Genomic DNA, 234,021 nt, shown 5'->3' on the forward strand with positions numbered 1-234,021 from the left:
ACAGTGAGGCCCTGGTCTAATAAGATTACTGTCCTTAGAAGAGGAGACACCAGGCAGCTGAAGTGCTCTCTCTGTCTCTCTCTCTCTGTCTCTCTCCGTGTGTGTGTGTGTGTGTGTGTGCATGCATGTGTGTGTGTGTGTGTATGTCCCTGCTCAGAAGAAAAGCCATGAGGACAAAGCAGCCATCTTCAAGCCAGGAGGAGAGCTCTCACCAGAAATCAAACCTTGTGATGCCTTGATCTTGTACTTCTGGCCTCCAGAACTGTCAGAAAATGCATTTCTGTTGTTTAAACCCTACAGTCTGTGGTATTTTGTTATGGCTGACTGGGCTAAATGTTACAACTTCTATGGTGTTTGAAGTTTTCCATCAAAAATTTGTTTTTGTATTACTTTTGTCAAAAAAGGAGCCAAGAAATGTAACTCCCATCCACTGATAATTTAGCCCCCCTCACCTCCAAAATGAAGCTTTTCATTCTGGAGCAGGTATGTCCTTCATCATCCTCAAATCATGCTGGCTCTATTTATAAACAAACACAGAATAGTGTAATGGCATAAACTTTGAGAACTGGTGATGCTTTAATCTTTTGTCTTAGACAAACAGAGGTCTGGGATGCTGGGCTGGGACTGAGGTACTCTAGCTGGGAAGCTGAGGCAGGGATCTTCGAGACAAAACTATGCTTGGGTGAACTCTGCAATGCACGGGTGAGATCAAAGAAGGAGAATTTGTAGGGGGTGGGTGAAGAAAACTACCATGAGCATTCATTCACACTATACTACTTTTAAAGAATCAGTTTACAAGGAGTTGGGATGATAGGCTGATGCTTAACTGGGTGAATCGTTGATTTTGTGTTACTGTGCAATTTAGTTTACTGTAGAAATTACTGAAAGCAGCAGAAATTACTGAATGCTCAATGGCCACAGACTTTATGGTAGATTAAAGATTGAGGCAAATTCTTTGTTATTTCTTCATTGAGAGGTGAAGTGTAATAACTCACTCGAATCTGCATTGCCATAAGTGACTAGTTTGATAAAGATGACACTGCAACAGTGTCATGTGGGACTTCTGAGTCTCAGTTGTAAGAAGCTTTGCAGCTTCTACCTGGGTCTCTTGGTCTCTGGGAGTCTTGAGCTGCCATGAGAAAATTTCAGCTATTCTAAGACTACCTGTTTAGAGAGGCTTCTGATATACAGTACCTGTTTATTCAAGCCTTCTAGCCATTCCTGCCAAGGTGCCAGACACAAAAGTGATGCTGTTTTAGATTCTCCAAAGCAGCTGATCCACCAGCAGAATACCATCAAATGATCTTTGTTGTGCCATGTGGGACAGAAGAATCACCCTGCTGAGCCCTGCCCAGATACCATACCTATAAAATAAGGAGGTATAATAAAATACTTGTAGTATTAAGCCATTAAGTTTTGGCATAGTTTGTTATACAGCAACCAATAACGAGAACAGTTATTACCATTAACAAAACAAACCAGTCTACTAGTTTGCAAGTTGATTCTGTTGCAGGCTCCTTAGCTCCTTTTAACCCTGAGGAGCAAGATTTAATATCAAGTAAAGGGGAAAAACATACAGGTTGTAAAGTATGTAGGAGGAGACTTTCTCTTGATACAAGAATAATTGCTCAACAGCTGGAGAAATTCTGTAGGTGACACCCTACCCCTTATAATATTAGACAGTTTTGGGTGGGGAGGATCAGGGAGAAGTTAGCCAGGAACCCCTCAGCATGGCTGGGACTCTGTTGTAATCTCTCCTGGCTCCTGGCTCATATTTTTTAATCCTGAAAAAAGTTAGCCTTTTGTTCGTCACTGCCTAGACAGAAATAAGCTCTCTTTTCCAGATTTTCTGGGAGTAGCCAGTCAGGCACAAACTTTTACTTTCCTCAAAGAGAGACAAATTTTCTCTGATCACATATATCATTTTTCACCTGTATGATTTATTATAGCTTAAGGGAAATTCTTTAAAAAAAGAAATGGTCCAAATCTGAACTATTAGAATATTATAATTAAAAACACAAACAAACAGAAATATAATATTTTATATTCCTTGGTAATATTTGTCTATTGTGGAGAGGATTCCGGAGTCACTCAACATAGTCTTAGTTTTAGAGGTTATGTTCAAGACTACATTTCTTTTTCTTTTCAAACTCATAATTTCTAATTTTTAAAGTTTTGAAATGTAAATTATCTTCATTAGACTGAGAAAATAGAATGTTTTTACATGAGGGCCAATTACACATCTAGTAATGATAGTGTTTAAAAGAAGAGTAGAAGCAGAAGACAAAGCTAGAGGACACAAAGTTTTACTGAAAAATTAACATATAATAACATACTTTAATGATGTTTATTTGGTGGGGTTCCATCCACTTTGCTTTAGCCATGGGCTTTTTGCTTTCATCTGTTTTAGGGAATATGTTGCTTAAGGAAAATATTAGTAATGTCTGCAGAGCTGGGCTAATAAATTCCATTGCTGACTGGACTCCTTACTCAATCTGATAAATCAGTGGTTTTGTGGTTTCTGAAATCAGCAGAGCCCATCAATTAAAATACATACTGCAATTAATGTTTTTAATTATTAACACTCCAAATAAAACATTATCAGGGAGAATAAGCAATATATGCTGAGAAGGTGGTACACTATACAGAACAGCACAATATAAGGAACACTAAACTGGAAATCAAACATTCTGTGTCTGAGTTCCACCTTTGCTTGATGCTAGTTGCCAGCTTAATTTCTGGAGTCCCAGTCTTCCCATATGTAAAATGGTAATAATAACACCTCTTCAGGCTAATGCACAAGAATATGATGATTAGAATAAAATAAGGCAATGCAAGTAAATGATAAAATGCTATTTCTTTTTTTTTTTTTTTTTGAGATGGAGTCTCGCTCTGTCGCCCAGGCTGGAGGGCAGTGGCGCCATCTCAGCTTACTGCAAGCTCCGCCTCCCGGGTTTATGCCATTCTCCTGCCTCAGCCTCCCAAGTAGCTGGGACTACAGCTGCCTGCCACCATGCCCAGCTAATTGTTTTGTATTTTTAGTAGAGACGGGGTTTCACCATGTTAGCGAGGATGGTCTTGATCTCCTGACCTTGTGATCTGCCCACCTTGGCCTTCCAAAGTGCTGGGATTACAGGCATGAGCCACTGCGCCTGGCCAAAATGCTATTTCTTAAACTGGCCAAAACAAAACTAGAGATGGAGATGTCTCCAGTTTACCTGGGACAGTGGGGTCAGATGGCTGGACATTAGGATTAGTAAGGAGAAACCTCTTTCAGTTGAGTTGGCTAGAACTGTTAATGTTATTTTATCCCCATAAGATGTTTGTTTTTAAGGTGTGTTATGAGACTTGTTTTCTTTGCCTCCTCCACATTCATTTTGATTCTCAACACCCTTCTCTTTTACTTGTTCAGTCGACTATATGCCTAGGAATGGAATTGCTACATCATACACTAACTCTGTGTTTAATCTTTTGATGAACTTCTCATCTGTAAAATGAAAATAATACCTGTCTTAGGGGTGCCCTCTCTCACCACCCTTATTCAACATAGTGTTGGAAGTTCTAGCCAGGGCAATCAGGCAAGAGAAATAAATAAAGTGTATTCGATTAGGAAAACAGGAAGTCAAATTGTCCCTGTTTGCAGATGACATGACTGTATATTTAGAAAACCCCATCATCTCAGCCCAAAATCTCCTTAAGCTGATAAGCAACTTCAGCAAAGTCTCAGGATACAAAATCAATGTGCAAAAATCACAAGCATTCCTATACACCAAAAACAGACAAATAGAGAGCCAAATTGTGAGTGAATTCCCATTCACAATTGCTACAAAGAGAATAAAATACCTAGGAATCCAACTTACAAGGGATGTGAAGGATCTCTTCAAGGAGAACTACAAACCACTGCTCAACAAAATAAAAGAGAACACAAACAAATGGAAGAACATTCCATGCTCATGGTCAGGAAGAATCAATATTGTGAAAATGGCCATACTTCCTAAGGCAATTTATAGATTCAATGCCATCCCCATCAAGCTACCAATGACTTTCTTAACAGAATTGGAAAAACTACTTTAAAGTTCATATGGAACCAAAAAAGAGCCCACATTGCCAAGACAATCCTAAGCCAAAAGAACAAAGCTAGAGGCATCACACTACTTGACTTCAAACTATACTACAAGGCTACAGTAACCAAAACAGCACGGTACTGGTACCAAAACAGAGAGATAGACCAATGGAACAGAACAGAGCCCTCAGAAATAACACCACACATCTACAACCTGCAACATTTGACAAACCTGACAAAAACAAGAAATGGGGAAAGGATTCCCTATTTAATAAATGGTGCTGGGAAAACTGGCTAGCCATATGTAGAAAGCTAAAACTGGATCCCTTCCTTACACCTTATACAAAAATTAATTCAAGATGGATTAAAGACTTAAATGTTAGACCTAAAACCATACAAACCCTAAAAGAAAACCTAGGCAATACCATTTAGGGCATAGGCATGGGCAAGGACTTCATGTCTAAAACACCAAAAGCAATGGCAACAAAAGCCAAAATAGACAAATGAGATCTAATTAAACTAAAGAGCTTCTCCACAGCAAAAGAAGCTACCATCAGAGTGAACAGGCAACCTACAGAATGGGAGAAAATTTTTGCAATCTACCCACCTGACAAAGGGCTAATATCCAGAATCTACAAAGAACTTAAACAAATTTACAAGAAAAAAACAAACAACCCCATCAACAAGTGGGCAAAGGATATGAACAGACACTTCTCAAAACAAGACATTTATGCAGCCAACAGACACATGAAAAAATGCTCATCATTACTGGCCATCAGAGAAATGCAAATCAAAACCACAATGAGATACCATCTCACACCAGTTAGAATGGTGATCATTAAAAAGTCAGGAAACAACAGGTGCTGCAGAGGATGTGGAGAAACAGGAACACTTTTACACTGTTGGTGGGAGTGTAAACTAGTTCAACCATTGTGGAAGACAGTGTGGCGATTCCTCAAGGATCTAGAACTAGAAATACCATTTGACCCAGCCATCCCATTACTGGGTATATACCCAAAGGATTATATATCATGCTGCTATAAAGGCACATGCACATGTATGTTTATTGTGGCACTATTCACAATAGCAAAAACTTGGAACCAACCCAAATGTCCATCAGTGATAGACTGGATTAAGAAAATGTGGCACATATTCACCATGGAATACTACGCAGCCATAAAAAAGAATGAGTTGATGTCCTTTGCAGGGACATGGATGAGGCTGGAAGCCATCATTCTCAGCAAACTATCACAAGGACAGAAAACCAAACACCACATGTTCTCATTCATAGGTGGGAATTGAACAATGAAAACACTTGGACACAGGGCAGGGAACATCACACATGGGGGCCTGTGGGGTGGGAGGCAGGGGGAGGGATAGTATTAGGAAAAATACCTAATGTAAATGAAGAGTAGGGTGCAGCAAACCAACATGGCACATGTACACCTATGTAACAAACCTGCACGTTGTGTACATGTACCCTATAACTTAAAGTATAAAAATTAATAATAATACCTGTCTTAGCTAACTGCTTAGTTGTTTTTCTGTAGGGACTGTGTCAATGTAAATTTCTATCAGTAGTGTATGAAGATTCCAATTTTTCCACACATTCACTGTATTAGAGTACTCCTGAGAAACAGAACCAATAGGATACACATGCACACACGCCACACACCACACATACACACAGACACACACACACACAAACACATATTTATTATGGGAATTGGTTTACATGATTATGAAGGCTGAGAAGCCTCACAACCTGTCATCAGCAAGCTGGAGAACCAGGAAAGCCACTGGTATAATTCAGCCTGAGTCTCAAGGCCTGAGAACCAGGGCAGCCAATGATGATGTAAGTCTTGATCTGAGTCCAAAGGCCTGAGAAGGGGGTTGGGAGGTGATAATATAAGCCCCACTCCAAGTTCAAAGGCCTGAGAACCAGGAGCGCGCATGTTCATAGGCAGGAGAAGATGGATGTCCCAGCTCAAACAGAGAATTAATTTGCCCCCTTTTCACTGCCATTTTGTTCTATTATAATGTAGTATAATAATAGAATGTTCTATTGTAATAGAATATTATTATAAAAATATAGTAGTATTATAATATAGTATTATAATAGAACGTTCTATTATAATATGATATTTGGGCCCTCAACAGATTGGATGATGCCTGTCCTCACTGGTGGGGGTCATCTTCCTTACTCAGTCTACTGATTCAAATGCTAATCTCTTCCACAGATACCCTCACAGACACACCCAGAAATGATGCGTTACCAGCTATCTGGCCATCCCTTAGCCCTGTCAAGTTGATGCATAAAGTTAATCATCGCACTCACTAATATTTGTTATTATGTATCTTCGTTATTATGATCATCCTAGTTGGTGTAAAATGGTATCTCATTGTGACTTTTTATTTGCGTTTACATGATAGCTAATGATTTTTTTTTATTATTATACTTTAAGTTCTAGGGTACATGTGCACAACGTGCAGGTTTGTTACATATGTATACATGTGCCATGTTGGTGTGCTGCACCCATTAACTCGTCATTTACATTAGGTATATCTCCTAATGCTTTCCCTCCCCACTTCCCCCACCCCACAACAGGCCCCAGTGTGTGATGTTCCCCTTCCTGTGTCCAAGTGTTCTCATTGTTCAATTCCCACCTATGAATGAGAACATGCGGTGTTTGGTTTTTTGTTCTTGCGATAGTTTGCTGAGAATGATGGTTTCCAGCTTCATCCATGTCCCTGCAAAGGACATGAACTCATCCTTTTTTATGGCTGCATAGTATTCCATGGTGTATATGTGCCACATTTTCTTAATCCAGTATATAATTGATGGACATTTGGGTTGGTTCCAAGTTTTTGCTATTGTGAATAGTGCCGCAATAAACATACATGTGCATGTGACTTTATAGCAGCATGATATATAATCCTTTGGGTATATACCCAGTAATGGGATGACTGGGTCAAATGGTATTTCTAGTTCTACATCCTTGAGGAGTCGCCACACTGTCTTCCACAATGGTTGAACTAGTTTACACTCCCACCAACAGTGTAAAAGTGTTCCTACTTCTCCACATCCTCTGCAGCACCTGTTGTTTCCTGACTTTGTAATGATCGCCATTCTAACTGGTGTGAGATGGTATCTCACTGTGGTTTTGATTTGCATTAAAGGGGATATCACCACTGATCCCGCAGAAATACAAACTACCATCAGAGAATACTATGAACACCTCTACGCAAATAAACTAGAAAATCTAGAAGAAATGGATAAATTCCTGGACACATACACCCTCCCATGACTAAACCAGAAAGAACTTGAATCCCTGAATAGACCAATAACAGGCTCTGAAATTGAGGCAATAATTAATAGCCTACCAATCAAAAAAAGTCCAGGACCAGACGGATTCACAGCTGAATTCTACCAGAGGTACAAGGAGGAGCTGGTACCATTCCTTCTGAAACTATTCCAATCAATAGAAAAAGAGGGAATCCTCCCTAACTCATTTTATGAGGCCAGTATCATCCTGATACCAAAGCCTGGCAGAGACACAACAAAAAAGAGAATTTTAGGCCAATATCCTGGATGAACATTGATGCAAAAATCCTCAATAAAATACTGGCAAACTGAATCCAGCAGCACATCAAAAAGCTTATCCACCATGATCAAGTGGGCTTCATCCCTGGGATGCAAGGCTGGTTCAACATACACAAATCAATAAACGTAATCCAGCATATAAACAGAACCAAAGACAAAAACCACATGATTATCTCAATAGTTGCAGAAAAGGCCTTTGAAAACTGGCACAAGACAGGGATAACTAATGATGTTAAGCTTTATCATGTGTTTTTGATCATTTGTATACCTTTGGGGAAATGCCTATTCAGATTTTTTGTTCATTTTTAATTGGGCTATTTGTCTTTTTATTAAGTTGTAAGAGTTATTTGAAATAGGTAAGTGTGAATTTCCCAAATTTGTTCTTATTTGAGATTGTTTTGGCTATTTGGGATCACTTGTACTTCCATATCGCTTTATGATCAGCTTGTTCATATCTATAAACAGTCAGCTGAGATTTTGATATGTATTGTGTAGACTCTGTAGCTCAATTTGGACAGTAGATCAGTTATTAATTGTGTAGATTGATTATTCTGTTGGTTAATTTTCTGTGTCAGCTTGGATAGTGCTTTGAATGGGATTAATATTGAAATTGTTGAACTCTGGGGAAAGCAGATTGCCCTTCGTCATGTGGGTGGGCCTCATTCAATCAGTTGAAAGCCGGGATAGAACAAAAAGATTAGCCTTTCTGTGCAAGAGGAAAATTCTTCAGCAGACTGTCCTTGGACTTCATCTTCTCCATTGGCTTTTCTGGGTCTCCAATCTGACAGGCCACACTGCAGATTTTGAGTGAAATATGGCCACACTTGCCAGCTTTCATAATCGTGTGAACCAATTCCTTTTAGTAAATCTCTGTCTATCTCTCTATCTATCTATCTATCTATCTATCTATCTATCTATCATCAATCATCTATCTACATATCTATCTGGCTGTGTGTACACTCACATCTTTATATATATATATATGTATACACACACATCCTGTTAGTTCTGTTTCTCTGGAGAACCCTAACACACAAATTCACTGTCTTCATTTGTTACAGGTTTACTCCAATTTTTTTTTCTTAAACTTGTTTCAGTAGTTTGCACTTTATAGGACTTTTTCCATTTCCTGTAAGTTATCAATTTTGTTAGCATACACTTGTTTATAGTATTTCCTTATAATTGTTTTAAGGAAATACTATAAATAATGGTATGCCAATAAAATGGATTATAAAATCCTTTAATAATCCATTACTCTCATTAGGTTGGTAGTTATGCCTCCCTTCTATTCCTGATTTTAGTAATTTTAGTCTTCTCTCCTTTTTTTCCTAACTTAGGAGATATAAATTCAAGTAGCTCTGAATACATGCTCCCTTGTCTTCTTTTTGTCCCCTTGGTCAGTTTTGATAAAAATTTGAGCTATGTTGATCTTTGTAAAGAGCCAACTTCTGGTTTTATTGGTATTCTCTATTGCGTTCTAGTCTCTATTTCACTAATTTCTACTCAAATATTCATTTTTTTCTTATTATTGCTTTAGTATCAGGTTGCTTTCCTTTTTCTGGAGTCTTAAGGTGGAAAGTTACATTATTTGTTTGAGATCTTCGTTTTTTTCTCAATATAGGCAATTATAGCTATAAATTTCCCTCTAAGCACTGTTTTAACTGCAAGCAATATTTTGGAGTGTCCTGTTTTAATTTTTATGCATCATAGAGTATACTCTAATTTCCTTTTCAAATTTATATTTAGAAGTGTGTTTAAGTTCCACATATTTGTGAATTTCCCAAATTTCCTTCTATTATTATTTCAAATTTCACTTATTATGGTCTGAGAACAGACTTTGGATGAAACACAGTTTGTATGATTGTAACTTTTAAAATTTATTGTGGCTTGTTTTATGACCTAATATATGATTTACCCTGAAGGATGTTCCATATGCACTTGAGATGAATGTGTATTCTGTTGTTATGAGTGGAATGTTCTATACATACCTGTTAGGTCTGGTTAGTTTATAGTGTTGTTCATATTTTCTACTTATTTATCGATCTTCTAGTTGTTCTACCCATTACTGAAAGTGGTATATTGAAGTATCCAAATACGATTGTTGAATTGTCTATCTTGCCTTTCAATACTGTCAGTTTTTGCTTATATTTTGGGGGATCTGTTATTAGGAACATGTATATTTATAATAGTTATATCTTCCTGATGGATTGACTCTTTCATCATTATAAAATGTCTGTCTTTAATGCTAGTGACTTTTTTTTTTTTGCTTTGAAGTCTATTTTGTCTGATATTGATATAGTCACTCTAGCTTTCTTATTGTTGTTCTTTGCATGATGTATCTTTTTCAATCCCTTTACTTTCTACGTATGTGAATCTTTAGGTGTAAAGTATGTCTCCTTATATACAGCATATAGTTGGATCATTAAAAAATTCAATCTAATAATCTGCATTTTTATTGGATCATTTAACTCATTCACATTAATACTATGTTTTGTTTTGCTTTGTTGTACCATGAGAAAAGGAATTTTTTTTAATAAATGGGAAGACAGAGAATTTTAGCCTTTATTCTTTTTATTATTTATTTGTTTACTTATTTAGAGACAGCATCTGGCTCTGTCACACTGGCTAGAGTGCAGTGGTTTAATCATAGTTCACTGCAGCTTTGAACTCCTGGGCTCAAACAAATACTATTAATACTATTAATATACTTGTATTTATGCCAGCCAATTTACTTTTTATTTTCTATATGTCTCATATCTTTTCTCTTTCTGTATTCCTCCTTAGCTACTTTCTTTGGCATTAAATTAGTATTTTCTAATGTAGCATTTTAATTTCTTAATACATTTTTCATTATATTTAAAATTTTTTTAGTGATAGTGCTAGAGCATACCATATACATCTTAATGTATCAGAATCGACTTCAGGTTATATCAATTTAATTTCAGTGAGATATAAAAGCATTACTTCTCTATAACTCTATTTTCTCTTTCCCTTTGTCATGCTATTGTTGTTGTACATATTATACCTATATGTGTGACAAACCAAAGAATACATTGTTATAATTATAACAATGTATCATTATTACTATAACAATGTATTGTTGCATTTGTATAACTGTAAAGAAGCTAAAAGAAAAAAGGGGAACAAGTATATATTTTTTGAATTTATTGTTTTAACCTTCTTATTTATCATTTCTTGTTCCTTTGTCCATGTGGATTTGAGTTACCATCTGATGTAATCGCCTTAGTGCAATCCAGCTTTGCTCCACTTGCCTCCTTTGTGCCACTATTGTCAAATATATTACATTTCTCTATGTCATAGGCCTAAAAATAAAATTATGTACATATTGTTTTATACAATAACTTTTTAATTAAATTAGGAGGAGAAAGGAAAAGAAATATACATTGATACCATCTTTATATTTGCATTATTACCGTCACTGGTGCTCTTTGTTTCTTTATGTGGATTCGAACTCCTCCCTGGGCTCAATTGCTCTTATCCCAAATAAATCCCTTTATAGCTTTTGTAAGATTGATCTGCTTGCAGCAAATTCTCTCAGTTTTTATTTACCTGAGAATGCCTTATTTAATCCTCATTTTTGAAAGATATTTTTGCTCAAGGTAAGATTCTTGGTTGACAAGTTTTTTTCCTTTCAGCACTTTCAATATGTCATTCCACTGCCATCAGCCTCCATTGTTTCCAATGAGAAGTTGACTATTAATCTTATTGGGTTTCTTTATATATCAGAAGTGATTTTCCTCTTGCACTTTCAAAATTTTCTTTGTTTTTCAACATTTTTATTATGATGTGTCTGGGTGTGGATATCTTTATTGTTACCTTGAGTAAGTTCATCAAGCTTCTTGTGTGTGTAAACTGGTGCTTTAAATCAAATTTAGAAGGTTTACAGCAATTATTTCTTATAATCTTTTAATTAATTATAGCACAACTATTTTTGTGTTCTTTTCTCTCTCTTCTCTGCTGTTACATTCATTACTCATATATTGGTGAGCTTAATAGTGTCCCACATTTCTCTAAGGCTCTGTTTATTTTTCCTTATTCACTTTGCCCTGTTCTTCAGATTGCATAATCTCTATCAAGCTGTTAAAGTTCTCTGATTCTCTCAGAGTGACCAAATCTATTGTTGAGACCCTCTAATAAGTTTTTAGTTATTGTACTTCCGAACTCCAGAATTTTTATTTTTAAAAAATAATTTCTGGGCCAGGCGCAGTGGCTCACGCCTGTAATCCCAGCACTTTGGTAGGCTGAGGTGGGCGGATCACGAGTCAGGAGACTGAGACCATCCTGGCTAACACGGTGAAATGCTGTCTCTACTAAAAATACAAAAAATTAGCCGGGCGTGGTGGCGGGCGCCTGTAGTCCCAGCTACTTGAGAGGCTGAGGCAGGTGAATGGCATGAACCAGGGAGGCGGGCTTGCAGTGAGCCAAGATCACGCCACTGCACTCTAGCCTGGGTGACAGTGCGAGACTCCATCTCAAAATAATAATAATAATAATAATAATTTCTATTTATTATTAATTTTCCTCTCAATAATGAGTAATTGTCATCATAGTCTGTTTTGCTCCTTTCAGCAGATTCTTTGAACGTATTTATAAAAGCTGCTTTAAAGTTTGCCAAGTCTGACATCTGGGCCCTCTCACAGGCAGTTTCTGTTGTCTGCTTTCCCCTGTGTATGGGTTATAGTTTCCTGTTTCTATGTCTTATAATTTTGAAAATAGCATATTTTAGATAACTTATGGTAGCAACTTGAGATACTGTTTCTTCATGCCCTCTTTGGTTTTCTCATCTTGTGTTTCTCAGAGTGGAGCTTGGAGTGGGGGCAAGGGCTGTCATGATTCCAGTATTCTCACTCTGCTGCATCTAGGGTAGAGCCTCCATCCTATGAGTGGTGGCTGGTGGAAAAATAGAATCTCCAGTCTCTTTGCTACACTTATTTAGAATGTAGCTTCTGCAACATGAAGGTGGGATAGAAAGAGATGAGAAGTGTGGGGGCCTGCCCCTCCTGAAGAGACACCGTAGCCCTTGACTGGGGGCTGGGATATAGAGAATTCTGTAATCTTGGCCATATCACATGGAATGGAGCTTATGCCAAAGTGTGCTGACAGAGGGGAAAGAGGGAGCAGGTTGTGGTTCAAGTACCGCCATCTTGTGCTGCTCTTACCAAGATGTAGTAAATCTCTTTCTTTCTTTCCCTTTCTTTCTTTCTTTCTCTTTCTTTCTTTCTTTCTTTCTTTCTTTCTTTCTTTCTTTCTTTCTTTCTTTTTCTTTTTCCTTCCTTCCTTCCTTCCTTCCTTCCTTCCTTCCTTCCTTCCTTCCTTCCTTCCTTCCTTCCTTCCTTCCTTCCTTCTTTCATCTTGCTCTGTTGCTCAGGCTGGAGTGCAATGGTGTGACCACAGCTCACTGCAGCTTCGAACTCCTGGGCTCAAGTGATCCTCTCACCTTAGCCTCCTGAGTAGCTGGGATTACACAGATGTGCCCCTATGCATTGCTAATTTAAAAAAAAAGTATTGTGTGTATGGAAATGAGGTTTCACTACATTGCCTAGGCTGGTCTCAAACTTCTGAGCTCAAGCAATCCTCCTACCTTGGCCTCCCAAACTGCTGGGATTACAAGTGTGTACATCTCATGCCTAGCCCTGTAGTAGATTTTCTTGAGTAAATGTTTTTCCATTTGCTGTATGCTCTTAGGACAACTTATGGAGACTTTAAATTATTGTTTGTTTTAAATAATTTTTAACTAGTTGTTTTACTGGGAAGAAAAAACTTTCCAGAGTGGTCTTGTTAGTTCTATTGATCCAAATACAATGCAAATAAAATCAAGGCTCTGGGTGTGATCTCACAGTTGTCATTCAGCTTTTATTTATCTTGAGGTTGTGTGCCAGTTGGGATGGGACTAAGAAAAGGAGGTGTGTATGTGTAAATCTACCACCACTGCTGAGTAAATTAACTCAAACATTTTCCATTAATGAGGAGGGAGATTAGATAAATAGTAAATAAAGGAGCAAACAATTCCCATGGCATGGAAAAATACATGGAGGAAATACAGATCTTATTATACAAGACAGGAAATTCTGCTTAAAGATTAAAAATAATATGATTGAATGTACTGAGAATTAACTTAAGAAGGAATATATGTCTGTGAAAAGTTGACATATAATTTATAAATGCTACAAGAGCCCAAATTATTATTTGATGTAATTATTTTCTTGGAGCTGGTGTAATTTATCAATGCCCTTGGAATTATATGGAATCCTCACAGATAATATTTCAAAATCAGGGTAAGATTTTAGATCTACCTCTGCTATCATTCTTTTACTCATTTATTCATTATGTGTAAAGCATATTGTAACTGCAACGAACTATATGACTTTTTCTGGACAAACTAACTTTTAATTCACAAAACAAAAAGACTGGAACGCTAGGATATTTTTTCCAGCTCTAAAATCCTAAGTGGCAGAGTAGAAGTAATTATTATTTCATTAATTCAACAAATATTTCTAGGCATGAAACACTGTGTTAGGGACAGTGGATATTTTAGACATAATTCCTGCCTTATTGAAAGTAACGGACATTTAAATAAGTAAGAAGAAGAGTGATGGCTTCAAGAAAGGGAAGCGTACTGAGTGCTATGCAGATATGTCAGGATTTTCTAACCAACTCTGGTGGGATACAGGGCATTTCAGGGAAGGCTTTTCTGAGGAAGTGAAATTGATGCTCATCTTATCTGTTCCTGCTACTACAACAAAATACCGCAGACTGGGTAATTTATGAATAATATAAATTTATTTCTTAAAGTTTGGGAGGCTGGGAAGTCTAAAACCAAGGTGCCAGCAAATTTAGTATCTGGTAAGGGCTGGACTGGTTTTCTGCTCCAAGGTGGTACCCTGTTGCTGTGTCCTCTGGAAGGGATGAACACTGCGTCCTCACATGATGGAAGGGACAAAAGGGAATAAGGGTGAACTCAACCTCAGGCCCTTTCATAAGGGCACTAATCCCATTCATGGTGATGGGACCCTCACCTGTGGGGTGATGGCCTAATCACCTGTGATAGCTCTCACCTCTTAATACAATCACCTTGGTGTTTAAGTTCCAACATATACATTTTGGAGGAAAACATACATTCAAAGCATAACGTTGCTGGAACCTGAGAGAGAATTAAATAGGGGATAGTGTGGGAAGAAAGCTCTAGAGAGTAATACAAACATATTCAAAGCCCTGAGGAAAACAAATAGTCTCAGAGGTTTGAGGATCTCATACAAGTCCAGGGTGGCCAGGATTCAAGGCAGAAATTTGATAGAAATGAGAATGGAGTGGAATGGGGGGACAGAAATCCCAGAGAGCCTTATGTCAGCCATTTGAAGAAGTTGGTACTTCCCATACGCACAGTAGTAGTTTATTTAAGCTTAAATTTAAGCAGATTTGTTTTTACAAAGATGACTCTGGCTGTGGAGTGGAGGGAGGAATTAGAGGTCTCCGAAATATCCACATAGACTGCCCCTAGGATGTATATGAGGATGGTGTAAGTGGGTGCTTGAAAGATTTATAGAAAATTAAGTGGAAAATATTTGCTAATAGATTGGATGGGGGAAGCTAATTAAATAGTTCATTAAAACTATACCTTATGCCTAAAATGATCTAATATAATGGTGCTTATAACTTAGCTGGACAAAATATATTTACATGATTGCTAAAATGAAAACAAAGGAAAATAATTTTTTTTTTGAAACGGAGTCTTGCTCTGTCGCCCAGGCTAGTGCAATGGCATGATCTCGGCTCACTGCAACCTCTGTCTCCCGGGTTCAAGTGATTCTCCTGCCTCAGCCCCCTGAGTAGCTAGGATTACAGGCACCCGCCACCACACCTGGCTAATGTTTTTTGTATTTTTAGTAGAGACGGGGTTTCACCATCTTGGCCAGGCTGGTCTCGAACTCCTGACCTCATGATCCACCCACCTCAGCCTCCCAAAGTGCTGGGATGAGGCACTGCGCCTGGCCAGGAAAATAAAAATTTTACAAGCAGTCAGGAGTAAGACTAGTTCTTGAAATGAAAACCTTACATTCCTATTCTTTTGGAAATAGGTAACAAATTTGGGGAATTTAGGCATATTTAAGTTTCTCTTAAAACTGAGAAGCAAGGAAATACGTTTTTCTGCAGGTGATTTTTAATAATAGTATAGTTGGTTTTAATTTCAATTTCAATTGTTGGGAATGAAATAAATACTGCTTCTCTTTATTTCTATGAACAAACTTGATCTAGGCTTTGAGGCCAGCCAGGTTGGCAGAATGTTTATCATCAATTATTCTGGGAGGTATTTTCAAATTTCCTGGGTTTTATGCAGTACCAATCAACCCTTCAAGTCCAAGGGCCCTCTCTGGCTTCCATGCTGTGTCCTGGACTCAGGACAATCTGAATGCAACCTGAATATCAGTCAGATCCCATTGGGAAAACAGAAACCACTAGGTTTCTGTAGAAGGGACTTGATATGGAATTTGTTACACAGGTGGTTAAGGATTGAAAGAGCAAAGAAGGATTGCTAGGTAACCAGAGGTACTAAGTAGGAAGCTACTACCACCTTTAGTATTAGAAAAGGAAAAGGAAAAATGGCCTTTACCAGACTCTAGGAGCCCATGAGAGGTCAGGCAGGGTTGGTTCTTACACCTCTGAGTAGGTGGTACCACTTGGCTGCTACTAGTATCTCTAGAATGATGAGGCTGGTTCTGATTGAATAAAAAGATGAAAGCTGAAGCCAACTGCATTTTCTGGGGGCATGCTGACAAGGAAGAAGAACAAAAGGAAAAGGAGAAGGAGAAGGAGAAGGGGAAGGAAGGAAAACTTTTCTTCCTACATTTATTTATTTATTTATTTTATTTTATTTTTGAGATGAGGTCTTGCTCTGTTGCCCAGGCTGGAGTGCTATGGCACAATCACAGCTCACTGCAGCCTCAACCTCCTGGGCTCAAGCAATCTTCCCTCCACAGCCTCCCGAGTAGCTGGAACTACAGGCAAATGCCACTACGCTCAGCTAATTTTTAAAAAATTTTTATAGAGATGGAGTTTCACTATGTTGTCTACCTTCCATCTTTTAATTTTTTTTTTTTTTTTTTTTTTTTTTTTTTTGAGACAGGCTCTCACTCTGTTGCCCAGACTGGAGCGCAGTGGTGCGATCTCAGCTTACCACAACCTCCGCCTCCCAGGTTCAAGCAATTCTCCTGCCTCGGCCTCCCAAGTAGCTGGGATTACAGGCGTGTGCCACTACTGCCTGGCTAATTTTTGTATTTTTTAGTAGAATGGGGTTCCACCATGTGGGCTAGGCTAGTCTCAAACTCCTGACCTCAAATGATCCACATGCCTCGGCCTCCCAAAGTGCTGGGATTACAGGCATAAGCCACTGCAACTGGCCTCCCATCTTTTAATTTACCTGTAAAACTTTGTCTTAGTCAGCTTGGACTGCTATAACAAATTACCAGTTCTAGAGGCTGGGAAGTCAAGATCAAGAGATCAAAGCAACAGCAAATGTGCTATCTGGTGAGTGCTCATTCTTCTGGTTTATAAATGGCATCTTCTAGCTGTGTTCCCACATGGTAGAAAAGGCAAACAAGCTTCCATCAGGCCTCTTTTATAAGGATGCTAATCTCATTCATGAAGGCTTCACTCTAATTAATCGGTCACCTTCCAAAAGGCCCCACCTCTTAATACTATCACACTGGGGATTAGGTTTCAATATGAATCTGGGGGGGTGACCCAAACATTCAGACCATAGCTGCCCTCCTCCGGGTTCAGACTGCCATTTTCTTATTGTATCCTCACATGGTGGAAAGAGTGCTAGAGAGCTCTTTAGGGTCCCTTTTATATGGGCATTAGTCCCGTTGATGAGGGTTCTACCCTCATAACCTAAATTATCTCCCAAAGGCCGCACCTCCTAATACAACTACATTGGAATTAGGATTTTAATATATGAATTATTTTGATTGATATATGCATTTTGGAAGAACACATTCGCTCAGTCCATATGAAGCCTCTTATTGCTGGAACATAACAAGAATACCCATTGTCAAAGGAATCTGGGAAATGAAATTTGCGAAGTCTCAGTTCCAGCATTATAGGCAGAATATGGAAGGGTGGTTTAGAGATGAGATGCACTAGGTAAAGGACAGGCTTATTAGGGGACCATATTGCTGGCAGCCTTGCTACTCCAGGACTCATAGCCCTCTCTTCTTCCTGCAGCCCTCCCTTTCCTCTAACCTGAGGTAGCTCCGTTCTGCCCTTGGCCTTTCTTTTCCTTTTTAAAACTTTACTGTAAATTGACAAATCATAATTATATGTATTTACAGAGTACAAAGCAATATTATGATATATGTATACAGTGTGGAATGATTAAATCAGGCTAATGAACATATCCATCATCTCAAATACTTATCTTTTTTTGTGGTGAGAATATTTGAAATGTACTCTCAGCAATTTTGAAATGTACAATACATTATTATTTACTGTAGTCACTATTGCCCTTGGCTTTTCAAATTCTCTCAAATCCTCCAACTCTGTCTCTCATCTGGATCATCTACAATAAATGCTGGTGTCCATTAGAACCAGAGCCTGAATCATTAACAACCAAAAGATTAGTTTTGATCTCCTTGAGGACAGATCTCCAATCAGGTGAGGATAAATGTTTGCATTCTGTCCTTATAAGGAAGAGAAAAAGAAAGAAAACAAAGAGATTACCTTCTGTAATAAAGCAAAACAGCCAACTGTGACCACAATCATAATACTGACTGTGCTAGGCTCAATAAGGACCCCTGCTGATATCCACAGCTGAATCCCTGGACTCTGCAGGGGTGTTACCTTACCTGGCCAAAGGGTCTTTGCAGGGTTGATTAAGTTAAGGACTCTGAGATGGGGGGATTATCCTGGATTATCTCAGTAAACCCAACATCATCTCAAGGGTTCTTTATGAAAAAATTAGGAGAGTCAGAGTTAGGGATGATGTGACCGCAGAAGAAGTCTGGGTTCTGTGAGACCGAGTCAGGGAATGCGGGTGGTCTCTAGAAGCTGAAGAGGTCGGGAGACAGACTCTTCCCTAGAACCTTCAGAAGGAATGCTGCCCTGCCAACACTTTGACTTCAGCTTAGAGAGTCAAACTTTGGACTTCCAGCCTCCAGAATGGTAAACTAATACACTTGTGCAGTTCTAATCCATCATGTTTGTGGCAGTTTGTTACAGCAGCAATAAGAAACTTATATGCTGACCACAGCTGAGCCTCAGGTTCTGGGCTGGAAGTTGAGCAAGCACCGGCTGCCCTTGATTCACTCAACAACTCAATGAGGTTAAAGGTGTGATTCTCATTTCACAGATGAAAATGACGAGACTCAGAGAAGAATTAAATAGACTTTCTAGTCTGCCTGAGCAGGGTGGTCAGTATGGACGCAGCTGGCACATGGAGACCACCAAGAAGCCTGTGCTTCTAACCATCATGAGAACTGCCTCCACCTGGATCCTGGCAACCAGCCCCAGGAATAAGTCCTCCACACATCCTTTAAGGATAACAAAAGGCAAGCAGTTCTGATTATGTATACATATTTACATATCAGCAATTAAAGCAACGAAGTGCTGAAAATATGGCTGAAATGGCACCTTGAAATTTTGTTTATGATGTTAATTTTTTGAGGACTTTTTTGAAAAACAATTGTTGCAGAAGTAAACTTCAAACTGTGGATTAACCTATAAATTCAGAATCAATGGAATCAAATAAAGTTTAATTCCATTTTTATATACAGACATGATACTTAAGAATACAAGTCTAAGCAGAATATTATTACTTTAAAATTTATAGGAAATGAAATCTTGGTATCAGCCAGGAGACTGGTAGAGTTTTTGAGGACTACAGTCTTAAAAACAAAACAAAACCCTACTTTAAAAAATTAATATACCCATTTATTTAATAAATATGTACTGAATCTGTTATATTCAGAGCACTGTTCTAAATTTTTAGAACCTTACATCTCCTGAGAAACAATTCACATTCACAAATGGCTACAATATAAGGCCTTATGTAAGAAGTTTTTTAAAGAGGTATATAAAATAGTTGTGTTACTATTTTAGAGAAGTGGCTAGGTTTACGACCAGACTATTCAAGAAAAGCAGAATGTCTATTGTCTGTTCACAAGTTAGATCACTTTCTGTTCTCTTCTGTCATTCTTCTGCATCTCAGGCCTTAGAAAACAAGCAGCTTCGTTTTCCTGAATCCTTTGCTAGCAAGATTTTAGGTTAGACTCTGTCAATGACAGGAACTTACACAAAATTCACAGGCAAAAGACACACAAAGCCATGTTATTGTTCCTTCAACAGTAGCAAACTATGGGGCGAGCTATAGTATAGTTGAGGCAAAACCATACTTCTTAATCCAAAAGTTTCTAGGTGTGTTTAGCAAACTAATAAATACTAATAAGAAAAGAAATATTAATTGATCATAAGCTTATGTTCCAAAATTAGTACAAGATGCAAGAGTTTGAGATCTGTGACAGGGATACAAACTTAACCTACTCTACAACAAAGATGTGCATAAAAAATGTAGTTTCTCTGAGGCAGAAGGAGTGCTTAAGCCCAAGAGTTCAGGGTTACAGTGAGCTGTTGTCATGCCACTGCACTGTAGCCTGGGCAACAGAGCAAGACCCTATATATATAGGGTATATATATACATGTGTATTAAGTCAGGCTAATGGACATATCCATCATCTCAAATACTTATCATTTTTTTGTGGTGAGAATGTTTGAAATGTACTCTCAGCAATTTTGAAATATACAATACATTATTATTTACTGTAGTCATTATTGCCCTTGGCTTTTCAAATTCTCTCAAATCCTTCTCCAACTCTGTCTCTCATCTCGATCATCTACAATAAATGCTGTATATATAAACACAGTGTATATACATACAGAATATATATAGACTATATACATAGTGTATATATATACAGAATATATATAGACTATATACAGTGTATATATATACAGAATATATATACACACTATATATATACAAAATATATATACTATATATATTCTCTCTCCCTCTCTGTGTGTGTTTGTATGTATACACACACACATACACACACACACCCACATATATACACATATATACGGTTCCTGTATTTTGGGTTTTGTTTTTGTTTTTGTTTTTTTTGAGATGGAGTCTTTCTCTGTTGCCCAGGCTGAACTGCAGCAGCACAATCTCAGCTCACTGCAACCTCCACTTCCTCGGCTCAAGCGACTCTCATGCCTCAGCCTCCCGAGTAGCTGGGATTACAGGCATGCACCACCATGCCCAGCTAATTTTTGTATTTTTAGTAGAGACAGGGTTTCACCATGTTGCCCAGGCTAGTCTCAAACTCCTGACCTCAGGTGATCCACCCGCCTCGGCCTCTCAAAGTGCTGGGATTACTGGCGTGAGCCACCACACCCAGCCCAAGTTTTCTGTATTTTCTTGAAAATCTATCTAGTTTTCCTAATGAGCTCTCACCTCCTAGGATGTCTAATCCAATTTAGACATCTGTCAGAACTAATAATTTAAACAACTCCTTTAGATAATGCTCAATCTTCTGAGATAATTGCATAATGTTTCTTCCACCCCTCTTCCTGCTTTCTCTGCTTCCCTGTAGAGGCATCTGGGCTCAGAGGTTAAATTCTTATGAGGTGGGGTCTGGAAGCCTAGAGCAATGATTAGCAGGCATGGGGCCAACTCATCTCACCTTCTATCCACAAGGACTTAGGATGGCCTACCAGAGTCCCTAGGTGTGGAACTCCCACTAAACTGATGGTATATTTGAATTTGATATGGAGAAATTAAAAGATTGTCAGGAGCCACTCATCTACTAAACATAGAACATGACCATGATCTGCAGAGCCCCAAATTCCTCTCCACTACCTTCTTTCCCACCATCATAGACATATGACTATTTTATTCCAATGTGTACTATATATGTCCACCTCTGCTTTTATAGCCAGGATCTATTTCTGATGCAGTTAGTATTCATTATTTTATTTTGAGAAGTTTTCCTTCTTTTTCATGAACTTTTCCTTCGATTACAGGTGGTGACATTATCCAGCAAAGTAATGAATCAACATAACAGCCGGGATGTTTGACTTTCACACACTGGCTTTCATTAGGCAAAACATTATTGATCAAGTGACTCTGATATATATAATATATATGTGCTGTCTGGAATATACATATAAAACATACCTGAGCTTCCTTATTTACAGGGAGTCAAAAAGGGGATCGAGGAAGTGCAATTAAGAAGAGTTATTTCTTTTCATAACTCTCTTCTTTACTGACTCTTCATATGTTTCTGATATGTTTGGGCAAAGGGTTTTAATCTGCATCCAAGGAAGGGCAGTGTTGTTGAAAGCTGATGAAATTATGTTTGTTTCAACTTCATTCCGTTATGGTGGGGAGGACGATTAAAGAAAGAAAGAGGCTGGGTGCAGTGGCTCATGCCTTTAATCCCAGCAATTTGGGAGGCTGAGGCAGGCGGATCACCTGAGGTCAGGAGTTCGAAACCAGCCTGGCTAACATGGTGAAACCCTGTTTCTACTAAAAATACAAAAAATTAGCCAGGCATGGTGACGCCCACCTGTAATTCCAACTACTCGGGAGGCTGAGACAGGAGAATCGCTTGAACCCGGGAGGCGGAGGTTGCAATGAGCCAAGATCGCACCATGGCACTCCAGCTTAGGTAACAAGGGCGAAACTCCGTCAAAAAAAAGAAAGAAAGAGAGAGAGAGAAAGGAAGGAAGGAAGGGGGGAAATAAGGGAGGGTTAGAAAGAAAAAAAGAGGAGGGTCGAAAGAGACTATGGATAAATAATTGAGAAAACCAATGGAGATGACTATGTGCAACGAAATCTTAGGAAGAGGAACTCAAAGCTCACTAACAAAAGCTTATACATTGTGAATGTTGGGCTTGAGTAAAAGGCAATTCTTGCTAAAATCACGACAGGCTTCTCTTTATTTTATTCTCCTATTTTTAAGTCCCAGTGTATTCATCAGCTCAGCTTTTCATAATTCTGTTTTTAAAAAGTCAAATAATATCTTTATTGGTTACAAGGTCATTTTGTTTCATAGATATTATTTTATAAATGTAACCTTGATTCTTTGATTATTGTTATCCACATCCAGTAATAAAACAAAATTTTAAAAGGTGACTTTTTGCTGTTTCACATGACACTCAGGCATCTTAACCCTTTGTTAGACAAACATACATATACACACAGACCCGACTGCATGTGCAAATCATTTTCACCCTTGCTGATATTAAGAACTTGGTCTTGCACTGTTTTTAAATACTTATGTTATTATTCATAAATCTTCTCCTCCTTAGATATAATTCATGATTCAATTTTATGTAAAAATTAAATAATACTTTATATAAATTATAAGTTAGAATTGAATACTTTAAACTGAACCAAGACTATAAAGTTCAGTTATGCTATTTTTGAGCCATTTATAAAGCCAGTTTTCAATAGGCTTGTGTTATAGAAGGATTAAATTATAGCTTTGCAGTAGATTAGGTTTCTTTGTATTGCTGTATTTACGCATCTGGTTGGTCTATTATGCATTTTTTCCTATACTATCTTATAAACTGATTAGGACATAACTCTTTCTCTATTGTGTTCATAAGAACCCACCATAGTATGGATTTAAGAAGCAAAATTAAATACCCAATATGCCTGGCTTAGAAAATCATTGGTTCTCAATTGCTGCATTGTAATTCTGTGTATAGATCTACCTACCTACACTGGGCTTTAAAAAGAAAGTGCAATTAAAGACGTAGATTGCTGTGAACAAGGAATTCTATTCTACCAATAGCAATGAGTAAACTTTCCCCATTCCTGACCCAAAGACCATCTTTGAGCTTCACTATAGAAACACTTGGATGATACTCTTATGTTTTAATATAATACGTAATATATAAGAACGTTCACAGATCAGTTGGCATTTCTTTAGACTTTAAGAAGCTGAGCCTTTGTGTCCTAAAATTATAGGTATATAATCCTCAAATCTGCTGTGTGGCCAAAACAAAACAACAAAACAAAATAAAAAAACAATAAAAAAGTTGAGCATGCTCTTTTTGTTGGTTGAAGACTCAATATGCATTATGAAAGCAAAATGTTTAGTATTTTACTAAATGATAAAGTGTCATTCAAGTGATAATAGCCTTCAGCACTTAGCAGTTTCTGGCTTTCATGTTTAAGGAAAACAGACTAGATGAACTGGTTAAAGTCAGCTCAAGGTGATGAGGCTTTGAAACTTTCTTGCAGTTTTGAGGATCTGGTTATAGTCTGCTGAAAATAGTGTGTATGTCAATTGAGAACTGCAAACTGGGAAGAAATGGGCACTGGTGAAGGTTTTGGTATGTAGGAAATATGTCTGGAAATTGTCCCGATTTGTAAAGTCTGGTGACTTTTTTACTTGAAAACAATGAGAAGTGAGAGTTTAAATGCTGGTTTCTGGTGTCCCTCCTCTGCACTGCTATTCTCTTGTGATTACTGCTCCACTTACCCCTCTCTTCTGTTAATCTGTGAACTCTCCAGGGGCAAGGACTCGGTTTATATAGCACAGTGACAGTGACAGGCACTTACTAGATGCTTATGAAATGTTTGTTGTATGAAATGGGTAAATGCATGAGTATGAAAGGCTTGGCTCAGAATATTCTCTTTCTTTTCTTTCTTTCTTTCCCTTCTTTCTTTCTTTCTTTCCTTTCTTTCTTTCTTCTTTCTTTCTCTCCTTCCTTCCTTCCTTCCTTCCTTCCTTCCTTCCTTCCTTCCTTCCCTCCCTCCCTCCCTCCCTCCCTCTCTCTCTCTTTCTCTCTCTCTCTCTCTTTCTCTTTCTTTCTTCTTTCCTTCCTTCCTTCCTTTGCAGGGTCTCACTCTGTCACCCAGGCTGGAGTACAATGGCATGATCGATCTTGGCTCACTGCAATCTCTGCCTCCCGGATTCAAGCTCTCCTCCCAACTCAGCCTCCTAAGTAGCTGGAACTACAGGCACTCATCACCATGCCTGGATAATTTTTATATTTTTTGGTAGAGATGGGTTTCACCATGTTGCCCAGGCTGGTCTCAAACTCCTGGGCTCAAGAAATCTGCCTGCCTTGGCCTCCCAAAGTCCTGGGATTACAGGCGTGGGCCACCATGCCTGGCCAGGCTTGATATATTGCTTTACTCCCATCTATGAGTTCCATGGATCAAGCCTTTCACTGTGCCCCACACATCATGAATACATATAACTTTGTTGCCTACTTAGCTGAGAGGAGTATCCTGGAAGCATTCAGATTTGGGATTTGTAGACCGGAAAATTAAAGTGACCCACCACTTACATTTAACACACTTTTGTTTTCCATCACCTCAAATATTTAAATATAATTATTCCAAAGGCCTTCTTTTTGACCATATCTCATGCATACTTATATTCTTAAAAAGGAAATGTCAGGGCTGAAATGTTGCCTATGTTACCTCTTATTGCTTTTTTTTTGGCTGCATGGAAAATCTGGAAAATTATCATTCTTGTTGAGAAGTGTAAAAGAGGGATTGCAGATTTAGTAATAAGTGACACATATTATTTTCTTACTTCGCAGCCTTCCCAGTTTCTCCACTCTCCCTCATTTTTTTCCCATAACCTTCCTTCCCACCCTATCTCTTGTCAGCCTTTGACTGCAAGAGCTACTCTACCTATGAAAACGTGCATTGGACCGTGACCTGTACAGTTACCGGAATTGTTCTCAGGGTGAAAAACCTTCATGGGTATTAGAAACAATTAACATTTCCATTTACCACTAGACTCAAAGCTTTATGAGCAGCAAAGATGTAAATTTATTTTAACCTTAAATCTAAAGTATAATTTCTGTGTATGGGAAACCAGCAGTAGGAGACTAGTGTGATTGGGAGATACATTTCAATTAATTCTTCTACCAACACCATATCTCTTCTGCATCAGAACCTTTTATAGTGTTAAAATTAACAATTATGCAGCTGATGGCTGGCTAAATCCACCAGGGGACCCAGAGAGAGCCTCAGATAACACGACATGTATAAATCATTCAGGAGAACAATTCATGAAAGAAAAGTTATCTGTGTTTGGGATGACATTGGAAGAGCTAAATAGGAGTCAATTTGAAGAAGGGACATTTAGTCCCATTGTCCAGCTTGCCTTTTCCTTTTTTAAAAAATTGTGTCATAATATACATTTTTAAAATTAATTATCCATTAGCAGCAAGATAAATGTCTCTTCTTTTGCTAAGGAAATAGTGGCCTCAGTGGTGAAAGATTATTTCACATGAGTAGCACTCATAAAGAGAGCTGTTCCCAGATAAGGTGGCAACTGTTCTTTGAAGAAGCACAATGAAGGTGACAGGCAAGCCCATGTTGATGAAATGGAATAGAAGAACCTGCAGATTTCAGTCCACTGATCAGTTACATAAGCGGAGAGATTCATATCAGGAATGACATTTCACCGAACCACATAGACAGCAAAGTAGTAAGTACTTCAGAATATAACAACCCGTGAAACTGTATCCTAGAGAGTATCAAAAACTATTTTCAGGGCTCTCTGACACCAGAATGTTTTGGAAACACCTCTAGAAGTAGTTTTTCATGCTTAAATCTTCAGTTACCATAAAAATTTATATCCCAGGGTTTTTAATAAATGTATTGTTTTTGATGCGTGCAGAATATGTATGCATTCATTCTCTAATAAACTGGAATTTAATAGGATCAGTGGCCAAATACTAGTCTTGCAAGTGATCTGTTTTATTAAACTTTTTATTTAATTCCATCTATAATACATTTTATTTAATTGATCCTTTTAAGAATCATATCTGGGCTGGGCACGATGGCTCATGCCTGTAATTCCAGCTACTCCAGAGACTGAGATGGGATTGCATGAACCCAGGGGTTCGAGGCTGCAGTGAGCTATGATTATGCCACTGCACTACAGCCTGGGTGACAGAGCGAGACCCTATCCAAAAGAAAAAATAAATTGTGGCTGTGTGGTCTTGATTTATCTTTTTGACTACAGATTTTGAATTTTAAACTTCACTCATAGTTAACAGAAATATTAAACTTGCAGTTTTCATGCATGGAATAATAACCAGGCTAAATGCTTTATTAAACACTGGAGGTGACTCAATTGTTATATAACTTTCATTTATTTTAAATAATTTATTTTCTTCCCCACACTTGCTCATTCTCCTAGTAACGTGCAGAAGAAATAAAAAAAATATGAGTTTTTGACATGGTTCAATAATTATGTCACAGTTTGGTGACGTTTTTGCAATTATTCTTTAATGAGGTATGAATTACAGTTGCCTTCATATCTATTTGCATCCAAAATACTTGGATAAAACGTATTGCCTTCTTTTTGTAGTTCATTTCATTGGGCCTAAACACGTTTATGACACGCAGTTTTTAAATTGTGAGCACACACACTTGGCTTAGCACATATTAATTATTTCATTCTGGCATTTTGTTCTTTAGGAAGACATAAATGTTTGTGGTCAAATGTTGACAATCAATAATGGTGCAAAGATGTCAGCAATTAGTGCAACATTTTCATTAAAATGTAGAAAATAACAGATTCCAGAGCAGATGCCGTGAAACCACTAACAGTGTGTCCCATAGGAAAGAATCAACAGAAAAGGAGAGGGTCTGAATCCAGACTGTTCTGTAACAGAAACTATGCCCTAATCAGGCCTTATAATTCTCCCCATCAACTTTTTAGTGAAGAGAAACTGGAGGTAAACATTGGAATGTTTAGATACTAACGTATCTTTTATATATTAAATTTACAGATAGACATAAAAATATTTTTTATGTAACAACATGTCTTTTGTCCTTGCATATAGTGTAGTTTGAGTCGTTTGTTATCAAGGAATCTTTTTGCTGTTTTTAGAATTGCAGGGTTAAGAACCCCTCTAGTATTTGCCACAGAAGGATGATTAGGCTGGGTAGACCCAGCTGGAGTAGTTCCTCCCTCTGCCAGACCCAGCCTCCGCCACATGAGTCTTTCCAGTCTTTTATATTCTATTCAATATGTTTTTCTTTTAAATCTAGATATAATTTACTTGCCATAAAGTTTACCATTTTCACGTCTACCATTCAGTGGGTTTTGTGTATTCCCAGAATTGTGCAGCCATCATTACTGTCTAATTCCAGAATACTTTCTTCACCCCAGAAAGAAATCTGTACCTGTTAACAGTCACTCCCTGTTCCCCCTCCCTCCAGCCCAGACAAATGCTAATTGATTTTCTGTCTCCATGGATTTGGCTGTTGTGAACATTTTACACAAATGGAATCATACAATATGTGGCTTTTTGTGTTTGGCTTCTTTCACTATGTGCTATTCCCTCTGCTCCAAAGTAGATGCACATAGGATGGAAGAAAACTTTTCTGTTCTCATGGGGGTTAGAATATTGTAGGACAAGCAGGCTAAGTAAATATGTGCTGTACACAGTACGGGCAACACATTTTCCTCTTGATCTGTCTCCAGTTCCTCTGGTGTACAATTTATAAATACAAAGTAATGGCCCCATTATGTGGTTGCCAGGGTGACATCACCTGCATAAACCAGAACTAGGCTAAGAAGATAAAAGGCTCTCATCTTTACACTTTATGTTCAAGTTTTGCATTCAACTATTTTTTTTCTTTTCCTTTTTTTTTTTTTTTTTTTTTTTTTTGAGACAGTCTCACTCTGTTGCCCAGGCTGGAGTGCAGTGGCGCGATCTCGGTTCACTGTGAACTCTGCCTCCTGGGCTCAAGCGATTCTCCTGCCTCAGCTTCCCGAGTAGCTGGGATTACAGGTGCTCGCCACCACGCCTGGCTAATTTTGTATTTTTAGTAGAGATGGGTTTTCACCATGTTGGCCAGGCTGGTCTTGAACTTCTGACCTCAAGTGATCCGCCCACCTTGGCCTCCCAAAGTGCTGGGATTATAGGCATAAGCCACCATGCCCAGCCTATTTCTTAATTAAGGATCAAGAGAACATAAACACCCATGATGGATTCATGGGTCACTTTTAAGTTGCCTTTAATACAATGGGCAGGCTTGCCTCACTTCCCTCTTCAGAGTTTAGTTTTCATCCATTCATGGAGTAAGATGCTGTGATGTTAGCTGCCAACACTAGCACACATTACAGCACATTGCTCCAGAGTGCAGCCTATTGTAGGATATGAAAGGCAATATTTTGGTAGACTAGAGTTAAAAATTGTCTCTTAAAAATTCACATAACAACAAAAAATTCCTTTTCTCTTAGCTCCTCTAGTATATTCTGGGATCATGTTTTATAACCCAAATCAATAAGATTTCTTTACTCATAAAAGTTGTAAACATTCTCTGTGGAAACTTGAAAACTAAATCATACAGAAGAAATGAGAATCGCCTATAAGCCTGCCACTTAGAGTAAACTAATAGTTTGTTTTTGTGTACAGAAAATTTCATTTCTTTTAAATTCAAAAAAAAATTATTGAATGTCTCTTATGACCTAGGGGGAAATCAGTGGAGGATAAGAACAAATCTTTGGCAATTTATACAAATTATGGTCACACAAGTTATAAGGTTTGTATTGCCCACATAAGCATTGCAGTGAGTATACTTTCCCATATTTTGAAATATTCTTTAAAAAACATGACTTTTAATACCTACATATGATTGGGCTATAATTTCCAAATTGTGACTCATTTATGTTGTTTTCCATTTTTTATTATTAAAAATAATGCTGTCAAAAATAAGTTGAATAAACTTGTATATAATATTTTCAGTTTTGTATATAAAATTTTCAAAATCATAAATTTTCAAAAAATAATTTATAATTAAACAACAATAAATTAATAATTAATCCTGAGAACAGATTGATTAGAGAATTACTAAGTCAAGTATATCTTTAGCTTAAGCATATTTATACATATTGCTAAATTACCCTCAGAATTATACCAATTTATACTCATAACCAGCTTTGATTGAGAGTGTTCATTTTTCTATTTATTCAAAAACACTGCTATTATCATTGTAAACATTTTTAGCTAATTTGTAGGCAAATATCCTATCTTTAATTATTGGCAAAGTTGAAGATTTTTTACGTTTATTTGCCATTTGCATGTATTATGTATGATTTGACTATTCTTGTCTTTGCCCATTTTTTATGTTGAGTGTCTTTTATTGATTCATAAGTGCTCTTTATATATCAAATCATCTGTCAGATATGACTCAACTATTTGTCTACTTTGTTTTTTGCTTTTAAATGAATTATGGCTTTAAAAAAATATATTTGAATTTTAAATGTTTTCATAAGTTTCATTTGTTAATATTTTTCTTCATGGCTTTTGCCTTTGATTTCATGCTTGAATGTCTTTCTCCAGTGTAAAGTAAAAGAAATTCAACTATTTTTTTTCTAGTTGCTATGCTTATTTTTATATTTAAATCTTTAATCTATTTGAAATTTGTTTTGGCATATAGCAATGTAGACATTCAACTTTACTTTTTCTCCAATAGCTATGTAATTGTCTTATTTATTGAGTAAATCTTCCTTTTGTAAGTGATTTATGACATCTTTATAAAACACTGCATTTCTACTTGAATTAGAATAAGCCAGTTACTTTCTTTCATGGATATGCTGAAATCCTGTGTGTTTTGCTATTCTTGTTAATTATTCCAGGAAGAGCCATCCACAAGTCTTACTATGAAAAATAGAGTAAAATCGGTGTCTCCAGATTTGAAAGTTTTCCATTTCTATCTTAAAAATGAAAACTGTGAACTTTTTTTATGTGCTCAAAATAAACTCTTATTAAGTCACTGGTGTTTTTTCAGCTTTGTTTGTTACAGCAGAAAGATTATCTCTTTTTTTTCCTTTTTCAACTTTTATTTTAGGTCCAGGGGGTACATGTGCATATTTGTTACTTGAGTAAATTGCATGTTGCTGGAGACTGGCGTACAAATAATGTCATCACCCAGGTAATGAGCATGATACCTGACAGGTAGTTTTTCAACCCTCAACCTCCTCCCTCTCTCCATCCTCAAGTAGGTCCTGGTGTCTATTCTCCCCTTTGTGTCCATGTGTACTCAACGTTTAGCTCCCATTTATAAATGAGAACATGCAATATTTGGTTTTCTGTTCCTGTGCTAATTCACTCAAGATAATGGCCTCCAGCTGCATCCATGTTGCTGCAAGGGCACAATTTTGTTCTTTTTTATAGCTACATAGTATACCATGGTGTACTGCATTTTCTTTATCCAGTCCATTGTTGATGGGCATCTACGTTGATTCCATGTCTTTGCTATTATAAATAGTGCCAAAATGAACATATGAATTCATGTATCTCTTTGGTAGAATGATTTATATTCCTTTGGGTGTATACTCAGTAATGGGATTGCTAGGTTGAATGGTAGTTCTAAGTCCTTTGAGAAATCTCGAAAATGCTTTCCACAGTGGCTGAACTAATTTACATTCCCACCAGCAATGTGTAAGAGTTCTCTTTTCTCTGCAGCCTCCCAAATATCTGTTAATAGCCATTCTGACTAGTGTGAGATGGTGTCTCATTGTGATTTGGATTTGCATTTCTCTAATTATTAGTAATGTTGAGCATTTTTCCTATGCTTGTTGGATATATGTGTCTTCTTTTGAAAAGAGTCTGTTCATATCCTTTGCCCATTTTTTAATGGGGTTGTTTTTCACTTGTTGATTTGTTTAGGTTCCTTACATATTCTGGATATTAGGCCTTTATCAGATGCATAGTTTACAAGTATTTTCTCCTATAGATTGTCTGTTTACTTTGTTGTTGCAGCTGCTTTTGGAGACTGTCACGAAATCTTTGCAAAGGTTTATGTCTAGAATGGTATTTCCTAGGTTTTATTCTAGGGTTTGTATAGTTTGAGGTCTTACATTTAAGTATTAATCTATCTTGAGTTGATTTGTATATACAGTGAAAGGAAGGGGTCCAGTTTCAGTCTTCTGTGTATGACTAGCCAGTTATCCCAGGATCACTTATTGAATAGGAAGTCCTTTTCTCATTGCTTGTTATTGTCAACTCTGTTGAAGATCAGATAGTTGTAAATGTGAAGCTTTATTTCTGGGTTCTCTGTTTTATTGGTCTATGTGTCTGTTTTTGTACCATGCTGTTTTTTTTTGGTTACCGTAGCCTTGTAGTATAGTTTGAAGTCGGATAATATGATACTCCCAGATTTGTTCTTTTTGCTTAGGATTGCTTTAGCTATTCGGGCTCTTTTTTGGTTCCATGCGAATTTTATTTATTTTTGTTTATTTTTTTCCCCTCTGGAACATTCAAATTCACTGTTCCAAAGTTTAACTAAAAACACAATTTGCAAATATTTAATATCTACTGAAAAGCATTTCTAAGTTAAGAATGAAAAAGTATATACATAATATATAATCAAATACCATGTGCTTCAACTCCCACCAGGTCCACACTCAGCAACATCCATCTTTTTAGGTTCTTCAAGATCTTCTGTTAAATCTACAAAATTGTTTTCCATGCTGGGGGAAGGAATGGAAATCCCCATTGCTTTTTGAAATTCATACAGGCTTACAATATCACCTGGAGTTACTTGCTGTGCAAGTTTTTAAGATTATTGGTCACTTGTTCAGTGAGATGCATTTCTCTGCAGGAGGCACCCAAGAGACAGATCATACTGGGAGGGGGTCTGGTGCTCAAATGCTCGTTCCGGGCTTCCTGGAGCTCCCTGAACAATTTGGTGGCCTCATCAAGTTTCTTCTGAATACTTCAGGTTCTTCAGAGTCAAAAACTTCAACTGGAGCGCCAAAGTTTACTACTTTCAGTGTGTGAGCCTGTCTTGAGTATTGGGGTCCAGATGCCCTGCTGGGTCTAGTTCTATAATCTCCATTTCTTTTGCTGGGCCAAGTGTCTTAGTATGGCCTTCATCTTCAGGCAATGACATCTCCAACTCTTGTAGGGTCCTGGAATTCCCTCCTTTTGTGAAAACATCCAGTAAACTATCTGCCATAACATATGGATAATCTTGGCATGTGGCCCAAAACTCATGGATGCTGAAATCTCTTGGAAGATCAGAGTCTTCCCCATAGGTTGGATAGATTAAATCAGAATGATCCTTGCTGATATTTGTAAACGTGGAGTCATACGTGGTGCATAAGAACTGTAGGTCCAGAATTCAAGTCTCACACTTCTGCAATGGGATCCACAGGGTGGAGAAGTCCCAACGTTGTTGTTCCATCTGGTTTTCTTCTTTCAAATTCACACTGACGGTTCACAGGCTGTCTGGTCAGCTTTCCTCCAGATTCCTTCATAACTTGGTCAAGCTGCTCCTGCTCTCTCTCTCTGAATTATTGCTTTTAAACTTATCTTCAAGCATATCTTTGTCTATATTTTAATTTTCTTTGCCGGGACTCTGGAAGGCTTGTGCTTCGGCATCTCCAGAGTCCTCTCTCCCTGGGCCAGCAGCCTTCGTCCTCCCCACTCTGCCTCCATCCTCCCCAGTCTGTTCTATCTTTCTGCTTTCGAGTTTTCTGCAAGTCAGCCATGAAGTCTATGCTCTGCTTCAGGCTCTGAATTCTTTCCTGGCTAAGAATAGTCATCCCCCAGTGCAACAGCTTCTTTGCAGCTGTATAATAAATGGTCTCTGGTTTGTTGTAAATCATGGCATTAGTGCACATTAGTTTGAAGTTATCCTTTAGTTCTATCGACTGGTAGTCATTGTTCTTGACCTTTTCTTTCATAGTGCTAAAATCCCTTGGGTGTTTAATGATCATGGAGTAGCCAGGAGCAATAAAATCAGTCACAGGAAATGAAAAGAAAGCACTTGGGTCTTTTCTCTGCAATTGTCTCATCAGTTGATTCAAAGCTTCTTGAAGGGGTGTCTGTTCTACTTCTTCTTGTTTGGCTAAAGAGCTTGTGAGAGGATCTCACACGGGCATGACACTGGAGGTCTTTTTCTGCCTCATTCTCCACAAGGTCTCGATCTCGCTTCTTTTTATCCTCCCTAACTCTCCTCCGTTTTCTCTCTTTTTCTTCCCCTGGATCCTGCTTCTCTCCTTTCTTTCTCTTTTTCTGCTTTCTGTCCTTGTATTTGTCATGATCTTATTCGCCTTCGAAGAGGCTGGAGTCGTGCCCTGAGCTGCCCGTGGAGAATTCGGTGACTTCGTTCCCTCCTACTTTGAGGACCAGCCTCAAGGGCTTCTCTACATACCCCTCATAGAAGTGTTTGTCTGACTTGCGCTCCTTGTGCTTCTTGCCCCTGTCCAGCTGGCCCCGGTGCCCGCCCCCAGAGCCAGGAGCAGGCACGCAGCGCAGCTTCCGGTCCAGGCCAGGCCCGCGCAGGGCGGGAGCGGCCCCTTAGAGGCCCTGCGCGCCGGAGGCAAGGGGGCGGCGCGAGGTCCCTCTCAACCCATGTGAATTTAAGAAGAGTTTTTTCTAATTCTGTGAAAAACGATGTTGGTAATTTGATAGGAATAGCACTGAATCTGTAAATTGCTTTGGGCAGTATGGCCATTTTAGCAACATTGATTCTTCTTACTCATGAGCATGGAATGTTTTTCCATTTGTTTTTGTTGTCTCTGATTTCTTTCAGCAGTGTTTTGTAACTCTTGTTGGAGAGATTGTTCACCTCTGTGATTGGCTGTATTCCTAGGTATTTTATTCTTTTTGTGGCTGTTGTGAATAGAATTGTATTCTTTTATTATTATTATACACTATCCTTCTGCAGCATAGAATTGCATTTTTGATTTGGCCCTCAGCTTGGATGTTTTTGATGTATAGAAATACTACTGATTATTGTGCGTTGATTTTGTATCCTGAAATTTTACTGAAGTTGTTTATCAATTCTAGGAGGCTTTGGGCAGAAGCTGTGGGGATTTCTAGGTATAGAATCATATTGTCTATGAAGAGAGATCATTCAACTCACTCTTTTCCTATTTGGATTCCTTTTATTTCTTCCTCTTGCCTGATTGCTTTGGCTACGACTTCCAGTATTATATTGAATAGGAGTCATGAGAGTGGGGATCCTTCTCTTGTTTCAGTTCTCAGGGAGAATGCTTCCAGCTTTTGCCTGTTCAGTATGATATTGGCTGTGGGTTTGTCATAGATGGAGACCTGAATTATCAGGTCCTAGTGGATACCTGAATTATCCTAGTTAATATAATGCTTAATTTGAAATCTGATTCTTTTTTCTTCCCCAATTCTTATTAATGATTTAATATCTTCTCTACCTTATCTTACATATTTTGAACTACATTTGAATAACTACATTGCATTCATTTTTTTGTACTAATGTTTACATTGTTTCTCTTTGAGTTCTACAGACTTATCTCTAGCTTTTATACATAATTTTTACATAATATTAATATTAAGATGTGATTTACAGTGTACTCTCTTCTTAAAATTATTCATTTTACCATATTTTGTGGTTTCAAAGAGCTTTCAAATTTATTTTTGCCTGCTCTTTCCCTTCCTCCTTCTCTTCCTCTTTCTTCCTTTACAATCCAGAAGTCTTCTTCTTCTTCTTTTTTTTCACCTGTTATACCATGAATTCAGTTAATAGACTCCAGCAGCTCAGGCTCCTTTTCATTGGTTCTTACAAAGTGTGCTTCTCTGGGTGGAACAGGCTGCAGCTTCAGGTTTCTCTTTAGCTTCCCTCTTTATGCTGGTTATTTTCCTTCACACACTTTCAGGAAATCATCTTGGCTCTTAGAGTGCTTAATATGCCCAATATGCATATTAATTCTCTTGGCAAGAATCTTGCCCTTAACTTGTTTGTTTACAATGATGCCAACAGCATGCTAGGTAACTTTGTAGACTCTTTTAGTTTTGCCATGGTGACATTTGTGAGGCATTTCTTTTTGGACAGTACCCATTCCCTTGGTGTCTACATTATCGCCTTTCTTGTAGATATGCACTTATGTTGCCAAAGGTACAACTCCGTTTTCTCAAAGGCCTAGGGGACCTCAGCAGTTGCCTCTCTTCTTTCCTCTGTGTTCGTCATTTTATCAAATTACTGGAAGCTGGGAGTTGAGGCCAAAAGGTACTTTCCTCTTCTTAAAAGTAACCTGAGTGTTGTATCTCTTCTCCTTGCCTGGAATTGTGCTATTTCTTGCATTCTTCTTCTTCTGGGACTCGAATTCTAACTGTTAGACTTGCTTCTTGTTTTCTCTGGCTTTTGCCTTTATTGATGTCTCCCTTCCTTCCCCTTTCTCCCCATCTCCTTTGCTTCTCTTTCTTTCCCTTCATTTTTTCTTCCTTTTTTGGGGAAACTTCAAGGTTCTCTCTTCTAAGGAAACATTTATTTACCTTCTATCTGTTGTTTTTGGATCATGCCAAACCATCATTTGAGTTTTGTTTTCTCTCATGTTCCCTCCTGAAATCCATCCTGTTAATCCTCCCTGGCATTCCACCCCTCACAGTTCCATCCCATTCTCTTCTCCCTGTTCCCTTCTCTTACACTCAGAAAAGTTCTGTGCACTTTTGGGGCATGTTACCTGTTTTGATTTTTTCTTCTGTGTTTTCATTCTGAGCTCTTAGAGCTGGCCCAGCAAACCTGCCTGGGCTTAGCAGTAAACCTGTGTCCTTTTCTATTACAAAGAGCAGACACATCTCCATAACCAAGACATTCCAACAGAGGAATGTGTGTGTGTCCGGGGGGATGTGTGTGTGTTTCTGTATCAACTTTAATCTTTTGCTGACTCGAAAAGTCAAACCAAGTTAAAGAAAATCATAAAACAGCCCAAAACAGACAGGTTTGATATTCCCTCTTTCTTCAGGTCTATATTATATATTTCCTTATTCCAATCAAATATTTACTGTTATTTTTACTGAAAATGTTACTGCAACAAAAATATCTTTTTATTACTATACTGTACACTTTAAAATGGCTAAGATGGTCAATTGAATATTTTTAATTTTTTTTTGTTTGTTTGTTTTTTGAGACAGGGTCTCACTCTGTCACCTAGACTGGAGTGCAATGGTGTGAACACAGCTCACTGCAGCCTTGACCTCCCAGGCTGAAGTGTTCCTCCTGCCTCAGCTTCCTGAGTAGCTGGGACTACAGGCATGCACCATCATGCCCAGCTATTTTTTTTTTTTTTAATTTCAGTAGAGATGAGGTCGCACTATGTTGTCCATGCTGGTCTCAAAACTCCTGAGTTCAAGTGATCCTCCTGCCTCAGCCTCCCAATGTGCTAGGATTACAGGCATGAGCCAGCACTCCTGACCTTCAATTGAGTTATATGTGCTTTTCACCACAAAAAAAATTTTAATTGAGACCACAGTGTTTTCCATCTCCATAGGTATGTTCTTAAGGAGAATGAATTGCATTCTGAATCATTAGGAATGTTTTCCAAAAGCACTTATCTTTTCCTCTTAATACTGCATCCAAAATAAATGTTTTTTCCCCTAATAATATGAATCACCCACTAAACTCTTTGCTTCCTAAGATTTGAATTGTAAAGGTTCTTGTATGAAGAAAAAGCTCAATAAGTGTTTGTTGGATGAATAGGGAAACCTTAATTTATCTCATGCCAGTTGTAATAATAATTAATATCTTCAGCACCACTACTATTACATCATATTTACCACAACAGCTAACATGTATTGGCACTTGCTATGTGCCAGGGAATAACCCTTCAGAGATATTATCTAATCATAGCAGCTGTATGTAACTTTGTTTTTCTTTAAAATAACTTAATTCGGATTTCAAGATCTCATTCTATCAAGGTTATAGCTGCTTTTATCTCAGACACTTCTGGGTTGTTTTTGAGTTTGTTTCTGGGTTGTTTTTCTAAGTTTTAGGGTAGAGACAGACACTTTTTTTTAACCAATATAACTGCCCCCACCCCAACTCCTTTATTTACAGACTCTTGATACCATATTGAGCAGCGAAGTGCCAGCTGACTATTCCTTTTCTTTGCCTTCTTTGCAGCTGGGGTAACCAATTCTGGCCAGTGAGACATAAGAAGAAGTCAGCTGGAAATTTCTAGCAAAGCTTTTGATTTCAGATGGCTTGATGCTAGCTCCTCCCTCCCTCTTCTTTCTTCCTGCTTTGATCTCAGATATGATCCCTGGAGCTGGGGCAGCAATCTTATGACCATGCAGGAAAAGCCAAAAATTACAAACACATTGTTGAACTATAGAACCAATTTGTAACCATCTGTTTTTTGGACATCTTATTATGTGAGAGAAATAAAGGTCTCTTTCTAAAGTCATTAGAATTGTCTTTTATGCTACTTGCAGCTGAATGTATTCTTAAGTAATACATGAGAGTTATAGAGTGCCATGGGTGTGATGGTTCTATTTTGTATTAGGGTCACTATTATCCCATCTGGTCCTTCATTACCATTCCACACAGGTCATCACTGAGGTGCCTTGTATGGAATGATTGTTGTAAGCCCTGCAACCTTCTATTCTAGATCTTTGCTATGATGGTGTTGATGGCAAGGGTCCCATCTGTTTCTGTGCCACTCAGGGATACGAGGATATTTTCAAGGCTGGCTATGGCTCTGTGGTGGACTATTACAATGATGGCTCTGATTTAACCACACCTTTAGGTATTCATGCCTTATATAGTCCTCCCCACACTGACTCTAGACTTGGTCTCATGACTTACTTTGGCTGATGGGTCATTGGCAAACAGTGCAAGCAGAGGCTCAGTAAGCTGCTTGTACATTGGGACTGGTCTGCTTGGAATGTTCCCAGCCACCATAGTATGAGAAACCCAAGCCCTACAGTGAAGCCAGTAGAAGAAAACTGAGACACTCCAGTTGACTCCCAACTGAGCAACCAGCCAACCACTATGAGCAACTGCCACCTATGCAAGTAAGCCATCTTGGGTAGTCCAACCAATTGAGCCTCCAAATGACTCCAGCCTCAGGTGAACCATATGGAGCAGGCATCTGAGCCTGGGTAATTCACAGAATCATAAGAGGTAATAAAATGCTTGATGACTTAAGCCACTAAGGTTTGGGGTATTTTGTTTCACAGTAATAGCTAACAGGAAAAGACCTCTTCTTCTTAGGTACAAAATGATTTAGAGAGTCACAGTGTTATAATGAATAGTACAGCTATACAATTATTAAAATAGATAAGTATTTGCTTTTGCATTTTTGCTGCAAGTCCTATATATATAGTGCATATGAAACACAAGAAACCTGATACATTTATAAGCCATTTCGAAACACTACATTTTCTATTCTTTTCCACTTAGCATTTATATAGTGCTCATTATCACAGAATATAGGGGCTTTACAATATTATTATTTAGCATTTATATAACACTTTTTGCCTTCAGTGTATACTACAAATTATTTTACTTTAAAATCATTTAAATTTTAAAAGTACTTTAAAATCATTTAAATTTTAAAATTATTTCATAACTCTTTTTGCAGAGGAGAAAATATATAATAGAGCCTGAAGATGTAGTTGTATTGCTTCAGTCTCATGATAAAACTTGAGTGGATGAGGAGTTGCTTCTTATGAACGAGCAAAGAAAGTGGTTACGTGAGAGGGAATCTACTCCTAATGAAGATCCTGTAAGTATTGTCAAAATGACAACAAAGGATTTAAATATTACATAAATGTTGTTGATAAAGCAGCTGCAGGGCTTGAGAACATTGACTCCAATATTTAAAGAAGTTCAACTGTGGGTAAAATGCTATCAAACAGCACTGCATGCTACAGAGAAATCTTTCATGAAAGGAAGACTCATTTGATGTGGCAAACCTCATTTTTTTTTCATTTTAAGAAATTGCCACAGTCATCCCAACCTTCAGCAACCACCCGCTGATGAGTCAGCGTCCATCAACATGGAGGCAAAACCCTCCACTAGCAAAAAGATTACCACTCACTGAAGACTCAGATGGTGATGACCATTAGCATTTTTTAGCAATAAATTATTATAAAACTAAAATATGTTCATTGTTGTTTCAGACATAATGCTATTGTACACTTAATAGATTATAGTATAGTGTAAATGTAACTTTTATATGCACTGGGATATCAAAATATTTGGGTGACTCACTTTACTGAGAGATTAACTTTATTGTGGTGGTCTGGAATGGAACCCACAATATCTTTGAGGTATGCCTGTAGTGAAATATCCCAGCACTGTGTCAGTCAACAATGACAACAGTCCTGGGCATTGATGAAGTTCAAGAATTGTGTATTCCATGAATATGCCTTCTGAGCTCCTCTCCTCTTAACAAACCCTCTAGAGTGGTTCCCATGGTGCTCCCTGTTAATGTGGCAAAACAGCATTTCAGCATGGCTGAGGGAGCTCTGACAAAGATGTCCTGAAAGCATTGTCCTGCATGTGCCCTGTTTGGGAAACCTGAGGGAAGCCTTAAGGCTACAGTTAATTAGGAATGAATTTTTTAATCAATGGTTAGGAATAATGGACTTTACTATTAACGTTTTTTGAAGAATGAATATTAAGATTATGATTATTATCAAGAGTTTTAAATGACATAATAAAATGCTTGTAAAATTATCTCAAGTGTTAACTGCAAAGTACAAAAGTGTATTGAAGTGTGATCTCAACTTTGTAAGTATAGACACAAATATTTATGGAGATCTGCATGGGAGATTGAAAGGAAATATGCCAGAATCTTTACAGTGATTATTTCTAGAAATGGGATTATGAAGGATTGCTTTTATATCCCTGTTCTTTTAAAATATTCCGTAAGTAGGTGTTACTCCTAGAATTATAAAAAGTTATATATTTTTCTTTAGAGACTTTATTTGTTGGATTTGGTTTGAAGAGTTATACATTTGTACAATTCAAATATCAAAATGCTTTAACAGGGTAAACATTGAGAGGTCTTACTGAGGATGGAGGCAGGACGTGACTCAGGAGGCAGGACGCAATCAACTTCAGAGGCAGGGCCCAGACACCGGACCAAATTGAGGACTAACTAAAACAGGGAGGAGGTGGAAGCACCTTTCCATAAGACACACCTACCAGTGTGCCATGTCAGTTTACCATTGCCATGGCAACAACCGGAAGTTACCACCCCTTTCCATGGCAACAACCCAACAACCCAGACGTTACCATCCTTTTTCTAGAAATGTCTGCATAATCTGCCCCTTAGTTTGCACATAATTAAAAACGGGTATAAATATGACTGCAGCACTGCGTCTGAGCAGCTATTCTGGGCACACTTTCTATGGGGTAGGCCTACTCTGCAGGGAGCAGTACTTCTGCTGCTGCTGTACACTGTTGGTCCAATAAAAGTTGCTAATACCACTGGTTTGCCCTTGAATTCTTTCCTGGGGGAAACCACGGACCTTCCCAGGCTAAGCCCCAATTTGGGGGCTGCGTCATCACCTCTACTCTGGTTTTCATCTCCTCCACTTCTCTATGAACAACTACTCATTTAGTTTCCTCTGCATTCTTCCTGAGTTCTTTTTGCAGATATAAGCAAATTTGAAAGCATGTTGTTATCCTCTCCCCTTTCTTACACAAAAACAACATTACATACACTGCTTTGATCCATGGACTGTAGAATGGATGTACTATTAGCAGATGTACTAGTCAGTTCTCACATTGCTTTAAGAAATACTTGAGACTAGGTATTTTATACATAAAAGAGGTTTAATTGGCTTGGGGTTCTGCAGGCTGTACAGGAAATACGATGCTGGCATCTGCATGACTTGGAAAGGCCTCAGGAAACTTACAATAATGGCAGAAGGTGAAGGGGGAGAGAGGTGTCTTACATGGCAGGAGCAGCAAGAGCAAAGGGAGAGGTGTCACACACTTTTAGACAACGAGATCTCATGAGAACCCACTCACTGTCACCAGAACAGCACGAAGGGGATAGTGCTAAACCATTCATGAGAAACATCTCCATGATCCAGTCACCTTGCATCAGGCTCCACTTCAAACACTGGGAATTACAATTCCACATGAGATATGGGTGGGGACACAGACCCAAACCACCTCAACAGGCATGAAAACAACATTAATTTCTTTGTACATCTCCATCAGAGCTCATAAGTGACCAGGTATATTGTCAATGAGCAGTAATGTTTGGAAAAAAGCAATGTTTTTCTGAGCAGTAGTTCTCAATAGTGGGCTTAAAATATTCAGTAAACCATGTTTTAAACAAATGTGCTGTCATCTGGACTTTATTTTCCCCTTTTCAGAGCACAAGTAGAGTAGATTTAGTGTCATTCCTAAGGACCCTAGGATTTTCAGAATGGTTAATGAGCATTGGCTTTAACTTAAAGTCTCCAGTCACATTAGCCCCTAACAAGAGAGTCAGCCTCTTCTTTTAAGTTTTAAAGCCAAGCATTGTCTTCTCTCTAGCTATGAAAGTCCTAGATGGCATCTTATTCCAATCCAAGGCTGTTTTGTCTCCACTGAAAATTTGTTAGCAAAGCTACCTTTATCAATGATCTTAGCTAGATCTTCTGGATAGCTTGTTGCAGCTTCCCCATCAGCACTCGCTGCTTCACTTTGCACTTTTATGTTATGGAGAAAACTTTATTCCTTAAACCTCGCAAACCAACTCTGCCAGCTGTCAGTTTTTCTTCTGCAGCTTCCTTACCCTTCTCAGCCTTCATTCATTGAAGCTTAATTATTTCTAGCTTTTGACTTAAAGTGGGAGACTTGTACCTCTTTCTTTCACCTGAATACTTAGAGGTCATTGTAGGGGCTATTAATTGGCCTAATTTTAATATCACTGTGTCTCAGGGAATAGGGAGACCCAAGGAGGGGGAGAGATGGGGAAACAATGGTCAGTAGAGCAGTCAGAACAAAAACAACATTTATCAATTAAGTTCATTGTCTTATATAGGTATAGCTCATGGCACCCCAAAACAATCACAATAGTAACATCAAAGATCACTGCTCTCAGATCAACAAAACAGATATAGTAATAATTAAAATGTTTGAAATATTTCAAACTTTGAAATTTGAATATTGTGAGAATTACCAAAATGTGACACAGAGACACAAAGTGAGCGATATACTCGCTCAGCGCAGGATCGACACGAACCTTCAATTTGTAAAAATGCTGTAGTATCAAATATTTGTGTTGCTGGTAAAACTTGGAATGGAGAGGAAAGACAAGAGGATGTCAAGAGGTGGTCTTTGTTTAATGAGTTATTCATAAGCACACTTATTATGTAGCTCTTCCAGTACTACAGTGGGGGGTGTGTGTGTGTGTGTGTGTGTGTGTGTGTGTGTGTGTTTTGCATGTTGGTCCTTTTTTTTTACAAATGAAATATATAAACATATTGAAATGAAGTTTAGCAAGAAGTCACACAGTCTTGTAGTTAGGTTATAGAAGATTTAAAGTTGAAAGACTTGCATCTGAATTCTGGTTCTGACTCTTAAAAACTGTCTTTTTTTCAAAACTCTCTGTGGGGGTGAGGGGAGGCCCTGTAGCCCACCCAACTCCAAACTAAAGAGTCCGAACTAGATTTGGTAGATGTGTCTTTATTTATATTTGTATATATTTTGTTAACAGGGCTATAGCATGATTGAAATAATATTCAGCAGAGGCTAATTTGGCAATGATCTGGCAGATGGAATGGAGAAAAGAGAGACAGAGACAGCAGACTTGGGAGTAGTCCAAGGGAATAAAGGAGGGAATGGAAAAAGGAGACTGTGAAGGAAGAACTGATGGGGTTTGAAAATTGCTTTAATGCTAGGGGCAAGAAAAATGGAAACAAATTAGCAAAAAGACCTATATTTAAAAGAGCAGGTGGTGAGGGATTAATTTGGAAGTGGGAAAGGGCAAATAATGAGTTTAGTTTCAAACAAGCTGAGCTTCAAATGCAATATATACACAAAGAAAGAAAGGGGAGTAGCAAGATGAGATGGGCAAGAAAAGTTAAATATGTGGGTAAAAGAATTCAGATGCTAAACCAGAACTGGGGGCAGCATGAGAGACACATGGTAAGGATGTTCCCAAGATGGTCTGGCAAAGGTTCTCTTTGGATCCATAAGGCAACAGAAAACACAGATTATTTAATGAAATTGAAACAATAAGCAGAATATTGAGGAGTGACACCAAATTTGACTGAAAGCTCCATTCTAAAGAGATGAATAATTCTTAACGTGAGACGGGGGGTTTATGATATATCAACTTAAGAAGTACTAGAATCTAAAGCCATTGTCTTCAAGTGGGGACTCCAGGGAACACCCAGCAGTTGATGAAATCAGAAAATTTTTATGTCATCCCAAAGGAAACTGAGATACAAAAGATTGAGATACACTGCCCCTGCTGACTGTGAACAACCTTTAAAATCTGCCCTTGGCTTTGGGAATGCTTTGAATGAATTTGCTGTGAGTTGCTTAAGAAGAGGCAGAGGGCGGAGTTTGCAACTAGAATTGTTAGGAAGAAATGAATTGGATTACAGAGATAGAGAAGATGCATTCTCATTCTAACGCCCAAATATATTAGGTCTTTAGGTAACTGAATAGACAGGAAAAAAAACAAATAGCAAAAGCATAGACTACAGTTTCCCCTTGAGGTGGTAGCCTACATGAAGCAGTTGAGAGAAGCATGAAAAGTAGTTTCTTACAAGAACTTTAATCAGTCTTTGATTATCGACATTGGTCTATGTACCTTGCAGATTAACCTTGGAAGTTACCTTGTTTTCTTCTAGTTGGCTACCTCAAATTGACAATTCCAAAGAGCATACACCCATTTTCATTTAAGAATATATAAAAACGCATTAAAAATTTTTCCATGAAAATAATTCATAATTGTTTGCTTTCCAAAATCCAGTGTGAAGAGATTTTTAAATCATCTGATAATTTAGGAAGATCTATATTAATACAGTGTTTCAATAATATCTTGAAAATCAGATTGAATGACTTCCTGGAGTGAAACATTCCCAGTCCTAAATCATTCTCTGGGAAGGGAGACATATTTGAACAGCTGTATATCAGTTTTTTTTTGTCTCATTATATACAAGTCTTTGTATTTTCCATGTCCCCAGGTCAAAGACCACCAGAGACACAAAGTTGGTTTATTGATGGAATTGGGTCAGTTGGCTCATTGTGATGAGGGAGACCTCACATCACGAGGCACCATGGGGCATCTCAGTAAGAGGATGTTGAAAAGATCTTATTATAGGCCTGGGACATGTTTAGGAGATTTTAGGGAGTGTTCAAGGCTGCTGTCAGGAAGGAGGGACTATTCCACGACTGACATTTTTACATTGCAGGTGAGAAGAACAATGCAAGGCTAACATTGTAATTGTCAAAGCAGCAGCAGTCACTAGGCCCGAATATGGGATGTTTGGATGGTTTTGTGGCTTGGACAATATTCTTGTTTTGTCTTGATAGATCAGACAAAACAATGGCCTTGAATGACATTGGTATCCTGTGCTGTGAAACAGCTTATGTTAAATGGATGAACACCATGGCCTAGCTGTGGGTGGCGAGCCAGCTCGTAGCAACACTGGGGCCTCGCTGATAGTACCAGCCCTGCTCTCCACTAACTGAGGCTGCTTTTCTCTTAGTATGAGCTCTCCCCAAATGCTGCTACTTTCCAGTTTCTCAGCAATTAGCACCATGTGTGTTTATTCATCCAACAAGTTTCTATTAAGGACCTCCTGTGTGCTAAAGCTATAATAGTAGGCAAAACAGGTATAGATCTCTTAAAATTAGAGACAGTGAGTAGAAGAAAGAGGGAAATTCATTAATTTTTAAAAATCCAGATATTTCATTACAAGCTGAGATAGTTATTTTGAAGGAAATATGGAAAGAGTTCTCAGAAGCTGTAACTATTCTAAAGAGTCAAAAAATGCTATTTGAGCAGAAATCCAAAGGATAGGTGAGAGTTGGTCAGGTGAAGAAGGTGGGGAGGGAGGGTGGGAAAGGCATTCTGGGTAGACTGAATGGTCTACCATTCAGAATGCAAAGACCCTGAGGCAGAGAGGCTTTGGAGAAACCCAAAGAAGGCTAGTATGGCTGGCTCCCTACTCATCTCTAAGCTATTTCCAAGTCTTCTCTTCGACCAAACAGTATTTATTATAATATTCAGCATTTTAAACAATGAATTTAAAAACCCAATGGGTTGTTTGAAAGCCAATTAGCTTTAGCTGAAGAAAAGCCACCCTGATGGCATATAAGAGTTAATACAGTTTCCAAAAGCAATAGTCTTAGCCTCTGAGAACTCATCAAAACCTTTAATGTTCCAATTTGAACCTAGAACCTTAGTGTTTTCACACTGAATGCTTGGACCATTCCTGCTCTTCTCCCCTAATTTTAAAATTACTTTCTTGTATTCTATGTCTTTCCTTAATTCCCTAGCCCCCCTGAGGGTGGAGTTCTATCCTATTCCTCTTCACATGCCCCCCAGCACCTTGGCATTTAGTTGGTTTTGTTGGTTTAACTAACATTGATTGAGTAATGTACCTATTTACACTCCACACTAGGAAACAAACTCTAAAAGGATGGATCTGTCCTCAGAAAGTTTAGAGTTGTGCAAGAATCTAACCCACCATCTAATAAAAGTGAAATCCAACTTTTTAGCCACCTTATCAAATTATTCGACATAAATTTCTGTATGGCTCCTCCCATGATAAAATAATCTTTATTTTACACTTCAAGGAAACTACTTTTAATACTATTTTCTATTTTTTTCAAAATGAAGTTTGACAATTACAAGATGTTGTTACTGTTGTTAAAACCAAGTGGCTTAATTGTGATCCCATTTGCAATTGATGTTTTCACCTTAGGGTATTTGAAAATGAGGTGTGTTTCCTTTTATGTTTTCAATGGCAGCCCCTTGTAATGGTTGTATGAGCACAAGACTGAGAATTAGGAGCCCTTCATTCTGTCCCTGACTCACCAAGTTACCCAACTTAACCTCATCTCATCTGTGAAATGGGGATAATAATACTTACCTCTCTCACTGGGGTATCATGAGTATTAATTAGTGTTTGTCAAGTGCTTTGAGATCTTCAGATGAAAGGCCCCGTGGAAGCTCAGTATAAAGTACTATTCTATAAATCTCCCCCACCCCCCACTTTCACCTGAACGGTGATTACCAATTATAGCCAGCTCTAAAAGGCGCTAATGCCGCATTCAGACACGACAAGGCAAGTTTTATTGGTCCATTAGGACATGTCTACTTGAAGGAATTAGTTTTGTGAAAATGGTTATTATGCCAAGGGCTTTTATTTTAGGCAGTCGTTGCTCTTAGTAGTTAATAGTTAAATATTAAGCCATTTGGAAAGACTGGTTTCACGTTTTGATTGGAAGGACAAGCCTTCATGCCATGCCATTTACATCTAAAGAAGCTTAGGCATGTGGTGTGGGAGAACCTACTTCCCATAAAATGAAATTATATTTATATGGAAGCCAACTTTGGTTTCTGAGAAACCAGCTGGATGGTGAAGACAATACTATCCACTTAATTAGAAAAGGAAGAAGTGACTCCCACATATAATTATCTGGATTCTAATTTCAAAGAATTCGTAACTCACGAAAGATTAATTCTGTCATTAGAACCACATTTCATATGTGGCAGCAAGCTAAATCAGTTCATGGTACCTTTTTTTAAAAAAAAACTCTTAGCAAGCTAATGTTCAACTGCAGAAAGGGGGCATGAACTCTTAGCTGATTGTTGGATTGAAATAATGTATGTTCTTTGAATAATCAAAACACTATTAATTTATCCTGTTCCAGGTTTGTTTGTATGTTTTTTCTGATCTACTATCAGAGATTTTCCTGGTTCAAAAGTAATTGATTATTTCCTCAGAAAGCAGGTTATTAGCTAGATGAGACCATTTCAGAAGCTAATTGAGTTGTTACAATGAAGATCTTATTGAGAAGTCAGGTGACATATTCATATTTTCATGACTACAAATTTCTTTTTAAAAATAAAAAGTAGAAATTCTTTAAAAAGTCAGTTTCGTCAATCATTGTAGAATTGTGTTTTTAAAAAATTTGAAAGGCAAGACAGAAGATAGAGTGACAAAATTTTACCATTATTTTTTCATATAGAAAGTAATAAACTAGTTTCTGATCATATAGATCACAAGGTGACTTATCTTCATGAAATTAATTCATGTCATGTTCATAAACACTGTATGACCTCATTTAGATTCATTCCCACTTTGTGATAATTTAGGTGTAAAGAGCAGTAAAGCCACCAGTGTTTTACCCATGAAGACAGTGCTCCTTGAGTAAATTCACTGTGTAAACAAGGGAAACGGACTTTCTTTACTTAAGAGTGAGGTCTAACATTGTCCAGGGCCTGAGAAACCAGTTAGTGGCATTGTGGGCATACAAAAATCATGTCAATTACAGATGATTCTTATCTATCTATTAACATACCTAGCAGTCCGCAGCTAAGACTTATAACCCCGTTATCCTGATCATAATTTTGCTGTTTGTTTACTAACACAAACACATATCTTTTTTTAAAAATCACAGATTTAAGTGATCTAATGAGCTTTCTTCTATGTTTATTTTATTATTCTAAAAATATTTTCATCAACACTGAAAATCATTTATTCATTCATTCAACAAACACTACCCCAACTGAGAATGCTATTGTCCCTGACTGGGAGGTGGGAGAGTAGAAAGACATTTTTTAGAAATGTTGGCCAGGCATGGTGGATCACACCTGTAATCCCAGCCCTTTTGAAGGGCAAGGAGAGTGGATTGCTTGAGCCCAAGAGTTCAAGCAGCCTGGGCAACATAGTGAAACCTCATCTCTACTAAAAATAAAAATTAAAAAATTAGCCAGGTGTGGTGGTGCACGCCTGTGGTCCCAACTCCTAGGGAGGCTGAAGCGGGAGGATTGTTTGAGTCCAGGGGATCAAGGCTGCAGTGAGCTATGATCATGCCACTGCAGCCTGGGTGACAAAGCAAGACCCTGTCTCCAAATAATAAATATTTTAAAATTGTTGTGTAGTGTGACATAGAAAGGAGAATCTTATTTATTCTGGCAGATTATGGGGAGGGCAGATGGTGGAAAGGATGATGCCAGGCTGCATCTTCTGAGAAAACAGTGAGGAGTTGTGAGAGGTGGGGAGGGGGCAGGCAGGAATGGAGGGGTAGCTGGCATGCACCGGGGTGGGCAGACTGAGAAGCAGGGCAGGCTCTGGTCAGCAGTGGCCTTACTATTCATGCTAAACAAGTTTGATTTTATCCCAAACATGATTTGACATTGTTGGAGGGTGTTAGTAGTGGGATGTGACCAGATTTAGGTTTAAAAGGTCTCTTGGGGGCTGGGCGCGGTGGCTCATGCCTGTAATCCCAGCACTTTGGGAGGCCGAGGCAGGTGGATCACAAGGTCAGGAGATAGAGACCATCCTAGCCAACATGGTGAAACCACATCTCTAATAAAAATACAAAAATTAGCTGGGCGTGGTGGCCCATGCCTGTAATCCCAGCTACTTGGGAGGCTGAAGCAGGAGAATGGCTTGAACCCTGGAGGCAGAGGTTGCTGTGAGCCGAGATCGTGCCACTGCATTCCAGCCTGGTGACAGAGAGAGACTCCATCTCAGAAAAAAAAAAAAAAAGATCTCTTGGGAAACCCTGCTACTTTCCAGACCTGGCTTATCATCAAAACCACTAAAATACACAAACAAAAGCAAAAACCCTTTTAAAATTTCTTTACAAAGAGTGAAAACACAAAAAACCAGAATCATATAAAAAAGGAAAGGCAAACGATTCCTTGTTTCCTTCACACTTTCACTAACATAAAAAGGTTGTCTATCACTTTTTTAAAAGTTTTCTCCCAGTCTTTATGCAGATCCAAGCAAATAAGACTATGAAATCTTTTCACCAGGCATGGTAATCCTGTTATCCCAGCACTTTGGGAACCAAGGTGAGAGGATTGCTTGAGGTCAGAATTTTGAGACCAGCCTGGGAAACATAGTGAGATCCCATCTCTACAAATAATAATAATAATCAAAATTTTAAAAAATTATCTGGGTGTTCTGGACTCCCCAAGGCTGGCGGCCTCCACTCAGGTTCTCCCGTCCTGGGATGAGGCTTCCCGTGGCCTGGACTTCTCCATTCACCTGTGGATTTGTGTGAAATGCGACCTCAGGAGGGTCAAGACCCCCACAGGGAGGCCACAGCGGGGCAGCTGGTGCCCCAGGTCCTCACCCAGACTGTGCTGGGTCCCCTCTGTTGTGGGTTTGGGGTTCGTGTCTCCTACCAGCCACTGCTTCCTCCTGAGCTCTCAGCCTCCCACCCCTCGTCTTCCTTCCTGCGGTGGCCCTGATGCATGGTGACCACTGCCCGGCTTGGCTCCTTACTCCAGTCATACCCTTGAGCATTCTCAAGCCACCCACAGTGGGAGATTCCAACTCATGTGGAGTTTTCAGTTGTTGCGGGAGGTTGGGTGTTTTCAAACATTAAAGACATTTTGAGTAAATAAATTTGCTTGATATAAACCACCCCCTCAAAAAAAAAATTAGCTGGGTGTGATGGCACATGCCTGTAGGCCCAGCTACTTGGGAGGCGAGGCAGGAAAATAGCTTGAGCTCAGGAGTTCAAGGCTACAGTGAGCTATGATTGTGCCACTCCAGCCTGGGCAACAGAGTGAGGCCTTGTCAGGAAGGAAGGAAGGAAACAAAGAGAGAGAGAGAGGGAGAAAGGAAAAAGAAAAAGTCTTATTTTCCTTTTCTTAACCTGAAGACAGCATGTTATAGTCATCATTCTGCACCTTGCTTTTTTTTTTTTTTTTTTTTGAAACAGGGGTCTTGCTATACTGCCCAGGCGGGTCTCAAATTCCTGGGCTCCAGCAGTCCACCCGCCTCAGCCTCCTGAGTAGCTGGAATTACAGGTCCGGGCCATGGCAGCCATCTGCTTTTTGGAATTGTTATGGAAGGGCTCAACTGGGGAGTCTTTATCTGCACAAGCCTCCTTGCTGACAATGATAATCAGATGGAAATACAGGCCTACGTGAAGGATTGAAAGAATATAAGTTTGGAAGAAAGAGCCCAGTTCAAAAGCAGTAGGAGTGGAAAGAAAGCCACATTTCCAGGGATATTAGGATCCTGGGTAAGAGAAATTCCTATTGTAATTAGGCTAAAATCTTCAACATAGTCAAACGAGGTATTTTCTATTCCTGGTAAGTCAAGTTTCACCCCTGTAGCCCCCTAAACAAGGAAAGGGTAGATGCTGCTGAGGGAAGAAGGAGGTGTGGGGTAAGGGGATACTGGCTCGGTGGAGAAAGTGTAGGCAGGCAGAGGCTTCTGCTCTACTCCCCTCAGGGTGACACGGAGGGACTGGGTTTGATTCCTAGGGGATCCCTCGGTAATCTTGTGGGGAAACAGGAAGGCACCTCATATTCTCTGGGGGACTGCAGAGAGATACTTAGGTTAGCTGAGCTGCCTGGCAAGCCTCCTAGAAGGTTACAGCACTGGGTGTGGCAGGTCCTTGACCTGGAAGTCTTCTGGGCGGACCTTCTACAACAGAGCCCAGTGGGGATCAGCGCCATGCCTCAGGACTGCCATGGCATCAGAGGACTGATGTGGCTCCTCCACAGGATGGGCTTCTGGGCCCAGGCTGAGCCGCCGAGCCCCCAGTGCCAACACTAGGCATGGGGTCAGGATAAAGACCTGGACTGTTAGACCCGAGCCCCCTGCTCTTCCCCGAACCCTTGATACACACGCCGAGGGGCCATCTTGGACAGGAGCCGAGGGAGGGACAACAAATCTGAAAAAGCCAGGATTTATCCGACGAGACAAATGACCTTAAACATATGTTTAAGTTAGTGGGTTAGGCCGAGTTTACATGTATTGCCAACAATGATGAGCAGGTGATTATAACAAGGAAAAAAAGCAATTTTTTGTTTACATATCTAACTGTAAGAAATACACATGCAACTCCACTGCACTACTATTTAAGTTTTTTTTAAAATAATATATGAGATTTTAGACTTCTCCCAAGACCAGAACATTCAAAGATGGCTAAAATAATTTTGCTCAAGGTCCAGAAAAGCTCTATTAAAATATGCAGGTCAGAGAAGAATTGAGCCAATAACAGATATGTTTATTGGCCTCATATTTTAAAGGTGAAAATTAGGAAGGCTCTTAAAGAGTTATGAGGCCAGTGGTAGGACTTGTTTTAGAATTGCCACTCACGAGTTCTGGCTTTCTCTACTTAAGACTATTCTCTTTTTACATATCACTTTTGTGGTTTCTTTGGCATACTTTTGTATTTTAGTATGAAAGCATGGAAAAAGTTGTGTCATTAATAGAGCTTTGCAAGTAGCAATCACTATGGATCTCTCAACCCCCAGGGCCACTGGAGAATTGAGCAGCCTAAATCTCTGCAGTCTGGCTGGAGACTTTGCTGCATTGCTGATGATACATGTTGATCAATAATTGTTTTCCAAAAAATAAAGTTTTGATTTGTGTACTATAAAAATCATTGTTCTTTTAAGGCTGAAAGAATCCCTGCTCCCAAAAAGGACATGATTCCTTGGTAGAAAAAAACTGATCCCTGAGAAAATTCACCTTCAGCATAGCTGGTTTCCTAGATACACGTTTTCCCTTTGAATGTGATAGCCACAGTGGCAAAGCTTCCAGACGAGGGTCCAGTTACCATTTCCATACCGCTGAAAAAAGTAATTGGATGTGCAGCATTCATATGCACACACAGCTTATTCTGTTAATTGAGGCATAAAACACGGTATGAAGAACTGACAAAAATTTTTTTCTTAGGCTCCTAAAATGTTTGTGAGGTCCAAAATTTATCAGCAATTGAGGTGTACCATGTAAAGAGTTGCCATACATTATTTGATCACAAAATCATGTGGTTCTTAGGTAAATGGCTTAATTGTATAGCATTTTTAAACTATGTGTAATTGTAAGACTTGGTGTTATATAATTTGGTTGCTGTTGCTCTTCATTAAAGACTTTTGATAGTAATATAAGCCTTGCGTACTTGGTGATGCCAAAGGCTTATCCATTAGATGTAAGTGTTATTACAGCAATAAAACATGTCTGTATTCCTCCTGGTATAGATGTTATGCTCTTTTTAAAAAAAGAAAAAATGTTTAGAAGCTTTTTTTGTAAATAAAAGAAAATAAAAACCATTTAAAATAACATTTTTACTATAGGACAGATAATTCAGAGAAAAACAATTATGAATTAAAACATTTCAAGTGAAGAAGTCAAGAATTTACTATTGAGAAAAAAAGAAAGCTTAACCAGATTGATTCAATGTATTACTATAATTGTTTGATTCTGATATCATTCTTTCCATACAGGTAGTTTTATGTTTGGAGTTCTTTTGGGGAAGAGTTTATGCCTTATTTCTCAAATCTTCTAGCCCTGGGATCTTCTTTCACCTTAGATTCAATCTTTCCTGCCTTTTCTAAAAAGAAAAGCTTTCACACATGCTAAGACTGCATTTTCAATTTTTATCCTGGTAAAGCAAAGCAAAAATAAACAAACAAAATTTCAGCTATTTAAAATAAGTGAAATCTGCTCGGATGTTTTGAAAGTTAAGAAAATGTTAGGGGAAATTTCACATGGGTAGCATTTCAGGGACTTCTCTTAGCTTTTCAGTTTTCACAATGGATGTCTCTTTTTCAGTCTACCTTTGGAGGCATTTGGGTGGAAATAGGGAGAAACTGAGTTACTTGTCAAAATTATTCCATGCAAGAAAATGTGGTGTTTTGGGGTCTCAGTATTAACCATTTGGGCAGAGACCCACTAATTGTACAAGGAAATGGATGAAGTACTTGCCAATAGTCTTTGTGTGAGGCTGATTCATATTATGATAAATATTTACTGAGTGCCCATTATTTGCCAGGCACTGGGAATTCTGATGGGATTTTACTCAGAATCATTCATGTTTAGTTCACATTTGATGAATCAGAAAGCAGGCTTTAAACCATATGATGGTTAATATTGAGTGTCAACTTGATTGTATTGAAGGATGCAAAGTACTGTTCCTGGGTGTGTCTGTGAGGGTGTTGCCAAAGGAGATCAACATCTGAATCAGTGGACTGGGGAAGGCAGACCCACCCTCAATCTGGGTGGGCACAATCTAATCAGCTCCCAGCACAGCCAGACTAAAAGCAATCAGAAGAACGTGGAAAGACTAGACTGGCTAAGTCTCCTGGCCTACATCTTTCTCCCATGCTGGATGCTTCCTGCCCTCATACATCGGACTCCAAATTCTTCAGGTTTTGGACTCTTGAACTTTCACCAGTGATTTGCCAGGGGCTCTCGGGACTTCAGCCACAGACTAAAGTCTGTACTATTCACTTGCCTAATTTTGAGGTTTTGGGACTTGGATTGGCTTTCTGGCTCCTCAGCTTGCAGACGGCCTATTTAGGGACCTCCCCTTGTGATGGTGTGAGTCAATTCTCCTAATAAATGCCCCTTCGTATATACATCTATCCTATTAGTCCTGTCCTCCTAGAGAACCTAATACAAACCAGAATCATCAATTCTCTTCTAATCTTTGGGGAAAAGAAATCTGTCTTATTTTTAAAAGTATAGCTAGTAAAACAAATTTTCATCTCTTTTTTTAGTTCACACAGTCAGCAGGATGATAGTGGGAAAGGCATTTACTTACTGTGGACCCTGAGTTTCTCATCTAAAATTAGGGAATTAATTAGAACAAAAGATTTCGAAGTGGTTCTCAAACTGTCATGTGCATTGGAGTCACCTGGAGGGTTTGTTGAAATGCTAATTTCTGGACCCCACCCCCAGATTTTCTGATTCAGTAGGTCTAGGGTGGGGCTGAGAATTTGTTTTTCTAACAGGTTCCCAGGTGATGCCCATCTGGGATCACACTTTGAAAACCACTGGCTTAGGGTACTTTGATCTACCCATAACTCCTGACCTTCAGTGTTTAACGATATATGATCTTTTCCATTAAACTTTCTCAAAAGATTTTTCTTATGATAATTTCATCTAAGACTGTGCAGACTAGCACCTAGAACATTTATTCAGTAATCCCTCATCCCAGTGTAGATTTCCAAAATTTGGACACTGTGAGAGTTAAGAGCAATTCCTTTATATCCAAGAATGCATGAAAGTGATCTTCATTTCTGGATTCATGCCTTATTTATTTACACGTAAGTGATAACCAGCTCTGCTCTGCTGAAACTTTCAGCTGCTTTCACTCCCCCCTTTTCTTCCTGGCAGATCTTGAGTCTTTGCAGGGAGGAAAAGGAGAATACCTTCTTGGCATGTAAAGTCAGGCACAAACATTGATGAGTGGAAGTGTAAATAAAGTTGTGGTCAAGTTGTTGAGCTTTTCTATAATCAAGCAGGTTCTGAAAAATCTGTGGGATCTATATAAAGATGTTTTAATGTCTGTGTAGGGGGTGGTAACTCTAAAATAAACTCTTTTTTTTTTTTTGAGACAGAGCCTTGCTCTGTTGCCCAGGCTGGAGTAAAGTGGGGCGGTCTCAGCTCACTGAAACCTCTGCCTCAGGGGTTCAAGCAATTCTCGTGCCTCAGCCTCCCAAGTAGCTGGGACTATGGGACTACAGGCACAGGCCACCATGCCTAGCTAGTTTTTTTGTATTTTTAGTAAAGACAGGGTGTTACCATGTTGCCCAGGCTGGTCTCCTGAGCTCAGGCCATCTGCCCACCTTGGCCTCCTCCCAAAGTGCTAGGATTGCAGGCACGAGCCACCGCGCCCAACCTAAAATGAACTCTGACACATGCCACAGATAAGAAGAAATTGGAGGAATCAATGTGACCAGGTCAATGTCCTTTGGCTTCTTGTTTTTTTTTTCCCATCTAATTTTCATCCTTATGTAAATTTTTCCCATATCAAGCCACAATCTCCTTGATCCAAATCTTGCATGAAAGTCTTTGGCTCTCCCCATTGGTGGCCCAAAAGGATCTTGAACCCTGGGCAAATGGCAATGACCTGCTCTTGGCCACCTGGATCAGGTCAAGTTGGGCTTAGACTTTGGATGAGGTACAAGCAGTGGGGCCTGCTCATACCTCCAACACATCCAAAGTTGCTGTGGGTCTTCTGGTCAGCCCATATCTGGCTACATCTGTCATGTTCAATTTTGTACTATTCTAAGTTTTCATTAAGGTACATATTTATCAACAACAACAACATACATGATACTGATATTTGCTTCTCATTTTACTCTTTTGCATTTAAATGGTGGTAGGAAAATGGTCTTCCCTTAGGGTGATAGGCTCATAAGATTAGAAATAATCTATTCTGGGATTTTCAACCTTATTCAAGAGCATCACAGTTCAGAGGGTGCCTTTGGGGCCACCCGGGATGGAAGTACGGAGCTGGTTAAACAGATCCCCTCAATTAGCTTGGCTTTCATCTTTTTTATATATTAGGGTTCTACATAGGATTTTGCTTAAAAGACATTTAGCAGCTTTAAAAAGTGCAGTTTGAGGCCAGGCTCACACCTGTAATCCCACCATTTTAGGAGACCAAGCTGGGAGGATCATTTGAGGCCAAGAGTTTGAAACCAGCCTGGGCAGCATAGCAAGACCCCATCTCTACAAAAAATTTTCAAAAAAATGAGGCGTGGTGGCACACACCTTTAGTCCTAGCTACTCGGGAGGCTGAGGTGGGAAGATCACTTGAGCCCAGGAGTTCAAGGCCGCAGTAAGCTATAATGGTGCCACTGTGCTCCAGCCTGGGCAACAGAGTGAGATCTTGTCTCTAAAAAAAAAAAAAATACTCCTGTTTGAAAACCAATTTAATCTAACCCCCCATTGTGCAATTGAGAAAACTGAGACTTGGATATTAGTCTAAAGTCATGCAGTTAGAATTAGCTGGGTGGAAGGTGTGGTCTCTACAAGTTCAGGTAATTTGTTTTTCACATGTCTGTCTGCAGGCCCCAGGTGGTGACTAACATTCATTTTTAATGCTCACATTATTTATTTATTTATTTTATTAACTTTTTGTGAATTGTATTCTCTGATGACTGGCATCTTTATAAGAGAAAAGAGAGGGAGATTCAGACAGACACAGAGAGATGCAGAGAGAATTTTGTTCACCTAAAATTAACCATTTTAAAGTGCCTAATTGTGTGGCATTTAGTAAATTCACAACGTTATGCAAACAGCACTTCTTTCTCTCTCTCTTTTATTTTTATTTTTATTTTTTGGGAAACGGAGTTTCACTCTTGTCGCCCAGGCTGGAGTGCAGTGGTGTGATCTTGGCTTATTGCAACCTCCACCACCCAGGTTCAGGCAAATCTCCTGTCTCAGCCTCCCTAGTAGCTGAGATTACAGGCGCGTGTCACCATGCCGGCTAATTTTTGTATTTTTAGTAGAGATTGGATTTCACCATGTTGGTCAGGCTGGTCTCAAACTCCTGACCTCAGATGATCCGCCCACCTCAGCCTCCCAAAGTTCTGGGATCACAGGCATGAGCCACCACGCCCCGCTAAGCATCACCTCTTTGTTGTTCCAGAACACTTTAGTCACCCCAAAAGGAAAGAGTTCCCATGAATCAATGACACTCCATTCTTTAAGCCACTCTAGCCCCTGGCAACCACAAATCTGCTTTCTGTCTCTGTGGATTTACATGTTCTAGATGTTTCTTATAAATGAAATCATATGATATATGGTCTTTTGTGTCTGGCTTCTCTCATTCAGCATAATGTTTTCTAGGTTCATTCACATCATAACACGTTAGTACTTCTTTCCTTTTTATGATTGAATAATATTCCATTGTATGGATATACCACATTTGTTTATTGTAGTTTCTTTATTTTCATTTTCTCTTCTAAGGCACCCTATTCTTGTTCCTGGAAGCAGGTTGCCTATAGGATTGAATCCATGGGGGTGGGAACACATAAGGATGACAGCTAAATAACTACACTCAAGGCCTTCTTTTCAATTCTCCAGGGCCCACTGTTGGTCCCTTTAGCAATCAGCTTGGTACTGACCTTGAATCAGTCACTTGATCTCCCTGTCCCTCAATTTCCTCAGCTATAAAGTAGGCTTGATGACTGCCTGCTACCTATCCCACAGGGAATAACGAGTTAATGCTCATTAAAAGCTTTCAGCTTCTCAGATGTTAGGCACCATATATTGTAGATAAGTACAACGTAGCAATCTAATAAGCATCCTCTGGGAGTTCAGTTTGTTTTTCCTAATTATCTTTTTTAAAAATGACAAACCTCAGCAAATTTTCCCAGGCATGTGGGGTGCACCCTTTCTCATTCCAGAACATGCCTTACTCTTGGGCATAGTGGGGGTATGCTCTCAGGGCTACCTGAAAGGGGTCTTTTCTCTGCTTGCCCCAGCACATTACCTGCTCATCAATTCTAGAATCAATGTAGGGTGTTAAAGATGACTGAGCAGCCACCATTTGCCAAATGTAAGACAATTGGGTCTACGATCTCATTAGATTCTTAAGGCAGCCATGTGATACAGATGTTACTCCAATCTGAATATGAAGCCATGGAAGCCCAGTGGGATAATGTGACTCGTGCAAAGTTCCAAAGCCAGGAACAAGAGGAGGTAGGACTCAGTCCTGCTTGTGTAACATCTTTGCAGTCTGTGCTGCTTCACTTTCAGAATGGACTGGTGGCATTCCTGAGAAGGTTTTGAGTGGTCATATTGGACTCTGTGCATCTGAAAGGTCTTGGGAGAACAGTAAGATGGAATGGAAGAAGCAAACATACTGATTTGAATGGGACAACCCCTAAATTCATGTCCACTCAGAACCTCAGAATGTGATCTTATTTGGAATGAGGATCTTTGCAGATGTAGTTGGTTAAGATGACGTCACTTAATCTCCATGTGCCTCAGTTTCCTCAGCTATAAAGTAGGCTTGATGACTGTCTGCTACCCATAAGGGTAGGCCCTAAGTCCAATGACTGGTGTCTTTTTTTTTTTTTTCTTCAAGACAGAGTTTCACTCTGTAGCCCAGGCTAGAGTGCAGTGGCGCGATCTCTGCTCACTGCAAGCTCCACCTCCCGGGTTCATGCCATTCTCCTACCTCAGGCGTAGCTGGGACTACAGACGCCTGCCACCGGGCCCGGCTAATTTTTTGTATTTTTATTAGAGACGGGGTTTCACCATGTTAGCCAGGATGGTCTCTATCTCCTGACCTCGTGATCCACCCACCTCAGCCTCCCAAAGTGCTGGGATTACAGGCGTGAGCCACCGCGCCCAGCCGACTGGTGTCTTTTTAAGAGAAAGTAGAGGGAGATTCAGATGCACACAGAGGGAAGAAGGCAGAGGTGGGAGTGATAAAGCTGCAAGCCAAGGAATGACAAAGATTGCCAGAAACCACCGGAAGCTAAGAGGCAAAGAAAAAATCTGCCTTAGAACCTTTGGAGGAAGCAAGGCCCTGCCAGAGCCTTGATTTCAGCTTCCAGAACTGTGAGCTAATACATTCCTGTTGTTTTAAGCCGCCCAGTTTATGGTACAGAAGTCCTTGGAAACCAATACATAAACCTTCCTACATTTTGTAAGTTGGCCTGTGGACTCTTCCACTGGACTCTTCATGTCACAGTTAATTATGGAATGAGAAAATATTCTGAACTGTTTAGATTATCAGAAATTGAAATTTTTATGAAAAAGAAAAATCCCTTCCCATGAGCAGCCTTTAGCCACCTGGCTATGATGATTCTCAAGAAACAAAAATGTCAGTGGAAAAGAAAAAGTTTATAAAGGAATAGAATGATATATATAAGTAAGTATAACTACTATAGTAAGTATACTACCCTTAAGTAGGTATAATTACTAAATTTCTTTTTAAAGAAATAGACTAGAAGGCATAGGTTTGATGCCCAGGGAAGTGAAAAGATTGCTAGTGTTTGAAACAGTTTATTTAACGAAAAAGAAGAAAGAGCTGGAAACAAATAATAAATAAATTGAGCTGGGCGCGGTGGCTCACGCCTGTAATCCCAGCACTTTGGGAGGCCGAGGCGGGCAGATCATGAGGTCAGGAAACGGAGACCGTCCTGGCTAACACAGTGAAACCCCGTCTCTACTAAAAATACAAAAAACAATTAGCCAGGCATGGTGGCAGGCACCTGTAGTCCCAGCTACTTGGGAGGCTGAGGCAGGAGAATGGTGTGAACTTGGGAGGTGGAGCTTGCAGTGAGCCGAGATCCTGCCACTGCACTCCAGCCTGGGCGACAGAGTGAGACTCTGTCTAAATAAATAAATAAATAGAAGTGAAGAACAAGAAAATGTTAACCTGAACTTAAAATGTTGGTTGCAACATATTTACCAAGACTAGTCTTCTGGTGAATGCATCTGGAAATTCAGGGTCAAGAGGATTTTTCTCTCTGGGTTGAGTACAGGGATTAATGGAAGGCAAAGATGATATCATTTATCAAAGTAATATAGATTAGGTGTGGGAGATTTTTGACTGATGTCCGCTTGTGTTACTTTTTATTAATTGGTTCATCTTACACTTCACTGCTGAAGCTTATACAGAGGGTGGTGGTCAAAGTTTGGCTAAAAAGAGCCTAATTTTCAGGTTGAGGGGTGGATAGTCAGCCATTTTTCATTCAGTTGGGCAGAAAGAGCAGAGGATAGATGACCCAAAGTCCTGATTTCTATTTCAAATTCTCCATCAACTAGCTTATGACCTTGCATAAGATCACCCAATATCCACAAGTCTCAGTTTTCTCTTCTGTTTTATGAAAGTACCAAGCAACATGATGTGTAGAACACCTGTATGTACTATGAATAAAATACCCCTTTTCCAGTTAAATAAAGAAGCCAAACATGATAACGGTGTTTCAAGATGTACAGAGATTGGGGTAGGGGCCAACTCAAAGGACGTAGGTAAATGTACTGTTTATTCGGAGCAGAATTAATGATTTAAGATGAGGTTTCATGAAAGCCTAAGTACATAAGTCAAATGAATTCTATCAATTAACTTGATGATATCCCAAATTCATTGCTGTACACGCAGGTCCAAATGATCATATCCCCCTGATATTCTGCATTAGAAGAAACTGACACAAAGCCTTAAAATGATAGTCTTAAGAAAACAGATTAATGCATTAATATTTTATAGCAAAATCTCTAATCTAAAGAAAAAATGCTTTCCAAAAGTAATGACAATGGAATGAGACCATGTGATGGTTAATATTGAGTGCCAACTTGATTGAATTGAAGGATGTAAAGTATTGATCCTGGGTGTGTCTGTGATGGTGTCGCCAAAGGAGATTAGCATTTGAGCCAGTGGGCCAGGAAAGGCAGACCCACCCTTAATCTGAGTGGGCACAATCTAATCAGCTACCAGCATGGCCAGAATATAAAGCAGGCAGAAAAATGTGTAAAGGCTAGACTTGTTTAGCCTCCCAGGCTACATCTTTCTCCCATGCTGGATGCTTCCTGCCCTCGAACATCGGACTCCAAGTTCTTCAGCTTTGGGACTCAGACTGGCTTCCTTGCTCTTCCATTTGCAGATGGCCTATTGTGGGACCTTGTGATTGTATGAGTTAATACTACTTAATAAACTCCCTTTTACATATATCTATCCTATAGTTCTGTCCCTCTAGAGAACCCTGACTAATACAGACCAGTGAAGTTAGTAAAAGGAAATGAGATCACCTTTATAGTCTTCTCTGCATACATACCTGCACATAAAAATGTCAAAATGTCTTGTTTTTGGTAGATGCTCAAAAAAAGTTGGTTGGATGAATAAAAACTTTCCTCTTGTATTACACCAATTGTTTCCCTTCCTCTTCCATTTTTACTTTGTTTTTATAAAATATTATATTTTTAATAAAATGTTTTTATATTTTATATTTTTACTTTGATTTTCTAGGGTTTTGTTTTGTTTTGTGTTTTAGATTTGGGGGCAGCACCATAAAAAACTGATCACCCAGGCACCTCCTTGCTCCTTCCCTGGCAGTCCCTAAAGTGATCCATTTAGGCTAAAGTTTTGATGAAACCATGAAACTCACCATTAAAGATTCCTAAGACTTCATTCTCAAAATGATAGTATGCTCATTCATTTCAAATGCAAACTAACAAAAAATACCCAATCCAAGTTTTCCCACAAGTTAAGCCAACATCAAAAATTATTTTTCTGTGCCAAATTTTTAGTACATTAAAAGTTATGAGTATCTGTAGGTTGAATTTGGGCCAGTAAGGAGAGTTTCATTTCCTTGACAGGACTAAATTTTTATGGGGAACTCTCATAATCAGGATTTCTTTAGCAATCACATCTAACACAATTTCTGAATTCCATAGAACTAACCGACTACCATTGTCTATATCAGTTTATAGTCTCCTGGCAGTCACAGGCCATTTAACCTAATGGATAGCAGAGTTTGCAGCTGAAATTGGGTGGGAGAGCTAGAGCTTGTAACTTATCCTTTTTGGGCCATCCTGTCTTAAAACTGTTTCAGTCCATTTTCTGGACACTGTGAATATTCAGCTTACAAGAATGTCAGTCATAATTGATATTTGTAAAAAGAGCTTTCAGATCCATGGATGAAAGGCATGAGATAAATACAGAGTATTATTATTATTAATCATGATTGTTGTTATTATTACAATTGCTGGCTATTATTATAGTTTTATTAGAACCTCTCTAAAGGTCATGTTGATGATCTTGACGTTTCTTAAGAACAGGATTCTTAGCTCCTTTATCCGTCCTAGTTTATCCATTGCTTCGTTTTAACTGTTAAGGATTTAAGCCAATTGAATTATTAGAGCTTAGTGAGAATAGCTCCAGCAGAGTTGGAGGGTAAATCATATCAGCTTTGGTGAACAAGGTGCAAGATAATGCTCAAAAAAAGTGAAGAGCTCTCTTTATGTTATGCCTCTCCTATCACTATTCTGAGACAAGATTTTCACTCTATGGAAATCAATTATCTTATAAGGAGGATAATTTAGCATTAATCACCCTGTTGACAGTTTATAGGCTTTGATTCTAAGTTCTCTATTTATATCTCCAATTCAATGAACTCTTTCTTGATGCAAATTATCCATTTTTCCAAGTTTTTGTATTTTTATATTATTTATCAGTCTATAGAATGACAAATAGTATACTCTTTGTATACTATTTTATATTATTTATCAGTCTATAGAATGACAAACAGTATACTATTTGTATACTATTTTTATATTATTTATCAGTCTATAGAATGACAAATAGTGTACCATTTGTCATTCTATAGACTGATAAATAATATAAAAATACAAAAACATGGAAAAACGTAATGTCCACCCTCAATAGTGCCCAGCCTCATTGGAAAGAAGACAAGTAAGTCGACAACTAGAATACCTTATAATAAGTACTGTGATGGAAATATGCATAGCACTCTCATGGAACTCAGGGGAGAAGTCACCAGACTGTGGAGCAGGAATGCCTGGGTAAGGATGCAGCAGGAAGCAAGAAGGAGTAGGAAGAGGTTCTCAGAGCAGGTGGACCGAGTAATGAAAGATGTGTAAAAGTCAGCTAGGGAAAAAAGAATAAGTTTTATGATGTATTTTAAGAAATTTGATGTGCTTGGAGAGTAATGAGACTTAGGAGAAGTGTTAGGAAATTAGACTGGTCAAGGGATATGGGCCAGAACACAAGAGCCTTGGATGTCATGCCTAGGAGCTTGAATTTTATCCTGAAGGTAATAAAAATCATTAAATTATTTCAAGTAGTGATTTAGACAACACCATTTGAGAAAGATCATTTCTACTGTAGACTGAAGGATGTTTAAAGAGGGCGAGGATGGAGAAAGATAGATCTCTGGGGGAGAAAAATCAACAGAGGTTGGTGATTAATTGGATACAGAAGGCATGAGAAAGGACCTATGGGAACTACCAGATTTCTGGCTTCCATTAGCCCCTGTAGATGATGGTACCACCCACCGAAATGGGGAATACAAGAAAAGGCACTTTTTTTTTCAGAAAAGATGATAAATCCTGTTTTTTTAGATGTTGATTTGAGGTGATTATGTGATAAATGTCTTCATACTTTATTTCCTCTACCCCCTGCAGTGAAGATGGTGAAAGAGAGAAAAGGAAGACACCTGTAGGCAACCCTATCGAGAAACAGAGACCACTTGACTTTTTTTTCACTGAAAAGATTAGTATTTAATGTTGAGTAGATACTGCTCTACTGTCTCTAAGATTTACCTTGACAACTCAGAGATAATACCAACAACCTTGAATTAAGGAAAGAAAGGGAACAGAATCAATATCCAAATTTTCTCTAGGTCAATATAGAAATTCAGGCACTGGAAACATTTCACTACCAAGGCTGGGTGGCAGCTTCTGCACCTTGCATGCTCGTGCTGCGAGGGAATCCCACAGCAGGCCATGCAAAGGGCAATGGGAGATATAGGTTGCAAGTTTCAGCTCTATCATTGACTCTGTGTGATTTGAAATAAAGAAAACTGTCTTATATGCAGCAAACTTAATGACCTTCTTTCACATCTAATAGTTATAGAGTCTTTTCAAAATATGAGTTCCACAGATGTTAACAGCATCCACAGACTGAGTTCAAACCCTGGCCCCACCACTTCTTAGCCACATGACTTGGGCAATCAATTGAACTTTTTGTATCTGGTTTCCTCATCTGGAAAAAGGGGATTAAAAACAGTAATTACCCCATGTGATTGTTGTGAGAATTGAATTATTTGATATATATATAAGGTAGTTAGAACAGTGTCTGGCACATAATAAGTTGTATGTAAATGTTATCTATGATTATTACCAACATCAATTGTTATTTCTCATGAGGAATATTAAGAACTTCACTATTAATTGGCTATTTAAAAATGTAATAGGTTGGCCAGGCACGGTGGCTCACGCCTGTAATCTCAGCACTTTGGGACGCCAAGGCTGATGGATCACTTGAAGTCAGGAGTTCAAGACCAGCCTGGCCAATATGGTGAAACTCCCATCTCTACTAAAAATACAAAAATTAGTCGGGTGTTGTAGAGGGCCCCTGTAATCCCAGCTACTCGGGAGGTTGAGGCAAGAGAATTGCTTGAACCTGGGAGGCAGAGGTTGCAGTGATCCAAGATCGCACCACTGTACTCCAGCCTGGGCGACAGAGTGAAACTCCCTCTCTCTCTGGAAAAAAAAAAAAAAAAAAAATTAATAGGTTAAATAACTTTTTCTTTAGTCAAATATGGTTTTAGCATTTGGTTGCTTCTTAAAACATAATAAAATTTTTATAAAAGCGCCAAAGAATTAATTATTTGTGCTCTGAAGTCTGTACCTTCCCCTGATATCAAATAGGTTTGCACCTGAGTATCTTGAGGGCAGAATGTGGGCTTCTGGGAAAAACTTGTTTCTGTCTAAAATGTATTCAAAAAAGGGAACTTTGGCAAAGTACCAGTGAAGGAGTGGTGGATGATTGTGACATGTGGGAAAGTTTATTTCCTCAGGAAAATATCCAGAGATATGGCAAAGGAAGAAAAATGAGTTTTGAAAAAAAAATTAAGGCCAAGGAAGATTTTCATTTAAGTTTTGGAGGCAGAGATTCATTTTCTTAAAATATCTAATGGATTTAGAAGATGACACAAGCTTTAGGAAGGCAAAGATGAAGAATCAATGGAATGATGACCAATTCCTGTCCTAGCCCTCTGCTATTGTTTTCTAATTCTTTCCATTAATTTCTCACAATTGTGTGGGGTGGACTAGTGACTATTTCTCACAGGTGAGTGGACACGATATGTGGCTCTTTCTAGTCAAAGATTTTAAGATGTTGTTCCTTATTTACACTCTTGCCCCTTTCTTTAGCTGGATTTATAGTGACAAGGCCCTAGGGTGTGGCAGATCCACAGATGGCATAAGGCTGAGTTCTTGAATCACTGCATAGAGGAACGGCACCAGGAATGCTCACCTTGGCCGATGTGTGAATGGGAAATAAACTTGCATTGTATGAAGACCCTGAACTTTCGGAGTTTATTCGTTTTAGCAGGTAATGTTTCTCCAACTAGAATCGTACACATTATTTTCTTTTTAGTAATCATTTATTTTGTGAAAACTTTTTGTTGCCCAGGCTGGAGTGCAGTGGCACAATCATAGCTCACTGCAGCCTCAAACTCCTGGGCTCAAGCGATTCTCCTGCCTCAGCCTCTCAAGTGCCTGGGACTATAGGCGCACACCACCATGCCCAGCTAATTTTTAAATTTATTCTACCTTTTTTTGTAGATACAGGGTCTCAATATCTTTCCTAGGCTGGTCTCGAAATCCTGGCTTCAAGCAATCCTGCCTCTGCTTCTCAAAGTCTTGGGATTACAGGCGTGAGTCACCTTTGTGGCCAAAACTTTTTTTTCACAAAGATCCAACCATAAAATTTGTATTCTTGGCTGCTTTCTGTAAATGTATATATGAAGGGCTTGGAAGCCTAATTTTCTCATCTGCAAAATAGAAATAAAGATGATGCAAAATAGAATGATCAAATGAAATACACTGAAGTACTTTTAAGCTATGGAGTGCAAAAATATGTAAAATCATATTAAGATTGTGCTAGTGTTTCACAATGCTATGACATCACATGTGCTGCTCCTTCATTCTGGAATATCCTCATCTCACTTCTCTTCGCAGGGCTCTCAGAGCTTGATTCTTCCATTTAAAATGCTTGAATTGTCTTCTCTCTAAATACTTTCAACATCTCATGTCCTCCCTTTTACTGCTTTTCTCCTTCTTTGCCCCACCAGGAAGTTGTTCCCTTCTCCTAAGCACTGTGCACATTATTATTAATTAATTCAACAAATACTTACTAATCACCTACTATGTGTCAGACAGTCCCAGCTAGGAATGGATGGGCTAGCCATGGATGACAGAAACGAAGTCCTTGCTCTTATAGAGTTCATAATTCAGTAGGAGAAGACACACAATAAACCAGTAAATACATTTAAAACTTATTTGAGACAGTGGCAAGTGCTGTGAAACAGATATTGGAATGATGTGAGGGAGAATCAGGAGGAGGAAAGAGGTGCCTTCCACTGTGTGATCAGAGACAGCCTCTCTGAGAAGGTGCTGCTTGCATTGAGACCTGGATTACAAGAGAGCACTGAAGTGAGTGGTCTAGGCTGCGGTCAGAAGAGTAGTCAGAAATCAGGTCATGAAGGGGCTTATAAGCCATGGTGAGAGTTGGGTTTTATTCTAGTTCCGATGGGAAGTCACGGGAGAGTTTTAAGGAGGGAGAAGGGTGAACTGATGTGTGTTTTGGGATGATCACTCTGGCTAATGAGAGGAAAATGGATTTTAGTGGCCGAGAGTGGAAAAAAGCTAAGAAGCTAGCACAAGGGTCTCAGAAAAAGATGATGGTGCCTTGGATCAGAGTGATGCAGAGGAGTCGAAGAACAGTGATAACGATATCATCAGCCACACAAGCAGATCTTGATTCAAATTCCATCAAGCTATGTGACTTTGGAGAAATGACTTCATGTCTAAGGCTATGTCCCTATCGTTAATATCTGTCTTAACAGATGGTCAGGTTAAGAGAAGATAAAGTATTTATTACCTTTATATATACGTATTTGTTCAGAAGTCTTCTTTCTCATAATATTGTGGGTTTCTTCAAGGTCAGGATGATGGCTTAGTTCCCACTGTACCTCAGGAGCCCAGTTCATAGCTGCCACTACAGCAGAATTTTTTACTACATGTATATGTTTAGCTATGGGAATTTCTGTCTGTGGATTCCAATGTCAAATCTAAGTTTTAGATATCGTCATTTGGAGCCAAGTTAAAAAAATTTTAATTGCACTCTTTTAAAAAGGAATTTGAAAAGCTATAAAATTCTTAGAAACAAAATACAGGTGTAACATGTAAAAAACTCTTAGTAGAAAACATAAGTATAAATCTTTGTGATCTTGGTTAAAATATGATGCTTAAAGCACAGCAACCAAGGAAAAACGGATAAATGGCATTTCATCACAATGAACTCTTTTGCATCAAAAGACACAATCAAGAAAGTTGAAAGTCAGTCCACCAAATGGGAGGTAATATTTGCAATCATGTATCTGATAAGGGCCTAGTATTCAGAATACATAAAGAACTCTTACAACTGAACAATAAAAAGACAACACAGTTTAAAAACTGTGTTGGGCAAAGGACTTGAATATACATTTCTCTATAATGCACATGATAAAATGGTCAACATCATTAGCAATCCAAGAAATGCAAATCAAACTATAATGAGATAGCCCTACATACCCATTAGCATGACTATTAAAAAAAGGGCAATCCCCAAACACCAACAAGTCTTTGTGAGCATGTGGAGAAATCAGAACTCTCATACATTCCTGTTGGGGATGCAAAATGGTGCGGCAGCTGTAAAAAAGTTTGGCAGTTCCTCAAAAAGTTAAACATAGAGCTGCCATGCCACTCTACTTCTAGTTAAAGATAGAGTTGCCAGCAAGTCGGCTGGGCACGGTGGCTCATGCCTGTAATCCCAGCACTTTGGGAGGCCGAGGAGGGTGGATCATGAAGTCAGGAGATTGAGAGCATGGTGAAACCCCATCTCTACTAAAAATACAAAAAATTAGCTGGGCACAGTGGCAGGCGCCTGTAGTCCCAGCTACTCGGGAGGCTGAGGCAGCAGAATGGCGTGAACCCGGGAGGCAGAGGTTGCAGTGAGCCGAGATCGCGCCACTGCACTCCAGCCTGGGTGACAGAGTGAGACTCCATCTCAAAAAAAAAAAAAAAAAAAAAAAAGAGTTGCCAGCAAGTCTACTTCCAAGAATATACCCAATGAATTGAAACATATATTCACAAAGGGACTTGTATACAAACGTACCTAGAAGCATTATTTACAATAGCCAGAAAGTGAAGATAACCAAAATTCCCATCAACTGATGAGTAGAAAAACAAAATGTGGTATATCCATACAACAAATCACGATTCAGCCATGAAAAGGAATGAAGTACAGATACACGCTACAATGTGGATGGACCTTGAAAACGTTACGCTACATAAAAGGCCACATATTGTATAATTGCATTCATATGAATTGTCTAGAGTAGGCAAATCCATAGACACAGAAAGTAGATTCGTGACTTGCCAGGATATGGGGTGTCTGGGTATGGGGCAGGATGAGGAGTGACTGCTAAATGGGTATGAGGTTTCTTTGTGGGGTAATAAAAATGTTCTGCAATTAAATAGTGGCTCTGGTTGCACAACATTGTGAATGAACTAAAACTACAGAAATGTCTACTCTCAAAAGGTGAATTTCATAGTATGTGAATTATCTCGCAATCAAAAAATGGTTTAGATGACCGACTCCACTATTTCACCCCGAACGCCTTCAGTTTCAAGGCACCTTTAGCACAGGAGCTATTTCAATCTCCATCTTAGGTCTGTTCATTCCGGCCAGGGTGGGCCTTGTGGTAGAAACAGCCTTCAGCTCCTACGCCGGTAAACTCTGTTTTTCCTGGAAGAATTCCCCAGCTAAAGTCTGACACACGCCACATCATGGATGCAGCTTGAGGACAGTAGGCTACATGAAACAGGCCAGTCACGAAAAGACAAATGCTGCATGATTTCACTCATTGGAGGTACCTAGGGTAGTCAAATTTATGAAGACAGAAAGTAGAACCGTGGTTGCCAGGGGTTGGGGGAAGGGAGAATGGGGAGTTATGGTTTAATGGCTGTGCAGGTTCCGTTGGGCAAGAGGAAAAATTCTGGAGATTGACTGTACAACAGTGCAAATGTCCTTAACGCTACTGAACTGTACACTTAAGATGGTGAATTTCATGTTATGTGTATTTTACCACAATTAAAAAATGTTTAAATGGCTTTTGCCATCACATGTGCGCAAACATGTACACATGCATGTACACATACATACACACCCTTTTCCCCCTTTGATTGCATCCATCATCAGTGTGAGGGTCCAGATGGCTCCAAGTAAAACAAAAACAAACACAACCCAAACTCAGGCCCCTGTGAAAGACTAGACTTACACTGCTTTAGATGGCAAAAGCACCAGGGTTAAAAGACCTGAGCTTCTACACAGGTTATTTTGGTTTAAAACTCTGCACCTAAAACATCAGCCAGAAGCGTCTCTTTCCTTTCATATAATGGATTGTGTCTTGGCCTGTCTTTACCTTAATCAAAGTTCGACTCAATAGTAGCAAATGGCTTGAGTGTTCTTCTGAGGCTCTACTTGACAGGCTATAATTAGAAATACTTTACTTGACCTTTATAAGTCATGATCCCCAACAAAATTGTACCGAATCACATTTGAAAAATGCTCTTACATCTTTTGTGAATACGGGCAAGATTACAGGATACTTTTATTTTAGAATAATTACATAGTGACCTTCAGAGTTATTTGCAAAGGTCATATTCTCTTCACATACCCTTGATTTCCTTTCAGTTTTTCCTTTTGTCCCACCAGACATAAATTTAGCAAAGGAAGAAGAAAGAGAGAGAGTGTTTTTTTTCTGCGGATGAAAACTGAAGAAGATAGTTCAAAGTCCCCATAGGCGTTCAGAGGGCTGTGGGCTATGATAGGCTATTTTCTACCATTTAGCTCCTGCATTATCACTACTCCTTTTTCTTCATTATTCTCCACTTATCACATGCAGCATCACTGCAAAGCCCAAATAGAGAGTTGTAATTACCCGGCTGCCACCTGATAGTCCCCCTTCTATCATCTTTATCTCACTAGGCCTTGCTGTTTCATCATCGGATAAAACTTGCCCATGGCAATGCCTGCGATAGTGCATCTCAGAGATACATTTAAAGTTTACTCATTTATCGCAGAAAAATGCTGAACCCGGGCAATTATTAGATACACTTGCCAGTTTAGTTTTTCACTAAGGTTAGTTTAACTCCCTTTTGTATCAGCCATTTTTTCCTTTTCTTCTTGGAAACACCCAGGTCACAACTGGCTACTGAGATGAAATTTTAATGAAATTGTCCGGCATCAACAATACTGAGGGTGCCTACTGTCATATGTGTGTGTGTGTGTGTGTGTGTGGCACATGTGCGTGTGCGTGTGTTGCTGGCCATTCAATTTAAGCAGTTCTCTTGTCAGGCACACCTAAAACAAGCAGCACACTCCTTTGAAGGAGCTCTTTGGCTCTAAAAAAGCCACTAGGTACCAAGACCTTATGAAGTATCACATTTTGTAAAAACTGATGTCACATTTGGCCTGCTGATGATTGTAAAAGTCAGAACACGGAATGGTTGATATCTAAAAGCATAAAAACATATATTGGGCACCTCTTTGACAGGTTTCTTGAGCTTTTTATTTATTCAATATGAGGGAATATAGCCCAAGGGTAAGTCTCAAGAATAAGCGCTGTATATATGCATGTGTGTGTGTGTGTGTGTGTGTGTGTGTGTGTGTGTGTGTGCACATGCTCTACACATGTACTCTCACTCTCTTTAGTGCAATTAGAAGGATGTTCATATGTGATCATGTATTTAATGGATGGCCACTGCCCTCATCAAAGTCTGTTATAAATTCAGTAGGCTATTTTTCACTCTGGCAAAAAGGCCTATTAAGAAGCTAAGAAATTCTAGTGCTAATTTTTTTTTTTTTTTTTTTTTTTGAGATGGAGTCTCGCTCTGTCATCCAGGCTGGAGTGCAGTGGTGCGATCTTGGCTCACTGCAACCTCTGCCTCCCGGGTTCAAGCAATTCTCTTGCCTCAGCCTCCCTAGTTGCTGGGATTACAGGCAAGCACCACCATGCCCGGCTAATTTTTCATTTTTAGTAGAGATGCATTTTTACCATGTTGACCAGGCTGGTCTCGAACTCCTGACCTCGGATGATCTGCCTGCCTTGGCCTCCCAAAGTGTTGGGATTACAGGCGTGAGCCACTGTGCCCGGCCTCTAGTGCTAATTTTTATAACACTTTTATTTATGCTGAGAGTGTTAACAGTGCAACTGTGAAACTAATTCATATTAAAAGATTTAATTTGGAGGTGAAGAATAAAATGAGCAAAAATTATTTACATTTATTTCAACAATGGCAATTGCATTTAAGTGGACTTTAAAAAAAGTCAATGCAAGTTAGTTTTAGTAACAACTTTAATAATCCTCCTTTACCCGATCAAACACTTCTGAAGGCAATCTAGCCCATTATGGAAAAGGCAGATTTTTGTGTGTGATTGGGCATCAGTATGGGAAAAAAGTTCCTTGCACAACATTAGCAAAAGGTGCACATTTCCCAAGTGTAGGACTTAAGATGTGGGATTTTGTGTGTACGTGTGTGTTTGTTTTTGTTTTTTTTTAAGAAACAGGATCTCTCTCTGTTGCCTGGGCTGGAGTGCAGTGGTGTGATCATAGCTCAGTGCAGCCTCAAACTCTTGGGCTCAAGCTATCCTCCCGTCTCAGCCTCCCAAAGTGTTGGGAATACAGGCGTGAGTCACCATGAGCAGCCTAAAATATGGTTTTACAGATGTGGTTTTAAAAATTACATCCTCCATGAATATTTAATCTGGCTTGATTAATTTGCTTTATGGAATGATCTATGTAAAACAACAAATAGTCATTCCATATAATAACCACTGTCTATTAAGCCACTGTAAATACACTCAGGTGTGCACACACACTCACGCACATGGATAGCAATGTACACAATGTACACAATTTCCCACTTTGTTGAAAAGCTCTTTTGTCCCAGGATTTGATTTCTCTTCAACTTCCAGGTAAATTAGGATTGTGCCCCACACTTCTGTAAAACTGTTCTCCCACAGAGTAGCTCTGAAGGAAGCAAGCACTAGAGAAGTTAGTGGCAGTACCATGAGGATAAAAACTTACTATACATACATTAAGTTTATTATTTATTTTAAAACTATTTATCTATTTATTTATTTATTTTTGTGTGTGGACATGATAGTTATGTACAAAGAAAGTTACAGAAACCATCAGAGTGGGTGCTCTGTGAAAGGGAGCAGCCACATATTTTTAGAAAGGAATAAAGAAAAATAATGGGATCGAGGGGCTCACAGAAAACAAAGATGTATTTCATCTAATCCCATTTTTCTTGTATTTTAACCTTTACTTTTTGGTTCTGTTTGAGCAACTTACTCTGTGCTATTTTGGAAGTGTTTTCTACTCATTTCGGGGAAAAAAAAGTCTTGAGATTATGTATTCTTAGTTCAAACCAGCTTAATCAATGGGAATATGATTTATTTATTTGCTAGAACTTAAAATATATTCCCTGTAAAAAGCGGAAATAGTGAATTAAAGCAGTCCACAGGCCACCCAAAACACAACAATGAATTGGGAATTCTACTTTTATCTTCCACCAAATGGAATTAGAAACTGATATAAATCCATAAGGATCATCCCACCTCCACACCCCCCCTCTGTTTTTTGTTTTTTTGTTTTTTTGTTTTTTTTTGAGACAGAGTCTCTGTCTGTCACCTAGGCTGGAGTGCAGTGGCATGATTTTGGCTCACTGCAACCTCCACCTCCTGGGTTCAAGCAATTCTCCTGTTTCAGCCTCCCAAGTAGCTGGGACTACAGGTGCATGCCACCACTCACGGTTAATTTTTGTATTTTTTGGTAGAGACAGGGTTTCCCTGTGTTGGCCAGGCTGGTCTCAAATTCCTGGCCTCAAGTGATCTGCCCACCTCGGCCTCCCAAAGTGCTGGGATTACAAGTGTGAGCCACCGCACTTGGCCTACCACACTCCTTCTAACGGCGGTTCTTCATGGCTAGAAGAGAAGACCCACTCAGCACTTGGCTGAACTTCCACGTGAACCACTGTAAGTTTTTCAGCTTCTGTGATGAAGAGTCTCAGCCAGGACCAGGCAGCGGGCCATGGGTATGCAGTGCAGTGATAGCTGCTTATGCTCCGATTCGTACAACCTCACTTACTGATGTGGAACCTCGGGAAAGCTACTTAACTTCTCCAAGCCTCCATTTTCTCATCTGTACAATAAGCAGAATACTATCATCTACCTTACAGGGACATGTAAACATTGAGTATATGCACTAAAGCACCCAGCGCATAGATCAGTCAGTGATTTCCACTTGTACTTAGAATGGGGGCCCTGGATGAATGGGCAGTAACACACAGGCCCGTGAAGCTGGTGGGCGGGACATTGCTCTGCACTGTGTCATGTTGTAGTCTCCGCGAGTGAGGCTGGTTTTCCTCTAGCACAGTTTGTTTTACTGAATGGACAGGGCTGTTTTGCTCAAGGAGAGTTACAGAAGAAAGCTCATTTCATGAAGCGATTAGGACACACAAGATTATGCCTCTGACAGGTAAGAAAACCCTGACAGCCCATTTTTTCCCATGAAGCAAAGAGTTTTGTTGCATATTGCATATTTATAAGGTGAAGGGGCCACTGGCTTTTATACCTTGAGAAGCCAAAACAATGCCAGATGTTAAGATTATGAACCTGAATTTCACTTTGGGTTTATGAGTTAACCAGAAAACGTTACATTAAACTGAAAGATTAACAACAACAAAAAAAGCAACCTCTAAAACTTCCTGCAGAAAGACTCCTTTCATTGAGCAAGCAGAGGCCTAGCTAGAAGGACATGCTCTTTCTTTTCTTTACAACCCACCATGGCTATCAGGGGCAAGCCAATCATAGGCACGAGGCAGAACAAATTTTGTTGTGGCAACTGCCCAAACATGAGGATAAGAATTTCTCAAATATCTGTAACTTCCTCCAGAGTCAGCATAAAACTTGGAGCAGAAGCAATGCGTACTGACCAGCTAGATCAAGCTTGTCCAACCCACAGCCCGGAGGCCGCATATAACCCAGTACGGTTTTGAATGTGGCCCAACACAAATTCATAAGCCTTCTTAAAACATTATGAGATTATTTTTTGCAATTTTTTTTTAGCTCATCAGCTATCATTAGTATTAGTGTATTTTATGTGTGGCCAAAGACAATTCTTCTTCCAATGTGGCCTAGGGAAGCTAAAAGATTGGACACCCCTGAACTAGGTAGTTATGAACCCACTATTCTGTTTAAGCTGAGGATCACCAACAAAATGCCCCTCAGATTCAATATATTTCTAAAGTAACTTTAAATACCTGTCTTATTTTTTCTTGTTCAGTGTCATTGGAGAACATTCGGAGGTTCTTAATTGGGGGTCTTACATGAGTTTCAAAGGCTTCCTGGACCTTCTGAAAATTTCTGCAAGGTTTTGAGTGTATGCTCATGTTTCTGAGAGTGAGTCCATAGTTTGGATCAGATTTCAAAGGGGTTTGTGTCCCCATAAATGGCAAAGAAGCGCTCTTTTGCAACAAATTTTCCAGGAAAGAGAAGAGCAGAAAATCTGAAAGAAGAAAGATAGAAGAAAGAATGGGACTGAGGTTTTCAGACAATGTAAAAGAACATGCAATCTTATTTCTCCTTTTTGTGCTACTTTCTAATACACTTTGTTTGGCCTTTGCCAAGCCCTTTGGCTGCAGTTCAGGAAGGTCAAAAACTCAGGGGTTCACTGTGTTTAGGAGCAGCATTAAAAAGGTTTCATGTAAACCCCCACCCACTGTAGAAACAAGAGCCAGGTCATTAGTTTGAATTGGCTCAGATTTTTCTGTTTCAAAGAGCTGTGATTTGCGTTACGTGCACCCGGACACAAAATGGCATGTCATATCATGCACATTTCAGCTCGAATTTTTTAAAGCCTATGTATGTCATCTCTCCTGACTACCTCTTACCACTTTGAATAAAAAAGTATAGGTGTTATTATGGCAGCTCCTGAAAGCAAGTCTATTGATCTATTAAAAGAAGCACTTTTAATTAAGCAATAATATGTGGTTGAATTGGGATGCCAAGTAGTAAATGTTTATGACCGCCAGGGGAGGGCATTGCAGAAACTTATTTGAGTTATTTGCCAGGCTTGAAAGCTGTTCTTCCAAGAAAAGTTTTCTTCCCCATTGGGAAGCCAATATATTTGTAATTTTTATACTGTTATGTTTTAAGGACATCAAGCCTGAAAGCCACGTTTCAAAACGGATGATCTTATTTGACTTGTGCTTTGATGTCGCCTTACCAATAGAATTCATGATTACTTTTGAGAGGCATTTCTCCCTATGTTCCTTCCTGAACAGAGAAAAGGCTAATAAAGTAATGATTACAACAATCTCAACTCATGTTGTTGCCTTTTTAAAAGTCTGAAATCTTGTACAATTAGAATAGTGGATTTGCTAGGTATTGGATAAACGTACAATGGAGCCTGAAAATTGAGGCTATTTCCTTATTGCCCGGTCCCTTTAGTTGCTGGATGTCTCTGTCTATAAGACAGACTTCTTTTTTTTCTTTCTTTCTTTCTTTCCTTCCTTCTTTCCTTCCTTCCTTCCTTTACTTTTTTTTTTTTTTTTTTTGAGATGGAGTTTGGCTCTGTCGCCCAGGCTGGAGTGTGGTGGTGTGATCTCAGCTAACTGCAACCTCCGCCTCCTGGGTTCAAGCGACTCTCCCACCTCAGCGTCACAAGTAGCTGGGACTACAGGCATGCACCACCACACCTGGCTAATGTCTATATTTTTAGTACAGACAGGGTTTCACCATGTTGGTCAGGATGGTCTCAAACTCCCAACCTCAGGTGATCTGCCCGGCTAGGCCTCGCAAAGTGCTGGGATTACAGGCATGAGCCACAGCCCTCGGCCAAGAAAGGTTTCTTTAATTGTGCAATGTCAGGTTTTTTTCTCAGTCCTAACTCCCAGCCCTGTCTTATCTTGCACTCACCTCCTCACCTAGTAGGTTATCCTATCTCTTTTCCATCTACTAAGACTGAAACACGCTTAAGGCCCAGCTCAAAACCTATACTCGTGACAAGTCTTCCACTTAGAGCTTCAGCCCTGACTGATTTTTCTTTTCTTGCTGAGCTTATTTGCATGACAGCCCTGTCTCTGTTATATATAATCTCATATCATTCCTGTTTCACAAATGTTCCTTTTGTGTTTTGGACCAGATTGAAAAGTTCTTGTGAGATCATGTCTTGAATATTTCCTGGCAAAATATTGGGTATATAGGTAGGTGGTTACTAAATAATGTAAAACTAATAGCTACTGACTTTCTTGATGTGATTATCTGACACTGTAAGTTGGATAAAATTGGTTAAGCAAGTTTCAGCCTGTGTTTGGGAATTTCCCTCTGTATTTGGTTTTCTGCCATAATTTAACAAAAATAAAGGAAAAGAGGAAAAAAAGAAGGATCCATGGCCATACCCAAAGCTATTAAAGTTCAGTAAGGCCAGGCACAGTAGCTCACACCTGTAATCTCTGCACTTTGGAAGGCCAAGGAGGAAGGATTGCCTGAGGCCAGGAATTCAAGGCCAGCCTGAGCAACATAGCAAGACCCCATCTCTACAAAAAATAAAGTTCAGAAATTTAGATAATACATGTGAATTGTGAGTTAACGGGCAAATTTGTGCAGGTCAGCAGGTCTCAGCCACAATATTGTGATTTATCAAACTGGACTCCCCAAATAAAATGAAGTCGTTGATTTAATACAGTAATAATTAAACCTCCTCTTTTCTGCTTGGGTCTCAGGAGGAAAAAAGCACGTTTTGCGTTTCCCTTTGGCTTGATGTAGCAGCTAATGGTTGATGATGCTTGGTGGGGAATAATGGAGACAAGGAAGATGCGTGTGAATCCTGAACTCCAACTGGAGCTGGTGTGTCAGTTGGACATGCTAAAGGCTAAAAGGGAAGTACCTCCAGCTTGCACTGCATGACACCATCATCATCATATTAACCACATCGTCGCAGCCAGTGTGACCGTGCATCTTGGTCTGACCGGGAAAATTCCAGTTTAATCCTAAGGTGCTGCCATCATTCTTAATAACACACCTTTTTACTCTCAAAGCTGTCCCAATGTGATGATAAATGATATAGCCACTGAAGTCATAAATAATATTTAGTGAGCACTTGTTATACACTAGGCATTTACTTCATATACTGTTTGTTTTGTCTTCCCAACAACTTTATGAATTAGGTGTTCCTTTTAGCCCCAGTTTACAGATGATGAAATTGAGGCAGCATTTAAGAAACTTCCCATGCTTATCCAGCTTGAACCCAGCAGTCTGGCTCCAGAACCCAAAATCTTAAACATTTTACTGCTTCTTGCAGAGAAAATACGGGGATCTGCTCCACATGATCCCCTTCTATCAGGTCCATCATAAAATACTATCACCCCAGTGGAAATACCTGAATCTCTGACAGTTTTTTACCCTGGAGCCATGTGTCGGAAAATGGGAATCTAGTTAATTTTAGCCATTTTAATCTTGTTCTCCAATTTAACTTATAAACGAGCTTCTTTTCCTCTTAAGAGTCTGGCTAGAGAGTGCCCAATTTAGTTAAACCCCAAGTTTAGGATTAGAAAGGACTGCAAAAGCTGCAGATTGTTCGAGTTAGCACACAAGAGTTGCTCTGCCACACTGTCATTTGTTAAAAACCAACTTTGTCACTTAGGCAAATTGCCTCATTTTGACTTTATTTGTCACCCGCATGCCATGAGTTGTATTATGATCCACATTTTAAAAATGAAAAAATATACCGAAGAGTTTAACTGACCCGTGATCACTTAGCTAGTATGCCTCAATGCTGGAATTTTAAACCAGGTATCTGACTCCAAAGTTTATAATTTTTTGACCTACTACTGCCTACTAAATACTCAATTATTGATTAACCAATATATGTGTAGTATGTGTGTGTGTGTGTGTGTATATACACTATACTATATATATACATACACAATACATATATTGATTTATTGCTTATACATATAAACATTTTTCATAATGTCCAATATAAAATTAGGTGACACTGCCTTTATTCACTTATTGAGCAAATATTCACTGAGTACTTTCTATTTTTTAAAAAAATAGGGACGGGGTCTTGCTATATTGCCCAGGCTGGTCTCAAACTCCTGGGCTCAAGTGATCCTCTTGCCTTGGCCTCCCAACGTGTTGGGATTATAGGCATGAGCCACCATGTCCAGCCTCAAGAGCACTTTCAAAATATCAAATTCTCTGCTTGGCAGTTGTGGATGTGGTGCTGAACAGTATGGGGTTCCTTCCTTCATGAAGTGTGTATGCTTTAGAAATGGGAAAGACAGACACACAAAAAGATATGCTACAATATGATTAATGCTATAAGCAAATGGCAAAATGAGAACCTCATGATGGAAATGATGCATTTTCTCTGGGAGAGAGTATGGAAAGAACTGACATAGAGTAATGATGGGAGATGAGCCAAAATATAGGTCAAAACTAGATTGTGAAAAAAGACACATGCTACATAAAATTGTTGGATTATGTTCACAGGGAAACACACCAGGTAATTAAGCATGGGAATGACACGGTTACATTTTGATTTGAGAAAAATGGCCAAGGATAGAGAAGAAAATTAACTGGATGCAGAAGATATGGAGGTAGAGGATAATTACGAGGTTATTGGCCAAGTGTGGTGGCTCACATCTGTAATCTTAGCACTTTGGGAGGCCAAGGCAGGCAGATCACTTGAGCCCAGGAGTTCAAGAACAGCCCTGGGCAACATGGTGAAATCCGATTTCTACGAAAAAAAAAAATTAGCCAGGCATGGTGGTGTGCACCTGTAGTCCCAGCTACTTGGGAGGCTAAGGTGGGAGGACCACTTGAGCCTAGGATGTCAAAGCTGCAGTGACCCAAGATCATGCTACTGCACTGCAGCCTGGGCAATAGAGTGAGACTCTGTCCCTCTCTCTCAAAAAAAAAAAATTTAAAGGAGGTTATTGGACTGGTCCAGCATAGACATGATCAACACTTGACCTCGTATAAGAGTAGTGAAACTGGAGGACAGGAGACAGATTCAAGAGCCATTTCAGTAAGATCTACAGGATGTGTACTTAGGATTGGATTTGACATTAGGTATAAAAGGGCTTTGGTTAATTCCAAGGCTTTTGGCTTCTGTAACTTGGTGGATGCTGGTGCCCTTTAGTAACATAGGGAAGAAAATATGTTTTGCTTTAGTCCCCGTTGGAAATATGGATCGGGTGCTAGTAAGACAGGCAGTTGCTGGAGAAATGGGTTGAAAAGCATTTCTAAAGAGGTGCTTAAAAGTGTAGAAATGGATGAAAACTTCCACCCTCACTTTGATTAGCGTACACTCCAACATGGTGGACTACTTGGCCAAAGATGACCCTCATTTGAGCAGTTTGCACAAGCCTGTCACACTAATCCTGATTCCTTAGGGGGATAACTTCCTGTGAGGAAAACTAAGTTTGTTTTGCAGCTGCATTTCATGTTTACATACAGTTTTTACAAGCTGTGTGGGCAGCCCAAGCAGCCTCAGGCAGGTGGTCCAGTTCCAATTCTGAACCATTGCAAAATGAGACTCTAGACTTCAAAAAAGTCAGGGAAAGGCAAGACCTGATCCAGAAGTCTGTGTCATCTAAGTTAGGCCGATAGTTCTGAGATGCACTTCTTTCTAATCATTAGCCAGTTTATCATAAAGTGGATCTAAAGTTGTGAGGGCCGTGTAAGAGCTACTCTTCCTGACAGCGTTGCTGAATGGTGGAGCCAGCCAGAAGGTTCTGAGGCATTAGAATATTTTCCTTTGGGTTTTTACAAGACAAGGAAGGCACCTACCTGCTTCAGGTGCCATATAGACTGTTGTATGTGCTTATTGGAGCCTGAAACTATGGTGTCTCCACTTATCCACAGGGCATGGCCTTCAAAGACGCTCTTTCCACATACAAGGTGTGGGTGTGGATTGACTCATGTTAACCCCCATATCAGAGGTGGTTTGGCAGAGGGGTTAGGAGACTAGACTCCACCTAACTCTCTAAATCCTGGCTCCACTGTTTATTCCCTCTGGGTTTGGGGCAAGTGGCCTAACCGCTTGGTGCCCACATTTTCCTATACATGATATAGGAACAATAACCGCACATAACTCAGATGATTAAATTAGATAATCTGTGTAGTGTGCTTAAAATAATACTTAGCACACTGTAAGCACTAAATGAATATTAGCTACCATAATGTTTTATACCAAGTTTGGGTTGATTGCCTATAGTGCAATGACTATAGTAATATTTCACCATAGTGATATATTTCACCATAGTGATATATTTCACCATAGTAAAATAGCCAGGCCTGCCATGTTTTCAAAAAATTCTTTTTGAGGATTGCAAGACTTCTGAGACTCAGGAGTCTTTGTACATGGCCTTCACATTCTCAGTTAGAAATGTACCTACCTATAGGGCAAGTAGGACTTTGGTTGCGTGAGGACTGTGAAATGACAGGTCAATGTATTCATTTTCCAAAGTACTTTCATTTGGCACTTTCTCTATCACTAAAAGAAGATTAACACTTGACATGATAAGAAAGTTTGATCAACAAAAACCTGTGATCCAGCAGATAGGATAGAATAGAAAGTCACTTAAATAGACTGGACATTTAACAAGGCTGACTTCCAGCAAAATGCTTGCTGATGACTCAGTTTATCTATAAAAGAAAAATCAGGCAGAGGCAAATCATGAAAGAAATGGATTAACAGTGTTAAAGATGAGATAGGAAGGAAAGGAATTAAAGGGAGAGATTGTAATGGTCAATAAGAATAAGGAATAGAATGACCCCAGCCTGAATAATCTTATTTGATCATTGGTTGATATGCGGCTGATGGGAAAAGATTCAAAAGCAAAGAAAAAGAAGTCAAAAAGCAGACAAGTCTCTGTCTGTCTGGCTTTCAGTCTTTCCTTGGCAAAATGTGGGGGTTGAACAAAATGACCTCTATGGCTTCTTCCAGTGTTGCCATTGTGTAATAACACAATTCTGCCACGGAGAAAGAGAAGTCCGGGACTGGAGTTATGATACATGCACACACACAGAGCATCTATTCACGCGCAAGCATCACAGCTACTTATGATTTGACTCAATTATTAAATTTTAATTTCACATCCCTCGTGTGTCGGTCATCCTTTCGTTTTATTTCTTCTCAGCTTTACTTCTCAGCAGTCATGATTTTAATCAGTTAGGAGCCGCATGCTGGAAGACCTTTTCCACATAGCTTATTTTTTCATGCCCTCTTTGTCTCACTGTAGCAGTTAGAGGGAAAAACCCTGCAAATGAAATAAGACCAAGTGCTTGTGTTTAGAGGGGAACAAGAAGTGGGAAATATGGGGAGACTAGCTATCTGGCAGCCAGACCGGGGGGAAGAACACCTTCAGAGAAGACTGGGTAGTGTTAATTACTAAGAAGAGGAGAAAACAAGCTCTGTTTGAGGATATAAGGATAAAGAAAAGAAAATAGGACATAGGCCACTGGTCTAGTTTAAAACAGGGCTATAAAGAGGCCTGACAATATGCAATGTAACATTATAAAAGAGTTCATTGTAAGCTTTAAAAATATTCCGAGAAAAATTGCCTTTGATAGTTTTGGGAAGCAGCCACTTATCAGAGACTGATGTTCTCTGGATTTGTATTCTGTTTGTTTGTTTTGTTTCATCTCAGACACATTTGGAAATTTCAGCTTTTTCATACACAAAGATTAACCAGTCAACCACTGGATGCTGAAAATTGTCCATTTCTAATTTTCTACTATTTTGAACTCATTTTTGCTTAAAGCTTTCCATTTATTTTATTTAAAAAACCTAGACAGATATGAGATAAAGTATTTGGAAACTGTAAAGCATACAAAAACTAAAAAGTGAGTGTGTTAGATTCCTATTGTAGCTTTAACAAATTGCCACAAATATCTTATGGTTCTGTCGGTTGGAAAGTTGTCTCGGGTCGTTGGAAATCTGACTCAGGTCTCACTGGGCTAACCCAAAATGTTGGCAGGACTGCATTCTTTCTGGAGACGCCAGGTGAGAATCGTTTCCTTGCCTTTTCCTGCTTCTGGGGGCTGCCTGTAGCCTTTGACTTGTTGCCCCCTCCCTCCATCTTCAAACAGCAACATTGCATCTCTTTGACCATTCTTCCACTGTCACATCTCTCCTTGACCACAGCCAAGGAAAGTGCTCCAATTTTAAGGACTCATGTGATTAGATGGGGCCAAGCTGGAGAATCCAGGATAACCTCTCCAGGATAATCTCTCCATCTCCATTTTTAACTTAATCACATCTGCCAAGTCTCTTTTGCCATGTATGGTAAAATATCCACAGGTTCCAGAGATTAGGGCATGGACATCTTTGGGGGTGAAGGCATTATTCTGCCTTCCACAGTGAGTATTCAAATCACTCTATATTAAAATGAAGAACAGTGGGTTTTTTTGTTTTTGTTTTTTTTTTTAAAGAATAAAGCCTATTGGATGCTAGATGGGCTATACAGAGTTTCTACTTAGAATCCCAAAGTGTGCTTTTTATGGTCATTCTTAATACGGAGTGCACCTATTTCATATTCCTCCCTGAATTATTATTTACCCTTGGGTTATACACTGGGACAACTTTCATTCCCTGCACACACACACACACACACACACACACACACACACACACACACACACACAATATTACAGTACAGACTTCCCCAGCTGTAGAGCACATTTCTTATCATCAAACACAGTGTTCGAAATCTGTCTGCTGAGCCAGGCATGGTGGTTCACACCGGTAATCCCAGCACTCTGGGAGGGCGGGCGGAGAGAATCACTTGAGCCCAGGAGTTTGAGACCAGCCTGGGGAACATAGCAAGAACCTGTCTCTACAAAAAATAAAAATAAAATAAAAATAAAAGAAATAAAAAATAAATTTTTCTGCTAGAAACTTCCGCAGCAAGAAGTTAACAGAAGCTTATTTTCTAATTATCTGTGCACCATTATGTTAAAGCATGTAGCATGTGCTTTAAAGATATTTACTAGAACAGTTCAATGTTTACTACAGAGAAATTCAGAAGTGTAAAGGAACCCCAGAATAGACCTGGAAGGCAGGACAATTGATTGTCCCACATTTTCCCCACTTGGGGAAAAGATTTGTAATGTGTCATTTCCAAAATACCTTCTTCGTATATCGTATTTTTCTGCAAAACATGTATTAATAAATTTATCATGATATAAGCAATCCTTTTATTTTCAAATTATTCAAATCAGACACAAACCAGACCTAGCACATTTAGGTGTGTGGGGAGGGTGGGGGTAATTCTTTGACAATATCCTCTGTTATTTCCATGTTTATTGATTTGTTTATTAAAGTTTGAGTCTCATTTTCATCCATTTCTATTTTCCAAGCAATTAATACACTGAAAAATTATTATTATTATTATTATTGAGACAGGATCTTACTCTGTTGCCTAGGTTGGAGTGGAGTAGAGCTAATCACTGCTCACCGTAACCTTGAACTCCCCAGCCCAAATGTGACAAAAATTCTTTAAAACATTTTAGCATGGGTTTATTCAAAGTATTTTCTCATAAATAATTCACATTCACCATTCTTACTCCTAATTTTGGTTATTTGTGTCTTTTTTCTCTAAGAACTGGGCTAGCTAGTGACTTATTAACTTTCTCTTTTTTCTTATAGAAGTAGTACTTAATACTTAGTAAGTAGTTATTTGACTTACTGCATAAAAGGAACATAATGATGAAATCCAGTCAAATATCCACCGATAATTGGAAAGAACTTCAGCAAGGAGTGAAATTAGGAGATAAACAGTCCAGGAAGATGCCGGTTGGGCACGAATGGCCCTGGTGGAAAAATGGGTATTCTGGGCTTAGCTATTTCCTCTAAAACAAAAGTGTATTGGGAAATAAGAATGTCTGGTTTAGAACTGAGTATGGTCATATCCAGTTTGATCTTTTTTTTTTTCCTTTTATCTCCTAACTCCTTTTCTTTGGCCACACCTCTCATCTTTTTTCATGTATTGAGTCAATTGGAGCTACAAAAACAGTCAGTATAGAATGCCTACGTATTGCTACAACATATTCAACCTGAAGATTCTGTAGAATTGGTGATGGAAAGGAAGCACTTCAACGAAGTATACAGTGGGTGGGAGTGAAGAGCAGCAAATCTGAAGCATTTTAGAAATTCGAGACAACAACATTTTGATAAAAATCTTTTTAACCTTCAAAAAAGAACATGAATAACCCAAGGATTATGTAATTTCTTTTATGAATATCAAGGTCATTACTTCTTGCACAAACCTGTTAATGTTGTCTGATTCAGATGAAACGCTGACTTTTTTTAAGCCATGAAAAGAGTTTGGTTTTTGTTCAAATAAAGCTTATAGAACTTTATTTATTTATTTATTTTTGGACTGGAAATGAAGTTTGGTTTTTACATGCAAGCCTTTGTTCTTCTGACATTTTGCTTTATGTGCACATAAGTTTTTAAAAAATCCTTTGTCCATCATGTGAATGCTAGTTAGATAGAATAAGTTTATTTTCTTAAAAGATTCCATCTTTGCCCACTATGTTTGGAGTCTATGTGGTCTATGATGACTTAGAAACATGTATCGACCCCCAACTCATCCCATGCTCCAAATATCATTGCTTCGGCTACAAAGATTTTAAAATCAGTTAATCATGGAAGTTAAAAACAAAGTGTGTGCATAAGTCTACCAGCATCCAGCATCAGGACAAGTACCCATTTGGCAAGAGACATTCTTGAATGCAGGAAGATCATTTGAGGTATTCCTGATTTAATTATTTCCTTCTATTTTGAGATGAATTTTAATTTTGCAGCACTGTGGTTTTGTTTATACGTTTTCTGTGATTCGCAGATACAGTAAACAAGAAACCATTGTTTTATATATTTGACCAACAGGCCTTCTTATTCTGCTTATCCGTCAATCATCTTCAGTGTGTGATGGAAGAGGGTACAGTGTTGAACTCAAGCAGTGAGAAGTATTTGTCAAATACTCCACTTGCATTATTCTGTCTAAGTCTCATCCTGGTTTTCTGATACGTGTTGCTATAATATTGATAACCATTGATCCAAAGTTCAGAACGTCAACAACAACACTCATTACTGCTTAGTAAGCATCTACTAATCTACACAATCTCAAAGCTCCTGGATCCTTGACTGCTCCAGTCCTTCTCAGCCCACAGATGTTAGGGGAAGACCTGCAATCAAGTATGCAAAACTGTAACTATATGAGGACTTAAGTTCCATCTCAAACTCTCATTTTGCACTGGAGCAGAACAAGCTTATCTACATACTTTCTGGTAAATGTACCTTATTCAGGATTTAAACGTAAGGTTCTGCCGCTTCTTCCTCCACTGAATGACATCTACGTTCCAGAAGCTGATAGGCATCACGTTGTCTGGGCAGAGACATAGACCAATATTAATCTCCTGTCCCTTGTTAGTGTCCACTTCTTCAGTCTTCTTTGATAAGGCCCAGTGTATATACTGTTGAACGCCAAGGGGCTACATGGCTTCTAGCTCATGAAATTCACTCTGCACTTGTTGATGGGGTCCCGTCATCACAGCTGCAAGACCCGCGCAGTCTACAGCCCACTCAAGGTCACAGAACTCCTGTGGGTGCTGGCCCGTAACTTGGGGCTGTAGCAGAGTCTCTCTGCTTAGATAAACGTGGCTGCCACTTGTACCCAATGGCATCCACATTATCCTGGGCTTTCTCTGGGAAGCAAGGCTCATGTCTTTGCTGCTCCTGGAACCCCCAAACCTATTTGAGGTTTTTAAAATGTCCCCTCCTCAGGGCTTGAAACAGAATTGCATTGCAGAGAGCCTCCCCATCATCCAACCACAATACTCCTTTTCTTCTCCCTCTCAACTCTCTTTCCATGACCCCAGCTGCTCACACTTACATCCTTCAGGGAGAGAAAATGGACTATTCCACCGTTAGCATTCATTCCAAGCTTCGTGTTTATGGGACAAATTTATTTCCCTGGGTTGTTCAGACTCAGCCTTTTTGCTCCTCAAAAACACTTTTCTCACTCTAACACAAACAAAAACAAATACAATTTCTTTTATGAGCAAAAACTTTGGCTTTCAAAACTACTGTTTTTTGTTACGGGTTTTCAGCATCGACTCTAGGAGTCAAAATACTGTTTTTCCCTTGGCTTCTATAAGCCAGTGAGCCTCACCCTCAGGGCTGGTGTCAAAGGTAAAAGGGATGATAAATAAAAGTGAGGTTTCCTGTGATGAAATACAAGCAGTTCAGTTTCAGAATAGTGTTCTGTTATAAATCCAGCATCCCCTTTAATCCTTACAGCAACTGAACCAGATAAGCATTATCATTCCACATTTGTAGATAAGAAAATGGAAGTAATCTACTTAATTAAGGCAGCCAAATAGTCAGGTGGCAGACTCAGAAGACATATCCAGGCCCTGCTAACTCTAAATTTTTTTTACTTTTTTTGTCATGCTATCTAGTCTTTCTCCTTGAGATCTAGAAGGTGTTCATGTTCAAGAAACAGTGCCAAGGGCTATGATTATAAATCTCCATAAATGCGCCATTGACTGTTATCAGTACACAGTGGTTTGTTGTCATGCAGATAGACTCAGCTTTAGCAAAATTACCCATGTGTGTAATTCAGGAGCTTTATCCCATGCGTGTCTACACAGTAGATCTAGATTCATCACTGTTACGCACCATGCACCAGAGAAGTTGTTTCCTGATATTTCTCTCCATTCACCACCAGCTTGCCCCATGATATAGTTCGGATATCAAACCAAATCTCATGTTGAAATGTGATCCCCAATGTTGGAGGTGAGGCCTAGTCAGAGGTGTTTGGGTCATGGGGGCGGATCCCTCGTGAACCTCCCCATGGTAATGAGTGAGTTCTCGCTCTAAGAGTTACTGTGAGATCTGATTGTTAAGAAGAGCTGGCACCTCCCTCCTCCTCTTTCTCTTGTCCCCTCTCTCACCATATGACATGCCTGCTCCTGATTCACTTTCCACTGTAATTGGAAGCTTCCTGAGGCCTCGCCAGAAGCAGATACTGGTGCCATGCTTCTTGTACAGTCTGTAGAACCATGGGCCAAATAAACCTTTTTCTTTATAAATTATCCAGCCTTAGGTATTCCTTTATAACAACACAAAATGGACTTAACACACTCCACCATTGGCCAGAGGGAAGCCCCCTACCTTCTCTAACACCGTCTTTGACATTTTATTACATCATCCTCTGTGCCCTTGACTTTAATTCCTATCCCAGCATTTTCCACAGTTTCTGGCATATATTGGAAGTGAGTGTGCATATATGGATATGTTCAGATGGATAACATGTTTCTTTCATAAGCCTCCATTACTTTTTGAAACCAAATTGAAAAGACCTAAATTTAGCTTTCTGTTTTATGCATTATATATAAAAAACATAACTGAAAACAATCCTTTCACACTCTAGACATTTATGATCATTTACAAACTACAAACTACAAACTGAATAAGAAGAAATGCAGTGGTCCCTTTTAATTTGGAAATCCACTCTGTAGACGAAGACTAACTTAATATGACACAAACTAAAGTCTTTGCCAGCATGGATCTTTTTTCATCCAAATTGTTAGAGTTCACAAAAACTTATTAATCTAGAAGCATCTACCAATGTAGCAAGAAAGACTGTATAAAGAATCAGGTGGTGGAAGGCCAGACTCCAGCTGTGTACTGAAATCTCACATCTGCCAAACCTGTGGATGATATAAAGTTAACCATCTTTTCCCCACTGCTTGGAAATCCCACCTTTGTCATATGCGATTTCTCCACATGTTTTTGTCTCTTTCTGGACTTTGTTCTTGTCCATTGATTTGTCTAATCCCACTAATTATAGTAGCTTGATAATATATTTTAATGTCTTGGAGGGCTGGTCTCTCCTCCTTACTCTTTTTTTTAGGAGTTTTGAGTATTTTTAAAACATTTGCTTTTCTATATGATACTTGGAAATAGCTTGCTGAGTTAAAAATATCCCACTGGCCTTTTAAGTGGGATTGTTATAAGTTTATAGATTATTTAAGGGAAGATGGAGATCTGTGTAATGCTGAATCTGTCTGTACAAGAAGAGGCTGTGTCTTTCCATTTATTCAAAACTTCTTTATGATTGTCAGGAGAAATATAAAATATATATATTTCACACACATAAACATCGTGAACTTATTACGTTGTATTATAATTTCTATTTATTTGTCATTTTCCTTGGATAAAGTATCAGCTCTTTCAGGGCAGCTCTTTATTAATTACTAAACCCCAACACCATGGGCCGTGCTAATGTGCAGTCAATTTCAATAAATAAACTGATGAAATAACTAAAATTAAACATGAATTTTCTGTGACCATCCCATCTAAATAAATATGAATGTGAGGCAGTAGAGGCACTTGTGTATAATTACCGTGCACCAGCTTTCAAAACCGAATCTTGCTCTAGCTCCTCCTAACTCTCACCCCAGAGTTCCCCACCAGATGTTAAAGGCCAAACCAACCATTAAAAAGACAAGTGACACTCATGTCTCTATGTAAATAAAAATTGTGAAAGTACTTTAAGGGAGTTCCCCTTGAATATTTCTTTCCTTTAAGGGACAAAAGCAAATTGACTGCCAGCGAAGAGCCCTTTAGTCCAGAAATTCTTCATAGCAAAGGCACAGAAACTTGAAACAATGTCCTCAGTGCTCTCCCTTTTGTCTGTGGCAATAGAATGGGGATTCTGTACTCCAACAGCTCCTTAGGGGAAAACATCAACACTCCAAAATTTAAACTCCACATAGCTGCATTCAGGGAATGAAAGCCAGACCTGTCGCTGTTCCCAGGACAGAGTGGCTATTGTGGAAAATTGCCCTTTTTAAGAACTTTTGGTGTCCAGGCTCCTGTATGGAGCAGCCTAGATAATATCCCTGCCTTCCCGGCTATGGTCCATCTCCAGATGCCAGCATGGGGGATAAATGTCCACGAGGGTTCTGTCTACCAATGCAAACCTCTTGAGTTTCTGTCTTCAGAAGTGAGGGCCATAGAATAAGAATGAAAATGGACCTTGGTCCTGCTGAGGGGGAAAAACAAGTTGGAATGGAAGGCCGCTACTTCCAACTTAAGCAAAGTTGGAATAGATACTTCCAAAGGTATTGGGCTGACCCCAGATACGTAATGGAATTTTGTAGCATACTTTATTTTGCATTTTTGCAACCAGGTGTTGATAATTACATGTGTAATTATTCAACCTCTTTACTTTATGTATCAAGAAGCTGAGACACAGGGAATGTAAATAACTCATTAGTAATTACATAGCTAGTTAGAGACATAGCTGGGTTGAGAGCTTAGGTGTTCAAGCAAAGAGTCTAATTTTCTTGATTCCGTTACATTGCCATTATTTAATCCCAACACACCTTATATTTGAAAGCATGTTTTAATTAAAATTATTTGCCATTAAATTATATGAAACTAAATCCAGGCTTCCAAGTTTTACTATAAATCTACTTTTAAAAAAAATTAGTACATCTCTAAAATGTTTTAAAAATGTATTTTAGCATACTCTTCCAACTTAAAGTACTTTGTATCAGAGTCAAGGGAGGTAGCAACTGTTGGTCCACACTATTAATACTTTAGGGAAATCTCACTTTATGCCTAGCACATGCATATCATTAAAAAATTGCAACTTAAAACTTTTGAAAAACACCTGTGAAAAAGTATCTTTTTGACACTCTAGAGGTGACAGTGCAACTTTCCGCTACATTCATGAAATTTTTGACAAACTTAAGACAGTCTGGTAATTCACTTTGGAAGTTTTTGGTGCCTGGTGCATGGAAGATTTTATTAGAGAATCTAAAATCATGTCAGATGTTACATAATAAACTTGTTGGCAAAAACTTAGCTTTGGTTTGCATTCTCCTATTATAAACACTGGAGTTAAGAATGAATACAAATATAAACGGCCAGTTGCATATCACGTTTCATGTAGGCATTCGAGATTTGTTCATTCATGATTTAATTAGCCATTTATTGATTTCAGTGTGTCAGATTCTGTGCTAGGCATAAGGAATTAGTGGTAAATAAAATAAAAATGATCCTTACCTTCACGAAGTTTACAGTACAATAAACTTCGGAAATTGTTACCAAAAAAATGGATTGTAATGGGGCTTGGGAATGTATAACAAAGAATGAGGAGAATATTTCTTAAGACCTGAGGCTGGGAGCGGTGGCTCACGCCTGTAATCCCAGCACTTTGGGAGTCCGAGGCGGGCGGGTCACGAGCTCAGGAGATCAAGACCATCCTGGCTAACATGGTGAAACCCTGTCTCTACTAAAAATACAAAAAATTAGCCGGGCGTGGTGTCTGGCGCCTGTAGTCCCAGCTACTCAGGAGGCTAAGGCAGGAGAATGGCATGAACACGGGAGGCGGAGCTTGTAGTGAGCCGAGATCGCGCGACTGCACTCCAGCCTGGGGACAGACAGAGATTCCGTCTCAAAAAAAAAAAAAAAAAAAAAAAAAAAAAAAAAGACTTGAAGGATGAATAAGAATTAGGAGGAGGGGCCAGGTGCGGTGGCCACGCCTGTAATCCCAGTACTTTGGGAGGCCGAGGCAGGAGGATTGCTTGAGGCCAGGAGTGTTAGACAAGCCTGGCCAACATAATGAAACCCTGTGTCTACTAAAAATACAAAAAATGAGCCGGGCGTGGTGGTAGGCTCCTGTAATCCCAGCTACTGGAGAGGCTGAGGCAGAAGAATCACTTGAACCTGCGAGGCGGAGGTTGCGGTGAGCCGAGATTGCTCCACCACTCTCCAGCCTAGAAAACAGAGTGAGACTCTGCCTAAATAAATAAATAAATAAATAAATAAATAAATAAATAAAAGAATTAGGGGAAGAGAGGGAACACATAGAAGAAAGAGCGAAGGAGTGGTAAGAGTAAAAAATGTGTTTTCCTCCCTCTCTATTTAAAGGCCCCTCTGTTACCTTCTACTGTGGACAGTGGCCAAAATGTCCTTCACTGCTTGAAGCCAACACAGAACTGTCCTTCCATGCCACCTTTCTGCTTCCTGCAGGAACTATGCTCACGCTTACCCTTTCTCCATGTTGACAGCTCAGTTAATTTCATCACACTTGGCCTCTTAAAAAGTCTCTACATTCTTCTCCTCCTCTTCCTCTTCTTCCTCCTCCTACTTTTCCTTCTCCCTGTTCTTATAATATGAATAACCAATTAATATATTAAAATGATAAAAAATCCAAATTGCATAAAATAAACAGAGTCTTTTTTCCATCCATCACCTCTCACACTTTCTTTGAAGTAATCCTTTCTCCTTCAGCTTTTAAAAACTATTTGAAATACAAAAAATAAAAATATATAATTAAAATATGTATAATACACATAAAAGAATATATATAATGCAAATCCACGCTGTGAAGCACATCAATAAAACAAAACAAACACCTATGAAACCCACCACCCAAACCAAGAAATGGAATTCTCATAACATCTCTCTCCCCCACCCAGAGGCAATCATAATTCTGAGTTTTGTGTCCATTATTCGCTTGTTTTTCTATGTTGATATAAGTCCATACGGAATACATACAGAGTACTTTTTTTTAGTTTTTGCTGTTTTTGAGATTTATAAATGATATCACATTCCATGCTATCTTCTGCTGCTTGCTTTTGCCATTCAACATTATATTTCTAAAATTTATGCATGTTGACATGTGTACTTTTAGCTTATTCAATTTCACTGCTGTATAGTATATTCTCACCATAAGAATGTATCATTTTAAAAATTTATTTGCTTTCCTATTAAGGAAAATGTGGTTTTCTTTGTCTCCATCTGCCCACCCATCCATCATCTATCTATGTATCTATCTATGTATCTATCTATCTATCTATCTATCTATCTATCTATCTATCATCTGTCATCTATCCACCTATCTACCTATCTGACCTTATGAATAAGGCTGCTTTGAATATTCTTGTATATTTTGTCTGTATCATATATTTTCTCTAGGGTATATATACATTTTTTTCTACGGCATATACCTGGAATTAGAACTGGGTCATAAAGTACATGCTTACTCAGCTTTATAAAATAATGTCACTTTTCAAAATGTTTTTGAGTTGTTCAACTCATTCACATTGTTCCACTTCCTCACCAACACTAGGTTTTGCCAAATTTTTATTTTTGCTAACTTTTCAGTTGTAAAATAATCTCTCATTGTGTTACTGACATGCATTTTCCAAATTGCAAATAAAGATGAGCAGTTTGCTGTATTTATTCAACATTTCTGGGTTTTTAAAGTAAAGTAATTGCTGTTATCTTTTGCCTATTTTTCTATTTAACTATTTGGTTTATTATTGGTTTTTTAAAAAATTCTTGTATAATCCAGATACTAATTATTCTCTATCCCTTCTTTTGTTTTTAAATAAATATGCTGCAAATAGCTTCCCTCCCTTACCCCTCAGTGGCTTGTCTTTTCACTTTCTTTATAATTTAAATAAACAGAATTTAATCTTAATGAGGTCCAATTTAGAAATCTTTTTCTAATCTTTGTAATTAGTGCTTTTCTGTATTTCAAAACAAATATTTCTGGTTCCCTAAGGTTATAAAGGTAGTATATATTTTATCCCACAAACATCAAAGTTTTGACTTTTATATTTAACTCATTAATCCAGTTGAATTTTTTTGTGTGTTCATGGCCTAAAATAGAAATAGAAATAGAAATTCAATTTCCTAGTGGCAAACTAATTGACCAACACCATTTATTGAATATCTTCTTCATTCTCCCACTGACCTGTGATATCACATCTAGTTCCCATGCAGATTTGAGGCTGTGTCTGAGCTCTTTATTCAGTGGCATTCATCATTTTTGTATAGTCTTAATTACTATAATTTTATTGTAAGTCCTGATATCTGGTAGGGAACTCTCCCCACATTCTTTCCCAGGAGTCTCCTGACTACTCTGTACAGATTTTAGGATGAGCTTGTTAGGTTCCTCAAATAATTTTGTTGGAGCTTTGATTGAGATTGCTTTGAATTTATAAATCAACTTAGAAAGAATTGATATCTTCACAATCTTGAACTCTTTCTATCCATAAATATCATATATTTTCCAGTTTACTTAGGTCTGGTATATTTTTAACTACTTGCTCCATTTCTTATTATTGAAAATGGTGCAGCACTTATAAATACTAGGCTTTCTAATTAGTGTTACTAAGTTATAAAAAGGCATTTAAAATATTTGATCTTATATCTAGCCTCCTATGTAAATGTTCTTATTAGTTCTAACAATTTGTAGATTCTGTTGAGTTTTCTATACATAGAATTTATACCATCTGCAAATGACGGTTTTATTTCTGCCATTTCAATCTTTTATTTTCCTTTTTTTATTATACTTTAAGTTTTAGGGTACATGTGCACAACGTTCAGGTTTGTTACATATGTATACATGTGCCATGTTGGTGTGCTGCACCCATTAACTCGTCATTTACATTAGGTATATCTCCTAATGCTTTCCCTCCCCACTTCCCCCACCCCACAACAGGCCCCAGTGTGTGATGTTCCCCTTCCTGTGTCCAAGTGTTCTCATTGTTCAATTCCCACCTATGAATGAGAACATGCGGTGTTTGGTTTTTTGTTCTTGCGATAGTTTGCTGAGAATGATGGTTTCCAGCTTCATCCATGTCCCTGCAAAGGACATGAACTCATCCTTTTTTATGGCTGCATAGTATTCCATGGTGTATATGTGCCACATTTTCTTAATCCAGTATATAATTGATGGACATTTGGGTTGGTTCCAAGTTTTTGCTATTGTGAATAGTGCCGCAATAAACATACATGTGCATGTGACTTTATAGCAGCATGATATATAATCCTTTGGGTATATACCCAGTAATGGGATGACTGGGTCAAATGGTATTTCTAGTTCTACATCCTTGAGGAGTCGCCACACTGTCTTCCACAATGGTTGAACTAGTTTACACTCCCACCAACAGTGTAAAAGTGTTCCTACTTCTCCACATCCTCTGCAGCACCTGTTGTTTCCTGACTTTGTAATGATCGCCATTCTAACTGGTGTGAGATGGTATCTCACTGTGGTTTTGATTTGCATTTCTCCGATGGCCAGTGATGATGAGCAATTTTTCATGTGTCTTTTGGCTGCATAAATGTCTTCTTTTGAGAAGTGTCTGTTCATATCCTTCGCCCACTTGTTGATGGGGTTGTTTTTTTCTTGTAAATTTGTTTAAGTTCTTTGTAGATTCTGGATATTAGCCCTTTGTCAGATGAGTAGATTGCAAAAATTTTCTCCCATTCTGTAGGTTGCCTGTTAACTCTGATGGTAGTTTCTTTTGCTGTGCAGAAGCTCTTTAGTTTAATGAGATCCCATTTGTCAATTTTGGCTTTTGTTGCCATTGCTTTTGGTGTTTTAGACATGAAGTTCTTGCCCATCTTCATCTTGTCTTACAGCTCTGGTTAGATCAAAGTTGAACATTGAGTTGAAATAGTAATAATTAGCTTCCTTGTCTTGTTTCTAATTTTAAAGATATTTTAAATATTTTGCCACCATGAAAAATATACACAGTAGGTTTTGGTAGAGACTCCTTATAAGGGCGTCTTTGTAAAATAAAGGAAATATTCTTATAATCATGTTTTACAGAGTTATTTTTTTTCTCATCTAGGCATGATTAGGCATTGGCTATTTTATATGCTGTAATGAGAATAATTTCAATAATAAAATTTCTATATTAAATCAGTTGCACATTGTTGGGGTAAATTCAGTTTGTTCATGATGTATTTGTTTTGTGTAGAATTTTTGCATCTGGGTTTATGAGTGAGATGGGTGAATGGATTTCCTTTCACATACTGACCCCACTTAGTTTCTTATCAGAAGTCTACTAGCTTAATCAGGTAAATCAGGAAATAGTCTCTTCTCTTTTCCTTGGAAGAATTATTATGAAATTGAAGTAACCTGTTACTTTTAAAAGTATGGTGCAACTCACCTCAAAAAATTATCTGAACTTGATGTTTTCTGTGTGCAAAAAAACCCTACATTAATAATTCATGCATGTTAATAATTACAGGACATTTGACACTTTTTATTCTCCTTGTGTCAGCTTGTCTGTTACCTTTTTGAAGATGTATACTGTTACATCCAAGTTTTCAAATACGTTAATATCAAATTATTCTTTTATTTTTATTGAAATCTTTTCTTCTATCTATAGTTATGTCCTCCATTCCATCCTAATGTTGTTTATTTGTACCTTCCTTCTCTTTTTTATTGAACAATTTTACCAGAGGTTTGTCAATTTTATTAGTCTTTCCAAAGAACCAAGTTTTTGCTTTTTTGATTCTTATTTTCATTGATTTTTGCTCTTACTTAACTGTATACTTTCTTCTACTTGGGAGTGGGAGGAATTCTGTTGCTGTTTTTCTAACTTAAATTGGATGTTTACACCTTCATTTCTCAGCCTTTCTTTCTTTCCTTCTCATATAATCACTTATGACTACAACTAATAGAAAATATCCTTTTCTCTCTAAAACTACTTTTTCTGGAAGCCAGATATTATATGTGTCTTCTATTTTCACAATTTTATTCTGCTTTAAGAAAAATGTTGTATGGAACATTTTGAACTTATTAAAAAAGTAGATATAATAATGTAATCCTTCACAGAGCTTCCAAAAAATTATCAATTTTGTTTCAACTATACCTTTCCTACTGCCTCTCTGCCCCAAATATTTTGGAGCAAATCCCAGACATTTTATTATTTCGTGAATATTTGGGTATATTTCTCTAAAATATCAGGATTTTAACAATATATGACTTCATAGCCGGCCGCGGTGGCTCATACCTGTAATCCCAGCACTTTGTGAGATTGAGGCAGGCAGATCGCTTGAGGTCAGGAGTCCGAGACCAGCTTAGCCAACATGGTGAAACCCTGTCTCTACTAAAAATACAAAAACTAGCCAGGTGTGGAGGTGCATGCCTGTAATCCCAACTACTCGGGAGGCTGAAGCAGGATAATTGCTTGCAAGACTACTTCATAGGCAGTGGTGTGTACTTTCTCTGGGAGGCCCATAACGCCTTGTCTCTCTCTTTTTATGATATTATCAACTATTGATGACTATTACCTAGATCCACCAAATTCATTAGGTGTTCAGAAATTTTCATATTCTAATTCTATACTTTGTCTTCATATATTAGTTGAAATTCTTCTACAAAAAGAAACTCTCATATCAGTTATTTGGTTATCATGAGGCACATAGAGTACACATACAAAGGCAGGATAAATAACCCTTTCCTTTTATTTTACCACATTTCAAAGAAAAAGATATAACAAACTTTGAATAAGTAGCCTTAAAAGTAAATCATATTTTTATTTCAAAGATATCCCACATTGATTAAAACTGTTCAGGTAAATCTCTTCTTTTGAATTCATAGAAGTACATAAAAATCATGTGTGTCACTTTAAGGACTGGTTTTTCACTCCCTCCCAACAAGAGAGGATTTGTTACACTGGTTACCCAACATATTTACTTAGATAATTCTCTGTGAGTGTTGATATTTCCCCTAAATCAAACATATTGTCCAAAAATGACATTTTTCATGTAATCAATGAAACCCTTCAAAATGATATGCAGAAACTTCTAGTTTCTCCATTTTCCCAAACTCCTGTTCCACCTATCCATCCACTCGTTTATCTATCTATCTATCTATCTATCATCTATCTATCTATCTATCTATCCGTCCATCTAATGTATCTTCTACCCATTTTATGCTCATATGGTAATATGATTAACATATCACCTCATCTGGCATGACTTGAACAAAATAGGCCCCTTGTTTTCTGGTGTCATAGGTCTGTCAAGGTCACAGGGGATCCCAGTTGAAAACAGGTGCTCCTCACACATGTTGTGATGACTCACTCCTTGCAGCAACAGCTCCTCAGGAAACCTTTTCCCACCAGGGATGCTCACCTGTACTTACACTTCGCCACATAGGCCTCAGCAAAAGGCAAAAGCTAGTTTTAATCTAGCTTTGAAGCTAAAACTCCTTAACTCACACCCACTTTTTCAGCTGCTGCTGCCAAAATATGCACCATGGGCTGGGGGTACGGCCGCCAGACTCAGTCCTCTGCTTTGTTAGAACAAGCCTCCCCCATGAAGCCATCAAGGTCCCGGCAAATGTGTCCAGCCCTTTTTTGCCACCTTTATGAAAAGGAACATTGAAAGAGGTACGCTTTGTCAACATAAAAAAAAAAGTCCTATAATTTCTTTCTTTCCAGGGCAATAAGTGTCTACTTGGCTTGTATTTACATAACTAAGAAGGGTCATTAAGTGATTCTTCCTAGAATAAATAGTATCTCCCACATGCTTTTAAAGCCACCTCTAGATTTAAAACTAGGTGGCAACTTTTAAATTGAGTCTTTCTCAGCAGAGAGTGGTTTGTTTTTCTTTGAAAGTATATGCTGAGGCCTTTCAACTAAGACATTAAGTTCTTTAGAATTGTGCACATAGTAAGTGCTCAACAAATAATTGTATGAGTGGAGAAAGACTTTTCCAGATTAAGAAGGGTGGGTAAAAGGATAGATCTACCCCATGAAACTCTCCTCTCTGTCATGGGAGCCAGTGGGTAGCCCAGCTCAGATCAGATGGACCCAGGGATCAAGAGCACCGCTATTCGGTGTGGTCCCCAGACCAGCACCATAAGCACAGTCAGGGAAATTGTAACAAATGCAAATTCACAGGCCCCACCCCAGGCCTACTGGATCAGAATCTGTTTTCACAAATCCTCTGGGTGGTTCTTATAGACAATAAAGTTTGAGACCCATTCATCTACAGTAGCCCAGTGTGGACTGTATTAACACGAGATGACATGGGGACCCGTGCTAGTTTTAGGCCAGACCAGCAAGATGGAAGGTGGTAATCATTATTCTGCCTTGAGAGATCAAGAAAGGAACAGATATTTTTGTAGAAATAGAAACACTGGTAGATGAGATTGCCTACCAGTGACTAGAGTTATTGATTATGTCTCTCCATCATTGATTAGAAATATTTTTATAGGACTCCAGGCTTAATCCAGTTTTTCTTCATCAATAAAGGCAAAAAAGAATTAGAAAAACACAATAGATATCCAAAGCCAGCCCACACAAGGCATTCTCTACACATAGGGCTTAGAGATGGCTCCAGAAAACAGTAGACATATCTGAAACCCAGACCTTCTCTGATGTGCTAGGCTGGGGGAAAAAATTTTCTGTACAGAACCAAAAAGTAAGTATTTTTGGCTTTGCAGGTTATATGTGACTGCTCACCTTGTTGTAGTGTGAAAGCAGCCATAGACAATACAGATATAAATGAGTGTGGCTATGTTCCAATAGACTCTATTTATGGGCTCTGAAATTTAAAATTTATGTAATTTTCATCTCATGAAATATTATTTTTTTCCAATAATTTAAAAATTCTTGGCCGGGCACGGTGGCTAACGCCTGTAATCCTAGCACTTTGGGAGGCTGAGGCGGGTGGATCACGAGGTCAGGAGATCGAGACAATCCTGGCTAACACAGTGAAACCCCGTCTCTACTAAAAAAATACAAAAATAATTAGCCAGAGCTTTCAGTGAGCCGAGATTGTGCCACTGCACTCCAGCCTGGGCGACGGAGTGAGATTCTGTTTCAAAAAGAAAAAAAAATTCCTAGCTTGGAGTCTGTACAAAAATAGATGGTGGCCAGATTTGGCCCCAAGTCCACAGTTTGCCAACCCCTGCTCTAGACTAGAGGCTGCTAAAGGTATCCCTTGCCAGTCCACAAGAAATATTTCACATGTGCCCAGTATGTAGAGAAGAGAAAATTAGGAACCAGATAGAATTAATACAAAGTCTGGAAGGAAAATTGTCTCCATCACCTACACTCCAAAAAGGAAGCCTAACAGTTTACAATTATTAATGACTGCCAGTCCCTCTGCAGGCTACAGTAAGCAACGTCAAACTTCGGGTGCCCACTCCAACGTACAAAGTACTAAAATTGCTAAGGTTGTAAGTTTGAAGTTTCTTCTTCTGATGGTGATGATGGCAGCAACTAATTCGAAGGGAAGAATTGAAAAATCTGTCAGTGATAATCCAAACCATGAATGTACAGCCCTACTTCCTCCACCTTTCTTGTTTTTTACTTTCAGAGACGGAGTCTCACTCTGTTGCCCAGTCTGGAGTGCAGTGGCACAGTCTCACTGCAGCCTTGAACTCCTGGGCTCAAGCCATCTTCCCACCTCAGCCTCTCAAGTAGCAGGAATCCTCCTTCCTTTTTATCCCCCAACTCTGTCCATTTTTGTCTCTCTTTCTATTGCTTTAAAAAAACATAAATATGCATATAAAATGCAAGCCCTTTCTTCTTCGATAAATAGCATACTTTTCTCCACCTTACTTTTTTTTCCTCAATAATAATTTCTAGAGATCCCTCCAAAGCAGTATATAGAAATGTTCTTTATTGCTCTTTTTTTTTTTTTTTTGAGACGGAGTTTTGCTCTTGTTGCCCAGGCTGGAGTGCAGTGGCGCGATCTGGCTCACTGCAAACTCCACCTCCCGGGTTCAAGCAATCAGCGTCCGGAGTAGCTGGGATTACAGGCATGAACTACCATGCCCAGCTAATTTTTGTATTTTTAGCAAGATACTCAATCATTTCGGTGTGGATTTACTATAGCTTACTTAATCAGTCCATCATCAGTGGACATTTGTACATTTTTTTGCTATTATAAATACAGCCCACAAATAACAGTCAGGGACAACATTGATCCTACACTTGTATGTGCCTGTGCTGTGCATTTTACACATATTACCCATTTAATTCTTATAGCAAGCTTATCTCCCCTTTACAGGTGAGGAAACTGAGGTCTAGAGAGGTTAAATACCATGTCAAGGATCAAGCAGCTGTAAGCAGCAGAGTAAGGGTTCCGGCATCATGACTGTTCTTAGTCACTCAACCTATTTCGTCCTCCTGATTCAGGCCTGTGTAGAGGAGGAGAAGAGACCAAGTTCCTCCTCCCTGACCCCCAGAAGGCTTGTTGGCACCAGCTCACATTCTTTTGCAAACTCAGCAAGGCCCCTTCCAACCGGCTTACAGCCCTCAGCTGGGAGCAGATTTGTTAAACAGATGCACGAGGCTTGGAAAACTGCCCAGGGTGTCCCCATACTGACAAAACAAGAGTCCTGTGGGACAAAGCGGAGATCCTGCCTCATCTGCATTCTCTCTGGCTCTCTGAGGATTGCCTTCAATGCCTCAGGCTAATGTGTTTGCCCAGAAGCATTTGTTTGGTGGGGAAGGGAGAAGAATAAGAGGGAGAGTGCTGGACAAATCTTTCCCTTTTACAGTCGGGGCACACAGGAGTTTTTAAGGCACTGCCACCTCTCCCTCTTTGTCTCTATCCTAAAATGACCTTATTCCCTTAACAGCCAACCTGGAACAGGAGGGTGAGTTTGGGGGGCATGTGAAGCAAGTTGTAGGGGTGATTGGAAGCTCCTTCCTTTGCTTTCTAGCCTGGCCTGAATGTGGGTAGAACCACGATATCAGAGAATATCAGCCCAGCACCCCACCCCTCACCCCCCACCCCCCAAACCCCCAGAGTCCTGATGGTTGCAGGGAGTTACAGGTGGCAGCTTCTGGGTACGAGTTACAGAGGTCAAGGCAGAAACAGTCCAGGACCTAGGAATAAGTGGGGGGAAGGGGGTGCACTGAGGCAGTGCCACCTTCTTTAAACCAGTGCTATGGGCCACAGTGCCAGGGAAGAAAGCCATATATCTGTATTAGATGATGATGCCTAGTGGTAAACTGTGCAGGGAGGAGAAACGGGAAAGCTACAGATTTCAGAAGTACATTATTGGCCTTAAACATTGGGTCAACCTAACATTCTGTTTTGAAAGAAAAAAAAACCCTAATATTTATTAAGTATTTAGGTTAATGACTTTACCTACATCATTTTAGTTAATCTTTATAGTAACCCTCAAATATATAATTCCCATTTTCAGATGTGAAAATTGAGGCTAAAATTGCTTAGGAGATTTGTCCAGATTTGAAAACCTAGTAGGCAGTGGAATCCTAATTCAAACCCAGATCTGCTGACTGCACAGTCCAGGTACCTAATCATTTTACGGTGCTGGAGGCTCTTTCTTCATTCATTCATTCATTCAAGAAATATTTATTTAACATCTATGATGTACTAAAGACATGATATTGTGGGAATACAATAATGAAATAAGAGAGATGTGGTTCTGGCCCTCACAGAGCTCATCTTCAAGGGTAGGGAAAATAAACAGGTAAATAAGTAAACAACATGATTACAGACTTTGATAAATGCTATAGCTCTCATCGAATATTGAGATTGGTTTAAAATGAAGTCTTTTTTTTTTTCAAACTATCTAGTAATTAATGAAAGGGGAGTCATCCTATATAAACTCTCCTTCCATTGAATTTGTCTATATCATGTGTAATATTTTAAGATGTTGCTTTATACTTAGCTATTTTATTTAATCTGAGCTCCTCTCAAGTTGAGGCAAAAGTACAGCCTCATTATTAGTATTATTTTTAATATTCTGAACTTAATGTCTCCAAAAGCCAAAAGTAGATATTAAAAAGTCCATTTCAAATGACCTGAGGTTGTATGAGCCATCCCTGTGAAATGTTTAGGGAGCTATCCCCAGGGAAGTTGAAATTATGCCCTACTAGGAATGGTTGAAGAAACTACCTGAGGTTTGTCAGCAGAAGAGCATGGCTTTACTTCTCCCTTTCCTTCCACATGTTGGAGCTGTGTGAAAATCTCCCATGGAAGAAGACAGGATATGAATTCAACCTATAATTTGAAAAACAAGTATATCAGATGACAAGTGATCTAAGCAGTATTATTATATTCTACTATTATCATTGTTCTTCCATGTAGTTAGAAGATTTCAATCTGAGCTACCTTTTTTCTTTATGTTCACAAATACCTAGGGGGAAGGGAGGTGGAAGATATTAGTATTCCCATCACTTCCTAAACAGCTTCTGCATGAAAAATACCTGCCTCCTACCTGTCTGACTGGGCTCTGGAGTTTAATTAGATTAGCATCTCTAAACTACTCAGGTTTCCCCGAGATAGGCATTATGTAAACATAAGGTATTATTATCACTATCATAGTATCATTATGTTATTGTAATTGTGTGGATTCTCCCATAAAGCTGCATAGGATGGGATCCTAGCCCAGACTATTATTTGTCTAGTGCTTTGAGCTTAGATGAAAGGCACGTATATGTTGTCTTGTGTTGTTACATCATTACAGTCACTATTGTTGCATTTTTGATTACTGAAGAATGAACCAGTTTTCAAATTCATCTCAACATCTCTCCAATTTTTAAAAGATGTTTTCTGTGTGACTGCAATGGTGTGCTCTTCCACACTGGTTTAAAGGCCTGGGGTAAGATAGCACCTTGGGCTTCTGATATCACCTGAGGAAAAAGGCAGACAGGCAGGGTATTTTAGGATGGTGTTTTTTTTTTGTTTGTTTGTTTTTACCTCTGTTCTGCTAGAGCCTGGTAGAGGTCGCAGAGCTCCAGGCCTGTTGACAGCAACACTCGGGTAAATTATTCTGGTTAAAGCCAACTTTGAGTGACTCTTCTGTCTCATTTGCTACCTTTAGGAGCCGTAAATGGCTCTTCTCAAAAAGATTAAGATGGTATCCATCTCAAAAAGAGGAAAGAAGACGAGATATAGGGCCAAACAGCACACTAGAGAATAATTTTATGAGATTAACGTAGTTGCTTCATCACTAAATATACCAGCTGGTAAAGTTGTACAGTTTATTTTAGGAGGGTATTCATCAATCCAAAGATTTATGTTATCAGTGATGAAAATGTTATTTTGGAGTTTGTAAATTTGGGACCTGCCTTATTTATCTTCCTGTATTCTGACAATGTCATCCTCAAAGGTCATTTTTATTCCATTCTATTTTTTTTCTCCAGTGAATTCTACTATTATTAATTTTCTCTTGGCTGTGTTTACAGATATGACTATAATTATTTCCATTAGAGCTACACACTTAAGGTTTGCATTATCTTTCATTTCCTCTACTAAAAGTCCAGTGTTTTATGCTACTGGGGAATCTGAAAACGGCATAATTCAGAAATGTAAGACGACGGCTCCTTTTAGATACTCCCCATTGCATAATTGTAGTTCTTAACAGGGCTGAAGATCATCACATTTAAATGAAGGAAAAGCCTCTCAATTGATGAGCCAGCTGTTCACTGAAATGTTTATATCTAGTCAGGCTTCAGACTAATATGTCTTTGCATGATTTATTAAATGTGTTTGTAATAACAGAGTTATCATCACTCTCTCTTACTGTCCGATGATTGGTTCTTGGGCTGGTATTGCATGTGGTGCTGAAACTGTCATGGCAGAGAAAGTATTTTGCTCTTTTCTGATAAGAAATTTCCACCTGGTTCCGTCTGTGGAAAGGCAAGGCTAACCAGGGTGCTGAAGAGGCTTAGGGGATGGTTAATCGCCACGCAGACCTTGACTTTAAATGCAAATTACCCAACAAAAAAGTGACTGTGACTTGAACTGCTGTTTCTCATCGAATTTGTGGGAGCATTTCTTGTGCAGCTACAGGTTGCAGCTGGTCTGGCCACGGTTTTGTGTGGCTGAGTGCTTAGGCCGGCACTTTATTATCAGAACAGAACAAATCTAGGCTAATGTGCGTGGTAGAAAGAATCCCAGGGTGCCTCAGTGCCTCATTCTCCGGCCATTCTTTCCAGTTTTTCTGCTGTTGCACTCTGGATAATTGCGGTTTAATTGGGTGACATGAAATGAAAACTGTGTCCACATTATCCAGGATTATCTCTTTTTCCTGAAGCCTGCCACCCGTTGAAAGGAGCCCATTTATCAGACCAAAGAGCTGCGCTCGGTTGCTTTTACGAGTGGGGAAGAGTATGAGAACAGGCTGGGAAAAGGAGAAAGGGAGCTGACAGCTAAGAAAAATTATTTCAGTTGTTTATCATGAGGAAAGTTTATCTGATTCTTTACAAAATGATATGGGGGCCGGCATGTCGAGCCATGAGTAATGAACATTGACCAACTTTGCTTCCTCCACTGGTTGGACCCAGTGCTGCCTCTTTTGTGTGGGCACAGATCAACTTTAAAAGCTTCTTTCAGGCAGCATGAATGCACTTCATTTTACCAAAAAGAACTTTGTATTGATAGCTAGAAAAAAGGAAGGTTGTTTAAAAAGGAAGGGTAGACAATCAGGACAAAATGAGGAGCTTTCAGTTTCTATTATGAGCATGTCGCTCCTTTCTTCTCTTCTGTTTATACATTCCCTGCACAATAATGTCTCTTTGCAGTAATATGTTTCCCCTTTTACACTATTCATATTGAAAAAGCCCTCACATCATGACCATGGTAATAAATACCATAGAAATGTGGATATAATGTCAATTTGCATTCTGTGAGAAGATCAAGGTAAACCTAAGGGCCAAAAGAATATTCTGCTAATGCTCATTCATCATTCTCCAGATCCAGGTGAAAGAAGGACCTTGTCACTACATTGCAAACCCCTTCTGTTGCTGCTGCATTTGTGTGAACATTTTAGCCTAATGCACCAATTGTTAAGTAGAAAGAGCAGTCTTTGAAATTGTCTATTGCACTCAAATCCCTAGCTGTACAAGGTCTGGGCAGGAGGCGTTTCTATTCAGAAGGAAATAGAAGGCTTTAGTTCAGTAAGCACAGTGTGGCTGAAGGTTACGGAGGATATTGTGTGTTTTTTAAATAAAAGTTTTCGAATGGGGGAAAAGCTCATTATCTATAATGGCAACAGTGAATATGGAGTCAACATCTGGTGAAATTGTATGATATGTTGCTGCAGTCCTCACATTTGGAGGTATCCATCAGTGGCTGGTTGACATCAGCATGTCCTAAATGTGCAAGGTGGAAAGTATTTTGTATTATGGAAGTAAACAGCTACACGTCTTAGTTTTAGATATACGTTGTGTTATCACACACATGAATTCAGTATTCTCTGTAATGTCTGCCACTCAATTTAATATTGACCTTCAAAAATAAGAAGGGAAAGACTGTAAGTTCATAGGAAAAAATCAAAATCAGTTATTCTACACATATTATGAATAGACTACTAATTCTACTCATTGAACACAATCATTGAGGTTGGATAACTCAGCTACCTCTAGAACACTACCCTTTCCTGTCTCTTCTTTTGAAGCAGATATTAAAATGGCTGAAATGTTTCCAAAGCAATGACTTTCTGTAGGTTTTTAATGTTTTCATTGTATTTTCCACACTTACCAGAGAGTACATAAATTTAGAGAAGCAGGCACTTCGGAACTGATGAAAGTCCCTTAAATCTACTTTTTAATGCATTAGCAAACAATGGCTTGCAAAAATGTTGAATGAAGAGTTTGATTTTTTAAAATTGTATTACAATGCCTATAATCCCAGCACTTTGGGAGGCCGAGGCTGGAGGATCGCCTGAGCTCAGGAGTTTGAGACCAGCCTGGGCAACATGGCAAAACCCCATTGCTACAAAAAATACAAAATATTAGCCAGGCATGGTGGTGCATGTCTATAGTCCCAGCTACTTGACAGGATGAGGTGGGAGAATCACTTGAGCCCAGGAGCCAGAGGTTGCAGTGAGCCGTGACTGGGCCACTGCACTCCAGCTCGGGCAACAAAGCAAGACTCTGTCTCAAAAAAAAAAAAAAGTATTACAATTTGTTAGTCTCACTCCATCCCATTCTTATTAAAGAGATTTTAACATCTTTGAAAAAGTTGAAAATCAAATCTTTTTTTCTTGTGATTTCTTTTTAACCTGTGTCTTTGGTGAATGTAACTAAATGTATTCTCAGAGGCCTCTCTACTTTCACTGCCTTTTCTTTCCATTTGACTTATTTTCCTTTACATTTATTTTAAATCATGTGTGATTTATTCAGAAAGAAAAAGAGTCAAAAAGGAAAGAAATAATTTTTTTTCCCATAAGACAAAGGCACACAACTAACTTGAAATCTCTGAATCTTACCATGTGTAGAAAACCTAAATAAAATGGGAATTTGGCAGAGGCTCTTCATGTCTTTAGAGAACTGGCCCCAGCACATACTAATGTCATCTCAGTTTTAAAATTTTGTTTATAACCTTGCTCTTAAGAAAGAACTACTAGCCGTATGCCACATTTGCAGCCAAAATGCAGATTGAGAAAGTTTGACATTAGATTATTTTATAAAGGGTCCATTCACTTCTTTCCAAATGTCAAAGAAATTATGTCTGCCGGACTCATCTTTGCTCCTCTAGCACAGATGACAAATGCACACACAGGCAGACAGAACCCCATGCCCGACTGATTTCTAAAAGCCTACAGATGAGTGTTTCGGGATTGGAAACCTATTTGTCAAATAGCCACGCCAATTTATGCTGTCTTCCTCCCAGGCAGCAAGGAAGACATTGTGGATTAGGCTTATAACAAACACTGGAATGCTTTGCTTTACATTAGGTATCAGGACTCTGGATGTGTGTTCAAATATATTTATCCTCTGAAAAAGAGGTGGGGAAAAATTCACAATGAGTGAGGATGTCACTCACAGATCGACAGGGTATGTATTTACTGTTCAGCAAAGGCAGCAAAAAGAATCACATAGATTCAGAGCACAGGCCTGGATTACAGACTTCCTGTATGTGAGAACATGGAATGGATTTCAAAAAAGGAAAAAAGAAAAGAAATCACAACGAAACAAAGCGAAGCACACAACTCGGAAGTTCCAGAAAACTCAAAAGCCTGAGTGAAAGCACGGTCTGGAACCCTATCTACTTACTCTATGTATGGACTTTAGCCAAAGACCAAATAGTTTTTGATTTACTATTGTCACTCAGCTATCTATTCAAAGCTCTACTGAGAATAGAATGCAAATATCATTTGGTGAGTCTGAACTAGGAGACAGCATAATAGTACGTGTATTTTCCTGCTACTACAAGTTTGTCACCATAGAAAGTCACTACAGAAGATTCCCCAGGGAAATGGGCAACATCCACAACTGCAATCAAACAATACCAAGTGGGACTCTTTGAAAGAAGTACTGAAAATGAAACCAAAGCACGTTCATCCTAATAGCTAAAATTTACTGAATGTTCACTATGCTGAACGCTGTACTTGCCCTCTTATCTTGCAACAACTCTAGGTCGTACATATTAGAAATTAAGGTATAGGGAGGTAAAATAATTTGTCCAAGCCAAGAAAAGAATATGGGTTGAATTGTGTTTCCCCTCATCCCGAAATTTGTATGTTGAAGTTCTAACCCCCAGGACCTCAGAATCTGACTTCATCTGGAAATCAGGTTGTTGCAGATTTAATTAGGTATACCATGAGTTCAGACTGGCCCCTTTATGTAAAGGGAGAACTTGGACATAGACACACACACACACACACACACACACACACACACACACAGAGAGAGAGAGAAAGAAAGAAGACCATGAGAAGATGAAGATGGAGATCAGATGATTCTTCTACAAGCCATGGGACAACAAAAATTGCCAGATAACCCACCAAAAGCAAGGGGAGAGGCATGGAACAGATTCTCCCTTGCAGCCCTTAGAAGAAACCAACCCGGTCCACACTTCGATATTAGATTTCTGGCCTCCAGAATGGTGAGACAATACATTTCGGTTGTTTAAGGCACTCAGCTGTGTGGCCACTTGGTTGTGCAGGTACCCTGACTTCCCGGAGGGGGTTGTTCACCTGGCACCTTCCCTCACACCCACAGAGGGAGAACAGTGACCCTCAGATGGACATTCACTTATGCATGGGCTTAGATTCCAGACATGGCCCTGCTCAAAGCCCAGATGGGAGCATTTCATATAATGAGGCCTTTTCTGTCTGGCTACTAGTGGGCTCTCTTGATATTTAAGAGTTGCTTTTTGATTCAATTATCCCACAGAGTCAGGGAAAATTGGTAATACACAGATTGCCAATATGCAAGAGGAAACATAAGTCAGGTCTGGAAAAAGAGAATCTCCTTTCAAGCCTTGGATCCTGCATGTGACCTAAAGTGACACCATCTTCTCTCAGAATCTATTTCATTTACTGACTTACATGGGACGAAGGGGGCTCCTTTGGGGAAGGGGACACGAGTTCTGCCCAGAGTTATTGGTCAGACATAGTGACATGATCGGATTGGAGGAGGGAGAGGTGACAGAAACAAGTTTCTATTCAAAGGGAAGGAGAAGGGCAGAGTCAGCCAGACCGAGCAGTGGATCTTTGACAGGGGCCGTAGTTTCCTGGGCATTGTTGCTGCCTCGAACAAACTGGGGTTCATGTGAAGAGGAAGAATTGCTTCACGAATCTTTTAGGATGTTGGGCCCAAGCTTTACACAATAAAATTCTCACCCTGCCATCCCATCCTCCCTCTTCAATCAGCAGAGATGAGCTGAATGAGCACGGTCTGCCTTCTCCCTTCCTAAGAGCCTGCCCAGCAGCACCAGCCTCGCCAGGGTCAGAGCATCATCAGTCACTTGGTGAATCTCAAACGGAATCTGCACCAAGATGGCCACTCGCACTCAAGTAGAAGTGCCATGGTTAGCTCATGTTAGAGAACAGAGCTGTTCCTGATTTCATTCCTTTGTATGCTGGGGCAAAAGCAACCTTGCTGTGAGACCTTTCCCAACGGAGAATAACAGAGAAAGAAGGAATGTTTGCCTTCCAACCCCACAAGGTCCGCCTGGCTGGCAGGTGAGGAGGCAGGAAAATGCCGGCTCTGACTGGCACCAGGAAGGCAGTGGCTAAGTCAGGAGGTGCCGAATTCCAACTCTAGTAGCCCAGGGATGTTGTCATTTGGTCAGAGCCCCAGTATGACAAGAGAAAGGAAGATACTGATTCAAGAAAACATGTAAAATACCTCTCGCGAGTTAGCAGAAATATTTGGAGAGAGGTGATCCTCAAGGAAGTGGACTTCCTGCATGTTCAGGTCAGGGGTGAGAGCCATGGGAACTTGGATGTTCCTGCTGAGATGACCGTGTTGTGCGCACAGGCCAGTGGGGCATGGGGCATTTTGGTGGTTGCTTACTGTCACTTTCTAATGGGTGTAATTACAGAACAACTTGTTCCTTAAAAGCTAATTCCCAAGACCTCAGTGAGAAGAGTGAAATTCTGATTCCTTCTCCTCATAAAGTCTCTGTATCTCAAAAAGTGAGTTCTGTGAAACCTCGTCTCTACTAAAAATACAAAAAGTACCTGGGCATGGTGGCATGTGCCTGTAATCCCAGCTACTCAGGAGGCTGAGGCAGGAGAATTGCTTGAACCGTGACTCAGGAGGTAGAGGTTGCAGTGAGCCAAGATCGCGCCACTGCACGCCAGCCTGGGCTGCAGAGCGAGACTCCATCTCAAAAAAAAAAAAAAAAAAAAAGTATTGCCTACTAATCCAAGATGGCGGACTAAACACAGACGTTTACTCTCCTGTCCACCAAAATGCCATTCGGATGACAACAAAGAAGAACAAAATTGAGTAAGTGAGCTTGAGAGGAGGGGGAAAAGGAGCATCAATGGAGCAGAAAGGCCGATGGATTTCCGGCAATTGGGAAGGAGAAGGAATGATGTTGAGGGATGATGCCTGGAGCAGGATGTGCTGGTTCCTGAAGGAGGAGTGGGGATGGGAACATTCTTTTGCGGGATGAGCCAGAGAGAGGCTCCAAGCACAGGGGTGGCAACATAGAGTAGGAGTGAGTGACACATAGGCAGAAACGGAAGTGGTTCATTGAAGGGTAGTTTCTGGAACACTTACCCAAATGGGCTCTTTTTCCCCCATCCCTACCCACTACAAGTATGGGCAGGATCTTTAGTCTCAGATTAAAATCAGACATTGCTCTGTGAAGAAATAATTGGTTGGAGAGATCTAGGGAACAGAGAGTGACTATGGATACTTAGAGCTAAGACTTCTTTATTTTGGCATAAAAAAGAAATGTTTTACCAGCTCCCTGCCAACAGACCATAAAGTCGACATGCCCTATAGGCACACACATTTCTTATAGTCATCTGCCTTTTAAGAGAAGGCCTGGAAAGAAAACAGGACTACCCATATCTAGAAGCCATCCACACAAGCTTCTTAATTAGGATCGTATATGACAAAGGTAGGTTTAGATGCTGTACTGTGGTTTCAGCTACATGGGAGGCTGAGGCAGGAGGATCATTTGCGCTGAAGATGTCTAGGCTGCAGTGAGCTGTGTTTGTACCACTGCACTCCAGCGAGACCATGTCTCAATAGAATAATAAAAAATGATGCTGTAACAAGATACCTAACAATTATTCAGTAGCTTAAGAAATATAAGGATCCATTTTCCTATCCAGCAGCCATACAATCAGCAGGCGGCTCTTTTCATGCAATCGTTCTGGAGAGCAGTTCAGCCATCGTCAACCATGGTACCCGGGATCACTTCAGTCTGCAGAAAGAGGGGATGAAATTGTGAAGGGGTCATGATCATGCTCTTGAAAGTATCCACCTAGAAGAGGCTCATTACCTTGGATAGAACACTTAACTGCAAACATGTCTAGAAAATACAGTCTAGCCATGACCCAAGAAGAGCAGATTTTGGTGGACAGATAGCCGCCTCTGCACAAACGCAACAAAAGACAGCCAGAAATTCAATGATAAACTATGGCACCGGAGAGAAGGCATCAGAACAAAAAACAGGACAACCAACTTCAGAGCTTATGCAGTGAACATAAAAGAAGCTTCAAAAATTCTACTTGGAATTTTAAGAAGATACTGCATTCTTAAAAAAAAAAAAAAAATGGACATTCTAAGGTCACACCTCAAGGAACTAGAGAAACAAGAACAAACCAAGCCCAAACCCAGCAGAAGAAAGGGAATAACCAAGATCAGAGCAGAACTAAATGAAATTGAAACAAAAAAATACAAAAGATAAATGGAAAAAAAGCTGGTTCTTTGAAAACATAAATGAAATTGATAGATCATTAGCAAGATTAACCAAGAAAAGAAGAGAGAAAATTCAAATAACTTCACTAGGAAAAGAAACAGGAGATATTACAACTGACACCACTGAAATACAAAAGATCATTCAAAGCTACTATGAATACCTTTATGCACATAAACTAGAAAACCTAGAAGAGATGAATAAACTCCTGGAAAAATACAACCCTCCTAGCTTAAATCAGGAAGAATTAGATACCCCGAACATACCAATAACAAGCAATGAGATTGAAATGTTAATCTAAAAATCACCAACAAAAAAATTCCAGGACCAGATAAATTCACAGAAGAATTCTACCAGACATTCAAAGAAGAATTGGTACCAATCCATTTGACACTATTTTACAAGATAGAGAAAGAAGGAACCATCCATTATTTATTCTATGAAGCCAGCATCACCCTAATACCAACACCAGGAAAGCACATCACCAATAAAAAACTACAGACCAATATCCTTGATGAACATAGATGCTAAAATCCTTAACAAAATACTAGTTAACTGAATCCAACAACATATCAAAAAGATAACCCACCATGATCAAGTGGGTTTCATATCAGGGATGCAGGGATGGTTTAACACATGCAAGTCAATAAATGTGATATACCACTTAAACAGAATTAAAAACAAAAATCACGTGATCACCTCAACAGATGCAGAAAAAGCATTAGACAAAATCCAGCATCCCTTTATGATTAAAACTGTCAGCAAAATTGGCATACAAGGGACATATTCAATGTAATAGAAGCCATCTATGACAAACCCACAGCCAACATAATGCTACAAGGTGAAAAGTTGAAAGTATTCCCTCTGAGAACTGGAACAAAATAAGGATGCCTACTCCCACCACTCCTCTTCAACATGGTATACTGGAAGTCCTAGACAGAGCAATCAGACAAGAGAAAGAAATAAAGGGCATCCATATTGGTAAAAAGGAAGTCAAACTGTCACTGTTTGCTGATGATATGACTGTTTACCTTGAAAACCCTAAAGACTCCTCCAGAAAGCTCCTAGAACTGATAAAAAAAAAATTCAGCAAAGTTTCCAGATACAAGATTAATGTACACAAATCAGTAGCTCTTCTATACGCCAACAGCGACCACGCAGAGAATCAAATCAACAACTCAACCCCTTTACAATAGCTGCAAAAAAAACAAAAAACAAAAAACAAAAAAAACCTTAGGAATATGGAAATACCTAACCAAGGAGTCAAAAGACCTCTACAAGGAAAACTACAAAACACTACTGAAAGAAATCATAGACGACACAAATGGAAACACATGTCATGCTCATGAATGGGTAGAATCAATATTGTGAAAATGACCATACTGCCAAAAGCAATCTACAAATTCAATGCAATCCCCATCAAAATACCACCATTATTCTTCACAGAATTAGAAAAAACAATTCTAAGTTCATATGGAACCACAAAAGAGCCCACATAGCCAAAGCAAGACTAAGCAAAAAGAACAAATCTGGAGGCCTCACAAACCTGATTTCAAACTATACTATAAGGCCATAGTCACCAAAATAGTGTGGTACTGGTATAAAAATAGGCACATAGAACAATGGAACAGAATAGAGAACCCAGAAATAAACCCAAATACTTACAGCCAACTGATCTTGGACAAAGCAAACAAAAACATAAAGTGGGGAAAGGACACCTTTTTCAACAAATGGTACTGGGATAATTGGCTAGCCACATGTAGGAGAATGAAACTGGATCCTCATCTGTCACATTATAAAAAAACCAACCCAAGATGGATTAAGGACTTGAATCTAAGACTTGAAACTATAAACATTCTAGAAGATAACGTTGGAAAAACCCTTCTAGATGTTGGCTCAGGCAAGGAGTCCATGACCAAGAACCCAAAAGCAAATGCAATAAAAACAAAGGTAAATGGTTGGGACTTAATTAAACTAAAGACCTTTTGCATGGCAAAAAAGGAATAGTCAGCAAAGTAAACAGACAACGCACAGAGTGGGGGAAAATCTTCACAATCTATACATCTGATAAAGGATGAATATCCAGAATCTACAACAAACTCAAACAAATCAGTAAGAAAAAAACAAACAATCCCATCAAAAAGTGGGCTAAGGACATGAATAGACAATTCTCAAAAGAAGGTATACAAATGGCCAACAAACCTATGAAAAAATACTCAACATTACTAATCATCAGGGAGATGCAAATCAAAATATGATATCACCTTACTCCTGCAAGAAAGGCCATAATCAAAAAATCAATAAACAGATGTTGGTGTGGATGTGGTGATCAGGGAACACTTCTACACTGTTGGTGGGAATGTAAACTAGTACAGCCACTATGGAAAACAGTGTGGAGATGCCTTAAAGAACTAAAAGTAGAACTACCATTTGATCCGGCAATCCCACAATTAGTGACTACCCAGAGGAAAAGAAGTCATTATATGAAAAAGATACTTGCACATGCATATTTATAGCAGCACAATTCACAATTGCAAAATCGTGGAACCAACCCAAATGCCAACCAATCAACAAGTGGACAAAGAAACTGTGGTATATACATATACAATGGAATACTACTCAGCCATAAAAAGGAACAAATTAGCAGCATTTGCAGCGACCTGATGAGATTGGAGACTATTATTCCAAGTAAAGTAACTCAGGAATGGAAAAACCAAACATCGTATGTTCTCACTGATATGTGGGAGCTAAGCTATGAGGACGCAAAGGCATAAGAATGATGCAATGGACTGTGGGTATTTGGGAGGAAGAGTGGGAGTGGGGCAAAGGATAAAAGACAACGAATATGATGCAGTGTATACTGCTTGGGTAATGGGTGCACCAAAATCTCACAAATCACCATTAAAGAACTTAGTCATGTAACCAGATATCACCTGTACCCCAAAAACTTATGAAAAAAATAGATTTAATTAAAAAATTGGCTACTCTGAAAAGGAAAACCCAAAAAACAAGGAAGAGTCATAAAGTATGACAACTGAAATTTTAAAATTCAATGAAATGGAAGATGATAGAGTTGGCTATTGTTTTTCTTTCTTTTCTTTTCTGTTTTCGAGACAGGGTCTCACTGTGTTGCCCAGGCTGGAGTTCAGTGGCACGATCACGGCTCACTGCAGCCTTGACCTCCTGGACTCAAGCAATTTTTCCACCTGAGCCTCCCAAAGTGCTGAGATTAAAGGCGTGAGCCACTGTGCCTGATCCTGGTTGTCAATATTTAAAATAAACTTACAGAAAATCGCAGATTTAATTACTGTTAAAGAACAGAGTACAAAAGTCATGGCAGTTGTAGGTAGAAAGGCAGAAAAGTGTAGGGATAGGTAGAGGGCTCCAATTTCCTCAAATTACATGCTAGGAGATCAACGCACACAGTCTAAAGCTAGAGGCTCAAAAAATAGAGGATTTAGAATATTCTTGTAATTGATAAAATCAACCACTAGAACTGAAAATAAACATGTGAAGTTGGGAGGATGTGGAGAGAGAAGTAATTCAGGTAAGCTCTCAGTTCTGTGTCCATTGATACAGCTTAAAGTTGACAAGTCAAGAAAGAAAAGTTGAGGGAAAATAGATATGTGGAGGTAACCACTAGAAGAAACAAAAGAGGGAAGTGGTTACCTTTGGCAAGTGGGAATGAAATACCAAGGGAGTGAAATGTTCTTTATTTAATCTCCCTGGATATTTTAATTTTCATTGTTATATGTTTCTTGCATTGAATGAGATCTGAAAGGACACAAACTGTTAATAATAACTATGTTGAATTGGAATGAGGGCTGTGGGGTCAGGGGGCACGGGGAAAGGTAGGAAATTTTAGCTTTTTTTTTTTCATTCTTTACCTGCCTCAATTGTATTTTGGTGATAATAATTATTAACTTTGTGTTGAAATAGCCATTACAATTTTAAATATCGCACTCCCCATATTTCAAGGAGTTTACAGGGGAATAGACCCTTCTGTGCTTTAAAGGGCATAGTGCACTAATACAAGGTTGCAGGCGATCTGTCTAAAATTCTGTTTTGGGGACTCTGAACTTCAACTTGACCATGAACTGCATCCATTTTCGTAAAGAATAGATTCTCACATAATATTGGATCTAACTTCTTATAGGCACATTTTACAACTTTAAGTGATCAGTTTTGCCAATATAGCTTATTGCATTATTATGGCTTACAAAGGCTCTCTAGGTGTATGGCGTTCCTTTCGGGTGCTGTCCCCCAAGGACATTTAGTGTTAAGATTTTTAAAGAAGTGTATTTAAAGCACAACATGACTAATTTTTCAATGTTGTTAACTTTTAACAATTTATTTCAAGCTGTGATGTATATGAACAAAATTAAATGCCAGAGGGCCAGGTTTTATGGCTATTGTTTTAATAATCATATGGTAATGTTTTTATTAATACCATCTTTGTAACCGAAACTGTGGCTTTGACTGATTTAGTTTAATGACTGTACAACTTCCATAGATATCAGGATCTACCTTAGGCCAGAAAGATTGCAGAGTTCAGAACTGAAGAATTCAGAAGCTGCAGGAAGCATCAACACATTTTGTTCACCTAAAAATGTTTCTTGCTTGTTGGCAAATAAATATTATTTTGATTTTTTAGGTGTGAAAAGTTGGTGAGGTCATGAGACTCTCTATTCTGCTATACTGGAAGTCTTCTGAGGGCAAGGGGTGGGGGGATATTTGCTAATCTCCCTGGTGCTGGCACCATGAATAGTCAATAAATATCTGATATTTGTTTATTGAACACATGTATATATGAATGAATGGATGAATGAATGGGTCATTGATAGACATCAGTTTTCCAAGTCTTTATCTGATTCTCTGTGCAGAAGCCCGAACCACCCCTCCTATCACAGCTGTAAGATTACCAAGTGGAATCTTAAAAGTTTAAGGCCTCCAAAGGCAAAGACTGAGCCCAGAAGACTTATTTTCCAGTTTTGATAAAATGAAACCACAGGGACAGCCTCCCTCCTTCATGAGTGGCATTTATGCCAAATAGATTTCATATGCTAGACAGCCCATTCTTAAGTGTGTGAATTTATTTCAAAGTTTAGACTGTAAATAGGCACCACGGAATCCATAAAAATGAAGATACCGTGATTTACAGGAGGATGTGTATTTAAATCAGAATATCTCCTTAGGTGAAAACATATCACCCACCAAACAGATTTTATCAAGGGGCAGATTCCGCAGTAATGATGAGGTAACTGGTGGGAGAGATAAACCTGAGAAATGTCTGGCAGATCTATTGAATGTGGACATTCATGAGGATTTCCTTCCAGCAATTCCTTCTAGAACATGCCCCAAAGGGAAAACTGCTCTACTAGTGTGCTGTGAACCTCGGCAGCTTTGCACTGAAGTTTTTAAGAGAGCAGCACTAAATACGCTCAACTGCTCTTCATTCCCCATGTCCTCAGAGGCAGCAGCATAGACTTCTCCTGTCACAGATGGAAAAAGAAAAATTCTCCCAGGACTCTGAAAGCCATGACAAAACTGGAGACCTCTTGTCCCACTGCTTGGAGGGGAAAGAGGATGTCCTGGGGCTTTATTTAGGAGTCTCAGACTTTCCACTGGGCCCCTTCTTTAGGTTCCAATGAGAATATGGTGACATGTCCTTGTCTAGCCAGGGACCCCTTGGTTTGCCTTTCATAATTCATGAGCCTATTGGTGGTAGGTCTTGGAGAGAACCCTGGATCTGTGATCTGCATTTTGAGTTGTATTCCAAGGTTACATCCCTTCCTCACTCTCTCATCTCCCATTACTGTAATCTGTTAGGGGGAGTCTGACAAGTTTGCTTCTACACAGAGGCTCCTTGGCATGGCTCCAAAAGATGCTTAGAGAGGGCACACCCTTAAATGTAATGTGGTCAAAGTACTATTAAGTTAATTACAATATTTATTATAGAGCTATTTACAAGGTAAAGTCCTGCAACATAAAACATGAAAGATACATAATTACACAGAAATGGAAGGGAGACAGTAAGTTATCAAATACAAGACACTCGATTAACAAGTTGGCCTGAGAATAGGTTAGTGAGGCTCATCCACATGACACAGAGTTAGAGTCTATCTCTGTGTGACCTCCTTAGGGGATGTCAGGCATCTTGGAATCCAAGTGTTCAATGCCACCATTTTAGTTCTTTGTTTTGTCTCTATTTTAGCCATAAATACAAATACATATTTTTTCTTTAATGGGATGGAGACTTCACATGGAATCATTGCAATTGTCAATCATTTGCATCTCTCCAAACCAAGATGAAGCATATTTCTTATGTTAGCAATTCTGATAGTATCTTAGTACATAGAATAGATACCAATCTTGCTATCCTTCAATTGAAAGGAAATGCTACTGGCTGCACTGTATACAATTTCCCACAAACTGCAGAATTTGTTTAGAACATGAGGGCTTTTGTTGCACCATTCACTTTAACTTATTCATGTCTTCAAAACACTCAAGACAAGATGTTTTGATTTTATTCATTTAATTCACTCACAAAGGATCTATTGTCCCCTTTAGTTTTTAAGTCTTCATGTATGTCTCCAATTTGCTATCTTTTTCTTCCTATTTTGACCTCATTCAGTCATTCATTCAAGGAACAGCAACTCCATTCTTCCAGTAGCTCAAGCCAAAAAAAAAAAAAAAGAAAAAAAATCAAGGGTCATTCTTAACTCTTTTTTTTTTCAATATCTCACATCAAATTCACCAAGCAGTCCTCTTGAGTCTGTCTTCAAAATATATCCCAAAATGTATGGGTAAGTTACTTAGTTTCTTGAAGCTTCAGTTTTCCCATCTGTAATATTGGGATACTAGGGTTACAGTCGCCCTCAAAGATCTGTTCAGAAGATTAAATGATATTGAAATACTGCAAGGTGGCTGGATGTGGTGGCTCATGCCTGTAATCCCAGCACTTTGCGAGGCTGAGGCGGGTGGATCACTAGAGGTCAGGAGTTCAAGACCAGCATGGCCAACATGGTGAAACCCCGTCTTTACTAAAAAATACAAAAAACTAGCCAGGTGTGGTGGCACATGCCTGTAGTCCCAGCTACTAGAGAGGCTGAGGTGGGAGAATCACTTGAACCTGGAAGTTGGAGGTTGCAGTGAGCTGAGATCACACCACTGCACTCCAGCCTGGGTGACAGAGTGAGACCCTTTCTCAAAAAGGAAAAAAAAAAAAAAGAAATATTGCAAGGTGTCAGGTAAATGCTCATTAAGTGTTAATACCTATTCTATTACCATAACTAGGTGATATAACATGGCAACTAAAACTATATTATATGTGTCCCACTTTTGTAGAATGCTGAAAAATTCAGAGACTTAACAAGAAAGAGCTGTTAATAAAACATTAACTGATGAAAGAAAGGTTAGTTGGTAAAGAACATGAAGACAAATGCAATGCTATTTAAAGCTTGGAAAACATGAGAAATTACGCAAGAGAAGTACATGAATAGTCTTAAAAAGAAAAATGAACAAAATGTTTAAAAGTAATGTTGGCAGCCAGGTGTTTACATGCCCAAGCCAGGGGTATTCATAGAAAAGCCAAAAAACTTATGAATTTTAACATACTATTACTTTTTAAAAGAATATATCCAAACTCTGAGCACCTCTCATCACCTGAGTTTATGAATTATTCTTGGAAAATTCTACTTCTCCACATTTTCTGAATTTTCTATAGAGAATGAGTGTAACCTTTACAACAAAAAATATTATTAAAAATATTTGCTTTAATGAAAAGGTAATGGAAACTCAATATTTTTAGTTAACACACATTCTAATAAAGCTTCATTTTCAATCTAATTTGCCTTTATTAAGGTATGATGTTTTCAAAGATTAAAAGTTGAGCCAGTTGCTACCCAAGAAAATAAGAATCAAATTTAAATTTATTTGTAACTCGAAGGTAAGTGGAAAATATCAGCCTTTAGAAATTAGTTTTACTTATTTTTTAAAATGAAACTTATCCATACACATACACAATGTTGTACAGGTTTCTGAGGGGGCTACTTTTATACAGTGTTTAGTTGTTTGGTTTCGGCTTGTAAGTTATATTATTAAAAATGTTTATAAAAGTTTGGGGTCTATAAAACTAATAAAAATTACCCTCAGTGTGGTTTTTCCCATAGATTTGCCTTTGAAGTACAGTGCTGTGGTTTAGGTAGTTTCAAAGCTATATTTATTCTATCATTTTAAAGTATAAAAGTTAATAACTTAATGGTAGCAACTTGAGCTATAATTTTAATTGTGAAACTGTTCTTTCTCTTGACATCACAATCCAGTGTAGTCGGGGTTTGAAAATCAGGCCACAGGAAAAGGACAGGTACACTCAGATTCTTTTTTTTTTTTTCCAAGATACTATTTTATGGAAAATGATTTTCATTCTCTTTAGAGCTCTCATCAGGCATATTGGTAGCCCGAACTTGTTGGCAAATATCCCAATGAAATGACATCAACCCTATGTATATACTTTGTTGGATGCTGGCAGCTGTGTAAAGAAAAGAGGAGAAATATTAATTCTCCAAGTTGTTCTTTTAAGTATATTTATTGAGCACCTACTCTGTGCCAGGGGCTGTGCTTGTTGTTTCTACCCACATCATGTCATTTATTACTCACAGTCTCATTGACAGTGAGGCGTTAAGGCCACCATATTCCACAGAAGGGCAGTGGAAGGAGCAATGCAGGACTTGAACCACAGTCATCAAATTCTAAGCCTGTTGCACACCATTCAAAAGTTTGAAGAAAAATAAATTGAGGAACAGGAGGCAGTGAGACCAAAGTAGAAACCACACTCCAACAAAACACACAGCAGAACAGTATGTGCTAATGTTGCGAAGATAGCAAAGCAAAATAAATTGAGGTCTTGCAGGCTTTGCTGTAGGGACACTGGTGTGTTAGGCCATTAAACTCCTCGACTCTCAGCTCTCTTGGTTATGGACAGGGCAACAAGAAGAAAGAACCAGAGAACAGAGCACTCTTCTGTGGACAGCGGCCCATGCCATCACAAGACCCCTGCTGAGAAGGGAAGGAGCCTGTTGCAGGCCCGAGAGCCTCTTGCATCCCTGCGGGTGGGAGGGCTGGGGGAGCCCATGGCCTCAGTAGCCAAGCTGGCTGGGTAGGATCATGTGCCCGATCAGGTGGTAGGGAACAGAGATTTGAAGCCCATACTTTCAATGTTAGAACAAATTTGCTTTTTGGTGATTTTGTTGCTGTTTCCTAGCAAGAATCTTGGTGCTTCCAGTAGGCATTTTCTTGGCTAAACTGTGAACAGCAGAAAATGGCTTTTAATTCAGCTATTTTTTTTTTGTTTTTTGTTTTTTTGAGATGGGTCTTGCTCTGTCACCCAGACTGGAGTGTGGTAGCACCATCATAGCTCACTGCAGCCTCAATTTCCCAGGCTCAAGCGATCCTCCTGCCGCAACCTCCTGAGTAGCTGGGACTATAGGCACATGCCACCATGCCCGGCTGTATTTTTAGTTTTTGTAGACACGGTTTCTCACTATGTTGCCCAGGCTGATCTCGAACTCCTGGGCTCAAGGGGTTCTCCTGCCTTGGCCTCCCAAAATGTTGGGATTACAGGTGTAAGCCACTGTGCCCAGCTAATTCAGTCACTGAATTAGAAGAAAGTTCCCAATGAGGCTCATTGCTGTGTCTACTGTGAGATTACTGGTGGGGACAGTGCCCATCATCCTGCAGAGAAAACAATTTCCCTAGGTAGAATTTTTTCCCCTTGGTCTTAATATCAGTAAGAGTGGATTGGTTTTATCGTGGACTCTGTGAATCATGTATTAATAACTGGGCAGGGTTCCCATTTCATATTGGAACTGAAGGATTTGAGGCTAATTTAGGTCCTATGTTAGCAAGTACACAGAACTTTAAAACAAATGTTTTTATATTAGCCACATTTCTAACTTCTGTTTTTCTCTATTAATCATCAAAATACATTTTCTTTTATTTTGTTGTGTTTTTGGAATCTTCTTAAGTTGCCTAGGCTCCCTTTGGAAACAGGACAGGATATGAGTGCACATGTGTAGGTGTCCATGCAAACGTGTCAATGTTCAGAGGAGGTGCGTGGGGCTGAGTGAGGCTGATCCCAGGGTCCAACCTCCCCTTGCTAGTGTTTCTCCTAAACTGCCTTCTACAGGAGGCCGAGGCATTTCCACTTCACTTCCAGCCCCTCAGAGGAAGTCATCAAGTTGATGACCAAGTGAGACAGTCACATCCCATAGCGTCACAGCATTGGATTTGGAGGCCACTGTGGCGGGGGTTGGGGTGTGCTGGAATCACAGAGTGGGTACAAGGGGCATTTTTCTTTGCTGTCACTGACCTGTTTTGAATCTGGGCTCTGCCACCTCCCATGAGTGTGCCCTTGGAGAAGTTCTTCAACCTCTACTAATTGCAGCATCCTACCTCTAAAAGAGACAATAGGCCAGGTACAGTGACTCATGCCTGTAATTCCAGCATTTTAGGAGGCAGAGGCAGGAGGATAGCTTGAGCCCAGGAGTTCAAGACCAGCCTGGGCAACATGGCAAAACCTCATCTCTACCAAAAAACACAAAAAATTAGCCAGGTATGGTAATGCACACCTGTAGTCCCAGCTACTTGGGAAGCTGAGGCAGGAGGATCACCTGAGCCCGAGAGGTGAGGCTAAGCAGGCACCACTACACTCCTGCTTAGGTGACCCTGTCTCAAAAAAAGAAAAGGAAAGAAACAATAACAGTGCCCTACCTCATAGGGTTGAGATAAATGAGATCATATCTATAAAATACCCACCCAGTGTCTGGTTCATAGAAAATTATATATATATATCATATATATAAACTTTTTTATATATATAAACATTATCATTATCACGCCATTACAGATAAGAAAAATTGGCTTGTAGTCCCAGCAACTTCATTTTATTTTGTTTTCTAATTTTTATTTTTGAGTCAGGGTCTCACTTTGTCATTCAGGCTGGAGTGCAGTGGTGTGATCTCGGCTCACTGCAACCCCCACCTTCTGGGTCCCAGCAATTCTGCCTCAGCCTCACAAGTAGCTGGGACTACAGGTGTGCTCCACCATGCCCAGCTAAGTTTTTCTTCTCTCTTTTTTTTTTTTTTTGGTAGAGACAGGGTTTTTCCATGTTAGCCAGGCTGGTCTCGAACTCCTAATCTCAAGTGATTCACCCGCCTCAGCCTCCCAAAGTGCTGGGATTATAGGTGTGAGCCACCGTACCTGGCAGGCAGCAACTTCATTTTATATTTGTATGTGTATACACACGGGCACACACACACGTAGAACATCTGCTAAGCTGTCCATTACAACAGGAAGACCCACCCCGGGTCTCGAACTCCTGATCTCAAGTGATTCACCCGCCTTAGCCTCCCAAAGTGCTGGGATTATAGGTGTGAGCCACCGCACCTGGCAGGGAGCAACTTCATTTTATATATGTATGTGTGTACACACGGGCACACACACACGTAGAACATCTGCTAAGCTGTTCATTACAACAGGAAGACCCACCCCTGTCCTCAAGTGTCTCCCAGTCGTGGAAATATCTATGGAACAGGAGCATTACTATGGAACTATGAACAAAATAGTAAAGGCAGCCAGTCTGGGTGACCAGTGCCAGCGCAAGGAGCTGCGGCAGAAATAGAGCAAGACCTTGCTTCTTCTTTCAGATAAAAATTTTAAAATGTAGCCACTGATATATCTTTGGGACTTGTAAAAAGAAAACAGGCTAAGTGGACTCTCCTACTCTCTGCTTCTATGCAAGGCCTGGCCCAGGTGAAACAGAACCCAGCTTCCTCCAGCAGCCTCTGCCAGTGTCCTTCGTGCTGAACCCCACAGATGGACGTGGTGTCGCAGCCACATGGAGGCCTCAAGGCAGCTGTCCTGGTTGTCCTCCTCAGTCTTCCAGGGAGGAGCCTCAGACAGAGGCATGGCTCTCTGAGGGCTCTATCGTGCACCCCTGTAGTTCTCCAAGGAGGGAAGGCAACTGAAATGCATTTTCGGTTAGCAAAGTGAGACAGGTATGTCTTGGGATCAGGTGCCTATCTTCCAGAACTTTCTTCCTATGCATCCTGCCATGCAACCCTCCTCTCCTGTCCGTCACGTGTCCCCAATTCCTCCCATCTCTCACACTATACAATTACTGTCCAATGTTTCATCCTTGTAGGACCTCGCTCCCTCCATTCCATTAAAATAAGTTAACCAATTTCTTTTTCTTTTTCTTTTTGAAATAGAGGCTGGAGTGCAGTGGCACGATCCCTTCTCACTGCAACTTCTGCCTCCCGGGTTCAAGTAATTCTCCTGCCTCACCCTCCTGAGTAGCTAGGACTTTGGCCCTCACCACCACGCCTGGCTAATTTTTGTTATTTTTAGTAGAGACGGGATTTCACCATGTTGGCCAGGCTGGTCTCAAACTCCTGACCTCAGGTGATCTGCATACCTCGGCCTCCCAAAGTGCGGGATTACAGGTGTGAGCCACTGCACCCGGCTGAGTTAACCAATTTCTGACACACTCAAGAAATTCTTTCTGATGCTAAAAGTCTAAATCCTAAGTACATATTTTTTCTATTTTATGGTGATCAGAAATAGAGAACAATTTGTCATTTTCTTTCACTGAAGAGCTCTTTGACTATGGTCACACTTATTTTAACAAGATTTGTTGGTCCTTGGAGTTATTTGAAGGAAAAGTTACTACTTAACACGAGATATGATAAATGTGCTTACAAATACAGAGTGGTTTGAAGTATCTGATGAGTCTCTCTGTTTTAGACAACATTTTTACATCTCTCCTTACCCTAGGAGAAACAGTCACACACTCATGCCATACCTAGAGGAAAACCAACAGTTTAAAAGTCATTGGAAGGAAGGTAATTAAGAGTGTTATTATGCATATGTGGTAATAAAATAATATTTGCTTTGGTGACTCATAATAACACTGGTCATTTGACCTGAAACCAGTGAAATATTATGTAATGGGGAAACAATTGATCTTAGTTTTTATGTGCACAATCTCATTGCCTGGAGTTTCTTCCTGTTAAGGTTCTTTATACCTTTTAAATAGTTTGTGTTTCATCTTCACAAATTAATAGTTAAAATAATTATTCCCATCACAAAGTTAACCCGGCTATACTGAACAGTTCTATGCAATGTTAGCCATAATAATTAACACAAAATACAATAATATAAGAAGAAATATGTAGGCATAAGTATATTTTCTGGGATTTTTGAACTATGCTAAACTTGTAAAATTAATTTGTATTAGAATAATTTTCTTGTCTTTTCCTAGGGTGTTGTTTGAACAACTCTGTTAGATTTTATTCTATTGAACTCAAGTTAGTTTTTACCATTATTAGAAATAACAGAATTTTGTGGTTCTAGGCCTTCATAATCATGATGTGGGAACTGAGGCTGGGTTTGCTTAAAGACTAGAAACCAGATCTTCTTCCTCTAACAATTGGTTGCATATAATTAAAACCCATAACTGTGGCTTATTAAATGTTTTTTTAAAATCTGTATCATGAATTTGCTGGGGAATGCTAGTTGATATTCTGAAAGGTCAAAGTAATATACTTAGCAACAATTTGAGAAAAGACACACTGCTTCTGCTTTCTAATGTGTGTATGTGAGAATACTATTGCAATACAATTTTGAGTGACTTTACTATAACTGGTAGCTAATAACTGATCAGAACTAACTTTTACAGACTGATACTTATTTTCCATATTTAAAAAAATATGATTTACTTAAATGTTGATTATGACCTCAGGTTTCAGCCCCGAGGTTGGTTGTCCAAAACACTGATGTCAGATATGGAATACTTTCACTTGGCCAGCCACCACTTACTGAGTGGGCAGACAGAACAAATTGTTCTAGAAACTGGCTAAGTGTGATGGACCACATTTCTGCAGTCAAAGGAAAAGGAAAAGTTAGGTAATTTTTCCAAGCAATTTAAGCAAAAGCGATTTGGATCAGGCAGAAAGAGGGCACGAGAGAGAAAAGCGGAGTGCTGAGAGAAGGTAAAGTAATCTCAGTGATTTATTCCATTCTTCATGGTGCTTTAGCTTTGGAAGCCTGGCTATTAACATGGCAAATGGGCAGCACGTTAAATATCCTTTTGGACTCTAGGTCCGATGCGGTTTTCATCAAATTCCACAGCCTTTGGGGAAGGCCCATTCATTCAGGGGATTCAACCAATCTATTTAGTGGGCACCCTTATCAAAGCACATTCATTCTAGATTCATGAGCAGGAGATATTCAGTCAATATTTGCTCAGGATCCTTTCAGTTACACAGTGAGAACTAGATACTGGAAAATCTTTAGGCCAGGGACAGTTTATCTTGGGCCATTTTTGTAGCAGTTCTTACCATCTGCCTATTTATTAACATAGGCAACATGAAGGCAAGGACATTCTGACCTGATGAGCATATTGATAGTGGTTGAATACCCACTAACTCAGAGTCAGGCACACAGAAGGAGCTGGACACATGTTTGTTAAAGGAAAGAATGAATGTCACACACATGACCCTCCTTTCTTCCTTCTCCCGTTCAGTGCTTCCAAGGCAGCAGCAAGGGGAAACGTCCTCTTTGGGACACATCTTGTGCAATGTGGCTCATACATGTCTTTAGACTGGACACCCAATGATATGGTTTGGCTCTGTCCCCACCCAAATCTCCTTGAATTGTAGCTCCCATAATTCCCACATGTCATGGGAGGGACCTGTTGGGAGGTAACTGAATCATGGGGGTGGGTTTTTCCCATACTGTTCTCATGATAGTGAATAAGTCTCATGAGATCTGATGGTTTTGTAAAGGGAAGTTCCCCTGCACGCACTCTCTTGCCTGCTGCCATGTAAGACTTGACTTTGCTCCTCCTTCACCTTCCACCATGATTGTGAGGCCTCCCCAGCCATGTGGAACTGTGAGTCCATTAAGCCTCTTTCCTTTATAAATTACCCAGTCTTGGGTATGTCTTTATTAGCAGCATGAGAACAGACTAATACACCCATCTTGAACCATTGCCTCAGGGCCATGAGTCTATGATGTCAACTCTTTGCTCAATCACCTGGACCCATGTTCAATTATTAATGGGTGGTAATGTATTAACTATGTTTCCCCCCTCAGTCATACCCACTCTAATGACAGTGACTTAATTCAAGGTGACATTGAGAAGCCACTCGGGGCTGGTTGCTCTCTCCACTGAGTACACTAAACCATCATTATTCTTTTGCATGACTGCCTTTGCCATCTGAATTGAGAGCCCCTGAAGAGAAGACTACTTTTTTTATATTTTAGTCATCTGTGGAAACCTCTAACACAGCTCTTGGCCCATCAGGAAATAATCTTAAGAAACCACTTACTGAAAAATTGCAATTGTCCCTGGCACTCACATTCACTCTCAATCGAGGCTGCAGTACTCCAGGGAGATAATAGAACTCTTGTTTCCAGATAAGGCAACTGAGACTCAGAGGGTTTAAGTATCTTGCCCAGGGTCAAGTAAATGCAGGAACTGGAGTTAAAACCCATATCTGTTCAACTGCAAAGCTCCTTCTTTTTCCACTGCATGGTGCAGCCACCCCTACATCACAGATGCCTCCTCACCAAGTGTTTTTAAGACATGTACATTCTAGACACTTAGGGAACAAAACAGTATTACAGTGTGGTATCCTGAGAGAGCTTATATCTTGGCCATCCTGGACATGCACTATGATTGGACACCTAAGATATGAGCCTGTGCTTTCTATAATATAAGGACCTAATAAATATTAAACTGCAGAATGAAATCCTGGTTCACTATTGAAGAAAGCAGTTGTGTCAGGAACCTGAGCATTACCAGGACTACCTGGATAAGAATGATATTTTGATAAGGCAGCTGCAGGCCATGGTTGAAGTAGACCTCAAACCCAGGATCACTGCAGGAAGAGCCCAAGCTTACTGGCTTTGTCCTACTATTATCAAACCCCATGGGCTTTCTTAATTGCCACTGCTGAATAGATATCATGATGGTAAACACGCAATATAATGAGAATGTCGTCCTGAATGGGTGATTTTGCGAGTCCAGTGGCTTAAGGCTGACCATAAATTAGCTTCATGGAAACTGTGTAGAGAAATCAAATACTGAATATTTACCTGCTGCTTTGTGAAAAAGCCTTCTTCACTAAGGAAGAAAACAAATCTTAAAAATAGATGCATATCCAACTTCAAGGCTTTTAACTGAGGAACGAATACAAAAACCAAGGACAACTTGTACCTGGATGATAACTTGATTTTTCTGATTTCTTTTAGAGAAGCAGAATTTATTTAATGAACTTTTAATTTTAGACCAGTTCTAGATTTACAGAAAAGTTGCAGAGATAGTACAGAGAATTACCATCTACCCCTCATCCAGCTTCCCCTACATGTTACATTTCTATGGTGCATTTATCACAACTATAGAGAGACTACCCACCTGGTAACAAATATTGTTCAAAAGAGACATTGTATCCAGGAGCAGTGATTAATACCCTCAGGCAAAGTATCTTGTAGGAAGTGTAAATGCAAAGCAGAGAGAAAATAGATCACAGGAATGTGGCTGAGAAGAAGAGAAAACTGGCAGTAAAAGCCACAAAGCAAACAAGTCAAGAATAAGCATAATTCAAGTCAACTGAATATCAATATGGAAAAATGGAACCTTCACCCTTACCTCACAACTTACACACAATTCAATTCCAGTTGATTTTGGATAGAAATGGGAAAATTAAAGCAATAAAATTGTTAGAAGATAACAAAAAAATATCTTACTTTTGGAGAGAGATGTTTCTTAAATGGAACACAAAGGAAAAAAATAAACTGGACTTTATTAAAATTAAGAACTAATGTTCATCTAAAGGCACCATCCTAAGAATGGAGAGAAAATATTTGCAATCAATATAATTGACAGAAGACTTATATTCAGAATATATTTAGAGCTCTTACAAGTCTATAAGAAAAAAAAGACAACACGATTTTTTTAATGGGCAGAAGACTTGAATAAGCACATCACAAAATTAAGAAAACCAAATAACAACTAAATATGTAAGGTACTCAATCTCGTCATTCATCAGGAAAATACAAATTCAAACCACAATGTAATACTATATATACATCCCAGAATGACAAATTGTTTTCAAGCTGAGAATTCTGAATGTGGAGCAACTGAAACTCTCATACACTTCTGGGGGAAAAGTAAGTTGGTTTACCACATTAGAAAATTGTTAGAACATATCTACTAGAGTTGGTCATGTATATAATCTATGATTCAGCAATTCTATTCCTAGGAATATACCCAATGGAAATATTTATCCATGTACACTAAAATAATGTCTAGAATGCTCATAACAACACTATGCAAAAAGTTGAAAATAACCTAAAGTTGGAAATAACCCAAATGTGCATCAATAGTAAAATGGATAAATGGTAGTTTATTAATGTAATAAACTAATGAAAATAAACCACAGCTACATATCACAATATAAATGGATCTCACAAATGTAGTGCTGAGAGAAATAAGCCTAGCAACAAAAAAGAATATATATTGTACGATTCCATTTACATTCGTTCAAAAACTTGCAAAACCAATTTAGGCTGGTAGATGCCAGAATGGCAGGGTAATGACTGAGAGGGGACATGAGGGAGGCTCTGAGATTGTAGTAACATTCTATTTTTTTTTTAATCTAGTGGTTACATGGATGTTTCCATCTTCTAAAACTTCAACAAGCTGGACACATATAATTTGTGTACTTTTCTGTAGAACCTGAATGCTAGTGTCAGAATATGACATTCATTGTGGTAAAACCTCAAACTGAAAAGTTTATAAAACTCAACCTAGTTTTCTCTGGAGTGATCCAGAAAGCATATTTTAACAGTTGTACCCTTCAGTAACAGAATAAAGAAGATAAACAATGGTTCACAGATCTCTTTATTGGGAAACATGTAGGCTCTAAAAACCTAGCACAGTCAGCTCTGATGAACGACTCTGCAGTTCTGTCAATTAGACTTAAGAGAAGCAAAGCAGATGACCTCTTGGCTAAGACAGCTCTCACTCACCTGAGCCCAGCGGATCTCAGTGACTCCCATTTCTGGTGTTGTGTCACTTGCTTAGGGAATAAAATCTGGCTCTTGGGTTACAAAACAAAAAAGATAAGTGGAATTCATGAGGCAGAGGGAATACCAAAGACTCAGAAAAGACAGTCACCATAGACTCAGGGACAAAGAGAAGTGAGTCACAAGGACAGTAGGCTCCCATGGTTACCCTTAGGTAGAGCTAATCTTGTCTCCTGAACTATCTGTTCCTGGTGCTTCTTTCCTTTGCTTGTTTTGTTTTGTTGTTTGTTTGTTTGTTTTTACAAGCAGTGCTCATCACCATAGTGACCTCAGAACATCATTTCCTGAAGTCTTAGCCTCACTAAAACAGAAAGTGATTATAGTTAGACGAAGGAGGATCCTTCTGAATCAGATTCTATGAAGGATGAATCTTGTTTAAATCTGTCATTTAAATAATCATCCTGGTTACCATAACTCTAATCAACTTTCTATCCTAAATAATCTGAAGAAGCTTTATTTATCTGAAAGTCGTAGGATTCTAAAAGAGAGTTACATTCTCCATTTCTTCACTGTTAAAAATAATGCTCCAATCAATAGTATTGAACATTACCTTTAGTCACCCTTGATTATTTTCTTAGGACAGATTCTTAAATGAGATACCAGTGCAAAAGGCATGATCATTTGCTTTATGAAAGGTATAAAAATAAGTATTATTTCTAGATTTTTCTATTTTAAAAAGTTGAACTAATTCATAGACATATAAGTATTTAATAAGTGTTCCCACTTCACAGTATCTTCACCAACAATGAGTGTTAACATTTTAAATCTTTGCTTATTTGATACCTCAAATAATGGCCTATCATTTAAGTTTGAATTTGTTTATGAGTTAGGCCAAACACTTTAAGAAACATTTTTGATATTTTTTAAGAAAATGATTGGAGCATCATTATATGATATTCTCATAAGAAATATGTTAGTCAGAATTGATAACCTAACAAGGATAAAATGGAAGGAGAGACTCATACTTCTGCAACATTTGTAATTCCAGAGAGAAGACAACGAGATGACTTTATTCTTTTTGCCTGGACAATGACCTCCAGCATCTCTTAGAAGGCATTGCAATGAGTCTTTTAAATATTTCACTGGAAATCTTTGACTAGTTTGCTTAAGTTCTGGTGGATATTTTAAAATTAGCCTTACAGAGAAAAGTAGATTCATGCTATTTTCTACTTCCCCATAATTTCAGGGCTCTGCAATTTATCTAAGAACTCAGAGGACTAGCAGAAATACAAGAAAATTTTGCCCCAAATTGCCATGTGCAATTTACTTGTCCACAGAATGCTCCCTTCATAAATCCGTTTGTTTTTGCTTTTCTGACAGAGAATATAGAAAGCTGTTTCTTCTCAGAAATTTAATAAAACAAGCCTAAAGAGAAATTTGCAGTTTCCTAAGTAACTTACCCATATAATGTACTTCTAATGGAAAAGCTTGCAAGCCCACTTTTAGAATCATTTCCCCAAGAGTGGCTGACCAAAGTATTAAGTTGTAGGAAAAGGGCACAAGGCATTTGATGTCATGGAAGGCAGTCTATTTGATTAGTAAGAAGTGGGCTCTGGTGCTCTATGTGGACAGAGAGGAGGGGTGGCTACTTTCCTGACCACATACTCCCCAACTCTACAGGTCAGTGTGTCGTCTGGCCTCATCCCATGCTCAAAGCCCCCAAAGGGCCCTGACTCTGGTAGTTAAGTGGAGAAACAGGTTAGGTAAGGAAGCAAGTCCCAGTAAACAGGGTTTGGTGCTCCTTCTGCCCTGTTTTTCTGGAGGAAATAGCCACTTATGGCTGAGGGTCTTCTCTTCCAACCACCTTGTCCATAGCAGGACCAAAATGTAGACAGTGATTAGAACATTGTATATGTATATGGTGGAAGACCCAGAAGGTTCTTTCCCTGGCTCCAAAAGCAGTGGCAATCCCATCAAAGCCTTGGAGAAGATGATCACTTCACAAGCAGGGTGTTTTTTAACTTGTATTTTAGGTTCGGGGTACATGTGCAGGTATGTTATTTGGGTAAACTTGTGTCACACGGGTTTGTTGTACAGATTATTTCATCACCCAGGTATTAAGCCTAGTACCCACTAGTTATTTTTTCTGATCCTCTCCCTCCTCTCACCCTTCACCCCCAAGTAGGCCCCAGCATCTGTTGTTCCCCTCTTTGTGTCCATGAATTCTCATCATTTAGCTCCCACTTATAAGTGAGAATATGCGGTATTTGGTTTTCTGCTCCTGCATTGATTTGCTAAGGATATGACTTCCAGCTCCATCCATGTTTCTGCAAAAGACATGATCTCATTCTTTTTTATGAACAAGCAGGATTTGTTCAATTGAAGCTTTATCAGTTATATCCTTCCAACACACACACACGCACGTTATCAACCATCACTGAAGTGACAAATTTGCTGCATACAGGGTTGTCCTTGTGCATTGAAGAGTTTGCAGCTCTCTTTGGGGTGTGATTGAAGCTGTAGAAGGTTATCCAGCCACCGTACTAGAAATCACCCCCATTGGAATAGTTTCTTCTAGTGAGTACGTTGGCTCCAGAGAATCTTCTCAAGGTGTATGTGTGCTGGCCAGAAGAAAGAGGTAGTACATTTACTTGTCAGCATTCTGCTATTACTACCTTACACATTAACACAATCAATGTCTCAGCCCAGTCAGCTGCCACCAGGCAGGAGGAAGAATAGGAAGCTGGAATTGGAAAAGACCCTGTAGGGGGACCGGGCACCTGGAGTACCAGTAGGAAAGCTCTGTAGGACAAAGTTCTCCTTAGTGCTTTTTTCTGGGCCTAATCTACATATCCATTTTAAGTCCATCAGGAAAATAAAGAGTAGTCTTGAAACAGATTCTTAGAAAAGGTAGAAATGAATTTTCTGGAAGCCTTTGGAACTTGCTCATGCAATTAGCACAGTGGGCTCTGTTCCTGGCTAGTTTATAGGATTTGAGGATGGTTCTGCTTTTCCTGTTTTATTTTCCCACCCCCATCTGATAGAGATCACACATCTCCTTATAAAATATACTGAGTGCAAAGCCAGTATACACCATTGTAATATCACACAAACATGCAGATACAGCCCAATCCCTGTTCTCCGTTTCCAACCACAGCCAATCATCAAACTGGTCTCCTGCCAAACCAGTTCCCGCTCTTGGTGGAGAAGGGAGACAGGCTGTACGATGGAAGACGAGGGGACTTTGCCCGTCCCTAACAATCCATTGAGGTACCTCATTTGCTCTGTGTACAGCCATTATTTGAAAGGAACTACCAAACAAAGTCCAGAACCTTTAGCAAATGCAGCTAAGGCCATGCGATTCCCCATTCCCCCCACATTCATTATTCTTCTTCTTAATCCCACATTCGTTGCTTTTACCCAGCTGTCAGTAAGCCTCTCTGTTACCATTGCCTGCCATCCTAGCCACTCTCACTAGAGAGGGATGCCATACTCACTGAAAAACAGCATGATTCTAAAAAAAAAAAATCTATCGCAATAGTAAACATTTGAAAGCCAGTTACAATCATCTTTTGTTGTGTCATTTAGCTCGATGGCTCATCAACATCAATTTCTAAACAGAACTAAGAACAGATTCTACTTAAGCCAGTGGATTTAAATGTTTTCCACTTCAAACCTTATTTTATTTTGATTTTGTCAATAGGTCAGCCAATACCAACATATAGTAGTTTGCCAATACTATAGGCAGCTAAAAAACTAAAGTGCAGCCATTCATTCAAAAATTACTTATACCCTGGCTATTGCAGTGTGTGGGCTCAGGGAGAGCAGAGGCCATGCCTGCCTGGTGACCCTGCCTGCCTTGGCGTATATGGCATATAGCACTGTGTCCAGCCTTTAGGGTAGGTTCAATAAATTGTTTCTTTCTTTCTTTTTTTTTTTTTTATGAAGTTTCACTCATGTTGCCCACGCTGGAGTGTAATGGCACTATCTCGGCTCGCTGCAACCTCTGCCTCCTGGGTTCAAGTGATTCTTCTGCCTCAGCCTCCCGAGTAGCTGGGATTACAGGCGCCCACCACCATGCCCGGCTAAGTTTTGTATTTTTAGTAGAGACTGAGTTTCACCATGTTGGTCAGGCTGGTCTTGAACTCCTGACCTCAGGTGATCCACCCACCTTGGCCTCCCAAAATGCTGGGATTACAGGCATGAGCCACTGCGTCCGGCCCAATAAATTGTTACTGAATAAACAATAGAGTGTAATTGGTCCTCTGCTAGGCGTTAGGGACTAAGAGGTAGGAGATTGGTTCTCTAGAGATTCCACATATAGTGGAAAAGAAATATGCTTTGAGTTAATGTCCTAAGCTTTCATCAGGAAATCCAGCATGCAATAAACACATGACAAGGTCAGGAGATGTGGATGCCAGATGCGCTTCTTCCACAAACAAGTATTGTGACTTCTGACCCTGGCAGTTAACAGGCCCCAGTTTTTCCTTTCTAAAAGTAAGGGTGCTCGCTTAGATAAACCCAAAGAACCCTTCTCAACTTTTTTGACTGCATGAAAATGGGTCAAGTTGGACCAATTCTCTGTAGTCACTTTTCTGTGTTCTGCAGCCTTTGGATAGATTCGTGGGATATGGGCTGGTGGATGAAACGCTGGCCTGCGAGCAGAGGCACGTGTGTTCTCTTGGCTGGGTGATCCAGGGAAGAGGGAGCCTGCTGCTGTGTCCTGAGGAAGCCGCTGGCAGGAAGGGGTTATGTAAGCACTTTGCGGAAATGTTGGTGAGGCTGGATGTTTTCAGGCCTTCTGCAGCTCTGCGTTGCTGGGCAGCAGTTGGCTGGCTTTCACGGCCGTTATCACGCAGGACAAGCACGAGACTGTCCACCCCCAAGTGCAGCTGCAGAGCTCTGGGAGGACTGGCCATAGCACCTCTCTCAGCCATTGGAGTAAGCCCAGGGCTGTTCCAATGGGAGATGCATTTCCGCACCTGCTTCTTGTCCTTAGCAACTTCTCTTTGTTGTTGTGCCCCAGAGGGGAGACCCTGTTACACATGCAAAATGCTACTCGAGGAGGGTGGCAGACCAGGCCATCCTCAGCACAGCCTGCAGCAGGATAAGGCCATTACTCTCACTCCCGTCAGCATCAAATCACACCAATCTAATTTAAAATAAAAGGCGTAGAGTTTGCCATTATTATACTTTTGCCTGACAAATGTTCCCATAAAGCTGTATGCAAGGCATAGTCCAAAATAGATGGCACCAAGCTTATTATGAATTCAGCCCCTAAATTTTAAGTTCAATGCTGTGTGAGCCACCTCATCTGATGCCTATCATCTCACTTCAAAAATTGAATTGTGCCCCAGCTTGCCAAACGAGCCCATTAGTCACAACGTCAGGAAGTCCTGAAATTTCCTGGTTACTAAAGAAGATACATTAAACAAACAGAACAAATCAGGATGATGTTTGGATATGGTTCCTGGCATGGCTTTTGACACCTCAGTTTCCCCATTGGTAAAATAATGACCAGAGGGTCTTGAAAACCTGCACAGAAACCTACCACAGATGCAGCTTGTACTGTTATTATGCCGTTCCAGCAGGCGTCGAAGCCACAGAGGGACACCGAATTTTCATTCAGACAAGAGTGCGGTTTAGCAATGTAGTCATTCTGGGCCATTACTTTGTAATGAATTCACAAAGTTTCTGCAGGAGCATTAAAATGAGATGGCTGCAAAAATATCAAGAAGAGCCACCGAATTCCAGCTAAACACATAAACACATTTATAGCATACACACGCACAAGCCAGTGTGTTAAAGGGACGGCAGAGCATTCCAGAAACTGGCAACGAAAAAGCCACATGGAAAACCTCAAGTTCAAACCAGCATCGCATATCTGGGTTAAATGTGAAGGCAAGGATTGGTGAAGTCACACCCGAAAAGCCTTCCATTTTTAAGGAGCCGAGCGTAATTTCAGTGGTTCTGCGTCACTGACATTTAATGACATGTTATACAAAGTTCCGTAGCACAGAGCCTCTTTTGTTTTTAAGACACGAGAAAACACCTGTGATGTTGGCTTGAATAGCCACTGTCACAAGTACTGTGCAGTGGAAGTCAGAAAATATGGGTTTGAATTTCTGGACCAGTTAAGTGTTTGTATTCTGTGGTCCATTCATGCTGTCGCTATAACGTGGATGTAAAAACGGCTACTGGAATCCTGTCTTTATACTTCCTTAGTCTCTGACACTAAACATTTTTGTCTAAACTTCTCTAGTCCTCCTGTTTTTTCCTCTTTGTTCCTTTCGTCTGCTGTTTCACAAAATAGGTGGGCCTGTTTTGTTTTTTATAGAGCAGACATAATGCATCCAGACAGGGAGGGGGAACAGAGAAAGGAGGAAGGAAGAGGAAGAGACAGAGACCGACAGATAGTGAGAGAGAGAGAGAGAGAGAGACAGGAAACATGTCCCTCTGTTTTGTTTCATTTTCTTTTTTTTGCAGCAAGCCTGCCTACATTTATTCAGTGATGAATCAGCATCAGGAACTCTCCAGCCACTAGGAATAAAAACTAAACTTCCTGTATAATTGAAAACTACTTCAAAAACAATTTATGTTTGTCTGGCATCAGCGGCAACCAGAGAGAAACCAGGGTTATCTGCAAAGTCACGTAACGTATCGAAAGGTGCTGAGCTGGATGAATCCTGTGTCCCTCTTGGAGCTTGTGGGGAATCTTGTGAAAGTTTGTGTTCAGTGAATGCTGTTGCACCATCACGTTCAACGGCGGGCAGAGAGGAGTTGCATTGTGAAAAGTGATAGCCCTCACCTAAGTAGCATTTTGATGATTATACAGAATACCACTGAAGGATAAAGACACTGGGCTCTGATTATAATTTTATAATTTATATAACATGGCTCACAATTTTGTGTGTTTTCAAAATAATTCATCTTTTAATTCAATAATTAGTTTTAAAGGTTTAATTAGGGGGAGCTATCTGCCAACTGCGACGTGTAAATCACTTCAACGATCGAGACCTCTGATCTGAATTCTTAGTTGGATGGCATGAAAAATCAGAAAACTAAGCACTATTAATATGTATGTCCTCCTCCAAATCAGTGATTTTTATGATATTTGAATGCAAGAGTTTATAGGTTGGAAATAATACATATGCTTCTTATTTTATACGTGGCACCACAAAATTAGCCAGTCAGCACACTCCGTATAAATGCATAACATGAAACAGGAAGACCTCAGGGACCTGGGGCAGAAGTGGAAACAGACTCTGCCCTTTATATTCAATGTGAAAATATTTTATTTGTGCCAACAAAGCATTATTCATAAGACAGCTTCAGAGCTGTCATATTTGAGATAAATTTCACATCCTGCCTCAACCTTGCATTTTTCCCTGAAGGTGGGATAATTTAAGAATAAACGTACAGGAAACATTCTATATTTTGGGAGCATCTCTGAAATGAGTTGTTAGCAATCACGTCCCCTGGATTCTCCTTGATACACGTTCATTTTCTTCACCTGCTCTTCCAAATTAGCATCCTCTTTATTCCGACATTTTCACATTAGCAAAAGTTACAGGTACTAACAGTGTCACAGAAAGAAAACCTAGCCATTCCAAGAAGGCTGCTGAGAAGGCTGGTGGCAAGATGAGAATGGGGAGGAGAGAGACACTGTCTAGCAGTCTAAGTGCGAGCTCTCCTTCCCTCACCTGTGTTCTCGTGCATCTGTGCTGGTTCCCTGTACAGCTGCTGAGCTCCCTGCCAAGCTACCTGGGAATGGACCCCTGTTCATTTTAGGCGGGATGGCTGCTCCGCAAGCCCCATCTGTCCAAGGCTCACGACAGGACCAAATGAGAGGCAAGCATCAGATACCGTCTGCTGATACTGGCTCACCAGGGCGAGCTCATCTTCTGCTTCTCCCCGAGAGACTAGATGCCTAGAGCCTCCCAACTCTGCTGCTCTGCTGTGTTTCTTGACATAAGACTAGCTTGACATGGCGACCTGGGATTACGATCCTAGTTTATAACAATGACTGTTAGAGGAGGCAACCGGCATCTTTGTTCACCCGAGGGGGCTAAGGTTTGTACGTACAGGTGTCACTGCAGCAAGGGTTGTGGTCCTAGCTGCTCAGGCATGTCCTGTTCTCTTTCCCGTGTGTTCTGTGTGTCAGAACCCAAAGCAAGTGGACACAGATGGTGGCTTGATGTTAGGGATGTTTGTTGATTTGTTTTCATTATTGTTTCTAAAATCTATAGGCAGAATTTATTTCCTTAGTAGAGTCTTAGTACATTCTTTCAGTTTATTTTAATTTCACTGGCTTCTTTCCCCTCGGTGTTTCTAAGAGTGTTGCTTTTGTAACGGAAAAAAAGAAGAAAAAAAAAGAAGCAAGGGTCTTATAATGACTTTTAGTAGAAACTGATTTCTATCTAACAAATCCTTGTTATAAGAGGAAATGGTTAAAAAACAAACAAAATACCAGGAAGATATTTCTTGTTATCCATTTGCTAACTTGTAACTGTTAATAAAAACCCAGCCCATCATGTATGCACACAAATGCACACATCGTTTGGAAAGAGTCAAATTCAGTCCTACCATATTGTACTTTTTGTCTCCAAAATATTTCCTGATCCCTGGAAAGAAAAGAATGCACACCTGTGCCTCTGAAGCTTTGAGTTCAAGTGTCTCAGGTCATTTCCCACACATTCTGTGGACTGTAAATTCCAAAGAAAATCAGCAACACAGCTAAAAATCACATTGGTTTTGTTACTCTGAAGCTTCCTGACCTTGAGAAATAGTTTTTTCTGGCATGGAGAAAATACAAAAAGTAGTTCCCTCTTCCAATCTGCACAGACTTCAGATGTCATTGCTATACCATTTACACGTCATAAAAAAAATGCTATACAAAGAATTTATCTAAATGTGGCTCTTTTGGTTTCATGCCATCTGCATCTTTTTAAGTCACTTAGAAATACTCTAAGTGAAATACTCTAGCAGAATTAACCTCTGCTATCTTGACATTTCTCAACTACCTAGCTGAAGCCTGGGAACCCATTTACAGAATATGTATGGTTTTTAAAGGGTTAAGGCAGAAAATGTCTGAAGAAAATCAGCTTAAGTATGTTTTACAACAAAACATGTTATTGTGGGTATTGGAGTTAGGTTATGATAATGAATTTCAGACTCAAATATTTTCTTTGATTGTCACAAAAACATGTGAGGAGCCGTGGGTTTGTTTTCAGTGTTCAGCATGGAGTTAGTTGTGTTTCATTACCAGAGGCTAACTGTATGAGAACTGCTTTCACATCCAGAAATCTTGAGATGGTAAAGGGAATCGGGGGTTGGGGGAACCCAAAACACCCTATGTGGATAATTATTTAAAAGAGGAAGGATTAGCAGTGGCTGGTGGTATTTAAATAGTTTTTGAAGTGATTTAAATGGTGGCTCAGTGATTGATTCTGGTGCCCATACATCAACCCGTCTGAGGTTAAGGCCACTTGTTTCTAAGTACCTCCACAGACCTTTCCAAGTGGATAGGAAAATTTCTTTGGTGGTTTATAAGGGTTCTCCATTAGATCATTAAGTGAGTTCAATAATGTTGAACAGTCAAACCGGAGGAAAATATGCTATTAATCTGCTTCTTCCAGAGTGTTTATTTATTGATAACCATTCATCACTATAAGCCTGAGAGGCTACTTATAGTTTGTTATTGTTGTTTTAAATTAAGTTGAGATGCCATGTGTTGGTTAAATACCATGCAGGATGCGAACGAGACAAACCTAGGAAAACGATGGGCATATTGCCTGATAAAGGATTATAGTGGAAGTGAAAGGCTGACCTACAGTCAGGAAATGTTAATCATTTTTACACCAAAGTGAGTTAAACGTTTCTATAGGGAAATTACTTCAATCTGGTCAGTGCAAGAAGCAGTTTGTATAATCGGATTGCAAATAAGGTTTGATCACATTCCAGCTTAATCTACTCTCTGAGCACCATTTACGGCACTAAATCAAACCCGGGGAAGCTGCTGGCGGGGTTTTACAGTCATTACACCCAAGGGGCAGGGACTTGGTAATAAACAGCAAATAAATTGAAGCGCTGACTTGCCTGCTACAGGGCATTTCTAATTATCCTCTAGTTTAGCTGGAAATTGTCATGCTCTCATCACAGCCTATTTTAACTGCTGCTGAATAAGAGTGATACTTTTAGGCTGAATTAATTGGGAATATGGGGAAATGTAGATTGTACCTCCATCTCTCCCCTTCCCTTTCCTGCCCTTTCCCTCTCTTCTCTCCTCCCTCCAACCCACTTCATCAACTTATTGTAGGCATTTATAAAGACCTGAGCAATTTATTCTGTGTTCATCTGTCTCCCTCCTCTCTTGAGGGAATCAGAAATGTAATGTAACAACAGCATGCCTCGTTTATTTCAATTATGGCCCAAAGAAGCACCAGAATGGACGGCTCTAATAAAGACACTTGCAAATCCTCCCAAATGACCTGGTAAAGTAATGACTGCTTGTTCCGTCCCCAAGTTTATGGGCAAGTAGAGTTACCAAATTGTAGCATCAAACGATAGAAACTGATTGAGTCAGATACAGTAAATTGGCCAGTGGGGCTCAGCAGTGGCCTTCAGATCCACCTTTGCCACTGACTCACCAGAATGTCATAGAAGCACCATCCAAAAAGCTGTGGTCCTGGGGATCTTACCAAGATGAACAAGGTCATGATCGGGTTTTAAGCACCTTGAGAAACACTTGCTTGGGTGAATTTCATCTGGAGGTAAAGATCAGGAAGGGCTCCTATTCTATAATTCAACTGAAATGAAAGTAAGGTATTGAGACCATCCTTTATGCGAAATGAGCATGAGGGTAGAAATATTAAGGTACAAGATAATCATTTCTCTTTAAAGTTCAAGGATAGTGTCTCTGAGGTAAATAACCGTTCATTGAAATGGAAGTTCTTGGTATCCAGACATCAGGGAGAGTGAGTAGTTCGGAGTAGCCTTCTAAGTGGGAGGAGGCTTATTATTCGATCTCACTTAGATTTTAAAGTCAGGTGGAGAAGAGGAACTGCAGAAGAATCTAAGCTACCCTGGTCTGCTTCCAGCTTCTATTCTCTCACCAACTTCTGCCCACCTTTCCACCTCAAAAATGGATCTTTTAAAATGATTTTTTTTTCTACCCTGGAAATCTCAGGATCAAGAATCACTAATGCTCTGTATTTGCGAAGCTCTCTGACTTCATTCCATATCATACAGCACAGTATTCTACAGGAACCCACTCCTAACCCATCAGAGCGACTGTACAACCAGTTGGTAAGGGGCAATTTCTCTCTCCACTCAAACACCAGCATCGCTTTGGAATCAGAAGAACTTCTCTTCTGCCACCCACACAAGCTAAGGCAGGATTTTCCACAGCAGTCACCTTGCCTTATTCAGTCTTCTTTTGCTAATGGATTTCAAAGTAACTTTCATGATGTTCGTATATTTTTCAAAGTGTGAAAATACAAAGTAGATGGGTATTTTATTATCTGATACTTTCAACCGCAAAGAATTTACCCTGAATGCATTCACCCCTCCATTCAGGTTGTAGGAAAGCAAAGCGCCCAACAGATTCTGTCCTGGGGAACTCAGAAGAGCAGCCTGACGGCAGCTGTCCTTCCCTCCAAGCTCTCCCGCTCCTGCCCTTGCAGTGGGAGGTAAGATGATGGTCATGGGAAGGAAAGTCCAGCACTGAAGTGTCGGTCACAAAGGGGTACCTGTTGTCACCTCATCTCCTCCAGGGCTGAAGAGTCAACTGTGAGTCTCTGGACAAAGACGAGTCCACATCAGAGGGAAGCTTCAGGCTTGTCTCTGGGAGCCCAGCCATGAAAGCAATGTGAGTCCCTATTTCTAAGAACCCTATGGGCTGTCATGGTGGTCCTCAGTAATAATTTTTGGTCAGCCAGGCACGATGGCTGATGCTTGTAATCCTAACACTTTGGGAGGCCAAGGTGGGAGGATCGCTTGAGCCCCGGGATTCAAGACCAGCCTCGGCAACAAAGTGAGACCCCCATGTCTATGAAACATTTAAAAATTAGCTGGGTGTGGTGGTGAGCACCTGTTGTCCCAGCTACTCGGGAGGCTCAGGTGGGAGTATCTCCTGAGCCCAGGAGGTTGAGGCTGCAATGAGCCATGTTCATGCCACTGCACTCCAGCCTGGGCAACAGAGCAAGACTCTGTCTCAATAATAATAATAATAATAATAATAATAATAATAATAATAATAATAATAATGTTTGGTCAAATGTGGGAAAAAATGCAAGAATTCTGGACTCTGATAGAAACCATGGTGCTACCATATTTTGAGGAAGGCTACAAAAATGTAAGGCCCATGGCTGATGCTAAGCAAGCTGACCTCAATGTAAGCAAATTAAGACCATCTAGACTTAGAAACAAGATGAAAGGGTCTGTCTACTTAACAGGATTTCTTTCTTTTTTCTGTTTTTTTTTTTTTTTTTTTTTTTTTGAGACGGGGTCTCACTCTGTCACCCAGGCTGGAGTGCAGTGGCGCTATCTCAGCTCACTGCAACCTCTGCCTCCCAGGTTCAAGGGATTCTCCTGCCTCAGCCTCCAGAGTAGCTGGGACTACAGGTGCCCGCCGCCACACCCGGCTAATTTTTGTAGTTTTAGTAGAGACAGGTTTCACCATATTGGCCAGGCTGGTCTTGAACTCCTGACCTCGTGATCCACCTGCCTCAACTTCCCAAAGTGCTGGGATTACAGGCTTGTGCCACCGTGCCTGGCCACCAACAGGATTTCTTTAAACAGACACCTGGTATGTATCTACAGGTGACACGGCTTCTCATTCTGGCACTGCCACTGCACTGTCTATGCCACCTTGGACAGGTTCCTTGACTCCATTTCCTTATTTCTAAAGTCATGAGCTAATAATACCCTTCTCACAGGATTATTGTGAGCAAGAATACCAACTAGATACAAATGAAAACCACAAGGAGATACCACTTCACACCTATTAGGATGGCTACATATAAAAAAAAGAAAGCAGGCCGGGTGCAGCGGCTCATGCCTGTAACCCCTTCTTTGGGAGGTTGAGGCAGGAGAATTGCTAGAGCCCAGGAGTTTGAGGACAGCCTGGGGTTCGCACTTTGTTATCCAGGCTCAGGCCCCTGGGCTCAAGTGATCCTCCCACCTTGGCCTCCCAAAGTGCCTGGATTACAAGCATCAGCCATCGTGCCTGGCTGACCAAAAATTATTACTGAGGACCACCATGGCAGCCCATAGGGTTCTTAGAAATAGATTCAGGTCACTTTCATGGCTGAGCTCCTGGAGACAAGCCTGCAAGCTTCCCTCTGATGTGGACTTGTCTTTGCCCAGAGATTCATGACAAAAACTCAACTCTACAAAAAAAAAAAAAAAAAAAAAAGCACTAAAATTAGTGGTACATGTCATGCACCTATAGTCCCAATTACTCTGGGGGCTGAGGTGGGATGATCACCTGAGCCCAGGGAGGTCAAAGCTGCAGTGAACCATGATCACACCACTGCACTCCAGCCTGGGTGACAAAATGAGGCTCGATCTCAAAAGAAATAAAAAATAATAAAAGAAAAAGAAAAGAACAAGTGCTGACAAGGATGTGTAGAAATTGAAACCCTCATGCATTCCTGGTGGGAATGCAAAATGGTGCATTCACTGCAAACCAAAAAAAAAAAAAAAGTTTGGCAATTCCTCAAAAAATTAAACATAGAATTACCAATATGATCGGACAATTTCACTCCTGAGTATGTACCCAAAAGAAAGCAGGAACTCAAACAGATTGTACACTCATGTTCACAGCAGCACTATTTACAGTGGCCAAAAGGCGGAAACAACCCAAATGTACATCAACAGATGAACAGATAAGCAAAATGTGGTATTTATATACAAGGAATATTATCCTGCCCTAAAAAGGAATGGAATTCTGACACATGTTCTATAACACAGAGGAACCTTGAAAGCATTTTGCTAAGTGAACTAAGCTAGAAACAAAAGAACAAATACTGTATGACGCCACATAACTGAGTGTTATGGACTTGAAAGTTCATACGTTGATATCCTAACCCCTAATGTAAGTGTATTTGGAAGTGGGACCTTTGGGAGGTAATTAGGTCATGAGGGTGGAGCCTTCATGAATGGGATTAGTGTCCTTATATGAGAGACCCCAGAGAGCTCCTTCCACTTCTTTCTGCCATGGGAGGACACCACAGGAAGCTGACTCTCTACAGCCCAGAAGAGGGCCCTCACCAGAGTCTGACCATACTGGCACCCTGATATCAGATTTCCAGCCTCCAGAACTATGAGAAGTAAAGGTCTGCTGTTTAAGCCACACAGTCTATGGTAATTTGTTATAGCAGCCTGAATTAACTGAGACAGCAAGGTACCTGGAGTAGTCAGATGCATTGAGACTGAAGGGTGGTTACCAGGGGCTTGGAGGAAGGAAGAATGGGGAGTTACTGTTTAATGAGTATAGAGCTTCTGTTTGGGATGATGAAAAAGTTCTGGGAATAAATGGTGGTAGATAGTTGCACAAAATTGTGAATGTATTTAATGCCATTGAATTGTACACTTAAAACTTATTAAAATTGTAAATCCTACATATATTTTGCCATAATAATAATTACTTTAAAAGTACCAAATAGATAAAAATGATCTCTGGGACAGGTCTTCCATTTATGTCATTGAATCTGAATAATTTGACTCCTACAAAATAGTGGCTTGCCCAAAGTTCCAAGATGTCTCCTTACGGCAAGCACTGCAAATTGGCAACACATTAGAATCCCCTGGGGCACTTTAAAAATATACCAATGCCTGGGCCAAGCCGTGGTCCTGGAGCCCCAGCATCTGTGTTTCTTATTTGTTTGTTTGGACACGCTCCCGAATGATAAGCCATGAGATTGATAAACATAACCATGTGGTCCCGAGATACTGATCTAGCCCTTGGTCCAACCAGGTGGGATGTGGGGTAGCCTGTGAGCATATTGTCTGTTTGCTCCAGGGTATAGCACAAGTCTTATCATTTCCTATAAGTGCCATGATGTAAAAATGTTTGTTGGGTAGCACTGTTCTGACAAAGTCTATCTCTGTAAGGAGCAAGAAAGGGTTAGCAGCTTCAAGACAGCCGGTGAACTGGTGAACTGGCCCTCCAGCCTTATGACTATCAAGGGCCAAACTTGGGAACTACTATTTATGGAGCAATTGCAGTCTGCTTGGCACGTAACACATTCCATCTCCCAGTGTTCCAAAGACCCCACAGAAGATTCTGCTATGAATCCCATTTTACAGATGAAGAAACCGAGGCTCAGAGTTACTGAGTAGCCTGCCCAGGTTACCTGTTACATAGCAAGTATGCGGCTCAGCCTGAATTCATGTCTGGGTTTGACTCCAAATCCTTTGTTTTTCCACTGAAGTCTGTTTCAGCTTTTTTCTCTCCCAGCTCTAGCACTTTGATGGCACAACCTGAACTTCAAAGTGGACTAAAGCCAAATTTCAAATCATGGCATGTGCAGCAACCTGAGAAACGGAGCTCCTGGGCCCCCAGGAGGAACCAGTGCATACCCCGCAAATCCCACACTTCCTCCTTCTGGACCCAAATGTGCTGTTTCTTGTGCCTGAATCACAGGACTAAGACCCCATCCCAAACCCAGTGACACACCCACCCTGGTGCCCTTTTCTTTGATAAAATAATGAAAACTGGGTCACCCTGAAAAGTGAACCTTCACATAGCCCAAGAGCCCTTGACCTCTAAACCACTAGTTTATCTGCTAAATTCTACTTGGCCCCCCTTACTGCGCATCTGTCCAATGAATAAATTTACTTGGCTCCAATATTAATTATCATTTTTGTCTTGCTAACAACATATGTAATGGCCAAGAATTTAGCTAAGGTTTAGAAATATGCACTCCTGGGGCAGAGTATACAAAGATGTGCCATTTATTTAAGTCACAGGTAGAGGGAAGTTTGTCCAATGTATTGCTTAGTGCAGGATGACAGACATAACTACACAACATAACCAACTCCATGTCTGCCCCCATTTAGTGTTGTCCTTTCCTAGGAGTATATTTTCATCGTGTTTTGTAGAAACCTAGGATAAGTTTTGACATAGGGTATTTTCGGGGCGGTTCCAAGATGACCAAATAGGAACAGCTCCAGTCTATAGCTCGCAGCATGAGTGATGCAGAAGATGGGTGATTTCTGCATTTCCAACTGAGATACCAGGTTCATCTCACTGGGGCTTGTTGGATAGTGGGTGCAGGACAGTGGGTGCAGCCCACTGATCGTGAGCTGAAGCAGGGTGAGGCATCGCCACACCCGGGAAGCATAAGGGGTCAGGGAATTCCCTTTCCTAGCCAAAGGAAGCTGTGACAGACAGCACCTGGAAAATCGGGTCACTCCCACCCTAATACCGCGCCTTTCCAACGGTCTTAGCAAATGGCACACCAGGAGATTATATCCCACGCCTGCCTCAGAGGGTCCCATGCCCATGGAGCCTTGCTCATTGCTAGCACAGCAGTCTGAGATTGAACTGCAAGGTGGCAGTGAGGCTGGGGGAGGGATGCCCGCCATTGCTGAGGCTTGAGTAGGTAAACAAAGCGGCTGGGAAGCTCGAACTGGGTGGAGCCCACCACAGCTCAAGGAGGCTTGCCTGCCTCTGTAGACTCCACCTCTGGGGGCAGGGCATAGCTGAACAAAAGGCAGCAGAAACCTCTGCAGACTTAAACGTCCCTGTCTGACAGCTTTGAAGAGAGTAGTTGTTCTCCCAGCACGGCGTTTGAGATCTAAGAACGGACAGACTGCCTCCTCAAGTGGGTCCCTGACCCCCCGAGTAGCCTAACTGGGAGGCACCCCCCAGTAGGGGCAGACTGACACCCATACAGCCAGGCACTCCTTTGAGACGAAGCTTCCAGAGGAATGATCAGGCAGCAACATTTGCTGTTCAGCAATATTCGCTGTTCTGCAGCCTCTGCTGGTGATACCCAGGCAAACAGGGTCTGGAGTGGACCTCCAGCAAATTCCAACAGACCTGCAGCTGAGGGTCCTGACTGTTAGAAGGAAAACTAACAAACAGAAAAGACATCCACACCAAAACCCCATCTGTACGTCACCATCATCAAAGACCAAAGGTAGATAAAACCACAAAGATGGGGAAAAAACAGAGCAGAAAAGCTGAAAATTCTAAAAATCAGAGCACATCTCCCCCTCCAAAGGAATGCAGCTCCTCACCAGCAACAGAACAAAGCTGGACAGAGAATGACTTTGATGAGTTGAGAGAAGAAGGCTTGAAATGATCAAACTTCTCTGAGCTAAAGGAGGAAGTTCGAACCCATCACAAAGAAGCTAAAAACCTTGAAAAAAGATTAGACAAATGGCTAACTAGAATAACCAGTGTAGAGAAGTCCTTAAATGACCTGATGGTGCTGAAAACCACGGCACGAGAACTACGTGACGAATGCACAAGTTTCAGTAGCCAATTCCATCAACTGGAAGAAAGGGTATCAGTGATGGAAGATCAAATGAATGAAATGAAGCGAGAAGAGAAGTTTAGAGAAAAAGAATAAAAAGAAATGAACAAAGCCTCCAAGAAATATGGGACTATGTGAAAAGACCAAATCTACGTCTGATTGGTGTAACTGAAAGTGACGGGGAGAATGGAACCAAGTTGGAAAACACTCTGCAGGATATTATCCAGGAGAACTTCCCTAACCTAGCAAGGCAGGCTAACATTCAGATTCAGGAAATACAGAGAACGCCACAAAGATACTCCTCGAGAAGAGGAGTATCTAAGACACATAATTGTCAGATTTACCAAAGTTGAAATGAAGGAAACAATGTTAAGGGCAGCCAGAGACAAAGGTCAGGTTACCCACAAAGGGAAGCCATCAGACTAACAGCAGATCTTTTGGCAGAAACCCTACAAGCCAGAAGAGAGTGGGGGCCAATATTCAACATTCTTAAAGGAAAGAATTTTCAACCCAGAATTTCATATCCAGCCAAACTAAGCTTAATCAGTGAAGGAGAAATAAAATCCTTTACAGACAAGCAAATGCTGAGAGATTTTGTCACCACCAGGCCTGCCCTACAAGAGCTCCTGAAGGAAGCACTAAACATGGAGAGGAACAACTGGTACCAGCCACTGCAAAAACATGCCAAATTGTAAAGACCATCAAGGCTAGGAAGAAACTGCACCAACTAATGAGCAAAATAACCAGCTAACATCATAATGACAGGATTAAATTCACACATAAAAATATTAACCTTAAATGTAAATGGGCTACATGCTCCAATTAAAAGACACAGACTGGCAAATTCGATAAAGAGTCAAGACCCATCAGCGTGCTGTATTCAGGAGACCCATCTCACGTGCAGAGACACACATAGGCTCAAAATAAAGGGATGGAGGAAGATCTACCAAGCAAATGGAAAACAAAAAAAGGCAGGGGTTGCAATCCTAGTCTCTGATAAAACAGACTTTAAACCAACAAAGATCAAAAGAGACAAAGAAGGCCATTACATAATGGTAAAGGGATCAATTCAACAAGAAGAGCTAACTATCCTAAATATATATGCACCCAATACAGGAGCATCCAAATTCATAAAGCAAGTCCTTAGAGACCCTACAAAGAGATTTAGACTCTTTAGACTCCCACAGAATAATAATGGGAGACTTTAACACCCCACTGTCAACATTAGACAGATTAACGAGACAGAAAGTTAAAAAGGATATCCAGGAATTGAACTCAGCTCTGCACCAAGTGGACCTAATAGACATCTACAGAACTCTCCACCCCAAATCAACAGAATATACATTCTTCTCAGCACCACATCGCACTTATTCCAAAATTGACCACATATTTGGAAGTAAAGCACTCCTTAGCAAACGTAAAAGAACAGAAATTATAACAAACTGTCTCTCAGACCATAGTGCAATCAAACTAGAACTCAGGATTAAGAAACTGACTCAAAACCGCTCAACTACATGGAAACTGAACAACCTGCTCCTGAATGACTACTGGGTACATAATGAAATGAAGGCAGAAATAAAGATGTTCTTTGAAACCAATGAGAACAAATACACAACATACCAGAATCTCTGGGACACATTTAAAGCAGTGTGTAGAGGGAAATTTATAGCACTAAATGCCCACAAGAGAAAGCAGGAAAGATCTAAAATTGACACCCTAACATCACAATTAAAAGAACCTAGAGAAGCAACAGCAAACACATTCAAAAGCTAGCAGAAGGCAAGAAATAACTAAGATCAGAGCAGAACTGAAGGAGATAGAGACACAAAAAACCCTTCAAAAAATCAATGAATCTAGGAGCTAGTTTTTTGAAAAGATCAACAAAATTGATAGACTGCTAGCAAGACTAATAAAGAAGAAAAGAGAGAAGAATCCAATAGACACAATAAAAAATGATAAAGGGGATATCACCACAGATCCCACAGAAATACAAACTACCATCAGAGAATAATATAAACACCTCTATGCAAATAAACTAGAAAATCTAGAAGAAATGGATAAATTCCTGGACACATACACCCTCCCAAGACTAAACCAGGAAGAAGTTGAATCCTGAATAGCCCAATAACAGGCTCTGAAATTCAGGCAATAATTAATAACCTACCAACCAAAAAAAGTCCAGGACCAGACGGATTCACAGCCAAATTCTACCAGAGGTACAAGGAGGAGTTGGTACCATTCCTTCTGAAACTATTCCAATCAATAGAAAAACAAAGAATCCTCCCTAACTCATTTTATGAGGCCAGCATCATCCTGATACCAAAGCCTGGCAGAGACACAACAAAAAAAGAGAATTTTAGGCCAATATCCTGGATGAACATTGATGCAAAAATCCTGAATAAAATACTGGCAAACTGAATCCAGCAGCACATCAAAAAGCTTATCCACCATGATCTAGTGGGCTTCATCCCTGGGATGCAAGCCTGGTTCAACATATGGAAATCAATAAACGTAATCCAGCATATAAACAGAACCAAAGACAAAAACCACATGATTATCTCAATAGATGCAGAAAAGGCCTTTGATAAAATTCAACAGCCCTTCATGCTAAAAACTCTCAATAAATTAGGTATTGATGGGACATATCTCAAAATAATAAGAGCTATTTATGACAAACCCACAGTCAATATCATACTGAATGGGCACAAACTGGAAGCATTCCCTTTGAAAACTGGTACAAGACAGGGATGCCCTCTCTCACCACTCCTATTCAACATAGTGTTGGAAGTTCTTGCCAGGGCAATCAGGCAGGAGAAAGAAATAAAGCATATTCAATTAGGAAAAGAGGAAGTCAAATTGTCCCTGTTTGCAGATGACATGATTGTATATTTAGAAAACTCCATCGTCTCAGCCCAAAATCTCCTTAAGCTGATAAGCAACTTCAGCAAAGTCTCAGGATACAAAATCAATGTGCAAAACTCACAAGCATTCTTTTTTTTTGAGACGGAGTCTCATTCTGTCACCCAGGCTGGAGTGCAGTGGCGTGATCTTGGCTCACTGCAACCTCCACCTCCCGGGTTCATGCCGTTCTTCTGCCTCAGCTTCCTGAGTAGTTGGGACTACAGGTGCCTACCACCATGCCCAGCTAATTTTTTGTATTTTTAGTAGAGACAGGGTTTTACCATGTTAGCCAGGATGGTCTCGATCTCCTGACCTCATGATCCGCCCATCTTGGCCTCCCAAAGTGCTGGGATTACAGGCGTGAGCCACTGCACCTGGCCCACAGGCATTCTTATACACCAATAACAGACAAACAGAGAGCCAAATCATGAGTGAACTCCCATTCACAATTGCTTCAAAGAGAATAAAATACCCAGGAATCCAATTTACAAGGGATGTGAAGGACCTCTTCAAGGAGAACTACAAACCACTGCTCAACGAAATAAAAGAGGACACAAACAAATGGAGGAACATTCCATGTTCATGGATAGGAAGAATCAATATCGGGAAAATGGCCATACTACCCAAGGTAATTTATAGATTCAATGCCATCCCCATCAAGCTACCAATGACTTTTTTCACAGAATTGGAAAAAACTACTTTAAAGTTCATATGGAACCAAAAAAGAGCCTGCATTGCCAAGACAATCCTAAGCCAAAAGAACAAAGCTGGAGGCATCAGGCTACCTGACTTCAAACTATACTACAAGGCTACAGTAACCAAAATAGCATGGTACTGGTATCAAAACAGAGATACAGAACAATGGAACAGAACAGAGCCCTCAGAAATAATACCACACATCTACAACCATCTGATCTTTGACAAACCTGACAGAACAAGAAATGGGGAAAGGATTCCCTATTTAATAAGTGGTGCTGGGAAAACTGGCTAGCCATATGTAGAAAGCTGAAACTGGATCCCTTCCTTACACCTTATACAAAAATTAATTCAAGATGGATTAAAGACTTAAACGTTACACCTAAAACCATAAAAATCCTAGAAGAAAACCTAGGCAATACCATTCAGGACGTAGGCATGGGCAAGGACTTCATGTCTAAAACACCAAAAGCAATGGCAACAAAAGCCAAAATTGACAAATGGGATCTAATTAAACTAAAGAGCTTCTGCAGACCAAAAGAAACTACCATCAGATTGAACAGGCAACCTACAGAATGGGAGAAAATTTTTGCAATCTACTTATCTGACAAAGGGCTAATATCCAGAATCTACAAAGAACTCAAACTTACAAGAAAAAAATCACACAACCCCATCAAAAAGTAGGTGAAGGATATGAACAGACACTTCTCAAAAGAAGACATTTATGTAGCCAACAGACACATGAAAAAATGCTCACCATCACTGGCCATCAGAGAAACGCAAATCAAAACCACAATGAGATACAATCTCACACCAGTTAGAATGGCAATCATTAAAAAGTCAGGAAACAACAGGTGCTAGAGAGGATGTGGAGAAATAGGAACACTTTTACACTGTTGGTGGGACTGTAAACTGGTTCAACCATTGTGGAAGATAGTGTGGCGATTCCTCAAGGATCTAGAACTAGGAATACCATTTGACCCAGCCATCCCATTACTGGGTATATACCCAAAGGATTATAAATCATGCTGCTATAAAGACACATGCACATGTATGTTTATTGTGGCACTATTCACAATGGCAAAGACTTGGAACCAACCCAAATGTCCATCAATGATTGACTGGATTAAGAAAATGTGGCACATATACACCATGGAATACTATGCAGCCATAAAAAATGATGAGTTCATGTCCTTTGTAGGGACATGGATGAAGCTGGAAACCATCATTCTCAGCAAACTATTGCAAGAACAAAAAACCAAACACCACATGTTCTCACTCATGGGTGGGAATTGAACAATGAGAACACTTGGACACAGGAAGGGGTTCGTCACACACCCGGGCCTGTTGTGGGGTGGGGGTAAGGGGGAGGGATAGCATTAGGAGATATACCTAATGTAAATGACAAGTTAATGGGTGCAACACACCAACATGGTACATGTATACATATGTAACAAACCTTCACATTGTGCACATGTACCCTAGAACTTAAAGTTTAAAAAAAAAAAAAACAAAAAAAAAAACAGAAAAAGAAATAGTGTATTTTGTACCGATGGGTCAGAATTGGAGGTGATGAGTGCATCAGCATCAAACTCCTCCACCCAGATGGTATCTCACTCTGTTGCCCAGGCTGAGTGCAGTGGCACGATCATAGCTCACTGCAGCCTCCAGCTCCTGGGCTCCAGCAATCCTCCTGCCTCAGCCTCCCAAGTAGCTGAGACTACAGGTGTGTGCCACCACTCCCAGCTAATTTTTAAAATTTTTTCGTAGAGATGGGGTCTCACTATGTTGCCTAGACTGATCTTGTGTTGCTGGGCTCAAATGATCCTCCTGCCTCAGCCTCCCAAGTAACAAGGACTACAGCAAGCCACCATACTCAGCTCAAAATGATCATTTTTATGTGCTGAAGACAATCTTAAACAAAGTCAGTGTTCAGAGACAAAGTTTCTGGTGTGCACATAAAGTATTTGATTAAAGCTGCACAAACATTGAGTCTGACTAGGTCATTATCCTCTTAGATGGCTGTGTTCATTTCCACATCTCCAGTTATATTATAAAGTCACATTATTGACTGTAAGATGCTATCAGAGGGCCGGGTGTGGTGGCTTACACCTGTAATCCCAGCACTTTGGGAGGCCGAGGTAGGTGGGTCACGAGGTCAGGAGTTCAAAACCAGCCTGGTCAACATGGTGAAACCTCATCTCTACTAAAAATACAAAAATTAACTGAGCGTGGTGGTAGGCACCTGTAATCCCATCTACTCCGGAGGCTGAGGCAGGAGAATCATTTGAACCTGGGAGGCAGAGGTTGCAGTGAGCCAAGATCATGCCATTGACCTCCAGCCTGGGTGACAAGAGCAAAACTCTGTCTCAAAAAAAAAAAAATGCTATCAGAAAACTCCAGAGTGCTCTCTCTTCGACTGCACAGGCAGCAATGACTACTATTACCACCTGGACCAAAGGGATCATTCAGAATTGGCACGAGTTTCAACTTTATTCTTTACATGGAAATGCATAGATTGCCCCTTATTGGTTGCCTCATGTCCCCAGAAAACATATATTGAATCCCTAACCTTTGGTACCAGTGAATGTGACCTTATTTGGAAATAGAGTCCTTGTAGATATAATCAGATTAAGATGAGATCATTAAGGTAGGCCCTACTCCGATATGACTGGTATTCTTATAAGAAGAGGAAAACACCAGCTAAAGACAGAGACCCGCAGGGAGAACACCAGGTGAGGATGGAAGCAGAGATTGGAGGGATGCAACTACAAGCCAAGGAAAGCGGGGGATGGATGGCCACCACCAGAAGCTAGAAAGAAGCAAGGAAGGATTTTACCTTCCAGAGGAAGCAAGGCCCTGCTGACAACTTGATTTCAAACTTGTAGCCTCCAGAACTGCCAGAGAATACGTTTCTGTTGTTTTAAGCCATCCAGTTTGGGGATGGCAGCTCTAGGAAACGAATCCACTGCCCTTTTCTTAGGAGTCCATTTGGTGCTGTGTCTGCATTTAAAGTGTCTACATGTTGTAGATGAGCTCTGCTGCTCTACATTGTGTTCTTTCTTTTGGTTTTGAGGCAAATTAATTAACATGATACAGAAACGAGAGAATACAAATGCTGAAGCCCTCACTTTAAGCCCTCATACTCTTTTGTTCTCCATTATTGCACCAAATTATTTAATTGGGTCTCTCTGATTGTGCTCAGACACAGAAAAGAACACAGTCTATTGTGAGACTCCCTGCAACCATAATGCAATATCAAATTCAATTCCCATCAAAAGTGCTCGCTGCTAAAAGCCTGTTCTGTGACTGCAGATTAATGAAGATCTGCATTGAGCAAAGTGGTGGTCGTAGAGACATTATTTTCCTCCAATAGAAGGCCTATTCTTGAAGAACAATAAAAGCACAGAGAAGCGTTAGTCTGCTTACGGATAGAAATAAATCAAAATGAATAAGAGGGTTGATGGAAATAGTCTGAAAGCAGCAGAGTGAATTTTGAAAATACTGTTTTTGTTTTGTGAGGACATTTTCTTTCCTTTTTTTTCTGTCATCTCCCCACAGCCCCACTCTAGCCCTTCATAAAAGGCTGCTGGGTGCAGGATCGAAAGCTGTGGAGTGAGGGGCAAACCTGAAAATTGAAAACTCAGTTATAGGTAATCAGCATTCTATCAATGCACTCAGCTCAGCCCAGCCTTGCTGCTTATGTTCACAGTGGGGAGGAAAGTGAGAGGACCCTGGATCATGGTGTAAATTTGGGCAAGAGGGAGCCACACCCAAAGAGATAACAGCTGTAAAGATGGAGGGGAATAATTACACCGCTTTCAGCTAATTAGACACTTAGATAGTCTCTTGACTCTCTCTGCTCCCTTTATTCTGGGATTGTTGAACTTTTTATTTTTTCTACTTTCTCCACTCCCAGTGTCCTCAAAGCTTTTTCCTTGCAATGGCCTATTCTCATCTCCTTTCCACTCATCCTAATTTGAAACTCCATCTTAAATTCCACGAAGAATTTCTCAACCTGAGAAATTCAGCCTTCCTTCAACCCTTCACCTTCCTAATTCCCCCAGGCACATATTATCTGAACTGTGTTTTTGACACAGGTGTATATTAAATGATATACCTGAGCTGTCCAATATGGTAGCCATCAGCCATATGCAACTACTGAGCACTTGAAATGTGGCTAGACCAAACTGAGAGGCACTATAAGTGTAAAACACATACTGCACTTCAAAGACTTAGTTAAAAAAAGAAAAAGAAGAAATACCTCAATAACTTTCAGAATTTGATTACATGTTGAAATGGCCATTCCAAGGAAAAGGGGCTTTGGGGACATTTGGTTTTACTGGGTTAAATAATGCATATTATTTAAATTAATTTTCCTCTATTTTATTATACTTTTCAAAATTTATCTACCAGAAAATTTAAAATGGCATCTGTGGCTCACAGATGTGACTTGCATTATATTTCTGTTGGATGGTGCTGCTGTATACAATTAAAGATCTAGATCATCTATGGCCATCTAAAATGGCAGCAGTTTAAGCCAGTTTTGTAAACACAAGAGGTCTGACTCCAGTATTCAAACATGGTATTAAACTCTTCAAATGAAAGTGAAATCCCAAGGATCTTTGTGCAGTCCTATGAAGCCTGCTGTTTTAAGCCCTGCAAGGTCTGCTTTTCCAGGCCAGGAGGATGACACCCTCAGCCTTCCCCTTTGCTCCTCGGAGGCATTTGCACTCTCCATCTTTTGATGCTCAGTGTTCTCCTGCCCTATCTCCATTGTGTCTTATCAAAGATCCATTGACATGTCAGTGTGAATGATTGATTATGCTTAATGTATGGCCTCCTCAGGGCACTGTCCTTTTAGCAAAGGCAGAAAACCTCTGAGTTAGCTTAAACCAAGTGAGGCTTAACTGAGTGACCCGGTGCATCAAGAAGCCACATGAGGCAGGCATTCTTAACATCTGATCTCGGTGAAGCCTGTGAAGCCACACTGCCTGATGAATGCCTACTCTTCATTTCCTAATTGCCTTATGAACAGAATAGAATTGTTCACAAAGGATTCCTGTAGGAGAGCCACAGCAGGACTCTACCATCTGACCAGAGACTGTTCAACCATGGGTTTTTAAAAAATCATTGCTCACCTATGTCTTCTCTGTGGCTACTCTCCACAGTAACCCGATCTTTTACTCATTGTCCCATCCTCCTTGATGATTTCCATCAGCCCGACCCATCCTCATCTTGTCCTGTGCTCTCCTCATCGTTGGTGATATCCTCCTCCTCACTGAGAACCCTTCTTTCGAATACACTGGCACCAAGGCTGTTTCACCATCTAACCTATGGAGAGCTTCATGATTTTCCGATTCTCAGGGCATTACCAACAGAGAACCTCAATCTATGCCATTTCGTTTGATCACCGAGACTTTGGAACTCAGACCTTCCCCTTCATCATGGCCACCTGGTTCCTTCATCTTGTCTACAGGCACTACCTAGCCCTTCAGTTCCTCTCTGTTCTGCCAGAACATCTGCCTCCCTTAGTGTATCAGTCTGTTTTGCATTGTTATAAAGGAATACCTGAGAGTGGGTAATTTATAAAGAAAAGAGGTTTATGTGGTTCATGGTTCTACAGGCTGTACAAGCATGGCACTAGCATCTGCTCAGCTTCTGGTGAAGCTCAGAGAGCTTTTACTCATGGCAGAAAGTGGGAGAGCAGGCATGTTTCATGGTGAGAGAAAGAGGAAGAGAGAGAGGAGGAGGTGCCAGTCTCCTTTAAACCAGCTCTCATGTGAACGAACAGAGGGAAAACTCACACATTACCATGTGGAGGGAGGGAACCAAGGCATTCCTAAAGAATCTGCCCCCATGACTCAAAGGCCTCCCACCGGGCCCCACCTCCAATGTTGGGGATCACATTGCAACATGAGATTTGGAGGGGACAAATATCCAAATGCCTTCACCCCTAATCCATACCCTGCTTAACTTATGATGTCTCTGCAATAGACACTCCTTTTTGTCACTTTCTGAAACCTCCTTTTCTTTTGACCTTTTAATGGGCCACTTTGCCTATTTCTAGCCCTATATTGTCACTTCCCCTGCTCTCATGCAAATGATTCCTTCCTCTACCAAAGTTTTTAGATAAATTAATGCAATCTGTGTATTGTCACCTACCACTAATACTTCTACTCTTAAAATTACTTACTGATTTAGAGTTAACAAAATGTTAACTCAATTTTATCCTTGCTTGGTAGCTGATAACCCCTTTGAGGTGTCTCTTAATAAATCTGTAATTGCATTCCTACCCAAGCTTTTTTCTCTCTGAAGTTACAATTTTATGCTCACCTTATGACTCTTCCCACATGAATTCACCTTGTATAGAGGAAATTAAGACCACTCAGTCACTATTTCCTTAATTTCCCTCATCTCTACCTCAACTTTTCTGTCTATACCATCACAAATGTTTCCCTTCATTCTCTTCTTTTTCTGGGGAAGAAGTGCCTTTTCTCCTTTAGAACATGACACATCTACTCCCTCTGGAAATTTGCTTTATCAATTTTGTGTTCTCTTTTCAGCATCTTCAATCTTTCCCTTTTCCCTGCCCTTTCCTCTCTGCCTGCTTATTAATAATTCTAAAAATCTCTCTTCTGACACTTCCATTCTATTTCAACTCTACTATTGCTGCTAAATGCCTTTAAAAGATATCCTACATGCACATTTATTTTTCCTTGCTACTCCTCAGATGTGCAGTTGGGCTCTAGAAACTTTTATGAAGATTGCCTTCTTTTCAAATCCAATGACTTCTAAGAATTCACATTACTCTACCTCAGTGCAGCCTTGGCATAACTGACTTCTTACTGTTTCCTGAAACTAAATTGTTTCTAGGTTTTACCTAAGGTACACTTTCCTGCGTATCCTCTTACATTCCTAAAGTTTCTCCCCTCTGTTTTTATGATTCCACTTTCTTTTCCTACCCACTAAACATAGTTCCCAAGATTCTGTCTTAAGCTGTCTGCTTATGCAGCATTTACTCCTGTTACTCAACTGTCAATTTAGTATGAATGACTCCTAAGCACCCCCCGCCCCCCACCCCCCAAACACACACTAGCTGGATCTCACTCCCAAGCTCTAGACATGATAGTTCCACGGTCCCTGCATGTCTCCCAAACTTTTCATGTCCAAAAAAAAAAAAAAAATCTGTCATCACCTTCTCCAAATCATCTCCTCCTTCTGACTTCCCATATCTCTTCTCTAGTCAGTGGTGCTTGAAATCTCAGACTCATCTTGACTCTTGCAATCAGATTTAATCATACTCTGCTGGCACTGCCCTCGCACTGTTCTCTCTGTTGCTATCCCCTTCTATTTTCATAATGTCACCTCCCTTAAGGCGTCAATGATGCCTTCCTGAGATTTACTAGCAAAAGCCTTCTGTCTGCCACTCTACCACCAGCCTCAGCCCTCCAATTTATTCTGCAGTCATTTACCAGATCAGATTTGTCTTGCCAAGACACATGTCTAGAAAAATCTGGTTCAAAACCCTCCAGGAACTGTACATTTCTATTGAACAAAGTCTAAGCCTATAGTCTAATATTCTAGGTTAATTTCCACATAATTTTCACAGCTTTGTTTCCTATTACTTCTCTTATATTTTCCTACATTTCAACCAAACCATACCATTTGTCGATTCTGTCTTTTTTCCACATCATGCCTTTGCACTTACTATGAAGGTCTTTACATTAGTCCTCTCTGTGTTGGGCTCCTTTATAACATGAGGCCATTTTTCAAGGCTCGTACAAATATGACCTCTTCCCTGAGCCCAACTTTCCCTCTTCCAAATTTCGGGGTGCAATGATTTTTTGCTCTTAATCTCAAAAGTTTCTGATTGGATTACGGGCACAGTGGCTCATGCCTGTAATGTCAGCACTTTGAGAGACTGAGGCAGATGGATCATCTGAGGTCAGGAATTCGAGACTAGCCTGGCCAACATAGTGAAACCCGGTCTCTACTGAAAATACAAACATTAGCCCAGCGTGGTGGCAGGCGCCTGTAATCCCAGCTACTTGGGAGGCTGAGGCAGGAGAATCGCTTGAACTCGGGAGGCGGAGGTTGCAGTGAGCCGAGATTGCACCATTGCACTCCAGTCTGGGTGACAAAAGCAAGACTCCGTCACAAAAAAAGAAAAAAAATAGTTTCGGATTGTGTCTCCTTTCAGTGGATAATGATAATGTCTTTTTTTTTTTTTAACTTGGTACCAATTTGCCAAGTATTTTTACATATTACAGTAATTCATTATATGTCCATCCATCACTGTGAAGTGACCAGGGCTTATTATTTCAGTTTCTGGAAACTGAAATCGGGAAGTGTTCATTGACTGACCCAAGGTCACACAGCAGCAATTTAAACCGAGATCTCTGGACTTCCATTCCAGCATTCATTACAGAATGCTTTATTTTGTATGGCAGTTACTTGTATATTCTCTTATCCCCACTACTACACTATGGGCTCCTTGAAGGCAGGATTCTGAGAATAAAAGTTTCTTTGTAGGAAAGCATTGATTGTTCTTTGGCTAGAGAAGCAAATAAATACAAGAACTGGGTTTGTACATGCCTAATTGGTTGCTGACAATTTTGCATCAGTAAAGTGGCTTCTGAAAGTCAGCCAAGGGCCTGGCACGGTGGCTCACGCCTGTAATCCCAACACTTTGGGAGGCCAAAGTGGGTGGATCACGAGGTCAGGAGTTGAAGACCAGCCTGGCCAACATGGTGAAACCCCGTCCCTACTAAAAATACAAAAATTAGCCAGGCATGGTGGCACACGCCTGTAATCCCAGCTACTAGGGAGACTGAGACAGAAGAATCGCTTGAACCTGGGAGGCAGAGGTTGCAGTGAGCCAAGATCATGCCACTGCACTCCAGCCCGGGTGACAGAGTGAGACTCCATCTCAAAACAAAAACATAAAAAAAAAGAAAGTCAGCCAAACAGTAACAGCTTCACCCTAATCAGCTCATTTCATATCAACCAATCAGCAAGTCTTGCTGGAGTATCCACACTTCTACAGATAAAGGGCAAGCACTTCCTGAACATTCCCACTTTGGGAAAAATCCACCAATACCTTAGCATCTCCATTCTTCCCAAAACCCTATGTAAGACAAAGTCTGGGTCTTATATTCAGGTCATAAATAGATTTTCTCAGAAAAATCACATAATGATTATGAATTTGTCATTTTTACCCAGTGTATTAACAGTTTTTGCTTTATATGTTTTGCAGCTATGTTGTGTGGTGCAAAAAAGATTCAAGGTCATTCCATGTTTTGGTGTATTGTACATATAACATGAAACATTCTGTGTTCTACTCAGTGTCTTTGCACTTAATTCAATTTTGTGTGATATACTGATATACCACTTCATTTTTCTTCCCATTTGCTGTGCATATTTCTATTTTCAACTCCTCCATGTGGTGTTTAAAAAGACATATTTCTTATAAATAACATAGAGAAGAATTATTTTTTTAACTCACTCTAAAATCTCCTTTTGATTAAAACAAAAACAATTCATTCATATTTATTGTAATTTCTGATATATTTTGGTTTACTCATGCCACCTTATTTTATATTTTCTTTTAGGTATATTTCTTGCTTCTCCCGCCGCCGCATCTTCTCTTGTTCATTTGTTCATTGGATTAAGTTTTGTTTCGCTGTTGTTGTTTCTTTTTTCCTTTCAGCCCCAGTAGTAGTTCAGGAGTTCTTCAGAGAGCAGGAAAAGAGACTGGCTGGAGGTTTTTTCATAGCAGTTAGAAGGTGGGACCAGAGTGAAGATTCTACATTTGGTTTAAACTTTTTACCAGCACCCAAATGAAAGTTCACCCCTACTTTGTTATCAGCTTTGCCAGGTGTGAGACAGAGAGAAAGAAGAAGGATTGAGATGCTCTTTTTAGTAGCTGTTGTTGTTTGAACACTTCACCCAGGCTGAAGTGCACTGGCATGATTATAGCTCACTGCAGCCTCCACTTCCTGGGCTCAAGTGATCCTCTCAAACTCAGCCCTCCAGAGTAGTTGGGACTACAGGCATTGTGTTACCATACCTGGCTAATTTTTTTTGTAGACATGGGGTCTCATTATGTTGACCAAGTTGATCTCAAACTCCTAGGCTCAAGCAATCTCAAACTCCTAGGCTCAAGCAATCCTTCCACCTTGGCCTCCCAAAATGCTGGAATTACAGGCATGAGCCACCAAGCCTGGCCTAGACTGGGCAATCTGTCAGCAGCCAAGCAAAAGATGGAGTCAGTTCCATTATATTGATATTGCTCATTTCTGGATATACATACTCCTTGGAATCAGTGCATTTAATGTTATCACCAAACTCTAGCAAGGTTTAACACTTACAGTACTCTTTTCTTCTACTGACTACATTGTGTCTAACCAGAGAATTTAAAGCTTCCTTGGTTTTCTTGCAAATTCAGTGTCAAAACTGTTCACTGAAAGTGAGTTCCAAGAGTCCACATCATCTCTGCTCTCCAATTCTTCACTGCAGGGCCACTGCTCAAATGACTCAGCTCTAATCCTAGGGTTTGTAATCAGTCCACAGTGCAGATAGCTACAATACTGCACAGGGATCCTCAGCAATTCCAGATGACTGCCCCCTCCCCCCTACCCCCATGTATTAGGATGACTCAGTCCACAAACTTAGGAATGCAACACATTTAATTTAATTTTATTTTCTCTAGAAACTCAATTTCTATTTTAAGCCCTTGAAAAAGAGAGGAAATTCCAACGGACTGGAATTAGGCCTCTACCAATCCCATAGAATGGGCACTTAAAGTAGAAAGCTCTAGGAGGTTTATATTGTGCTCAGACATTGGGTCCGCATCATGCATATTTCAGTGTCCTCAGCAAAGTCACCACTGAAACATTACTTAATGTCTCTTATGTAATAGCTAACATTTATTTGCACTTTCATGTCATATCATTCTCTCACTTAATCTTGATGTATGTGTCTAAGAGTAATATAGTGTCTTTCCTGAAATATTTTATGACACAAAATGAAAACAACTTATCCTAGTGTTTCCTCTTTTGAAATCTCAGAATCAAATTTGCTGTTCAATTAGAGAAACAATTTTATTCCACTATAACCTAATCTCCATGTGATCAGGGTGATATCTCCTTTTCATCCTTGATGCCAAGCACATTGCCTGGCACATAGGGGATCAATAATTGTAAAACAGAAGAACATCTTTCCTGGGTGGGCTACAATTATCTTGGAACTTATGCTCCTTCTGATCTACATTTGTATATGTTGTATTGCGCATCACTTCAGATCCTTTGTTTTGGAATTAGGAGGGAGATAAGAAAGAAAATAACAGAGAGAAGGAAATAGGAAATGGAAGCGTGTGTGAAAATAGTCTCTATGCTACTCCAGTAGTCGCCAATTTTACGTTTCTCTTTTCTTTCCACTTAAAAAAATCTGTATTATTTTCTATATACTTTTCTGATCATCTTTTTTTTCCTAAATGAACCAATGCATTTAATACATGCAAAACAAACCAAAAACAGATCTGGGCAGGACAGAGGGTTCATCTGTTCATGTAAAAACCATTCATAGGGCTGCTATCTGGTGACAGGCCTTGCACTAGACACTAGAAGATACAAAGCTGGATATGAAGCACCTGCTGCCTACTTCCAGGTGGGAGTAAACATATAAACAATGCAGTGACAGATGTATGTGTAGGGTACAAGTGAGAACACAAAGGGATTATGACATTGAGAAGATTATGTGAGTTGAGTCCTGAAATATGACTGGAGCTTGCCAGGTGGTAAGGTTGGAAAGCTGCTGGGAAGATAATTCTACGGACAAGTCTGTCTCTTTCCACACTCTTTCAAAGCAAGGAGCTTTTGGAAATTTAAACTCACACACGGCCGATTGCCTTAAAACAATAATTACTTAAAGATAATTTAGTTCTGTGATACTTAAAAGTATATTTAGATTTTTAGGAGACCTGCTGGGCAAGGTGGCTCATGCCTGTTATCCCAGCACTTTGGGAGGCCGAGGCAGGCAGATCACCTGAGGTCAGGAGTTCAAGACCAGCCTGGCCAACATGGTGAAACCCCGTCTCTACTAAAAATACAAAAATATTAGCCAGGCGTGGTGGCAGGTGCCTGTAATCCCAGCTACTCAGGAGGCTGAGGCAGGAGAATCGCTTGAACCCGGAAGGCGGAGGTTGCAGTGAGCCAAGATTGTTCCATTGCACTCCAGCCTGGGGGACAAGAGTGAGATTTTTGTCACAAAAAAAAAAAAAAAAAAGATTTTTAGGACAGCAATCTTTTGGTCAACAGCTTTGCCTCTGAAACATTATGTATATACTATGTATACAATAATGTATACAAGGCCCAAATATCTAAAGAAATGGTTTCCTTTTGAAAATTCTCCAAATTGCACTCTGAGTGCTTTGAATTCAACTAACCATGAAAAATCTCCTTTTTAAAATAAAGTAATTAAAAATTGGATATTGTTGCATTTGAAAAATATTCTTTATGAAGAGTTGATTTCTTTGATATAATATTCATTTCCCTTGGGGAAACACCCTCAATAAATGAAAATATTTTTACGGCAAATAATCTATTGCTTTAAGTTCACTTAAATTGACTTGATAATCTATTTCAACTCCTGTGGCAAATTTCTATGTGGAAAGGATCTTAATTAAAATAAAAGTAATATATGCATATGACTAAAAAATCAAATAGTGCGAAGAACTTATAGTGGAAAGAATAGTTCCTTGTCCAACCCTCCCATCCACAGCCACCTCCCTAGAGATAACTATTACAAACAATATCTTAGTACTTCCAGTGGTTATGTCAATATCCCTAAATGAAACACGTCACCTCCATTTCTTTACTTCTCAAGGATATGTGGCTTCATTTATACCCCTCATCTTCATATATTTATACCATTAGGCTTTACTTCTATTAGTATACCTTGGTAAGTTAATGAAGATGCTTAAACATCTATTGCTCATTCTGTCAACTGGATGCAGTACATCTTAACCCCCAACTTTGTAAAGTAAGGATATTGGCTCCTTTATCCTTCTCTCCAATGCCATGTTGTTGTTATGTTTAAGTTAGCGTGTTAACATTATTTACTACAGATTCAAGTGTCATGATAGAACATGTCTCATATTATATTTTCTTCTCTGTAGATCTAAGGTAATGTCCCCAATTCCACTCAACGAGTGTTGTTACAGTGGAATCATCTTGATTACGCTCCAACAGTGATTGAAAATTCTGCCACATTTCTGTTTGCTTTGGAGTCACAGCATGCTTTGCACAGCTTTTTGATTTTCCATGAGATTCTGATCGACTGTCTTATCTGGTTGATGGAGAATCGTGTGCCTCCTTATAATAACCTCTATACCTTTCAGCATTTTTCTCTTTCTGTCTGTTACTTAGAATCTCTCTCATTCTTTTTCATGACGTCTACAGCTAATTAGAACCATTTACTTCATATTTGAACCATCACTTTTTTTGTGTTGGTTTTTTTCTCCTGTGAACTTTTTATTCCCCCATTTGATCTCATGCACTCTGTATCTTTAGTAAATCATCATGTTCTTCTAGCATCTTAATTTTTCTGTCCATCCAAAGGAATCCCTTCACTCCTGGAGACCTCCTACAGGGAGCCTTCTACCCACTTGCATACGTTTGAACTGATTATTTTCTAGGTCTTTTGCACAGTTGTCTTCCTAGACCTTCCTTTCTTTGCTCTTCTGGATTGAATCTACAGTTTCCTGAATCTCATGTTTTTCCTCTTTGGGTTTACTTCCTCATTTAACCAAAACATATCATTAAATTATTTCCAAAGAAGAGTATATGAAAAATAAACTTTATAATCTTTCATATGTCTGAAAGTACCTTTATTCTGCCATCACGATTGATGAATACTCCAGCTGCATAGAAATCCATCAAAATGCATTCCTCTTCAGAGATTTGAAGGCACTACCCATTGCCTGTTAACATCCAGAATTGCTAATGAGAAGTCTGATGATAGTTTAATTCTTTTGTAAGTGATCTATTTTTTTCTCAGTAAATGTTTTGAATATATGCTATTCTTTATGTCATTGTGCAATTTTGTAATGATTGTGTAGTTGTGGACTTTTTCTATGCAACCTATTTGGTACTCAGCAATCTCCTTCAATTTGAAGATTTGTGTCTCCCTTCAGCTCTGGGAAACTTCTTTATGTTTTTGTTGTTATTGTTGCTGTTTTGCTAATTTTCTCATTTCCAAATTATCCATACTTTCATTTTTGGAACTTTTATTAACTGTTTATTGGCTCACCTGAACTGATTCTCTATGTTCTTATTCTTTCTTTTGTATGTATTTATTTCTTTTGTTGTTTGAGATAGGGTTTCACTCTGTTACTCAGGCTGAGTGCAGGTGTGTGATCACAGCTCACTGCAGCCTCAGCCTCCTTGGCTCAAGCAATTCTCTCACGTCAGCTTCTGGAATAGTTGGGACTACAGGTATGCACCAACATGCCTAGCTAATTTTTTTATTTTTTGTAGAGGCGGGGTCTCACTATATTCCGCCCAGGCTGGTGTTGAACTCCTGGGCTCAAGTGATCCTCCTACCTTGGCCTCCCAAAGTGCTGGGATTACAGGCGTGAGCCACCACACCCGGCCTCATATTTCTTGCCTCAGGGTTTGTGTTCTTCTGTTTTTTTCTTCAATTATTTATTTTTCAAATATTCTTCAAGCATCCTATTAATATTTCTATTTAAATAATCAATTGTTTCTTTCTTTTTTTTTTTTTGTTTGAGACAGAGTCTTACTCTGTCACCCAGGCTGGAGTGCAATGGCGCGATCTCGGCTCACTGCAAGCTCCGCCTCCCAGGTTCACGCCATTCTCCTGCCTCAGCCTCCCGAGTAGCTGGGACTACAGGCGCCCACCACCACGCCCGGCTAATTTGTTTTTTTGTATTTTTAGTAGAGACGGGGTTTCACCATGTTAGCCAGGATGGTCTCGATACCCTGACCTCGTGATCCGCCCGCCTCGGCCTCCCAAAGTGCTGGGATTACAGGCGTCAGCCACCGCGCCCGGCCAACTGTTTCATTTTCAAGAGTTCTCTAATTATTCATTTTCATGATACATTACTTCAACTTTCTGGGAGTAGTACCTTCTTCAATCTTTCCAAGAATTTCCCCGGATTTGTTTCTCAGGGTTTTTTTTTCTTCTGTTCCTAAAATTATCCTCGCTTTTTTCCCGATCAGTTTTTCTGTTTGCTTAACTTTGTTTGTTAGGTGTTCTTCAGATACCTGGTGATTCTTGATTCATATTTAAGAATTAGGCCACGGGAAGGCTGGATAGGAGCTCGGTGTAGACAGGCAGTACTTCTCAGCCAGGCATGATCTACGCAGCTTGCTTTGTGCGTCCACCTCTGCTTTGTGTCTTGGTCAATAATCCTCCATTCACTGCCTTTCATCCGGAAATGTTTTTCAGTTTCCTCATCCACTTATGAACCTCTTCAATTTCTCTTCGTTACATATTATCAAACTTTCTTAACAAAAATTATTTACGTTGATTTTATGGATCCAGGGGGTAGCAGTAGAAATACATGTGGTAAGTTCCAAATCTTTTACGAAAATCATTAAAAATTTTCATCTTTGAACATATTGGGTGTGGAGTAATTAAGAAAGGAATTTTGGGGGTCTTTTCTTTATTTTATTTGCTTGGGACTATATCAGTTTAGGAATCAGTCTTTGACTGCAAGTAACAAAAACCCAACTAACATTGGCTTAAACAAGTAAAGGGCTGTTCTTATCCATGAAAAGGAAGTGGAAGTAGGTAACTGAGAGTGTTCATTCATCTCCTCAATGATAGTATCAGAAAACCAGGCTCTTTCTGCCTTTCCACTCCACTTCTCTAGCCTGTGGGCTTTTGTCCTTCTGTCCATCTCCTCAGGCAAATGGTTCCTGCAGCTCCAGCCACCAAATTAACATCTAAGGCAGGGTCAGTCACATCTGTCTTCTTTTTTCAGGAAAGCAAAAGATTTCCTGCCCCTTCCCATCAGACATGCACTCACTTCTAATTGGGCAAAACTGTGTCACATGGCCACCCTTATCTTCATGGGCCTGGGGAAGCCGAATACTACTTGACTTAACGGAATCTATCATCCTGAACAAAATTGGAGTTTGCAAAGAAGGAAAGGGAATGGATATTGGGTAAGCAGCCAACATTGTCTGTAGCTGGGAGCAAAATATAATTTTTGTAAAGAATAAAATTTTCAAAAAAGTTATATGATCAAATGTAAAATGTAAGATATGTAACTGATCAGCAGTAAAATCCTGATAGTATAAAATAAATCATATATGATAAAATAGAAAACATGCTTACATTTTAAAATCAAGTTTGTCTGGTGTATTTATGGAAACTGGTAAAAAGTTTAGCTTCAAGCTGCCTCCTTACATATATTAAGCTCGGCCTAAAGGTTTCTCCGTACATAGTGAACTGCAATGTAACTGGATGTGTAAACAGACTGTAACCTTCTCTTGTGCCAATCATTGAGTTTCAGCCAATCAAAGTGACCAACCGTTCAAACCATCTTCAAAGAAGGCAAACACCAAGGTGTAACCAGTCAGCTGTTTCTGTACCTGGCTTCTGTTTTCTGTACTCACTTTTCTTTTTCCATCCACAAATCTTCCACCATGTCGCTGCACTGAAGTCTTTCTGAACCTATCCTGGTTTGAGGGCTGCCCAATTTGTGAATCATTCTTTGCTCAATTAAACTCTGTTAAATTTAATTTCTTAAGGTTCTTTTCTTTTAACAAAATCATCTGGCAACCCAAAGTACACGACAAAAATTTGTGATTAAAATGTATCTGGGTAATAATCAAATTGCATAAAGGTCATTTACAAACCATAGACTTCTACCTCTTCACATATTTAAGAACAATATTTTCCGGCGTGGAAGTTGTCTCAATTTTTCTAGAAGGCTGCTATCCCTTTCTACTTGGCACTCATTGTACCCAGGGTTAGGACCACGCCCAAGTGGTTTTTCTTTTTTTTTTTTTGAAGAAAGGTTAAAATGAAACACAAGGCTTTTTCTTGACTTATAAATACCTGACCTGTTAAATATTTGCTATATATGTTACATATTAGTGTCTGTCTCAGCCATGGCCTTATCTTCTTGAGATATCTGCCACAGCAGGTATGCCTGGGACTCCAGTGCTCTCTTCAGCAAGCTTTTTTTTTCCACTTAAAAAAAAATTCAGAGGGCATTTAATTTCAAAAGGGATATGTCCTTTAGGATTGATTTTGCTGCAGGTAAGGCAAACCTAAAATAACAGTAGCTTAAAACAAATAGAAATGTATTTCTCTAATATGAAAGAACTCCCAAGATGGAAAGTCCAGGGATAGTAAGGCAGTTTGGTCCCAGGCTCCTCCTATGCTCTGCTTTTCTCGGCATGTAGCTGAGGGTCCAAAATAGCTGCTTGAGCTCCGGCCATAACAGCCACATTCTATACAACAGGACGAAGTAAGGGACACTGTAAGAATACTTCCTAGAAGCTGTACACAACACTTTCTATTGTTCCCCCACATGGCCATATCTAGCTGCAAAAGAAGCTGGGAAAAATAGTCCTGATTCCATGTGGCCACGTGGTCGGTTGAAAATCAGGTATTCTATTACTAAGCAATAATAGATATTGGCATCAAAGAGCCATCTTTGTCATGTGTTATGACAACACTTAACAAGGCTTTTTACCCTATTGCACAAAATGTGTCAGGCCCTATCCTGAGTGCTCTGCATGTATTAAATTATTTCATTCTCAGAACAACCCTGTGAAGTAAGTGTTGTTATCTCCATTTGTCAGCAGAGAAAATGTGGACGGAAATTATTCTATTTGCTTGATACCCAGCACACAGCCTAACACAGCACCTCTTGCCCTCAAGTATTTAATTAATGCTTTTTGGTGACCTTGACTGACAGTGAAAATGCACACAGGTCTGCAGGAGGTTGATTTAAGCCTACCACTTTGGGTAATCATGTTTGCAAAGGGTTTTAAATTATTGATGTTGATTTTCTAATATTCTGTACTGGGAAGCATGCTTTTCAAAGCTGTGTGCTCTAATGAAGAGTCCTCATGATTAGACTTGTTGGCTAAATATCCCAAGGGGGACTGGAATCACCAGTGGATGATTTCAAATTGCTGCTCCTTGGGGTGCAGCCAGGCCTGACTTTGTGTGATGTGGAACTGTGATAGGTCTCAAAGATCTTAGGAAGTGGATCTAGAACAGGGAAAGATCAGAATTCAGCTGTGGGCTGGAGAAGGACCAGCTAAGGACAATACACACCAAAGTATGGTGGTGGAAAGCGGCTTGTCACTTTTCTAGGTTAGTATTTTCCTGGCATTTCCTGGGCATTCTTTTAAAGTCCTGGAAATGTAAGGCAAATGGCCTTTTATCACTATGGCAATTTGGTCAAGAAAAATGTAAGCAAAATCTACATTTCCAAAAAGCAATATCGTGTGTTTATTCATTTTTTTTTCTTCTTCCAGCTGCCACATTAATGTCAGGATGCTCCACAACGGTGACAGGTCATGAGACTTTTCAGATTATTTTGCTGTGAATTTTTAAATATTTCATGTAAACCATAGACTGACTGTAATGTTTAGTACAGTTTTCTCACCCCATAGGTCCTTTGCCAAATAAAATACCGGGAAGGAAAGTCTGAGAGATTTTTATGTGTGGATTCTTTTTATCATTCCTTAAAATATATTTCCTCTCTTAGCAACAAAGGAACTTTAGCTCTAGAAAGCTTTGTACTGTGTTATAACTTTCATATTACCCTTTCCACAGCCATTTTTCTTTGGCTGCTTGGTGTATATCATTCATTGCAAGTTTACTTCATTCCCCTGGATTCATAGCTGATGCTCTGTGGACCATAAAATTTCAGCTGCAAAACCAGAACATCTCATTATTTCTGAAATATCAAGCTTGTATCTTCTTGATAAATAATTCCTACTAGTATAATGTATCAGACTAAAACATATTTTCTGAGGCCAGTGAGGTTAAAGCGGCAATCTCACCTTTTTTAATTTTTTCGCCCTGAAGACAGTGATTTCCATATATAGAGTGACCCCGGTTTGTGTTGAACATGGGGAATGAGGATGAAGCATGAAACGGCACATATTGCTGTCAGAGATTTGAAATGAGGCCTGCTAACCTGTAGGCAGCCTTCCAGACTAATCAGCCCCTCGCATTACCAATATATTCAGATAGCTGCACACCTTAGCTAGCAGTGGGCTGGGAAGTTTTCCCTTTCTTCCTGCTGCTTCTTCTCCTTTTTTTTTTTTTTTTTAAATCACAGTCATTGACAAACATTACATTTTAATGCAATTCTTCCTTCCCTCTCCTACTCCACTGGGAAAAAAAGGAAAAAAAGAAAAAAAGAGAGAGAAAGAAAAAAAGAGAGAGAAAGAAAAAGTTTCCATTGATATCATATCTCTGAGACACTAGTTTCATCTGATTTCCCTGATGCCTGAGAAGTGGGTGCAACTGTTTGAATTTGCTTTTGAATATACATCGGTCAGCAGTGCTTACACAGGTGATAACATTTTTACTCTTTCAGTAGACAACAGTCAACGCTCTGGAATTCAGCCACTTGCTAAAATTGGCTGCCCAATTTTCTAGCACCAGGAGCTTTTTTTTAAGGATATCGTGTCACCACTCTGAGTTTTGTTTCTTGTACATTACAAGGTAGCAACATTGGGAAGGGCAAGAGGTTTTAAAAAATGAATAATTTGTTTTCTGCTTCCTGAAGTCCTCTCTTTTAGTGTCTGTTTCACAAACAAGGAAATCTGCCAAAATCATGCCAAAAAATTTCTCTGTTTCAGGCCTGCAAATGAATGGTAGAATCTATGTGTGTGTGTATATAGATATATATTTATATGTATTAATTTAACATATGTACATATGATACATAATATATATCTAACATATGTATACATATATTAGCATATATAGTATATACGTCTGACATATGTACGTACATACGCACACATACATACACACATACACGTAAGCACAATTCAGGTGACTTAATATAAGTCATTTCCAGGTCAATTATCCCACTATCTGATGGTGCCGCCTTCTTGTAGCTGTTACTGATGTCAAGAAGCACCACGGTGATTGTCTGCCTTGGAGGGAATTTGTTTTCTATGCTGACATTGTAAACAGCTACAACAGCAATTCCAACCTGTGGGCCTTGGGCCCTTGGTGGGCCACGAGTTATTTCAAGAGGTCTTTCCATCCATATGTAGAGTAAGCCTTCTGAGGAGGCAGAATGAGAAATATTCATGTATATAAGGCCATTTTTTTAAAACATACAAGTGCTATTATGATGATTAAAATTCTAAAATGTATTTAATAGCATTATTGAATTTATGGTATTTTTGTCATTATATATTTTCTCCACTGAAAGTACAATGATCTTTTGATTAGTGGGTGTAATGTTTTAACCTTGAAGAAAAGACCTCATACACAAAAGATCAGAAACCACTGAGCCGAGGAAGACAGGAAATTAAGATAGATCCAGAGTGATGAAGATGCTGCATGTGGGAAGCAGGGGGCTGGAGCCACAGGGCACCTAGAAAGAGCTGCCAAATGTTACTTTGGCTTTTTACTCCTTGGGTCTCCCAGGAGTGAAGACCCTATGACATGGATCCCTTAATAGACCATAGCATCACGTGACCAAATTATCCAGTAAGTAGCCCCTTCTTAGGATCTAGACAGGTAGGTTTTCTTTTTTTTTTTTTTTAACCACTTTACTGATTGTTACACAAACAGCCATACATATTTAATGTATACAACCTGAGTTGGAGATGAGGACACACCCATTAAACCATCACTTCAATATATGCCATAAATTTATCCATCACCTCCAAAAAGTTCCCCCAGCCCTCTTTATTTGTGATTATTACTTTGTGTGTGTGATGAGAACACTTAACATAAGATTTACTATCTTAGCAAATTTTAAAGTATGGAATACAGCATTGCTTACTCTAGTCACTGTGTCACTCAGTAGATCTCTAGCACTTATTCATTTGCATAACAGAAACTTTGTACACTTGGACCAATACCTCTCCTTCTCCCTCCCCCCAGCCACAGCAACCAACCATTCTACTCTCTGCTACCATGAGTTCAAATGTTCTGGATTCCCCATATGTGTATTATCATGTAGTATTTGTCCTTCTGTGTCTGGCTTATTTCACTCAACATAATGTCCTCTAAATTTATCCACGTTGTCACGAATGGCAGGATTTTCCTCTTTTCAAAGGCTGGATAATACTCTATTATATGTATGTGCCACATTTTCTTTATCCATTTGTCTTTCGAACGACATTTAAATTGTTTCTGTATCTTGGCTACTGTGAGTAATGCTGCAGTGGACATGGGAGTGCAGACATTTCTTCAAGATCTTGACATCAATTCTCTTGGACATATATACAAAAGTGGGATTGCTGGCTCATATGGTAGTTCTTTTCAATTTTTTTGAGAAACTTCCATAGCAGGCATACTTTTTGACTAACTTTATCACGGTACTCTTTAATGGAAAATACACCAGCTTGTTGAAGAGAATTTAGATTAGTACTTTTCAAGCTTAGATATGTAGAGGCCTCTTCTAAAAGGAAAACCATATCATTAAATTTTGATATATAACCTTGTTTATTAATGTTACTTAAAATATGCAAACATAAAATTAGGCATAACTTCTTAATGCCTATGATCTTGTTATAAATCAAGTATAATACAAAATAATGAAATTTCACTTAACAACATTAAAGTGTGATGTTATTTTGCTAAAACGCCATTGCAAACTTGTGATATGAAAATATGCTGATTGCCGGCCAGGCATGGTGGCTCAAGTTCCAGCACTTTAAGAGGCCGAGGCAGGTGGATCACCTGAGGTCAGGAGTTTGAGACCAGCCTGGCCAACATGGCAAAAGCCTGTCTCTACTAAAAATACAAAATCAGCCAGACATGGTGGCGGGCATCTGTATTCCCAGATACTCGGGAGGCTGAGGCAGGAGAATCACTTGAATCCGGGAGGCAGAGGCTGCAGTGAGCCAAGATCACGCCATTGCACTCCGGCCTGGGCAACAGAGAGAGACTCTGTCTCAAAAAAAAAAAAAAAGAAAAAGAAAAGAAAAGAAAAAAAGGAAAGAAAGAAAGAAAATATGCTGATATGCTAATTGCCACAACACAGACTTTTTGTTTTAAGTTTGGCCTATAATGCCTACCATGCCCTATGTGATAATCCAATTCTTCCACCATTTTTCTCTTTTTAAACTATTTTGATTTTATAGTACAGTTGATTATTATCAAAATAAAAACTCAAAGCTACAATATTGTTATAGAGTTCTCCCAGACCTGAAAGAATACACCTTCAAGCATCCGAGGACCCCAGATGGAGAAACACTGCTTTAGATATAGAACATCTGATGACAATGAAGGAAACTTTAGAAGCAGCATCCTGAGCAAATGTCTTGGGCAGAATGGAGTCCAAATAGCAACATTCTTGTTAATTCACTGTTAGAAATGCAGTGACAGGGACAGAGTTCAGCAAACACATACAAGTAAGTAAGTAAAAGCAAACCAGTCTTTAAAGAAGACAAGGAGACCTCTATTTGTGGATTTAAGATAATTTGATGAAACAGTTTTCTAAATATTAACTTTTCCTATTTACCAGAAAACTTGCTCAGTCTATTTTGCGTTTTTTTTGTTTTAAAATTAGAGATACAAATTTCATAACAGAATCTTATAGTTGCCTTCTTTTATACCTATGAACGATTTCCTTTCTAAATTGTGAAAAGCTTGTTGCAAAGCATCTGTCCTTGGTTCAACCCACCTAACATCATGTTCTGTAACATGCATGATTCTCTGCCAGTGTGTTACACAGTCACCAGCTCACCTGCTGGCAGCTGCACCAGTTTACTTACAAAACTCAGGGTGATTTGGGCTTGAATGAGACCTACAAATTGCCAAGGATGTCTATGCTCACTGTTTTACATTTTCAGAGAATCGCTAGCCGAATCCTGCTACCTGTATTGCCCCATACTCATGTAAATGGATTTTTATTTATTGACAGCCTTTCATTTTATTTGCTTTTCACCTGGAAAATATTTATTGGATGCTTTCAGTAACAATCTCTAATTCAGGTGTACAAGTCCTCAAGGAATTTGCATCTTTTCTGCTTTAAAAGTTTTTAATTTTTTTCCTCCCTTGAAGTTTTATACAGTATTTTTCTAATATTAATTCCACAAGGAAGAAGTTCTGTTAGGGATCCACAATTGCATCCATAAAAGATGTATTTTTTTTCTCATTTGGAGTTGCAATTTAAGAGCATAATCATATTGGTTTTTATTCCAACAAGTTTAGTCACTGTTATCTAGAAGGCATTATGAAAATGTGAGTGAACTACCATGGAACATGTATTTAAGATATCTGGGTGAACTTGGTGAAACTGTGCTCTTACAATTGTTCCTACAGTATGTTACCTTTTTGGTATGTCATTTCTAATTCCTTTTTTTTTTTTTTTTTGGGACAGTCTCACTCTGTTGTTCAAGCTGGAGTGCAGCAGTGCGATCTCAGCTCACTGCAACCTCTGCCTCCCGGGTTCAGACAATTCTCTTGCCTCAGCCTCCCAAGTAGCTGGGTTTACAGGTGTGCACCACCACACCTGGATAATTTTTATATTTTTAGTAGAGATGGGGTTTCACCATGTTGGCCAGGCTGGTCTCAAACTCCTGGCCTCAAGTGATCCACCCACCTCCACCTCCCAAAGTGCTGGGATTACCAGCGTGAGCCACTGCACCCATTCTTGTCATTTCTAATTCTAACCTCCCAGAAATATTTTTATATAATAAGATTCTCCCAGAAATATTTTTATAAACATTTTTAAGAAAAGAAAGTAGGCTTGGAGAGATACATTTGTTCAACTTATGATATTTCATAAGTTGCTGAGCCAGAACTCAAATGAAAGCCAGATTTACAGTGTCCCCACTATACCTCATTGTCTCAGACTGTTCAGACTGCTAAAACAAAATACCTTAGACTGGATAATTTATAAATAACAAAATTACTGTTCACAGTTCTGGAGACTGAGAAGTCCAAGATCAAGGCACCCGCAGATGCAACATGTAGTAAGTGCACGGTCTCTGCTTAATAGATGGCTTCTTGTTGCTGTGTTTTCACATAGTGGAAGCGGGAAGGCAACTCCCTTCAACCTCTTTTATTAGGACACTAATCCCATTCACAAGTGGAGAGTCCTCATGATTTAATCACTTCCCAAAAGGCCCCACCTTTTAATATTATCATATTGGGTATTAGGTTCCAAACTATGAATTTGTAAGAGATATCAACATTCAGACCATAGCACTAATGGATTATGAGCAGTTAGCCCAGTGGATTCCTATGTTCTGAACAAACACGCAAAGACTCAAATAGAAGAGCATCTTCCTCCTAGGCTCTAAGGTACACATCTGAAGCTGGACCAGAAGCATGATTAAGAGTCAGCTTGTTTAGTGGCAAAGCTAACCCTGAGCAGATAATGCATTGCACCTGGCCTATGGCTATGCAGAGCCTCCTTTGTCTATGTTAAGAGTCTGGGTTATGGCCAGGCATGGTGGCTCACCCCTGTAATCCCAGCACTTTGGGAGGCTGAGGTGGGCGGATCACAAGGTCAAGAGATCGAGACCATCCTGGCCAAGATGGTGAAACCCTGTCTCTACTAAAAAATACAAAAATTAGCTGGGCATAGTGGTACACACCTGTAGTCCCAGCTACTCAGGAGGCTGAGGCAGGAGAATCTCTTGAACCTGGGAGGCGGAGGTTGCAGTGAGCCGAGATCGCACCAAAGCACTACAGCCTGGTGACAGAGCAAGACTTCATCTCAAAAAAAAAAAAAAAAAAAAAAGAGTCTTGGTTACAACTATTGTATAAACCAGAGATCAGCATGCTAAGGCCCGTAGACCAAATCTGGCTCACCACCTGCTTCTGTAAATAATATTTTATTGGAACACAGTCCTGCTCATGTTTTTAAAGCATATTGTCTATGGCAACTTCCACACTACAGAAAATCAGAGTTGAGTAGTTATGACAAGATCATATGGCTCACAAAGCCCAAAATACTGTCTTTTATAAAAAATGTTTGCTGCCCATTGGTATAGACTAATATATTTTAAAATCAGTATAACATGATTAGCTAAGAAAATACAATTCAATTTTGCATGGTTTTTCTTAAAACTCTGATAAGCAGCATTATAGGACAAATCCATACATATTTACGTGGCACTGGGCTTCCATAAGAATAGGGACAGTTGAAATTCCATAGGTATTTGAGCACATTGATGCTTCATAACCTTTGGAATATAAAGTTCTTCTGTCTTTGCACTGTAACATTGTAGGAATTCCTCCTTATTTCTGATTGGCTAAAACAAAAACGAAACATAAGCTTGAGCATGCAAACAGCATTACAATAGATCATAGAGCATTTCTGTAGTATCCTGTGTCTTAGTCAGTCCGGGCTGCTATAACAAGGCACACAGACTGGGTAGCTTATAGACAACAACCATTCATTGTTCACAGTTCTGGAGGCTGGAAGTCAAAGATCAGGGTGCCAGCATGGTGGGTTTCTGTTGACGGACCTCTTCCAGGTTGAGGGCTGCTGGTTTCTCATGGTATCTTCACATGGCAGAAAGAGGTCAAGAGAGCTCTCTGGGGTCGCTTTTATAAGGGCACTAACAACCTCATTCATGAGGGCTCCACCCTCATGACACAATCACCTCTCAAAGCCCACCTCCTAATCCCATCCCATTGGGGGTTAGGATTTCAACATATGAATTGTGGAAGGATGCAGGCATTCAGTTCATAATATCTTGTGGCCTCCATCTTTTTCCACTTGTCAGGAAATGCTTCTCAGAATGTATTACTCTCCCATCATTGAAATGGACTGTTGAACACATGGATTAGTATAACAGGGAACATGCATACATCTCTCTGATGCCTTAGGAGCCCTTCTTATAAGGAATGCACATTAAATTTAGCATCAGGACCAATTTTCTTACTAGCTATATCACTTCTTAAGGGAAAGGAGCAGAAGGAAGCCATAGAGGTTCCCTCACTTTGCTCTCCCCTCCACTAGCCCACCACATACCCTACCTATAGCTATCAAAGGTTTTGGAAAGAGGCAGATCAAGTGAATTGTATGATGCCGGGGTATCAGGCAGGCTTTGGTGGTGGGGTAGATGCATGGAAGGCATGTTTTGCAGTAACTCTAAGGATTATGGAGTGTGCTTATCTTTAAATCTTCTTTGGGGCAAGTCTTTTTCTTCTTATCATAATCATATTTTTCCGATACCAGAATCAAGGTGCACTGTGTGGGAAAAGGAGGCTTTGTGATTGTGAATTTATATGATTTGCTTGTGTAAAAAGGGATAAACATCAAGAATGGCCTCACATTCCAACAATGAAAGTTGATGTGCTGCTTGCCTTATGACAGTAAAGAAACCCATATCCCATCAGCATTTTTGCTTAGTAGGTTTTATTATTGCTCCAAAGCATAATGAGGAGACTGAATAAACCGGCCTTCACTGTGCTCTACCAACGTGGTTTTGGACTTCGATAAGCTTTCCCCATGAGAGTGTGAAAGATTACTTGCAACATTAAAATTTTTCTTCCATGCCGCAAAGATATATAGCTAATTAGTGAAACAGCCTTCTGTAATTCATCTTTTCCATCTTTTTGCACCTTTAAAGGGGGCGTAAGTAAGATTATCAAAATTTCCTTAGATGCAATAAGGAGACTGCACAACATCAGGATGTACCTGGTTAAACCTGACTTACTAGTTGGGTATTCCATTATTTTAACATCTTTCATGCAATTTTAAAAATTGAAATACTATCTGAAACTTGCTGCAAATGAGAAGCAACTCTTCTATAACATTGTGGATACTCTTCTCTAGTGGTTAACACCATGCTCACTCTTTGGTGACACTCCTTCTGGCCCCAAGTGTTCTCTGCCCAACACTGAAGAAAATGAAACCCAGTGCTTTTTGTTAAACTGAGTGGCAAGTTCCAGCTATTGGTCAGCACCGTTGCCCTGCGTTTCTCCAAGGGAGTGCTTTAGCCCTAGGCAATCCCTGGCCCAGCTTTGACTCTGGTCCTCATAAGAGGAGGTGGTCGCCTAGAGAGACATGGCGTATGCCCACTGTATAACACAAGACTCAAACAGCATGGTCCTTCAGTCTCACTTGCACCTATCCTAACCTTGTTAACATACCCCATCTATTTCCTCTTGCTTCTTGCTATATGTTTTAAGAAGTGTAATTTGAATGTCTTAATTTGGTTTTCAAGCCTTTTCAGTGCATGGCCTCTGGGGTCATTCACCCACTAGAGTACTGGAAGACTATCACTGCATCAAGGTAATTTCCAACACAATGATAGTGCTCTTCCTTACAGCTGATTACATCAGCCATATTTGCTTTTATTTCAAAATGCTAAGGAATGTTTACTCAGTTGATCTGACTTATCCATTAAATAGCAAATTCACTTAAAAAGTAAGTACTAGAAATATAAATACCAAAAAATGCCAAAAAAGTTAAAGATAACAAATACCAAATACCACCTAAAATGAACAAATGTTAATAATTTTTCATCTTCGCAGCAGATTTTTAAATTTTATTTCTTGTCTTATCAAAAAACAATGTCCTGAGAAAGGGTGTTAAGGAGATCAATGATTTTGAGTGTTTGCATTAATTCTCTCAACAAATATTCACTGAGTTACTAAAATATAAGGAATATCCTGATCTAAGCGGTGCAATTAGTCATTCATTCTGAGCAAATTACACCCCAGTACATTTCTAATAACTGAAATCACACATAATACGTTCTCTGACAACAGAAAAATAAAGCTAAAACTCACAAGAAGTTAAATACGAGATCCTCAGATATTTGGAAATTAAGAAGTAGACTTCAACTGGATATTCAGGCTTTCTTTTCAGTAAATTGCCTGATCATATTGTTGACCTGGTTTTAAAAATTGAGTTTATTATCAATGTGCATGAGTTCTTTATATATGCAGGATACTAATTATTTGCTTTATACATATTTCGAAAATCATTTATCTCTTTTTCTGGCTTTTCTTTTAACTTTTTTCTTTTGTGATTCAGAAGGTTCTAACTTCTATATAGTCAATTTTGCCATTTTTTCACCTGATTTCTGGGGTTTTTTAAATATCTTATTTAATAAATCTTTCTCTTCCTTGAGGTCATAAAATTATTCCTCTATAATTTAATATTTAATATTTTTTCACAATTAGGTCATGAAATATCTAGGTTCATAATGTAAGGTATGAATTAGGAATGAGCTTTTATATTTTTTATATGGAAAACCAATTGTCTCAGCACCTTTGAATTGCAAATTTCTACATTTATTTCCCTCTGTTTGTGAATTCTCCATCCTTTCCACTGATTCATTTGTCTATCTCTACACTAATACTATACCCTCTTAATTTCTATGGCTTTATAATAAGACCTAATAACTAGTGGCATAAGTCTGGTTCTGCATCAGAATTTACCTTGCACTCTTGGGTATCCATTCATTTATTTCACAAATATTTATTGAGCAACTAGTGTATGTCATGCACTTCTTTTCATGTGCTTGGAGGTAAATCAGTGAATAAAAGAGTTACTAATCCCTGTGCTCATAACGTCTTATATATTTACCTGTGAATATAGGAATTATTCTGTCAACTTTCACAAAAATCCTATTAGGATTGTGACAGAAATTACATTTAATTAAAACACTAATTTGAGAAGAATCACTATCTTTATGCTATTGAAACTTTTCACCTGAATGTCGAATCTCTTTATTTATTCAGCTATTTTTTTGTGCCCTTCGATTACATTTTGTGATTTTCTCCGTAAAATTTCTTACATCTTATTAAATTATCTCTGGGTACTCAGTAGTTTAGTTATTGAGAATGGTCTGTTTTTTTAATTACGTTTTATAATTGGTTATTGCTGCTCTACAGAAACGTTTACTTTGTGTATGATGACTGTATCTAGCAATTTTTTAAATTCTAACTAATTCTAATCATTTTTTTCTGAAGATTTCCTTAAATTTTCTATGAGGATAGCAATACAATATGCAAATATAGACGATTTTTGTCTCTTCCTTTCCAATCTTTACACCTTTTATTTACTTTTCTTTCCTTTTCTTTTGGCATTGACTGGACCTCTATAACAATGATAAAAGTTGTGCACATAGTGGGACAATATTGCCAAATTCCTGACTTTAATGGGACCACTCCTCAACTTTATAATTAAGATGTTTGGTCTATGTTTTGGAAAATACCATTTCACATAAAGGAGGTTTCTTTCTTTTCCTACTTTGCCAATAATTTCATATTTCATAAATATTAAATTATATCATGTTCTTTATATATGTATAGACATCATTATGATTCTAATACATTTATGTATAAATTACATTGCTAGATTTTCTTAGGTTGAACCAATTTTACATTTTTGAAATGAATTGTACTTGATCATCATGAATGGCCATTTGTTGCATTTGGTTTGTTTATACTTTATATGAATTTTTATATTGGTTATAACTTATTTAGAAACATTGAATGTTTATCTATAAGCAAAATAGGTATATAGTTTTTAACACTATACAATCCTTTGTCTGGTTTGATATCTAGGTTATAACCGTCTCATAAAATGCTGCTCTTTTTCTGTTCGTCCAGATTTTAAGGTAAAGAATATTTTTATCTAAAATATTGGTTCTTTTCTTCTATAAAGTTTTCTGGTCCAGGTGCCTTTTAGAGGAGAGTATTCTTTTTAACCACAGATTAATTTCTTTTTAAAAATTGCTGTTGGTTTGTACAGTTTTTCTACGCTTTTAGTCAATTTTTTTCTAGAATATTTTCCATCTCAGCTAAGTGTTCAACTTTAGTGGCATGAAGCAACTTACAATATTCTCTTATAATTTTTAAAATCCCTACTCACTGTAGTTATGGACCATCTCTTTGTTCCTAGAATAATTTGTTTATTTATGCCTGTCTTTTCTTTTCTCTTTTTTTCTTTTTGTCTCAATTAATTTGGCCAATGGTTTGTTTTTATTTTGCAGATCTTCCAAACAAAACATATTTTCTTTTGATAGCATCTATGCTTTTATTTTCTATTTAATCAATTTCTCCACATATCCTTATTATTTGTTTCCTTTTTTGAGGGAGTTACTCTTTTCTGTATTCTTGAGCTGAATTTTTACTTGTTTTTTTAGCCAATAATAATAATCACTAACATTTATGAAGTGTTCACAATGTATACTGTGCCAGAAATTTTTACTTGCTTTTTTTTCCCACTTTTATTTTAGAATTAGGAGGTACACATACAGGTTTGTTACAAAGGTATATGGCATGGTGCTGAGGTTGGAAGTACGAATTAATCTGCCACCCAGATGGTGAACATGCCTGCTTATTTTTAGTGTCATGTTTTTTAGTTAAGATTATACATTTTCCTCTAAGTACCAATTTAGCTGTATCCCACAAATTTTGAAACATAGTAGTTTTTATTGTCACTTAGTTCTATATATTTTCTTATTTAAACTGTAATTTTCTCTTTAGCCATAAATTATTTAATAATTTGTTTTTAGTTTTTAAACACACGGGTTTTAATTTTACAGTATTTTATTGTTTTCCATTTTAATTCTTTGTGGTCAGGAAAAATAAGCTTTAAGATGATAATTTAAAAAAATTTATTGATACTTCCTTTGTGATCTAGTGCTTAGTCAACTTTGCTAAATGTTATATGTACGTTTGCAAAAAAAAAGTAAATTATCTAATAACCTCAAGTTGTTTTTTGATTACACTGTTAATTATGGGGTTCAAATCTCATTTATGTTTCTAATTTGTTATCCATACATAACGTAATTTGATCCATACATAATGTATAGATATTATAGATTTATGTACTTATGGATTTGTTTGTTTTCCTTATGTTTTTCAGTTTTTGCTCTATGTTTTCCTAGGTTCACAGAAATTTATAATTGTTACATCAGCAAGTTTTTCATTCTATCTTTGTTTATTATTATATCACTATTAATGCTTCCTATCTTAAACTGTGTTTTATCTGATAGTAATATTGCTACAGAAGCTTTCTTTTTGAATTTTTATTTATTTTTAGCCTTTTGATATTTTGTTGTTATTTTAGATGTGTCTCTTATATGCGGCATGCATCTGGATTGCAATTTTATATTAATTCTGTACATTCTCTATAAATGATTATATTTGTTGTATTTACCTTTCTTTGTGCTTTTTATGTAACTGAACTTTTAATTCTTTCTAAAAAACTTTTACTTTTAGAATAGTTTTAGACTTGCAGAAATATTACAAAGAAAACACAAAGAGTTCGCATATACCTCCACACCCAGCTTCCCCTATGATTAACATCTGACATTAGTATGGGATATTTGTCACAACTAATGAGACAATATCAGTACATTTTATTAACTAAAGTCCATACTTTATTCAGATTGCCTCAGTTTTTACCTAATGTCTTTTTGTTGTTGCCATAGGATCCCATTGAGGATACTGTAGTAGACTTAGTTCTTCTGTGTTCTTAGGTTCCTCTTGGCTGTGACAATTTCTCAGACTTTCCTTGTTTTTGATGATCTTGACAGTTTTGAGGATTATTAGTCAGGCAGTTTGTAAAGTGTCCCTCAACTTGGATTTGTCTGATGTTTTTTGCACAGGTAGTCTGGGGTTATATGTTTTGAGGGAGGAATTCAACACAGGTAAAGTGCCATTTTTGTCACATCATATCAAGGTACATACTATCAATACGATTTAGCACTGTGAATATTGACCTTGATCACTATGGAGGATTGGTTTCTCCATGGTGATCAAAGGATACCAAAATCCATGGATGCTTAGTCCCTGATATAAAATGGCATAATATTTGCAAATAATCTATGCACATCCTCCTGTATACTTTAAATAATCTCTAGATTATCCATAATACCTAATACAATGGCTACACATCAATTCATTTATGTGAACTGAATGGAGAACTTGATGTGTGGCAAATTCAGGTTTTGGTTTGGAGAACTCTGTGGAATTGCTTTTTCTGAATATTTTAAATCTGCAGTTCATTCAATCCATGGATACAAAGGGCCAACTGTATGCCATTTCACATGTAGTGTAGCTTAACTTATTCCCAATTCCTCTCTCCTACCTGATATGACACTGCTGTCTTTCTTTCACCTAATCGTATGTATTATCCCTCAACACATTATTACTATTATTCCTTTAAACAAACAGTTATCTTTTAGATCAATTAAGAATGAAGATTTTATTTTACTTTTATTTTTTTCCTTCTGCTGTACTATAGTCTTCATTGCTTGATGTAGATCTGAATTTCTGATATACGTCCTTTTCCCTGAAGAACTTCTTTTAACATTTCTTACAGGGCAGAGCTGCTGCTGATGAACTCCCCATTTTTTGTTGACCTGTGAAAATTTGTATTTCTCTTTTATTTCTGAATGGTTATATTTCTGGTTATAGAATCGTAGGTTGGTGACAGGTTTTTTTTCAGTTTTTTATGGCTTTAAGTACAGTTATATGCTGGTTACTCCACAATTTGTATCTCCATCCTGGCCTCTTTTCTGAATTCCAGATTTGTTTATCAAACTACCATCTTGGGCATCTCCTCTGGAATGCTTAATAGGTATCTCAAATTGAAAACTGAGGCCAGACACAGCCGCTCATGCCTGTAATCCCAGCACTTTGGGAGGCCAAGGAAGGAGGATTGCCTGAGGCCAGGAGTTGGAGACCACCCTGGGCAATAAAAAGACCTCATATCTGCCAAGAAGTTTAAAAGTTAGCCAGGCATGGTGGCTTTTGTCTATGGTCATAGCTAATTAAGAGGCTGAAGTGGAAGAATCCCTTGAGCCCAGGAGTTCAAAGTTACAGTGAGCTGTGTCGGCCTGGGTGACAGAGCTAGATCCTGTCTCAAAAATATAAGTAAATTAATAAATGAAATAGAAAACTGTGCTCCTGATATTCCTCCACAAGCCTGAGTCTCCCACATGCTTTCCAACTCAGTAAATACCTACGCTAATTTTCTAGATACACAGGTAAAAGATGTAAATTACTCTTGCCTCTTTTTATTTCACATCTCACTTTAAACTCATCAACAATTCCTGTCATCTCTATCTGGAATGAATATCAAAATCCAAAATATTCTCATGACTTCCACTGCTACCAACCTGGTATGAGCTGTCATTGTTTTTTACTTGGATTGTGGCAACAGACTTCTAGCTGATCTCCCTGCTTCTACCCTTAACCCCCTTTCATCTATTCCCAACACAATGATCCTGATAAAACAGAAGCCATGTCGCGTCACTGTTCTGCTAAAACCCTCCAATGGCTTACCATCTCTCGCAGAGTAAAAGCCAAAGTTCTTACAATGGCACACAAGGCTTTACACTATCTGGCCCTCATCTCAATCTCTCCTTCCTCCTACCATTTCAGTCATGTTTTTGTCCTTGCTATTCCTCAAAATCTTTCAGACAAGCTCCTGCCTTACGGCATTTGCATTGGCTGTTTCCTATAACTGGATCATTCTTTCCTCAAGGGATTTACATGGCTTATTCTTTCCCTTTCTTAATTCAAACATCATGTTATTAAGAGCATTCCTGACCATCCTATTTAAAATCTTAATCATAGACATACTTAAAACTCTATCCCTATTTTGTGCCTTTCTTTTGTCATTAGGACTTGCCACCACCAAACATCTATATATCTTCCTTCTTTATCTGTTTTTTTTTTTCTTTTTTTTTGACAGAATCTCACTGTCATCCAGGCTGGAGTGCAGTGGTGCAATCACGGCTTACCACAGCCTCTACCTCCCAGGCTCAAGCAATCCTCCCACCTCATTCCCCGAGTAGCTAGGATTACCGGTGCACACCACCATGCCCAGCTAATTTTTTAATGTTTGTGTAGAGGCAGGGTCTCAAACTCTTGGGCTCAAGCAGTCCTCCTGTCTCAGCCTCCCAAAGTGCTGTGATTACAAGCATGAGCCACCAATTTATCTTGTTTATCTTGCTTATTGGCTGTTTGTCTCTCACAAGAATGAAATCTCTCTGAAGGCAAAGGATGTTTACTCTTTTTTACATTTTTTTATTCCCACTGTCTAAAACAATGCCTAACATATAATAAACATATATTGTTTATAATATTTATTTATTATAATTAATGAGTTAATAAATGAATAGCTATATTTTTCATTTTCAGGATTTATAGTTAGTTCTTTTGCATGTCTATCTTTTTTATTCATATTTGCTCATTTTTGTTCATAATTTATTCTTTTACAATTGGTGTTATTCTTTTCTTCTCTGTTCTGAAAATATTAACCCTCTTTGTTATTAGGTCATTTTAGGATTATTCTATCACTTTCATTTCATTGGGGGTAAATTTATCTACCAAATGTTGAACATGTTGAATTTCAAGAGTGTGTGTATGTGTGTGAATATTTTCCTTGTGTGTTTTGGAATGCAGTTTTCAGCCTGGTTTTAAGTAAAGTTCTCTGTCTGTCTGTCTCTCTCTCTCTTTTTCTCTCTCTTCCAAAGAAATACAAATGGTTATAAATGAAAACAAAACAAACATTTAAAAAGAAGAATCAAATAGAAATCTTAAAAAAGAAAAATGTAGTCTTCTCTATTACTGATTCAATTTTGGAGCTGAATAGGCAGAAAAAATTCTAGGTTGTACACTTTGAAGGTATGGTTAGGAAAAATAGAAGCAAGAACTGAAGAAATCACCAAATAATAAGATATGCAGAGCCAAGGAGATGAAGAATATGAAAGAGGAGTTAAAGGATGAGGAGAGTAGATTTAAAGCTCCAGTATATGTTGAACCAGCCTTGCCTCCAAGGAATAAAGCCTACTTGATCATGGTGTATTAACTTTTTGATGTGCTGCTACATTCAGTTAGCTAGCATCTTATTGAGGATTTTGTGTCTATGTTCATGAGGGATATTGGCCCGAAGTTTTATTTTTTCATTGTGTCTTGCCAGATTTTGGTACCAGGCTGATGCTGACTTCATAGAATGAGCTAGGGAAGAGCCTCTCCTCCTTGATTTTTCGGGATAGTTTCAGTAGGATTAGTACCACTTCTTCTTTGTACATCTGGTAGAATTTGGCTGTGAATCTACCTGGTCCAGGGCTTTCTTCGGTTGGTAGTTTTCTGTATTACTGATTCAGTGTTGGAGCTTGTTACTGGTCAGTTCAAGTTTTCACTTTCTTCCTTGATCAATCCTGGGAGGTTGTGTGTTTCCAAATATTTATCCATTTCCTCTAGATTTTATAATTTGTGTGCCTAGAGTTGTTCATAATCGTTTCTGAGGATCGTTTGTATTTCTGTGGGATGGGTTGTAATGTCTTCTTAGTCATTTCTAATTGTATTTATTTGGCTCTTCTCTCTCTCTCTTTTGATTAATCTAGTTAGCAGTCTATCAATCCTGTTTGTTCTTTTGAACAGCCAACTCTTGGCTTCATTGATCTTTGGTGTGGATTTTTGCATCTCAACTTTATTCAGTTCTTCTAAAATTTTTATTTTTTTTCTGCTGCTAGCTTTGGTATTGGTTTATTCTTTTTTCTTATTCCTGTAAGTTCAAAATTAAACTGTTAATTTGAGATCTTTGTAACTTCTTGATTGAGGCTGTTTAGCACTATAAACTTTCCTCTTACCACTGCTTTAGCTACATCCCAGAGATTGTGGTAAGTTGTGTCCCTATTTTAATTCGTTTCCAAGATTTTTAAATTCTGCCTTAATTTTATTGTTCATCCAAAAGTCATTCAGGATAAAGTTGCCTAATTTCTATATATTTGTATCATTTTGAGAGCTCTTCTTGATACTCATTTCTAGTTTTATTGTACTGTGATTCAAGAGTATGCTTGGTATGATTTTGATTTTTTAAAAACTTATTGAGACTTGCTGTATGACCAAGCATGTGGGCAATCTTAGAATATGTTCCATGTGCAGATGAGAAAAATATATATTCTGTGATTACCTGGTGAAGTATTCTGTAGACAGAATTAAAAGTAAAATCATATGATCATCTCAATAGACGTGGAAAGAGGTTTTGGTAAAATCCAACATTCCTTCATGATAAAAGCCCTCAACAAACTAGGCATTGTAGGAACATAGCTCAAAATAAGTGCCATCTGTGACAAACTCACAGCCAACATCATACTGAACAGTTAAATGCTGGAACCATTCCCCTTGAGAATGGAACAAGACAAGGATACCCACTCTGCCCACTCCTATTCAACACAGTACTGGAAGTCCTAGCCAGAGCAATCAGGCAAGAGAAAGAAATAAAAGACATCCACATAGGAAAATTAGTCAACTATTTGTCTTTTCTGACAATATGATTCTATACCTAGAAAACTGTAAAGACACTGCCAAAAGGCTCCTAAAACTGATAAATGACTTCAGTAAAGTTTCAGGATACAAAATAAATGTACAAAAATCAGTAGCATTTCTACATAACAATAACATTCAAGCTGCGAGTTAAATCAAGAACACAATTCGATTTACAATCATCACACACACACAAAATAAAATACGTAGGAATACAGCTAACCAAGGAGGTGAAAAATCTCTACAAAGAGAACTACAAAACACTGCTGAAGGAAATCATAGATCACAGAAACAAACGGAAAAGCATCCCCTGCTCACAGACTAGAAGAATCAATATTGTTAAAATGGCCACACTGTCCAAAGCAATATACAGATTCAATGTTATTCCTATGAAACTACCAAGTCAGTTTTCAGAGAATTAGAAAAACTATTTTAAAATTCATATGGAACCAAAAAAGAGCCCAAGTACCCAAAGCAATCTTCAGCAAAAAGAACAAAGCTGGAGGCATCACACTACCTGACTTCAAACTATACTATAAGGCTATAGTAGCCAAAAGAGCATAGTATTGATTTTTTAAAAATAGACATATACACCGATGGAACAGAACAGAGAACCCCAAATTAAAGCTGCACACCTACAACCATTTGGTCTTTGACAAAGCTGACAAAAACAAGCAGTGGGAAAAGCACTCCCTATTTGATAAATGGTGCTGCATATGGCTAGTCATATGCAGAAGAATAAAACTAGATCCCTACTTTTCACCACATAAAAAAGTAACTCAAGAAGGATTAAAGATTTAAATGATAGATCTCAAACTATAAAAATCATAGAAGAAAACCTAGGAAATACCCTTCTCAATATTGGCATTGGAAAATAATTTTTGGTTTTTCTTTCAAGAATGTTTGGCTTTCTTTCAAAAGCAACTGCGAAAACAAAAGCAAAATTTGACAAATTGGACCTAATTAAACTAAAGCGCTTTTGTACAACAAAAGAAACTATCAACAGAATAAACAGATAACTTATAGAACTGGAGAAAATATTTGCAAACTATGTATCTGAGAAAGGTCTAATGTCCAGAATCTATAAGGAACTTAAACAAATTATAAGCAAAAAATGAATATGTTCATTAAAAAATGGGCAAAGGACATGAACAGACACTTTCCAAAAGAAGACATACAAGTGGTCAGCAGCATTTGAAAAAAATGTTCAATGTCACTAATCATCAGAGAAATGGAAATCAAAGCCACAATGAGATACCCTTTCATATCAGTCAGAATGGCTGGTAATAAAACGTCAAAAAATAACAGATGCTGATGATGCTGCAGAGAAAAGAGAATGCTTATACACTGTTGGTGGAAATGTAAATTATTTCAGCCACTATGGAAAGCAGTTTGGAGATTTCTCAAAGAATGTAAAACAGAACTACCATTTGACCCAGTAATCCCATTACTGGGTATATATCCAAAGGAAAATACATCATTCTACCAAAAAGACACATGCACCTGCATGCTCATCACAGCACTATCCACAATAGCAAAGACGTAAAATCAACCAAGGTGCCATCAATGGTGGATTGGATGAAGAAGATGTGGTACCTATATACCATGGAATACTGTACAGCTATAGAAAAGAACAAGATCATGTCCTTTGCAGCAACATGAATGCAGCTGGAGGCCATAATCCTAAGTGAATTAACGCAGGGACAGAAAACCAAATACTACACGCTCTCACTTAAAAGTGAGCTAAACATTGACTATGTATGGACATAAAGATGGGAACAATAGACACTGTGGACTTCTAGAGTGGGGAGAAAGGGGGATGTGAGCTGAAAAACTACCTATTGGGTACTATGCTCACTATCTTGATGACGGGATCCATACCCTAAACCACAGCATTCTGCAATATACCCATGTAACAAACCTGCACATGTACCCCCAAATGTAAAATAAAAGTTGAAATTATAAAAACAAAACAATAATAAATAAATAAATAAACGCTTCAATGCAGTGTAATAAGAGTTCCAGGAGAAAAAAGTTTTAGAATTGGAAAAAACAATGAATCTTTTCACCAGAAGAGCGCCCTGTGGATTCAGAAGTAATCCCAATAACATGAAGTTTGAAACAGTGAAAAGAAATAAACTCTCTGAAAGAAATGCAGAGATAAAAGAATAACAAGATAATGAAAGCCAGAGAAATAGGAAACATCAATGATTGGTGCAGAGGGTAAGAAGACAACCCAGCCAAGAAGAGTTAAAGAGTTAAGGGTATAAAAAATAAAATGTCATAGAAGCCTAATGAGCACAAAGTTTTAAGATGAGGTGAACTAAGTGTCAAGTGCCACAGAGCACGAGAAGAGTCTTGGAACTGAGTAAAGACAATGACAAATGCCAAGAAGTAGATCATTTATTATTTTAGAGACAGTTGTTTACACAGAAGGATGATAACAAAGGACATAATGTATAATATGAAAGAGATGAGTAGAAAGAAATCTGAGAATTTCAATCACAGGCTAGTGAGATCCTAAGAGCATAATCATAACTCAACTTCTGCTCTGTTCATGTGAAATAAAGTTGTTTCAATCTATTGATTTATTATGCTTATCAATATACATACGCAGTGTTTTCTGTAAATAACTATTGAATTCAATTGAGGCAGAAACAGGCTAATGCAATGGAAAGGACACTGGCCTGGGCATCTGATCCGAATTCTAGTTCTGATTTACCAGACAGTAAGACCTCAGGCAAGATTATATCTACTAAAGGAATATTTATACTAACTTAGTGGTTCTCAATTATTGTCAGGGGCACCCTGGCATGCTGCCAAATTTCAAGTAATGTTAAATTTTAACTTTGGTGACAATTTACATTTCATATTTTCCAAGTGAATCTTTTACATGGCATGTAGTGCTGAATGGGTCACGTGAAAAATTGGAGACTGATGCACAACTTGTGGCCAGGGATGAGTAAATGCATTCCATGACATCAGGCCACCATCAGAGAAAGTCATGTTTCTAGGATTTGTGATAGTTTTCTCTCACAAGTATATGAGACATCTCAGGACAGTAAACATCTCTTCTCAATCAAAAACACAAGAACAAAGGGTGAGCTTCTGTGTGGGTCTCTGTATATACCCTATAAGATGCTGATATTCTGTAGCTGGGATTGCAGTTGTAATTATTGCTGACTTATTTAGTGGTATTTAACTACTTTAAATATAATAACCACAATCCTATATTTGAAAGTGTGCCATGAACAAAAAATATGCATAACTACTGAATTTAGTCATCAATGAGATCCCCTCCAGTCATAATATTCTATCATTTTAAGACAATGAGTTCTAGCGTTGATGTCCATTAAAAATCAGCCCTTTATTTCTAAGGCCTCATCTTCAAAAAGAACTTACCCTCGCTCAATTCAGAGCACTAAAAAAGCCAGTTCCTTGAATACATTCTGGCTGAAGGTCTATAAAACATTTTCATTTGATTTAAAGAAGATTTTTCTTTTCACTTTTTACTCTTGCCTTGTTTCTGTTCTTGAAGACATACTACACATGGCAGTAGCTATATTAGACTACTAATATTAATACCCTTTTTTAAAAAAAGATCGATTATTCAAAGAGACATTTCACTAAAGAAGATGTATGCATACTAGAATCACAAAGAAATACCACTACACACATCTTAGAATGGCTAAAATATTTTTTAAGTAATCATACCAGTGTCAGCAATAATGTGGAGGAACTGGAACTCTCAAACGCTGCTAGTAAGAGTGTAAAATACTGCAACCACTTTGGAAAACGTGTAGGAATTTTCTTAAAAAGTTACACATGTGGCTGGGTGCGGTGGCTCAAGCCTGTAATCCCAGAACTTTGGGAGGGCAAAGTGGGAAGATCAACTGAGGTTGGGAGTTCAAGACCATCCTGGCCAACATGGTGAAACCTCTTCTCTAGTAAAAATACAAAAAATAGCTGGGGATGGTGGCAAACACCTGTAGTCCTAGCTACTCAGGCAGCTGAGGCAGGAGAATCGCTTGAACCCAGGAGGCAGAGGTTGCAGTGAGCCGAGATTGTGCCACCGCATTCCAGCCAGGTGACAGAGTGAGACTCTGTCTCAAAAAAAAAAAAAAAGTTATACATGTACCATCATATGATCCAGCCATGTTATTCTAGAGCATTTACCGAAGATAAATAAAAACATATGTCCATAGAAAGGCTTGCATACAAATGGTCATAGCATCTTTATTTGTAATCATTAAAAACTAGAAAAAACTCAAAAGTTCATGAACCGATAGATGAATAAACAAATTGTGGAACATCCATATGATAAACTAATCCTCAGCAATCAACAGGAATGAACTATTCATACACAACAACATCCCAAAATAGTTACGCTGAACACAAGAAGCCAGATAAAAAGTGCAACAGGTGTGATTCCATTTGTAGAAAATTGTAGAAAATGCAAATTAATGTAGAGTGACAGAAAGCAGGCCATTCATTGGGTGTATGGATGGGGGCAGAAAGGAACAGGAATGAGGATTTCAAAAGGCTCAAGGCAACTTTTGGAGGTGATGAATATGTTCACTATCTTGATGGTAGTGATGGTTTCACAAATGTATATATACACCCAAACTTATCAAATTATACACTTTATTTCGTGCCGTTTATTATGTGTCAATTATACCTCAATAAAGCACAAAGAAAAGAAAAAAGACGGAAGGAAGGAGGGAAGGAAGGAAGGAAGGAAAAAAGGAAAAAAGAAAGAGAATTGTCACCTCAAAAGGCTGCTAATGTTAAATGAATAAATACTAATAAAATATCTTAAACATTGCCTGACATCTAGTAAAGCCCTCAGTAAATATTAACTATCACTATTATTATTATTATTGTTATTATTATTATCAGCCAAATGGGGAACGTGATACTTCCTACCCCATTGGATCGGGGGCAGAATTGAATGAGCCAATACATGGTAAATACATTTGCTCCCATGCTACGCACCTTATGAGGGCTCAACAGATGTAAGAAGGGGCAGTCAGTGGGAATGGTGGGTTTGTTGCTATTGTCATTTGCTTGTTTATAAGATTTAAATAGTCCACATACTTGGATGAATATTAGTTCTTTTTAGTTTCCCACTATCCCAGTGGAGTAGATACAGACAGAGAAAGATGTTGCAGCTAGTCTAGGGTAGGTGCACCACTAGCAATTTTCGATACCAAGCTCTGCCTTCTCTTTACAATGAAAGAGGCAACATGTGCTCCTGTCGAAGTACTTATTGAAGACTTACTCTGTTTCTGGGTGCTGTAGGGCACAGAGGTGTAGATTCCAATCCTGGCCTTAACACAATTTAGCCTCATTAAGGTGATGTGGCACACACTTCACTAGCAATATTTATTAATAATACTAAGAGTTTATCCCATGCCAGTCATGGTATTAAATACTTCATAAGCATTTCTTATTTAATCCTCTGAACAACCCTACGGGTAGATATAATCATCATCATCATCATCATTATAATAATTTTAAAATTACTATTACAAATAAAAAAGTTGTTGATCTCCAATCTACAATCTGAAGACCTACTAGCAGGTTGGCCCATTGGTTTCCAGGTTCTTCCCTGTAACAAGTGATTCATTTGAGCTCCCAACCAAGCACAGCTTTGGAAGAGAGTGATTTGAGTGAAAAGCTTTGGTGGTGAGATTATTACTTTGTGGAGCAAAGTCTCAGGGAGGTGGCAGAGCTACCTCATGCAGGATGGTCAGAGCAAACAAGAGAAAACAGGCTGGGCTTCTGTAAGGAGAGGTCCTGCTCCAGGCCCTGGGGAAGAGCTGTCCAAGGTGCCCGTGTTGGTGGGTGGTGGCTCTGGGAAGACTGTGACATTCAAATGAGCTGAGAAATGTTGCAGGGCCCTCTCACACATACCTGAGACTAGTTATATGATAAGGCTTCTGAGAGCAAAGGAAAAGGCACTTCAGCAAACTCCTTCAGATAATTTTTGTCCATGAAAGTGCGACCCTTGAAGGTGTCTGATTTGCCCTGCTTCCATTTCATTTCTAATCCCTCAGTGCCTTTAATCACATCCTTAGGTGGTTCTGATAATTATTAAATATTCATTTTGGCTTATAATTTCCTACTTATTATAAAATAAATTTTATTATAAGTGAGAAATGTTTAGCATCTAATATAATGTAAGAGAAAAGTAATATGGTTCACCTCTCAAAGAGGATTATGACAAACATACATCCACCAACCCTTGACCAAAAGCTCTGTATAAGGCAGTGAAATAGAAAGTTTGGTTTTGAAACACATAATTGGGCAGGTTAAAATTGTTTAAAAGGCAAGAATTCTACTCAAGCTTAAGGCTTCTCTTCAGACAGGAAATTGCTCACCTTTGAGGGTAGCAAAAATATCTTTTTACCTGCACATGTGAAGGCGCCATTTCCTCTACTACATGGCTCTCATGTATAAAATAGGGTGGGCCGGGCGGGGTGGGTCACGCCTATAATCCCAGCACTTTGGGAGGCGGAGGCAGGTGGATCACAAGATCACGAGTTCAAGACCAGCCTGTTCAAGATGGTGAAACCCCGTCTCTCTAAAAATACAAAAATTAGCCAGGCACGGTGGCAGGTGCCTGTAACCCCAGCTACTCAGGAGGCTGAGGCAGGAGAATCGCTTGAACCCAAGTGGCAGAGGTTGCAGTGAGCCGAGATCACGCCACTGCATTCCAGCCTGAGTGACAGAGTAAGACTGTGTCTCAAAATAAATAAATTAATAAAATAAAACAAATAAAATAAAATAGGGTGAATTCTATCTGCCCTACCTACTTTACAGTACACCCATCTCTGTTATATACCCATGTTCATAGTAGCATTATGCAATATACACATACAATGGAATACCACTGAGTCTTAAAAAGGAAGAAAATTCTGACTCATGCTACAATACGGATGAACCTCGAGGACATCGTGCTGACTGAAGTAAGTCAGTGATGAAGAGACAAACACCGTATGATTCCAATTATGTGAGGTATTTAGAATACTCAGCCTCACAGAGTCAGAAAGTGGAAAGGTGGTTGCCGGGGGAGAGGGTCTAGGAATGGGGAGTTATTTTTTAATGGGTACAGTTTTAATTTTGCAAGATAAAAAGAGTTATCGTGCAGCAAACCAACATGGCACATGTATACGTATGTAACAAACCTGCACATTGTGCACATGTACCCCAGAACTTAAAGTATAATAATTGAAAAAAAGAGTTCTGGAGTTGGATGCTGGTGATTGCACAACAAGGTAAATGTACTTAATGCCACTGAACTGTACACCTAAAAATGACTAGGATGGTAAATTTTATGTTACGTATACTTTATCACAATTCAAAATTTTTTTCTTGATATTGATGCCAGGGCCAGACTAATTGAATCAGTCTATAAGGGTTAGGGCTGGAGGTTTGCTGTTTTGTAAAAGCTCCTTGGCATTTTCTGTTGCACAGACAGCGTCAGAGTTTGCTCTAGAACAACACATCCCCACTCTGGCCCTACTCCCTGGAAACACTCCTCTTCAGTACCAAAATGTCATTTGCTAGTTTGAGTCAAAATAAGAATGAAAATCAATGACATCACCTCCTGCGAATATTCTCTTGAGTATATTCTTCTTGGAGAAGAGAAAAGAAGATTCTGTCCTGGTTTGCCAACAAGAAAGAGTCCTCTGTGTTCTTATTCTATTCTGAAACAAACCTCACTCTGAATTCTCTGGCCCAGGAAAAAAAGCTGTGGTATCTGGAGAAAGCAAATGGATCCCAGGCTCCAATCAACGGAAGAATGCCTGGGGAATCAGAAGAACATTATGGTGTTGTATAAATTTCTGGTGAGGTTTCAGCCTGCAGCATTGTCCTGAATTCTATGTAAAACACCAAGGATGCTGGTGAATTGGAAGGTGACTTTGATAATCATGGGCCTGGGGCCTTACTGTGATGAAGTTAGAAAAAAAAGATATAGGTTTACAGTCAGAGGAAGAGAGGAAATGAAGGAAGAAGAGGTTTATGGCGTGCACTAGAGGAGAGATTTGTTGCAAAGCATCTGAGAGGATGATGAAACACTCTAAAACAATTAAGTGTGCATTCTCTTCTGCAAAGAAAGGTCAAGGAATTTGGTTTAGGTCTGAGAAAGGCAAGGACTGATGGGAAGATTAGGATTCTTAAAGTCTTTTATCTTTGCTGCCAATTGGGGGCGTGGAGAAAGGAGGTCTCATTCTCATTCTGGATATTTCTATTGCCGCATTGGTCAGCTGGTGCATTGTTTGAGGCAACACTGTCCAATAGAACTTTCTGATGATAAAAATGTTCAAGGGGTTCATTGGAACTATTTCTACTAGCTCAGCTGAGCTGACTGCTACCTTTTCAGGAATTCTGTGAGCTGGTTTTAAGCACCATTATTATTGAACAATTAAATTGTTTAAACTTACTATTAAATATGGTACTAAAAGACAGATGTAGCAAATACTCAAAACTCATCACTTCTTAATTATTTTACTACATTTTACTATTATATATGCACTGTGGTTTGCACTCTCCAGTATGGTAGCCAGTAACCACATGTGACCATTGAGCGCTTGCAATTAGCGAGTGTGACTGCAGAACTGAATTTTCAATTCAATTAGATTAATTTACATGTAAATAGCCACATGTGGCTAGTGGCCAGTGGCTACTGTAACAGACAGTGCAGGTTTGGGATTTTTGTAAAAAGCAAAAACTGTTATCAGAACTGATCACTAATCACTGTTATCAGATCTGACTGCTATTAGAAGAACATTTATGTATTTCAGTTACTAAATGAATCTTTCTCTTTCATGTCAATTATTTAGGTTTTTATTATCAGATCATTTGGATCTGATTTCAGGTTACTTGGGAGGACAGTGATGGAGAAAGTAGAAAGCGCTGGAGAGAGAGAATTCATTCTAAACTGAATTCTTAGTGCTTTGTGAGGTTGCATGCTAATGCCAGCAGGTAAGCTCTGAGCTTGATGTTGTGTGATCCCACGAGCTCAAACCAACAGACAAACTTGCTTGCCTGATCCAGAGCTGACTTTGGATCCTGGCGTGTCATTGGCAGGCATTTGCGGAGTTCATTCAGAGTTCAGGAACATCACTAGACTCCTCAGATGGAGAAGGGACCCCAGCCGGGATCCCTTGGTTCAGAAGCCACCACAGTTTGCAAGGGAGTGGCCTCAGCCTTCCCAAGCTGTCAAAGGTCAGCCTGGTCAGCCAGCTGGGAGGTTTTGGAGAATTAGCACTTAAAGCTATTGCCTCTCAGATGTACCTAACCTCATTTCTCTTCCCCATTCCCCCAGGTACCTCCTTGCTTTAATTTCCCTGCAGGTTTCAGAAAGGATGCATTAAATTATAATCACTAGCTGTTTTGTGAGCAGCCTTTTGTGACCAATAATGACTGTAATGAGAGAAAAGAAAAAGGGAAAATGGGATGATTGAAGCTCACTGGGATGCTTTTGCTGAGCCATTTGTAAAGCAACACAAACAGACAAATGGGGCTCTTCTTTGCCCATTAATTTGTGTCTGTGATTTCGTTTGCCACCGAAAGGTGAGCCTGTTTATTAGGCATCTGCTAGACAACAGAGACCACTTTACTTAACCTAAGGTGGGATCTTAGAGACAGCAGGAGTCACATGACTGTCTCCGGCAGCCTTCACAATCTTATGTGTAGTCAGCTCTGCAAGTCCTGCTATGTGGTTCAACTAAAACTACAGCTGGGGATCTGTCCATTAAAGCGTTGATATCCTAATAAATCTGCCCCTCCTTCCTAGCCCCAGAGTTCAGGCTTTTCCTGCTCATCTGGACCCTTGAAGCAGCTCCTCCCTATCTTGCTGAAAAGGTAGAGATCTAATCATAACACTCCCATGGGCTAGAATCTTCAGCAGCTCCCTACTATCTGTAAGCAGCTATAATGACCTTCAAGGACCTCTGCAGTGCTGACTTTACGTAACGATGTAATTAGATGGTAAGTTCTCTTAGGGCAGGGACTGTGTGTCTTGTTCAGCTTTTTATCAGAAATGGCAAAGTGGCTTGTGCTTCACAGGTCCAGAAGAGTCTCCTGAACTGGATTAAATCCAAAGTAAAAAGAAAAATAAATTCCAATCTTTTCATCAAGTGCTGTTACTTGGATATGCAGACATAAAAGAAAAAAAGAGAGAGAAACACACAGAAAGTTTGTACTGTTCTCTAGAGAAATTATTTTAAAACTTTTCTTAACACAGTAGAAACCTTATAAAAATGTCTCTGCTTCCTACCAAAAGTTAGATGTCAGAAATCCTGTAACTTGGACCAACTCTGCCCCAGGTTCCTGGGCATCTTGGAGACCACACCAATGCCATCCAAAGGAACTCCAGTTTAGAAATCATGATGTAGAGTAACAGAGAGTAGGATGGAAGACAGGAGATCCAGGTTGTACTCATTGCTCTGCCATTAACTAGCTCTGTGATCTTGGAGATATTCTCTCTTCTGTAAAATGAAAATGGGGCTAAATGGTCACTAGTGTCTCTCAGCTTTAAAAATCTATGACTTTTAAAAGGTAGAATAAACTTTTCCAAAGAACTGGAGACACTCAAATCCATTTCTTTCCATTTTTTTACTGTGAATCTTAAAGATCAAAGATTTTAGCACAGCTCCCATTGGGGTTCATTCAACAGACATGTGCTTATCACAGATCAGTAAACTTGAAGGGCTGACCCTGTGTTCTTATTGATAAGTCTGCAAACCTCTCTTCATCCTAGGTTTTAAAGTCCACTTTTAGAACAATACTAAGGAGATTGCTTAGACAAGCCTTTTGTCAATCCTTTCTCCTCCCCAGGATATAATCCAGTGAAAACTGTCCATTAGGGCTAATTCTGAAGAATACCATTCCTCCTATAGCAGACGCTATAGGTGGCATGTCACCAAGTCCCCTCTTCAGAACTGACACACGCAACCCCCAGCTGCTGGGGAGAGCAGCTACTGATGGCTTACAGCTGCACTCTTCACTAGGCTTTCCCAGTGCCACAGGGAATCACCTCACCCAAGTTTATGCCCTGTGGGAGAATTAAAGATGGCAGCAAATTCTTTATTACTCCTCTCATTGAGAGATGGGGTTGAATCCCACCCACACACTTTGAATTTCAGGCAGGCTCTGTGACTGCCTTGATCAATAGAATTCAGCAGAATTGTTACTGTTCCAGTTTTGGGGCCCATGACATAAGAGGCTAGAAAATTCCAGGCTTTGTCTTTTGGTGGATTCTCTGTGAACCCTGAGCTATGCAAGAATCCCAACTACACTGCAACCACCATCCTGGAGAAGCCACAGGTAGATGATATGGTTGAGAGTCTCTGATGCACCTAGCCTTCCAGTCACCCCTGCCAAGGGGCCAGACATGTAAGTGAAGCTGCCTTTAATCCTCCAGACCAGACTAGCCCATCCACCAGCTCAGTACCACCAAGCAACCCTTGCCAATGAAGCATCCACCAGCTGAGTCCCATCTGAATTCCTGACCCACAAATTTGCAAGATATGGTAGACTGCCACTAAGTTTTGGAGTCGTTTGTTACATGGCAAAACATAACTGGAACATGCCTTTCTCCTGGGGGTACAGAGGGGGCAGTTCACAGCCAATGAGTGGCTAATGCCAGGATGTAAAGGCCAGAACCCTTGCCTCAATGTTGGGCATTGAAAGGGCCTTCCAGCTCTAGAGCTCCCTGAAGGAGTGGCTGAGGCCTCATTTGCAAATGCCTTGTGGGTCAGCTTCTTCTCGGTCAAATCCTACCTTCTTCACTCCTTTACAGGTGTATCTCCCCAGTAAAACTTGGTACATGACACTCTGTCTCTGTCTTCCCAGGGAACCCAGTCTCAGATGGCTCCACATCTTGCTTTCTTCAAGTGAATTTTCTCAGTTCCTCTTTCTCTTCCTTTGGGTTTGGGTTGTGTTGACAGAATAACTCAGGAAGAGTCCAGCTGATATAATATTTGGTGTCTTTGCGTTACTACCTGGTGGGTAAATTAATATTTGTAGAATGAATTTTCGTTGAATAGAAGAATCGAGGGCATGTGTAAGGGCAGTAAATTATTTACTTTTTAATGATCTGTATGTGTGGCAGGGCTGAGGGAATTCTAAACCCCTGCGATCCAAGCCATGTCCACGAATCTTTCATCTCTAGTAATCATAGAAAGTTAGTTGGGAGCAGTAGGAACCAGTGTCTCATTGATTGAAATAAACACAGAAAGATATGTGGGGTTTCAGTGTGGAGAGGTCCAATTAGTTACAAGATTTTTTGTCTGAGTAGAATTAAAGCATTCATTTAGCTGAGTAATTGGTAAATTTACAGACAAGCAGATGGGCTAGGCTAGTTTGTACCTCTCTGTGCTCTGAGCTTGAGCATGTACTACCCAGGAGATACAAAATTCAAGTAACAGATAGGATCTTTGCTTTTTAAAGCTTCCACCTAAGTGCACAAAGCAACAAGAGAAATTGTTATAAAGTAGCACATTACCCAGAGAAAGAAAATATAAACACTCAACAGAAACTTCAAAAAAAAAAAAAAGGATTTGATCAGCATTGTGTGGGTTTTTCACTAAATTTGCATGAAGAAAGTCTACCTACTGCTTTACTTTAGCCACAGTTTCAATGTTCTGAGATGATTTCCTGAGCATATTTTTAAACTATTCTCTCCTAGCCTCCCATTCACTATTGCTTAGGAAGCACTTAGAATATGATGGGTGCCATATAAATTCCTAGTGGGAAAAACGGTGGAGTGAATTGCCTCAAATAAGCTCTACTGCCTTTAGGCATCAGATTCCCCCCCTCTTTTTTCCTCTGCAACTTTACACATCCCCATAATGCCAGCAACTTAAGACTAGAAAACTTTCCTAGAAATAAAAATAAAATTTAAAAGTTGATGCTCTTTCCACTTGGATATTTTCCCCCATGGATTCTAGAATGCATATTCAGTTCTTACACAATGGAAAAGATATGTATAAAATAAATTTTCTGTTTTAAATTGAGAAAATAAGTCATTGAAGAATGACCGGAAGTTAGCCCACTGGGGCCTCCCCTGTGCCTGGGGTAATATGGAATTACTACCTTGGGAAGTAGAGCAGGTCTCAGCACAATCGCGGAAGTGCATTTGTCCTTGGAGCTGGGTAATGGCTTCCATGGCATGTTTAGGATGTGACTGATACCATTCCAGCTGCCACCACCCTTCACATCTGTCTTATGAGAGTTTCTTTAGTATCAGTCCTGGGTTGGGGTTTCTTCTCTCGTCTTCCTTGGTTTCAGCTAGCTTTTTGTTCAGAGATGACTGGAACTAATTTCAGCCACACCCACATTTTCTTGTTGATGATGGATGAAGAGTAAACATCTGGCAGAATTCAATGTGGTGCTCACATCTTTGAGGCCTCTGGCTCCCTCCCTCTAGGGCACCTTGTTGTTCAAGGATGTCCAGTTTCCATAGCAAGTGTCCTGAGTTGTGACTCTCAAAGATCCTATGCCAGTGTGGCACTCCCAAGGCGTCCTGAGAAACCCAAAAGGACATCTCCCAAAAATCTCTGAATTCGCTGAATTCAAGTTTGGTGAAGCTCTAAGGTCGAGTTTTCCAGCTCTCCTTCTGTGACCCCTCTGGATGTGCCTCAATTTACCCAAAAAGGTGCTATGTTATGTTTCAAAGCTAAGGTGATTTTTATTTCCTTGAATTTTTATAAATACATATATGCAATAAAGCAATTTAGGAAATGTGGGGCCTAATAGATAAACAAATAACACTTTTCAAAGGGGCCTGGAATCAATGCCATAGGCTTTCTTTCCTTTGTACTGACTTCCTTCATTCCTTAGCCCCATTTTCCTAGCAAATGAAGGAAGAGACTGGAAATAAGTCTTGGGGGATGAGAACACAAATGCCTAGGAGGGGATCACATGTGATTTTTTCAGGAATAAGGAGTCTAGATCAACTAGAGCCAGTCAGTGACACAGCAGGTGTCTTGCAATCAGATGCAGCAACCCTGAGATGTGCCAGTTTACACCTGTTCTCTAGGGTTATCTCTCAAGTTTCCCAGAGGAAAAACGAGCTATCTTTCTAGCCTATGAACACTCCATACAGCCGTGCTACTCAACCTGCAGTGTGGTACCAGGAGCAAGGGTATCACCAGGGAGTGTGTTAAAAATGAACAATCTCAGTCGCCACGCCCGGCCGGCTGAATCAGAAACAAATGCCTTGGGGTGAACCTTATGCATGTTGAAGTTTGAAAAGCACTGGCACACATGATGTCCCTCTTCACAGATCACTCCTGCAGCAGTTGCCTGCATCATGGACCGCCTCCTGGCCTCTGCTCCTGCCCTGTCTTCTCTACACAGCAATCTACACAACTCATCACAGCCTGATATCTCCATTCTGTCTTCATCATTCTGATCCCCTGAGCCTGGCAGGCAGGGTACTCTAAGATCTGAGCCCACCTGCAGCACCAGCCTCAACTGCCATCACTCCCAGCTTGACTACAGCTGCGTAGCCCTGCACGATTCAGGCTGATCCTGGCTTTGCTCTGGTTATTTCAGCCTAGAACGCCCTTCCTACTCATCCTGCCCATCCTTTAAGACCCAGTTGAGGTCCCATTTAGGAAGCTGATTATGGCCTGTCTCCACCTAATCAGCAGCGCACACACACACACACATACTCCAAGCTGGGTTAGGTACCCCTCCTCAAGGGTCCGCATACGGATGCTGGGGTCATAATGCTCTTACACCACTTTACATTATTTTGCAGTGATCTATCTTTGACACAGGGCCTGAAAGAATACTACAGTCTAGGGCCAGCCTGGTATAGTGGTGAGTGTGGACTCTGGAGCTAGCAGTCTGGGTTCATGTCCCAGCTCTGCTGCTACCTAGTTTGTAAACTTGGGCAAGTTACTTAACCTCTCTGTGCCCAAATTTCATCAGCTGTAAAAGAAAAAAAAAGGTAATTTGAGATATCTACTTCATGACATTGTTGTGAAGATGAAATGAGTTGATACCTGCTGTATGTATGATATAAACGTTTGCTATCATTTTTTAATTATTCAAGTTTGTATTCCCAGTGACTAGTGGAGTGCTTGGCAGACAGTAAATGTGCAATAAATAAAATACTCAATGATTGAATATATTATTGTGCTTGTTTAGATTTTATCTGTTTGCCTTATTGGCCTCATGTAATAAACAAGGAATGGACTGAGAGAGGAAACAGGTCTTGGAAGAAGGGAACGCCGAGAGATGTTGCCTTGCCAAAGACCTCACAACTAATTCAAAGCGGGAGCAGTGCCTCAGCTGGAACCCTTTTCAGCTTGTCGTTTGTGCAGGATCAACACCCCTGATGTCCAGTCTGCCAAATGGGAGCATGGTGGATCATAAGGATGGACATCTAGTCATGAAAACTTTCCTCCTAAATTTCTTATTGCCAAAGACCAGTGACCATGCCCACTCATCCGAAGAGCAGCAGTTTATTCCACCCTATCACCCCAAGGACTCTTCCACCTATTTTCATAACAATTTTATAGTGTCTGGCAGTCACTAGGATGCACTTGTCAACTCAACAATTATTTATTAAAATGCTGGGATTTTAAAATCACAGACTGATGAAAACTGCTTTTTCAATGCATTTTTAATATTGCCAAAAAAATTCTTTTCACAAGCGCAATGACCAAAATAACCCAGACCTTATTAGTTTATTCACCTTAAATTTGTTTTTGTACTATGTATGAAAATGAGCACTCATATACTATGACAATGGCAGTAAACACTTTGCTTTGTTTTTACTGAAAGAGAAAAAAATCGACTTTAATTTGAATACTAAACCATCCAGAATATCTAGCTGAAAACATGTTTTTATTATTTGCATTCTTGGGTTTGGCTTGTTATGCTTTGGGCATATCTGCTGATATCACTTGCAATATTTTTTCATTTCATATATTAATATTTAATATTCTTTAAACATTGTTCAACCTTAATGGTTGTCTAATTTCTGTTTTTCATCCACAGAGAAGCTATTAATTTATGAGCGTATAGGGCAGTAAGTAATAATTTGCATGAATGCCTTGAACAGATATGCTTCCATAGGCCGCCCATAGCATAGACTCGGAAAGGGATGATACCATCTATTGGCCAAGCTCCAATGAACACTGCTTTACAAGAAGCAGAAAAAAAAAGTTTTTTAATCCATAAAGAAGTCTACTAAATGAAAAATCAACAGAGATGACAGGAACCGGTTTGTTTCTGCTCCTTTTTTCTTTTGTGTGTGCTCTGCAATTCCCTTTTGGGAGAGATTTGTGAAAGAGCAAAGCAAGTAGCTGAAGTGCTTTGAAGAACTGGAGAAGAGCCCATCCCTATCTGTGTCCAGAACTTCACTCTTTTCCTCCAGTAACTCTGTCGACAGAGATCCATGCTCACATGTTGCCAGCTGAGCTAAGCCAAAATAAGGCCAGATGGGATAAAAAAAAATTAATCAATGAATCAGTCTAACCAGTGGCTTAGCAGTATCTAGGCAGCTGAAATCTGCTGTTCTCCATCTCACTGGCATTGATATTTCTCATTGTATGAATCTGACAAATGGCTTCCGGCAGCACAATATCACCTATGTTCCATCTTAATCTTGGAGTTGGAGGTGTAACTGCACATTCAGAGGTGAGAGGATACTTTATATGTGAAAAGACATTAGGTTGATTGCCCTCAAAACAATCTCAATACTTCCCTCCTCCATAAAGGTGTGGAATTCGTTCCCCTTGGGCCAGGAAGTCAACGATGAAGGCAATCACCGTTCCCACAAATTCTGTCCCCAATTTCTTACCCTCCCTAGTCCTTCTGTCAGTCTCCTAGAATTATCTTCTCTAAAATCTGGGATTTACAGTCACCTCAGGACAGATGTCACTCGGCACACCAGGTAGACAATTAAGATAGTTACCCAGACAATTTAGAAAGGACAAAATAATTTTTCCTTAATTATCTGTATGTTACAGTTAGTCCTTTCTTTTCAAATAGCTATGTGATTGCTATAATTCTCTTTTTAAAATTGTTTTCCTATCTTGAACAAGCCTTATGGGTATAGTAGAAGTTTAATAAGATTTAGATAGAATTAGTGCCCACACTAATAAAATCTAATCTTATAATCCAGTATTTCGGCATTCAGAAAACATACCCACCAGAAGGAATGATTTTGCTAACTTTCCAGGCAGTTAGATGACTTGTTTTGATGGAGTGAAACCTAAGACCCTAAAAGTATTAAATGAGGCTCTTAAAATGTCTTCCATACATTTTCTCATTCTTGTGCTGAATTTATATCAAGGCAGCAGACTTTCTACATGTGTTTCTTCTTATTAAAATACCAAAATGAAATTAGTAGTGTTTAAATTATGAGTGTACATTTTTAAAGCTTCATTATTTTGGATAGAGGGGTGTATTAGTTTATTTTCACACTACTGATAAAGACATACCCGAAACTGGGAACAAAAAAAGGTTTAATTGGACTTACAGTTCCACACAGGAGGCCTCAGAAACATGGTGGGAGGCAAAAGGCTCTTCTTACACGGGGGCGGCAAGAGAAAATGAGGAACAAGCAAAAGTGGAAACCCTTGATAAACCCATCAGATCTTGTGAGACTTATCAACTATCACGAGAATACCACCGGAAAGACCAGCCCCCATGATTCAATTACCTCCCCATGGGTTCCTCCACAACACATGGGAATTCTGGGAGATAAAATTCAAGTTGAGATTTGGATGGGAACACAACCAAACCATATCAAGGGGGTGGTTGGTTTGTTATTTTGGGCTAAACTTTTTATGAACCAAGAAAGCATATTTGGGTATACATTTATCCATGAGTGAATTGTACAGAGCTAAACATACAATCAACTGGGGCATTCCTTTTTTTTCTCATGGAATTTTACAGTATCTTCAAAGATTTATTTGGACAAATACACAATTCTTCCTCTAAACAAATGTCCCTTATCAGTGATCTAGCTCAAATCACATGTGTATAGAAATATATTAGGTATGTAACATGAATAAAGCACAGTCTGGTTGAAATAAAAGTCTTCTTTCCTTAACTTTTAGTTTCAGGTGTATATGTGCAGTTTGGTTCTGTAGATGAATTGTGTGTCATGGGGGCTTGGTGTACATATTATTTCATCACCCAGATAGTAAGCATAGTACTCAATGGGTGGCTTTTAGATCCTCATACTTCCCCCACCCGCCACCCTCAAGTAGGCCCTGGTGTCGGTTGTTCCCTTCTTTGTGTCCATGTGTGCTCAATGTTTAGCTCCCACTTATGAGTGAGAACATGCAGTGTTTGGTTTTCTGTTTCTGCATCAGTTCACTTAGGATAATGGTCTCCAGCTCCATCCATTTTGCTGCAAAGAACATGATCTCTTTCTTTGCTATGGCTGCCTAGTATTCTATGGTGTATATGTATCACATTTTCTTTATCCAGTCTATGTTGATGGGCATTTAGGTTGATTCCATATCTTTGCTATTGTGAATAGTGCTGCAATGAACATATGCATGTATATGTCTTTTTGGTAGAATGATTTATATTCCTTGGGTATACACCCAATAATGTGATTACTGAGTTGAATGGTAGTTCTGTTTTAAGTTTTAAAGCTACACTACATTCCACAGTGGCTGAACTAATTTACAATCCCACCAGCAGTGTATAAGCCTTCCCTTTTCTCTGCAGCCTTACCAGCATCTGTTATTTTTTGACTTTTTAGTAATAGCCACTGAGACTGGTGTGAGATGGTATCTTATTGTGGTTTTGATTTGCATTTCTCTGATGATTAGAGATGTGGACCCCATTTCTTCTTTTTCTTTTTCTTTTTTTTTTTTTTGATACAGCATTCTACTCCATTGCCCAGGCTGGAGTGCAGTGGCACAATCACGACTCACTGCAGCCTCAACTTCCCAGGCCAGGTGATTCTCCCACTTCAGCCTCTCAAGTAGCTGAGACCACAGGCACGCACCGCCATACCTGGCTAATTCTTTGTAGAGATGGGTTTTCACCATGTTGTCCATGTTGGTCTCAAGCAATCCACCCACCTCGGCCTCTCAAAGTACTGGGATTGTAACTGTGAGCTACCATGCCCAACCAAGCATGTTTTCATATGTTTGTTGGCCACATGTATGTGTTCTTTGGAAAAGTGTTTGTTCATCTCCTTCGCCAGCTTTTTACTGGGGTTGCTTGTTTTTTGCTTGTTAATTTGTTAAAGTTCTTTATAGATTCTGGATATGAGACCTTTGTCAGATGTATAATTTGCAAATATTTTCTCTCATTCTATGGGCTGTCTGTTGATTCTGTTGATAGTTTCTTTTGCTATGCAGAAGCTCTTTAGTTTAATTAGGTACCACTTGTCAATTTTTGTTTTTGTTGCAGTTGCTTTTGGCATCTTAATCATAAAGTCTTTGCCAAGACCTCTGTCTAGAATGGTATTCCCTAGGTTTTCTTTAAAGGTTTTTATAGTTTTCGGTTTTACATTTAAGTTTTTAATCCATCTTTCTAATCAGGACCTTTTGCAATTCCAGAATCCTCAATGGCAGCCTCCTTCTTACAAGAAGGTTAAGAAATGACAAGTTGGGTAGGGAAGAAAATAGTGAAAAAGTGACTTCATACAATGTTTTCAAACCTTACAAAATCGATTTTTGTAACAAACCCATTTTCAAATGGGAGAAAATAACCTGTGAAGATCATTCTAATAACATTCTTGGCTGGGCGCAGTGGCTCACGCCTGTAATCCCAGCACTTTGGGAGGCCGAGGCAGGTGGATCACGAGGTCAGGAGATCGAGACCATCCTGGCTAATACGGTGAAACCCCGTCTCTAGTAAAAATAGAAAAAATGAGCCGGGCGCGATGGTGGGCGCCTGTAGTCCCAGCTACTTGGGAGGCTGAGGCAGCAGAATGGCGTGAACCCGGGAGGCGGAGTTTGCAGTGAGCTGAGATCGCACCACTGCACTCCAGCCTGGGCGATAGAGCGAGACTCCGTCGAAAAAAAAAAAAAATTCTTATCAGATGGTAGTTTGAGGCAGGATAGTGTTTCTGGAAATTTTAAGATTTCCAAATAAAATTCAAAATTTTTTAAAGTTTTTAAACCTCTTCCAAAATGAACAAAAAAATGCATGATTACGTTTTTTCTAAATGTAATGAAACTTCACTAAATTGCACTTGCTGAAAATAAAAGCCATCTAATTCATTTATTTTAAAAATAAAACCATTTTTGGAATAAAGTTAACTATTTTCAGGTATAAACTGTGTTTTAATATATAGAATTCGCTAAATGTTGCCTCAAAGGCACCAAATGTTAGCGATAGATATGTATGCCTGTTTTGGAAGCCAGAGTGAATGAAACCATTTGTTCTTTTAAATATTTTAAATACTTGCTATCAAATAACAGTTACCCTATTATTTTGCATAATCTCCATTAAATGGATTTGTTCAGCAGAGAGAAATTTAAAGCTAAATTACACAACATTCTAATTTAGTGATTTTTAAATACGTTTTTTAACAATCAGTCTTTCAGCCACCATCGAAAGGAAATGACACATTTCAGGAAATGTCTACATATAGCCAGGTGGCTCTGAATTTTATAGACTGGGATTGAGATGTGCTGAATAGAAAATAAAGCAGGAGAGTCAATGTTCAATTCTGCTCTACTAACATTTATCGATTCCTTCCTTCTTAGTGCCAAGCCCTCCATGAGATCCTGGAGCTAAGAAGATGACAGGAGCACAGTTACTGGATTTATTCAGATACTCAACTACAGTTCTCACGCTCTTTCTATATTTTCTACTTGCAGAGGGGTTTTTTCCGCCTCTGATTACTCTATCCCACCTGGTTATGCAATCACTTCCACCCACTAACTGTCCAAATTCACAGGAGAATTTTCAGACATCACCCCACATACCTTTCCTGGTCTCCTAAATATATAGAAAGTGCATTCTGCAACACGATATCACATAGATCAGTTGCCTATTGCCACGATAAGGCTACAGGACAATCACAAAACTACAATAGATTATAGCAACCCACATTCAGCTTATGAGTCAATGAGGTTAAACTGATCTGGCTACAACAGCAAAGGCTAGGCTTCAAGTTGGTAGACAGATTTGCTGGTTTCGGCTCGGCTTGTTCACAAGTCTGGGGGACCAGTTGGCTGTCACTGGCTGATCTAGGACAGCCCAGCTCATTATCCAGCAGGCTAGCCCAGGCATGTCCTTCTCAGGAAGGTGACAGAGAGCAAGAGTGAGCCAACCCAATGATGCAAGTGCTTTTCAAGCTTCTACTCCTATCATGTCAGCTCAATATCCTGTTGACCAAAGTAGGTTGCATGGCTAACGCCAGTGTTAGAATGGAAGGGTATAAAAATGACATGGCCACCGATATGAAGTGGGGACAGGTAAAGGACTGGGGCCATTTTTGCAAACTATAACATGTGTAGGTAGGAATATACCTAAACCAATGTACAAGAGTCATACTGTGCAACACTTTCCAAACATTACCCTGCACTGTGGAAGACTTTACCAATGTGATAAACTCCATCTGCTGAACTTAGCCCTGCTCAGTCCTTTCACAATACCTCTTGAGTTCAGGAGGCACTCAAGGAAGGACAGGGGCCTCTTGAAATCCAACGTGGGTCCCAGGATGACAATTACTACAGGACTTGACATAGAGAGCAGCAGAAAATTTGTCACTTCTCCTCAGCTGTTAGAAGTAGATCAAAGGTAAATATAAACACCTCCAATCACCAATTAAGTTAAAAGAAAGAGGCCAACACTAAATCTACCAGCAGAAAAATACTGCACTTCCTCTCTCAGCTACTGAAGCATGCCCAGTAAATGTAACCAATACCCCAGCCCCAGCCCTTTATGGAAACAACTGCACTGAACTCCCATCCTCTGAGGCCGGGTGCAGTGGCTCATGCCAGTAATCCCAGCACTTTGAGATGCCAAGGCGGGAGGATTGCTTGAGCTCGTGAATTTGAGATCAGCCTCAGCCACACAGCAAAACCCTGTCTCTACAAAAAAATACAAAACCTAGCTGGGCATGGTGGTGCCTGCCTGTAGTCGCAGCTACTTGGGAAGCTGAGATGGGAAGCTGAGGTGGGAGGATGGCTTGAGCCCCGGAGGCAGAGGTTGCAGTTGGCTGAGATTGCTGCACTGCACTCCAACCTGAGGCAACTGAGCCAGACCTTGAAAAAAAAAAAAAAAAAAAAAAAAAAAAACAACCTCCCATCCTCTGGATAAAGTAAACCTAGAGCAACTAAAACTGTACTAAAGTAATCTAATTATTTTTTTTTTTTTGAGATGAGGTCTGGCTCTATCACCCAAGCTCGATCACAGTGAAGCAATCTCAGCTCATTACAACCTCTGCCTTTTAGGGCTCAAGTGATCCTCCAACCTCAGCCTCCCCAGTAGCTGGGACTACAGGTGCATGTCACCATGCCCAGCTAATTTTTTTTTTTAATAGATGGGGTTTTGCTGTGTTGCCTAGGCTGGTCTTGAACTCGTGAACTCAAGTGATCCTCCTGCCTTGGCCTCCCAAAATGCTGGGATTACAGGCATCAGCCACTGTGCCCAGGCTAGACTAAAGTAATCCAGACTAATTATCTGTATGTGTGAATGTGGTGGTGTTGAGAGAATACAGGCATCAAGGGCCTATGTGGCCCTTAAAGACAGGAATTGATTGTGCTTGCTTGCTTGCTTTTTTATTGTGGTAAAGAATACATAACATGAGCTCTAGGCTTTACCAAAATTTTCAGTGTAGAGTGCAGTACAATATTGTTAACTATGAGCTCATAATTGTACAGCAGCTCTCTAGAAGTTTTCCAGCTTGCATAACTAAAACCCTATACCTGATGAACAGCAATTCTTCCATTTCCCCTAGCTTTAGGCTCTGGCAACCACCATTCTACTTTCTGCCTTTATGAGTTTAACTATTTAAGACACCTCATGTAAGTAGAATTATGTAGTATTTGCTTCTCTGTGTCTGGCTGATTTCACTTAGCATAATGCCCTCGATTTCCATCCATGTTGCAGCATGTGACAGGATTCCCTTCTTTCATGGCTGAATAGTATTCCATTGTGTATAGGTATCAGATTTTCTTTATGCATTCATCCATTGATGGGCATTTAGGTTGTTTCCACCTCTTGTCTATTTTGAATAATGCTGAAATGAACATGGGAATGCAGATAACTTCTTGAGCTTCTGATTTCAATTTTTTTTGGATACAAAAATGGGATCATTGGCTGAGGCAGAAGAATTGCTTGAACTCGGCAGGTGGAGATTGCAGTGAGCTGAGACCGTACCATTGCACTTCAGCCTGAGCGACAAGAGCGAAACTGTCTAAAAAAATAAAAAATTTGAAAAAAAGGGATTGTTGACTCCTATGGTAGTTCCATTTTTAATTTTTGTGGAAACTCCATACCATTTTCCATAATGGCTGTACTAATTTACATTCCCACCAACAGTGTACAAGTATACCAGCTTCCCCATATCCTCACCCACACTTGTTATTTTCTGTTTGTTTTTTGTTTTCAATCTTTTTATAGTGGCCATCCTAACAAGTACGAAGAGATCACTCACTGTGGTTTTGATTTGCATTTCTCTGATGGTTAATGATGTTGAGCATCTTTTCATAGACTATGTTTTCTTACCCATATAATGGGTAGGTACTACATTAATTTTACATGACTGAAAAAAGAGTAGGGTCTCATTATATGTTCCCAGGGGAGCCAAATCCAAAAATAATTTCACTTTTTAATACTGGTTAAACAACAACACAACAAAGCTGCACATGCTGCTTAACAGAGAACTTCAAAAACTCCTATTCATTCTCCGAGAATAGAGAACCTATGTCCAAGGAATTTTCTATTCACTATCAGCAAAATTAATCTTCAGCATTTAATCTCTCATCACTCCTCAAAGACATGAACAGGGCTATCATGAGCATTTTCCCATGATTGTAATAAGGAAAGGAAGGGAAACAAAGGAAATTCACACTATGGGAGACACGGTCATTCCACACTTAGACTTTGATTTGTGCAAATGGGTTGTGGTTGTTGAATCTGAAGGATACTTTGGCATGTGAATATATGCTTCACGCTAGCCCTCCACTCCAGACAGGCTACATAATTTGCTGGGCCCAGGGAAACATGAAAATGCAGGGCCTCTTATTCCAAAATGAAGAATTTCTAGACAGCAGCACAGAACATTAAAACAAGTGCTGAGGCTTCTAAGTAAGAGGATCCTGTGTGACTGCATAGCTCATGCGCCCAGGAAGCCAACCCAACCTACACTTTCTCCCACATGGTAAAATGAAAACTTCTTTTCCCATGCTGGACACCTGTCAAATGTCAGAAAAAAATACCCATAAGCAGCTCTGTGTTCCCAAATAACTGGCAGGGATGACAGTTAAGGCCCTTAAAATCTAATGGGAAAAGAGTCCACACATTGCACCTGTTGAAATCAGTTTTCTTTCTAGAGAATTCCAAAGGTTCACTTGGTTTCAAAACCCAGACATTCACTTAGAGGCTAGAATTTTGCAGTCAGCCACAGCCAGGATACAGAGCAGTTAATTCTGGCTTGTCATAATTAATTTATGGGCAATCATTACCAGGAAAGAAAAGTCACTGAGAATTACACAAGCACACAGTATCCCCAGTCAATATGAACACAGAGTTCAGGAGAGACTTTGGGGAGACCCAAATCAAGCCTGGCTTTACCACACTCTGTACAACTTATTAACCTTAAGCAATGAAATGTTTATGAGAATCAGAAAGGAATCTCAATGAACAATGAGACATCTTTTCTAAGTGCTTGCAAGTAGCAATGACCCTTAGAATCTCACAATAGGAAAATGGATATTTTGAGAAACCTACGTTTTTTGTGCTCACCACTTAAGTAATCAGAGGAAGTTTCCTTTACTTTGTGGTGATTTATAAAGTGAGCGGTTGGCCTTTTCATCCATTATTGTTTTCACAAGATTTATTTCCTCTAAAGACGCTTTTATTTATTTTTTAAAATCATAACCAGCAGCACAGTCAGATCCTGAGTAATTTATTCTTGATTCTGCAAATTACATTAATGACATAATTAATAATTTTAATAAAAAACTATGGCTGTCAGATGGGCACGTCATCTAATCAATAGGAACAAATCATTTTCTCTTATGTTTAATGATTCCCTCGAGAAGTGAATCTAAGAAAAGAGAAAAGTCAGTTAATGAGGAGGTTGCAGATACTGTCTCTTTTATCAGCAGAATTGAAAATGAAGGTTTTCTTTATTGTGTAAATTTCAACCATTGGAAATCAATTTTTGTACGTGGAAGGAGGCGATACGTGGGGTGGACTTCAATACCTGATTTTTATGTTGTGAAATCCCAGCAGAACCTAAAATTATAGTCCACCACAGCTTTTAGTGATTGTCCAAATACTCTGGAAATCAAGATTAACTCACTTTCAGAAAAAAATCTGATTCTTTAAACCATGAAATATATAATTGGGAGCTAAAGGAGTGTGAGATACCACTGAAGTTCCACCCTAATGTGTCATCCATCAGTCGGGTCCTTGGAAAGACTGGAGGTACCCGGCCAGATAACATGGCTGGTGGTGGGGGTAAAGATGTGATGTTTGTAGACTCAGAGCTGCTGGGTTATCTTAGAGCCTTGTCTCTGGTTTGAACTGGGCTGCCAAAGCTGTGGAGGGTTTCTTGGAATTTGAGCTACCCAAGAAGAACATAAAATCACTTGTTAACTCAGCTTGCTCCTTTTAGACAAAACCAGGGTATAAATGCCGTCATGCTCCCTGCACGCTTGCCATCAGCTTAGGGGGAGTCAAAAGAACCATGTGGCAACAAAACAGCAGCAATGTTAACTCATGAAAGACACGGCCTTCCTTCATAACTTCCTCTTGTCTTTACGCCCAATTTCATCTTATGCAATGATTTGATTTGGTGTGGGAATCACTCCCTAACTTCTATCTTGATGTTTTTCCATCTGCAATGTCATTTAATTTTGCCATTCTTTCAACACTCCTATTGCCCTGAGACAAGGATTTCATTGGCTCTGTGCTTGTCTCTCTCTGTCCCCACCCTTCTTATAAGCCAAAGCACATACCACATCCAGATTCATCATCCTAAAACACAGCCACCACCTGCCCTTCCCTTGCAAACACCCATGGTCAGCTGTCTACTTCTCTGCATCTCCACCGCCTTTTTCCTTGCGGGGCACAGGTTGAGGGTCGGGACCTTAGTTTTGCATTTTCAGAAATTCAGTTGTATCAGCTTACCCAGCTTGTATTCACACTAACCAAAAGCATGAAAGGCTGAGTTGTAAGCCAGAATAAGTTTTCTCTCTCTCTCTCTTTTTTTAAACAGCAAACAGACCTATGAAACCATCATGCAGATCCATTGTAGTATCTTAGGGCAATTTCTTTCTCAAAAAAATTTTTTTACAATTAAATGGATCTAACATTTAGTACAAGCCTTATGTTTATTTCATTATGGAACATATATTTGAAATATCCTCTTAGATATGTGTGTACCCATCTTTTTTTCACTTAGTACATTTTATTATATTGTGTAATAAACTTTGATTATGAACAATTGAGAACTACTGAAGATGACCCAGAGAGATCATGATTCATTCCCTCAGCTCCAAATGTATAATAATGACAGATAAAACATAGAAGAAAAAAAAAAACAGAAACATAGCCTGGTTTCAAATGCAAGGTAAGTGCTTCATTGTATCAGAAACAGGACAGAAAATAAAATTGTGAGTAGGGCTAAAATATAGGTCTATTGAGCTCTGAGTCCAGAGGTAGGAAGCAGTAAACAGAAATATGTCCCTTTCAGAGTGAAAGGGATTCACAGTGCTTGTGTGCAAGGGGCACTGTAACAGGCTCATGCCTTGAATCCAGGACTGGGGTTAGGCCCTCTGTCTCCCCCAGGGAAGGAGGCTGAAGAAAGCTGTGGCAGGATCGCAGGTTGCTGCTGTGGCATTATAGAAAGCTGCAGACCACTTTCATGGCAGTCTTATGAGTTTGGTAGAACAGATCTCCCTCTGTTTTGCTAGAGAGAAGCTGCTAGAGCCGTAACATGTAGGTACACTTAAATGGCAACTTCGATAAGTTACTGAAGGTTGGGTGTCCAGAATAAGTTTTCAACGAGAAATGTTACCACTAGATAGCTAGAATCTCTCTCCAGCTGCTCAGTGTTTTCTTTAGAAAGAAACCAAAGAACATTTGGTAGCAGGATAATTAATTAGAGCATAGCAGATGGAATGATCTTACTGACCAGTATATTCATGTGATGATACCCAGTATCAGTCAGAAGATATTGACTACATGTCTACCAACAGTTAAGCTACTGCTCCAGACCCTTGGGTTTCATCAGTAAACAAAAATGACAAAAAGAAATTCCTTCTGGGCGGGGGTCGGTGTGGCTCATGCTTGTAATCCCAGTACTTTGGGAGGCTGAGGCTGGCGGATCACTTGAGTCCAAGAGTTTGAGACCAGTCTTGGCAACATAATGAGACCTCATCTCTACAAATAAAAATAATTTTTGGGCTGGGCATGGTGGCTTATGCATGTAATCCCAGCACTTTGGGAGGCCGAGGTGGGCGGATCACCTGAGGTCAGAGTCCGAGACCAGCCTGGCTAACATGGTGAAACCTTGTCTCTACTAAAAATACAAAAATTAGCTGGGCATGGAATACAAAAATTAGCTGGGCATGGTGGCAGGCACCTGTAATCTCAGCTGCTTGGGAAGCTGAGGCAGAATTGCTTAAACCTGGGAGGCAGAGGTTGCAGTGAGCCGAGATTGCACCATTGCACTCCAGCCTGGGCAACAAGAGAGAAACTCCGTCTCAAAAAGAAAAAAGTTTTTTAATTAGCCAGACATGATGTCACATGACTGTGGTCCCAGTTTCTTGGGAGACTGAGGCAGGAGGATCACTTGAGCTCAGGAGGTCCAGGCTGCAGTGAGCCGTGATCACACCACTGCAATCCAGCCTGGGTAACAGGGTGAGACCCTGTCTCAAAGAAATAAAATAAAATAAAGAAATTTCTTATGGAGTTTATATTCTATGCAGAGAGAAAGACAATAACAACAGTAACTCTGATAAAACATTAAATTATATAATATGTGGCATGAGTTGAACTGTGTCCTCCAGACCAGAAAGATATGTTGAAGTCCTAACCCCCTGTACCTTAGAACGTGAGCTTATTTAGAAATGGGGTCTTTGCAGATATAAGTAGTTAAGTTAGAATGTGATCACACAGGAGTATGATCAATATGAGGGGTACAGCAGCAGGAGAAGGCCATGGGATGACAGAGGCGGAGAGCAGAGCAAGGCAGCTGCAAGCCAAGGAAAGGCCAGGATTGGTGGCCACCACCAAAAGCGAGGAAGAGGCAAAGAAAGATTCCACCCAGAGTCTCAGAGTGAGCATGGCCCTTCTGGCACCTTGACTTTGGGCTTTTACCCTCCAAAATCATGAATTAATTTCCGTTGTTTAAAGCCGCCTCTTTCTGATACTTTGTCCTGTCAACCCCAGGAAACTAATAGATACCTTAGAGCGTGGTACACACTGGGGTTGGGGGTGGAATAAAGGAGCTTGTGGTGCAACTCTGCAGGGAGAGGTGGGTTGCAATGGTAAGAAGAGTGGTCAGAGTAAGCTTCATGGAGAAAATGAGATTTGAGTAAAGACTTGAAGGAGGTGATGGAATTGGCCTTGTGTGTATCTGGGCTGAAGAATGGCAAATGCGAAAGTCCTAGGTGGAAGCTAGCCAGACATGTTAGGGAACAAACAAGGAGGCCCTCATGTCTGGAGCAGAATGAAGGGAGAGCTTTAGGAGCCGATGTCAGATGCACAGTGAGGGAGCTTGCTCCTTCCGGGCTGCTATGAACTCGGTCCTTCCAGGATGCTATGAAGATGGGGGCTTTCACTCTGAGTGAGATGGAAAAACTTTGGAGGATTTTGAGCACAGGAGTGACATGATCATTCATCTAAAGGATCCCTCTCCGGCTACTCTGTTGAGAATAGATTTTTGAGGGCAGAGAAAGGCACTATTTCAGGAATCCAAGTAAGCAAGAGTAGAGGCTCACTTTGCTGTGCTGGTCATTGCAGTGATGAGAAGTGGTTGGATTCTGAATATAGTTTGAAAGTAGAGCCAACGGGACTTACAGTTGGATTAGATGTAGGGTGTCTGTTGCTTCCCAAGTGCCAGAATACCCCATTACTTCTTGGAGAATATTGGAGATACCCAGATAAAGTCTTTCTCATTGATTTTCCCTTTCTAGCATGTTACATTGAGATGCTTACCTCTCTTTCATGAAAAAAATTACCTTGGATAGATTGCAAGAAATATTTTTAGTATAAAAGTACTATATATATATGATTTTTAAAATAGTCAAACAGTACAGAAGGACATAATATGAAAATGAGGCCAGGCATGGTAGGTCATGCCTGCAATCCCACACTTTGGAAGGCCAAGGCAGGTGGATGGCTTGAGCTCAGGAGTTCAAGACCAGCCTGGGCAACATGGGAAAACCTCATCTCTACAAAAAATACAAAAATTAGGAGGGTGTGGTGGTGCGTGCCTGTAGTCCCGACTACTTGGGAGGCCAAAGTGGGTGAACCACTTGAACCTGGGAGGTTGAGGCTGCAGTGAGCCATGATTGCACTACTGCAGTCCAGCCTGGGCAACAGGCTAGAGCGCAATGTGACCCTGTTTCAAAAAAAAAAAAAAAAAAAAAAAAAAGAAGGAAAATTAAAAGCCTTTCTCTCCCTCCCCAGTTTCACAGTTCAGCTATAACCACTACTAATAGTCTATTCTCACAAAAAACCGTAATGCACATATCACATATATGTGACATAGCCTATCTTTTACCCAGTTAAGATCATATATATACCGTTCTGCTTTTTTTCTCTTACGTAAGTGTATGTATAACTTAGACATTGTTTCAAATCAACATTTACAAAACTACCTAATTCTTTGTAATGATCATATAATATCACATTGTATGTATACACCATGATTTAATTAGTTGATCTTTTATTGATGGACTTTTTTAAGGTTGAAATAGACACCTTTCTAAATAACAGTAGTAAAAAAGTGAACATACATATAGCACTTACTATGTGCCCAGCACAGTTCTAAAGAACTCTTCTATTTCTCACAAGATCCCAATAGGCAGAGACTACCACTATCCCAAGTTTACAGGTGAGGACACTGAGTCCTAAAGGGGCTAAGCAACTTGCCAAAGGTCACATTGCTGACATGGGATAGATCAGTCCATCCTGTAGAACTTCTCTATTTCTTTATACCTTATAGGACCACTACATATTTGTGGGACAAAATCCTGAAACAAAATTGCTAGACCATAGAGTACATGTATTTTAAACTTTGACAGATAATCTCAAGTTGACCTCCACAGAGGTGGTACCAATTTACAACAAATCATATGAGAAAGTTTCTTTGCACATGCTCCTAACAACATTGCTTGCAATCAGATGTTAAATCTTCACCAAGCTGACAGAGGAAGAATGGTATCTCATCTGTATTTTAATTCCTAGCTATTTAATTGTGAGTAATTTTGAACATTTTTTTGGTGTTAGTTGGCCATTTTTGTGGGTGTATAAACTGCCTGTTCATGTCTTTTGCCCGTTTTCCTTTGGGTTGTTCACCTTTTTTAAAAAATAAACTCATATGAGCACTCTTTGTATATTAATGAAATTAACCCTTTCTATGTTCCAGTTAGTTCTCCAGTTTTTTGCTTGTCTTTTGCCTTTGAGATTTTTTTTTTCTATATGAACATTTGACAAATTAGTTGTTTTCATTTTATAGTTTCTGTTCTTACTCATTCTCTTAGTGAGAATTTAAAAGACCTTCTTTTCCATGTATGAGAGTGCATTGAACTAAAATGGTAACTTTCATTTGCATTTCCAAAAGAATTTCATTGCAAATGAGTTGCATATTTTGACTGCCAAAATAATATTATTTTGATAATATCATTCATGATATATCAACAGACAAATAGGATGGATTTAGTGGATTCACAATTATTTAAAATATTTTATTATATTAATGTTGATTAACATCAATGCAACGTAAAAGGAGAAGATGGTCACTAGTGGCATACCACTAGTCTCTGTATTTAGTTCCACCTGTTTGATATTTTGCTTAAATATTTGGACTAGAATAAAATAGGCATGCTTACTAGATTTAGTAATGGTACAAAGATGGAAGGATTGTTGATATGCTAGATGTTGGACGCAGATTCAAATTGATTTTAACAGTTTGGAACAATCAGCAAAACTAATAAGGTGGAATTTAATCAGGATAAATGTGAAGTTCTGTAATGAGGTTAAAAAATGCCTGAACATTAGAGGGTGAGAGACACCTAAACCACTGGTAATTCAAATAAAATCATTTCAGGGGTTTAACTTAATGAAAATTGCAGTACTGGCCAATAGACAGAATTGCCAGAAGAACTAATGAGATCTTGAATTACATTAATAGAAATATTTCATCCAGAATAAAAACAGCAGGAGTCCCACATGTATGCTTTGCTGGTATGCCTACACTGGAAGTACTGTTTTAGTTCTGAGTGTCATATTGTAAGGGCTATATTGACAAAATAAAGTTCTCCCAAGAATGGAAACTATATCTTGTGATATTTAAACTAGAAAAGGGGAATTGTTATGAGAATAATCATTGTTAGATATTTAAAGGACTGTTAGGTAGAGGTATGCTTATATTTATCTATGTAGCCACAGAGGATGAAATTAGGACAAGAGAACTGAAGTCATAGAAGGGAGACTCCTACTCCATTTAAAAAGAATTGTCTAACGTTGAAGCTTCCCAAGAATTGAATGATTGTCTTATGAGAGAGTGAAATTTCCATCATCAGGCTCATTCAAGCTGAAGTCCAAGGGTGTTTTAAAAGGAATTAAACACTGGCTGAGATCAGATATAAGATCAGTCACAGGGAATTTGTTACCTGTGATTTAAGGGGGCCAATGCTGGCAGCTTCAGTGTTAGTCCTCTAGTAATGGCATTTTCAATTGCTGGCATTCCGTTAAGCATCACTTGAGTTGGAAAGGGGGGAACAGAGTTTCTGCTCATCCTATTTGCTGCAGTCAAATATATGTGTGCAACATTGGTAGTGTGTCTTGCAGGAAAAGATCATCTATCATGTCTGTTCATGCAGGAAAAAAAAAAAAGGACAAAAAGCCACTAGTCCGATGATCTTAAAAATCCCTTCAGTTCCTGAGACTCAAGATTCTGCAAGTGGGAAAGCTGGCACAGCTTCAGTCAGGAGAAGTTGGTTGTAGACAATGGCAGAGGTTTAGGAATGAAGTAGCTGGCATCAGAGGTGAGGAGTGGTTTGGCCACATGCAAATTGTCAAGCGGGGAAGGTGGGGCCTCGGTTAGCAAACAAACCAAGGTAGAGACAAAAGTGAAGCTTGACCACATTGAAGAAAGCAGGAGACTAAATTTTGGAGGTGAAATTCAATGAAACCAAGACCTATCCTGGTCTTCACCCGCCTACCTTTCCAAGCATCATCCCCCATCCTCACCCTGTCAGTACCCAGCTGTTCACGGTTCCCTGAACACGAGGAGCACTCCCTTTGCACACGCTGCCCTTCTGCCTAGAATACCATTGCCTCCCTTGTATATCAAGGTTGACCAGACTTTCTCAAGACGTAACTTACACACCAGCTCTTCTGTGGTCTCCCTGAGCCTCTCTAGACAGAGGTAGGCATTTCGTCCTCTGTGTTCTGACAGCACCCTCTGGCATAAGGATTGCATTCATATAATTATTCTTGGTATGTCTGATCCTGCCACTTAGCTGTGAGCCCCTCAAAGCTAGAAACGATGTTCCCTTATTTTTCTTTTCTTTCTTTCTTTCTTTTTTTTTTTTTTTTTGAGATGAAGTTTCACTCTTGTTGCCCAGGCTGGAGTGCAATTGTGAGATCTCGGCTCACCACAACCTCCGCCTCCCAGGTTCAAGCGATTCTCCTGCCTCAGCCTCTCTAGTAGCTGGGATTACAGGCATGTGCCACTATGTCAGCTAATTTTGTAATTTTTTTAGTAGAGATGGGGTTTCTCCATGTTGGTCAGGCTGGTCTCGAACTCCCGACCTCAGGTGATCTGCCCGCCTCAGCCTCCCAAAGTGCTGGGATTACAGGCGTGAGCCACCACGCCCAGTGCTCCCTTGATTTTTCTATCATCAGAGTTTAAATTGTTTCAGATACATTTTTTGGCTCAATGGATATTTGGTGAATGAATAAATGAATGAGTGAATGCGGCAAGGAACAGCAGCACAGCAGAGCCCATCCTCTGGAACCAGATGTTCTCTTTTTTTAGTAAACCATGAAGAAGAGGAGTGAGCACTCATGTGGGCCAAGTAACCCAAACTGTAGAGATTCAAATATTTGGGGGATAAAGAGCCTGGCATGCCATTATAAGAATCTCAAATTTTCCTGATATCCACAGGAGCCTCTGGCACTGTGTTTTGCCAAATAAATATGATGATTCACACTAAATGCATCTCAAATGAGCGAACACATGTATGAATAAATGAATGAAAACCCATTTCATCAAGTGCAGACTGTTTTTCTGGAGTCGAAATGCCTACAATTGCCACCAACCCCCCTCCGCCTCCACTGATAAGCCTTACCCTGCTGCTTCCTAAGACATCAGCCTCCTCTGGTTGGTCTGCTCAGATAGGTGGGTGATTCGGTCTGGTCAGACAGGTTGAAATGGTTGAAATGCCCATCTCTCTCTGTCCCCCGTCTCACTGATCACCAGGTTCGACTCACTCGCCTGAATGTTTTCGTAGCTCCCCTTTCTCACTCACTTCTTACCACCCACATTGCTCTTGGTTTTCTCAACCAGAGAACTGCTATTAAGGAAAGAGCATGTTCTTTAGGACTTCCCTGCTCCAGGCTCAGGTTCCATCCCCTAAAGTTTATTCTTGTCCCCTGGCAACCCCTGGCAATTGCTTTTGTTACTTACTCACTTGTAGTGACCCCACCCTTCTCCTCTCTATTTAATTTGTTGTTGTTCTTCCAGCAAGAGACTTATTGAAAGGAAGCCGCCACTCACCCAGCCCCTGTAATATGGCATCCCCTGTGCTCAGGTCTGAAGACGCCAGGGCAAATGCAACACAGGCCTGCTCTCCAGTGGCCTGAGCTTACCTGGCTGCCCTGCCCCGGTTTAGGCTTGTCATCACCCTGCCTCGTTGGTACTTAATTATCCTCAATCTCTCTCACTCTTTTTTGTTTGTTTGTTTGTTTTTGAGATGGAATCTCACTGTGTCACCCAGGCTGGAGTGCAGTGGCATGATCTCGGCTCACTGCAACCTCCGCCTCCCTGTTTCAAGGAATTCTCCTGCTCATCCTCCCTGAGTAGCTGGGACTGCAGGTACACACCACTATGCCCAGCTAATTTTTTAGTCTGTTTTTAGTAGAGACAAGGTTTCACCATGTTGGTCAGGCTGGTCTCAAACTCCTGACCTCAAGTGATCCACCTGCCTTGGCCTCCCAAAGTGCTGGGATTACAGGCTTGAGCCACTGCACCTGGCCCTGATCTCTTTATAGTGTCACTTTTCCTCAAGATATTGCAAATTCTATTTTCTTCATAACCTACTACAGCAACCAGCTCAATGCTAGAGTCATACCAGGCACAATACATATTTGTCGCCCAAGTTGGAGGGGCAGCTTTTCTTGGGTTGACATGACTCATCCTGGAAAAATAACTCCCTGATCCTTTGAAAAGCAACCTTTATGCTTTTCTTGGATTGGAGGTGAAATGGGGAATTTGCCTCTTTCTCCTTGAAACTTCTCATTAAAGAAAACTAAACTTTCAGAAATTTAAACAGAAATTCAAAGCATCCCATTTTGTCAGTGTATGTCGATGTAATAATATTGTTTATACTCTCTCTTCTAGAAAACATGGAGTCTGTAACATGTTTGAGCCGTGGTTCCTAGTTTCTTTTTCCTTGTCTGTGCCTGGGTTCAGTTTTACATTTGGGTTGGTTTTGATGTCAGAAAGTAGAAGGATATGAGGGAAATAAGCCCGAACCATAATTCAGAAAGATGCTTTCAATACCAAAGGATGTGTATCATCAGCTAACAGTAAAGTTTTTCCCTTTCTCTGCATCTGACTTTGTCTGGGAAGCACTTCTGGTCTCAAGGGAAAAAACAAAATAAAATAAAATATAAGCCACCATTAGGAATATAAAAAAGACTGTAGATAGCTGAAAAACGGATTATGCAACGCAACAGGATGAAATAACCCACAGCACCAAAACCCAGGGCTGCCAGGGATCAATGACCACTGAGCCCATAATGATCCTCTTACATCAAAAGCCCTTTCAAGACATAGCAACATACCTGCCCTGCAAAGACTCTTGAACCAGAGGATAATGTAATCATCAATACACTATCCTTTCTCTTTTGTGAGCACTTTAGAAAAAGCCCAGCAGAGTGGTGACTCGGTATTAAGTGTCGTTTTAAACAATACCTCGAAACCATAATGCAATCTTACTCCTGAAATGTGAAGTATTTGCTGCCACCGTGGGTACACCTGGCACGTCTGGTTGCTAATAGAATAAATCCGTGATTTTCTTTTCACTTGCATTCTCACTTCTTGCCTGAGTAAGCTGCAAATCAGTTGAACTTACCCTTCTTTTCTGTTTTGTTTCAGGGTCTGGTATTTGTTTGTGCTTTATCTTCCCCTACCTCTTAATAAAAAGAGTAAACCAGTCTGCCTGTGAGAGTATTGACTGTGGTTAAGAATGCGGGATTGTGTTGCAAAGAAGCTCAGGCCTGTAATGTTATCACTCAGCAGGACTGGGTCCCATCAGAAGGCACATGGTGTGCCATGACGTAGCTGGTCTTCGACCACAAAAGCAGACTTTTCTCTGTGAATTAGACAAACCACACAAAAGGCAACAATAGCTAGCATAAACACCATTTAATACTATTCACAGGCTATTGAAGAGATGGGCGTTGACTAAGAATTGCTGCAACGCCAAGACATTGTAGTCAGATGAAAAGAGGCCTAATGAACAGGAAGCATCATTTGAGCAGGCTGACAGTAACCATATAACGGCGGGATTGTGGGGCTGGCATTTACCCCAAGGGTCTTTACGGTGAGAAAAATAAAGAGAAATTAAAGCATAAGGAATCCTCTTTGTGGGCACTTAAAGCCCATGAAGCAACACAAGAAGCTATACAATTGTCTTTTCAAGGCTCGTCTGTGCTTTAGATAATTATGAAAAGGAAACAGTTGGGGTGTGCTTGCTTATAGGAGTCTATATGACCCATTGGGAAGACTCTTCTATAAAAACAGATGAAATTTTCACAGCAAAATGAATAATTGTATGAGCTTTCACCTTGTTTTAAGACAGGAAGAACTAACTTCAGCTGGATTAGTCAAGCTATTTCGCCATTTCTGGCAGCCCCTTCTGGGTACACGAGGTATCCGTGGCAAGACATCCTCATTTTTCAACAGGTTCATGAAGAAAAGGAAAGTTAAATAAATCTTTGGAAATATAATGCTTATCTTTAAAATATTTATACCTCTGTCTAATAGATACTCATTTATAGGAATATGACGTAGGGATTTAAAGAAAATACTTTTGAAGCAAATCTTTAATGATAATCATTCTTTGATGTATACTGAGCATTTTGTTAAAAAAAAAAGCGTAATCAGTACACAAAATACATTAAGGAATGCTACTGAGGATCGCACAAGGAGATTTTTTACAAGCTAGAAGGAACCCTGGAATGTTCTGGAATGACATTTTACTGAGGGAAAAATAAGAACCAGGGTGTTAAGTGACCAGCTATAGTCATATAACTAGTGATAGCAACTCACGTGAGACCCAGGTCTCCTGACTCCCTGTCCACTGTGCTTTCTACTATTTTGAATATAGAAATATTTTGATTTTTTAATATAGACATCATTATTTCATATATAACATAATCTTTTTGGTTGTTTATTTAGCTGTTTAACCTCTCCTGGTTGTTTAACATCCCTGTGCCTCAGTAGTACTCTCTGTACAATGGGGTTAACCTACCCTAAAGAAATGTTGAGAAGGACTAAATGAGTAAGTGTATATAAATGTTTGCTACTATTATTGTTTATAAAACAGCAGTGAGGATTTTGAAGATGATGGTTCCACTGAAGTCTGGGCTATCAGGGAACATCTGGATCACTCAGGAAGACCAACAGCTCTTACAGCAGGTAAGAGGTCTGAAGACCAAAGAAGTTCTGATTGACCCGAGACACAGACATTGACAGACCATTCTCAGGTCTTCTCACTGCAAACCAGAGCTCTTTTTCTAACTCTATGATGATGTCTCTCAAGACCTTAAAATATACTCTGTAAGAACAGTGAAACTGCCTACTGTAACCAAGCATGTTGAATAAAGCTCCCAGTAGAAGCTGACTATATACACTAAATGCTCTTTTCTTTAAAGCAGTTTTCAAATTTTAGTGTGCATTAGAAAAGAAAAGAAGTTTAGGGAGGTCCTTCCCCAACATATTATAATTCCGTGGGTCTCACAGAGGGCCCAGGAAACCATGTTTTTAAAAAGCACCTCTCGTCAGTGATTCTGATAGGTTGTCCAAACGCTACACTTTAAGGAAAATTCCCTGAAAGAATAGATTCCAGTTTTCTTATTTGTACTCTGTGTCAACAGTTGCCATCTAAGTTGGTTTGCTGGCAATGATGATAATCAACAAAAGGATTCTTTTATACTAGTAAAAAATTAACTAGAAAAAAAAAGCTAGTTCTGCTAAAGCTGAACCCATCTTGCTGTCTCAAAGCCCCAAATTATCACTCTAACTCCAGTCAATCATCTTGCCCATGTAAAAATAATGGATTTGTGACAGAGAACATAACAGGTCATCACTGATACCTTATCACAATAGGAAAAGCTCCGAGAAACACTGCTCTACTGAATGGTAGATTTATCAATGTCAGACATTCATTTATTCATCTACCAATCATCTTTGCCAAGAACTACGGTTCTGGAAAAGAGAGATTTAAACGAAACAAGCCATAATACCTTCAGCCCTCAGGCGGGTTATAACCTAGTAGGACAAGTAAAACATACACACACTTATCTTTGAATAAAAGGCATAGTATACCACCCGAGTTGTTCTGCAACTAGTTCAGCTGCTGATTTGTATTTTCTTTCTCCTCAAGTCGCTTAAAGTAACACAGGGATCAGATAATGGAAGGGACGCCAGAGCGAAAAAGATAAAGCAGGAAGAGGCCATCTACTGGCAGCTTTCTTCCTGTCCACTTCGCCTGCCCTATTTGTGTTTGCTTGACTCCTCCGCACATCCTGAAAACTTTGCACACAAATATCTTCACTATATCGCTTTAGCCCCATCCAAAAAAAGTGTACTGAGCAATTGTTCTGTGCCATGCTTTGGGAACCTCCCAACAATGGGAAAGGAATAGAATGGGGCCTGGGCAGTCAAACAGGCAGAGAATATTCTTTTTTTTCCCCCGCCAAGACTCCGCTCTTGTCACCCAGGCTGGAGTGCAATGACGCGATCTCGGCTCACTGCAACCTCCGCCTCCCAGGTTCAAACAATTCTCCTTCCTCAGCTTCCCATGTAGCTGGGATTACAGGCGACCGCCACCATGCCTGGCTAATTTTTTCGTATTTTTAGTAGAGATGGGGTTTTACCATGTTGGCCAGGCTGGTCTCGAACTCCTGACCTCAGGTGATCCACCCGCCTCGGCCTCTCAAAGTGCTGGGATTACAGGTGTGAGCCACCGTGCTCAGCCAAGGATACTCTTTATAGCATCATTCATTAGTATTTTCTCTCTGCCCCAAAGTGTGCATTAGACCTTTACAAATAATGGTGTCATTTAATCTCCACCGTAACCCTGACAGCATTATTACCTTCGTTTTATGATGAAAACACTGAGGCTTGGGGAAGTCAAATAATTTTCCAGCTTCACACAGCTGGTGTTAGAAAAAAGATGAAAATCCTGTCTGATTCTAAAGATCACATTCTTAACTTCTCTGCATATTTGAATTTCTATTTTCTGTGCACTCACTATATGCCAGGCCCAGTGCTAGACAGAGGTTATGTTCACACCGTGTAAGGAGTTCCGGAATGCTAACACATTGATTGTAAGGCAGTGCTTCTCCCGCGGAGGCAATTGTGAGGCTCCACTCACCGGGAGTATTTATCAATGGCTGGAGACATTTTTGGTTGTCAAACTGTAGGAGAAGGGAGTGTACGGGCATCCTCCGAGTCGAGGCCAGGGATGCTGTGATGTATCCAGCAGCACACAGGGGAGCTCCCACAGCAAAGAATTAGCCTGCCCAAAGTGTCAGTGGGGTTGAGGCTGAGAAACCCTATGATGAAGGAACTGAGTGGAAGCAGCATTAACTGGGGAGGGAGTGGCAGAGGGTCAGAATGATTCCAAAGAAGGTGATACTTTGAGTTGAGCTTGGAAGGGTGAGTGAAAATTTTCCATCTTGAGAGAGGAGAGTGAATCAGGAAGAGAACACGAGAGAAGATGCTCAGCGAACAGCAGGTGTTTTGCAGGATGTGAGCAGAGGGAGTGCATGGGAAGGGAAGGAGGCAATAAGCCTGACAGACAAGCCTAGGTGCCTTCTGCTCAGGAGGGAAGAGGCACAGGCCAGAGTCAGAGTGGGGAGGGGACTGGCAGTAAAGAGACCAGTCTAATGAGGTCTGCACTCATTAGACTCATTCCCCTAAAGTTAGAGAACCCAGAAGGCAGGATTTGTCAGAGCAAACAGGGAGAGGATGCAGATGATATGGAGGAAGTGGAATAGACTCTCATTGTCTACTTTAGTGGGATGAAGAAAAGGGAGAAATCAAGGCCCAGGGCCTGGTTTAGAGTCTGTTTAGAGTCTGCAGAACTGGGAAGTGTTGAAGTGAAAGAGAAGAAACATGGTTAGAGCAGGAATGCTGGTTACTCAGGATGGGTCTCACATTGGCCTCTGTATTCTTTTGTCCAACCAACTATGGATCTGGTGGGTATGATACTCAGGCCCTATCTTCACAGTTCTAGAAATTAGATCTACAAATGTATCTGCAAAAAAAGTCAAGTTCCCCCCTTTCTTGTGACCATAGGGGTTCATGGGAAAGGGGACATCTGCCTTTGCTCAAGCTTGCTGCCTCCTCTACTATGCTTTCTTCTTCCTTTCTCTACAAGTTTCTCCAAAGCATCATCTATAATCCTTGTTTCCAATTCCCGTAGCTTCTCACAATGTTTTTTCCTCATCACATTACTGAGACTGAATTTTCTAAGGATATTGTTGATCTTAGCACTTAAATCCAATGGCCTTCTTCAAGCTCTATCTTCTGCAACTAATTTGCAGTGTTTCACACTGTTAACTTTATCATTTTCCTTGAAATGCTGATTTTCCTGGGTTTCCATCCTACTGACTCTCATGATTCACTCATAACCCCTTTTTGAACTCAGCAAGGGTCCCAAAAATGGGATCCCCCAAGAGGTCACCCTGACCCTTCTTATCTATTTCTTCATTATTTTCTCTTGGAAACCCCATACCTCCATTTACTATCTATCTTATACACACCCAAATACAATGTATAGTTCTTGCCCTGTCTTTTATCTCATTGTCTTTCCAGTTCCTTACCTCCATAGGGAGATCACAGCAGTGCCTCCAGCTGTGAAATGCCATGGAATAGACTGAGCACTGACTCCATCATCTGTGTCTCTCTGGCCCTGGCCATGGTGCTTACCACTCCAATCAGCTCACATATTAATGAAGTTAATGTGTATTAAATGACTGTTAGAGATAGAATGGCCATAACCAAAAAAGACAGCACTACTGAAAAAAATAGATAATACAAAAAGTGGAAAAACATCCCATGCTCATGGATTAGAAGACTTAATATCATTAGAATGACCATACTGCTCAAAGCAATCTGCAGATTCAACACTATTGCTATCAAACTACCAACATCATTTTTTCACAAAATTAGAAGAAAACTATTCTAAAATTCATGTGAAACCAAAAAAAGAAAAAAGAGCCTGAATAGCCAAAGCAGTCCTCACCAAAGTAATAAACCTGGAGAAATCACATTACCCAACTTCAAACTGTATTACAAGGCTACAGTAACCAAAACAGCATGGTACTGGCACAAAAACAGACACATAAACCAATGGAACAGAATAGACAACCCAGAAATAAAGTTTCACTCCCACAGCCATCTAATCTTTCACAAAGTTGACAAAAATAAGCAGTGGGGAAAGCCCTCCCTATTCAATAAGTGGTACTGGGATAACTGCCTAGCCATATGCAGAAGAATGAAATTGGAACCCTGCTTTTCACCATAAACATAAATTAACTCAAGATGGAATTAAAGATTTAAATGTAAGACCTCAAACTATAAAAATCCTAGAAAAAAAGCCTAAGAAATATCATCCTGGACATCAACCCTGGGAAAGAATTTATGACTCAGTCTTCAAAAAGATGCAACAAAAATAAAAATTGACAAGTGGGACCTAATTGGATTAAAGAGCTTCTGCACAGCAAAATAAACTATCAATAAAGTAAGCAGACAACCTACAGAATGGGAAAAAATATTTGGAAACTATGCATCCAACAAAGTTCTAATATCTAGAATCTATAAGGAACTTAAATCAACAAGCAAAAAACAAATAACCCTATTAAAAAGTGAGCAAAAGGCAGGAACAGATACTTTTCAAAAGAAGACATAACAAACATCCAACAAACATGAAAAAATGCTCATCACTAATCATCAGAGAAATGCAAATCAAAAAACCACAGTAACATACCACCTCATACCAGTCAGAATGGCTATTATTAAAAAGTCAAAAACCAACAGATGCTGGAGACTGCAGAGAAATGGGAACATTTATACACTGTTGGTAGGAAGGTAAATTATTTCAGCTACTGTGGAAAGCCGTTTGGACACTTCTCAAAAAATTAAAAATACAACTACCATTTGACCCAGCAATCCCATTACTGGGTATATACCCAGAGGAAAATAAATTGTTCTACCAAAAAGACATGTGCACTCATATGTTCACCACAGCATTATTCACAGTAGCAAAGACATGGAATCCACCTAGGTGCCCATCAACAGCAGACTGGCTAAAGAAAATATGGGGCTTACACATCATGGAATACTACACAGCCATAAAAAAGAATTAAATCATGTCCTTTGCAGCAACATGGATGCATCTGGAAGCTATTATCCTAAGCGAATTAACACAGGAACAGAAAGTAAGGTATACATGTTCTCACTTACAAGTGGGAGCTAAACCTTGCATACTCACAGACATAAAGGTGGCAACAATAGACATTGAAGACTACTAGAGGGAGGAGCAGGGTTGGGGGTAGTGTTGAAAAACTACGTATTGGGTACTATGCTCACTACCTGAATGATGGGAACATTTGTACTCTAAGCCTTGGCATCACATGATATACCCACATAACAAACCCGCATATGTACCCCCATATCTAAAATAAAAGTTGAAATTATTTAAAAATAAATAATAAATAAATAAATGCATGATAGATTTCAGCAGTGGGGAAAAAATAACAAGTTTTGGCAAAGATAAAGAGAAACTGGGATGCTTATACATTGTTTGCGGGAATGCAAAATAGAACAGCCATTTTGGAAAACAGTTTGATAGTTTCATTTAAGAAGTTATACATAAATTTATCATCTGGCCCAGCAATTGCACTCCTAGTTATCTACCAAAGAGAAATGAAAGCCTATCCACACAAAGAATTGTACGTAAATGTTCTTAGCAGGTAGTGCATAATAATCAAAATGGAAACAAACTGATGATGAATGGATAAACAAAATGTGACATATTCATAAAATGGAATATTATTCAACAATTAAAAGAAGTACTGATACATGCTACAATATTAATGAATCTCAAGAACATTATGCTAAGTGAAAGAAGCAAGATAAAAAAGACTACGTGCACATTTTAGGACTACTTTTATATGAAATGCCCCAAAAAGAAAAATCCACAGAGACAAAATGCAGGTTAGCAGTTGCATGGGGTTTGGGGAATGGGAGAAGGAGTTGACTGCAAACAGACCCAAGGGACCTTTTTGGAGTAATATAAATGTGTTCTACAACTGGATTATGGTGACATTTGCACAACTCTGAAAATTTACCAAAAATCACTCATTGTACACTTAGAATGGGTTAATTGTATGATATGTAAGTTATACCTGCTTCTAAAAATGACTATTGCAATAATATTTCATCTTCTCTATTTTGCTCACAATTTGCTTCACTGTTCATGGAATCACTCACTATCTAAAATAAGATATCCCCAGAAATTGGACACAATTTTATGCTTTGAGAGTGAAGACAGAAGAATCTGCTTGTGATGGGCTTGTCCAAGGAGCATGAGAGACAGTCAAATGTAAGGACATAACTCAGAGGCATGAATGTATCTACATCTGAAGCTACAGCCTTATCATTTGGGAGTTTGTACATCAGTCTTTCATAAATCCTACTTCACTTGGCCAGCTTGGGGCCTCCTAGCAATATTCATTGGTTTACCAAGAATATTTTTATAGGCTGCACAAAGGTAAACTTTGGCTCAGTTCTTGCCTACATCATTATAATTTCTCAATTATTGGGATAAAACTAATAAAGCTCAATTAAACCTTAAATACATCATTATACTCTGAATTTTAAAAATTGTCAAAGTTACAGCTAATGACAATAGAATTTACTGTTACTTTCTATATTTTGTTCTAATTATGAAAGCCCATTAAAACTCTAAATAAAGAAATAATTTGAAACTCATAAGCTTTGAAATCAACTCAATGAACTTACATAATTACATTCACATGACATAAAGGATTATTCGAAATACAATTGAAGAGCAAACATATGCACAGATTTAGACAATATTCATGATTTATAGCAAATTATAAAATCTTCCAGGCAACATTTTAAGGAATCCATGTTTTAAATCATTACTTGACTTGTTCTTGGCATATAAATAATTATGGAGTGCAGAGTCTTCATTGAGTTTATCCTCATCACTGGCTTGCTTTAGACATACAGGTTTCCATTTTGTAAGCCAAATTACCCCAACTTTGGTTACAAACCATCAGAGCATCATGCAGCAAACACTAACTGTCCAGTTGGTAAAACTGATGCTTTCATCTTTGAGTCTATGTACCAGCCAGAGGCAAAACTCTCTGGACATGGCCTGAAAAAGAGGATGTTTGCTTTGTCCCTGCCTCTGCTGAGGAAGGACTCTGTGAGCTGCATAGCAGAGGCAGAAGAGCAGGGTGCCCACTTCTATGGGGAGTTGATCACAACAGCGGCCTCCAGATGGGCAGAGCTGGCAGCTTTCTTGTGGCCTGTGTGAACTGTGTGATCTCATGCCTCTTTGAGCCCAAGGACAGCACTGAGGGGCTTTATTTGCACTGCACCTGCCCCGTAAGCAACAGCATTGATTTCTGCTCCCAGAAACCCTCAGTAAGTAGAACTATTCACTGACGATGCTGCCTGTTTACATCACCCGGGAAGAAGGGTCTGAGCATTTTCTGCCTCTCATGCCTATAAGTGATGGAACTTTCATCTTATCTTTATTCTCTGGTTCATTTATTTTTATAAGATACTGCACAGACAAGAAACCCACACCCAGCCTCTGGCTCTGGATCTGTGAGGAATCATACAACATATTTCTTTTGTTTTAATATAAGATAATGCATGATTAGCCTGCCCCTGCCCACTGACTCAGAGTAAATTTCTCGTAAACAAAAGAAGCAAGTCAAAGAAGCATTAAAATGACACTTTATACTCTATTGGAAGTTTCCCTTCTTTTCTTTGGTGGTTGGAGTGGGGACAGGGGAAATAGCTTTAGCTAATTAACCAAGAGTGAATCAGCTTACTCCTGACTTTTAAGTTCAGACCTTCTCAGATGGATAATTTTTTATTCCCTCTGCAAAGATTCTTTATGGGAGAACCTTCTGAAACTCACTTAATCCAAAATGTGGTGACTGAAGCTCCCTACTGTCTCTTCTGCCCAGTTGAAGTTGGATTTCTTGTGGTTCTGGACTAGCGGAACCTCTCTTCAACCTCCACCTCCTACATGGCCTTTGCGCATTTGAACACAGTCAATACACCTCTTTGTGGCAAAGGGATTCCACGTTACTGGGCTTCTGAATAATTGTTATCTGATTATTATAAAATCACAGAACTTAAGAATGAAAAGGAACCTGAGATTATCTGCTCCAACTTCTTCCCTGTGCAAGAATCTGGCTACAATTCCCCAGCAGCTCCGAACCCTACTTAGTTAGGGGATTGACTGCATCGGGGGATAAGACGGGTTGCACTAGGGTAGTCTATATTTTAAATAAATCTATAAATTAAAATGCTCTTCCTTGAGCAAAGCAGTTTGCCTCCCAGTACCTTCCACTGGGTCCCAAATAGTCTTTCTAGAAAGATACAAAACAAACTGGAGCTTTTTTTTTTTTTTCAAGACAGAGTTTCACTCTTGTTGCCCAGGCTGGAGTGCAATGGCACGGTCTCGGCTCACTACAACCACCGCCTCCCAGGTTCAAACAATTTTCCTGCTTTAGCCTCCCAAGTAGCTGGGACTACAGGCCCGCACCACCATGCCCAGCTAATTTTTGTATTTTTAATAGAGATAGGATTTCACCATGTTGGCCAGGATGGTCTCAAACTCCTGACCTCAGGTGATCCACCCGCCTCAGCCTCCCAAAGTGCTGGGATTACAGGCGTGAGCCACTGCACCCAGCCTGGAGCCACTTTCTTATAGAAAACCTTCAAATACTTGACACTTCTAGATACTCTGATTTACATACACTTAACACACTTGGCTTTTAGATCAGAAGACTGAATTATGCTTTAGTCTTTTAATGTTATGGTGTTTATTTTCACACTAACATTGCAATAAAACTACACAAATACCAAATATAACAGTTACACATGAATGATAAAGAATAAATACTTTAAATAAAGTTAAAAAAAAGAAGCACCTTCACTTGCAAAGTAGAAACTTCACAATAGTTTATATCAGTTGTCTAAATGGGATATGTCCAAAATCAACCTTTGTGGTGGAGGAAGAAAAGTATAACTTCTACTGATAGTTTTAAATCTAAAATGTAAGAAAGAAACTAAGCTTTATTAATATTTATGATATGAAGTAGTACATGTGTATACTTTATGAAAAATAAACATGCCTAGGCTAGGGCGTATGTTCAGGTTTCCTTAATTATAGGTATACACTATCAAAAAATGTCTGGAGCCCTCTGGTTTAAACTATTTTGATTAACTATTAACTCACTCATCTAAGTTGCAAATTTCTAAAAGTAAAGTAAAACATTAGTATCCTTAAACAGAGAGATATTTCATAAAGTAGTCTGAGATTATGCCAGCAAAAAAATAAAGAATGTATTTCAATGTGTTTTAAATTGCATTAACTGTTTTAATGACTCAAATAGATGTTGTTTGTCTAAATCTCCCAAAAATAAGACAAATGGAAACAAAGTTTACTTAATCTGATAAAACAGAAATAAAAAGTGTATTCTAATACCAATTTAATCTAATTAGAAATCATTGATTTAATTTTTCTCTTTTAGTGCTGTCATTGCTATTATAACAGTTGTCTGAGTCAAGATAACATTTTTTCCCCAGTGATTGCTGTCAATGATTATTCAGGGATCACTTTTATCCTTTCTGGAGCAATGGTGCATAAAGCATATATAGGATGCTTTAATCTAGGTACATAGCTCAGTAAATCGGGATATTATAAACCTATGCTATGAGGTTTTTATCTGTGATCTTGAATAAAGTGCTAATGTTTTATATCTTTCTCCATCTTTAAAATGGGGGTAGTGGCCTGAAGGTACAAAGAAGCATCTGGTTTAAAAGAAGAAAGCAATGAAAAACAACAACTTAGGAAATAAGAGAATGAACTTAAGAAGTCTGAGATAGAGACCCTATGGAGATACTAGTCAGGCACAGTTATTTGAAAAACATGTATACTCTGAATTCGCCAAAGATATTTATACACCGCAGCGGCAGTAATATTGTAGCAAATCATCCTC

General features: G+C 39.4%; 1 long non-coding RNA gene and 2 pseudogenes across 1 annotated transcript, besides 1 other annotated feature; 1 reads left to right on the forward strand and 2 right to left on the reverse strand.

The window, feature by feature from the left end:
* BRD7P5 (bromodomain containing 7 pseudogene 5) lies at positions 31,991-34,098 on the reverse strand (annotated as a pseudogene).
* Positions 35,195-35,734, reverse strand: RPL21P112 (ribosomal protein L21 pseudogene 112; annotated as a pseudogene).
* LOC101927284 (uncharacterized) lies at positions 35,622-210,091 on the forward strand. The gene is made up of 5 exons (NR_110754.1): positions 35,622-35,733; positions 39,089-39,232; positions 180,145-180,197; positions 205,743-205,817; positions 207,582-210,091. It is a non-coding gene; the product is annotated as an uncharacterized LOC101927284 (long non-coding RNA).
* Positions 222,536-223,153: an enhancer, noted in NCBI's record as "NANOG-H3K4me1 hESC enhancer chr13:95600109-95600726 (GRCh37/hg19 assembly coordinates)". NCBI's record gives its function as "activates a minimal SCP1, AML or CMV promoter by ChIP-STARR-seq in primed H9 embryonic stem cells {active_cell/tissue: H9 hESC(primed)}" and the evidence as "EXISTENCE:reporter gene assay evidence [ECO:0000049][PMID:30033119]".

Source organism: Homo sapiens, chromosome 13 (assembly GCF_000001405.40).
Source record: "Homo sapiens chromosome 13, GRCh38.p14 Primary Assembly".
Taxonomy (NCBI): domain Eukaryota; kingdom Metazoa; phylum Chordata; class Mammalia; order Primates; family Hominidae; genus Homo; species Homo sapiens.